A 243,872-nucleotide genomic window follows, 5' to 3' on the forward strand; every position below is an offset into this window, starting at 1 on the left:
TACTGAATGTTCAGCACTTTTGAGAATTTCTTGATTATTTTGCTACTTCAATAGGAGTGGAAATCTTTGGAAGTCTGGTTCTGATTAGGAATGCTGAGTAGTTAAAAAAATCAAGTCTGTTCATGTTCATATCCAGCCTTTTCTTCAACTGAGCTTTTCCTTTGATGGAAGCCCTTACCAGTGAGCCTTGACACACCTGTCCAGTTCTTACATACTGCATATCCTCCATGTTTTGTTGTAGTGGTTAAGAGTGCAGGACTCTAATCTGGAGAACCGGCTTTGATTCCTCACTCCTCCACTTGAAGCCAGCTGGGTGACCTTGGGTCAGTCACAGCTTCTAGCTCTCTCAGCTCCACCCACCTCACAGGGTGTTTTGTTGTGGGGATAATAATGACATACTTTGTAAACTGCTCTGAGTGGGTGTTAAGTCATCCCGAAGGGCGGTATATAAATCAAATTTTGTTGTTGTTGTTATATGTTTCTTGGTCCAGCATGTCATGATTTTATTTTTCAGAGCTTTTGCATATATAACTAGAGATAGGCACGAACTGGAAAAAAACCGAACCATGTGGTTTGTGGTTCATCAAATTTCACGAACCATGAACTTTCATGAACCTGCCCCTGGTTCGCGAACTGGTTCGTGAAAACATCACATCCAAGTCAGAAATCCTCATTTCCGGGCCAGCAGAAGTTCACTTCCAGGTCAGCAGAAAGTCTGCAGGAAGTCCATCCCCTGTTGCCTAGGAAACTGATTGATTGGCACCAGGCTGTCTGCAGTAATGAACCAAAAAATGAACCAAACGAACCAGCCTAAAAGTTCGTGGTGGTTCATCAGAAATGGGATCTGATGAACCGTGATTTGCGAACCACGAACTGGCCTGGTTTGTGCTTAATTTTGGTTCGTATTTCGGTTTGTGCCCATCTCTATTTATAACATGACAGACAGAAAGGAAACAGTTATGAAGGACATCCATTGATTTGTTGTGTTGGTGAGGAAAGCCTGGCTTGAGCAGACGTGCAAGAAAGCATGTAGTACAATCTCAGACCTGTGCCGCATTCCTTATTTGGAAATACTCTACATAGAATATTTTTATCCTGCCTTTTCTCCAAGGACTTCAGAGGAATGTACCCAATTTCCCCTTTCTCATCTTTTCAATAATCTTGACAGAGAGAGACTTGTCCTTGATCACCCCAGTGAGCTTTATGGCTGGGTATTTGAACCCAAGCAGTCTCTGCAGAAACACTCTGGTGACTCCAAGCCACTATCTTAGTTTTGACATCTTAGTTTCCATGTACAGGAACATTTTGACTCAAGGTTTTTTTTGAAAAGCTATCCCACCCCATTCTGAGGTAGTACAGTCCAAAGAGAAGATGTCGGAATCAGTTTGTACTTCTGCTTGCAACATTTCTAATGCAGCACAGGTTGCTAGCAAAAACTGCATTCCCTTCAATGGGCTCACTCCATGTAATGGCAGACGTTTCTGCCTTCTTCTCATATGTATCTACTGCCTTTTTTGTTAAATGCTTCATGTGCTAGAATTCCCCAGTTGCCCATAACGTAAGAACTAGCTCTTAGGAATATAGCCTGAATGAAAAACACGTATAAAGTGACTTGGGAATAGAAAAGTATACAAACAAAACCAAATTTTGATTTGGTTTTGTTTGTATACTTTTAATAGCTGACTCACCCATGGAGTTACTCTCTCTTCTTTCCTGAGAGGTATTTTCTTTTTCAAAGAATTTTTCTGCCTTTGGTTTCAACATCAAGTTAGAATTGTTTAGAAAAGTGGCAAAAAAATGCTTTTTTGGTAGTTATGGAAAGATGAGGAAAACAATCTTCCTTAAGTTGGCTTCCTAGGAGGTTTATGCTCACAAATCATAAATAACTAAAAATAGAAACACTTGTTTTAGAAATTATACTGAGTTTTAAATTGTAGACATGTTTGAGATGGGAAAAACAGTATCAGCACTATATGATGTTTAAAAATACTTCTTTTATAAGACTGTAAAATCCATCCACTATTAAAATGATGTTTGTTCAAAATCATCCATTTACGGAGCCTTGACTTCAGGGCTCAGTCATCACAACTGCATTCCATGCATGGAAATCTTGGCTCTCATGGAAATGGTAGCCTGGATTAAATCTGGTGTTTATGAAGCTGCATAGTATAATGTGGACATACTCCATCATTTATTTATATTGTGAGCTCGGCCATAGGAATGAACATGCAATTTGTGCAGTGGCTGCACATGATCACATCAAAGTGACAAGGGAATTGTCCTTCCGCAGGTCCTCTTGCTCCAAAAAACGTAGTCAGTGAAAAGAGGAGCTCTGTTCTCCTGGGGATAGAGGAGATAGCCTCAATCAGCACACAGATAAAAAGAGGACTGCTGACTTACTAGCTGGCTACTTTGCAGAAGGGAGGTGAGGCTGGGGCAAAGGGCAGGCTGTTTGCTAATGGTGGAGGCAAGATTGCCAGGGGAATGGAATTGGAATGCGTGCAGGAGGGACGTGGCATGCATCATCTGCCCTCGTGGTCCTCATTGTCTACTGAAGGTCTCAAAGGCTGTGCAGGTGACAGTGCACCCCAAGGTATGGCCTTGTCCACAAACTGGCACCCATTGAACTCAAAACCCAATAGGCATCAAGCAGCAGGATGCCCTGGCAAAGGTGGATCATATATCATACTTGGCCATGAGTAAACCAGGCCTACAAGATTGCTGCAAGATGACTGCATAGTCAAAGGAAGTGTATTGCAATAAGCAAGTCTTCTGTGGAATGGCAATGCAGACTGAAGAGCCCCTAAGGTAAAGGGCTACTGTGTCAGATAGCATTACAAGGGAGCCTTCTTCAGCACAGCACCAAGTAGAGTGTTGATGAGGTCAGGTAAAATGGGCAAGTTGAAGGGCCAGCTACCCTGCCTGCTGCCCTCTCCTACAGCAGCTTGGCCTCTAACAGCTTTATGGCCATGGTGGCCATGGCAAGTCAGGCAAGCATGGCTCCGGCACATAGAGAAACATTATAGAGGTGTGCATAATGAAAAAAATTAGCCAAAGAAACACACAGAAATCACTAGTTTGCCTTGTTAAAGTGGCTTCCAGAATGGTGGAACAAATTCGGGAAATGAAATTATAACAACGCCCCCCTCCAGTCAAAAAGTTTGTGTGTTTTGTTTTGGTACTTATTGTTCAGAGGCTGTGCTGGCAGGCCAAGCAGTGGCAGGCTATCCAGCTGCACCTTGGTTCCCTTAACAACAAGTCAATCTGCACTCGTCAGTCAATCAATTGGATCCTAAGGGGAAAGACTGAGCCCTTAGCATCAACTCCATTGATGGAAAGATGTGCACAGCATGCATGAGTTCATTTTTTCTTCAGCACTTCCTGGGCAATGGCAGTGGCATTGAATGGCTCATAGGGATAAAATAGCAAAAGGTTCACTTTGTGCCAGGGAGGAGAGCAGCAGACAGCATGGTGCTGTTAGTGGCAGCATCGCCATTGCCAATCACCATCCCTTTCTGTGCATTTTTATACAGAATGCAAGGGAAAGCTGGCAACATCCATGCAGGCGTGCACACATGGGTTTGAGAAGGGAGGGGTCTCTTTCTGCTGCTGAGCCCAGTCTGCTGCAAGTTCTGCAGATTACGGTGAAAGTTGGAAAGAAAATTGGAAAGTACAGTATGGAACCCTTAAAATTGGAAATAATAAGCAAGTATTAAAGGAGAATTGCTCTGAGAAGGTCCCAACCATGTGGAACTCGTTCATCCCCATTCAGGGGCCTTCTGTAGCTGCTGCCCTTCGCTTAGGTGCTGCGGAGCCAGGGCAACCACTGTGACTAAAGAAGTCCTCCCAAGATAGTAGGTCGAGGAGCACCAGGAGGAACTTCATCTGGCTTTCCTGATTAAAACTATTAACCTAATGTTAAATGTTGGGGAGGTAGCAGGCGTGTGCATTGCATACTTGCACACACACTCACCCCCAAGTGTTTCCAGGTTAGTATTCCATGTAGAAGGACCGATCTCATCAGATTTTTTATTTTCTGGCACAGCAACAGGACTCTCTCATTGCTTCCTGTGATTTCTCCTTTTTCCTTTTCATTCAACTCTGGGTTAATGGTAGCCAGCAACCTGCCCAGACTCTCACTTTTACTAGTAAGAAATACGGAACAAAGAGGGCCACCCACTCTATACTTCCCATGAAGAAAAAAACAACCTCTAGCCCTCCCTTTCTATGCACTTTTATGCACAGTGCAAGGGCAGGCTGGTGGTCAGCTGGTTTAAACAGGGAGCCTGAGGCTGCTGCGAAGCAGATTCGGGTGTGGAGGATTCACCCCTCGTCATGGAATCGAAACGACAAGGCACAGGGAAACATGGCGTAACCTCAGGACTCAAAGGTAATAATTTATTGGCTTTGCCACTAAAGCAGTAATTTTTTAAAAAACATTAACTGTGCTGTGCCAGTTGGCAATGGAGAGCTCTCCTGCTGGTGTGCCGTGCCGGTGGCACTTTGCCAGGAAGTTTCCCGACATTGTATACACCCACCAACATGCACCTTCTTTGGGGCCCATTGTGTGAGTTTTCATGTGCTTGAGGAGAAACTCTTTGGATCAACAAATTTGGGGAAGATGCAGTTTTTGGTTAAACATAGATATAGCTTAATTTCTCCAACCCTTCCCCATCAAAAAGAACAACGTGTGTGCGCGCAGCTGCCCAATATTAGCTTTAATGCATACCTTCCCCAAGCATCTCTCAGGGTCCATAAACACGGAACCTCTCTTTCAAACACGATGGGTTGATTGTTTAGAGGGAGGACTGTGTTCGTATGATTTTGGTGCCATTGTGTGCAAAAACAGTTGCCCCAGAGCTTCATTTCCCCACTCCCCTTGAAAAGAACATCATATGTGTGTGCAATGGGCGGAAACTCATGAAAATGAAAAAAACCAAACAGGTCAGATCAGAGCAGGTACATCCCCAGTTGGAACAAAATGTTAATGGAATGGAATTATTCTGAACTGAACTTGAAATAGAAATTTTCTCAGTACACACCCTTAATACACAGTGAGCCTGTCACATGGCCCGTCCTCCAAAGACTCCTGTGCCAGCTTCCAGGCATATGCTGTTCCAAGTTTGTAGCTACACTGTTAGGGCAGCCTTCATCTACACAAAATGTGGGGGTTTCAGAATGGGGGAACTGGTGGAAGCACTTGGGTTTGGTGATCCAAGATGGATCAGAGGGGATAGGGGCAATGGTGTGCCCGCAAGGGGCAGCACGAGGGGCACTCTGCAGGTCCGAGCAGTAGGGTCCTTCCTGTCAAAGCGATTATATGGCCTAGACCCCCGTTGGATTATTTCTATCAGGTTTCTTTTTGCCGCTGTACTGCAGGCTAGGCATGCAGCCGCTGGGCTTCCCTCTGGGGAATTTGGATTGGAGGTGCCATTGTTGCTGTAGAAGCCAGGTCAACCCTAGCCTGCAGCCAATCAAATGGACAATGGGTCATACAAAAGGCATATCTATGGCTGGTTGGGATCAATTGCCTCTGAGTTCTAGTAGTAAGTACCCTGGCGATTTCTGGGAGGAGATGGTCTGAGAATGGGGTATAATGATGATGATAGATTTATATATTTTGGAGATCCGTGGGCAGTGACTGAGGACCAGTAACAAGGGGATGCCTTTTTTGTACTTTTGCCCATGTGGTTCAGGCCAGGTTAGCCAGGGTTGTTGCAATCTGGTTGCCCCTCAGGGGGCCAGGAAGGAATTTTTCCCTGCAGGGCCAGATTGGCGGCAGGCCTGGGGAGGGGGGTCCACCTTCCTCTGGGCACAGAGCAGGAATTGCCCAGGCAAGTGGAGGGTGTTTAGGGGCTCCAACTTGGCTGCAGCTGTTGGAGCATTAGTGGAAGTCAGGTGGCACACACACCTGTTGTGGTGGTTTCAGGGCATAGGCCCACTGAGGTGAGTCATGCTGGCTGGGTGGTTTACCTCTCCTTTTCTCAGGGCCCCTTTAAGGGACCTGGGGGAAGTCAAAGGGCATGTGCCTGGGCTGGTCACTGGGTGGCATGGACCACCAAGGTCATACCTGGATGGATGCTACATCTCCAGCCATCCCATGATACCCAGCAGACAGACTGGGGAATGCATGCCATTGAGTGGCAGGTGTGGGAAGGTCATCCACTGCAGTGAACCTGTTGCCTTTATGCCATGCCAATGCTCTGATGGCTGCAATCAAGTTGTGGACTATTTTCATCCAATAATGGTGTGTTATGTATTTCTTGTCTGGGTATCAACCTCACACATCCCTATATGGAGGCAAAGGCTTTCTACTGCACATAGGCAAGTGCCATTTGCCTGAAGAGCTTGACAAGAGTTCTATGGATTATTCCAAGCAGCATATGGTAGTCAAGCTTCCAAGTTATTTTTCTGACATAGCCTGAATATTGGAGACTTTCCAAATAGTAAAATAATTGCCTGGTACAGATAATTTATGGTTTCTTGTTTACCATGCCAGAATGAAATTATCTGGCTTCTTAAACATTTAGTATTGAAACCATTGTGGCATTTGAAAAAGTTTATAATGAATATTTTCTGGGACTTGCTCATTTATATTTTAGCACACATCTATAGATGGTGTATTTAGGTGGAAATGGAAATGAGATCATGGTTGCTTCAGAGGGTGGATTCTAACAACAACAACAACAACATTTAATTTATATACCACCGTTCAGGACAACTTAATGTCCACTCAGAGTGGTTTACAAAATATGTAATTATTATCCCCACAACAATAATCACCCTGTGAGGTGGGTGGGGCTGAGAGAGCTCCTAGAAGCTGACCCAAGGTCACCCAGCTGGATTCAAGTAGAAGAGTGGGGAATCAAACCCGGTTCTCCAGATTAGAATCCCGCACTCTTAACCACTGCACCAAATTGGCTGTCTATGGCATTAGCTCTTTCTGAGGTCCCTCCCCAAACTCCACCTTCTCCAGGTTCCAGAAATTTCCCAACCTGGTGTTGGCAGCCCTAATTTCTGAGATTCCCAGTTCATAGAGACGTAACTTCTCCCATAGTTTTTCTTTTTACCAAGGCAGCCAGACACGATGTGTGAGGGAATTCATTTCATTTCACAGCACACAGAGTGTCAATTCAGATAAGGACTGCAGTAAGAGTGGAGGTGGGGCTTCAGCCTGATGGGCTGCATGTGCAGCTCCTCCTGGGCCATTTCAGGTTGGGAAAACAGCATAGGGGGTAGAGGGGCTGAAGGCTCTTCTCCACCCACACTATAGTCCTAATATGAATTGGTCCGGTGGCCTTCTGAAATAAGTTCCCTTGCACATGACACAGTACTGTTTCAAAGTCAGACTTGGGAAACCCAGACACTGTATGTTACAAATCAGTGTGTAGCTTGACCTTTATGTGCCAAGGCCACCTGACAAGAGAAGACACATCTACCCACCAGGAGTGCATATAAAGTGGAAGAAAAGGGTTTGCATGTGTCTGTGGATGTCTGCATAGGGCTTGAGTTCTCTGTGCTATGAATTCACTTGATGTATGGTTTGGTTCACTTTCTTGAGATGGCGGCTGCTTAGTTTGGGATTCTAATACTCTGCAGCATGGCTCACTTTCTTACGAGATCTACACTGCATGGGTTTTAAGTTCTTGCTATGGACTCACCAATTATCTTTTGAACTAGAGGCTCAGCCCTACTTTTTCCTATGAATTGTTTTCCAGAATGTGTTCTATAAATGCTTGATGTTAAACAATGAATTCTTTAATAATATGCTGCATATACATGTGTATACATATTTGCCTAAATCTGTAAACTACTCGGCTCTCATACCTACTTGAGTTATATGTTCTGGCTTTGTGCTGGTAGCCAACTGTTGTAAATTTCTGCGTTGGCCTATTATCGTGTATGATTGAATTGCTTGGTTGGACTTGAAAGCTCCTGAAATAACTGGAATAGACCATTATCTTTTGGACCCATCATTTTGCTCTCAGCTCTGACCTAGGCAGATAGGCACCTCTTGGCATCTCAGCTTTGTCCATTCTCCTTCCAGCTCTGGCCTCTCATACCTTGCTCTTGTTCCCAGATGTGTGACCAGGGCTGGGTTCTGCCATTGGCTGAGTCATCTTGCTTTGTCAGATTTGTGTCTTCCAAGAGAGTTAGCAGCACTGTTATAATTTCATCCTAAGCATCTCTTCTCAGAATCCTACCCAGGTAAATTGATTATTAGTGTTCTTAGGACTGCACTGTGAGTCTTCTAAATTTGTACTTTGGGGCATCTAGAGTTGTATGAGGGAACTGAAATGGCTATATTAAAATGCTATGACTTTAATGTATTACTTTGTATTTGATACTGTGACTAAGAGACTAACTATTCTCATGTTCCCCCCTTCAATCAGATGTGCCTTGTGAGTTCCTTGCTTGGAATTAACTTCCCAGGTTTGTGGGGATCCAGATCAGATCATGACTGTGCGGTGTGTAAGAAGAGGAGTCTTAATCATTCTTCCTAACTTGAAACAGTCCCGAGGAGCTGTTATATGCCCTATTGGGGAAACATACATGTAGTTCATCAGTACATTTCTGTTTCTACAGTGGGCAAATAGTATATATCAGGGCCATTTCTGGGTGGGAAAATTTTAATTATTTAGTGCTTTTGTACATCACCTTTCTGCCCAATTAGGGCTCTCAAAGTGCCAAACAACTAGGGTTGCCAGCCCCAGGGGGGACTTACTGGTTGCAGGGTACATTCGCAGGTGATGTAATGATGTCATTGGTGATGCACTGATCTCACTTCCTGTACCCCTAGAAGTGATGCCACTATGTTGCTTAGTGAAGCCCTGATATTTGGGCAAAAACCATTGAGTTTCTGCTCAAATACCAGAGCAGATCAGGTGAGGCAGCAACATAATGACATCACTTCCATAAGTTACACCAGCAACGTCACTATGTTACCAGCAAGTGTACCTTGCAGCTGGGAAGTCCTGTCCCTCATTCTCGTAATCTTCCCCCATCCCTTACTAGTTGCTAGGAGGACCTGGCAACCCTACAAACAACTAAAAAGACATTTACAAATCAACTTTAAAAAACAATTCATACACACACATACACATTTTTTTTTTTTGGCTTCTGACAGTTTAACTTTCTCTTGACATTTTGGTTCAGCACATATTTACTTACTAGAAGCAGTGGCTGTTTTACTCATTATGTAATTAGCAGATACACTCACATACCTTGTAAACTTCAAATTTGGAGCCCAGTGAAACAGCTAGAACACCTAAACCAGATTATTTTCTTGCTTGCTTACGTACACAGAAAGCTCATTTACAAAACAGCTTTTGTTTTGGGAATGAGGATCACATAGTAACATAATAACTGAATTAATGTAATGTATTTAGATTAGATGTGAGTACACAAGCATCATTCTCAAAATGATTAGTTGTGGATATTTGTGAGGACTGATTTTTAAAGGTCAAGTTATGTTCCTCTAATCTTTGGAACAGGAACTGAATTCATTAAATCAATCAAATTGAAATTGCTGGGTGATAAATTTATTTTTGGGAACTGTTCAACAAATGGGGCTGTCAACTGCTTGGAGGAAAAAAAGTCTTGTCTTTTTAATAGAGGCTAAATATGATGCAAGGCTGGCACCAGCATACCACGAGGTAGGGGCCAGGTCTTCTGGTTAGCCCACTGTTACTAACACCCACATATCTCCTGACACTCACATTTTAATGTCCTTCCCTGCTTGTTTGTGAGTAGACATGGGCATGATCAGTATTACGAACGGAAAAAACCCACGAACAGCCCATTCGTCTGTTCGTGAACAAGCCATTCGTGAGGCCCCATTCCAAACGAAGTGGTCATTGCAAGCCTCGTTCATTGCCTTCATCACACGTTCGTCAAGCCAGACAGTCTGGCGCCTTTCAATCAATTCCCCTGGCAACGGAGGCAGGGACTGAACGCTGTCTAAACTCCTTCTGGCTTTAACCCTTCAAAGTACTTCCAGCAGAGAGTCCTGTTTTTGCCACTGTGAAGAGAAAATGACTGCAAAGGGGGAGATCCATGCATCATGCCTTTCCCAGGGTGCAATCTCTCTGAAACTTGGGGGAGTCTTTGGAGGACAATGAGGACTATGTCCCCTGCAAATTTGGTGGGTATTGGACATTGGGAAGGTCAGTTTGTGGGGTGTTTAAAGGGCCCTGCCCCTTGTACGTGGCAGGAAAGGGCCCTTTAAACTATCAGCTGGCAGGTGGCAGGGGGGAATCCCCTGTGCCACCTGCCAGCTGATAGTTTAAAGGGATCTTTAAAGGGCCATGAACAACGAACAACAAACATGTTTGTGAACAGGGGCATGTTCATTACTGTTCGTTGTTCTTTGTTTGTGGATGGCAACGAACAACGAACAGCTTGTTCGGGTTTTTTTTCCATTTGTGCCCATGTCTATTTGTGAGTGCTTTGTCACCCATGATCCCAGCTGCCAGTGCCGGAGGTGAAGGGAATGTGGGTGGTGCACACAGCAGAGATGCTTCTGGTGGCAATGATAGTGGCAATCCCAGCTGTACCCACTGCCCGGCACCATCAGGGAAAGGGCATGCAGGCAATGTAGAGAGTTGTAAGCACAGGCAGTGGGAGAGCTTGCAAGCAGGCAGGAGAAGGACACACAGGGGCACACAGGTCAGTAAGCAAGAAGAGGGCCAAGTACTGGGAATGGGTGAGAGGCTGCACAGGGCCCCCCAAATTTGGAACCAGCCCTGATGGGATGTCATTTTCTTCCATGTCATGAAAAGCTTCAGCAGCTGATGAGACAAGACTATGCAAGGACTGAATTATTCAGGAGGGCTTTTTTACACAGGTAATACAGGGTTGCACCTACCTGTGTTGATCATTGAGTGTTCTTCTGTGCAGGCACACATGGGAACTGTGCATGCAGGGGCCAGCTGCGGACATATCAAAGCTCCAAAAGGTGCGAGATGCTCACCTGGCCTTTTCGCGTGCTTTTTGAATATAAAAGGCAGGGCGAGTGGATTCCTCCCTCAGTTCACTAAGCCACTGGTGAAGGATAAATTAGTATATTAAAGACCACACAGCATGGAGAGGAGGTAGGGATGAGTGCCTGCATAGAAGAACACTAGATGAACAACAGTTACAGGTAGGTGCAAACCTGTTTTCATTGTAATGTCTTCTGTGCAGTCCCACATGGGAGATTAGTGAGCTAACTTATCCAGGAGATAGGCGTGTTGCTGTTCATTGAAAAAGACTCTTCAGAACTGCTTTGCCAACTGCAGCATCCCTTCTGGAGTATACATCAATTGCATAATGCTTAATAAAGGTGGAGGGTTTTGATCAGGTGGCTGCCTTGCGTAAGTCCATGAGTGGAATGCCCAAGCTAAAAACTGACGAGGTAGATTGGGCCCTTGTAGAATGCACCCTGATGTTCAAAGGGCAAGGTTGTTTGGATTGCTTATAACACTCTTTAATGAGCCACACCAACCATTTGGAGATGGTCTGAGAAGTGACTTTCTGTCCTTTTTTAGATCTCCTGAAGACGACAAACAGGTCAGAGTCCTTTCTGAAGGCAATAGTCCTGTCCAGGTAAAAAAAGAGTGCACGTTTGACATCCAACATGTGCAGGAGTCTGTCAACCTTTTTAGAAGGTGAAAGAAAAAACACTGGTAGAGTGTCTTGGTTGAGGCAGAAAGGAGAGACTACTTTGGGTAGGAAGTGGAGGCTGGGACAAACCTCTTTGTCTGCAAATATTCTGAGGAAAGGTGGATCGTACCTCATGGCTTGCAGTTCACTCACTCTCCTAGCTGATGTTATGGCCACTAAGAAGGCCGTATCGGCTGTCAGGAATTTGAGAGGACAGGTAGCTAGAGGCTCGAAAGGCTTATGCATAAGAGCTGCTAAAACTAATGAGCATCTGACGAGGAGAGCTGTAGTTCTTGAAAGCTTATGCTACAATAAAGTTCGTGGTTAGTCTTAAAGGTGCTAATGGACTCTTTACTATTTTGCTAAAACTAAAGATAGACTCCACTGAGAAGTGGGTTTGGACACTAGAGGATAAACATTAGCCAATCCTTTAAGGAATGATTTGCATTCCGGTTGGGAGAAGAGGGACCTATCCTTCACCCCCTCGTGACAGGCCAAGATGGCCACCAGGTGGACCTTCACAGAGAAATTAGAGAGTCCTTGGTTCTTTAACAGGAGCAGATGGTCTAAGACAGATGGTAAGGATGTCAAAGATGGGGCTAAGCCCTGTTCCAAAGTCCAAAGGGAGAAACATTTCCACTTGCCAGAGTATGACTTCTGGGTTGAAGGTTTTCTGCCTGTGAAAGTATGTTTGTGACTGGGGAAGATAATTCTACTTCAGAGGGGACACAAGCCAAGCTGTCAGCTTTAGTATGTCTAAATCGTGGTGAAGAACAATGTTGTCCTGAAGAAGGCTTGGTGACAGTAGAAACTGGTGCATCCTTCCCTGTGACATTCTGGACAGGGTGGAGAACCAAGCCTGTCTTGGCCAGTAAGGGCCATTACAATTGCTGATGCCCTCTCCCTCATCATTTTGCTACATGTTAAGGTCATGAGAGGGACAGGAGGAAAAGCATAGAGTAGATTGACTGATCAGGATATCTGAAAGGCATCTCCTAGTGACGACTTTTCCTTGCCTGCTCAAGAGCAGTATTGGGGGCACTTCTTGTTGAGTGAAGTAGCAAAGAGGTCTATGCTGGGAAACCGACACTGTAGGAACAAGGGTTGAAGGAAGTCCATGTGAATGGACCATTTGTAATTGAGGTCCCTGGACCGACTGAAAGCATCTGCCAGAGTGTTGTCTTCCCCTCAGCCAAAGTTGAGGACTGCTTTTTCTTTTGTGGTTTCGGAGTTAGGTGCTTTTCAATATGCCTTGACTTCAGCTTGGCTTTCTTCAATGGTGGCTCAGATGAAGACCAAGATGGGCCAGAATCTTTAGTAACTGACTGCTTCATATTGTCAGTGCTTGGAGCCAAAATTGGAGGTACCAAGGAGGCCCCTTCTGGGCACTGCAGTCCTTTATTAGCGGCCTTCGAAACCCTGAAGTCAGATACACCTTTGGGGGCTGACTCCCATAATGCTGCCTTAGGCATGAATTGTTTACACATGCCACAGCGCACTGTACTGTGTGCATCTCCTAGGCACATAAGGCATTTCTCATGCCCATTGGATTGGGCCATCTTGGATTCACACTTGAGGCACTTCTTGAAGAGCATCTTCAAAGTAATCTTTTTCTTCTTGCTTTGTTTTCTTCTTGCTCGGATTTGAGGAGGAACTTGAAGCACCTCCTTCTTCAGCGGCAGCTAAACAAGAACTTAGATAGGGATGGTAATGATGATGATGACGATAACAACAACAACATCATTCGATTTATATACCACCCTTCAGGACAACTTAATGCCCACCCAGAGCGGTTTACAAATTATGTTACTATTATCCCCACAACAAAACACCCTGTGAAGTGAGTGGGGCTGAGAGAGCTCCAGAGAACTGTGACTAGCCCAAGGTCACCCAGCTGGCTTCAAGTGGAGGAGTGCAGAATCAAACCCGGCTCTCCAGATTAGTGTCCCGCGCTCTTAACCACTACACCAAACTGGCTCTCAAACTGGATCAGCTCGCCCTGCCTTTTATAGCAGCATCCACTCAAAAAGTACACAAAAAGGTGGGGGCAGCATCTCACACCTTTTGGAGGTTTGATATGTCCACGGCCTGTGCTGTTCCCATGTGGGACTGGCACAGAAGACATGGAGATGAAGAAGGCTGTATTATAAGGAAATGGAGCAGAGAGAGGCTAGTAAATGGACAGGAACTGTGGACTATACCGCTGTGTAGCTACTCAATGGTTATTGCATCATTTAATATGTCACGTTAAATTGCTCATGATATGTTTCAGCGTCATCTTCAGATCTGTATCAGCTTACGCTTGTATGCAAATTTCTGCAATTCCATACCCGATTGCAGTGTTTTTTGGATGCTTGCTTGTATTGACCTATACTCTCTAATCTATCTTGAGTTTCTAACAGTGATCAGGAATTGTGCCCATCAGTTTGCAATCAATAAATAACTACTATACAAAGAGAGTGATTAAGGTAATGACACCAGTGGCCTTGATGAATAAAGAACTCAAGTTTTTTGGTCTTTTCTGTGAGTGCTTGCCATTGATATGAAATCAGAAATTTTTACACACAAATACCAGATTTAGTATATGACTATGGGAATATCAGATACGTACATGCTAATACATAGTTTTGTATCAGTATTATAGTGAGCATTGTCTGAGTTAAAGGATAATTCAATGTGTCTTTTATGCTTATGATAATGATATATTGATTGTAAAAGATTCTCATGTCAGCAAGAGAAAACTCTGAGTTACAATTAATGGCCAAGTCATAATTTCTTGAGATGCTAAATATTGAGTTCATTTAGAAAGCAAGAGGCTTTTATTTTAAGAAATTTTTAAATAAACAAGATCCCATTGGAGATTTCCAGTTTTAGATCTTCTTCCATTGCTGAGACTGTCTGGTGATACTCGTCCTATGCTCTAATTTGAATCTATGCCAAGACTATATTCTAGAACAGGAATAGCATTTGGGGTGAGTGACAGTGGATTTTCAACTATACCCTCATGAATTTCTACAAACAGAGGAATATAGGTAACAAAATCCAAGAAAGACAAGACATCTTCATCTGTACGGTTGAACTTCTTCAGTGCCTGAACAAGAAATGAAAACATAAAGAAAAAAGAAAAAAGTTAACTAGGTCTCATGAAAAGCTCTTAATTCGGTATGTGCGAAGCCTGTAGTGTTGATGGCATATGGCTTTGGCCATATATGAATCGATCCAACTTAAGACACTTCTACCCCCAAACAAAGATGCCAGACACAAGACATGCGTTAAGCTAAGGTTTATTGTTAATAGGGGATCTACATAACTTATTAAACATGATCCTTATAGCTCAGAATAACCTACCTAAGATTGCCAAATTCCACTCAGAGCCTGGAGATCTCCCACAATTACAACTGATCTCCAGACTACAAAGAACAGTTTCTCTGGAGAAAATTCTGAAAGGGAAACAACCTAAGAAACCCAAAATACACTACCAGGTGCGTGATATCAAACTCTGTAATTAAAGTGCAAGTGCTCCATCATATATAACACAATATACACTATAAATTACAAAACTTCATATAAAAACTTGTTCACTTGAACTTTTTTGGATACCCATAAACGACTGGAGACTTGTACTGGACTTAGTACTTTATGGTCAATGGTTTGGATAATCAACTCTGAGGATATATGAAGTTTTGTAATTTACAGTGTATATTGTGATATATATGACAGAGCACTTGCACTTTAATTGCAGAGTTTGATAGCACACACCTGGTAGTGTATTTTGGGTTTCTTAGGGTGTTTCCCTTTTTGAAGTTGCTGTTTTTGAAACCCCTCCCATTTCATTTGTTTTCTCTGGAGAAAATGGCAACTTTGGAGGATGGGCTTTATGATGTTATAGCCTGCTGAGCTCCTTTCGTTTCTCCAGCTCTGCCCTTTCCAGGCTCCATCCCTAAATCTCTAAGAATTTTCCAATCTGGAGTTGGCAGTGCTATATCTAACAGGCTCCTGGCTTAGTTTTCACCCTCTAGAGTCAGGCATCTTCCTTTTACAGAAAGGAGGAGGGGCAAAAATGGTCCCTGTACCATCTTAGAGATGGGACCAAGAGGGAAACCAAATGAGATGCCCAGGCATGTGTCAGGTCCTGCAAGGTTCCCTGGGTAGTGTAGTCTTACAAAGATCAGCTGCTTGATGTGATTCTCCACTGGGGGAAGAACAATGGGAGGGATTTTTTCTGTTTCAAAAAGCCTTGACTCGAGTTTTCCTCTGGGAGCTTGGGGTGGGGTGGGGGGAATGGGATGTCCCAGGGCAGCTTTTTGCAACAGGTCGCAATTTATCAGAGTATTCTGCAAGAGGCAAGGGTTCTTCAGAGGATTTGGAAGGCCAAAGGAACTCAACATACACAAGCAAGATATTCTGAAAGGACAAACAAGACTTTGAGAAAAATAAGCAGTCCACAATGCAACAGTCACTTAACACAGGGGAAATAAAAATAGCACTCCCTTACATCCTGCTGAGGGGCTCCATACAAGAACCAGCACACCGCTGAGCAGCTCCAGTGCAGGCTCCTGAGGGCTCTTATATACTGGGCAATCTGTTCGGTCATGCAGGCCTAGGGCTACTGTCTACACCTGGCACTCCTATGTTAGAAGAAGGGACTGGCAATGTCTCTTGCTCAGGACTTTAGGACTGCCAGCAGAGAAGGAAGGAAGGCAACAACCATAGAGTCAGTTAGATAGATAGGCTGCTATCAGTCTCCTTCCTGCCAGGGGAACTTCCTTCCCTTCTCTCCCCCTCCTCTCTCTCTTCTTCCCTGCATGCACCAGGAGAGGCAGCATGGTGACTCTGCCTGAGAGAGATGGCCTACTTTCAATCTAAATCCGTCCTAGCTAGTTAGATCAGTTACTTGTTCGTTCTCTCCACTAAACGTATGCAAATATATTTTTAGATAAATAAACAGTTATTGGTTCTCTAACATGGATGAGAGCTTTCCGTGTGCAGTTTGTTTAGTTAATATGTCTTAACTAAAATCCAATACTTCCATAGCTACCTTAGTCATTTATTGGAAGGTTACAGGAAGATGTAATCCTGCAACTACTTGCAGCTATGGATCTCTAGTGCTGATATGCTTGAAGCCAGACTAGAATCACCTGACAGCAACATTCCCTACTCCTCCTCAGGGGTTCTTCTGTAATGGCACTTCAGTCAGTAGGTTGATTTCAATGGGGCTAAACTATATAACTAAATGTGGTGGATCGTGGCATCTATGTTAAAAGGACATGACAGAAGACAGAGAGAAAGAGCACTGTTAATCACAACACTTAGGGTTAGGAAGCCCAAACAGGCCTTCAATTCTTTTTACTTCTCAATGATCTATAAAAAATCCTCATTTAACAATGTTTCTGTTGAAATAAAGGTGTTGTGTGTTGTATTAGGGCCTGTCTTTTGGCAAAAACCATTTGCTGGCACAAAGACAATGGAAATCTTACAGTTTATAGGCCTCCTGATGGTATGGTTCCAAATTATATCATGTTCTGTGAATTAAACAACTTCCAAATTTATCTCATCACATGCTGCAAACACATTCTGACACAAATTAAAGTTGAGTGGTACTACTATGAAAGCAAAACTTTATTAACCGATAACCCTAGAAACTAAGGATGAAAACCTTTTGTTAAACTCACACAGATGGTTGAATATGTATCTGGATATTTGTAACTTAAGAAAAATTATATACAAAATAAAACAGACTACATATGCAATGTAGAGACCAGCATATGAAAAAATGTTCTGGAATAAACTGGTTTTTATCCTATTATGATATAAGTATTTTACTCAAAGGGTTCAACACACTAGAGCTTTCAGGTTTGCTGCTATGGTGGGAGGCCTTCTGCTGACAGTCCTTGTTCACTATCACTGAAAAATGAGACACATTGGTATTCTGTGTGCCACAACAACACTTCCAGAGAAAACCTGGATCTGATGTTGGGTAGCTCTAGGAATTGCCAGAAATCCAGCGATTCCTAGAGCTACCTAAAGCCACTTCAAGGTTTCCCTTGGAAGTAATATCGTGACACATGACACCATGCTCCCCCCCCCATGTTTCCACCCGCAAAGCTCCCACTGGTTGCCAGGCTTGATTTAGCAAATTTTACAATACACAGTACCATCACATGAATTATCTTCGTACTCTCATACGTAGTTCTAATTATTGGAAAATATTATTATTATTTTGGTCATTTCCATTTGGACACTTGTGAGCCAGGCTGTGCCCACAGTTCTTCAGCTGCTTTTATGAGAGATTCTAAGAATGCCTTTTTTGTCTCCACTGTGGTTAGTGCAGTATGTAATGCAGAGAACTTTCTCCTAAGGGAGTGACTTGTCCAGTGCTAGAAAAAGATGGTGTGTTATTTCCATGGTTCTGGAATTTCCCTTTTGAAATTATGCCTTGGAAGAGATCGGAGGCAGCCTCAGGTTGGAGTATGTTTCACAAGATTCTACAACCAAATACATGCAGGGTCTCTTTGTGGTGTGTGGCCATATAGAAATGGAAAGAAGACATGATCTGGCTAATAATCTCCCCTTACTGAAGAAACAAAAATAATACAGACTACTTAAAGGAAACCTACATTTTCATGAAGGGCTGCTTCACCTGGAGAAACAGCTCAGATTCAAGGTCCACCCCAGTTCAGGAGCCTACCCATAATAAATTAGCCTTTCTGATGGAATGGGTAAAAAACCCGTTCGTTCAAAATAAAATGCTACAATGTTTGGACCATGTAACTTTTTCCCTTAATGTTTTCATTCTTAATCACCTCCTCATGAACTATGAACTGTTCAGTGCTTTAAAGCCCAACGGGAATGACAATTGCAGTGCAGGAAAATGCTACCAGGAAGAGATCCACAACCACTTTTAGTGTATGTCTGGATGAGATTGTTTGTGTATACACAAGGAAATAGACACATTTTGCAGCCTGGCAACATTTTGCTTTAGTTTTTAATGGTAGATAGATATTTGTAACAATTCCATATGACAGTGATTCCTAACTGGGGAACCCTTGGGTTCTGTGAGAAACTCCAATAATAAATAAATTAAAATATGGTTCACAGCAGTTTCTCATTTATACACCACCATGAATGGAGCAGACCTAACTCAACCAGCAAGGCTTTGTGCATCCGACGTGGACACCCCAGCCATCAAGTCAGGCACAGCAACTAAGGATCTCATCTCTCTTTGTATGATACAATGGATGAGGGAAATTGTGCAACTTGTTTGGCCCAGTCAAACTGCAGACATGCTGTATGTCACAGAGTGCCTGGCTTCAGGTGAAAATTCAGAGATGTATATAGCTCATAAAAAGCTCCTCACCACCACTGCTGAGAAAGTGACTTACAACTAGAGATGGGCATGAACCGGAAAAAAACCCAAACCATGTGGTTTGTGGTTCGTCAAATTTCACAAACCACGAACCACAAACTTTCAAAAACCTGCCCCTGGTTCACGAACGAGTTCGTTTGGTTTGTGAAACGTCACATCCGGGTCAGAAAACCATCACTTCCAGGTCAGCAGAAGGTCTGCAGGAAGTCCATCCCCTGTTGCCTAGGAAACTGATTGATTGGCACCAGGCTGCCTGCAGTGATGAACCAAAAAATGAACCAAATGAACCAGCCTAAAAGTTCATGGTGCTTCATCAGAAATGGGATCTGATGAACTGTGGAACCACGAACTGGCCTGGTCCGTGCTTAATTTTGGTTCATATTTTGGTTTGTGCCCATCTCTACTTATAACTACGGAACCTATGACTATGATGAGGACAACTTTAAGTGGCTGCTTTATGCCAGGCTCAATTCACATACAAAAGTAATGTTAGGACCATTGGAGCCCACAAACCTCATGGAGGAAACTTTTAGATAGAGTCAGAAAGGTAGCAGACCTTTTCTGGGAGTCTGGTGCCCTTAAGGCACCAATAGCAAGCTCTCACCAAAACTAAGAATCCAGGTGTTCCAAGCCCATTCAGATGGTTACGTATGCCAGTACAGGAACAATGGAGGTAATCAATCTGCTCAGCCTCATGAAGGATTGGTGGGGGTGGGGGTGGGGGTGGGGGTGGGGGAGATTGGAAGGACTAATGCAATGGTCCCGGTTCCGGCCCTACATGCCCTCATCAACATGATCATGAACCAGTTCCAAAATACAACCCAGGGATTCTGAACCAAAATCAGCTCTCAGCTCTGAGGCAGGCACAAAATTCCTCAGAACACCCCATCCTCACTCAACCCAGCCACCTGCATGGGGCGAATATCATGCAGTGATATGGGCCCAGCTTAGAGATACTGGAGCAGACATGACCCAGTATGATAAGTAGTACATGTCTGTGCTTGCTACTAGAGATGGGCATGAACCAAAATACGACCCAAAACCCCCCATGAAACAGGCTGGTTTGGGGTTCCCGAACCAGGGTTTGTGGAAGCTCCTTTTCTGGAACTTCCACAAACTTTATACTGGTTCGTTGGGTCGTATTTACAGGGGCAGTTTAATTGGCCATTTCCCCAGGGAAATGGCCATTTAAACTGCCCCTTTAAGGGACTTGCAAGGGCAGGTCCCTTTAAACAATCAGTTGGCAAGCGGCAGGGGGGATCCCCTGCGTGTCCATTTGAGGGGCGGCAAGGCTGTTTTTGGCCTCCTCTGTCCCTCTGCAGGCCTACGTCAACAAGCCACCTTTAAGAGAACCCTACAAGGCTTCAATTCAAGCCCTAGCATTTTCCACACTCATGTAGTTGAGATGGGGGATTGACTAAAACCCTAGTCGAGAGCCCATGTGCTTTCCTATGTAGATGATGTGTTGATTCATTCCGACATGGAAGAAAAGACATGTGAAGTAACTAGAGAAGTCCTCAGTCTAATTAGGGACACAGGATTCAAAGTCAGTAGGGAAAAGGCACAGCTAGTTAAGAAGTAAAATATCTTGGCCTTGCATTAGGAACCCATGGCAGAACCCCTGACTCCCAGAGAGTTGAAGTCATTTCAAAATTACATGCTCTCATGGACGTTCCATCATTAGCAACCCTATTAAGCACCTTTAACTTTTCCCAGGACTTCATTGAGTCCTTTGCAGACAAAGCCCATCCACTTTATGCCCCATTACAGAAAAATGCCCCTTGGCATTAGGGAGCAGAACAGCAATGTGCCTTTGCTGAGCTAAATGCAGCCTTGCTAGTACCCCAGCTCTAGCACTCCTTGACATGTTCACATCTTTCTTTATACAGCTAGCTACCTCAGACCAAAGCATAGGAGCTATGCTCACCTAGTAGCAATCAGGTTCCCAGAAAATCGTAGTCTACACTTCCAGAAACTTAAGCCCTGTGGAAACAAAATTAAATCCCTGCAAAAAGGTCCACCTAGCCCTGATCTGGAGTCTCATTCACTTGGAATTCATTATTGGAAGTGCCAAGGTACTAGTTCAGATCTTGCATACTCCCCCAAAGTACATCCTTTCAGGCAGAATTCAGAAGGGGCAAGTTTCCAATGCACGCAAAGTACTATGGACCCTAGCCCTTGTTAATCATGGAGTAGATTTCAAAAGAGAACAGGCAAAGTCTCCTATCCCCTGTGGTTGCATAGTCATGAGAGAGCAGCATGAATTCCCCCTTCTCCCAGTGCAACACTTCCAGTGGCCTACAGTATGAGAAGCTACAGGACTTTGTGCTGGTTCTGCAACAGTTCCTCCTTTCATACCGCTGGCATCCTCAAAACAGGTTACAAGGCAATCCCCATGATTGACTCCTACATCCTTAAAGACACCACTCGCCCTCATTCCAGTCAGGCTGCAGAGGTAGAAGCACTCTGGGTCATCCTAGAATTCGAGCCACTTGACTGCCTCCTTGCCATTTACACGGATTCAGATGGGACTGCAAAAGCAGCCACCGTTTTCTGTATGGCTAGCCAATGACCACAAAACCTCAGACTGAAAACCAATATTTTACATGGATAAATGGCTCTGTATAGCCCCCCTAATTCAGGACAGAACTGCCTCCAGCTGGGTTGCCCATGTTAAAGGACACCAGAAAATTTTCACAGATGTTTGCATTTGGAATAATCGGGCGGATTATCTGCCTGGCTTATTTTGAGATTTCTCTAAGGGAATATCCCTGTAAACATAGGCGGAGAATCCCAATTACCCCTCTCACTTGTCTCCAACTAATTAGGAGACTGCCCATTTGGGTAACAGTTCCTCCATGGAAAAAAGTTTGGAAAATACTGCCTTATACAGAAGCTATCAGGTACTAAATAAAGTCTAACTTATTCAGTTATGTTGTATTGTCGAAGGCTTTCACGGCTGGAGAACGATGGAACGATGGTTGTGGGTTTTCCGGGCTGTATTGCCGTGGTCTTGGCATGCCAAGACCACGGCAATACAGCCCGGAAAACCCACAACAACCATTGTTCAGTTATGTGTTAGTAAATCTAATGTGGGTACAGATCCTGGGTGGAACAGCAATTCTCCATCCCAGATAGGTAAAGACATTAGAAAAGACTGAGGCTGTTTACAACAGCTAGCAGAAATATCCATACATGCCTCTGAATTATCCACAAGGGTAGATTCTGATGCTTTCAACTACTGCATTGTCGCCAACTATCATCCATCATTTAGCATGCAAAACGAGAACTGTAATGAAGGAAACTAGTCTGGTAAAGTCATTATGATAAAAGAAAACCTCAAAGAAAGCTTAAAATGATTAGACTGCTTGTTCATTACAGATCAAGTTATTTTCCACAGTTGCTTCCCAGTATGGAGAATTTGGTCACTAGTGCCTTTAAAGATCCAAAAAGGGTGCAAGAGGCCTCTTAACTATTAGTCTGCCCTGTGTGCTTGGCACCAAATTCAGACGATTTGGAGAAGTTTCATTCAAACGGTCTGATTTTTTCTCTTCTACTTTGTATACCTTTCCGTATGAAAGCTGTCTATTTTTAGGAGTTGGCTCGTGACGTTCAACCCAGTGGTTTTGACTTTCATAGTTGTTGTTTTTCCTTTTCTTAAATCAAAAAGCAGGAGGCTTGGCTGATGGGAGGTATATTAAAGCTTTCCTTTTCTGCATTCAAAGTGGTGATTTTGTAAGTGTCTGGAAATCCTCTACACATTTCATCAAACCAAAACAGATCATTTAGCCTGGGACATTTGCTTCTTCTTGACCTTGTTATTCCAGTTACATGTCCCACTGACTTCAATTTGGGCTTCTCAAGAAGTGAGAATTGTAACTTTATGCCACTATCCTACTGAGTGCCTTCAGTTGCAACAGGAGAAGCAGTGGCTGCTGCTGCCTCAGACTACATCCAGAGTCTGGTAAATGGTTCAGAGCTGCCCAACTCCACTCTTCTTGCCAAACAAGGTCTTTCAAACTGGAAAAAGGTTGTTCTTATGAATCATATTGGTGCAGTGGATAGAATATTAAGATTCAAATTGTAGCTAACCCTCCTTAGTCCATAATCGCTACTAAAAAGTTTAATACCAAGTAGTGATCAAGCTTTCAAACTCCTCAGAACTCTTCATCGGGCTGGTTGTTAATTGAGGACATCTCAGCATGTTGTAGCAATAAAAATGCTTTAGAGATTGTTAGGGAAAGGGTTGCATACTCATACCTTTTACTGTCTGTTAACTTGCCTACAGCAGCGTCTGGACACTTTCAGAGACAGATGTTTATTGGTCTGATCAAACATGGCACTATAGAAAGCTTGACTCGGAAAGGCTAAAGTCAAAGATAGGATATTCATCTCAATAACCTTGTGTTTAATTTGATATTTTGGTGTGAAACTAAAAAAGCATCCCAATCTCTTTACAAAGTTGTACAAATGCATGGTTTTCAAGGAGAGTAGGTGAAAGAGAGCATCAGAGAAAATGCAGCTAGAGATTTTGGAGTAGTGCCATCTAGGCATGAAAAGGGAAATAGAATTTTAATGAGTTTAACTTACAAAATTAATAGCCTCCGGTGAAAATCCACCAGCTGCCAGTTCAAGTGCCAGGCTGTGAATGCTTACTGATCTTTGAGATCTTCTTTTTGTTCTCCTTTCCTTTTCTCCTTTGTCTTCCTGGAGAAGATGCCAGAGCTCTTTGGCTTTCTCAATACGAACACTTAGGGCTTCAAAATCCAATTTGTTGATCAGTTTCTTAAGCACTGGGCTACAGTGAGTAAATACATGATTATTTAAACATCTTCTCCCTTTTATGAATTATCCTTTTTTGTTTTCATGAAAATGTGCTCTGCCCACACATGTTCCATTTTGGTTCCCTATCCAGTATATCCAAAAAAAAAAAAATCAGCTGTCCCTTATGGGTTTTTTTGTTGCTAAATAATTGTTCAAGACAAATGTGTTGACAGACAACCCCCCCTCCCCCCGCATTACAAATAGGAACATTTGAACAATCATAATTCAATTCAATCTACACTCCATGCCTTAAAACTAGTATATCTGATCTATTACCCATCATTAGTTGCTAAGCTTTTCATGAAAACAAACCCTACGAACTGATTTTAACACCTCAAAAAGGTAGTCACTTTAAAAATCTGTCTTAACATTTCTAGCCATAGCTTAATTTGAACTGTAGATATCTTTGAATGATAAAACTTTTTACCCAAGAATTTAAAGCTGTAAGCAACACAACATAGGGTTTAACTGAAATATAATACTGAAATCTCAATTATTGGTTTTCTTCTCCCTGAACTTTTTTGTATTGGTTTAATAGAATAGGCTTAATTATGTGTGAATCCTACACTTCCCCCATGGACTTGAAAGCATCCTTAAGTGGAGTTATCTCACTTTATGCTAACACATCTCCTGTGACTGATTTCCTGTGCATTTTCCACATTATAAACTAGCCTTAAGAACATAAGAACATAAGCAAAGCCATGTTGGATCAGGCCAGTGGCCCATCCAGTCCAACATTCTGTCACACACAGTGGCTAGAAATCCAGTGCCATCTAAAGGACTGTCAGTGAGGCCAGGACACCAGAAGCCCTTCCACTGCCTTCCTTCCAGCACCAAGACAACAGAGCACCACCTCCCCACAAAGAGAATACCATCTATCTCCTGTGGCTAATAGCCACTGATGGACCTCTGCTCCTGGACCTTCTACATAATGCTAGTTACTAATACTGATCATTTCTCTAGACCAGTTGTCTCATTCCAGAATGTTGTTGAGATGAGCATTTTTATATGAAAATTTTCATTTGCTTTCATTTTATCTAGTCTTTGTTGTCATTTCCACTGATAGTTGTCCTCTCTGCCAGATATAGATTTGCGGAGAGGTTCCTGTGACATGGGGATACAGTATAACCAATGGTTGACTTATTGGGATGATTTCTAGAGTGGATGGAATTTTTCCACATCTTCTAAAGTACCTGTCCCATAATTCAATCCTTACTCAACCTAGTTGATCTAAGTTTTTGCTCCAACCTTACTATGTTTCCATTGTGGCTGCAGAGAAATTCTGCTTCCTCTTTCCTTGCATTGATATCCACTATCTGGCTAAACTTTCACCTCAGTACCAAAACTTTGTATAGCCACTATGTAACCACAAATGACCACCTAAATGGTACTACCTTTAGCTATCATATATGCTGGCACTTATAAAACAGTAGTTATTGTGCCTTCTGAATGGAAATCTTCCTCATCTGCAGCTGCTAATATCGGTAGGTTGCTTTAGAGGTGGTGTGCCATGCATGTTGCACAGTTAGTGGTACCACTTTCTAGAAGATTCTGCAACAGCTATCCTGCACAAGAGCTGCTGTCTATATCTAGATCTCCAGAATGACCTCAAAGATGCACAAATGCATACGTTTATCAAATAACTATTTTGTTTTGTGGAATGGAACTTTTTTTGTGCCCTCTTGTTTTGGAAGAAGCTTTCACCCATGAGACTACTCTTCAAGAGTTTAGTGACATTAAGAGAAATGCTTTCTAGATTTCAGGAATGCAGCCTCAGGCTCTGTGCTGGCAAATTAATGCCTTTATTCCTTAACATTTCAAGCAGTGAGTATTAGGTTTTGTTCCACAAAGCCTTATGAAAATAGTCAAAAAGGAATTGACGGTATGCCACATAAATGGCACATACTGCTGGACTAATTGTTGGCATTCTCAGAGCAATGGGAAACTTTCCAGTTAGGACATAGTTTGAAGCATTATGATGCCATCCTGACGTATTATTGGAAGGAAGTCAATTCCGTACAAAGCAGCTTAGGAAGAAATGGTATAAAAGAAAAAAGAAAGATACAGAGTATCCCGAGACCAGTAAGTGAGCACAAAGAAAACGTATAATTGTATTAACTAATTGCAACAGTTACACTATTTTTGCTTGTTGTCAGTGTCTGTAATCTATACCTCATGGTATTGCTTATTGAATGTCCTGGCTGTTGATCATATTAACTTTCATTATGTAATCTGCCTTGAGTTCCAGTGAGAAAGGTGGACTATAAATAACAACAATTTTGCAGGTCAAGTTGCTACTAGGGGTGTGCAGCCCAAAAAGATTCAGGTTTCCCACTTCAGATTTACCCGAAGTGGGGGAAGAAATCAGAAAGACCATAATTCCTAAGTGGCAGGCCACTTCGGAATTATGGTATTTTACTTGCTTCAGTATGCTCCATAAATATTCGGAGCATACCCAAGTGAGAGGGATTAAACCTGAAAACCATGATGTCATGAGATGAGGTAGCATGATCATTTGACTCCTCCACTTGCTTGGAAAGAATTTAACATGCAAATGTTATAGAATTACAACCAGGGGACCTGCAAGGATTTGCAGAGAGCATCTCATTTCACCCACCCCAATATTTTCTCTTTCCCTTACCTGAAAGTCTCCATAGCCTCTCCTCCTTTCCTGCTTCCTTCTATCCATCCCATCTACTAGCCATCCTACCCGTTATCTGCTCCTCTATCTTCAGCTTTCTCTCCTTTCCTTCCCTTGGTAGACTTTACCTGGGAAAAACTGTTGTGGAGTGCCAGCCACTAGGCTACACTTACTTGCACAGGGCACCTCATTTCCCCCTGTATTACCTCCTCCATTATTTCTTCTTTGCCTCCTCGTGGCAACCCCCAAGCCACCCTAGCCTTTTTCTTGCTTTCATCTTTCCTTCCCACCCATCCACCAGCCTACTTTTGATCTATCCCCCCCCCCATCTTCAGCTATATTTATTATTTTTTAAACTTCGTTTATACCCCCAGCATTCTTCACAATGGGGACTCAAAGTCGCTCACATCATTCTTCTCTCCTCCATTTTATCCTCACAACAAACCTGTGATGTAAGTTAGGCTGAGTGGGTATGATTGGCCTAAGGTCACCCGACAAGCTTTTGTGGCAGAGTAGGGGTTCACACTTGGGTCTCCCAGATTCTGGTCTGAAATTCTAACCACTACACCATGCTGACTTTCAAGGGGTAGCTTCTGCTGAACAATAGCAAGCAGCTAGGCTTGGATGAATCATGCAAATCATGTGGCAGCAAGTTGCCCTGCGGTTACTGGCAGGCCTGGCTCTTATGAGTCCTATTTCAAACACCCAAGGAGCCTTGGAAAGGGCCCTGCCTTTCTTAAAGGTACAGGTGTTGCTCCTATAATTTAGAGGGATTAACTTTATAATGCATTTTTTTTATTTCAGATATTTCTGAAAACCTAGAGCTTTTTTGAAGTTTGAAAAAAGATCTGTCTAGTCAATTGGTTCCTGTCTGTAGATTTAAATTTACACAGATTTAGCTGTGATTGTTGCTGTTGTTGTTATGATGATGGTGGTGGTGGTGGTGGTGGTGGTGGTGCCTTTCTCACTGAGATCCAAGGAGGATTACAACAGTGCAAGTGAAAATACAATACAGTTGACAGCTAGGACATTCACAGAGCAAAATACCATAATCAACAATAGTTAGGTCACTCAGGGAAACAGACACAATAGGGAAAGGTAGTAGAAAATATTTAAATAAGCATAAAGCTGACCCAGTTATTCTGAAATAAAGAATAACTAAGAATAACTAATTCCCATGGCATGTTTAGCAGCGTGTAGGCACAGATCTACATCAGCAGACAGTACCCAATATAGTATAGCATTTAGTCCCCATCCTTACCAAATCATTCTGATATGGTTCTGTAAGCCAGGAAGAAAATCTGTCTGAATAATTCAAGTTTGCATAGTTTGTGGAAAGCCACTAGTGGGGGCTTTTCTGACCAACTCAGGCAGGCCCTATATTAGAGGATTAGACAAATTCATAGAGGATAGGTCTATCAACGGATAATAGCCATGATAGCTAAATGGAACATTGTTTTTTGGTGTCATGTTATTTTGAATGCTAATTGCTGGGGGCAAATTACAAAGGAGGCTTGCTTCTAGATTAGAACTTGTTTGTACGCTTTGAAACATCCAGATTAGCCATTGCGGGAAACAGTGTTGGAACCAGATGCTGGATGAAATGGGCTAGATAGATCTTTAGTCTGATCCAGCAAGACTCTCATATTCTCAGAGAGATCCATGTGGCTGATTTCCCCCACCTATAACTCAGATTGAATATCAGTCTGGTTTCCTATGTCTGAAGTCTAAGTATGATCCAAAATACAGTCCTTGTTATGTCCTAATTCTAGCTTTCAGGTCCCCCAAACAGCCTTCACACCATGCTCAACTCAAAAGTGTACATTTGCAGGTATACCTGCCAAAGAACCAAAAATGGTTGATAAGTGCTTGCAGTTGTTTATAGAGGATGCTTTCAAATGTGTATAGAGTTTTAAGTTAAGCATGGGGATGTTTGCTGATCGCTGGTAAATCTCATGACAAGTCTCTTAGGAAGGAAGAAAACTACTTTTGCGAATGCAAACTATTTCTCCCAATATTTTGCTTGTTTGATATGGACTTGTTACAGTTACTAAGTAAAAAGAAGCTATTATGACTATTATGTTTTTTCAGCCGCTTCCAGGGTTTCACAAAGTTACAGGAATGGCTAACCCATTTTTAAAAAATGTAATATAAATGCTATGACTGATACAGCATGTGTTAAACTCAAGTTTCTTAAAGGAAGGAGAATGAATTATTTCAGAACTTAATTCATCCCCTTTGCAATTGCCTCATTTACTGGAAAGGAACAACAAATCCCTTTCTATTCTAGCACACGGACAGTGTATTGGTAAATATTTTGGGAATTTTGCCTGTAGTGTTTGCATAGTAAGACAAAAAAAGCCTGTCATGTTAGGAAGCTAATAACATGGTTTAGTCATATTGTTTTTGCTCTCTGAGCTCTGAGTTCATGCCAGTAAGAACCACTGGGGTCACCCTGTTCCTTTATAGCTGTCCTGAACATATATATTCTGTGGGGTTACATTTCGCAGGAATCAGAAAAGCCCTGTTAGGCTTTCGTTTCCTCGCCAGCACTGCCTAGAATGGCTGCCAGAAGTGTATGTGGAACAGGAAATTGGACCATAATCAGGGTTGCTGCTATTAAACACTTGTCTCATCTTCAAATCTAATTTATTTCATATAGAGCCATTCTTTCATATACTATGCATTTGTTTATCAGCTTGATTTTTATCTGTGCAGCACACAGTCCCTTCAACCTTTCTCATGCAAGCATGTTTATACCTGTGGGCAAGGCCTAACGACACTGAAAGGCCTGCATTCATGCAAAGAGAATTTAGCAATTCAGGGTTGCCAAAGTAAGCAGCAAAGGCATTCCCTCTGCTGCCTTAAAAAAAAACCCTTCTGAGGTAACAGGCTAACTTCCTTGGAGATCAAAATGTCTCTTTAAAATATTCAGTACTACAGATAAAAACAAATTTTGAAACAAATTTTGACCTCCCGCAGGTATATGGTTTCGTTTTGGGATCACTAATACACCACAGCATAGCTGCAGTTGGACACTGGAGTTTCTCAGTCTTCTTCATGGCTATTAAAGAAGTCAGAGTTTGTAGAGTTTGCAATATCAGGATCTATGTCACCAATGTTCCTCTTAAATATTACAACTGATATGAGATAATGAAGAAAATATCACTGTGTTTCTTGACTATCTGATTCTCCTTAACTGCTAGCATTTTGATAATGAATGAAATATCTGTCAATAAAGAGGAAAACAAATGTGATGTTGCAAAACCTGTGGATTAATTGTACTAGCTTGTAAAAAGGGAATAGCTCTCATGCTGGGCCTCAGATCATAGAGTCAGGTGAGGTTGCATGGATTAAAATTCAACTCCCTGACTGTTATTAGAGAGACACTTGCATTTCTTTCATTATTAATTACAGTAATTTAAAAAATGGACTGTTTTGTAATAATAGTAATTAATATGAAAATGAAACAAATTCCCTACCTAATAGCTTATAACACCCCTTCCCTATGATTTTCTTTCATTTTGTTTGATTAACTTTTGTTTCTCCCTGACCTGACTTGTCTCCTCTCTCTTCATTGTGTTTTCCAAATAAGGGCATAAAGCTGTCTTGCTTAGGGGGATGGCCGGGGTGGTGGTGGTGGTGGGGGAAACCTTCTGGGTCTTCTTGATTGATTGCAGACTGCAGCCACTAAGATTACTTATATGTGTGAGGTAGTCCAATCCTGAACCACGTGGGGTAGGACTTTGAATCAGATAAGAGTTGGTTTCACATTCTGGAGAGTGCCTGTAAGGAATCAGCTTAGAGAGAGGTTGCAAGTTTTCTTATGCCAAATTACAGTATTATATTATTACTTTCTTAGTTTCTTAGCTTTCTTTTTGAATATAGTTTGTTCTGTTTTGTGTGTGCTGTGCGTGTTGTCTTCCTTTTGAAGCATTTTACTGTTTTTACTTTAGATTTGCTCTGCCCTCTCTTTTCCCCTTTATTTGCCTGGACTTCTATCTTGCTTTCTCCTGCCACTTCTGGCTGTTTAGAGGCCAATTTTTTATTTAATCCCTTCTCCATCTTATTTGCTTAATTAGTTCTTTTTCAATGTGTGACTGGCTTTGTTGCCTGAGTGTGCCTGAGCATATAATGAACCCATTTGATTTTAATTGTGTCCCCCATCCAACTGAAGCTGCTGTGGTTCTTTGGGAATTACAATTGATTTGTGAACATCATGACTGGGAAGGGGTCTTCTGACTCTGGTAGGAAAAATGTGCAGCATAGTGGGGGCTGATTTGGGAGATGAAGAGACAATTTTGAAAAAAAGCTGCAGCAGCCAACAGTAGCAGCAGTCTACCTGGCACTGGAAACCGCCCCCCCCCCCAAAGATTTTGTTCTTCAAGCTAAGTGTCTGCATTGCCAACTCCTCAAGCTGCTTTATGTGTTACCGTTTCCTATCAATTTCCCCATAGACTTTAATGTTAAAGATGGGCACATTTCATAGCCTCAAAAAGGGGTGCCCTTTATTCTATATTCCTGATATTTGGCAGTGGAGATGTCCTAGAGGAGTACTGCAATCCCCCTGAGTTTTGTCCAGTTCAGAGAGAAAACCAGGAAGATACAGATGCAAGAAAGGGGCAGTGTACTTCCATTGAAACCAATGGGAAATAATAATGACCTAAAATTATGAAAACAAAAGAACAATAACAAAAAAATCAATAACAAAGCAAAACCATACAAAACAACCTCACAATAAAACAGTCCCTTTGGTAATTAATAATTAAAATGAAAGAAACAAAACAAACTCTCACAAACAATTCTATTATTAGGACAAGTTATCCTCAGGGCCAAGCCAAGGATGCTGGAGCCTAGGTGAATGACTTTGCAACCCCCCTGAACTACAGGGAAGCCACTGCCCACCATCCTCTTCCACACCATGTGGAAGCTACTTCCATCTCTGACATCATCCTTACTGTTGGGAAGCTGGCACCACCCTCTTCCTTCCCCCTGCACCGTGAGAAAGCCATCATCATTCATGCTGCCCTCACTGGGGCAAGAGCTGTGGCTTGCCTGGTGCCATACCTCCCAACATGAGTGGGTTGGGCAGCAAAAATGCCCTGAAAAAAGGCCCTACCTTGCCTCCTGCCATTGGGGAAAAGAAGAAGGAAGGGGGCTCAGATTCTCCACTTCTCATGAAGGGAGGAAGCAAATGAGAAGGCTTCCTGTGGGCTGCCCACTAGAGCCACAGTAACCATCTAGGACTGCAGCACACTGGCAACACATGTTGGCAAGGAGGCAACAGGGCTGGTTTTGACACTGCTCCATCTCTGGTGCCCTATAAGATGACCTTGGTGTGTCTAATGGATGGGCTGCCCTGCCTTGTGTTTAGTACACTGTCACATCGTAAAATTGACTCTGAACCCCTATGATGGATTAATCTGGGTTGATGTGTAGAAACATCTAAAACACTCTTTAATAGTTTATTCCCAAGGTTTTGATCCATTCTGTACTATGCTATACAAAATGGCATGGACGTTAATAAGTGTGCTTAGATTAAATCACTTACTCAAGCTGTGTTATTTTCTCCGATAGAGCTGCTATTACACAGAAGAGTTCAAGGTTTAATCTGTATTGACCTGGAAGTTCAAGAATCTGAAAGAAAAAAAATAGTGTTATAGAATTTGAAGGGCATTTGACTTAACAGATATTTATTTTTCTGTTTTGTCCCTGGCTTAAGAAGACCTACTCCCAGTAGCAGAAGGAGACATCACATATCACCTTCATATGCCATCCCTGCAAACTGAAACTGAACCCATACAAGACGAAAGTGATGCTGGTTGGAAAGGCAGAGATCTTGTACTCTCCACATTCGATGGAGTTCACTTGCCACTTGCAGATTCAGTTAAGAGCCATGGGGTTATACTGGATTCAGTACTACAATTAGAAAAGCAAGTTAAGGCAGCTGCAAAAAACACTTTCTACAACTTCAGTCTAACCTGGAAGACAGCCCCCTACCTTGATACGGCCTATCTGGCCACCTGAATCCATGCCATTGTAACATTCGAGACCTGATTACAGCCACACATTTCATAAATACCTGAGGTGCTGTGGCCGAGTACTAAAACACTTCGTCATTGAACACGAACCTGATGTACCTCCTATGCTCTAGACATATTGAGATATGAAAATAAGCATCCTGCAAGTCTAAGACTGCAAACTATGCATCATGGGAGACTATGTTTAAGATCCAAGGGAGTGTGACCATTCTAAATTTTAAGACTTTCAAATAATTATTTAAGCCTCTCAGACCGAAGATGGTTCTTTTCCCTCCATCCTTCTTGTCCACCAGGAAGAAGCGTGAGAAAAACCCAAATAGTGTGTCTGAACTAGGGACCTTTTGAAGCGCCTCTTTCTCTAATAATGTATTAATCTTCTCTTGCAATTCAGGTACAATATTATTGGGGGTCCGAGAAGGCAAATAAGTCAGAGTCAAGGAATAGTATTCCAACCTGTAACCTACTTTAATAATAGACAAAACCCAAACATCAGAAGAAATGTCCTGGCATGCATGGAGGAACTTTGACAATCTGTCCTCAAAGAGTGCTGAGGTTACAGATTTTTGCACCTTTAGTCAGAACTGGCCCTTCTGGTTCTACATATGCTCTTTATTAGGTTGGTTCTGGTGGGATGATGTAAGATGCCCTGATTGCTTCCTTCTGGGTTGAGCCTGTCCTGAGTAAGGTGCTCTATATGGATACTGTTGTCGATATGGCTGGAATCAATGTGACCTATAGTCACATCTCTGTTGATAGTATTGTCTTCCTGACCTTCTGTAAGACTGGCCTCCAGGTGCTGCTGGCAAGACACCATAAGATTTAGCCGTCCTTTTTCTTTTTAGATAAGCGACTTTTTAGAAAAGCGACTGTTTCCGGGGTATCTGAATAAATATATTTTAAAATACAGTCTTTTGGTTTTTGACGTGCCTGTTCCATCGCCAGGTACATCTGTTGCTGGGCTTCTGTCTCCATCCTGGCTTCCCTTTCCAATGATGGAGACTGTGAGCTTGATCTCCTACGGGACACAACAACTGACTCTGATCTTGGTTCAGGCATGGGTTCCAGAACAGGCGGATTGCTACAGTTCCAGGATTTGCTTCACAGTTTCTCTAAGTGCTTCAATTTGTTCTTCTGCTTTTGGGGCAGTGGATCCAAAGGAGCCTCTTCAGTTTCAGTTGGCAGCAGAGATCTCAATGTCCCTTCTAGAGACTTCGGGAGGCTATCATCAAGTGGGACAATGCTTGGTACCAAGCGAGTTGATGCCGAGGTCTCACAAGACCATGACAACTTTCAATGTCGGTTTCAATGGCGACTCGGATCCGAGGGTATATTTGCATATATTATTACTACTATAACATTACAGTACCAAAAGAATGTTATTTTTAGACATTCCATAGGGAACGTGTACTAAACATGCAATAAAATAGGACTTGTGACAAGAGTAACTACTGCTCTTGGATAGAAATATTGTGAGAGAAAATCGCTTCCTTCTCTTCCTCTACTTTGTGGGTGTATGGTGTGTAGGTGACTTTGCACACAGCTCTTAGAGAAAGAGTGCCAGTTGACGCCAGATACGGCTCATACCATGCACTCTGCCTCAGCACATGTCTTTGCTGCTGGGCTACTGGTGCTTGACATGGCCTTCTCCCATTGCATGGCTTTCAGTAGGGAGGCACGATCCCCTCTTGTCTTAGGGGTAAACTGTTGGCAGTGCTTGCCCAATTCAACGATGTGGCCCCCTCCCAGACATGCTAAGCGCAGGGAATGAACAAAGAGAAAATGGATAACCACAAATGAAGGCAGAGGGGCAAACAGTCAATATATATATATAAAACAATGAAACCAGATGTGCAACAATAATGGTAATTCACACATAAATAAATTTGTAATAATCCGCATAAAAATAAATTAAATTAAAGGACCCAAGTGCCATAAGCATTCAATGGTGCACTGAACAGGACTGGTAAGAGAACCAACTCATAAATGCATGTTATGGAACAATGCCAAAAACTTTTCTTAGTCCTGTGGTGTCCAACAAAATGATGCCCAGGAGGCGAGCAAGCCCGAAGCACGGAGTCCCTCCGCCCGACATTCAGGGCTGGCAAGATTCCTGATGTTTCTTGCAGTCTTCCTCAGGAGTGGATGAACATCATATGCTGATAAAGAAATATACATTGAAACATAGTCTAGGAATACAACAATGTTAATCCATAATACAACGGTGCACTCATCAAACAAATCAATCAATGTGGCACCAAAGAGTCACAGGTCCATTCTGGCTACCGAGCGCACAGAACCCCAAACATACATGGTTTTAAAGGTTATTCAATCAAAAACCAACAAAACAGCTTAAAGGGACATGCCACCAAAAAATCAATACATTGAATCCACATTCTGGATAACTTACATATTTACAGATGCTGTAATCAATCAAGACCACAAAAGGCAACAAGGTCACATAAAACTCACAAGAAACATGACAAATCTATTTCAGTATTCAGACCCCGAGGTTTCACAGAAGAGAGGGTATGTGTCCAACATACTTCCTTTTGTAATACTGTCCTCTGTAATCTACACTGAGGAACCCCCTGACCCAAAAAAAGCACAGTGTAACAAAAATCATCTACTCTGTGTTGATGTTCAATGAAGTGTTCTACCAAGGGTGCCTCATAATTGTGCGTGCGTATACGGGACATCTGTTCCAAGAGCTGAATTTTAAGCTGTCTGGTTGTGCTCCCAATGTCAAATAAATTACATCTAAAGATAATTAACAAAGTTTGATGGGGATAGCCGCGATTATAAAAAGCTTGAAGCATGCTTTGGGCTTCCCTGTCATAATCTGTTTGTTTGGAGGCATTCCTCTTTAAGCGTAGAAGCTGGCCATAAGGTATATTACATTTCAATGATCTTGAATGAAAGGAATCAAAATAAAGATAAGAATTACGGTCAGTGTTCCTTTTATGTGGTCTGACACCCAATGTAGTGTCAGACTGCCTATACACACTAATATCCAAAAAATCTATGTTGGTTCTGTTCATTTGTCAAGTAAATTTAACATTTTCATCCAGAGAATTCATCCAAGTTCCAAAGTTTTCTGCGCTTGTTGAGTCAGACAAAATCAAAAATAAATCATCTATGAATCTACAGTACAAAATCATGGAATCAAAAAAAGGGTTAACTGTCTGGTTGTAAACAAAATTATTCTGCAAGTGTGCCATATATAAATTGGCAACACTGGGGGCAGTGGCGCACCCCATTGCTACCCCTTGACTTGGTAGAAAAAAACAATCTCCAAAATGAAAGTAATTCTTCTCTACCACCAAGTCAAACAGTTGTAATAAAAACTCGGTTGGGGGTGACTGCATGGGATGTGTTCTAAGTGCTGACTCCACAATTTCCTGCGCCTCTTTAAATGGAATAGATGTATAAAGGGACGATACGTCCATAGTCATCAAAATGCAGTCCCCTGCTATAGTTAAACCCTCTACTTTTTGGATGAAGTCCCTGGTATCCTTGATATACTCCAGAGTATGAGTTACCACCAGCTGCAGAAAAGAGTCAAGGTAAATAGCCAAGGGTTCAAGAATTGAGTTACTGCCCGAAATAATCTGGCGGCCGTGGGGAGGGTTGATGTTCTTGTGGATTTGGGGCAAAATGTAAAAAACCCAGGGTTCTAGGGGAGGTATTCAACAAAGCCCTGAATAAAGAGTCAGGTATGAAACCCATGACCAACGCTTCTTCTAACACTATTCTGATTAACCGCATTATATGAGAAGTGGGATCCCTGACCACGTGACCATTTCAGCGAGAAAATCTGGCTCAGGAATGTGGGAGAGGTCGCCCCCCCAATAGCTTGTAAGTTAAAGAAATCTTGTTCCAAGCAGCTGGCCTGTGCAGGTGCAGTTCCAATGTGGGACTGCACTGAAGATCGTACATGAATATTACTCCCATTCTGCAATCAATATCAGTTAACAGGCACAATTCTAGGTATTGGCTATCACATACAAGCTTTTCTTGGGTTTGGTCCGACATATCTATGGGACCATCTCTCTCCCTATGTTCCACCATGGCAGCTTTGTTCATCTGAATAGGGCCTTTTGCAGGTGCCACCTTGCACATGGGCAAAATCAACAACTGCCCATACATGTGCATTTTCTGTGGTGGCCCCTACCCTATGGAACAGCTTACATGAAGAGGTCAGGAAAGCTCCTACTCTTCTAGATGGGCTCTCTCTGTGGTGGCTCCTACCCTATGGAACAGCCTGCCTGAGAAGTCAGGAGAAGCTTTCTGCAAATGATGCAAAACCAAATTATTCAAAAAGGCTTTTTACTCAGATAGAAGGGCTACATTGTAGGGAGGGGGTCTCAGATGCTTCGCTAATGAGTTAGGGACCACAGACCTCACCACTATGTTGCCTTACATATTATCTGTTGCTTTAAATATGTACCTGTGCTTCATGTTGTCTAATGTCAGTCCTAGAATTCATTATGTTCTGTTTCAGCATTTCTTCAATTCTGTATTGGATCCTTGCTAATGCTATGTCTTTGTAAACTTGTATTTATTTATGCCATGGCATTGTTTATGGAAATGTCCTTGATACTGATTGTACTAATCTCGCACTATGTAATTCACCTTGAGTCTCAGTGAGAAAGGCAGACTATAAATGATACAAACAAACAAACAAACAAACAAATGGTGCAAAACTGAATTATCAAGAGGGCTTTTTACTCAGATAGCTGTACTGTAAGGAAGTGGTCTCAAAAGATGTATAAGTAAAGGGATAGGGACTATAAGCTTTACTACTATGTACTGCCTATTGCTGTAAGTAGGATCCTCCTGGATAGTTTATATGTTGTTTAATATGTTAGTCTTAGAATTGCTTATGCTCTCTTTAGCATTTCTTCAATTACTACTAGATTTAAAGCTTTGCAAATTCCATTTATATACCCTATTACATTGTTTATTGGCATATCTTTGAAATTTATTGCATTGACTCACACTATGTAATCTGCCTTGAGTGTCAGTGAGAAAGGCAGACTATAAATAATATAAATAAATACATACATAAATAAATAAACTATCCTCTTCCATAGAAGATGAAGGGAACCACAGAGTTCCTTCATTAGTTTAGCAATTGGAGCAATGAACTTACAACAGTGAAGAGAGGAGCCACTTCAGTTTTCTATTAAGTTCCATGGAGAAGATAGTCAAGATTTACTGAATTAGCATTCATTGACTGTACATATTGTTTACAGTCTAACAATGGTGCTTATGGGGAAACTGTTTTCCCCATCTGTAGTGCGGAGTGCCTGGAAAAAGTTTTCCTGTGAGTACCTTTTGTGAAGCACACATGGTTCCCAGGACTGGAACTCTCTCCAAGACTTGGGCCTGGGTGCATGCTTTACAACACTGGACCAGGACCTATGTCCACACTGCTAAATTGTTAAAGCTCACTGTAACCACTATGTTTTCAGTACATGTGCATGCACAAATTCTTTTTTTAAAGAATTCTTCAAAAAATAGAAGTAGTGATGAAATATGGTTTGAAGAACAGGAAGTAGAAAACCTGTCACTATCAGTGAACATTTTTTCATTTAGAACCAATGTAGATTGGATATAGACTGAACAGACATCTCAGTATAAAATGGTGCTTTGAAATTATTAGACAATATAAATTCAAGTGATAATGAGTTGATGCAGGAATAATAAAAACTAAAGAGCATCCTATTTAATTTTGGGGAAAAGATAGCAGGAGGAGAACATGAACCATTTAATACCACATTTTGCTTCCAACAGTGATGATGGGTATTCCCAACAGATTGTCCAAAGCGTCCAATGCTGAGATGTATATTAACTACTTCAGTATACACTGACATCAGTACCTGGAATCATGAGTATTTACTGGAAAAAATGGTTTAGTGACTTAGCAGATCTAGGCCACTGCCAGTGTTTTGCCAGGAAAAGAACCCCTTTCCCCTCAAAACTGTTAATGCCCCCTTTCATTACAAAAATTCAGTGTGAATGAAAACCCCAATGGTGGGAAAAGATCATTCCACAAAGGCTTAGAATTTATTGCAGTATTCCGCAGCCAGACCCCAAATAGCATCTACTCTACCATAATTCCTGCATTAAATTACTGGCGCAATATGTTTATTGCCAGTGGTTAACATTCAGCCTTTGAAATATTTTGTAATGTGACCAGTTTTTTAATATTACAGTTCATAGGGAAAAGTCATAATTCAAATTTGTTTTGCAAAGGCTTTCACAGACTGAAGCAGTTTTCTGTTCTTCAGTACTTGAAGGCAGGATGAGTCCCTTTGCAGATTGTTTTTTTTTTGCTATTGAAATAACAGAAGTCAATATATGTTTTTTCTTTATGTGCTAACTTAAAAATGTAGAAGGTTCAGTACAACCTTCCCATATCTGCTTTCTAACCTAAAGATGGCCTTCCCAAACATAAAACCACAGTGATATTTTCTTTTTACACAAGCATTCTTCAATATGTTTTCTGTTCAGATTTTTTTTAAAGAAATGTGAAGCAGAATTCTTCAAACTCTGGACTTCAATGTTTTCAATGGTTGCTTCCCACAAGCATCTATCATGTTATGACTAGCATGTGTGAATGAATCATCAAACACTATAGCCAGAGCTTTCATATCACCTTGTTTTACTTCTAGTGCAAGGTTTTTCAGTAGAATCAGTTTATATGCTAAACTCAGTGACATCAAATCCATTTACATCATATGTAAATATAGAATATTTTGATAGAAAGGACACAGACTTTCTGATCTTAATGTCACATCCCATGTATCTTTCTAAATATTCTTGAATGTGGTTAGGGGTGCTTTTTGAAAATATTTCAGCAGTGTTAAAAAGCACCTCCCCCCGTTATGGCAAGTTTTAAAGTGGATGGTTTAGTAGTGTTTAACAGCTTCAAGACTAATATTCTCAATCTGAATTGACTTTACTATCTCTAAGTGATGTCAGCACAAAGACAAATCTTGTTACATTGCACTGTGATGTCATCTTATTCAATACGTGACACTGAATGATTGGGAATATCTATGTTGTTGATCTAAGAAACATTGTCTTCATTCTCACTTGGTTTTGTTTGTCCAAAGTAGTACAGTCATGTAATCAAATCTGATTGTCTACATGGTGTCATGACACAATTCTGTTCACTACAGAATTATGTTCCCTTGAATACAGTAAAAATGGTAAGAAACAGTTGGACTCCTTTTCAAAATGATAGTTTGAGGCAGGTATTTCAGTAAGATTGTGTCATATTTCAGTGCTCAATTATCATTCAGGAGTCCTCTTTTATAAGTCACTATCACAAAGTACCACTTTTCCAGCCTCATCTCCCTCTAAATCCATACATACACACTTAGTGTTCACATCTATATTTACAGTGCTTAGAGTATTTATTAGTTTAGAAAAGGTACTGCCAATCCTGAGAAATCATAGGAATGTGTTTTAGAAAAAAAGTGAGTCTGCTTATAAGAACCACTACCTGATATCTATGCAACTGCACTGTATAAATAGTACTTTTTTGTGGCAGGCAGAACTAGAAATTACACTTGGGCTATGCATAAGAAATGGTAGCCCTTACAGTTCAGTGTATTTTATGATATAATGGATCCTTATGAAGTTTGTCCCTTCCCCATTATCTTTCTAAAACATTTGGAACATCCTGAAGGAAAGTCTGCCTTGACCTCCCTTAATATCAATCCCATAACAGCCCCATCTCCAGACAAATTCCTCCTTTGCCTCCAAAACCAAGGAAGTATAACATGCCACTTTCCTTCTTTTTGTTTGGCATTTAAGCTAGGTAAGAACAGGAGCTATAAATTGAGGGTATATGCACAGCTGAGTAAATAGAATAAAAAACAAGTATAAAAGAAGGAAAAAGTGTTTTCCTAATGTAGAGTTTGAAAAACAGTCTTGGCAGAGAAGTGGGGGGGGGGAGGACCAAAACAAAACAGGAAAATGGGTTCTGCTTATAAATTATACTTCTTTAACCTGAACCTTTTTTCAATAGCCCAGAAGTAATAAGAACGGGCGTTTCTTGGACTGTCTAAGCAAGCATTCCAACTCTAAATGGCTTCCTGTTCAAAATGTTCAAAGCCAAAAAGACTGGATTTTTTTTTCTGAGGTTGGTTACAAGTGTGTGAAGCATGTGCTTTTATTTCAGGCCAATTAAAATGTTTTTACATCTCCCCTCTGGTCCCCTAGAAGGATGGCAAAATGTGACCAAATTGTTTTTTCTTCAGCAAGGAAGTTCAACGATTAGCCTTCAGTTAATCTGTAAACATTCACATTTCCCGTTAAAGATAGTTAGGGAGGAACTGCTCAATGTCATTCTGTTTTGGTATTTGCACATATGGGGCTGCTGCTACCCAAACTGCACATAAGAACGAAAGAACTGAGCCTTAACGAGAGGGAAAGAATGGATGTTTGAGGGTGTGAAATGTACTAAACCATTTCCCTTCCCCAATACACTTGAACCTATAATTCACAAACTGTAAATTGTAGGTCCAATTTTGTTTTTTGGTCACTTCAGCCTCAAATATTATTTTGTACAACCTGTTCTTCATAGATGTTCTTTACAAAATAAGGAATACTCTAATTACATTGCTGAGAGTGCAAACAACATACACAGAGTCAAGGTAGGTAATGAGATGTGCCGCAGATGCAGGGGTGAAAATTCCTGTTGAGACCACAGGAATGTCATGAATCCAGCTTTAATTTAAAATCTCTGTTCAATTACCATCTCTAGTTGGTCATTTCTGCACTGTGAGAAGAACATGTATCTAATGGTTACTATGTGTGGTACTTTACATAACTACTTCTCTCCCAGTAGCATCTGTGCTTCATTTATGTGACTTGAGGCAAGCCTGGAATTGAAACCTAATAAACAATGAAGTTGATTCTCAATGCTAAAAAAGTCAAGAAACTTTCTACTGGTTGTGCGGAATTGCCATGTTGCCCTAACTCACCATGTTGGTGAGTCTAAATAAGGATGCTGGTTTCAGATGGTTTTGTATTTGCATAGGGTTACCAACCTCCAGGTAGGGTTTGACATTCTCCCAGAATGAGATTGTTAGCATGTTTATTTTGTTGAGAACCTCTGCACATTTTGAAAGTAAGGCTTTGTATACATACATAGAAGAATAAAAAGGTGCTGAGGTGGGCTTACCATTTTCTCCCTGGGGGGTGGAGGATTCCCCACTCTTGGCTCCTGTCTCTTACCACCACTCTTGTGGATGATGGGAGAAAAATAATGGGAAAAAAAATCACAGTCGGGGAACAGCATGACATCACTTCCAGGGAAAATCCAAAAGTGATGTCAGTCTGCTCTAGGAACCACTAAAAATTCTATTGTTTTACTACAGAGTTTCCAGCACTTCATAGAGAGCCATGAAATTGCTTCTGGGGTTTCCTTGGAAGTGACATTATGCTATCTCCCAGCAGTGGCCCCTCATCTCTCTCTCTCTCTCTCTCTCTCTCTCTCTCTCTCACACACACACACACACACACACAGACACACACACACGACTCCCACTGATTGCCTAGTAACACGTGAAACTGCAGGCAGTAAATTCCAACTCTGAACGTTACTTCCTACAGATAGAAAACTAGCACAGCAGGGCGAAAGATTCTACTCCCTTTTTGTCTCTTGTGCTGTTTTCCTATTTGCACTGAGTTTATAACATTCACCTTGAGTCTCTGCCGCCTCATTTTTCTGCATGTGTTTCCTGATAGTGGCTAAGAAAATTAGGAGTTTGTTCCCAATTAGGGCTACTGAAAGGGAAGATGAAGCCAGTAACATTTCAGAGCTCTTGGTCACTCTTGGAGGTCAATGGAACTTGGCAAGTCATGCAAACATGTTTTCATTAAATGTTTGTATTGGGTTTAGGTTTTGTGAAGAATCCAGAGGGAAGAAGCTCTGTCTATGGGCTTGTGGTAGCTTTGTTGAAGCACTCATCAGTTCTCAAACTAAAGGAAGGAGGCAGACAGGCATGCGTGTATGTGAGAAGAAATGGCAGATTTGGAGATTAGAAGAAACAGAAAAGCAGACACAGACAGCTGTGAGTCAGCTGAAGCACCTTGGAAGTGCAAAATCTCTCTTTGGGGATCAGATGTGAAGTACTTGATCAGCTTCCCTGTAGGATTGTCTCTCTGCCCTCACCTGTGTTTTACTTCTGTATCTGTAAATAAATCAAATACTATAAAAATGTCACAAGTCTCCAGTCTCTCCTCCAAAGGAAACCAAACAAAAGAAGGGCTGATCCTGAAACTTCTTGTGGCCATGGAAAGTGGGAAGCACATAACAATACTCAAAACTGAGCGCAGGGTCCTATGATAGTGCACATGAGATTACTGGCTAATATTTTAGAAACACAAATTTTAAAAAAATCACTGAGAACAAGTGTAGCATAGTGGCTAAGAGAGTAAACTGCATGTCTTCCATCTCAAACACCTCAGAAATTCACTGATGGATTCAGGTAAGCCACTATTCAACTTCCTCATTTGTAATATGAATATAACAACAATAACAAGCTTGTAAGTTTGTTGCAAAGGTTACTGATATAATGCTTGTGAAGTGCTTTATGAACCTTGTAAAGCATTCCATTAATAACATCAGCTTTACCAACATGGCAATTAGAACCTTTGCACTACAAAGGTATTGTAGGGACTTTCCCTATAGCAGCAGATGTCCAAGAACTCTGATTCTACTACTGCTGCACCTGTAAGAATACTGACAATTGCAGAGAGTGGGGGAAGGTAAGACCAAACAGGACAAGTCCAAAAATCTGGAGGTGGAAAAATAAATCTGAGCATTTGGGGACTGTGAAGGAAGTTAATCTGTACAAATGGCATTTTGATTTTTTTATTGCAAGTTGAATGTAAAAAAAGATATCAGTTAGAATACTTCCAGTGTAAAAGGTATGTATATATAATTTACAAGCAATTCTCTTTTGGTCACTAGTCCATATTAACTATATTCACAAGGGACACATTCCATGCTAAAAAAAGTTTATGGCTTTTGAAAATGCCTTTGTTCTTATAACTAATACCTCTGACTTTCCTACTTTATTTTTGGGTGGGAGAAGAGTTTAATCAGCACATGTAAGGAAGCTATAAAATCAATCTATATGCCCTCTAAAATGCCAAAGCAAAATAATGATTTCAAGGGCAATATACTGTCATTGAAGTCCTTCTTTGTTTTGCCAGGGAAAGAAAAAATCTTAATTCTGTTACATGGTCTTAATATGCTTCAGACTATTTAGTGAAATACTGCCATTACCAATACACATAACTTTGTACTACATTAGCTTCCCAGACACTAAATATAAGGCTGGCAAAACTGATAAAATATAAACTTCATGAATTAGCTGTCAAAACATTTTTTCTATTCTCCAAAGCATACAGAAGATGTTCTAGATATATTGCCTTTGGCTGTGCTGTAGAACTCTTGGACAGCCTGCATGATGACAATGGAACTGCTGACAAATGGTACAGTAAGACTCACATGGAAAATATAAGAGAACTCTTTTGGAGAAACCAGGCTCTTATTAACATCCTGGAGAGCTTCTTCAAGATCAGCTAGGTCAAGTGCAAGATCCTGGAAAAAGAAAATATGGACAGCTTTCTTGGCTGAAAAATTCCATGTTCATATCTTTGCTTTGTACAGGCAGCTTCAGAGAATATTGCTAACAGGCCTGTTGCTGATACAAATATTTTTGGTATTTAACCCCTTTCATTATGGTACCTCCCAGTTTTACATATGGTAGATTGTCTATTAACTCAAATACTGTGAATCTCCTGTGTGCTCTGAATAAGTGCAATTTTATGTGTTTCTGTTTCCCCACAATATCCCTGTGTGGGACTGCAAGAAACAGATGTGGCCACAAGCAAATCTAATCCATCCATTTGCTGAGAATACCAAATCCAGAACACAAGATAGATCATTTGGTTCAGCCAGCAGCTGCTTTTCTAGATTAATATAGTAGCATTCTGGGAAATGCTGAATTGGCAGCTAAATTTCTGCCAGCCATTCATATAAATGAGGTGACATTGCACATGCAAAATGGAAACACGATGCTTTTTGGCACAACCATCTGTTTTGTGTTTCCATGGAGCTGATAAATATTAGTCAATTAGTTGTGTTGCTCAGTAGCTTATAAAAGCACAGAAGAAAAGAGCTAAGGGATTATAGCACTCTACAAATCCATTAGAAGGAGTTGCATTATGTAAAGTAGCATTATGCAGATAGTGGCAAAGAATTATTTATCAGCAATGACTTTGACATAAGAATTCATGGCTATAACTGACTACAAGTTAAGTCTGGAAATTGTCGAAGATAATAGAGGAAAAGGAAGTGGATGTAACTCTGCTTAAGAATGCCACTGACAGTTGCTATCCAGTAATTCTGAGTAGTTCATTACATATCAGGCATGGCACCTTGTCTGGGTGCAATCTGCGATACAGAGCACTTTGTAACCTTCTTTCTTCAGGAGGAACCTTGGAATTCTGAATGATTGCCTCTAAATTCACTTCTTTGTTTTTGTGTTCTAAAACCGTTCTTGCCTCTAGAGAATGCAAGGAGAAAATGAAAATATATATATATATATATATTGGAAAAAGCAACGTTAAAAAACAAGCTAGGGTCATAAAAGCAACATAAAAATATCCATAAAACAGACTCCAGACCAGAAGCAGAATATAAAGAACTAAAACCCCATAAGTTAGAAGACTAAGTAAAAACAGATGTTTCCTCTGGCACCTAAAAGATGGCGTAGTAAATGGTAATCACGCCTCAAGGGGAAAGGCATTCCAAATACAAGGTGCCACAACTGAAAATGCCTTGTCTGTAGTTACCACCAACCCCACCTTTGAAGGCAAGGGAACAGAGAGCAGATCTTGGAAGGCAGATTTTAACAGGATAGGCTGGCCAGTATGGGAGGAAGCGGTCCTTCAGATATCCTGGTCTCAAGCCACTTCAGCCATAAAAGTAAAACCTAGCACTTTGAATTGTGCCTGGAAACAGATGGGCAGCCATTGCAGTTCTTCCAGTACAGGAAAGGTATAATCCGTATAACCAATCCCTGACAGTAAGCTGGCTGCTGCATTTTAGACCAACTGAAGTAGAGCTGATATTGAAATTCATGGGACACATATGGCCAGGGTTTTTTTTTGAGCTGGAGCACCCCGGAACAGTGTTCCAGCAGCTCTTTAAAAATACCCACGTAACTGGTGTCACGTGGGTATTTATAAAATGACCTATTTTGGTAATTTTGGCCATGGATTGGACTGCTGCTGGGCGGGGGAGCGTTCCCTCGCCCAGCACCAGCCCGATCTTGGCCGTTTCGACCCTGATCCGGGCCATTTAGGGCCCAAAACGGCCCTGATCAGGGCCAAAACAGCCAGGATCAGGTCAGTGCCAGGCCGGGGAGGGTTCCCCCACCAGGCAGTGGTCCAATCCTGGGCATTTGGGGCCCCTTTTGGCCATTTTGGGCCCAATTCAGTCTCCAAATGGCCAGGATTGGGCCCCAAATGGCCAGCATCAGGCCCTTGCCAGGCGGGGGAAGACTCTCCTGCCCAGCAGCAGCCTGAACCTGGTCCAGGATTGGGCCCGAAATGGCCAAGATCAAGCCCGAAATGGCCACGATCAAGCCCGAAATGGCCAGGATCAGGTCTCTGCCAGGCAGGGGAAATTTGGGCCTAAAATGGACTGGATCGGGGTGGGTGCCCCCTCTGCTGGGTGGGGGAACACTCCCCTGCCCTGCAGCTGCCCAATCCTGGCCATTTTGGGCCCCTTTCGGCCATTTCAGGCCCTAAACAGCCAGGTTCGGGCTGCTGCCCTGGGGGGGAGTGCCCTCCTATGTGGCAGCAGCCTGTTCCAGGCTGATCTGGTCTGTTTGGGGCCCATTTTGGGCCCAAAATGGCCCAGATCTGGCTACTGCTGGGCAGGGGAGTGCTCCCCTGGGGTGGAGCAGCCTGTTCCAGGCTGAATTGTACCCCCTCATGGAGCACAGGAGCACTCCCGGGGTGGCCATGCCTGCATGATGACATCACTTCCCAGAAGTGATGTCATCATACAGTCCTGGTAGTGCACACATGGTGCGTTCATGCGCATGTATTGAGAGACGCACCACCTCCTCCCGGGCGTTGCCCTGGGTGAGAGTTCCCCCCCTCTTTTCCCAGAAAAAAAGCCCCGCATACGGCCTGACACAGATGCACCAGTCTCTATTTCCATAATACTTACCTTGTTCTTTTATGTACACAGGCAAGCATGTGACCGGTAGAATTATTATATGGGAATTAAATCAAGTATAATATGCTATCAGAGCTGTCCAGTTGTTTACTATGGCTACTTTCAAGTTGAATTTGAATATCACATTCTTTGGATTCTCATTTAACTGGCTAGGTCAGCTTCATATGGAAAAAGAAATAGATCCTGCAGCTTCAGGACTTCCTTTTCAGTCTTATCAGACCATGTCACAGGTCTGAGGAAACGGAAAGAAGGGCAGGAGATTTGCCACTGTTCCACATTTAATACCTTGATTATTTCTCTGCATATTATCTCTTCCTTTTTGGATGACAAAAATAATTGATTGTGAATGGAACTGGCTCAAGGTCCTTATAAACAAATGAGTTCTCAATTATGGCTATGGGGCATAATTTCAGATTGCATCCATATGGGCGATAGGCTGGTGCCTCACACCACACGAGTTTATTGGATGAAATGGGCCACAACTTTATTGCTTACAGACATTGGAGCATTGGCAGGGCATAGGGCAATGGATCCATTGCATTGAATGGCCCCTTGTGGTTTGATGTTACTTCCACAGCCCAACTCCAGGGCACCATGGGATGGCAAGTGATGTACTACTGCCCTGGCAACACCAGATGGCTCCTGCCACCCAAGGCAATGCCTGCTACAGCCCAGCCCCAGCACATACCCTTAGGTTTTGCTCCAGGTCCCTTAAGGGGACCCCAAGAAATGTAGAGTGAGGTGCTCACCTGCACCGCTCACCCCAGTGGACCTGGCCCAATGCCCCACAACTGCTAAAGTTGTGACAAGCCAACCACAATGCCGCTGTTACTCCAGGTAGGGAAGGGTGGGAAACTGCTCTGTCTCCTTTGCCACTGCCACAAGAATGGCTGCAACCATGTGGGGGCCACAGGAGAGGAGTCCAGCTGAGCCAGAGTTCCTCCCTCTAAGCCCCCTGCTCATTTGCCTCTGCCCCAGCCTTGTTCCCGGCAGCAATCTTGCCTGCTGGTGAGTCAGCAAGCTTCCTTTGTATCTTGCCAACAGAAAATAAGAAGTCCAAGAGTTTTTCAGCAAGACAAATCTGATTACTGAAAAAATTCATAGCTGAGTGCAAAAAGACAACCTGAGGTTGCAAATGCTCTGTTAACAGAAGTCAGATCTTAGGAAACTAATAATTTTGATTGTGCCATCAAATGCAATGACTATGCATGCCTTTCAGTATACGTAAAGGAGCATTCATTTGGGTTACGAGGATATTGTTTTTGATTCTTAATTCTTCTCTAAACAATTTAAAATCCTAAACTGAACAACAAAATGAGGCAGCTTAGCAAGGAAAGAAAGGGGAAAAGAATAGTCAAGATCTGCACTTTAAGGGAGCACTTGCATGTGAAGGTACGAGCTATATTGGAGTGTAAGGACTGGAAAGAAGAGTCCAGGAAAGAGCTGAAGAAAACAAGTTCTACTAGCAAAGTCTAGACTTAAAGAGGGCAGCAAGATGGACATGGGAGCCAGAGTCTTTGAGGCTGTTTCCACTCCCCACTTTTCTCCCATCCAAGCTTATTCTGGTCTCAGATCCCAGCTGGGAAAAAATTGTTTGAGGGGAAGCAACAGCAGGCAGAGTTCAGCACCCTTTTTCACCCACCCCCCTCAAATCAACCCATTCTTCTGCTTTTCACCTGCACCCTTATACAGGCAAATGCTCCTGTAAACTGAACCAGAACAGCAAGAGGCCTTGAGTTTTTAAGTGTCAGCAATGGCAGTAAGAGGAGTGACTTTAGGTGGAGGTCAGAGAGATTTGAGGATGCCCATCAAGGTACTTACGATTCAGCTCTGATAATCTTGAGTTTATTTCTTTACTCTTGCTCCAGAAGAATTTTATTTTAAGATCAAGATGCTCAATTTGTTGGTGGGCCTCAGCCTGAGATTAAAAATAAGAGAAGTTAGTTTGAAACCATTCTTCTGAAATATATATTCACAAGCAGGAGACCCACAAGGACTTGCAGAAGGCATCTCATTTTCCTGTTCCCCACAATTTCCTCTTTCCCTTCCCTCAAAGCCCCCATAGCCTCTTCCCTTTCCCTGCTTCTTTCTGTTCTTCCCACCCTCCAGCCAATCTGGCTTTATCAATTTACCTGTCTTCCATTTTCCCTCCTTCCTTCTCCTTGGTAGCCTATCCCTGAGCAAACCCTGCACAGTTCCAGCTGCTGGGTTGGGCCAAGTTGAATGGTGCCTGCTGCCAAGCCATGCCCAGCTGTGCAATGGGGAATCCACAAGGACTTGCAGGGGGGCACTGTACTTCCTCTGCCACCAGGCAAATACTAAGCCTATATAAAATATTACCATCCGCCAGCCTCAGAGCAGTATCAGTTGTCCTATGGTCAGAATATTACACAACTTTCTGTGCAGGCTGTGCTACTCTACAAAACAAATGGCTGAAGACCATTAGCATTTCAAATGCATATAAACCCTTTGAGAACAAATCTATCACTGTAGGAAATGGCAAGAGATTTTTCTTGTATGCCAACATCACACTATAGTTTGTGTGGATTATTAAAGGTTGTTTTCATGCTTTCCTAAATATATAAATGGCTGGTTATCAGTTTGAAGGCAAAGTGCCAGATTTGATGCATCAGCGGGCAGAACTAGCCTTTGTGTGGTTCCAGATGCCCACTTGGGAAATTAAAGGCTTTCAACCTCATAAATTAGCATGCTAAAATTAATATGTTTTGTCTGGAGCAACAAGTCATTTTGTTCAAACTGAAGCTTTAGAAGGCAACTATCACCCTATTATGCAATAAAGTCAGTTGATTGTAAAGGGTATCTAGCTATGAAGATATAGGACATACCTAGTATCTAGTGTAAACATCATTATTTTCATATCCTAACATTTTGTTAATCATTAATCAAGTGCTGTTAGTAGAGTCTTCTACCTGTTTCATTGGGGCACCTGAAGATATGGACAGCACAGAGGATGGACGTCCACAGAAGTTATCTTTCTTTTCCTTCATATCTAGAATGAACTTTGTGCCTTTCATCATTTTCCTTTTCTTTTGCCTCTTCTGCTCTGTTGTATGGAACTGTTGGTCATTTATTGTAGCCTGGAACTGTATTATACGATCTGAGGTTTGAGAAAGATCAAGCAGCAAACTTTAGAATATCTGATTTGTTCACATTCCTAAGTGGATGTCTAAAGTAGATGTAACCAAGGGCTGCACTAGACATGATAGCATCCCTACGTCCACTACAGAGACTCACCACCATTTTGGAGCAAGGAATTCCTGCTGGGAAACTCCTTTTAACAGCACTATGGGGACACTTACTCAGGAAAATAGCATGTGGGAGTTCAGGCAAGAGTTTCTCCTCCCCTCCCCATGCCATAAGGGTCCCAAGCTGAAATGGGCAGTATTTAGATGAGGGGCACTTTGAATTGCAGCAGGAAGGGAATAGCAAGAAAGTTGCACTCTACAGTGACGAAAGGGTTAAACCCCCTAGTTTAGCACCATCATCCCAGTTATGCAGCATGTGGAAATCTTTCTGCCCATGGAAACACTGTGCAGGATCCAAGCTCATATCTGCTCAAAATCAACAGGGCTTAAGTTAGCTGCAATTGTCTCTTCCAATTGCTTCTATACATTATCTATCACCAGGGCTGGATTGAGGGGGGGCAGGGGGGTAGCCTGCCCCTGGCGCCACCAAAGAGGAGGTGCCGGGCGCAGCTGCCAGCCGCCCCGGAGGCTGAGTGCAGGGTTGGGAGACCCTCACCAGCCCCGCAGATGGGGCGGCTGGCTTGCCATGCACGCAGGACCTCCCAGCCCTGCGCTCAGCCACCAGCGCGGCAAGCCAGCTGCCCCAGCGCACACCCACAGCGCCACCAGCTCCGCGGCTCACCATGCGCTGGGGCAGCTGGCTTGCCACATGGGCGGCACAGGGCAGTGGGGGCCGCATGGGCGGCACAGGGCAGTGGGGAACGCGAACTGCGTGGAGGGCCTCCTAGCCCTATGCTCAGCCGGCTGCACGGCAAGCTGGCCACCCCAGCACCTGGTGAGCCATGGAACTGGCGGCAGCAAGGGTGTGCGCTGGGGCAGCTGGCTTGCCGCGCGGGTGGCTGAGTGCAGGGTTGGGAGGTCCTGCGTGCGTGGCAAGCCAGCCAGCTGCCCCAGCGCACGCACACGCCGCTGCCAGTTCCACGGCTCACTGGGCTCTGGAGTGGTCAGCTTGCCATGCAAGTGGGCATGCCTCCCACCCCTGTGCTGTGTGTGCGTGGAGCACCCAGGCAAGGTTTGCCCCGGGCATCCGTGCGCCTAGATCCAGCGCTGTCTATCACTCACATTTCCTTATCAACCATTGTCCCTGGGTGCTTCAGAGACAAAAGCATGCAACATGGCCTCAAGGCTTGACTAGGAATGACAGCCTTTTGGCTCCTCCCCTCCCAGACCTGTCTCCTGCTGGTCCTTTATTTTACTTGATTCATTACATTTAGCAGGTGTACCTAATTCTCTTACTCTTTTCCATTCCTCCTCAGTCCCTGCCCCTTTTTGTAGCTATTCAGTACAGAAAGTTAGTATATCAATAAATAAATAATAAAAATAAATGATGTAGAATGAACTGACAACCATAAATAGAATCCCAGATCCTACCATTTCAGACTGCAGGTAAGCGGGAAGTTGTATTTTTCAAAGTAAAAAATCCCCTCTCCTTGCATATAGTAAACTAGTTTACTACATACAAGAAGTTTTTCATCTGGGGGAGTATTCATTAATATGACTCCCAGATGTCACTACTGCAACACCATCCTACCTAGATGTCAAAGTCCTTGGTTATTTTCAAGTCTACCAAAAAGACTTTCAACCAGAAATGCATTCTCTGTTGGGAACTCAGTTTCCAGATACATTGGGTGAGGGGAGGATTCCAATCAGGAGTCAGGGAGAAGGGGCTTATGCCTTCCTCCCTGTGCTATTTTTCTGACTTGAAATGACCTTGGCTTGCTATTTGCCACTTTGTGGGAAATTGTATGTACTGACGGGGCATGAGTTCTTTGTCCCCATGGTCCTAATCCAAAATGGATCCCAGTTCCAAATGGAGAACATGCAATGCACATCTGATTGAAAGTTCTTGAGCTGGACTTAGACATGACCTGAGGCCTTTGTAATGTGTAGACAATCTGAGTTGAGAATTTATCAGCTCAAGACCAACATGGCTACCCACCTGAAACTCTCTTTATCAGCTCTGTCTACCATTGTGTTGCCAACTCTGGGTCGGAAGATTTGGGTTGGGGAGCTTGAGGAGAGTGGCCTTTGAGGATGGGACGAACGTTAGTGGTGTATTTTGCCATACAGTCCACCCTCCAAAGAAGCTATTTTCTCCAAGGGAACTGATCTTCATCATCTGGAGATCAGTTGCAATTCTGGAAGATCTCCAAGCCCCACTTGGAGGACAGCAAATCTAGTTCACCACCACATTCATGATAATAGGTAGGAAACTATCAGTAAGAAAAAAGGTCTCCAGCTCAAGGTACATGGGTAGGATGTGATCTACTGCAGCACATCTCCTCCCCACCTCTTAGGATAACAAGGGGAAGTCCAGGCCACACAAATGACAGTTTCCCCCCACAGCATGAATTACCCACTTTTGGGAAGAACAACTATATGGGGAGGAGCTGCAGAGTGAGCTTCTGTTATTTGATTTGGAGCCTCATACAGTATCCTGTTCGCATGCCCTGTAGCATTTCCCATGCCACTAGAGTAAAATGAGGTGGCCTGGGTTTTGGGGGGTGGGTGGGAAGTGTGCTCCCAATTTTTATAGAATCTATTATTTTTCAAAATAGTAAAGAGGCCAGTAGCACCTTTAAGACGTACCAACTTTACTGTAGCATAAGCTTTCGGGAACCACAGTTCTCTTTGTCAGATGCATCTGATGAAGAAAACTGTGGTTCTCGAAAGCTTACACTACGGTAAAGTTGGTTAGTCTTAAAGATGTTACTGGCCTCTTTACTATTTTGCTACTACAGACTAACACGGCTGGATCTATTATTTTTCAATGGGATATCTTTTTTCAAGACAGTATTGTTATCTCCCCTCTTGCCTTGAAGTTCTTGTACGGTGTCCATAATGTGCTTTTTTCTTTCCAAAAGCTTCTTAATTTGAAACTGTATTTTTTCCAGTTGGTCTGATACAGAGCCCTGTGAAGTAGAAAGGAACAACACTGTGGGATACTAAAATGATAGAGGAAAAATATTGCTCAGCCTTTAAAATTTGTTCTGCCCTAATAAAATGAGGTAAGAAATTAAAGGCTTATCTATGTTCCATCAGTAATTATGTCAGAACATAGGTAGGAGTGACTGATGATAGTGCAATCCTATGGAGAGTTACTCCAGTCTAAGCTATTGAAGTCAATGGGCTTAGACTGGAGTAACCCTCCACAGGATTGCACTGTGAGTTCTTTAAGGCTGACCCTTCCCCCTACTTGGGTCAAAGGGACCTGGATAAATGTGGCCGTCATCCTTTTCTTAGATCCAAAAAACGTCCAAGCAGATGACATTTGAGAATTGGAAGTACCTTTTTTCGCTTAACTGCTTAATTCAAGAAGCTTTGAAGAGAGGCCCAGAAGTTTCGGTGACATTTGAAGAACAAAGCAGTTTGGGGGGAAAATACTCAACACAAACACGTAGGCAGAATTCTAATACTCATTGAAAATTGCTACAGATTATATTTTGAGTTGATCATTTTGTTTGAGTAAATACATTTCTAAAATTAGGGACAATATCTAAGAAGACTGAAGGACTTCTTCAGAAGTTAAGAATTTGGCATTTGTAGTCAGAAATTAGAGAAAAAGGTTCCAGATCTCTAGCTCTTCCTTTCTTGAGCCCGAGGTAACAACAACAGAATGCTTATATACTGACCTTCTAGACAGATTAGTGCCTATTCAGAGCTGAAATTCTGTGGTATGCACAAAGGTTCCTTGCACATATTTTTTAAAAAATCATTCTTGTGTGTGTCCCTCTTTACAACAAGCATAAACAAATCTAATTATCATAACTGTCATTGTAGTGAGCACATATTAGATAGAGCATAGGAGGATTAACTCTCTTATCACCACCAGCATCCTGAGCAAGAAAGATGTACTATGTGAAAAAGTTGTTACTCTACATATACATATATTTCAAAAGAAAATAAAAAGACAATCTCTTCCCCCCAATAATATCAATCATTCAGGAATATTTTTTTATTTTAAAAGTTTCCTTAGAAAATTGATCAGACCAGAGTACTTGTTGTGATCTTGCTACTTTCACAATTCCTTTAACTTAAAGGGACTGAGGGAACTAAGTAATTCATGGCAAAAAAGTCCAATTCAGTCCTGGGTTGTATCAAAGGGGCCATAGCGTCGAAATCACAGGAGGTCATAGCTCCTCTCTATACTGCCTTGGTCAGGCCACACCTGGAGAATTGTGTGCAATTCTGAAGGCCTCACTTCAAAAAGGATGTGAACAAAATCGAGAGGGTGCAGAGGAGCGCAACAAGGATGATCAGGGGTCTGGAGACTGAGCCCTACGAGGAAAGGCTGAGGGCCTTGGGAATGTTTAGTTTGGAGAAGGGGAGATTGAGGGGGGACATGATTGCTCTCTTTAAGTATTTGAAAGGCTGTCATTTGGAGGAGGGCAGGGAGCTGTTCCAGTTGGCAGAAGAGGGTAGGACCCGAAGCAATGGGCTTAAATTACATGCACAAAGGTACCGGCTGGATATTAGGAAAAACTATTTCACGGTCAGAGTCGTTCAAAAGTGGAATCAGCTGCCTAGGGAGGTGGTGAGCTCCCCCTCACTGGCAGTTTTCAAGAAGAGGCTGGATGAATATTTGTCAGAGATGCTTTAGGCTGATCCTGCACTTGGCAGGGGGTTGGACTAGATGGTCTGTATGGCCCCTTCCAACTCTATGATTCTATGATTCTATGGGATTGCCTACTCCTACACACAACTAGGTTTTCCTGCCCCTTACCTTACATTTTTACAAATGCCAAGTTTCCCATGCTAAACTAGTTTAGTATCCCAGCAGCCGTAAGGCAGTAGTTTCTCCCATTGTTTCACAGGATCAATGATTTGTGCACAGTTTGTGAAGGAGGGCAATTTAAAAAAAATATTTAAGATAAAAGAGATTCGTTTTGTCATGCATTCTCTTTCCGCTTCCATACTGACATGTGCAGGGGTGCACACACATACACAGACTAAATGGACTCAATCTGTAGCCTTTACATTTTTAAAAAATAAACAAATAGTCGTTGTTATTAATGATATATGGATTGCTCCCATCCACTCACTCTTTCAACAATTATTTGGATTTTTCTTCCAATGTCTATATTTTCCTTTGCTTTTTGCAGGGCAAAAACTTCTTCTACATGATCAAAACCACCAGGCATATAGTTGAAATTTGTGCTTGAGCTTTCAGTGGATTCTTGGTCTCTGTTCTTAAAAACAGTAGAAAAGAATTCTATTAAAATACCAACAGTCCGAACTTTATGTTTTCTGTGAGGGAACATAGAGCCTGTGGCATATGTTGCACCATTAAAGGAGAGGGCAATATAAAAGGGAAAAAAGGAAAACATCAAGAGAACACTTCAAAATTTCTTTCACATTTTTCAGAGAGAGTTGCAAGATAGAAATGTGTAAGACATTTCAAAGAGAAATTTATTTCTTTATTTACAAAATATACATCCTACCTTTCTGTCATCAACAAGGCCTCTAACGTGGCAAATAGATTAAAAACATACATCATAAAAACATGTCTTAAAATAATTAAAACAGAACAAAAACATCATTAAAACAGTTAAAAGCAAGCTAAAATACACATACAAAATAATTTCTACAGCCATTAAAATACAGGGCCTTATGGCAGGATAACTAAGGAAATGCCTGATAAAACAAAAGAGGAATGAAAAAAATTAGCCCCTTGGAATTATTATTAAATAATGTGTGATAGAATTTAATGTGGATACATAGCATATAGATGTTTATAGTTTCATTCATGCAGGGTCCTCAACAACCGTGGAACTATAATTTGCATTGCTTTGGAATATCTGCTTGGAATTGAGGAAGGGGTGTAAAAAAAAAATTTCAAATATTTTACTTATATTTTGTAGGTACCTCAGGTTATTATTAATATTCAATGTATTTCACAGCATATATAATTTGTTAGATTTATTTAATAGTTTTCTATATTAGGTTCTATGCACTATTAATTATTCTTTTCTACTTCTTAAATAAAATCTAAAAAATTGAAAAAAAAAGAAAAAAATAGCCCCAAATCTAGGAAAATAAGAAGTGTAACATGGACTAAAGATACTAAGTGGAAGGTATCTAGGGATGCATATCTGGTCTGAAAATATATCTGAAAAATACCTTATTGGTATTTTGGGGGTATATCTGGGAATCCTGATCATATCTGGGCTTTTAGGAAATACCAATTGTAATGTTTTCTGTTTTTCTTTTGATACCCCCTTGTAATTTTTTGCTTATCTTTTTTCCACCCTGTACTGGTTTGCTTGTTTTTAACCTTTTAAACCACACACCTTTGGCTTTGGACCTTAAATTCAGCTCCTTCTTACATTACCTTGAACTTATACCTCAGGCACTGCCGGCGTTATAATAGAGGCGGGGTAGGCGATGGCCGCGAGCGCTTCTTTCCGAAGGAGGCGCCGTTGCCTGGCCCCAGCCCCGCCTCCAACAACACCTCAGCCTGACCCAGCACCAGAGCAGCAGCCAGCGACGCTTCATGCCGTTTGCTTGTGCCTCTCAGTTCTCCCCGGCTGGCAGCCAGTCCCCTCCCTGGCTCTCCATGTGGTGTTTGTGTACGCACCGGAGCCCCGCTCCGCCCCACCCCGCTCTCATTGTGAGCGTCCTGGTGCACACGCAGGCGGGCAGAGGCTCTGGGGCGCAGCAGCCTCAGCCCTGCCCCCGCTCCAAGCAGAAGCGCGTGCTGGCCTCTTGGGCTGATTAGCAGCACGAAGGGCAGAGGTGGGGCAGGGAAAGTCTGCAGTTTCTGCAAGAGACGGGACCTGCCTGCATTGTGGGGCCTGGCAGGGGGTCAGGCACAGCACAGCGTGAGCATATTTGGAAAGTTTATTATCTGTCTGTGTTGCAGCCCAGGGTTGAACTAGCAGGATGATTCTGCTCCTGATGTAACGAACAGCTTGTAAAGCATTTCTGGAAACTCCCATTCACATTCAGTGTACAGGTGGAACAATGCAAGGTGTATGGGATTTCCATCCTTCATATTTTCCCTTGCATTCCTGCTGTACAAAAGGATGAATGTGCTAAAAAACAAAATTTCACCTTAGAATGACACCTTAATGTCAACCTGGATAGAAGCTCTCTTGGTGATTCACAGCAAAAGAAGAATCCAGGCAAAGTAAATTTCCAAAAATAGTTTTATGAGAACGCACACACAGGTTGCTGACATCCTCCTCCTCCTAATCTCCTGACATCCCCATTTTCATCCTGCCAGGAAAAAAAGGCATGCAATTGGAAGGGGTGTGCATGTTTAATACAGGGTTTCCATGTCTGTGTTGTGTTTGGACAACCTTCTTTATTTATGGTGTTTAAGACATGGTAGGTGACAAGATGCTGCTCCCCCAGTTTGCTCAAAGGAGAGACAGGCAGACCTTTTAAAACCTGGACTTTCCTAAAGCTTTGGTTGCCAACAGCCAGGAGGCAGTAGCAGAATATAAATTAGTGCTGTCTCTGCCAAACCATTCTGTTCCTTGTGCCATTTATGCTTCTGCAAACTCCTGCCACTGTCCAGGAGATCAAAGTTTGGACAGACTACTGTCAGTTCATATTCAACCTTTCTCACTTGGCCTCACCTTCCTCACAGGGTTGTTGTTGGGAGGATAAAAATATAAAATGAGGAAGAGAGAACCTTGCATGCCCTGTGAAAACCTTGCAAGAGAAAAGGCACGCAAAGTGAGATTTTGACGTGCCTGAAATGAAAACATGCAAGAGACATAATTTTGACATCACAGTTCACAGGTTTATTCAAAGTTATTTGTGATTTGTTATCTGTTTCCTGTTTAAGAAAGAAAAACAAAAGATTTATTGTTATTTATTCTCACACTTATTTAAAAATTTAAATTTAAATTAAGAAAAAATTAAATTAAAAATGTAAAAAGTTTTAAGTTTTGCAATTTTCATTTTTCCTACATTTCTTCTGTTTTTTATAATTGGTTAGTGGGGGGGGGGGCGCAAGTAGGTATCTTGCCTCAGGCGCCAGAAACCCTGGCACCGGCCCTGACCTCAGGAGGACTCTGGTCTTAATAAACACTCCTTATATTTCTACTCACATAGAGCTTTGGTGTTCCCTACTTTACCCAGAGCTGTTACCTCAAGAACACTTTCTCTTTTAGGTTTGTGTGACTTTTATATTGTTGCCTCCCTGAGTCTCTCAAAAGGTTTTCGCTGCCACCAAAAGCTTTCACCTTAAATCTTCTTATTGTAACTTGTAATATAGCTTTGTTATATATGGTAATGTGACAGAATGCTCACCACATGAGGATGGTTGTGAGGAAAATAAAGATTTTTTTTAATAAACAAAAGTAAATTTTATTTGCTTGATTGTTGCGGAGTTTTGATGAGCATGTTGGTTTTAGAGGTGTTCTTAAGCTTGGCAGTTTCAAATACAGTTAACTTCACAAGCCCAGTCATACAGACTAGTTTTCCACACAAGTTTTCACTAACAAAATAAACTCCACACAGTCATAGATTCACTCAGGCCTTTCCACACAGCTTGCCCAATGTAGATAGATTTATCTCTCACTCAGATATACTCAGATTGTTCCAGGCACATACACAGTTTGCCTTTCTTAGAAAAATTTCTCTGAACACCACACAGATACAGACTTTCAGAAACACAGTGCTTAATAATGATATTAGAAAGAAGGAAGTAATAAAATAACAAAAATAAAAGGAGAAAATAAAAGATACAAGCATTTGCGGATGACTTGGTATGCATTTTGGAAGAACCTACAGAAGCAATAGATCCCTTGATGGAGAAACTAAGAAGATTTGGCGAAATGGCAGGAATGAGACTTAATTACAAAAAAAACAAAAATAATTACTAAGAATATGACAAAAATACAAATTAAGAAGCTAATGGAGAAATCCGGTTTTCAATGGGGGAAAAAAGTGAAGTATTTAGGAATCCACATAACTAATAGGGTTTCCTCCTTAATGGAAGATAACTATCAGAAATTGCTAAAAGAAGTTAAGGAAGATCAGAATAAATGGAAAGACATGCATATATCTCTTCTGGGCTGAACAGCTACAATTAAAATGAACATATTACCAAAACTCATGTTCCATTTCAGACTATCCCAATTAGAAGAAAGTAATCATATTTTCAAGAATTAAACAAAATAACCTCAAAATTCATATGGCAAGGTAAAAGTCCAAGAATAAGATTCAAAGTCCTACAGAACTCTAAAGAGAAAGTAGGATGTGACCTACCTGACTGGGAGTTATACTACAAGGCCTGTATGTTGGTATGGATAAAGGAATGGATCTTATTGTGCAATCCAAGGCTTTTAAAATTAGAAGGGCATGACCTTAAAATGGGATGGCATGCCTACCTCTGGTACCAAAAAAAGGTACACACAAATATTTTAAGGATCACTTAATAAGAAAATCCCTGATGAATGTCTGGGAGAAAATAAAACCCCAAATATATACCAAAACATCAAGATGGATATCACCAGCAGAAACATTTACCCAATCAAATTTACTAAGATGGGAGAATATCCACACCTATAAACAGCTATTGGGGGAGAATGGTAAGCTAAAGTCAACAGAAGAACTAAAAGAACAGAACAAAGAGATAGGATGGTGGCTAAGTGCGCAAATACAATCCAGATTTGCCAAAGACAAAACACAGGGATTCTACATGGAACGATGCCCTTTCGATAAGTTGCTATCAGAAACAGATAGAAAACTGATAGGAAAATTATATGCCTTCATGAAACAATTGAAGACAGAAGAGGAGGCTTTAAAAGTCCATATGGCAAAGTGGGAACAAAATCTGGGGCACGGTATAGATTTGGAGCAATGGCTACAGTCATGGAGAATAAACATCAAAATAACAAAATCAACCACCTTTAAAGAAAACCTATATAAAATGTTATAAAACATAAAACCTATATAAAATGGTGGTATGTGACACCAGAAAAATTAGCAAAGATGTACACTGAAATACCCAATAAATGTTGGAAGTGCAAAGAAAAAGTGGGCACCTCTTTCCATATATGGTGGCTATGTAAAAAAGCGAAGAGATATTGGAAATAGATACATGAGTTGTTGTAAGAGGTGCTAGAAATAAACATACCCTATAAACCGGAAATGGTTCTGTTAAATATAATACCGGAGGAGCTAAATAGGGAAAATAGGTATTTGATAATACATATAATAACAGCAGCAAGAATAGTATATGTCAGATACTGGAAAAACACAGATATACCAACAAAAGAAGAATTAATAGAGAAAGTTTTAGAGATGGCAGAAATGGATACACTGACAGAATTAATAAAAGAAATAAATGGACATGACGGAAAACAAAAATGGACCCCGTTTTATAGAGGGGTTAAACGGAAGTATAAAATAGAGACATAACTATATGTTAGCAGAATACAATCAAATGAATGAGCAGAGTAAAGAAGTATTAGAATTAAAGAATGCAGACGTATAGTGATAATAGTGTAGTGAAAATAGTATAATTATGATGGAACTGTAGAGCTGAAATGGAATGTATTATTTATAACATGTATCCAAAGAATGTAAGACTTTTGATTAATTTTGTTATTAGTATAAGATGGAACTAAAACAAATAAAAAATATTTAAAAAAAGAAAAAGAAACACAGTTTCTTAAAACTTCACAGAATAAACTCTTTCTCTCAGAAACATAAACACTATCAGGCTGCATACAGCTTGCCTTTTTTTTTTTAACCAGAATCACACGAACAGTTCAGGCTTCACACAGATTGCCTAACTGAATGAGAATAAAACTTCTTTCAGGCTTCCACACAGGTTGCCTGCTTTGCTCAGACTCAATATTTTATCTCAGACACACAGACACTCCCCCACTTGTCTAGACCAGAATGAATACTTTCTCTCAGCACCATCTCTCAAAACTCCAGTTCACTTCATCCCCTAGGGTATAGCTGCTGGCCAATCAGATTTCACTCCACTCACACATCCAGCTCCCCTTCTTTCATCAGAGGCCTGCAATTTAACTAACAGCAACAACTTTAAAAGTCCCACATTAGAAAGCAGAAATAAAATTTAAACAATCTAAGTACAATATCTACAATAAACAATCTAAATACAATCTAAGTACCCCAATATTTCTATCCTTCCTGATAAATTCCAAAAGTATTTGGGAATTACTGGGGGCACCATTTTTGTTTTTTTTACTTTAGCATGTTTCCCAAAAAGTGGGAAGGGAAGGGAGGTAATTTTCCCAGGAGAATAGCATTGCTTGTTAGGGGGAGCTCAACTGTCGGTCTAATCATGACAATTCTCTTGTCCACATGAGAGAATTGTTGTGATTGGACTAGAGTTGCCAGGTTGCCCTGTCCTCCAGCGGGAGGTAAGAGCCCTGGCACCTATCTGCTCCCCCCCCCCCGCGGAGTTTGCATGTGCTTCCAAGCCTGCACAATAATGTCACTTCCAGGAAGTGATGTCATCACGCAGGCTGCGGCTGCCCCAGGACTACTCTTGTGCTCCATGGAGGGGAGGGATTGGGGCCAATTTGGGCTGCATCGGCCTGAAATGTGCCGCTGCTGAGCATGGAAGTGCTCCTGTGCTCCACAGTGGCCCAAGCTGGGCCCAAATCAGCCCATTTTGGACCCCACAGGCACACACCATGTCCCCCGGGAGTAGGTCCCCCTTGGCGGGAGAATGGCAACCCTAGATTGTTGAGTTCTCCCTAACAAGTGATGCCATTTGCCTATAAGAGTTTCTCTGCCTCCCTCCCCTGTTCCTTTTGTTTGCCCAGGCAAACCTGCAAAGGGGAAAGACTAGCTGCTGTGACTGGCTGCAGCTTCAGGGCAAGATTTTTTTTTTGGAGTGCATGCTTTCTGTTGCTTGTTGCCAATAGGGCTGCTAGGTGTCCAGTTTTCACTTGGACAGTCCAATATTTTTGTGGACTGTCTGGGGAAAATGTTCTTCAAATACTGGACACCTGGTGCCGCCCTCTCGCCCCTCCCTTCTTCCAGGCTGCTTGCCTTCCCAGCCTGGCTGCCCAGCCTCCTGAGCACCGTCACTGGCCCTAGGAAGTAGCCAGCCAGCCTGGGCACCTGGCCTCCTGCAACTGTGCAGCAGTGCACAGGAGTGGCCAGGTAGCCCAGGTACTTGGAAGTGGGATTGGCATGATGATGTCACTTCCGATAGTGATTTTTAAAATTTAATTATTTTTATTTAATTTGATTTGTATTCTGCTTTCCCGCAAGTGGGCTCAGAGCAGATCACAGTATTATAAAATGTACAATAAAATAGAATAAAATTTAGCAGCAATATAAATATGGATAACAACACAACATTTTAAAGATGTAAGGAACATTAAGACTTGCTGAAAGTCAATTAAAGGGGGGAAAGAAAGAGGGAAAAATTAGCCTACTTAGAGAATACTAGAGTGGAATATTTTGAGGGGTTTTAAACTGTTCTCTCTTTCCTATGATTTCTTATGGACTTTATAAATTCTATTCAGAAATTGTGTGAAGAATGCAAGCACTGTGCTTATTATGCTGAAAGACGCAATGACTAAAAAAGACAACATATGAAATAATTTTAAAACCTTGTTAAGATAACATAAAAAATTAATTACATTGTGTATTTATGCTATTTCTAGCACTTATTTGTAGAGAATATTTAGTGCATCCCTGAATATATTATTATTATACTCATCTGACTTTGGGCTGGAGTAACTGTGTTTAGGATTTCATTGTAAAACAGCTAAGCAACAAGAAACTACCAAATTTAGAAATTTTGATATTAGCAGAACACAAATTAGGATTTTTTCTTTCTTTCCAGGTCTCTTACCTCATGACTGCAGTACTTTAGAAAAACTCTTTCATAAAGTGATAAACGTTCTGGTCTTTAGGGGAAAAAAGAGATTAAACATTAAGAAAAGAAGATACATTTAAACTCAATTAATAAGTTGCCCATGTGAAATAGCTGCTGTGAAATATCACAGGCTCTATTTCAATATCTCCTCCATCATCACAAATACTAATTTACACATTCAGCCATGAGCCACTGACTAGAATTAACAGTCTCACCTTCCACCCCCTCTCCCGCCACCACTCACCTCACTGGTGGGGGGAAAGATGCAGGAACAGGCCTCCCAGGTGTGCTCCTGGGGCGGTGCGACAATGTCACTTCCTGGGAGTGATGTCATTGCACTGTCTTGAGAGCGCCACTGTGATTTGCAGTGGGCCAATTTGGGGCCCAAACAGGCCCATTTGGGGCCTGAACTGGCTTGCTGTGAAGCGTGTGCATGCTTTAACACCTGCACAATGACATCACCTAGAAGTGCCGTCATCAGAAGAGATGTCATCATGAAAGCATGGGATCATATGAGGGACACAAAAAACATTAGTGCCGCCTGCCAGGAGTGTAAGAAGTCCTGGAAACCCTACCATTGACTAATGTGATGCACCTGTATGAATAAATCAGACCTTCTTGAGGCAGGTCAACCAGGGGTGCAAAGAACTGGTGGGTAAAAGGCAGATCCTGACTGTAGTCAATTTGTAATGTAATTATCACTGAGGCCCAAAGATATCTGCTTAACCATCGCTATTGCGCTCAGAACAAACACACCATTTTCTCTGCTGGGCATGTTCTAAACAGACATTCTGCAAGTCTGCAGCATGATTCAGTTTGAAATGGGAAAAAAACAGTCTCTGAGTATATTATTTGACTACTGTCTATGATGTCATTGATACATATTCCCTTAGGGTTGCCTGGGACCTGGAGTCCCTCGACTGGGGAACCCCAGGTCCCTGTAGTCTCCTGGTGGGGGATTGGAAGCCGGCACTTACCCTGGCTTCCTTTCTCTGTGCACGCACATAACATGCACATGCTCCCAGCTCGCGTTATGACATCACTTCCGCAAATGATATCATCACGCAGGGTCAAAGGGTGCCCCTGGGTCAAAGAGGGCCTTTGTTGCTGCTGCTAGCACTCGCTGCAAGTGTGGCCACCACTGCTGCCACCGCTCGCTTGCTCGCTCACTCGCTCACTCACTCTCATTTGACATACAGGGGTCACGGTGGCAAGAGGCAGCAGTGGTGGCAGTGGCGGCAAGAGCCAGTGATAGCGGTGGCGGTGAGAGCGAGCAGCTGCGCTCGCAGTGAGAGCCTGCTCTTGCTGCCACTGCTGCCCACTCTCATGGCGCGGGAGCGCACCCCCTGCATGGCGGTGTGCCATGCCACCCAGGGAGGGGGCTCCCCAGGGAGCATGTCCCCCCTGCCAGCCACGTAAGTGGGTGCGGGGGGGGAGGGGGGACCTGGAGTTCCCCTGCCCCAGCGGGGAAATGGCAATGCTAATCTTCCCCTTCCAGTCCCTTTACGATTTCATTTATTTACTTCATTTATAGCCTACATTTCTTGGTGAGACTCAAGACAGGCTCCAAAATTTAAAAACAATGCAATGGAGCAGTATAAGATATCCATTAGACAATGCCATAGGCCTAGAATTACAAAATTAGAAGAAACATTAACCCATGACATACCATAAACAATGCAGAATGTGTATTTCAAAAGCAGAAGACAACACAGCAAATGCAAGATAATACATACAATGAACTATTATCAGCAAGAGTTAGTGGAACCCCATCAAAATTTGGGGAGAACAATGTTCTTCAGGATCAATGCTAAAGGGTGTCTTACATACTAATCACTGTGTATGTGCCTGCCACTTTTAAAAAGTGCATACAGCTTGCCCCAAGCATAAAGGAAAGGGCAAGACTGATGGAGAGCCAGCATTCAACTTGCTGGTATGTCTGTCTATCATGCAAATTCTGAAGCCGGTCTCATACCAGAAGTCTATAAATCATGTGAGTGCTCTTTAAATACTTGGTTTCACCTCCAAAGTGTAGATTGTCTAAGTTTTAACATCTGTATTTGACTAATCTTTAAGAACTGCTGAGGTTATAGTGAAATAATGCAAGGGTAAGTAGTATTCCTAGACAGTATTATTTTACCCAACCTTTTCCTTCAGGATCTATTTTCCTATCCCAAAGCAAAGGAGTGAAAGAAATAGGCAACCTAAGAACACTCCTTTTTCTTTTGGCTGGTTCCCCCTGTCTTTTTGGCCTGTATGCTGCCCAGGTGCAAGGGAGTATGAGAACCTGCTGACACTGGAGCTGAGATGTTTAAAATGTGAAGAAAGGGAAATTGGAACCTGCCTGTGGTGTGAAGTGTAATGGAGATCAAAGTCTGTTGTACTCAAGCACAAAGAGTATGCACCCATTTAGGGAGTAGGCCTGCAACTTTGATGTTGTCTGATCACATGACAGTTCTGTATACTAGCTTCAGAATTCTTGTCTACCGTTGCACTGATTTAATTTGAAAAAATTACCTCTTTTTTGCTACTTTCCCTATTCCTGTCCATTATTTGCAAGGAATATACATGGCTCTTTAGGTAGGAAAGGCAGAAGTCAGTAATTATCAGGCTTGCCAGCCTCCAGGTTGTGGCTGAAGATCTCCCAGAATTACAACTGATCTCCAGGTGACAAAGATCAGTTCCCCTGGAGAAAAAGGTTGCTTTGGATGGTGCACTCTAAGGCATTATACCTCACTGAGGCCCCTTCCATTCCCAAACTCTGCCTTCTCCAGGCTCTACTCCCCAAATCTCAAGGAGTTTCCCAAGATCAAACGATCCAGGAGTTTCTCAAGATCAAATATCAAAGTTATCTTTTCCAGCTGAGCTACAACACAAGAGTAGCAAGTTATAGACCAGTAGTAGCAAGGGGCCTGCAAGGACATGTAGCAGCATCTTCTTTTCTCTTCCTTGAAAGCCCTCATAGCATCTCCCCTTGTTCACTTCCTGCCTCCTTCTCTCTTTCCTACCCCCAGCCAACTTACCTTTACTTTTACCCTCTCCATCATCAGTTTTCCCTTCTTCTCTTCTCCTGGCAACCTTTCCCTGGAAAAATCTGCCTGAGTTGTGCAACGCTGGCTGCCAGGCCAGGCCCAGTTGTGCAGTGGGGAACCCACAAGAACTTGTGAGGGGAACCTCATTTCCCATTGTATCCTCCTTCCCACGCAATTTCCTCCTTTCCTTCTCCTATATCCACAGTCCAGACCCTTCTCTCGTTCCCACCAACCAACCACCTTACTTTTTATCTGCCCCATCTATATTTATTATTTACTATATTATAATACCTCACTTTTCTCCACAATGTGGACTGATGGCAACTTGTCTTCTATTTTATCTTCACAACAACCCTAGTCCAAGGTGACCCAGCAAGTTTCCATGGCAGAGAGGGGATTCAAACCTGGGTCTCCAGATCCCAATCTGAAGCTCTAACCACACTGTCTTTTGTATGATCACAACTGTTAAGCAGTAGTGAGCAGCTGGCCCTGGGTGAATCAGGGAAACTGTGTGATATCAAGTTGCTTGGTAGTTGCTGTCAGGCCTGGCCACACTGAATCCCCCCTTCAAAGGCCAAAACAGTCTTGGAAAGGGCTCTGCTCTCTCCCCTTGCCTTTTACTGACAGAAACCAAAGCTTAAAGTTTGGCAATACTGTTGCGGTTGCATAGCAATGGCCACAGAGGACAAAAGCGATTGGAGTTGCTTCTACTTTGGGGGAGTTTTTAAAAAAATAAAACATGGATTTTTAAAAAAAGATTTCAGGGATTTTTTTTTGCAAACCTGGGATGTTTTTATGCTCGTAGAAAAATTTGACTTGTCTGTTCATGGCTCCTATCTCCAGATTTAAGTATCCACAGATCAGGCAACACTGAGAATTAGATATATTGATAGTCCCTTTCCTTTTTCCAGACAGTAGTTCTGGGCTGTTAATGCCTGTAAAATTCAACAGGGGTAGCTTTTCCCAGCAGGGGACTACACTGATGGGAGAGCTGTAGTTGTAGAATGTGTAGCTTTAGGCAGTCTTTAAAATGGCGATCTTAGCACTGGCCAAGCTAGAAGTAGGAGGAAACAAGAGGCGGAGGGGGGGGGGGCTCCTAGTTGTAGTGGTTTGGGGGAAGACTTGGGCTTGCCTTTGCTAAGTGTTTTAAAGCTTTATGCCTTGTATCTTAATCAACACTTTCTTCAATATTGCTTTTTTTCCTAAAAAAAGAGGTACTGGTATTGATGTTCTCCCTTCTCATTCCGAGTCCTTAATGCCCAAGAGTACTGTTACTCCATAAAGAGGTGCTGGTATTCTGTACCAAGCGTAACCCCTGAAAAAAAACTCTGATCTTCATTCCGAAGAAATTATTATTACTTATGGACGGAAATGTGTTTTTTTCCTAGTTAGGAGCACTTCTTCAAAGGTTGTTGAGAGGGAAAATACAGGGTTGCCACTTGCCAGTCTCCTGAGGTTATCCTGGAATTTTAATCACTCTACAGACTACAGAGATCAGTTCCCCTGGAGGAAATAAGTTTCAGAGGGCAGACTACATGGCATCATATCCCTGAAGAGATCCTTCCCCCCTCAAATTTGCTCTCCACAGATACCACCATCAAATTTCTAGAAATTTCCTAAATCAGAGTTGGCAACCATAGGAAAAGACCATATTTCAGCACATATTTTCCCAGAACATTATCTTCCCCTTCAAATATATTTGTGTATTAACATCACATCATTCACCAGTACATGGGAGGGAAAAAAATCTGTGTGTATGCGTGTAGTTACTAATATTATTCAAGTAGCCTTCCTGGGTGTTTCATTCTTAGACTGATTTACATTCTTTACCGATGAGCAAATGTGATCAGCACAAGCATCTGTTTATATAAGGCAATAGTGGGAGAGACTTACTTAATGATGCAGTACTTGGTTAAGAAATCCAAAATGCTTGGCCTGAGTCTTTGTGTTTCTTCCCCCACAATTCTGGCTTTCTGGCTATGTTTCCTAGGGTATCTCTTGATATTTGGCCTACAGGGAAATGAAACAGAACAGGGAGAAAGTGTCAGTCTAGGGATTCAAATGAAATACACAATAAAATGATGTAATATTAAGTATGTACAGAAGAACAGTTTTATGGGCTCAGAATATTGGATGTCTCATTTAAGTCTTGTTCTTGTTGAGAAATTTCTGGAGAATTTGGGGTGTTGCCTGGGGAGGAGATGGCCCTCAGTAGATTATAATGCCATACAGTTCACTCTCCAAAACAGCCATTTTCTCCAGGGGAACTGACCTCTGCAGTCTGGTGATCAGGTGTAATTTCAAGAGGACCCCAGGCCCTACCTTAAATGGAACAGTAAGTGTGATTGACATAAAACTGAATATACACTTTTAAATAAAGTTGATTGATTTCATACAGCATAAATATTTACTCATCCATATATAATTTTGCCACATTCCACACTCCAGTGTCCTAATTATGGTAAAAGGTAAAGGTAGTCCCCTGTGCAAGCACTGAGTCATTACTGACCCATGGGGGACATCGCATCACAACATTTTCTTGGCAGACTTTTTATGGGGTGGTTTGCCATTGCCTTCCCCACTCATCTACACTTTACCCCCAGGAAACTGGGTACTCATTTTACCAACCTCAGAAGGATGGAAGGATGAGTCAACCTTGAGCTGGCTCTTTGAACCTGGCTTCCGCTAGGATCGAACTCAGGTCATGAGCAGAGCTTGGGCTGCAGTACTGCAGCTTACCACTCTGCATCACGGGGCTCTTACCTCCTAATTATGATGACCCTTTGTTAACTCATACCACACTCTACAAGTATTTGAACATATTACTATCAAATGCAGTTGAAACTAGGGTTACCAGATCCCCCAGAGGCCAAATGGGGGACAGGGGACAGAAGGTACTTACCTCCCATGCCCACTGATCACGTCAGATAATGCTAGAAAATGACATCATTTTCTGGCATGATGCAGAAACTATGGGTCACACTGAGGTATGATTAGTTAAATATTGTCCCAAACTTAGTGTTGGGGGCAATTCTTAGTGACTTGTGCCCTGGTGCAACCTGTAGTTTCTGCGTCGCACTGACAAATTATGTCATTTTCTGTCACGATGTAAAAGCACACACTCACTTGGAGGTGTGCCTTCCTCCATATGCCTTTCCCCCCATCCACCAGTCAGGTAAGCAGAGGCAGAGGGCAAGTGCTAGGGGTAGGGGATTCCCCCACTGCCAGTGGGGAGTTGACAGCCCTGATTGAAACAGCTCCTATATGGATCTAGGCTAACTAGGGTCAATAATCTAATCCAAATCTTGCCACTTGGTGGACTTCCAGTGTATGGGTCATAGATAGTCATTGTTTTCTGTTCTACAGTGGTCTTCAGTCAAGCAGGTTTTTCAGATTTTTGTGGTACTTCATGGACCTGGGTGTTATGTTTTACTAGTACTAGAAATCCTGAGTGGTTCTGAGATAGTCAGAGTGTAGCTTGTGTGAATGCTAGCCAGCTCAAAAAGCATCTTGCAAATCTGACAAAAACAGAATTTGATTTGAATATTGCATATTTTCTCTCGAGGTTTGAGTTTTGTAGGAAAAGGTCACTTCGCTAACCATCTTAATTCATTATCAGACTATTAAATGTATGCAGTGAGATTTAAAATAATTCAGCTCTTACTTAAGTTGGAAACTGGAGCAATACTTTTCAGCTGAGAAAGAGACAAAAATAAGCCAAAGTTGATGAAGTGCTCATTTCCTTACAATTAGCTCATTTCATTTCCTCAAAACCAAATTGGTCACATAAACAAATCCCCTCTGAAGTGACTTCGTTGTCTTAGAATAAGTCTCCATGTTCATCTGTTAAAGTAGGGCAATTTGTCTTTTTTTTTAAAAGCTCCATTAAATTGTATTGCTCCTTTAAGCAACTGCGGGAAATGTAAATAATGACAGTTCATGAGGTCTTGCATGTACCTCATTTCCTCCATGTCTAATCATATTTAAACAGTCTCTTTCAAATGTTGATGGGTAATCACTTGATAGTATAATCCACTAAATTGTTTGGTGGAATAAAATATCTCCTCAGAGCATCTCAAAATAACTGCAGAGTTAATAGGCTTACCATGTGCCCACTTATAGCAGGTTCTGAGAGGTGAGAGAGAGAGAAAAAAGCCACTGTCCTCTGTATCAGTACATCAGTTCTGGGTACAATCCAGAAGTGACAATGGGAAGCTCTAGGAATCACTGGAAACTTAGTGGTAAGACCATAGAATTTAGGATAGAGTTTCCGTGATGGTGTGATGTCACTTCTGGGAGACACCAGCCCTCTCTAGGAATCACTGGAAACTCTATGGTTTTACAACAGGGTTTCCAGCAATTCTTAAGAGATGCAAGCAATGCCATGCTGTTGCCAATGGCACTCCCCCCGTGTCCCCACCACCTGGCCTCCTGCTAATTGCCAAGCCATGCCTGGCAATCCTACTCTTATGAGATAGAAGAATTTTGTTTCCATATTGCAGAAAGGAGAGACTGAGAATGAGAGAATAGTAGTTTGCCTAAGGCTACCCAAAAAGTTCAGGTCTGAGGCAAAATTTGAACTGGAAGCTTCCCAGCTCACAATCTAACCCATCATGTTACAGCAAGAACAGGAATATTGCAGATTTTCTTGAACAAGACACAAAATGATACTCTGCTGCATGGAGGAAATTCTTCAGTGAGATCACTGCTTAAGTATTTTAAAAATCCCTTCTGTAATCCATGAGAGAAAAAAAAAAAAATCCCACACGCACCTCCCAGTCATTCTTTGTTTTATTAAAGAAATGTGTAGTGATCTCATCAAGGGGTTTCAAAATCACATCTTTCAATTAAAGAATTATGTGATGCATGACACCTGTAGGGATCTGGTGCAGCAGCTTTCGAAGGAACATCAGTAAAGATTAGGTAATTCTTTTATATGGGGAAATTTTATTCTATAAGCTTTCAAAATACATTAATAAAATGATTCAGTTCTAGCTAACAAGTTCTTGTCAACGGGGCAAAAATATAACCCCTGATCCCCATTTCAAATGTGGTTCAGTGGGTTACCTGAATCTGTTGTTACGGGGCAGTCACACTCTGAGGGACAAGTGGTGTTCAACCACAAGAGACTGCACAATAACAGGCCTGGTATGCCCTCACATCTTCAGGGCTGCACACATGCTACATTGATTGTCTCAGTTCTGGCTAAAACATTCACAAGAACAGAAAATGACATTTTCTTAACTCTCCCTACTGGGAGTTTGCCCAGAAGTTCCAAAACATTTCTCCTTCAGCATTCTTTCTTTCTTTCTTTCTTTCTTTCTTTCTTTCTTTCTTTCTTTCTTTCTTTCTTTCTTTCTTTCTTTCTTTCTTTCTTTCTTTCTTTCTTTCTTTCTTTCTTTCTTTCTCTCTCTCTTTCTCTCTCTCTCTCTCTCTCTCTCTCTTGCGTAATTCCATTTAATTGACTTTGAACTAAATGTTGGCGTTGGGATGGGATGTGCATTTCATTATTAACAGATGTACCCAGCCAAGTTGATCATATAAACAAATTGCCTCTGAAGTGACTTTGCTGTCTTCATGTTCATTTACTTAAGTAGAGCAATCCCTGGGTGGAGATATGCATTTCATTATTAACAGAAAATGTACCCAGACAGTTCAATGAAGCCCAGATGAGCCCATGAGATGGCAAGGAAAAACCATGTGGGCTTCATCTGCAGATGCCTTTGCTAGAGCAAAAAATGCCGTGGTCGGATGCAGATAATATTAACCATTTTTTTGCTGAATCGAGGGATTATAATGATTAAATGGTGATAAGAGCATTTGTTAGTACTATGGAGAATGAAACAGTTAACACAGTGAGCAGGACATTAGGAGGCAATTCTTACATTATGGTAACTACATGAAAGCTGATGCCCCTATGTCTCTGTGGTGGAGCCTAACACAACAAACTAAAGATCTCACAGCAGAATTCCTTTTCCATTCTCCCTCCTTCAATTTTTATGTGAAACAGCCATTCCCATAAAACATTAGTCTTTTGTGAGATCATTTTCATACTTTGGAAATCCATGATATTACATGAGGGATCTGGGAGCAATATGCATAGTGCACATGCAGATACTCAGGAAGAAATATAGAACTCTTATTTAACAGGATGCATTCAACAGATTTTCTGGAATATCATTGCTGGTGCTTAACGTCCTTTTTTTGTAACAAAGTGACATTAGCATTTTCATAGATTGGATTTTAATTACCATCATAATCACTAATTAAAGGCATTATTGTTTAAAAGCCCCTTATTTTATATCAATATTAACAAAAGATTAGTCTTTGTAAAAATTTTCCTTGGCAGGGAAAATGGCCTTCTTAGAAATTATCATGAGATCAATGTATCAATTCCTCTGTATTATTTCTGGATACGAAATTTTTTTATTAATATATACACACATCCATAATATTAGAAACAGACCATTTAGAAACCATTAATCTCTTCTCTGCACCGTCAAATAAATTTAAGGTAACAAGGAAGCCTGAGGAAACCATTAATAACTGACATGCTCTCAAACAAATTTGTAGAATGACAAAAATGATGGAAAAATTTGGAAGAGGCATTTCATGTGATATTTCAGCACTTAACTACAACTAGAAACAAGGGTTACTATGAAATTAGTACTAAACTGCTGAGACCTCCTCTCAGAAATTCAAATGTAATGATACATAGTTTAGATGGCAGTGACATCTTAATACTGTCACTCCATAGCATCACTTTTATGATTATAGTATCTCTTCTTGCAGCCTAGTGTTGAAGGGGTGGGGAGGCAAAGGGGGGGGGAGCGCGGCAACAAACTGAGACCACACGCGTGACTGGAGAAAATTTCTGGCCATAACTTTATTATAAACAACAGCAGATAAGGAGCATTGGCAGTCATGTGGATCGGATCCCTGTGCATCGGCTGGCCCGCCTGCCAGCCGATGGCCCCTCCCCCCTCAGGCCCGTGCTGAAGGGGGGAACCCAGGAGTGGCATTTGGGGGGGGAATCACATGGGTGTACACCCCTGCATGATTCCCCTGCCACCTGGTAGTGAGTACGCCCTGGCAGCCCCCGAGCTGGGCATGCACCTCCGTACTCACTCCCAAGATTCCTTATGGGAATCCCCTTACCGGGAACCAGGGCAGAGGCCCTGATTCCCCCCAAAAGAGATCCGATGCAATGACCAACCGCAAGGAACAAGTTATGACAAACAAGCAACACAAACCCAAGTACAGAGGGAGCGGAGGGTGGGATTTCGCAGCCAGGAACGGAATGCGGTGGGGCTGGGCTGGAGCCGGTTAAATAAGAAACCGCCGGACCAGAGGGAAGACTGCCTCCCCGAGGTCCGGCAGCAGGCCCCGCCCCGCCCCCCGGCCGCCGCGATTGGCTGGCCGGGGTTTGAATTGATTGGCCGTCGGCTTGCCTGCATGGACGCCGGGCAAGCCGACCCAGAAGCCGCGGTGCCCGCCCCGCCTCCCCACCCCGGCGGCAGCAAACCGAGCGCCCGGTAAGTCGGGCGCTCGCGCTTCCTTTTGTAATGAGAAATATAAACAATTTTTGCTTTTTAAAATTTGATCTACGTGACCATGTGAATTCATAGCTTAAGTTATTTGCATTATATGTATTTTTAGTTTAACTCCCCCCCCCACCTTTACTAATCAATAAAACATAGGTACTTTCACATGATTCCTGAGGATAATCACCTGAAAAACATGAATTAAAACTTTGAAAATGCCAAGTTTGACTAATATTATATTGGCAATGGCACTCATTCATTCTATTAACTTTATAAAACAAAGACATGGAACGTTTTTTGTAGAAAACTAAAGCATCAGAAAATTTTTCATCTGTGCTTAGGAGATTGTCTTCTGTTGAGCTGACGCAGTTAAGTGGTGCTTAATAGAAGGACTGGATACTGAACTCATGTGCTTCTTTAGTTCCAATTAAAGAAAGTTTTTTTTCCTGTTGTTGGTCTTAGTCTTTTGCATCTCTTTTATTTCTAAAGCTAAAGATTATAGTCCACAGAAAAATACCTTTCCATATGGACCAAACAGATATCAAAAATAGTGAGAACGAGCCTTTGAGTTCCCAAGAACGCTTATCAGGCTAGATAATAGGCACAAAACAAAACATAGGGTAGAGAGAGAAAAAATGCTTCAGTATTATGTTAAAGCCCAAACTCTGTCATTTTCAGCTTTCTTAAAATTGGGGTGCAAATTTAAATAGACCACTTGGCCTTAGTTGCCAAATGGAGTTCAGGATGTACCAGTGACTCCTATATCCAGCTTGATGCAGAGGTATGGAGAACTTGAAAGTTTGTGCTCACTATTTTTGATATTTTGGTCTAACACTGTTATTGTTTTTGTACTTCTAAAGTTGAGCACAATCAAAGAACCCTTAATTTGTGTGTGTGTGTATGTGTGTGGCTCTTCTCTTTATCCTAAAGCAAGTTTCAAGTAAATATGTTTAGACTCACAGTTCTAGTTAGGTTTAGCTCTGCTTTTACACCGCTGCATAATGTTCAGTGTCGTCTTGCCATCATTACTTTCCATGGGGAGCAACTGCTGCTGGCTTCAAAAACATCATATCAAACCATGGGTGAAAGCCACTGAAATTTATTTACCACCTGGTACTGTGAGGTTTTGAGTGCCTCTTGTGAAATGATGCATGCCTACTTTGCTGTAAATTAGTAATCTTGGGTGACCACATTCAACTAAGATATGTTGTAAAAGAGTGCATTTAAAGTGACATCTAGACAGAAGGTTATTCTATGGTTATGTATTTAGGGAAACAGGATGCTGTGTACCATTGAGGTGTTTCTCAATACCCACTTTGACCTTACCACCAACAAAGGTGAAGGTTAATCAGTACCACCTATGCCTGAGCCACGCAAATAGAACATGGGACTGTTCTCAATTGTAAAAACAAGTTTGGTTTGTTATTGTTTTTATTACTGGCACTCAGAATACAAAATGCCAAAGACAACATACTAAATATATAGGTACTATTACAGTAACACATCTGCAACTCCAGAAGAAGTTAAAGTGCTTGGAGACCAATGCCAACTGTTTACTGTGCTTTTGCAGGAGAGATTTAATTTGCCTGGCAGACTGACAACAGAGGGCCTATATTGGGGAGCTAGAAATGAACATTATTGTAAGGGTCCTTCCAACATAACCTGTCTGAACTATGTTAATGATGACCAGGGTGATAAAACTATTACCCCCCCTCCCAAGTACAAAGCTGCCCTTTGTGGATGCATTTGGACATAGAAGTAGGTTTTTTTATTTGGTTTAAATAAACAGGTCTCCTTGGCAATCAGACTTCAGCTAATTAAAACTAGTCTGTCTTTTTAGCCTCAAAATTAAATATTGTAGCTGGAAAGGGACCATAAGGCAGCAAAAATAAATTTAAAAATAAAAATATTCATGGAATGTCAAGGACCTTCCAGGACTTTTCACTAAGGAAGGTTCCTGCAAAATTAATTAGCAAAGGAATATGAAAATAGTCAAGTGACGTTGCTATAAAAGCCCATTTAAATTCAGACACTCCATTTTCCACAAGATTATCAGAAGCTAGGAGGTGTCCTCCTTCCTTTAGGGAAATTATGCTAATAACTAGGGTTGCTAGGTCCCCTTACCCTTCGAGTGGGAGAGGGGAACCCAGCACTCAACTGCAGCTTCTTCTCTCACGTGCATACTCCTGGCATGGCATGATGATGTCACTTCTGGGAGTGACATTATCATGTAGGCCCCAGAAGTGCTCCTGGCCTCTGTGCTGGGCTGATTTGAGCTCCCAGCAGGGTGCTCAGTGGTACTTGAGAATACAGTGTAGTAGAGTATGACAGGGTTATCAGAAAGCACCTAAGTTTTACAGGTGGCAAACCACAAGTGGCAAGTTCTAGATGACCATGCAAAGAAGACTCATGAAATCTTACTAAGTATCATAATCAACACCAAAAATAAATACAATAAATAAATAAATACAAGCTCTATAACAAGTGGTTGTTGTGGATTTTCCGGGCTGTATAGCCGTGGTCTATAACAAGTATTTGGTATTTAATACAATGCATATACCCAATATAGCTTACTCATCTATCATAACAAACTTCTGAATGATCTAGTATGATTCAATATTTCCTCTCTGTACTGACAAGGAATAAACCTTAAAGTGCCTTATGTTAAATAAACCATTTGTATTTGTAAGTCATTCAGTTAATTGTGTATTCTAAAAATAAAGTGCTAGTACTTAATTGTTGGTCTCAAAATGACTTAAACGGTTTGAATATAACATGTTACACATATATCTATTTAACAAAGTGCTGGTATATTCATAACACATTCAAACTGTCCATATTGCATGAATCCATAAATCAAAGTGCTTTTTAGTCCATCATACATTCAGAGCAATAAGTATCAAAAGTCCGTATACATTCTATCCTTTTGTGCCAGACAGTCCAATAATAAAGATTTATTGATTCTTTGATCTAACAGGTCGTCTAGCTCCAAGGTATCCCCTTTCAAAGCATGTCTTTTTCAAAGAGTCACAGTCACTCTAACAAATACAATAAAATATGTATCCTAGTTCCATAATATACAAAATAACATCCTTCAATACACACACAATATATTCACAGTATCCAAAAATGTCTTTCAAGCATATAGAAGTGATTTTTTCTTTTCAATGTAGCATTGAGTGTATCGCAACATCTCTCAGACTCATTATGATGGCATCATTCTCACCTGTCCTCCATATGGAGGACAGGTTACCTTAAAGGGAAACTGACATTCTGCTTGTCTATATTACCTCAATGCAAAAAGCAAGAAAAATCATTGTTGATATTTAAACCCTCAGAGACCAGACATGTGTATCCAGGTTTCTTTCCTCTGTAAATCTCTCATGGCCAATTCTGCGTCTCTCTCCTTAGATCTAAACAGTATAGTAAATTTAATTTCTGTTTCCTTGTGTGATTTTTCTACATAAGGGGAAACCATAGGAGCCTCTGCTACCCGATTCCTGACCCGTAATTGATGTTTACTGAGCCGTGTTCTTACGGGGTGGATGGTGCTACCTACATATAGAAGTCCACATGTGCATTTAACAAGATGTACTACATTATTGGAATTACACATAAAATCTCGTAGTACACTGAAACCCAAATCAGCTACATCCTGTTTGCTCATAATTAAAGGGCACATTTTACAGTGTCCACATTTATGCAGGAGTCAGTACTTTCCAAAGTGGGATAGAGATCAGAATGTATAATAATATCCTTAATATTCCTAGTCTTTCTAAAGGCTACCAAGGGTCAGTTAGAACATCTTAGTACATCAGCAATACCTTGTACATCAGTATTTATTGCAAGATGATATTCTAAAAAACTGCAAGAAAGATTTAGAAGAGTTCTTCAAACTGAACTGCACCAATGGCATCTCCATCACTACAATTTGGGAAGCAAGTAAAGATTTTATGAGAGGGAACTTGATAGCTTTGACTTCAAAAAAAAAAAAGGAAGGAGAAAGCAAAACAGATGAATGAAATTACAGCCAAAATTCAACTTTTGGAAGAACAGCATAAAAAATCTCTTAAGAAGACAATATTAGCTGAAATTAAGCAATTAAAAAACCAACTGAATCTATTGCAAGTTGAAGAAATGCAGAAGAAATTAAGTTTCATGAAGCAGAAACATTTTGAACAGACTAATAAACCAGGTCGCTTTCTGGCCCTTTGTTTAAGGAAAGAATCTGAAAGAAGGATAGGAGGAGTCAAAAAATCTGATGAAATCACATATATAGAAAAAGAAATACATCAAGAATTTATTTCCTTTTTTCCCAAATTATATAAGAAAGAAACCCCTAAAGAACAAGGAATGGAAGATTATATCAAAGATATGCTAATTCCAAAGTTTAAATCAGAAGATAAGGAGGTGAGGAATCATAAAATTACAGAACAAGAGATCTCACAAGCAATACGAAAAATGAAAAAAGATAAAGCTCTGGGCCCAGTTGGGTTAACAGCTATGTATTATAACTGCTTGGAAGAAGAACTGATATTTCCACTTCAAAAAGTGATGAATAAAATAAGTGAAGATAAGATTTTACCTCCAACAAGGCAAAAGGACCATATTACGTTGATCCATAAAGAAGGAAATGATCCAATGTTGCCTCAATCATATAGACCTATTTTGTTATTGATTGTGGATTACAAATTGTTTATTTCTATATTGACAGAAAGGCTTAGAAAGTGCATAACAAATATAACACATCCAGATCAGACAGGCTTCGTGTCAAAGAGATATATGAAAGAAAATGTTTGATTTGTAGTTGATGCAATGGAATTAGTGGCGGGGGCGGGGGGAGGACATAAGATGGCATTTACTTTTTTGGATGCTGAAAAAGCATTTGACAATCTCTCTCGGACTCTCTTACAAAAAAAGTACAGAATTTAAATTGTGGCCCGATATTTGAGAACTGGATACAAGGAATCTATACAAAGCAAAAGGCTAAGATTTTAATCAATGGGGTATTAACATAAGAAATACAAATCAAAAAGGGGACTAGACAAGGCTGTCCACTGTCACCACAATTATTCGTCTTAGCAATGGAAATTTTTGCTTCAAAATTAAGACAAAACTCCAAAATTAAAGGTTTGAAAGTGGATGAAGAAGAATTTAAATTGAAATGTTTTGCAGATGATAGTATTTTGGTTATTTTGAGCCCACATGAAACACTACAACTTGTTATGGAACACCTTGTGAGTTTTGGAAATTTTTCGGGATTAAAATTAATAGGAAAAAAACCTAAAATAATTCCCAACTTTTTAACAAGACAAGAAGAAAAAATTGAGGAACTGTCAGGATGTGAAATAGCAGTAAATCCAGTGAAATATTTGGGCATAAATTCAACAGGACCAAAGGAAACATTATTTAAAGGTAATTACGAAGTATTATAGAGGAGGATTCAAAAAATCTTGAAAAGTGGTCAAAGTTAAAATTGTCTTGGATAGGAAAAAATTCTACAATCAAAATGAATATTTTACCAAAAATTAACTTTTTATTTCAAACGTTGCGAATCAGTATAAGAGATAAGACACTGAAAAGCTGGCAAAGAGAGATTATGATACTTAGTAAGATTTTGCGAGACTTCTTTGCGTGGTTCTTCTTTATCACAATACTCTCTCATTTGAGTTGAAATTCTAGATGACAGCATTATAGCTGCCATATTGCAGTAGAAAGAAAGCCCTGCAGACAAATGATCATCAGCTGCGGCCATGCAATGATCAGGATTCTTCTTACCCAGTTTGTATCTAGAATTTTCCTAAGGGTCTTTCCCCACATTAACTATGTGATATTGGAATGCAGTCTTTTATAGCAAAAGCTTCCTGCCAGATGCAACATGCAGTGCTATTTTTGAAATGGTTTATTTACAAGTAAACAGATTGAGGAAGCTAACAGGGAGTCACATAGATATACAGTTACAGTAGTCATTCCAAAGCCACATCAACATGCCTGAGAGCAACAAAGATAGTTAGGGGTCTAGAAAACAGGCACTGTGAAGAAAGGTTGAAATTCAACTTGTAGAAGAGAAGGGGTGATTGACTGTCCTCTTAGAATATCTAAAGAGCATCCCATAGGGGCAAAAGCATGCTATTTGCTTTACCAGAGGATGACTAGATCTAATGGACTTAAGGAGGCTAATTTTCGATTGAACACTGTGAGAAACTTTTTAATGATAAGAGCAGTTTGGCAATGATAAATACATTACCAGCAGAAACGAGGCAGTCCTTATCTGGAAGTCTTCAAAGTGAGCTGGATATTAATTTGTCAAGTTTCATTACTAGATACTAATATTTTTAATACATGCAGATTTCAATTTGCCTAATGTGTGTTATCTTACTGATGTACTTTTTTTTGGCTCAGGAACCTTCACACTAATTAAACAAATTCATTTCTCTTTTCTAGTTGCATTTCCACATTAATATTTCTGTATTTACATACTTTCTTTCCAGGAGTCCCAGTCTCCAAAAACTTGTCTGTATACATTCATTTACATAAAATGAAGATGATAAACTTTTTTTCAGATTAGAAATAATGTTCTGAGAGATAACGATGACCTCTGGCTCCCTCTCACCACCTAAACCATACACAAACATTAAATGAAAACAAATCATATTACTAACTCAGCTCTCTGAGCCTCCAGCCTAACCGAGCCCCTGGAATTTTGTCTCCTTGGTCCTTCCCTTCCAGAGGCCCTAGTTGTAAGCTTAAAATATCTCCCTATTTTAAGGGCTTAGGCAAATTAAAGCATTTGCCATACATTTGCCATACTGATTGAGCACATTATGTACCATCCAGACAAGAATAGACAGAAGGCTCAAAACCAACAGGTAACTTTAGAAACCTTGAACTGAAATGGCTGCTAGCGAGAACCAAACTGAACTGGAAAATATTCTTGCTAAGAAGCTGAATTCCAGCACTTCCTAGCCAGGAAGGCCAATATGCCACTGCACATATTAGTACTAGGCTTCTTTATTAGATGCTTAAGACTCGCTGAGGAAATTCAAATAAATGAACTTCCCATAGGGGTGAATTTTCCTACTTGTGCTTACAAATAGCTCTTTCCCCACTGCTATTGGCAAGTGATTGTAGTATCGATGAGATCATTGTTTGTACTTTGGAGTTTACAGAGATAAGTTGCAGCAGGATCATTTTAGCCTTGGCTAAAAAATATTTTGCCAAAATGTCACTGAAGTTTACATTAGTGTAAAATAGATGTGGGTATTCTGGTTGTTGCACATAATCAGATTACAAATAAAGGGAAAGCCAATTAATTACTTTTTACCTAACATTAGCTATTCTGGATGAGAATAGTGGCTCAGGAAAGTGAAGGAACAAAAGAAAAAAATGTTTTTCTCTCTGTTTTAATAGCTTGTGGTGTAATTTAGCCTCCAGAAAACAATGGATCACTAAGTGAGAAAAAAATCAACTTTATTAGTATCTCTTGTGCTGTTATTCTGAAGTTGCTGTGAGACAAGAGGCATTAAAGAAAATCCTACCCATCCAACACGTACCTCTTACTGTGTATTCAGTTATCTGTGAGTGACAGTAATGCAGCAGACTGAGAAACATGTTTACAGCTATTTCAAACTCTAATGAATCATGTGAGGGAGAAAATAGCAAAGGACAGGAACTATGGCCTTTATACACGATAGGGGTGTAACTAACTGTATAAAAACACCCTTTTCTTCATCTGAGTGAAAGATTTGCTTAAAATAGAAAAAATATTGTTTTGTAGGTTGTAAGTAATGTATAAACAGTCCTGCAGAAGTCAGAGGGGCAGGCAGTACCCTTCTCCACTGCCATTGATGAGTAGGCTTGCCTATAGTCTTTACAGGCTGAGCTCAATTCTCCAAAGTACACAGATATTTAGCAGGAATGACTGAAAGTGCATTATTCATCGAATATGTAGCAGCAGTCAGAATTTCACATTATGTGATAACTGACATGCAACTAATGTTAACATTTGACAGTAATAAACAACTTGCAATATATTATAGAATATTTTATATTAGCTTAATTTGCTCATGCTTTTGCTTTCATCAGACAAGTAGTCTGAATAACTCTAATAAGTCAATGTTAAGGAAATCTTTGCTACCATTGTCCCAGAAGAATATTCTTAAGGCAACCCCAGCCTGCTAAGGAGCATTTATTTTATTTATTTAGAACAATTTAATGCAGCCTCTCCAAAAACCTGCCCAAGGCAGCTTACAAAATAAAATAATAAAAACAAAACATTAAAAGTTATTAATTAAAATATAGCATCAAAAATGTAGCCCAGAATAAAAACACAGGCCATAAACACAGACTGTTGACAGTTTTCAGATTAAAACAATGTTAAAAATCAACCCCTTAATTAAAAGCCTGGGTGAACAGAGACGTTTTGATGTATTGTCGAGATGTTTTGCCTGGCACCTAAAAGAAAGCAAAATAGATGCTAGGTGAGCCCCAAGGCAAAGGGATTCCACAAGCTGCATCCCATCTACTCTAGTTCAACATGATAGGCCTACAGTCAAGCTCTACACTGCAGCAGAAAGGTGAAAAGATAAACAAGATCTTGCCGCTTATTATCCTGAGCTTGCAAAAGGGAATGCTTTTCAGTTAATGTTTGACACTATACTGATGACAGCTGCCATCTACAGAGGAACAGAAAAGAGCTTGCAAGTCAATGTGGAAAAACTCATCCTTTACTTTGCTCCCAAATATCCCCTCTATCCATTTCCTACATGTTCTGCATTCATCTTGAGTGAATCCCCTGGCTCAGTGCCATCTCTTTAAGATGTCAGACAGAAGTCTTTCTTAGATCTGCTCCTTTTATAGGGAGAGATGAAAGGGACCGAACCTTGGACATTTTGTACACAAAGCAGCTGCTGTATCCTTGAGGTATCTCAGGGAAGGGAAGGCTTTTTCGGGAAGGGAAAGGTGGGAAAAGACCCTCACCATCCATTTCTTTAGTGAACTCTTTCAGTGAAGCCAACCCATGACTCACCAGGTAGAGGCTATAGCTCAGCACTAGAGTGCTACCTGGACAGGTCTTTGGTTCAATCTCAGAAGCATCTCAGATCAGATAGAAAGGCTGGAAAAACCACAGGTGCTATCAGGCAGAATGGAAAAAAACCTGTTCTGATTCAGTATTCATATTTATGTATTATTTACTTGAAATATCTATATAGTCCCTGTGACCCACTCCAGTCAATGCTCACACATTATTTGGTACAAGTTGCAGCTTCTGAACAGTCTTCAAGGGCAGCCTAGATAGAACACATTGCAGTAATCTAATCTGGATGTTATCAGTGTATGCACCACAGAGGTCAGATCTTTCCTGCCCAGGAAAGGCTGTAGCTGGCTCCCCAGAAAGAGATTGTGAAAGGCACCCTTGTCACTGTTGCCACCTTTTTATCCAACAGGAGGCCTAGGTTCAGGACAACCCCTCAAGCTTTAGGGGAAACGCAATTCCATCCAGAATAGGAGACATCACAATTCCTGGGTCAAACCCTCCCCTCCATCAGTAGCACCTCTGTTTTGTTGGGATTAAATTTCAGCTTGTTAGCCCTCATCCATCTCAAAATTGCCTCTGGGTACCTGTTTAGTTTCCACAGCCCCCCTGGGATTCGTGGGAAGCACAAGCTATAGCAGAGTGTCATCCACATATTGGTGACAGCTTAGCTCAGATCTCTGGATGACCCCACCTAGCAGCTTTACATACATATTAACAAACATGGGGGACAAGACTGAACCTTGTGGAATCCCACAGGTAAGAGGCCACATGGCAGAGTAGCAGGTCCCCAGCACCACACTCTGAACACTACCTTCTAAGTAGTACTGAAACAACAGTGCCTCCCAGTCCCAACTCCAAAAGGTGGTCCATAAGGACACCATGGTTGATGGTATCAAAAACCACAGAGAGGTCCAAAAGAATTAATACTGCACACTCCCCTGTTCATAACCTGGTGCAGGTTAATGACTAAGACCATTTCAGTCCCATGATCAGGCCTGAAACCAGATTGGGTTGGAGCCAAACAATCTACTTCATTCAGGAGTCCCTGGAACTGGCCAGCCACTACTTGTTCAATCACCTTGTTCAGTTTGAGACTGAATAGTAGTTATTCAACTGTCCTGGGTCCAGAGTAGATTTCTTTAGGAGTGGATGCAACATTGCCCGCTTCAAAGCAGCAGTGACCACCCTCTTTTGCAACTAGGCATTTTACTGCCTCCCGGTCCTAGTCTTCCAGCTTTTTCCCCATCTTGAAGATTTAAGCAGCCTGGGGGGCAAAGGTCTTACAACCAGGTGGCAGATTTCAAACTTCCAAGAATCCTGTCCACATCATCAAACTGGACAAGCTGGTAGGTACCCCACACAACTGGACAAATCAGCACCCTGATACCCTCTGATCCTGTCACTGCTCACGTAGAGTCCGGGTTGGAACGGATGCAAGAGATTTTATCCACAAAGTATTTGGCAGAGTGATCACAGTGGGTTGCAGAGCAGTCTACCTCTTCCTCTTGGAGAGAACTCAGTGGGCACCTGACCACCTAAAAGAGTGCCACAGGTGTACACTGTGTGAATGGATGGTAGTGAAGAAATGTTTCTTTGCTGTCATCACTGCCATAGAGTAGGCTTTAAAATGAGCTCTAGCCTGTGCCTTGTCAGATTTGTCCCTAATCCTCCTTCACTGTCACTTTAGTTGTCTCTAGAGCTGGGCATGAACCAAAATACGAACCAAAATTTGCCACAAACTGGGCTGGATTGTAGTTTGCGAACTGGTGGTTCATCAGAGCCATTTTTGATGAACCGCCACGAACTTTAGGCCGGTTCGTTTGGTTCGTTTTTTGGTTCATCACTGCCGACAACCTGGTGCTGATCGATCAGTTTCCTACGCAATGGGGGGGGGAATGGGCTTTCTGCAGCCCCAGAAGTGACCTTCTGCTGTTTTCATGAACCAAATTAACCAGTTCACAAAACGGGCCAAGTTCATGAAAGTTTATGGTTTGTGGTTCTGGAAATGCGACAAATCACGAAATGCATGGTTCGGTATTTTCCTGGTTCATGCCCACCTCTAGTTGTCTCCCATCTTTTCATTGTCTTCAATCTTTTAGTAAACCAAAGGGCTGGCCAGGAGAGAGAGTGCCTACAATCGTGTCAATGGCCCAGTTCATTTCCTCATGCCTGAGATCAACAAGAGTATTGACAGGAGCACCAACGAAAACAACAGGAAAATCCCTGAATGCTGTCTGAAAACCATTAAAATCCATCAGGCTATGGCGGCAGATAATTGATCCCCCACTGCTACAGAGTTTTGGTACCCATGTAAGTCTATGTTCTGAAAGTGGATTTTACTATAAAGGTGTGTTATCCACACTGATGATTTTCTTGGCAATGCCAACTGGTTCACAGCATAGAGTAGAATGTGTGTGTGAAATGCGCAGCAGGATGCATCCTGATGTACATGGATTTGTGCTAGGTCAGCCACAGCTCAAGAAGGGTTGTCTACTACACTGAGAATTCTACCACTGAGACAAAGAACTTTTCCACTAGAAAGCTGTTTAGTTACTTCTAATTAGGTACATGGGGTTGAGAAAACAAGTCAGTCCCTTTAAAACAGGGATTTGAGGGAGGAAAGCCCTAACATCATAACTCTACCAAAAGCTGGGAAAATTCTGCATTTTTAAAAATGTAAAAATCCACCCCCATGATAAGCTATTGCTGCTAATCTTCACTCATCATTCTCAGCACAGACATTCCATTCCTTTGGCAAAGTATTTTGACTCATGTTTTGGCAATTTACATGGTTTTATAAAATACCAAGGTAGAAAATTCTTAATTGTAACACAGTAGGTGAGTATTTTGCAATTCAGAAAAAAAAAGATGTCTGTACATGCTTCTTTTTGTAGGTGTTACTTTACCCTCCTTTCATCTTGCTTCTCTTAGTCATTCTGCAGGATTTGTGGCTTGATCCTGTCCATGCCAGTTCATGCCATTTCTCTCATTATTCACAACACCTGCACTAATCTTTACGTACTTCCCCAGCCCAAACACTTAGACTGTACTTTCTATATGGTTTGGCCCTTATCTGCTATACATGTAGCAGTGCTCATAGCTCGGCATAACTGGTCACCTTTGTCACCTTTGTTGCCCACTGAGGATCATATGTGATGTTATCAACCTCAGAAGTAAAACAAACAAACAAACCTTTCCAGAGTTATTTGCATGCAAGTCATAAAGGAGCTACTCACTGGAATACTAAGAAAGATAAACATATGGCAAAACTCTAAAGTCTGTTTCTGGAAACCTACTTGGAGGAACAGCTAATCCATTGTTCAGTGTCTGAAAAATATTATGAATCTGGAGTGGGAAATGTATGTGGAGAGAGAGATCCAAGGAAACCAAGTTCAAGGAGCAAAAAAATCACAGTGGCTTTCCCAAAGCAGGCACAGGAGACCAACAGTGGAAGAGAAAATGTGACAAATAGAAAGTGTGAATATGGGGACAGTGAAACAGCCAGAAGCATCACCAGAATGCAGTTGCAACATCACTGGACCTGAAAATGTAGAGACAACTATCAGCTAAAATTTTCCCCTTAGCTCAATGGGAAAAACAGTTTGCTAAGGGTCAGACTGAATAACTCTACTTATAAGAAAGCAGCAGTTGTTATGTGTGGCAATAAGGTGTGTCAGTTACACAGCCATAGAAAAGGTTTGAATAGCAAGAGAAACTATGCTACATGTGGAAGGGAAGTTGGGAAAAAAAACAGAGGAAAGTGTACCAAAAAATCCCACATATGGAAACTATGTCCCTAATGTGCATGCCTCTGCATTTGCAGTAGTGATGAAAGCAACACAGAGAATACGTGTCATGTGGAAGCACCCTCTGTTTACAGCCTTCATCTATTTGATCATTCATCAGATTGAACCTCTGGAAGATTTCTCAGCTGACAAACATTGGTACATACTAGCATTTACAAAGTTAGAAGGCTGATACTGAGCTTCATCTAGTAGAAAAGAGTAAATATTTAGTCCTAGCTATTTTTAGTCTAAGCTTTACTTGGAGAAGTGCCAGAGTAAAGCATCAAAGCAGGGCAATACCCAAAAGGAACACTCTGAACTTAGACCCCCTTGCTTATTCCTCTCCTTTTGACTCAACAGATTTCTCTAAACGGATATGAGAGGGATAAATAGAAAAGTGGCTGTTCATAGGACTACAATGAATAGGAACTGACAAGCATAGCTGGATCTTGTCCCACTATTCCTGTACTGACACACAGCAATGGACACTGCATTTGAGAGAATTCTGATTCCCCCCTCCTCAAACTATGTACTTTATTTGTTTATATGGACATAAACCCATAGTTTGGGAAAAGATGACATTTTCTCCTAAACAGCATTCCTTTGTTAAATTTGAATAGTGACGAGAAGAGGGATCACACAACCATGCTGTTAAGTCAAGGGGTCCGCATTGGCTTCAGAGGTGCTTTGACCTCAGAGTCTGTCTCTACACAAGACATCTTGCATGGAGACACTCAAGTGACTTACCTTCTGTCTGGTCTTATACTCAAGTGTATTCTGCCTCTAGCAGTGCATGTGTATCCCCAATGGGAAAACAAGTGTAAGTCCTTTCACTTGAGCATCCCCATGTAAGATGTCTCCATAGAGAGACTCTCAGGTTGTTCAGTGTTCAAGGAAAGAAAGTAGCAGAACGTTTTTGCATTCCTTCAGCCTAACCCTGAATATGAGCATCTGTGGGCTTGCCATTGCAAACTGCACTCTACTGCAAATTTTCCAAAGCACAATGGTAGTAGTGTATATGTGCAGCAAGGTCTCAGGTCCTTGTGGATGTCAGGAATCATTTCAAAATACCCATTTTCCCTGCATACCTAAGAGGAACAGCATGCAGGATCCTGTGACATTTGCCCACTTCACTGATCAGGACATCAATAAGTAGAATACCAATTTTGAAAGTAGGGGGAGGCCTGGGTCCTGGTCTTGGGCAAAGTGTATAGGCTGACCTTGGGCCAGTCACACAGCCTAACCAACCTCACAGGGTTGTTGTGAGGATAAAACTGACAAGAGAATGATGTAAGCTGCCTTTTCATCCGCATTGGGGAGAAAGATGGGGTATGATTGAAGTGAAAAAAAATTCAAAGTCCTCATTTGTAACTATTGACTTGCCTCTCTGGATTATTGTGAAGATAAACAAGATAATAATTGTAAAATACTTTGCAAATCAGAGATGTAATAAATATAATTATAATATAAATAGAAGGTTGTATCCAAAAATACCCTTCCATGAGCAGAAGGCATATTTGTTCATGCCATGAGGGATCTATGACTTTGGGAGGATTTTCCAGTCAAGTTGCAGAGCACACTATTCTAAAGCACCCCCCCCCCCACCGACCCACAAGAGAAACTTTTCCAGTGTTCCAGGGGATGAGTCTGCAGGAGATGGAAGGAGGCAGAAAGGAGCTCTGCTCCAGACAATTCTTTGGATCCAGCCCATAAATAGAAGAATTGGGACTAGGAGGAGAGAGCAGTTGTACAGTTATCTGTAATAGTACAATCCCAGCAGTTTGAGCACACTTCTGCGGTAGGAGCTGCTTGTTGAGTCAATGACAGTTAAATTTGCTTAAGTTGGAAACAGCAGAAGCTTAAAAACTAACCTTATGCATACAGTGACATATGTAAGCTGTAGTCAGTGAGAAAGGGAAAGCTGCTCACTAGTACTAGTCCAGAAAGGAAACTCGCCTGAGCCACCTTAATCAGACAATACAGCACTCATAGATTATATATGTTAGAATCAGCTATGATGGAAAAGAGAAGGATTGAAAAAGGAGAGAAGAAAAACATGGTCAGAAAACTGAAGGAACAGCCCAAAGAGAAGGCACACTTTTCAAACATAGCAGCATTTATGTTTTAGTGGACAGACTGTCCCTTTTACACTAGTTAGTGTGATACCTACAATGGTTTCCTCTTTGTGAAAACAGCTCTTGGCAGGTTTTTCCCCTCCTCTTTCTTAGTGATGATAGCCTCTGCTTTTTCATTGGCCTGCCTATCATCACCAGCATCTGGTGGCTTTTCCTGTGGAAATAAAAAGGATACCAGCAAGCGAGTAGACATATTTGGTAATGTTTTGCTTCAGATTTTCGTGTTTGCAAGGCTTTTGCCTCAGCTGCAAAATGTTATAAGGTAGGAAGAATGGAGTTGGAACTAATTCCAGACAGCCCTTAATGCCTACAAATTTGTCTCAGTAAGCCAATTCAAGAAAGGCAGAACATGCAGAATGTTCATTATTTAACTGTAAGGTATAGCAAATGACTAGACAAACCACATCACCCTACTCCAATGGCCACATTTCAGGGAGTCTTTCAGACATTCTCCTTACTCCACAATCCCACCATCTTCAGTACTCCCTATACTTTAATTTTTTTTAAAGTACAGTGAACATAGAAAGGAATTTAAGTTGCACATGAAGGAAGCAGTCTGTTTATAAAGCACAATGCCCTTATTTATCATGGGTTCTTCTTATTACACCAGTTGAATATCTGAGACAAAGCTCCTTTCCCCACATGAAGAAGCTGAATAACATATATACTAGTTTGCTGTTTGTTTATTTCCACTCACACAAAGCTTCAGGTACTTTCTTCTTTATCCAAGCTTTTACCTCAAGAATACCTTCCTGTTTGTATGACCTATGTTTCGCTGCCACCAAAGGCTTTTGCCTTAAACCTCCTCAGTTTAACTGGTAATTTAGGAAGGCTTGTTACAGATGGTAGTTTGACAGAACTGTCATCACATGATGGTGGTTGTGAGGTAAAAAGGGATCTTTTTCTCTTAAACCAAAGTAGACTTTATTTTTAAGTACATAAGAGTGAGGGTTCCAGAGGTTTTGATAAGCTTATTGGTTTTAGAAGAGTTCTTAAACTTAGTGGTTTCAAAAATAATATCTTCTGAAAGTATATTCACAGACTCAGTCACACAAAGTAATTTTCCACACAGATCTTCACTAACAGAATAAATTCTCCACACATCCACACAGACATAGATTCACTCAGGCCTTTCCACACAGCTTGCCAGACCTAGATAGATTAATCTTTCTCTTTCAGATATACACAGACTGCCTCAGGCGCACACACAGTTTGCCTGACTTAAGACAGAATTTCTCAAAACACCATACCGAGTCACTGAAGCTGGCAGAATGAGACCCCATTCAGGCTTCCACAGTTTGCTTGATTTACCCAGAATGTCTTACAACTTCATACAGACAGTTTAGGCTCCACAGGTTGCCTCACTTAAATAGAATAACATATCTCTAAGATAAAGGGTGACTGAAAAACTTTCCCTCCACACTGACTAAAAGCTGCAGTTCACTCCACCCTTAGGATGCAGCTACCATCCTATCAGATTACACTCCAATCATCCATCCACCTTCACTCCTCCTTTCCTCAGAGGTTTACATTTAAACTAGGGATGCCAGGTTCTCCTACCCTGCTGATGGGAGGGCAGGGGTTCTGGCGTTTACCTTTTCGGAGTTCCTGGGTGATTCTTCCAGGAAGAGATGTCATCGCGCAAGTGTGGGAGTACGTGTGCACTTCTCAGCGAGCTGATTGGGGCCCCAAACAGGCCTGATTCAGCCCATTTGGAGCCAAAATCAACCTGCTGAGAAGCATAAGAATGCTCTCAGGGGTGGCATGATGATGTCACTCCCAGAGGTGATGTCACTGGGCCACTCCAGAAGCGCGCCTGAGGCAGCATTCGTCCACCTTTCCTCCCCCACCAGCCAGGTTAGTAGAGGCAGGGAGTGGAGGGTAGGAGCAGGGGATCCCCCACCCCCAGCAGGGCCATGGCATCCTTAATTTAATCTCATAGCAACACTTTTTAAAATCCCACATTTGGAAGCAGAAATAGAATCTAAATTGAATACATTACATGCAAAACATTACAGCATAGTTGACCAATGACTACATAGTATTATGTTTGTGGACTGGGAAAGATTATATAATCCCCTATAATCTCAGAATTTGGAGGCTTCATGTTGCTCTCAAGCCTGCAACACTTAACGACATAAGTTTTCTGGAATGTTAGAAAATTTAAATGAAGGAAGAAACACGTAAATTTCCCTTTTACTGGAGAACATTAAATCACTCAGAAGGTTTAGGAACAGGCATAATGGTGATGAAATCCACAGTCTGCTGTTGATTCCTAGTTTAGAATAATAAAATCATAGGGTTGGAAGGGACCTCTAGGGTTATCTAGTATAACCCTCTGCATAATGCAGGGAATCCACACACACACACACACCACACATACCCAGTGACCCCTGCTCCATGCCCAGAATGGCAAAACACCGTCAGAATCCCTAGCTAAACTGGCTTGTTCAATATATACAGCCTCTGAAAATGAAGGTTACTCATTTGGCTGCCACATTTATTGCTACCAGACCTTTCTTCCTTGTGTTCATTTAAACCTTTTAAAATGCCTTTCTGAACATTGACATCCTGCAGCAATGGTTAAGGTTTGTGTGAGAAGAAGTACCTCCTTTCATTTTCTATATTTGCTCAAAAGGAAGGTGACTCTGAATGTAAAATGAACCCACCTAATAAAAATGTTATACACCAAATATTGTTTTTACTGGACATAACTGTAAGTTGTAATGCAAATATAAGGTGAGCCCCTCTTTTTTATGGCATACCTGGGAAAAAAACAATCTTGCCTAGGAGTAAATACTGGAATTTAAGTATATTGCCCACCAACATTTGCTGAGCATGACCCAGAACTTTTTTGAATTTTAATACAAATATTGAATATTTCTCCTTATTATTTACCCCATTCTATCATGATTTTTAAAACCTCCATCACAAAGCATAATGGTTTACTGAAATACAATAAAATTTCTAATATATTTTTCTTTATATTAAGTTAACATATTTTTACTTTTTGGCTCTGTGTGGGAACTGGTTGACAACATTAAAACTGCTTTGCCGAAAGTGCTTTCTTTTATAGCAGGAACAGAAAGGTCGGAAATATGAGAAGAGCATTGGGGTGCCAAGAATCTCATTCTTTCTTGTTTTTTGGAAGAACTGCAATTGAGTTTTGAGAAAGTACTGCAGGAAAAATATTATTTAAGTGAGATAATTCTGTCTCACCAAAAAACAATTCTGACATCAAAAGTATCCACTGGAACTCCCTGCTGTCTTTGTTAGTAAGAACAGCTCATGTAGCTTAATCTCCTCTGCCTGATGTTGCAAATCCTTTTTAAAGCTGAAATTCAGGAGTTTGCTAGGCAAAAAATAAAAGTAATGTTTTTGGTAAGTTCACAGGAGTGTTAGTCTTCAGTATCTAAAAATGTCAGACTATGGAAGCTCCTCCTGTCTCTATACAATGGGTCTGGAGAATTGTTCCATCAGATACTTATAATACTAGTCTTACAATGTCAGGGTTATCATACCATTTTTCTTACATATCAATCACTCCTGTGTTTTACATTTTTTAATTGTAGGACTATTGTAGACTTTAATCTTTATGATGTTTTGTTGTAATCTAGAGATCAATGCTGATATAGAGGGTGAGAAGTCCCCAGCAGTGGCTATGGCCAGGATGGGTAATCAGGCAGTTGAATAAAGAAGATTTTGAATTAGGGTGTGAGAACACCTATCATTGAAGTAGTTCAGCGACCTTTGTCCCCTGCTTGTTAATGTATGAATTGGCATCTGTTCGATTGCCAGACTTAAGAGTCGATAGAAAAATCTGATCAGCAAACTTTTGTCTGCCTTGAAAGGTAGCTTAACCTCTGAGCATTCACAGAGTGCAAATTAGCATTTCTTGTCTAAAGTAGTAATTTTTTACGCAGATACCTCTGAGTGAAGAGTCATTTCATCACAAAAGCCATCCCAAGCTATCTTGGTTAATTTTGAAAATTCTTTTTAATAAAATGATATATCTGGGAACAAAAGCTATCCTATGAGAATAGCTGGGGGTGTATATATAGACAGGAACAAAATGAGGTGGGGCACTCTGTAGGAAGGAAAGTGGAAAAGTCCCAGTTTGCTAGGTCTGTGGATTGCTGGATATATGCCACTGTTTTTAAAGTAAAGTATGTGACTTAAAAGTTCTTCAATTTGGCTGGGTCAGACTCCTACAGAACTTTAATCGGGACCTCCAAGTCGACCCCTCCCCCCACCCCCACCCCAAAGTATTGTAATTTGGAATGTTTTCTTTGATTTTGATATTAATGTTTTTATTTTTCATATGGCAGTCATAATAAAAAAGCTTGAAGTCTCTTTTTTGTCAAAGCCACATCCCTATTTTCAGATATAATTTCATTTGCTCATTCTATTATTTAATGTACTTACTGTTTTGAGTTGGCTTTCATCTTTACATTGTTCTAAGGTATCAGGTTTGTGTGTAACCAGCTGGATAGGAGGTGATTTTGTTCTTTGAGCAGAAGTCTCAAGATATACAAGGGAATCTAGTTCTCTTGGATGTAACATATCATTCTGTATTGTATCCAAGGAAAGGCATTTGTCAGTTGAACCTGGACAATTTTCTCTTTGCTGTTCAGAAAGCAAATGCAAAAGTATTGAAACCAAGTTATGCTGGCAAGGATGTGTATTTGTAACATGATGTTCAGAGTAAAATCTGTATTTTCCTTCTTTTAACATCTAAAATGAGTTACTCATATGTTATCAAAATCAAAAAGAGTCCAGTAGCACCTTTAAGACTAACCAATTTTATTTTATTGTAGCATGCTCGGGGGTCGCATAACTAGTTATGCGACCCCCGAGCATGCTACAATAAAATAAAATTGGTTAGTCTTAAAGGTGCTACTGGACTCTTTTTGATTTTGCTACTACAGACTAACACGGCTAACTCCTCTGGATCTATGACTCATATGTTATATATCTGAAATTATTTCCCTTGGTTTAAATGTTAGCCTTAGAAGTATGTCAAGAGGTGAAAAGATACTTTGTGTCCATTGCAGACTGCTCCATTAGGGTGAATGGGGCAATGTCCTATGAACTCAGGCTGCTCCCAGATGGCCTCCTTTTTGTCCTTAGCATACAGATGCTCCATTGGACCAACCACAAAGGCCACACAGGCCCACACAGATTTGTTTATTCAGGCTAATGGAGAAAATGGCTATTCTACAGGGTTATTCCAGGTTGGTAAATGGAGTAGGGGAAGGCTTACACCCCCTCCACCCATAGTCCTGATATAAACTGAGGTTCCCTCCATACATCAATTTTTTTAAAAAAAATACTGTGCTTGACAGCTGTATAGACTGCCAAGTGATTTAATCTGGTTTTTCAGATTCCATATGAACCTGTGTTAATGAGGAACTTTAACTGTTATTTTACTACTCCAACTATATGTGGTCTGTGTTCAGCACTGAGGCAGTCAGCTAAGTAAGTGCTGCTGTTCATAAATAAATTTAGCAATAAAGTTGTTCTGTTCATAATCAATTTTTGCACGGACCATTTCTTTACAAATCTATGAAGCCTCATTCCTGTGCTGACTCTGGTATTAGGAATGAAGAATTCCCAGTGATCCAAATGGGGTAGAGCAACAGAAAGAAGGACACCCAAGGGAGACCTTTTTGTGTCAGCTCTAGACTTCCCAGTCTTACTAGTAATACATGCAACTTGCTGGACAGTGATCATGGACAACAAGCTGTTCCTCCTCTTTCAAAGGCTACATGTGGTAAGAATTTTGGCTTCTAAATCCAGTTCATAAACTCTCACTTGGTGGGAGAGGAGCACAAGCATGGGATTATCATGAGAAGTACTTCATGATAATTAGAGGACTGTAAACCTTCCTATGGGTTGACTGCATTATCCAGCTGAACTAGAAACTTTAAAAAAGAACTGTAGAAAGGAAGGTACGGGAGAAAGAAAAACAGATGGAGTTCCTTGCCTCAGGTTAAAAGGTATCCAATAGTTCTCCAAATTATTACAAAGAGTCAAGTTTGTATAAAAGTGATTTCTGAGTCAAAGATTCAAATCAAAACATAAATTTGTTTAGAAGAGAAATGACTGAGAGGCTGGCTGCAGTGATCAACGTCATCTATCAGGACACTGCAGAAAATGAGTTTAACGGGACAGGTCTGCTTCCACACAGATAGGAAAAGCTGCCCCCTGTTGTGCAGGCAGCAGTGAGTGGGATGGAGGCACACGAGCACAACAGTCACACTCTTCATCCTTGCGCTGCTTGCGCCATCCCTCCCACCCCATTCCTGCTTCTGGACTGATCTGAAAACCATCTTGCCAGGTTCCTTCTGCAGCCCTGCACCCTCTCAAACAGCTGAGCCTTGTGCCGAGTTGTTTTTCAGCCCTGTTAAAGGCCTGCGATAGCACAGGTACTTGAGCATCACCAATTTGAAGGTGGTGCTAAGCTCTGCCCTTCCTGCAGGCACAGTTTTATGCAGAGTCTCTACCTGCAGCCAACACTTTTCAGTTGCAGTAAAGAATGTTGTTTGTTTGTTTGTTTCATCTTAAAAGAGAAAGCCTCAGGAGCCCTGTGAGCTGTGCTCAGAAAAAGCCTGGTGTTTTGTGGAAGTTTCCAAATAAAGCAAGGACATGCTGCATGCCATCTGGGACAAAATTCCCATGTGGAAATAGACCAGGTTAAATGGAATTCACTTCTGATTCTTCTAAGCATGATTCACAGCAAGTAAGAACAATTTGTAATTTATTATTAATAACTCACAGTTGTATCCAAGCCACAATAAGAATCATGAAAATGTTCTGAATAGCATTTGGTTATGTTTGGTTGCTGCTGAAAAAACAGAGAATGGAGAGCGAGGCAAACTTATCAACAAGAATTTCAGAACATTCTTATAGTTCAATAACATTTTTTAAAACAAACAAGGAAAGTTATTTTCCCCTCAGATGGGAATACAATAATAAATTAATCCAGTTCAGGATCATTTCCTATGTTAGGATTTTAAGCCTTGGTACCATCTCTACAAGCCACTTCTGTGCCTATAATTTGTAACAATTAATTTTACTGGGACACCCCCGCTTCCGGTAACAAATGGACATAATTGATTTAATGGGAAAAGTCATCTAGATTGAGGGTCCCCAAAGCCATGCATAGGGCTCTTTGTGTGCATGCTGGCTTTCCAGCTCCCCCTTCTTGCAGCAGTCGTCTTTGTAATGCTCATGAGTGGCGCCTCATACATGTGAGAGGATCCTGCATTAAATTAGGCCACTTCTCAACCCAGCATGCATGGAAATACTTGGAGCTGTAATCATTTAATTGGCAGAGGCATACTTTATGGTTGCTTGAGAGCTGTAGTTAGGAGTTTTCATTCTTTTGTATTTTATTGATTGTTTGGTTTTAACAAGCAGTTTCATTTTATGTTTGTAAGGTGCCTTGGGGATAGGGTTGCCAGGTCAACATACCTTCCCGGTGGGGTGGGGATATGCGGTACACACCAGCATGGAGCTATCGGCGTATGTGCAAAGCAAGCATGAGCTCCCAACGCCAATGTGATGATGTCACTTCTGGAAGTGACATCATTGCATTTTGCGTGGGGAATGCTCCCAAGTTTCACAAAGTGCAGGAGCACTCTTGTACAAAGAGTTATGATGTCAGTCACTTCAGGAAGTAATGTCATCAACCTGCCAGAAACATGCTTGCTTGAGTTGCTTGCTGCTGGTGGGTGACTGCTGGGCAGCTTGCAACCTCACCCCAATCACCAGCAATCAGCAAGCAATGGGGCAAACAGCTGGAAGATTGCCCACCATGGGCAGGCATCTGGGAACCCTACTTGGGGACTCTGAATAGAAAGGGGGCTTAGAAAAGTATGAAGTAAACACACAGACAAACCATGAAAAGGCTTCCACCATTCATCACAAAGACTATGATATTCTATTAGCAATTTCTGCAATGCCAGAAACATTGTTTTACAGGGTCTAATGAAATAAATAGGGTGTTTTCTTTTCCCCACTGAAGCAATTTTACCTTTTGAATGTCAGTAATGGAGACAACCATGGGAGAGGGTGAAAAGAAGGGAGGCAAGACTTAAAAAGCAAAGGGAAAAAAGTTCTTGATCTATATTCACTGACGTATTTGTGTATGTTGTTTGCTGCCCCTGGAAACTTATGGTTGAGGGACAGTATGCAAATCCTTAAAATGAATCATGAAGGATAAATGTGAGTTCACAGAGTTACACATATGCATACTCCTTGCTTGCTTTGTATCATCTTCCAATGCTCTGGCAAACACTGGGGCATATAAGGATGCCGATCATTGTCTTCATCATCTAGTAGAGGCTTTTCTGTTTTGTTTGGTGTTCTCTCACTGACCTCCCCTCCCTCCATTTATGTGTTTTGTTGAATTGTTTTACATGTATGTATATTTTTAAAAAATTGTTATATTTTTGACTACTGCCTTGGGGGCTCTAAGTTGGTTGAAAGGTGGCATAGGAATGTTTTAAATAAATACATAAATAAATAAATAAATAAATACATAAATACATAAATACATAAAAAGAACAGTGTGAGCAGGGAGAGCCAGATGATTCCCTTCTCCTACACAGGGCCAAGCTACAAGTGACGAATGACACTTGAACGGCAAGTGAACATGTATTCCTCCCTGTTCACTTGTGCTCCACTTGCACATAGTGATCGAGTGGAGTGCAAGTGAACAGGGAGGAATACATGTGAGTCTGTTCACTTGCCATTCAAGTGTAATTTGTCACTTGTAGCTTGGCCCTCAGTCTTTACAAGAGCATGCAGGAAAGAGAGAACATTGGTTGAGCAGGTCTACGGCACTCCATCTTCAAATTCTTCCTAAATCAGCATACAAGAAAATTCAAAAGGATCTTAGATTATTTGTTTAAAACAAACATGAGACAGCATCTGCCCTGCAAATCAAAAGGTGTTCAGGACTGGTGTTTGTTTACCTGAATGGAAACAGTCTGAAAGCCTTGTATATTTATGATGACACATAGTTAGGTGTTATTTCTGGGAAAGTCTTGGAATGCATTAAACTATTTTTCTTTTATCAGACAAAGGCAACCTTTGTCCCTTCCCCTGACATCCTTTATACATAGAGAAACACCCTCATACCACAGACATTTTCACTTTCTTCTTTTTCTGCTTTTCCTCCCCTTTTTTCAGTTTGTTTTCTTCATCCCTTTGCACCTGTTTTGAACAAAAAAGGGAAGTGAAGCTATTCATGGGACAGCCATTTGGACTCAGAGGATTCCAGTCATGGAATCTTCCCTGAAATGGGACAGAAATAGCTGCCTTCAAATAAACTGTGTAACTAAACACAGATGCCTGCTTCAGGAAGGCATACCACTTTGGAAGGCACTGCCACACTCACATTCAGTGAGTGTGAACACAGCCGGAAAAAGCCGTCCTCTGAAAGCAAACCGGTTTAAAGGAAACATGTTGTATCGCTTGAATCGTTACAATGGACATGTGGTAGATAAAGCTAGAGGTTGCTTAAAACAGATAAAAAAGGGTGAAATCTGGATTAAGTTCTCTTTGCTACTGATTCTCTGGGCAAGCCATTGGCTTTGGGGAATCAGACTGCTTCAGTCACAGTTCTCTGTCTGCAAAATGGAAGTAATACTGTATGCATGGAATGAAGGCTAGCACAATAAAGACTGCAAAGCATTTTCTTCAATGGGTCGTGGTAAATAGCAGAAGTGATCTTGTGTGGAATCTGTTGCTGCCTGTAATCTCTCTCCTCCCTCCCACTATTATTTCCCATCAGTTGCCTATCATTATGCAGTACAATGTGTTTTCTCCATCCCATGTATTTATCTCTCTTTTGTAAAGAAAATAAATCCTTTAAAATGTAACCCCCCATATATTTCATTAACGATCAACAACAGATATTTATTCCATTTATTCTTTTGGCACCAACTTCAGTGTTTATTCTTTTTTTTAAAACATAGCTAATCAACCCACATATGTTGGCATAAGATTCACAAATATGTCATTTGGCCTTACAAACAATTTTTAAAAAAACCCCAAGAGGAAAATATCATTTTTCAAAAGTACAAATCTGGGTCCTTGTTTAGAGGACCCAGATTTTTCACTCTTTCCCTTGACTGTCAGTGTGTAGTTGTGTTGTCTTGGTAATTAGATAATTTTTTTAAAAAAAACAGGTTTTGCTCATTTTTTCTGTTTTATTATATGTTTTACAGAGAGCCAGTTTGGTTTAGTGGTTAAGAGCAGCGGGACTGTAATCTAGAGAACTGGGTTTGATTCCCCACTCCTCCGCTTGAAGCCAGCTGGGTGACCTTGGGAACAGCTCTTTCTGAGCTCCCTCAGCCCCACACATCTCAAGGGCGATTGAGGATAATAATAGCACACTTTGTAAACTGCTCTGAGTGTGGCATTAAATTGTCCTGGTCTAATGAAAAAAAAATCCTTCCCCCTATGCTGTCTTTAAACGTCTATTTTTCAGGAATAACAATGGAAGGGATTGACTAAGCTGAATTGCGCTTGCCAGCACACTGTCTGACCAGAACACTCAGCCCATGTTTGTGCTGCACGGAAGTATCTTTGACTGGCATTTCTGTGTCTTGCATTTTCCCCAGTCACATTTCTGGCACACTAGCTAGTAGTGACCCTCATTTTACACAAGCAGGGGCACTTGTCTGATCCATACCAGCTATTTGGCATTAGCTGGATTGCAAGATAAGAGAAATGCTTTGTTTCTATCCATTGGTGGAAGGGAGAGTGGAAACAGAAGAGAACCTTGGGAGAAAGAAAAGCCTTTGGTTGTATAGTTCAAGAGGAAGGAAGTGCTGCCATACCATTGGATGGGCAGCCAAAACCCAGAGTTTGGTCCACGTGTGTCCCATTTTTTTCTCTCTTCTCTGAAAATATACTAGATGTGTCAGAAAGGGTTAAGTACCAGCAAAATTTTCCAGGCAGAACCAAGGACTTAGTCTGCACCTGCTTCTTCCTGGCTTGGATTACCTGCAGCCACAACTGATTGGATCAAAACAGAGGTTCCCTCCTGAACTTTATATTCATGCTTCATATTCTGTTCCTGAAAGCTGACTGGTCCTGGCAAACAGAAGGCACGCTACTAGCTTCTACCCCAGTCCTTGAGGTGGCTGGAATGACTTGTTGGCTTATATTAGACATAGGCTGGTGGATGTTTTATGATAGATTTCCTGAAAACTGAACTATATTATGAAACTGATGGTTTCCCTAAGGGTGGTGAATGCACTGTAGCCCAACTTTCCATTATTAAGTGTTATGCTAGACTAAGAACGGAATATTTTGTGAGGAATAAAGGAATGTGCTCTTTTTGTATTCCAATTTATTGAAGTAATGATGATTTTATTATTATACAGTGAACTATTTGTTTATTATTTAATCAGGCGACTATAATATCATCATCATAAGAGAAATTTTGGTATGAAGCCCATGCTACAGAAATCACCAATTAAAGGACACACAGGCAAGGCAAGGCGTTGGGGTCAACAAGGCAGGGCCACTATTGGATCCATAGATTGTTGGGGTCCCACTGCTACTGCCCCCCACACACCCCAGAGACTGGCCTCACTCCCACATTTTGTGATGCAAGGCAGCAGAATGAGAGTCTTTTGACGCTCTGCTGTCTCCTCTCACACGAGAAAATGAGGACTTGTAGGAATGTCCTATTTCTGGTGTGGGGGGGGCAAGATGGAACAGCTACCGATTCCTCTTATTCTCTCTCTCTTTTTAATTTTAAAATAGGGGGTTTGCCTTTCTCTTTGAAGAAAAATCAAAGGGTGATGCTCTAGCAGAAAGATGGGAAGGCTTGGATAGGAAGGCTGCCTCTGAGCATCTAGAAAAGAGTCCAGTAGCACCTTTAAGACTGCTACTGGACTACAACTTTATTGTAGCATAAGCTTTCAAGAACCACAGTTCTCTCCATCAGATGCTTTGTTTAAGTATATACAGACTGAAATTCTGAAGATCCTCCCTTCCTTATGCTTCCCCTCTTCAAATTTCAATTTGATCAAAATGGAATTGATTAGAAACTGACTCCAGATTTCTAAAAAGAGGAAAAGAAAACAGGGCCGTTTCCAGATGGCTTACCGGAAGCTGATCCATGCCACGATGTTGTGGATCGTGCCGGGGAAAACGCGAAATATTGCGTTTTCTCGTGCGACGTTGCGCAAAACTCGCGTTTTCCCTGGTGTTTTCCCTGGCACGATCCACAACATTGCAGCATGGAGCGGCTTCAGGTAAGCCATCTGGAAATGGCCCAGGTCCCCATACCTGCCCCCCCCATGATACCCTCTCCATGCTATGAAAAGCTTCAGTGATTTTCTATTTCTACACATTAAGCCTCAGGCATGTTGGCAACCCTAATCCTAAGAGAAATGGGAGAGAGTCTCTTTTTTTTATTACAAGTTTGGCACATAAGGGTGAGATGGAGCAAACTAGAATGCAGGATTTTTTCTTACCTCCTTGAAAGTTGGAAGGAAGGACACTTTGTTTGAGGGAAACAGTCCCTGAAGAATTTCATCCTAATTAATTGAGAGAGAAAGAATGTTGGGATGAGTTTCCTGAAACCAATGTAAATGTTCACCTGAACACAATAACAAAACAATACTGATTTAAAGAATTCAAACCAATTTTTAATGACTAAAATAATTCAAATTCTGTGCACATCCATACTGCATATAAGGTTCCTGGCCTAATCCAGCCATCAAGGCTGCATATGGGAGGGAATAAGTGGGCCAGGCAATACCATCTTGAGGAGCATTTGCTTTTCCCTTCCTGCTTCAGGAATTACAAGGTTTGGGGTGAGGCAAATGCACGAACCCATGGGTACAAGCCCAAGACACAGTTTGCTGTTTTGCTTTCTTAATTAATTAATTAATTTTCTTGTGTTTGGGAGCTGCTTAGGGCCTGTTTGAGGAGAAAAGCAGCTACAAATATTAAAATAAACTAATAAAGAAAACACATAGGAATAGCTCTGATAAGACTATCAGCAATAGCACAACAGTTCTTCAGGAGTCAGTTTAAGGTGCCATCCTAAACAGAATTACATTCTTCTAAGCCCGCTAATTTCAATGGATTTGGTGGCGGAAAGTGCCATCAAGTCACATTCAATTTATGGTGATACAACAGGGTTTTCAAGGTAAGAGACCAACAGAGGTGGTTTACTGTGGCCTGCCTCTGAGTAGCGGCCCTGGAATTCCTTGGTGGTCTTCTATCCAAGTATTAACCAGAGCCAATCCTGCTTTACTACCAAGATCTGACAAGATTGGGCTAGCCTGGGTCATCCAGGTCAGGGCTCAATGATTTTAAAATGGTTTAACTGTTTAGAATTACAGTGTAAGACTTTCTACATGCAAAACATGCTCAATCTCCATAATGTTTATTTCAGAACATCTGTCACACATTATTTCTGATTGTATTGAGGATTGTATTGTACTGACAAATTATAATGGGATCATTAATCCACTGGTATTAAGCCACATACTTCTTTGAGGAAATAAAGTAGACATAAAGAGAGAAATATTTTAAATATGATACAAAACTTGTGAAATGTGGTTCATTTCAGATTGATATTCCAAGTAAACAAATCATTAGATGCCAGTTACACATTATAGCATGGATTATGATGATTAGTATGCTGTGAGTTTAGTCCATTTTATAACTTCTGAAACCATTAAGGTTGATGTTGACCAGTTTTTATCATGAAGTATTTTTCAAACTCTTGGCAAAATCAGGGCATAAGTAATAGATTTTGAATTGTACATGAAAAACCATATGTGAAATGGTTCATTAAAATTTTAATAGAGTCTAATGATAAATAACATCCATCATTTTGTAATCGTTTCTGTCCCATTTTGTGGAATGCTTTTGCTTTATCACAAAGGCTACACTGTATAAAAAGTCACCTTTTGGTTCAGCACCAATATCTTTTATTTTTTCATATATTGGCCAATCGGAGTAAAATGCTATTGAATAGCCATCTTGTAAAATTCTTTCAGAAATTCAGGCCTGTAGAAGAAGCAAACTGTCCGGTACATAGTATTGTAACAGTCTGTCCTTTTTAATTGCACAAAATGTATATCTTTTTGTGAAAGTTTATAATACTATGTGATAGATTTTCAATAGTACATTTTTGTTATCATTTGTAGGCCAGGTCAATGATTAATTTGCTGCTAACCTCACAAGAAGTAGTTGATTGAAATGATGCAATTGACAATAATGAGGCTTCTTGATCTGGATCATTATCCACTTGATGATTGTCTGGAAAAGTTAAAGAGAAGAAATATAGGTGGCAAAGTCTTTGTCATGTTTTAATCAAAGGTGAAGAGCAAATAGTTTGAGACATATTGAAACATATGTGCTCTCCATGTCTTGCAATATCATATTCGTCTGTTACTCTTTTTCCACTTAGCTATCTTTTGTCCTTCTCACAGGCAACTTACCACTGGCAAGCAATGTCATGTGGCATTACTGGACTATTTCCCCAGAAAAGCATACCTCTTTGACTTATGTGTTACCACTGTGTTTTCAGAGGGGTAACCAGTTCAGTTTGTTGTAACAAAGTGTAGTGGCACCTTAAACAGTAATATTTTATTCTAGCTTATGCTTTCAAAAAATAAAGCCCCCTTCTTCTCTTGGAATAAGTGGTTCCACCCAAGGTAGACTTTTTATGTAGAAAAACAAAATGAAGAGTAAGGTTAAGGGGCCATGAAATGCAGGAAGTATAGGGTGAAATGGAATTACAAGCATACACAACACTACACCTGATAATATGTAATAAAGTACATGCTCCTAGTTCCCAAACTGTTCAATGTGTTGCCCCCATTCTTAGAGCAACTTGGATGTTTAAAAGAAAAAAGGGCCATTTATCCAGGGGGTTCTACAGAATCAGGATGAACCGCAGTCCTAAGAGAGCTCCTCTAAAACCAGCGAGGGTAGTTAGGTTGCCATCATTTACCCCAACTAAGCCTTGTACAGAGGGGCAAACTACAAGTGACGAATGACATTTGAATGGCAAGTGTATTCCTCCCTGTTCACTTGCCCTCCACTTGCTCTCCACTCGATCCACTTGCCGTTCAAGTGTCATTCATCACTTGTAGCTGGGCCCAGAGACTGGAGCAAATAGGCCTCAGGTTTTAGTGGACTTTATCTGAGAGGCAGCTGTGCTGACTCTGAGTCTTCCCAAAGAAGTTACAAAGGCAACTAGACCAAACCTTGTCTGCATACTTGGTTAATTTGGAGCTAAAAGCCAAGGAATACCATGCAGTTATGAAGAATATTTTATTTTATTTTATTAAAACTGTGCATAAAACATATTTGTAAAGTGTGCAAAAAGAATAGATAAAACAATAAAGCTAGCTGAAACGTATATTGTGCGTACTGGCGAAGACTTAGCCAATCTAATTCATGATGGTAACTTGCAGGGATCACACAGCATTCTTAGATCATGATGGGTAGCCGTGTTTGTCTGTAGCAGTAGAAAAGAGCAAGAGTCCAGTAGCACCCATAAGACTAACAAAATTTGTGGTAGGGTATGAGCTTTCGTGAGTCACAGCTCACTTCTTCAGATACAGCTAGAATGTGACCCATCTGTCCTTATATCTTGGAAAGAGTGATTTCAAATGCCAAATGACAATAGCCGGTGAATGACAATAGCAGGCATGATTGGATAGAGTGGGGTAAGCAGAGGGGTGGTGGGTGTGGAGAAATCAGCATTGGTAATGAGACAGGAAGCCTGGGTCTTTTGACTGAATCCAGTCTTGAGCTTTGTTATCAGTTGCAGTTCAGCAGCCTCTTTGTCTAATCTCCTTTTGAAATTCCTCTGCAGGATAACTGCAGGATAACTGCTACTTTTAGGTTAGCAATTGAATGTTACAGAAGGTTAAAATGTTCCCTCACAGGTTTTTGAATGTTGTAGTTTCTTATGTCCATTATTTTTTTGTTGAAGGGGCTGACCAGTTTGTCCAATGAAGAGAGTAGAAAGGCACTGCTGACACGTGATGGCATAAATCACATTAGAGGATGAGCAGGAGTATGAACCTGAGATGGCATAGCTGATGTTGTTGTTGTAATCTAAATGTCAAAAGCCAGTGTGCAGAGGCTCTAGATCAAAATGATCTGTATGACAGTTAGACACATCAGGTGACTGAGAGTCAGGTGGTCAAGTTCCAAAGTCAGGAGACCATGAGGAAATGACTCAGCTAAACTCACTCATGCATCTGATTGGTTGTCTATATGTATAAATTGCTACTGTGTACATTATAGTTTGGCTTCTTTCAAGTCCAGATGTAGGCAAAGCACTTTGTCTCTCTGGACTATAACTTGTATATTGCTCTTTATCCACCTGTAAATAAATTGTATTATACACCTTTACCAAACAAGCAAGGTGTGGACTCTTTCTGGATTCTCCTAAAGCTGGTGCAGTCACGCTGAACACGCTGTTCAACAGTTGTTGCAAATGATTTATCTTCTTCTGAGCTGCTTACCTCATACATATAGGGAATCTTAGTGGCTACAGTCTGCAATCAGTCAAGAAAACCGTGAGGCACTCACTCCCCCTTCCTCCTCGGTCTCATTTGTTTCATTAGTTATTTATTAAGAGTTTCAGCATGTGACTGGCTGTGTTGCCCAAGTGCACCTAACACTAAACCTTTTTGATTTTTAACTGTGCTCCCCCAGAGCTGTGGTGGTTCTTTGGGAATTAAAATTAATTTGGGATTTGTCTGTTTTGTGTACCTCAGTCTGTGCTGTATATATGGTGTCCTAAGTATAACTCAACCACAACACTTTTTTTATTTTATCAAACAGCCCAGTAACAAAATTACATACATTTCATACAGGGATGGCACGCCCATTGAGGCAGGTCCAGCCTCCGCCTCGAGCGCTGAGATGCCAGAGGGGGCACGAGGGGCAAGGGCGTGTGCTGCAGAGCTGGTGGTGGAAGCTCTGGCAGCTGAGCAGGAGGGATGGGAAGCTGCTCGCGCACCACCCCAGCTGCCTGCCATGTCTGGCCCGCAGCTGCTGCAGCCTGCCAGCCCTCCTGCCCTGTGCTACTGTCACCACCAACACACGCCCTCAACTGGGCACAGAAGCCGCGGGGCAGGCGTGGCAGGTGTCCAGGGTGGTGTGCGGAACAACAGAGCAGGAGGGCTGGGAGGACACATGTGCACCTCCCCAGCCACTCGCCACACCCGACTGGGAGCGCAGGCAGCCTCCACGCACCATCCCAGCTGCCCACCAGCCAATGGGGCCGGCTTGCTGCATGATGATGTCACACACAGTGATGTCATCACGCAGTCCGGAGCACGTGCATGCGCACACTCTGTGTGCACACATAGGGGCAGCCTCGGGCACCAGAAACCCTGGCACCACCCCTAATTTCATACATACTTCACAGTATCTTATCTGACATCTGGGCTCAAACATAGCACATCATGACTGGCAAGGGATTTTCTGGCTCTTGTGGAAAGGATCTGCAGCATGGTGGGGGCAGAGCTGGCAGAAAGAGATGGAAAGAAAGGAGTGATTTTGAAAAAGCAGCAGCAGCCAATAGTAGTACTAGTCTATCTGGTACAGGAAGTCCTTGCTGCAAGCCCAAGCTACTGTTTTTCCAAGTTAAGTGGCTGCAGTGCCAAACTGCCAATTCCTGAAGCTGCTTTGTGTGTTAAATGTTTCCTATCAATTATCCCATACATTTTAATATTAATCATGAGCACATTTTATGGCCTCAAAAAGGGCATCCCCTTAGTCTATCTGTCTGACATTTGGCATTATAGATGTACCAGAGAAGCGCTCCTATCTCCTTGAGTTTTGTCCAGTTCAGATAGAAAACCAGGAAGATACGTGTGTGTGTGTGTGTGTGTGTACTTCCATTGAAAGCAGTGGGAAATAATAATGAAATAAAATTATGAAAACAAAATAACAAAAGAAATAATAACAAAAAAGCATACAAAATAGCAGTCCCTTTGGAAATTAATAATAAAAACTAAAGAAACAAAACAAACTCCCATGCACAAGTCTAAGTTTGCTTTGGTGTTTCAGTCAGCAGCAGCAGCCATGGGTCACAAAAACTATTCCATGCTGAGATACAATATTTTCGTAAAGTTCATAGCATTAAATCAAAATTGATACATCTCAATAGCATACCAAAAAATTAGAAACAATAGCGGATTGTGTTACATAAGCGTTAAAAGACCATAGCCTCCTTATGAAGTGTGTTGCATTCTCTGATGTCTACACAAACACTAATTTTGGAAGAATCAATTGCTCTGGAAAAAAAATGTCTTCCATGCCTAGAAGCATGAATTAAAGAGAGAATTAGATAGTGTTGTTGGTTGTCCAGCACACATCATTCACAACTATATACAGAAAGAGGGAGACACATTGTCTGCAGACATCGAATATATCATAATAAAGATTTATAATTATTTCTCCATATATACGGCAAGAACAGAAGATCTCAAGAGTTACTGCGAGTTCATTGATATAAATTACAGACAATTATTGCCACATGGCAGAACAAGATGGCTATCGCTCTTTCCCGATATAGAATGTTTACTGTAGTTATTCCCTGGTGTGAATTTTTTTTTATCTCACTCCAATCCACCATCCATATTGAAGAAATTAAATGACTCAGTGAAAGCATATCTGTGGCACCTGCATTCCTTAATGTCAATGTTCCATACAAAAATCAAGAGAATAGAAGGTGGAAGGGTCTATTTGGAGATTTTCATTGTATTGCAGTCAGTTTGTCAAATGTTGCAACCTAGAATAGAAGCAGCCTTTCTTTCACTGATGATCCTAAGCAAAGGAAAGAAAGATAGACAGGAGCAAGAATGTGGTCTTATTATGAAAGAAGCTTCTTTCTAGTACAAAGCACGTTTGGAATATTTGCAGAAATTGACAGTTTCTTTTAATGAGTATGTCTGTTTTCACTGGATGACTTTAACCAATGCCTTTTCTTTTGATAATGCACAGTCTACCATACTTGTGAGTCTGAGATGTGATGGTCGATGATGTAAAATGTTTTGAAGACTTTCGTTGAAGGTGCTCAAATTGATGAACACTTCAAAAGTGTGCCAATTAGTGAGAAGCGGATTAAATATTTCAAAACTACTTCAGTGCAGACTGCCATTCTGAGTTGTTTAAAATAGCAGAATTTTTCTTTTGCATTCCCGCACATAATCCACATGTTGAGAGAATATTTTCTTTAATGAATGCCCAGTGGACAGATGACAAGGGTCAAATCCACATTCACCCATTACCCGCATGTTTATCGGATATCTTCCGTTTGCCTCTTCGTTCACATTCCTGCTTCCAATCCGCCTTTCTCGCGCGTCCCTCCGGTCACACGGCCGCTCGAAAACCGCTTTTGGGGGCGGGACCTTTTTTCCCCGCCCATTTTTTAAAATTTTTTTCAGCGCACTTTTCCGTTATTTCGATCTTGCCTTATAAAGAAACATCATTGAAGATAATGATGCTTCTCTTTTCCCCACTGACAGCACTGATGGCTCTCTCCCGTTTCTTTTTTGGAAATTTGGAAGCATGTGGGAAGCTTTCGTGGGCATTTCCTATGCAGGACAGTTCAGTGCCTGAATTTTACTGAAGTTTCACTTCCTTGGAGTGTCATTATTTCGATATTTCATAATTTCGATATTACAGTAATATAAAATAAAAAAAATAAAAAACAGTTAAAAAGGAAGTTTCGCGGGTCCATTCTGAGGATGGATTCACCCCAAAATGATTTTTCAAACTACCAGATTTGATTCAGAAACAGCATAATCAATAAATCCAATGCTATGAAGTCAAAAACAGTCTTTTGCAGACTACGGAGCACTTGCAAGTTGAATCAGCCAATAGGAACTCTTGGAACAGCCGGAGAGACAGGAAGGGGGGTGGTTTTTAAAAAAACCACGTAAATTGTGCATTGGCCCGTTCACAGCCACCGTGAAACTCCCGTTGAAAACCTGTGACCACATATTTGGGAGAAATGCGAATGAAATGCGTCTGTTTAATGAGGTAATGTGACCGGCACTCGGGATTGCGTGGGGAATACGGGGAATATGCGACTTAGAATGAGTAATGTGGATTTGACCAAGAACAGATTTACATCTGAAGCTATAAAAGGTGTTCTGTTACTGTATTATAATGCAGTGAAAAAGAGCAAGAGTCCAGTAGCCCCTATAAGACTAACAAAATTAGCTTTCATGAACCAGAGCTCACTTCTTCAGATACATTATAATCTTAATCTACATGACTACTCATGCCTTCAATTCTACAAATACCTACTTGAACAACCAACTCTGTTTAGGGAGATAAAATCTTCCAAGTATTCAATATTGAGGTGTCACTTCATCATCAGTATGTAATTATTGGTGTAAGTATAGAAGTGCTTAGTGATAGGTAAATTAGTAATTTTATGTAAATACAATCTTAAACAGAGTTACTCTGTTTAGGACTGCACTGTGTGTATGCTGTTTGCTTACTGTGTCATTTCCCCCCCGCTTCAGTGCACACTTGTGATAGACAGACAGACAGACAGACATAAACTTAAACCCATCCATAATGGCTGGATTATTTCTGAGGCCCTGCTTCATTTGCCAGCAAGAAATTCTTACTCGTGTGGGCATTCAACATCACAAAAATTCTTTTTGGTGAACAACATCCTATTACAGAGGAGAAGCCCAAGGTGGCCAGCCATGCACTATGCTGTCTGAGATGAGTTCTGTCTGGGCTTTCTGCCTTCTCAGCTCCTAGGGTTCTGAGGATGACCATGGGGTAACTGGCAATGACAAATCTCCTTATTGGTTCCTTGGCAGTTCCAGTATCTGGCTTCAGCTAATGGGCTACCTGGGCTTCTAACCTAGTAGCCCTAGCTGGCTGCAAGTCTCCTGGTGGCCATTGTAGGTAAGAGGGCCCACAGGATCCTCAGGGTCTTTCATGGTTTTAACCTTTGTGGGGTCAGCCACCATTATATCCTTATCCTCCTAGGAGGACTCATCAGTTCCAACCCTGACACAGGGGACCTTCTACAAGAACAGCATGTGTTCTACCACTGAGACATGGCCTTCCCCTGTGCATCAGTGAATGGCAGGAAAGAAGAGAAATAGTAAGGACAAAGTTCTTGCTCTTGTCATATTTGGGTATCCAGGGTATCCAGAACTGCTTTATCTTCCCTGCCTGCCTCTGTGGTTCCAGCCAAGACCCCAGGGCCAGCAAAGTCTCAGAAGGGGGAGCTGCTAAGTTCACCCTCACCCTTCTCCCAAATCTCTCCTCTGCAGCCAGAAGAATACCTGAAGCCTCCTCCCTAGCCTGCTGTTTGGCCCCTTATATGGGCCAGGCTTAATCATGAGCATGCCCAGCAGCCTTCCCGGACCTCTCACATTTGTCTGATCCCGATTTGCCTGATAGCCTAGCAATTCTGGCCTAGTTGCTGCTGCTGGTAGTTTCTTAAATGGCAGCCCTGTGGTCATTGGGGCAGCTATAGGCCACGACAGCCTGCTGCAGCCCAGTTAAGTCTGGGAGAAAGTCCATCCCCAGATATCCTGTTGAACTTGGAATGTCTGTTCTACTCAATCGTCTCCACATCAGCTCAGAGATTATGGCAATCCTCCTGGCTAACACATATGCCACATGGATCAGTTTATCTCTTTCAAAAAGAGAAGCAGATGGACAGTTCTACAGTACTATTGATCCTGGAAGATCCATTAGAGGGGATTGAAATATTGATGGAGAAGCTGAGAGAGTTTGGTATTTTGGCAGGTTTCAAAATAAATGAACAGAAAACAAAAATGTTAACAAATATGGATATTAAAAAGCAGGAAGAATTGATGAAAATAACAGGCTTTAAGGTTGAAAAAAGGGTAAAATATTTAGGTATCATGCTGACGGGGATGAACTGTATGCTATTTCAAAATTATTATGTTAAGACAGAAAGAAATCAAAAAAGATATGTTAAGATGGGAAAGGGCACAGTTGTTCTTGTTTTGGAGAATATCAGTTATTAAGATGAATGTTTTACCTACAATGTTATTCCTTTTTCAAACAATACCTGTGTTAACTTCAGATGTACCATTTAAACAGTGGCAGAAGGACATCTCAACATTTATATGGCAAGGGAAAAAACCAAGGGCTAAATCTAAAATTCTACAGGATGCAAAAGAGAGAGGCCGCCTAGGCTTACTGGACCTGAAAGTGTATTATGCCTCCCCATGTCTAATGTGGATAAAGGAATGGATACTTCTGAGAAATGAGAGGCTCTTGACACTGGAAGGTCATGATGACCTGAGATTTAGATGGCATGCTTATTTGTGGTATGATAAAGTAAACGTCAATGCAGATTTAAAAAATCATTATATTAGGAGATCCATCCTGAGAATTTGAAATAAATGCAAACTGAGATTATCACAGAAGACACAGCTTTGGATTTCAACACAGGAAGCATTTTATAGAAGGGAGATGACTACCAAACAGGGATGGTTAACTTACAGAGACTTACTAGAATTTTCACAAGGAGACTGAAAATTGAAGACGAGGGAAGATTTAATAGCTAAAGGTTATAAATGTCAATGGTTTGTCTATGCTCAACTACTAGAAAGATTAAAATCAGATAAAAAACTATGGGGCTTTGGTTATGAAAAGAGGGAATTTGAGCTTTGTACAAATGATGAACATGTTATTTCTAAAATGTATAAACTATTATTGAAATTCAAAATGGAAGAAGAATTGTGAAAGATTGTATGGTAAAATGGACTAAAAATTTGGGGTATAATATACGGATGGACCAGTGGGAGAATATAAGGGTAAAGGGGCTCAAATTTACTTTGAGTTCCACACTTAAAGAAAATGTTTATAAAATGATGTATTGGTGGTATATGTCTCCTGAAAAATTAGCAAAAATGAATAAAGGTATGTCAAATAAATGTTGGAAATGTGAGCAACATGAGAGAACATTTTATCATCTTTGATTGACTTGCCATAAAGCTAAAAAAATGGTCACAAATTCACATGACAATATAAAAAATATTGAAGATTACTATTACTATTTCAACTAGAAGTTGGGATTAGTGGACAAACAGATGGAAAGTCAACATGGTATTTTATTTCTATATATGATCATGGCAGCTAGGCTTTTATATGCACAAAAATGGAAACATACAGAATTGTCTTCAATCAAGGACTGGATTATGAAAATGATGGAGTTAGCAAAGATGGGTAAATTTACAGCTCTGATCAGAGATAAAACATTTCTATTTTTATGGATAACTGAAAACCCTAATTTACTTTCTGTGTAAGACAAGAGAAAATGAACCAATGATTCGTGGTGTTGATTTTTAAGAAGATAAATTTGGGAAAAATAAATAGAAGGGGGCAGTATAGGAAAAGGAAAATTTTGGAGATATGAAAACTGAAAGTATAATGTTTATTAAAATATGATAGGTGTAGAGGAAAAATGGAAAATGAAACATGTATTATTGTTTTTTGTTTTTTTCTAATTTCTGTCTCTTCTTTTTTTGTACTCTCTTTACTTTCTTTTATTTTTTTGCCCTTTTTACTGGGCTTTTAATTCTATTCATAAAATAAAAAAATTCTTGGAAAAGCACAGTACTATTTATCAGGTTGTGCAGGATTCAGCATTTTTAAAGAAAGCCATTTATATTTGAAGAAGGCTTTGTAAAAAGCTTCCACTTGTTCTCATTAAAGAAACAGAAAGAACAAAGAAATAAAAAGTTAGATGCAGCCAGGCATTCCAAAGAATCATAGAATCACAGGTTTGGAAGGGACTTCTAGGGTCATCTAGTCCAACCCTGTGCAAAATGCAGGAAATTCCCAAATTTGCCTGTGAGAGAAAAGCCAGCCTCTCAGCCCCATCCTTCTCTGTGCCTGAGGTACTTTAACAACGTTGCCTCCAGGAGCATGAGCTGCCAGAGAGGGAGGGAGGGAGAAGAGCAACCACCTGCCTTGCCTGTGAGAGTGAAGCCAGCCTCTCAGCCCTATCCTTCTCTGTGCCTGAGGTACTTTAAGAACATCTTGAAGTGCCTCAGAGCCGAACCACACGATACAAATTACACGTGAATGACATGAAACGCACTTACACATGTCCCAATGTTGTTTTCAACTACACGCACCAGGAATGCAGAACCTCAATCGAACCCGTGTTCATGGTGGCACGGGTTTTCGCCACGTTCCTCCAAGACGTGGGAAGGATATCCCATCATGCATCTGCACTCTGCCTATAGATGTGCGCACCATCTACCCGCAGTTCTGAGAGCACAGTGGAGTGAGCTGAACATAGGAAGCAGAAGACCCAGGAAAAAAGGACACACTGCATCGTCGACTTACTGGTTGCGACCGCTAACACCCACCATCGTGGCCACACTGGAGCATAACATTAAGAATCCGTGCCTGGACAAGGACACGTGCTCATCGAGAGAATGCTGGACACAGGCATTTGGGGTAAGACAGGATCCTGACACTCGGTCAGTCTTGTGTAATTCGTATTGTGTGGTTCGGCTCTCAGTTGCTTGAATTAATGTTGTGCTCATCTGTTGTTGTTGTGGGGAAAGGAGAGTAAGTTGGATGATGGTGGACATAGGGAGGAGGGCTGGCATGGGGTCAGGGATACCAGTCCTCTAGGGACGTGGGAGGTATGACAGTGGGAGCTGGTCTCAGTTGAGAAGAGCACGGGGATATGGAATGGCTCGGTGCCCTACTAACCTGTGTCCCATCCTGAGAAATGCTGGTGATGGAGCAAGATAAAGAACCTTTCTTCAACACCCAGTTGTATCTGAAGATGGACGGCCGGCCCGGCTCAGCCCCAGATGTCCTGGAACATGCTTTTGGAGCCATGACTGGTTGGTTGAAGTACAGTTGACTGAAACTGAACTCGACGAAGAGGAGGGTCCTGTACTTGAGCCACGGGGGATTAGATTTGGGACTCAGGCTCCTGGCCCTCGATGGGGCACTATTAGTGCCAATTCATAAGGTTAAGAGCCAGGGGGTGATCTTGGATGCCTCCCTGAAAATGGAGGCAAGGTCACAGCGGTTGTCAGGTACTCTTTTTTCCATCTGCAGCAGACCAGGCAACTTGTCCCTTACCTGTCAACCCATGACTTAACTACAGTGATCCAAGCAATGGTCATCTCTAGGCTAGATTACTGTAACTCGCTCTATGCGGGGCTGCCCTTGAGCCTGACCCGGAGATTACATCTGGTACAAAATGCAGTGGTGCATGTTATTACAAGAGTGCCAAATAAGGCACATATAACACTGTTCTTACACGAGCTGCATTGGTTGCCAGTGGAGTACTGGATAAGATTCAAGGTTTTGGTATTGACCTATAAGGCCCTGTGTGGACTGGGACCAGCATATCTATGGGACCATCTCTCCCCATATATTCCCCGGAGGACACTCCAATCAGGGGACAAACAGCTGTTGGTGGTCCCTGGCCCCAAGGAGGTCCACCTAGACTCGACTAGAGCCAGGGCCTTTTCAGTCCTGGCTCCCACCTGGTGGAATGCTCTGTCTGCTGAAATCAGGGCCCGGCAGGAACTACTATCCTTCCACCAGGCCTGCAAGACAGAGTTGTTCCACCAGGCTGGGTCTCTGCTGGCCTGAAAAAAGAGGTGTATAAAATCTTAACCCTCCCTGTGAAGGCTGCCCACCATCCTGTTTTAAATGTGCATGAAATGTATTGTATTTTAATATGTTGTTTTTATTGTATTTTGTATTTTAATATGTTGTTATCCACCCTGAGCCCGCTTGTGGGGAGGGCAGAATAGAAATTTGAAATAAATAAATAAAATAAATCCCCCCCACACACACACACCCTTACTGCATGCCCCATACACACCCTTACTGCATGCCCAGCAGATGGCAAAACTCCATCAGGATCCCTTGCCAAACTGGCCTGGGGAAAATTGCTACTTGATCCCAAGGTTGCAGTTGGTCTTACCCTGGGCATGTAAGAAGAGGCCACAAGAACTAAGCACTGATGTAACCCTTCGTGCTCTCCCTCTCATGATCTGCTTATGTTCACAGAATAAGCATTGCTGTCAGATGGCCATCCAGCTTCTTCTTAAAAACCTCCAAGGAAGGAGAGCCCACCACCACCTCCTGAGAAAGACTGTTCCACTGAGGGACTGCTCTAACTGTTAGGAAGTTCTTCCTAATGTTTAGCCAAAAACTCTTTTGATTTATTTTCAACCCATTGGTTCTGGTCTGACTTTCTGGGACAGTGGAAAACAACTCCACACCATCCTCTATATGACAGCCCTTCAACTAATTGAAGATGGTCATCATATCACCTCTCAGTTGTTTCCTCTCCAAGCTAAACACACCAAGCTCCTTCAATCTTTCCTCATACATCTCCAGATCCTTCACCATCTTCGTTTTTCTCCTCTGGACATGTTCCAGCTTGTCTATATCCTTCTGAAAATGTGGTGCTGTCATAGTACAGCCTGAGCTTGACGAGTCCTCAGAGGAGGAGGAGCTGGAACAGCTGACGCTTGCTGACAGCCTTGCTCCTCCTGAGGAGGAGCAGCCTGCCTCCCAGCAGCTGACCACAGCTGAACGGTCAGATGCTGAATCCCAGCCAGAAGCTCCCCTTCCCCACCCAGAGCCACCAGCCCAGACGCAGCCAGCTTCCTTATCCCCTCCAACATCTCCAGACTATCGAGAGCAACGTCGGCGTAGCAGGGACAGAAGAGACTTACAGACCCGACGTCAATCTGCACGCCTCCAGGCTCTGAACAGGCCAGCCTTCTCAGAGGAAGGAGGGGCTTCAGAGGAGGAGACTTGAAGCAGCTGTGCGAGCTGACTGAATGCTCTCAGAGTATAAAAGCCAGAGGGAGGGCTCCTTTCAGCGTGGCTTCAACGAGTTCTCTAAACTGCTACTGTACTGCCTGCGTTTGCTTCTTGGAACTGTCTCTCTAACCTCCGACCCGGCTTGTCCTCGACTACTCCCTTGATTTACGGACTCTGCACACTCCTCGCTTTGCCAGCTGGACCTTGTTACCTGTCAGCAGCACTCTGCAGACTCGGCAGCCACTAGAAGCAGGACAGGTGCCCCAAACTGAACACAATACTCTAGGTGAGGTCTAACTAGAGCAGAGTAGAGCAATACCATCACTTCACATGATCTGTTGATACAGCCCAAAATTGCATTTGCCTTTTTAGCTACCACATCACACTGCTGATGCATGTTCAGTGTATGGTCTAAGACCCCTAGATCCTTTTCACACATACTACTGCCAAGACAAGTCTCCCCCTTCCTATAATTATGCATTTGATTTTTCCTGCCTAAATGCATACCTTTGCATTTATCTCTCTTGAAATTCATTTTGTTTGTTTTAGTCCAGTTTTACAGCCTGTCCAGATCATCCTGTATCAAATTCCTGACTCTGTCTTTGACCGTATTTGCTACCCCTCCCAATTTAATATTATCTGCAAATTTAATAAACATTCCCTCTATTCCTTCATCTAAATCATTTATAAAAATGTTGAACAGAACAGGTCCCAGGACCAATCCACTTGTCACTTTTCTCCAATAGGATGAGGAACCATTAACAAGCACTCTTGGGGTGTAATCTGTCAACAAATGACAGATTACAGTAATAGGATCCAAACCACATTTTACCAACTTGTCGACAAGGATATTATGTACTTTATCAAAAACTTTTGTCAGTTCCTGGCAGGTAGATCCCTCAGCCCCTCTCCAGTGAACACACATTGGTTCCAGCAGAAAAGCTTTGTTTAGGATTTGACAGTTCAGGTCTACACTCCAGCATGGAGCTTGGTAGAAGTGATAAGGCAAGACAAGCAGTTCTATGTTATATTTGATTTTCCCGCTCTCAAGTAACTGTTAAGGTTTTGGCGCACAGTATACATGGGTCCTGTGAGAACCCTTTTTAGTTATGGCTAGACATTCAGTATACAATCATACATTCCCAGCATCTGGCCGAAGTAGTAAGAGCTGGCATCTGGATGCTCCAAGGTCAGTGCTAGCTTAGAGGAGCCTATTTCTATAAGATAACAGGAGAGGCCCACTCTGGATCTCAAAAGTAACACTTTGCAATAAGGAGAGAATACATCAGGTTAGTAATGAGCATTGTGGTTAACATACAGTCAATCACGGCATGACTGAACACAGACATGACAACCTTATTGAAATCGAGATAAACTACATCTACAGCATCCCCAGATCCAGCAAGATAGTAACTTTCTCAAAAAACGAGGTAAGGTTAGTCTGGCATGACTTGTTATTGAGAAACCTATGCTGGCTCTTAGTAATCACAGCCCCAGATGTAATCTTCAGGCCTTCTCAGGCAGACTTTAACAGCAGGGAGCAAATATACATGCAAGATGCTGCCCTTGATAGGCGAGTTATACCAGAAAATAAATCCTCGCCTTGGTTCAAATTAATTACGCTGGACCATACTAGGGCACAATACCTAATCAAGATCTCAGTTAGCAAACTACGTGTAGCCTTCACCTCAATCCGCTTTCAGTCAATGAAACCAGCCATGCTCGAAGGCCATTTTTCCAAGATTCCAGTTGCTCAGCGCCTTTGCCCATGTGGTAGCTCAGAGCCAGAAGACTTGTGTCATTATTTACTACACTGCCCACTCTACACATCCCCCAGAAAGAGATTTTTAAGTCCAATCCTAGCTAGTTTAGGTTTCAGACAAGATAATGAAAACATTGTTGCTGCATTAGCAGATGTGGACCCAGAGGTTCAACCCTCGTACAGGGTTGCTCTTTTTGCCCTTGCAGCAGGGAAAATCCGAGAGAAGGTCGTGACAGAACAGGGCTGTCCACAGGCTATAGTGCAATTCCTATAGTGTTTTATCAAGTTTGTACTGTATATTTTATCTGCATCGTCACTCATATTTTTGTTACTGTTTTATTGTTTGTAACGGCCTTTGGCCTAATGCAATAAACTTTACCTACCTAGTAATCACAGCCATCCTTTCTAAATGCTCAAGGACTAACTGATGATTTGTTCTAAACCTTTTCCAGGTATAGATGTCAAGCTAATTGGTTGGTAGTTACCTGGATCTTCCTTTTTCCCCTTCTTGAAGATGGGGACAACATTTGCCCATCTCCAATCTTCTGGCACCATACCTGTTCTCCAAGAATTCTCAATGATAGGCAGAGCCTCTACATCTACATCAGCAAGTTCCTTTAGTACACTAGGGTACAATTCATCTGGCCCTGAGGACTTAGTTTCATTTAACTAGGTGTTTATGTACTACCCCCATGTTGATCCTAGGGTGTAACTGCCCTCCTCCATTTGTTCTGTTTTTGCCATATTGAGCACCATTTCCCTCGCAGGAGAAGACTGAGGAAAAGTAGGAATTGAGCAGTTCTGCCCTCTCTTCATTGCCTGTTACAATTTCACTTTCCTGCCCCTGCAATGGGCCTACCATGTCCTTGTTCTTTTTCTTACTTTGAAAATAAGCAAAGAACCCTCTTTTTGTTGTTTTTAGCATCTGTTGCTAGCCTAAGCTCATACTGAGCTTTAGCTTTTCTAATGTTCTCCTTGCAAGCATTGGTTATCTGTTTATATTCATACTTGGTTATAAGGCCCTCCTTCCATTTCCTAAATGAGTCTTTTTTTATTTCTCAATTCATAAGAAAGAAATATGGCCTCTGTATAGGAAGCTTTTTAAATATTGTTTTCTTAAAAGTCTTTGGCTTCAGCTACTGAATTTCAATCTTTTAATAAGCACAGACTTTCATCTCCCCTTAAAATGCCTTAATCTACATCCCATCAGACAAAGAACTGTTCTTCAGTGGGTTAAATCAGTGGATATGCTTCACTGTAGATATTCAGTGGATCAGTGGATATTCTTCACTGATCACTCCAGTCTTGGATTAATCTAAAACATCCAAAATAAAAGAGAGATCCTTCTGTGAGCAGGATTTGAATCCAGTGGTGTCTGAAGAACAGAGCGCTGACTCTTGAAAGCTTACACCCTGAAAACCTAGTGGGTCTCTAAGGTGCCACTGGACTCAAATCCTGCTGTTCTACTGCAGACCAGCATGGCTACCCACCTAAACTATTCTGTGAGCAGTACAACTTTTCACAGTAAATAAAATTAACCCTTGTTCTTTTAAAACTCTTTACAGGATTACCAGATTTTGCCAAGTAAAACACTTGCAGTCATTGCAGTTGCTGTTTTAATTGGCAAAGCTCACCTGTCAGATTACCCTCTAATCTGTACAAGAATGTTGTTTGGAAAGATGAAGTGTTTCTGATTTATACACCATATTCATCTCTTTGGCACATTCTGGTTCCTTTGGCACATCATAGTTGCAGTGGACTGAAACTGGCAGCTATTGGCGCGTTCAGACCATGGGCCACAGAAAGGTCTCCCTCAACAACGTCTTCTTACAGAAATGTTTTGGAATGAAAGTGTGCCTTGATCCAAAGTAATGACGGGAGGCAAAACATGAATTTGAAAAGAAAAGGAAAAGGCTGGCTTGGATTTGCTTCAATGAAATTGTTAAATCCCAATTAATCTTACAAGTTAGCTGAATTGTAGCCAAGTACGCTTTAGAGTTGTGAAGTCTGGCATACAAACCTTTCCAAGGCCAGAAAAGAGTAGCCACTGGAGATCAGAATTATGCAGGGTACTATATGACCAGGCTTTTAACCAGTGGAAATGTCGGCTGAGAACCATCTTTGCCTTTTGAAAGCTCTTCTGATGTTGCCCACACTTTTCCAAGCTCCTCACAGCCAAAAGGAACAGAAACATTTTCGTTTATGAAAGCTTTCTGAGAACCATGCCATATACCAGGAAAATGGAAGACACTCTTTAAATTGCTTTATGGGCAGTCAATATGATGTAGAAATCTAGGACCAGTGTCAAAGGTCACCATTGTAAGACACACCATTGTAAGACACACCAATAGGCCCTTGGTTCAGTCACTGGCATCTCCAGGTAAAAAATGATTAAGTAGTAGGTAATATACAAGATTTCTTCCTGAGACCCTGGAAAGCTGCTGCCAGTGACAGTAGACAGTGCTGCTTTTGATAGACTAATGGTCTGACTTTGTATATATGGAAGTTTACAGGGCTTTTTTTCAGCTGGAACATGGTGGAACAGAAGTCCAGCACCTCTTGAAAATGGTCACATGGCCAGTGGCCCCGCCCCCTGATCTCCAGACAGAGGGGAGTTTAGATTGCCCTCCGTGCTGCTGAGCGGCGTAGAGGGCAATCTAAACTCCCCTCTGTCTGGAGATCAGGGGGCGGGGCCACTGGCCATGTGATCATTTTCGATGAGGGTGATTTAAACTTTAAAAAACTCCCCCCTTGTTCCAGCTGACCCAAAGTGACATCATTGTGCGATCCTGAGTTCCGCCACTGAGTTCCACCACCTCTTTTCCCAGAAAAAAAGCCCTGGAAGTTTATGTGTAGGTATGTGCAGTGTAACCAAGACTTTTTCATTCTACTTTTAGCCCAGCTGGTGTTGGCTGAAAGTCATGTTCTGTTCTCCCATTCCCATCAGAAAATGGGAGACCACCCCAGAGTACCTTGCAGCACCATGGCTTTGGAGCTATCTTCCATTTACTGATGGGAGGGATGCCTGTGGGAGCAGAGCAGGACTCCCTCATGCTCGTTTTACCCCACTGACTGTCTGCAGAATCTCTCCATCCTAGAAATGGGAGAGACCAACTGCATGGAAAACATCTGCAAACAAAATGGTTTAATTTATGATAACTGATGACATGTGGATTGATTTGAAGTGGCCCCTGTGTGGCAGTTGCTATATGGACACTGGTTCTCCTGAGTCCCATTGACTGAGAAAATTGGAATATAAATATTTTAAATAAATTAAATAAAAAATATAACAAATACAGTATCTACCTATGGTAGGCACAACGAGGAAAAGATAAATCAAAGTGTAAGATTTCCTTAGGAGTACAAAGTCTGAAAATTACTATTCTAAATGACAAATGATTTCCCCTATTATTTCCTCAATATTGTTTTGTACATTTGACAACAGCATTAAGATTCCTAATGGGGAGGTAGCATAGAACTGAAAAACACTGGTAAGATTCAGAAGCAAAGTTTAGAGTGACACTGACTGAAGTGCAAACTAACAGTACTGCCAGATGACCCTTATTTTAAGTTACAGCTTTTATTTTAACATTGGTCCTAGATTTCTACATCATAATGACTGCCATTATTCCAGGCTATTATGGTTATATATAGTTTTGTAGCTCAGATGCCAAAGCTCCAAAAAGTCCCTGATGCTTGAAGTGTTGATCTGGCAAATTTAGTAAGAAGTTATTTGATTTCTGCTACCAGTGGCAGAAAGCTGATAGGAGAGGGGGAAAAAACACCCTAGGTACTTGGAATAAGGATGCAATCAAATCATTCACTTATTGTTCCCTTGTTACTGAATCATTTTGATCACACAACCAGTTCTCAGTTGGAGATCTCTGGGGATTACTTGGGAGGGGGCATTTGACAGTCTGTCAAGCAGAGACTGAAACATTGGCCACTTCACCTTTTGACCTGTTTACTCAAATGATTAAAAAAGCACATTTCTTTCATGATTATTTAAAGTGAGTCCAAAGTCTCCTCCACCTACTCCACACTGCCAACAAAGATGCATTATAAAGCAGAAATTCTTTCCATATCAACATCTCATTTGGTTAATGCCAGACCTGCTGAAAAATAAGAAAGGTAGCCATTTAATACTAGTTGAGGTAAAAGCTTTGTGTTGTAATAGTTATATACAGAAATGCATGGGCATTGTTAAGACACTTAACCAGCCTTATGAACTGGTGAATATCATGATTGGTTATCTGCTTTGGGGCTGTACCCCTTTTCTCCAGGTGAAAAGCAACTCAAGATTTTGTGTGACATGGAATACATTGTAGTGGACTCTATGCCCTCTTATCCCCCTGCTTTCGTTCTGAGTAATGTTTGTCTAGAAAAATGCAATAAAGAGCCTTGGAGAGACACAAGTGTATGAGTTTTGAAAAAGTGATTAATACAGGGTAATCAGGTTTTTAGTTTACTCTGTATTTTAATTGTCTGCAAACACATTCTCATTTGAGGAAGCAAATGTTTAGGGAAGTATGCCAGTGTGAGAGACAGGTGCATGATGTATAAGGTAGGTAAATGAAACATTTTTGTGGAATCTTGAAGACATTTTACTCGGTATTGAGACTTAGTCCTGATCTATACATGCAGCAAAATAAGGCAATAGAGAGAGTACAGTGGAATGTACTCCTGTAAGATTTCATGCCATTTTTAAATGCTCTGCAACTTAAAAACAAAAATTTAAAAATGCTCATCAGAAGAAAACAAGCATAGCAGGGGAATAAGTTTTAGCCCAGATGTCTGTCTTTTGTGCTACTTTTTTATTTAGAGGGAGTTAGTTCAGTGAAAGGGGGCATTCACAACTGGAGTCAATTCTGCCCCTTCATTGCAGAGCATGTATACATCCAACCTGCCTCTAGAGGCTCTTGCATCCTTATGGGCAATAGTGAGTCTGGTGCCCCTGGCAAAGAATACATAATACACTCAGCATTTGAATGTAATGGGCCACAACTTTATTGATTACAGCCAATAGAGCATTGGCAAAGCATATGGCAATGGATATGCTGCATCGCACACCCTTTGCAATTTGAAGGTTCCTTCCCCCAGCATGCCTGATGGGCACCGCAGCATGGCAGGTGATGCACTATTGTCCTGGCATGGTCAGATGGTTCCTGCCACCAGGGTGAAGCCTGCAACAGCCAGCCTAGGTGTGTACCCTTTGGCCTCGCCCCAGATCCCTTAAGGGTACCCCGAAAGAGGTGGGGTGAGCTGCCCCAGTTCACATCACTCACCCCAGTGGATCCAGCCCAAAGCCTCAAAACTGCCTAAAGTTGTGACAAGCCACTCCCCCCATTTCTGCCAGTATCCTGGGGAGGGAAACAGGTCCTCTGTCTCTGCTGCTACCCAGAGAATGGCGGTGACCAGGCAGGCTGCAGGAGAGGAGCCCAGCCACACCTACACTGCTTCCTCTGCACTTCCAACTGTGGCTCTTTGCCTCGGTCCCCAGCCTTGCCCTCCTGGCTACAACCTTGCCACCGGTGAGTCACCGAGCCCTTTGACAGAATATTGCTACTACAAGATACCGAAACTACTTACTAGCATCTGTCCTTCAATATTTCTGATACATTTTATCCTACAATTTATCTTGTTAGACCCATCTTTTTATATTAGGGTAGTCTGTTCCAGTTTGGGAAATTCTGGGTATTTGTGGGGGAGGGGGAGGAGCAAAGGGGAAAGGAAAGGAGAAAGTGGGAAAGACCTGGAAAAACATCTGCATAAGGGCCCCCAAAGACCATTCGGGGGTGGGCTGCTGCTGCTCTCTACCAGGGCACCCTCATGTCCGGCAGGCTTGTGCCTAGAAGAAGGATTTGCATCTTCAGCAGCTCATTCAAAATACATATCCTGAGGCGCAGCTGTTTCTCCAGGTCCTTCCCGCTTTTTCCTTCCCCTTCCCCTTTGTTTCTTCTGTCATTGTCCCATCTCACCCCCACCCCAGTCCCGAAAAAGAAACTTATCACTTTTCCTCAGTTCCTTTCCAGTTTGTGAGGTGACAGGCAGGAGAAAGGTGGGGAAATGCCTCAGGGCTCCACCCCCACATACAAACACACACGTTCAGAGAGGACAGCAGGTGGCGAGCAGCAGCAGAGAGGGGAAGGAGTCTCGAACACTTATGCCAACCTGTCTTGTGTCTTGTGAAATACATCTCTTGTGGTTCGGCTCTGAGTTATTTTGAGCTGACTAAATTCATGACAATTGAACATTTGAAACAGCTGTGTGAACAGGCCCTTACTGTGCACTCTGGACAAGACACTATCGCACGTCTGCTGCTTATTTCTATAACCGAAATAGTATCCTTCTTTGCAGGATAGGTAGGATTATGAAGCCCTTCGCTAGTTAAATATATTCTACACAATACATATTATTTGCACTACAACAGAACACCCATTTTGGACAGGCATGATGGCTAATTCAGGCCAGGGCAGTGCCCCATGTGCCAACAATAGAAGTCCTTCAAGTGGAACCTTGAGTGGATACACTCAAAGGAGAGCAGAGAATCAAAAGAGGGAAAGAAGAGTGGTTCCAACAATAATAAAAATAAGATTCTGTGTCTGGTTAATTTTGGCAGTAAGAATACGGTAATAAGTTTTGTTATGCTGATGTGATGCCGCTGAAAATGAACACACTTAAGAAGGCTTTTTCCCACAATGCATCATGGGAATACTCCCATAACTCACTCCCATGTCTGCAAACCTTAGCATGGAAGTTCAAAAGCTATTATAGCTGCATCTTCTGAGATAATCTGCATACATTTAAAAATGTGCAAATGGCTCAGCAGCACCCATGTGTTCCCTAGAAGTTATCAGAAATGTAGTTGTCATGAGAGAGAATGATAATCTATAAGCCCTATATGGAAAGAGGCCCTTAAAAAGAATTTGATAAGGAGATTTTGTATGAAACTGTACAGAGTACAGCTCAGTAACTCAGATCAGCCAGCAAATGCATTGATACGGAGGCGACAGCTAAGTTGCTACTAGAAAAGCCATCCTGGAGGAAGTCAACTTGCAAGGAAGCAGCCTCCCTTTGGTACAATCAAGCTTGCTGGAGGCAATGTGCCTCATGTGATATTTTTCTGGACATTGCAAGGAACACTGTGGGGTATTCACTGAAGAGTATCCAAGTCAAGAAGGACATCTAGTTAGAAAAGTCTCCTGGGAAGTGGGAGTGGCAATTTGTGGGACAGAACAAGACAAGGCCTTTACATTCCATGGTAATAGTCAACCATGCAGGATATGATCACAGGTTTAAATCCAGAGGAGTTAGCCATGTTAGTCTGTAGTAGCAAAATCAAAAAGAGTCCAGTAGCACCTTTAAGACTAACCAATTTTATTGTAGCATAAGCTTTCGAGAATCACAGTTCTCTTCGTCAGATGCATGGAGGGCAAAAAGAGAAACTGCTCAGATATAGAGGAGGAGGGGGGCGGGGTAGATGCAAACATCTCCTTCTGATATGCATATCAGAAGGAGATGTTTGCATCTACCCCACCCCCCCTCTCCTCCTCTATATCTGACCAGTTTCTCTTTTTGCCCTCCATGCATCTGATGAAGAGAACTGTGATTCTCGAAAGCTTATGCTACAATAAAATTGGTTAGTCTTAAAGGTGCTACTGGACAATTTTTGATTTTACAGGTTTAAATGTTTTCTCAACTGGTCTGACAAAACGCATCTACTGAATTGGTCTCTGGCTCTTGGATGCGTATGCCACAACATATTGGTCTTTAATGTGCCAGTTTATTAGCCTTAGTTGTTTCTCAAATGATGCTCCTACATTAGTCAATTCTCATACTGTATGATTTATGTGCTCACACAGCCCACAGATAGCCTATTGGCTTTTATAGGATTGTACTTTTAAACAACTTATCACCAGTATTGTGAGACAAAATGTCCACAAAAGCTCAGAAAAGGTAGGACACCAATTCCTCTAATGGAAAAATGCTTTTGTCAGGAAGTGACATTTTAAAATCAGCAACTGGGACTGGCAGCTAAGAGTGGCTGGTGAGTGCATTGTGGGGGTGTATGTTGCACATGTGCCTTTCAGGAAAATTAAATATTTTTCTCCCTCCCTCCTTCTCTCTTTCAAGCCCTGAAGATATTTAAAGCTATTTATAAAGCTGTACATTTTAGCATGCCATGCAGTCAGGAACATTCCAGGGGCTTCTATTGCAGTACTGCATTGCCAGCTCTCTGTGGGCAATATATTTTTCTATTGCAGTTAAGAGAATTCCTTTAAAAGGGACAGGGAAATTGACACATGTAGTTTACATACTATTTGTGGTTTGCATATGCTATGACTAAAAATATCTAATGCTCTTTTAGCCTACCTTCAAATTCAGGCTTGAAATTAGACTGAGAGGCAGAGTACAGTTCTTGCATGTGGCTCATCTTTTCTTCCATCTGAAAAAAGAATTTGAAAGAGAGAAACCTTAGACTTCAAGCATCTAACTTTCTAACATTCTTGTCTCTGTTACAGTTTTTCAAAAGTGGCTGCTCTGTATGACTGTCTATAAAAGGAGAAACATACAAAGTTTAGACAGGGCATAAGAGAACAGGATCAGAGTACTTATTAAATCTGATACTTGGTTGGGGCTAAACTTAAAAGAAAACATTTTTTTGGCTCTGGATCCTGCATCATCGGAGAAGCAGACATTTGAAAATTGTTGGCTGCTTAACTTAGCTTGTTCATATTTTGCCACTTTGACTGTCTCAGCATAAAAGAATGCAAACAGAATTTAGCCAACCTGGAATGAGAGTGGGTGGCCAGTGAGACAAGACCTCAATTCCCAGCACTGCAAACTAGAAGCAGGAGTGGGGTGTATGGGAGAAACTGGAGAGTTTGACTACATGTGACCTAACAGAGTAGGAAAGAGCAGACAGGAATAAAGTATGAACAAAATATCTTGGATCTCCTAAAAAAAGCATTCTACTGTTACCTCCACCCCAGGCACCTTTGTACATCTCCAGTGTTTGCATCCCAATATCCTTTGGCCTTCAGATGCCAAAGGTGTAGATGAAATCCATCCAGTTTGATATTAAAGCAGGATCTTTTGATTAAGGCAGGAATTCCCCTGGTGCTTTCAAGAGGAAGTAGTCTGGCTGCATGAATGCTCCAGAAGAACAAATCTTTGTTTGATCCTCTGGAGCTCCTCACAGCAATGGTTTATAAGCAGCAACCCAAGTTTGCAAGGTAAAAGAACCCAGAATCTCCATTATAATGCAACCATCCTTAGTAATTCAGTCATACACAAGCCACCTCCTAGTCTTTGTCAAACAGGTCTTAACCACTAAGCCACTAAGATAATTCATCCTCCTCTTTTTCCTTATGATTATACTTGGACTTCTGCCTACTTTTACAAAAATCTAAATATACCAATAGGAAGTAGAATCCTGCACTTTGAGTCTACTGTCATCACAGATCCTAATTGTGCAATGAATTTGGCCAATAGCAGGGCTAAACCACTGGAGACCAGGTAAATCCAAGTACATAAGGAGGACATTTTATGCCCTCCATTTTTATAGTTCGTTCCCCTCTAGAACCTGCTTCCAGCACGACAACCACAAAACTGCACAACCACTCCTCTTCAAGACTGGCAGGAAATTTTTTCTCTTGTCCTACCCTCCATCCTGAATTCCACATGTTGCTACCCACCAACTATTCCTTAGGTCTTCCGTTTCCCATTTGTGGCTGGTCTGCCCTACTAAAGTGAAACAAAAGGTATCCTTTCAAGAACCTACACCCATAAACAATGAAAAATAAATGAAAAATCTATTCATAGAAATCATAAACAATTATGCACCAGTTATAGATCAAAATCTAACTGAATCCAATGACTATTTGCAAGAAACCATAAATAGAAAACATACATGAAACCTGGTAAATATCATTAAAAACAGTTCCACAACACAAAGCATATGAGAAAATACATAAGACCTGGTAAACATCATAGAAAACAATCACACATCTAAAACATATTATGGCTGCTAGCAAATCACATTCCAAAATATCTTCTTCAGATAATTCAATTCTGATCTTATCTACAAATGTGTGAAATGAGTTTCTTTTTCTCCTACTTGAAGTCACCTGAAATAATTAAACACTTATAATTTAGCTATTACCAATAGCACTAGAAAAATAAAATATTTTTCGTATAGAACTTTGATACAAACAAAGAGATAACATTAACATAATTCATTTCTATCAAGTATACAAAGATAAATAACAAGCTAGAAAAGCCACCAACTGCGCAATCCTGGGGTGGGAGGAAATGAAAGCAGGCAGGAAGCTAAGTAGGAGTTATGACAGTGTATCCCAAACTTACACCATCATAAACCCCCCATAATGGTTCAGTGGCCTGGACCCACTCCCCTGACAGCACCCAGCCACTGCAGCTGAACTCATGCGTAACCTTAGGCATAAGTCCCTGTGCCAATGGGCTGGGGAGAGGTCCAGGGGTGGGGCACAACTTAGTTCACTCCTTAAGCCATTTTGGGCAAGGGAATGTCCCCAATGAATGGTGCAAACTTATGCCTTGAAAAAAGGTGGCATAGCCCATATGCTCCCATTGTGTGGGGAAAGTCTATTCCCCCCTGGACCCAGTCCCTCATAAGCAGCCCAGTGGAGGATAGGATGCTGACTACCACGGGGACCAATCCACTCATGCCCCCATGGCGGCTGAGCACACTTCCCTGTGCTCAATCAGCCCCCCAGGGACACTACACAACCTCTAGTCGGGATGCCCCATGACCCCAGGTAAGTAGGGACATGACTGGAGGCTCTGCTCAAGACAGAGCCCTCTGCCATGGGGATTTCGAGTGTGATGTGGGAGAGGGTGCTCATGGTGGCCGGACAAGAGTGCACAGGGGGAAGTTTGTGAAATTTGGAGTGTCCTTCACACTTGCGCAAGGGAGGAAAGCTGATTCCCACTTGGGAGACTAACAACTCCCAAACAAGTTCCATTTCAGGTAAGCCATCCAGAGTCAAGGCCAAGGGAGGGCCAAGGGCACCCCAACAGATAAGGCTCTCTTGCTTTCTTTCTCATTCTGGTCCCCTTCCTTTTGAGCTGCTCCAAAGGTCCAGCCAAGATGCAAAGTCGCAGATTGAGGTTTCTGATGCCCTGCACCAAGGTGAAGCTCCACCTTTGGCAGTTGTTAGTGGAGGAAGGGAAGAAGAGAAAGGGTGAGGGAGAGAGAAAAGGGGGGGGGAGAGAAAGAGAGAGGAGATCATCAGCACACCACTTCTGTTATGTTCCCACTCAAAACTGAGCTTGTATATTCCTGTGAAAGCATTTGTGCAAAAGCACTGTTACCATTTAATAATAATAATTTTTAAAAACTCACTGCTTGCATTATCCACTATAGAAGGGTGCTGTTATTTGCAAAATGTACTTTAAAAATTAACTCAAAAACCAATGTCCTGGGCTGTTATCCATGAATAGCAATAGTGCAATAAGAACATGACTTTAAAAAAAAAAGGGGGGGGGGACTTTTGACAGGACTCCCCAGAGGCTTGCAGGATTCCTGGTCATAGGTGGGAAAAACTGTTCCAAGGAAGCGTAAACTGAGAAAGGAGGAGTGGTTGAGTGGGTCTCTGGAGAAGCGTTTCTAAGCGTTCTCAAGCATGCAAAAAAATAGTGCTAACATGCATTTCAAAGCAGAAGAAGCAGGAAATCTGCGTTCTCTGAGAAAGTGTGACCATGATTGGGAGGGTGATGAGATTTGTATGTCTTGATAACAAGGATGTGTGTACTAATGTGAGTATAGCTGCACAATAGCAACACTGTGCCACTAAAATAAAGACGTGAAAATTGCTCTGGTTGTGTTTCTGTTTTGAGAAGAACCAGATGGGAGTGGGTGCATGGATTTGCTTGTCCTATCCAGATCCAGGTGAGAGCTGGCATCTGGAATGTAGTGTTTTAATGTGGTTGTTTGTCCTTGTGTCTCCTGCTGGCTGGAGATGTGTTGGCTGGGCAAGTGAACAGGGAGAAATACACTTGCCGTTCAAGTGTCATTCGTCACTTGTAGCTTGGCCCACAATTTCTGTTTCAGTTTTGGTTCTGGGGGCTTCCAGAATAATTATGTTCCTTTACTGTTTGTTCTCGTTGGGGCAGTGCTGTCTTGGATTTGATCCATTTTGGTTTCTTTTCATGTCCCATTGCACATGCACAAGGTGGGTGCTAGCCATGCATGCACAAATGCACACTACTCTTTTCAAGAGGGGATGGGGAAATGAGGCTCTGGGGCAGCTGTTATTGCATGCAATGGCACCAAAATCACACAGAAGACACAGGCCTCCCTCTAAGCTATCGACCTACTGAGTTTGAGAGCACACAACAATGGGGTTCTGTGTTTCTGGACAATGAGGAATGGGGAAGGCATGCATCAAAGTGAGTGCTGGGCAGCTGGGCATGCATGCGCTGTTCTTTTCAAGGGGTAGGGGAGTTGGGGAAACAAGGCTCTATTTATTCTTAACTAAAAACTGCATCTTCCCCAAACCCATTGATCCAATGAGTTTCTCCTCAAGCACATGAAAACTAAGTTTTGCTGGGCACACACAATGGTGGAAACTTACTGGCAAAGCAGTGCTGGTATGGCATGCCAGCACAGAGTGCAAACAGGAAAGTGCTCCATTGCCAACCAGCACAATGCAGCAAATTTTTTAAAAATTGCTTCTTTATGATGAGACAAAGCCAATAAATTATTACATTTAAGTCCTGCTGTAATGCCATGTTTCCCTGTGCCTTGTATTTCATTTCCACAATGAGGAGTGAATCCTCCTCATCCTAATTTACTTTGCAGCAGCCTGGGACTCTCTGTTTAAACCCACTTCCACTGACCCGTCCTGGACCTGTGCATAAAAGTGCACAGAAAGGGAGGGCTAGAGGTTGGTTTTTCCTTCACATGAAGGGAAATAGATGGAGGATGGTCCTCTTTCCCCCCCTGTTTTTCACTAGTAAAATTGGGAGTCTGGACAGGTTGCTGGCTGCCAGTCTCCCTTTCCAACTAAAACTGTTAACCTAGAGTTGAATGAAAAAAGAGATATCACAGGGGGGAAAAGTAGAAAGAAAAAATCTGACCAGCCTGCTACTTCCTTGTCTTTTAACACTGGATTAACAGTTTTAGTCAGAAAAGCCCCCAAAAAACAGAAGGCTTTCTGGGCAAAATAAAATTCCTCCTGGTGCCCTCAACCTACTATCTTTGGAGGACTTCTTTAGTCACAGTGGTGGCCCTGGGGCACCATGGCACCTAAGCAAAAGATAGCAGCAGAAGAAGGCCACTGAATGGGCATGAACCAGCTCCGCATGCCTGGGGCGTCCTTAGTGTGGTTCTCCTTTAATAATTGATTTTTCTTTCTAATTTTCACCCTGATCTGTGTCGCATGATCTTTTGCAGCAGCCAAGGGCTTGGCGGCTGAAGGAGACCCTTCCCTCCTCAAACCCAAGCATGTACTCCTGCATGAATGTTGCTGGACTTTCCTTGCATTGTGTATAAAAATGCACAGAAAGAGGTGGTGATGGTGATACTGGTGCCAATGACACCTTGCCATCTGCTATGCCCCTCCCCAGCTAAAGGCAAACCTTTTGCGATTTGATCCCTATGAAGCCAGAAAAGACTCAATTTACCTCAGAGATGCACAAAAAATACATTGTTGTTTATCAAAAGGATAGTTTAGCATTTAATCAACAAGATCTGAGGATAATATGCTGGTGGGATGCAGAATTCCGCCAAGGCATAGCCAACTTATGGTGACTCCTTGGTTTTCAAGGCAAGCGACTAACAGAGGTGGTTTGCCAGTGCCTGCTTCTACATAGTTACCGTGGTCTTCTTTGCAAGTCTTCTATTCAATTACTAACCAAGGCCAACCCTGCTTAGCTTCCAAGGTCTGATAAGATCAAGCTTGCTTACCACTAAAAAATTATATCTTATCATTATTCTTCATCAATGCTTTTTCTGTTTTTTTTTTAAGTGCCATACTCCTAGATATGGTTGCAATAATTTATATCAATTTCTCCCCTCAGGACTTAGGAAAGCCCCCCCCCCCCGCCAAGGTGCAGGTACTCAGTACTAGTGAGTACCACCACAAAAAATCTTACTCTTTGCCTTCCCCAAAAGAACCTTCTGCAAATAATGAGTGAAAGGGATTTGCATGCTAACAGTTTCTTTTCTGTTCAAGCGTGTCTCCTAGAGCATAAGATCAAATCCCAGGTCATCCCAATAGTAAAGGAAAATTACAGAGTGGGAAGAGGGGAGCTGGCAAACATAAGTAGATCTGAAATAATATAAAATGAAGTTTGGCCATCACTCCCCATATACATGGGTCTGGGACATAGAAGATCTACATTTCCTAATGGCTGATGCTAGAGAGGACCAACTTCTATGGAACTGAAGGAGTGAGGCTGCCAGGAACTGATAAGAGCCCCTTATGGAACTGTTCTTCTAAACAAAGCTCATGCCCAGTAATCTTTTCCAAAGGCTTTCCCACTGTCATATGCTGCTACCATAGCTTTTTGTTGTAATGTCCCCATCCACAATAGCTGACATCTCTTTACATGTCTGTAAAAAGGGTTATTATATACTGGGACTAGAAACCAGCAAGCTCTTCCTAGGTACCAAGAAGGGCTAGCATATTGTGGTGATCCTTGCTCACCCTGGACTGCCTGGTTGGTCTGTTACATGCCTCCTCATGCCCCCTGGCAAGCGCCCCTTCAAGGCCTCAAACACGGTCCAAGAAGTGCTGGGAGAAGCCCCACTCAGTCCCACTCCAACCCATTGTGAGTGCCATTGGTTCACCAACATATGAATTAGCTAGACATCTGGCCGATCTCCTGCAGGACCACATCGGGAAAACCTCGTCTTACATCAAAGATTCAGCAGATTTCATCAACAAAATCAGTTCTCTGAAACTCAATCCACAAGACATACTTGTCAGTTTTGATGTTTACCAAGGTTCCAGTAAAAGACACTATTGCACTTATTAATCAGATTTTCCCAGAGGATGTAACAGCCTTATTCCATCATTGTCTGACAACCAGTTACTTCCAATGGGATAACGAATTCTATGAACAGATGGATGGGGTGGCCATGGGGAGCCCTCTCAGCCCAGTTATAGCAAACTTCTACATGGAACATTTTGAAAAAACAGCTCTAGAATCAGCACCCCACAAACCTAGGTCGAATCCACATTCACCCATTACCCGCATGTTTATCGGATATCTTCCATTTGCCTCCAATCCACGATTTTTTCCTCTTTGTTCACATTCCTGCTTCCAATCCGTCTTTCTCACGTGTCCCTCCGGTAACACGGCCGCTCGAAAACCGCTTTTTGGGGCGGGACCTTTTTTCCCCGCCCATTTTTAAAATTTTTTTGAGCGCACTTTTCCGTTATTTCGATCTTGCCTTATAAAGAAACATCATTGAAGATAATGATGCCTCTCTTTTTCCCACTGACAGGACTGATGGCTCTCTCCCGTTTCTTTTTTGGAAATTTGGAAGCATGTGGGAAGCTTTTGTGGGCATTTCCTATGCAGGACAGTTCAGTGCCTGAATTTTACTGGTTTCACTTCTTTGGAGTGTCATTATTTCGATATTTCATAATTTCAATATTACAGTAATATAAAATTAAAAAAATAAAAAACAGTTAAAAAGGAAGTTTCGTGAGTCCATTCTGAGGATGGATTCACCCCAAAATGATTTTTCAAACTACCAGATTTGATTCAGAAACAGCATAATCAATAAATCCAATGCTATGAAGTCAAAAACAGTCTTTTGCAGACTACGGAGCACTTGCAAGTTGAATCAGCCAATAGGAATTCTCGGAACGGCTGGAGAGACAGGAAGGGGGGTGGTTTTTTAAAAACCGCGTAAATTGCACATTGGCCCGTTCACGGCCACCGTGAAACTCCCGTTGAAAACCTGTGACCACATATTCGGGAGAAATGCGAATGAAATGCATCTGTTTAATGAGGTAATGTAACCGGCACTCGGGATTGCGTGGGGAATGCGGGGAACATGCGACTTAGAATGAGTAATGTGGATTCGACCCTGGTGTATGGTTCTGGTTTGTGATGATACATTTATCATTTGGAGCCATGGGGAGGAAGAATTGATGGGGTTTTTGAATCATCTCAACAACATCCACCTGAACATACAATTCACAATGGAGAAAGAAATCGAGGGAAAACTCCCATTTCTGGATACCTTGGTCATCTGCAAAGCAAACTTTCAGTTAGGTCACAAGGTGTACAGGAAACCAACTCACACTGATCGGTACTTACACAAAAACTCCAATCACCACCCCCGACAGAAAAGAGGCATAATGAAAACATTAGTGGATCGTGCAAGACGGATATGTGAGCCGCACTTTCTCAATGAGGAAATTAATCATCTAAACCACGCACTTCAGGCAAATGGCTACTCCAGAAATGAAATCCGAAGAGCTACCAAACCCAGGATGAATCAAACAACCAAGGAAAAACAGTCTCCTACAGGAAAAGTGTTTTTGCCATATATCAAAGGAATTACTGATCAGATGGGAAAGCTTATGAAAAAGCATAACCATCAAGCAGTATTCAGACCCACCCGAAAAATACAACAGATGCTACGATCAGCAAAAGACAGTAGAGACCCCCTCACCCCTGCAGGAGTATACCGTATACCCTGCAGCTGTGGACAAGTTTACATCGGGACCACAAAGCGTAGCATCCAGACAAGAATAAAAGAACATGAAAGACACTACAGACTTGGACAACCTGAAAAATCAGCAGTGGCTGAACATAGCCTAACTCAAACAGGGCACAGTATCTTATTCCAGGACACCAAAATACTGGACAACACTTGCAACTACTTTGTCAGACTGCACAGGGAAGCCATTGAAATTCACAAGCATAAGCAAAACTTCAACAGGAAAGAAGAAACCTTAAGAATGAACAAAGCACGGTTTCCAGTTCTGAAAACACCAGGCTAACAAAACACTCTATACCCGACAATAGCCCTGCAGAGAAGATTAGCACATCAAGCACCAATCCATATGCAAAAGAACCTCCTCAGGATACAGTGAAGCCTCCCGCCATTAGCATTCCCCACCCTGGGAAACTCTTACAGGATGACTCAGCTCAACCCCACCCCTCCTGAGTAGATATAAATGACCTGCCAACATCCTTTCCACACTGTGACACTGAGAGATCTCTGTCTTTTGGTGCTACACCTCTGAAGATGCCAGCCACAGCTGCTGGCGAAATGTCAGGAACTACAATGCCAAGACCACGGCAATACAGCCCGGAAAACCCAAAACAACCAACTTTCGTTTTGTAACTCATTCCTAACAAAGCTTTGCTCAGCCAGGATCTGCTTGGTCCTGGAGTGTGGACACCTGGGCCTGAATGCTGTCTTTCTAATAAAACCTTTTGAAATCAAAAGACCTTGTCTTCTTGCAGAAGGGAGGAAGGCAGACTCTAGCCAAATGGAATGCCATAGCCTGACAATGGAGACCAGCACAATGGTGGCTATGTGCTTTTTAAACTGTGCTGCTTTTTCTGGCACTAGCACAGGAAAGAGCTACAGTTTTTAAAAAAATGAAAGCTGAGAATTCAGAGAACCTGCTGCGCCAATTATTACAATGATAGGTTGATAGATCAATATGAAATTGATGATTTAAAAAAAAGATCAAGAAGAAAACCAGGAGGGGAGAAAGGAAGATGGAGGGAGGAGTGATTCAATGATGACAAACATCCAGTCATCAAAAAATGGGTTGGAGGTGTGTGGGAATGGGTAGGACAAACAAAACTGAAAAAAACTTTACTTACAAAAAAAATGGACTCAAAATTGGCTTCATAAAATGGTCTGGGTAGAAGTGGTCTCAAAGGAATCAGAAATAAATGGAAAAAACAAACAAACCCGAAACAAAAACTAATGGCAAAAATGTGTGTGGAAATCAGGAGATAAACTGAAGTACTATGGAAAACCTGTTAAACAGGATTTTTGTTGGACGTATATTCATTCTTTTACAGGTCAAAAATTCCATCACTTCTACAATGGTATGCTTATGGAAGCAATGGGATGGATCCTGCCATCCTTTAGTGGAACACATCCTTTAGTGATCCCCTGGTACTTCTTCCCCAGCAGTCCTATCTGACCCAAAGAAAATTGATTCCTAGGTTTGTGAGACTCTTATGGACTAATAACCTCATGGACTGAGATCAGCAGTGGAGTGCGGAAGGGGGAAATCGCCCATCCTCACTCTGCACTTTAGTTCAGCTGATGAAAGAGGAAGAGGAAAATGACTGTGTCCCCTCCCTCACAACCCATGTGGCTATTAGTTCATGTGATCTTGTGATACCATGAATCAACTTTCTCTGGATCAGATGGGGCTGCTGGAAAGACAGGAAAGTGGGAACAATTCCCAGTCCTGCACTTATTGATTACAGAATGCAAGCCAATGTGAAAAACAATGTATCTGAGTGTTTGTCATGGGTCTTACAAAATTAAATTGAAATAGAATATTGTATTTCACATGCACTGTATAATCTACCTCGGATCTCAGTGAGAAAAGTGGACTACACATGAATAAAATAAATAAGTAAAATGGAAATTTTCTCCAAAATTCATGCATTAACAGACTTGGGCTTTGGTGAACCATTGAAAAGATTGGGGGGAGGGTAAAAAGTTTAGTACATCCTATGTAGTGTTACTCCAGTCTAAGCCCATTGAAATCAGTGGGTTTATGCATGAGTAATTGCATATAAGATTGCTCTGCAAAACAATCTTTGGTGATTGTTCCTAAACCATTGATCCGTTTGTCTGTTCTGTAGCTTCTCTTTTATTATTTCCCCCAAGTTTAAAGACAATAAAGATATACAAAGCAAACCAATTCAAAATAACAATTAATGTTGGTAGAATTCATACCATCAGATTCTACTTTTAGTTAGGAAATGCAAACAAAGCTTAGAGACAGCTTGTTCCCTGACCCCCAAATTCATTCTGTGTTGCTATAGCATCACCCCTGAGAAAAATGGGACTGGCTCTTTCCCCCTCCTTAGTCCTGCTCAATGGGCTTTTGTCAGGTGTTGAATTATAGCATTAAAATTTAAATACTACAGATTTAATGGCGGATTATTATGACACCCTCACACATTCCTTCTGTTGCCACTGGAAACAAAACTAAGGAATGAGCAAAAGACATAAAAACAAGAAGCAGTTCTTTTAAACCACACTGGGTCTACTAACATATCTGGGAGCAAAAAGAATGTCTCCAACTTTGATTATTATTGTTTCTCTACATAAGGAGGCACAAAGCAGCACAAAGCACAAACTCTTTCAAGCAAGTGAGCACTACTAACAATTGCCCCCCGCCCCATGTAATGATTATTCATTTCCTTGAAAGCTAATTTCTTATGTCTTCATGAATGGAAAACTTATGCCTCTATGTGTGTACTCTTCCATGGGATACACACAGTAATTAGAATATTCACATTAACGAAATGACAAAAAGAGGGACGGCTTCTACTGGCAGGCTGAATACTGAGGTTTATCTCTGGGAAGGAAAGAATGGACAAGGACATAGGAAGAATTTTCTGCACAGAAGGAATCATCCCATGGGAGAATTCAAAACCAACAGGTTAGATCCCATGCCTAGCATTCCAGATTCTTATGCCTGGCAGACCTGGAATAACTCAGGTTTGGAGTGTGGGACCCAGTGCCAGTACAATGTCACAATTCATAGTTTTGCTGGTTCCAGGGCTAGTGGGGGCAGCCCCTGTCACTGGCAATGCGCCAAAGAGGCTCCTGCGGTGCAACATTCCCACATTTTTACAGAATAACAATCCCATTACATTTATGAAAGCCATGCAAGTTAGACATTTCTGGAGTGGTACAGCATGGTCTTCAGACACAGCATTCTTCAGTGCAGTTAAGAGACAGTGCCATGGAAAAATCTTTAAATGAAAAGGAAGCAGTGTACTTCTCAAACAAAGAAACAGATTTTTAAGTATCTGAAGGCAGAAGCCAAATTCAGGATGGCATGAGGTGACATATTAAAAATTATTCTGTTATTTGAAGACTTAATCTGGAGATTCTTCTGTTCAGAAGGTAACCAGAGAGAGAGGTTGGAACAGAAAAACTGAATTAAATATAACTACAAACATAATACAAATGAATAAAACACCGGTATATAATTTAATCCAACAAAATAAAGTGCAAAAGTATAATTAAAAACAGCAACACTGTAGTTCAACATATAAGTACTATACCCTTGTATATACACATAAAACAACTTACAAATACACAGGTATGTTGGTACATTTTGTTTCCATATGTATTAAGGATCCCAGAGCCCTGGTGGGGGTGGGGGATCCCCCGCCCCCACCCCACCCCCACTTACCTAACCGGCAGCGGAGGAGGTCACACACCTTCCCTGCAGGCTCTCTCGTGGTGCTCCGTGCTCCTGTGCTCAGCAGCCACTGGGGTCGGGCCCATTTTGGCCTGGATTGGGGCTGCTGCGGAGCACGAGAGTGCTCCTGTGCTCCACAGCACCTGAAAACGGGCCCAATCCACAGCAAAACAGGCAACCCTAATATGTATAGATCCAGAATCAAATGAATTTTGGCCCAAGGACCTTCCTCAGTGGCCTATATTTATACAGAGCACTCCATCAATATAACTATTAAATTCAAAATACCTAACCCTGCACAGAATGGACACAAATATGTTATATAAAACAATCATGGAGTAAATATACTCAAATCTTCCCATGAAAAAGCTTAAAGTGCGGGCAACTTATCAAGATAAAGTTTTTTTTCAATCGGCCATAGATTTCAATTGCATTTTAGTCTTCTAAACAATGATGATTAAATTATCTTCCAATGGTTTTAAGAAAGAACGATAAAACATTTCTAACTATCTACTATAAGGAAGGACTCCATATGTCAAGAAACTGACTTGTCCCAGTTTGATTCTTGGTTCAGTTCAGGCTTTGGGTCTGATATAGACTTGTAAACTCATAATGACTGCTGGGATTGAACTATGCAGGTGCAATCATGTCATGGCTTCAAGGTCTTGCATCTGTGTGGCATCATTCTAGCAAAGGACCTTGGGTGGGAGTAAGTGTGCTGTCCTTGATTGGCTATTTGGGATCAGGCCAGTTGCTACAGTTTTGGATAAAGCAAGGGTTCTCATTCTAGCTTGTGCCCTTTGGACCCTTCCTGCTTTTGGATTCTGTGTGATGGCTGAAGAAATTTCTGCTTCCTGTTTTGTGCTCTGGACCTGTGCACCTGGATTGGTGCTAGCCCAGGATTTATGTCTCTGCATTGAGACTTTGGAACTCTGGACTCTAGGTAACCTTAGGCTAGGAACCCAAAAGTCTTGTTTACATGTGCTAGTGGAGACTAGCTAGTTTTGTTATTTTTCTGTCAGTTGCAGCACAGTAGTATATTTGTATTTTTCTGCACCTCTGTTAATACACTCTTTAGAGTATAATTTTGTGTGTTCTTTGGGAATTTGCAAGCTTCAATTTGAATCCAGTGCTTTGGCCCATTTTGGTCACAGCTACCCAAATAGTTTAGTGGAACTCAATTTAGTTTAGTGGAACTCAATGCGCTGATCAAGAATTCCTCACTACATCCCGACACGCACAGAAAACTATGCAAGACTGAAGCACAGCCACCTAGACTATATGGACTCCCCAAAATACATAAGGATTCAGTCCCACTCCGACCCATTGTGAGTGCCATTGGTTCACCGACATATGAATTAGCTAGACATCTGGCAGATCTCCTGCAGGACCACATCGGGAAAACCTCGTCTTACATCAAAGATTCAGCAGATTTCATCAACAAAATCAGTTCTCTGAAACTCAATCCACAAGACATACTTGTCAGTTTTGATGTTGTATCCCTGTTTACCAAGGTTCCAGTAAAAGACACTATTGCACTTATTAATCAGATTTTCCCAGAGGATGTAACAGCCTTATTCCACCATTGCCTGACAACCAGTTACTTCCAATGGGACAACGAATTCTATGAACAGATGGATGGGGTGGCCATGGGGAGCCTACTCAGCCCAGTTATAGCAAACTTCTACATGGAACATTTTGAAAAAACAGCTCTAGAATCAGCACCCCACAAACCTAGTGTATGGTTCTGGTTTGTGGATGATACATTTATCATTTGGAGCCATGGGGAGGAAGAATTGATGGGGTTTTTGAATCATCTCAACAACATCCACCTGAACATACAATTCACCATGGAGAAAGAAATCGAGGGAAAACTCCCATTCCTGGATACCTGGGTCATCCGCAAAGCAAACTTTCAGTTAGGTCACAAGGTCTACAGGAAACCAACTCACACTGATCGGTACCTACACAAAAACTCCAATCACCACCCCCGACAGAAAAGAGGCATAATGAGAACATTAGTGGATCGTGCAAGACGGATATGTGAGCCACACTTTCTCAATGAGGAAATTAATCATCTAAACCACGCACTTCAGGCAAATGGCTACTCCAGAAATGAAATCCGAAGAGCAATCAAACCCAGGATGAATCAAACAACCAAAGAAAAACAGTCTCCCACAGGAAAAGTGTTTTTGCCATATATCAAAGGAATTACTGATCAGATGGGAAAGCTTATGAAAAAGCATAACCTTCAAGCAGTATTCAGACCCACCCGAAAAATACAACAGATGATACGATCAGCAAAAGACAGTAGAGACCCCCTCACCTCTGCAGGAGTATACCGTATACCCTGCAGCTGTGGACAAGTTTACATCGGGACCACAAAGCGTAGCATCCAGACAAGAATAAAAGAACATGAAAGACACTGCAGACTTGGACAACCTGAAAAATCAGCAGTGGCTGAACATAGCCTAACTCAAACAGGGCACAGTATCTTATTCCAGGACACCAAAATACTGGACAACACTTCCAACTACTTTGTCAGACTGCACAGGGAAGCCATTGAAATTCACAAGCATAAGCAAAACTTCAACAGGAAAGAAGAAACCTTAAGAATGAACCGAGCATGGTTGCCAGTTCTGAAAAACACCAGGCTAACAAAACATTCTATCCCTGACAATAGCCCTGCAGAGAAGATTAGCACATCAAGTACCAATCCATATGCAAAAGAACCTCCTCAGGATACAGTGAAGCCTCCCGCCATTAGCATTCCACACCCTGGGAAACTCTTACAGGATGACTCAGCTCAACCCCACCCCTCCTGAGTAGATACAAATGACCTACATCTTTTCCACACTGTGACACTGAGAGATCTCTGTCTTTTGGTGCTACACCTCTGAAGATGCCAGCCACAGCTGCTGGCGAAACGTCAGGAACTACAATGCCAAGACCACGGCAATACAGCCCGGAAAACCCACAACAACCATCGTTCTCCGGCCGTGAAAGCCTTCGACAATACATCGAACTCAATTTGTTTAAACCCGGTAGTGTTGGGAACTTTCCTCTCAGTTTCACAGCAGAAGGTTTAGTTAAGGGAGGCTAGTGGCAGAGTCATTACCCTGGAGGTGAGGATTCACACCCAGTTATGAGTGTTTGGCTCGGACCTCCCACTCAGGGTGGCTTGTGGATACAGCTGTCTGACACCACATATAGAGACAAAGGACTTTATGTGGAATTCTTCCATGGGATTTGCCACATTCAAATATACTTATTAAATTATCATAAGGATTAATGGGACAATGCATATGAAGTGTTTTAAGGAGTTTTGAAAAGTGCAGATCAATACATCAACAGAGTGAGTGTTGTTGGCACTGTGCTTATCTGGAGCTGAAGTTTTTTTTAAAAAATGTCACAATTTCTCTTGGGCAAATTGCAATGTTTGGGAATAAAATGCAACCATTTCAAAATATAGTTTAGGAGGCAAAGGAAATTTTCCAGTATTATCTACTATAGAAACTACTTTGGCAATATAAAATGGCTGGATTATTAACCACAACCTCAGAAGTAATTCTTCATAAGCTAACGTCATTTTACCTGTAGTCAGTCTAATGACGTGCCTACATGGGTTCTACCATGCACTGGGCAAATTCAAGCGACCATTCTGAGGTCACTATAATAAGAAAACATTGATCTGGGTGTAGGAGACATTGGTCACATTGTGCCCTTTAATATGATATGTGCTCAGCTGTATTTTAATCATCGCTAGCTTTATTTTCTCAGTTTCACATTTACAGAAACTTTTATTCTTCTAAATGCTTGAGGATATGCAACATTCACACTCATAAATTGCATCACCATTTGCATAAAGTGATGTCTGGCAAGAATTATTTCATGTGGCCAGGAAAATAAGACTGAGCTCATAAAAATAAATGTTTTCATTGAAGAAAAGCATTGCTTGGCTAAATCAAAAGCACAATGGTTCAAATGGTTGATTTTCCACAACAGGATGAGTGAATTTCCATGACATACAGGTAAACACTACGTAATTCATCTCTTACATCATTTTTTTAGGAAATACTGCCAGGGTGAAAGAACATTATTCTTCATGGAATAAAACACAGCTCTGTGGGAAATAAAATCATGTACCTGGTTGACCTCAGGTAAATTCTCCTGTTTAGAAGCGGCAATTTCAATGTCTGTTCTGCTTTTCATCTCTTTTGTTAGTGAAGAGGATATTCTGACAGATGACTCCTACAGCAAGGAAAAGAAATATTATATTATATTTAAATACACAAATCAAACTTTGGAATATTTATAGTGCAAATCTAGATTGTCACATTTTATACACTACAGTATGGATATCTTTTTGGAAAATGGCTGCTCTATCAAAAAATTGCTATGGAAGATAATGGTGTTTGGGGGGAATCAGCAGCTGCATGTTATTTTTAATGGAAAAGGTGTGCTGTATCTGAAAATCTAGGTTACCAAGATTTGGCTTCCATACTTGCCAGCAGAAAGATGACCTTTCAGCTTGTAAAACTGCAGAATCATTATTTAATGATTACTTTTATAAAGTGAGACCTTTATTTTTGTACAAAATGGGTTTGTAGAATTTTGAGGTAGCAAATTATCCAATTTTGAGGTAGCAAATTATCCAAAGCAAACTTCTTTTTATTTAGCTTTTATTCTGTAACTGTATTCCATGTGGAATTTTGAAATGGTTCACGTAAAGGTAATAGAATGCATGTCATTTCAAGGATGTTTATATTTTTATTTTTATCATTGAGACACTGGCATGTAGATACAGATCCCATTCCCCCAGTGGGGGCAGGAGATTCCCTGCTTTCACCCTCCCCCCCTGCCTCCACTTACCTGGCCAACAGGGGAGGAAGGCACAGGAACTTTTTCGTAATATATATTACAAAATATATATATAATTTTTAAAAAACCTTTTAATTCAAAATAAAATAAAAATAAGCTTCCTATACCAGAAAGGAAAGAGGATGCTGAACATGGGTATAAAAGCCGAGGGGAAGTACATAGTAGAACAGGATCTTCACCTAAGATATCTACCACTGAGGGTCAACCAGATGTGTAGGTTTTTAAAGAGGTCTAAGAGGTTAAAGAGGTCTAAGTTCCCAAGAATCAACTTGGGGTTCTCCAAAGCCACATAGCAGCTGTGAAGAATTTGCTGTTAAAAAAGAAAGGAGAGCCTCAGAATGACACCACTGAGGGGGGGGGGGGCTGCCCCCCACCTAAGCCATTTTCCCATGTCAAAATATCACAAGGGGAGGGTATTTCCCAGTTTTTACTACTCCACATGCACAGAATACTCCACGTGGAGCAGCAAAAACAGAGACACCCTTCCTCTCTTTGTGGTGGTGTTCTGAAGCTGTTTGGGCTCTTTATTTTTTAACATCCATTCCTCACAGCTATGGTGTGGCTGTGGGGAACCAAAGTTGGGTCTGTGGAATCCAGACCCAACACTTTAAAAAACCTGCACATCTAGTTTGACCTTTTTAATTCAAAGTAGAGAATTATTACCTTGCCTAAAGATATGGGGGCGGGAATGCCATTTTTTCTAAATGGACAGAGCCAAATGCTGCATGTGTATACTGCCCTCATGCCAGCAGCTGATGTTGGCAGCAGAGATAAGTGTGCTGGCAGAAATTCTCAGCCAGTCATCATGGGCAGAAGTTAGGATGAAGGCAAGCCATCTGCTTCACTTCTTAAAGGATGACATGGGGATGGGCAAGAATTAGTCTTGGAAGATGTGACTTTTAAAGCCATTTAGGTCAAAATAAGCAGCTTAAATTAAGTCTGGAAACAAAATAGGAACCTGTGCAGTTGAAACAGCATTGATTTTATATTGTCATTCTGGTGAGCCAAGGATGCTTATAGCCACATTCTGTACCAACTGAAGTTTTAAAACTGTTTTCAATGGCAGAATCATACAGAATACATTGTAGTAATCTAATCTGGTTATTATCAAGATGTGTGCCATTGGGGTCAGATAAACTTTCTTCAGAATGGGCCAAAGCTGTCAATCTTGTCCCTTATGCTTTACAATATCTATGTAAAGCTGCTGAGAGGTCATCCAGAGATCTGAGATGTATTGCCACTAAGACGCAGGTGATATTAAGCTATATCTTGTGCACCATCCAATTCCAGGAAGGCTCTGGAAACTGTGAACAGGTGCCTGGAAGTGGTTTTGGAGTGGATAAAGACTAACAAACTGAAAAATGCTCATTGCACACCCCTGTGTGCTAATAACACTGGGTTTCCGTTCATGTAAGAACATGAAGTCATGAGGGTTCATAAGCTCTGTGCTTGTCTTTAAATGAACACCTTCCATCACAATCCTGCTCTCCCCTGTGTGTATTCACTTGTTTTCAGAGAAGGGCCAGAGGTGGGAAAACTACAGCATTGCTCATGAGTAGTCTCTTGGTCTGTTCACACAGAATGCATAAAGGACCATTACTGCAGGTGCTGCTCAGCTCCAGTCTCCCAAATATGATCTGATAATTAAGTCTTGGCACACAGCAGCAGGTGCACACTCCAATCTCTTGCATGTATCTGGTAGCAGCTGCTCACAGCTAACACAAACATGGCTGCTACCAGATTAACTCATGGACTATGGTTTTGAACAAAGGACAAAGCAAGGCAACTCCATCATGAAAATATCTCTGTGTGGTGCTGGCAGAAGAGGGTTTGCACCCTTCTTCAACATTCCAAGCCAGACGGAGAAGAGGATTCAAATACATTAGAAATGTGTGAAAAAGCTCCTAAACTGACTAGAGGCAGGGCAGATTGTTGTTATGCATAAAGCTAGAACTATAGGAGAACATCTGCTGGATTTGACCAAGAAAATAGTAGATGTCTTTGCCCACAAACACAGGGCTAGCTCAGTCTCAGATGCCACAAAGGGAGTCTAGAGAGGCCTAGAACAGAACAACCTTGGAGAAGGGCATTAAACAGAGAAATAACAGTTGTATGGCTTTGTGCACATTAGAAAAGCCATCTAACCCTTATCAGTAGATACAATATGTTGAGGCCCAGGTGTGGTGATTGTCTTAGAATGAAAGGAATGTCTAACTTCACAGAAGTGGAGATACTATTCAAGGATCAGTGTATTGGTTGAGGGCCAAAATATATTCATATGTATGAGGAAATTTGCAATCACTAATTTTCCATACACTTTTTAAAGATAAAATGTAGCAAGAATGAACTAATAATTTTATATACTTCAATAAGATGTTTCAAGTATAGATAATCTTGTCTGGTGTTTGAAGTTACAAAATAATTAGTTAGCCAAAAATATGAGCCCTTTGAAGCAGGACAGTAGTTATTGTTAGGAGGTAGCTCTAAAATCCCATGTATATATGAAGCTGAATTGACTGGGAGATTCTTCCTAGAAGGGGTTCCTTGACTGTGACCTGCTTATCTTTGGGTAAGATGCATTTTTGGACTCATGTAATTGCGCCCCTTTAAGAATATGTAGTTATAATGGATAGTATGATTTTCTGTTGATTGAGCTGATATTAAGAATGTTGAACAATCATGTTTTATTAATAAAGACTTAGAACAGAAGCAGAGATTCTGTGATAGTGTTACTTACTATACCTGATAACAAAACTAAAACGTTATCTGTGGTGTACCTCTTGCCAGGAGTTAAATGTTTTGATACAGGAAAGCTAACTAGAGGCTTAGGGCTTCTTAAGTGCATGTCTGTATCTAAATCATGCCTGACCAGGGTCATCCAGAACACGGTTCTTTGAGATCGCTCCCTGAAGGCCACAAGGCTGCCTCTAATCTCCCACCCACTGTTAATTCTGCAGGTGAACTTTTTTGTTCCTTAACCATTGTGTAGTTTATCAGTTGCTGCAGTGGCCTCTGAGTTTATAAAGGGTGAACAGGACATGAGGTTAACACATCCCTTCCTTCTGAGAGAGTCTTCCCGACCTAGTCTTCTTTGAAAGTTGCTTTCTTTCCTCCCAGACTGCTACTTACTGCTGGTTACTCTACATATTTCTTCTCACCTTCTATCCATGTTTGGTCTCTAGTACAACTTTTTCTTGGTTTGTAGGAGGCTCTGTTACAGGAACGTAAGGATCAGACATCCAGTTTTCTAACAAGTATGCTAGATATTTTTGGAACATGAACAAATTTTATTTATATAAAGATGTTTCCAGATTCACTAGGATTAGTATCAGAGGCAGACAGACAGAAAGAACAATAGGAAATACTTTACTGAGAAGGTACTTCCTGCTGTGGGAGTTTTATTGCTCATCTCACTGTTTTGGCATGATGGTAGCGCTGCCTCTTTTGCTGAATCTGAAAATGCTAGTCTGTCTGTCTGGACAGAGGAAGGATTTCCTCCCTCCTTGCTCCATGGCATGTTAATGATTGGCATCTAATTCAGTCTTTCAGTGCTCACCAGCCTGTGGTAACCTCCTTCAAGTACTTTTATCCTACGGTATACACCAAACTTAGACCACTTTTATTGTCATAGGCTGTAGTCCATGAACTGTTGAACTGACCAGTCAGAGTGCTAAGGTTCTTGAATAAGAAATAGGTCATTACCTCACAAAACTGGGAAGCTGTGACAGTCAAATCATTTCAAATCAGTTTAAATTTATGCAGTACACATGAGCTAAATATTCACCATAATTCAAGCCCAAATTAAATCACAGGCACAGCCACCTTAATACTCTGCTTTCAGTAACTGTTTGTTTCAGTAGTGTGATATAAAAGTAATGAAGAGCAAATTACAAATAGGAATGGACTGGAAAATAAGAGAAAATGTGTTCATATATCATTAAATGAGCTTTCACTGGGTTATCTTGAAATGCCTCAGAGTAATTCCAGATTGTAAACTTCCATTTATTCCAGATGATTTCTAGCCAGATTTCATTATTTTTAGTGAGCTCATTTACATTTCTCATTTTATTTCTCCAATTTGTGGACAGCTGGAACATTAAATTTAAATTCCAATTCTTATTTTGCTTAAGTTTAACTAACAGTCCATGTTATTCCTCCCAACTTGACATTTTTGTAAAGTTAAGAAATAGACACTCCTGTTGGAGAATGTACAAGATGTCTCTATTTTATTAAGAAAAGCTGTGAGCATGAAAGCTAAGAAACTGACATTCTGCTTCACTCCAGACATTTGTTCTGCCATGTACAATGGTGAGCAGAAGTAAAAATGTACATGGATGTTCAGATTCTACGGTTGAGGTAAGCTTTTTTCCTTCAGTGGGGATGAAAGTGGTAGGAATATCTGACATGTGCTCACCTATTTCATTATCCTCTCAGATCTTTATAGTGCTTCAAAAATCTGCATAAAGCAGAAATGAAGCCAGGGTTTTAAACAAGCAATATATACAGCATGGCTAACAATGGCCGTCGTCGCACGGGCATCTGTTCCGTTAAATTTACAGCATATAGCGTTATCGCTGATATCAGCACAGTAACGTTTCTTTGGGTCACCTTGCATTTCTTCGCGCTCCCAGCTGTCCACACCTAAGCGCTCTGTTCCATTCTCTCTAATGGGCGCAGAAGCAGCTCCTCCCCCTTTAAAAAAAATTGGGGGGGGCATTTAATTCCACTATAACGGAATAACATTAGATAAACATGCCAGTTGCCCAACCCAGAACGACACTGATAAGTTGCCCTTTTTTCCCGCCCATGGAGTGGCCAGAACATTGGTTGACCCTTTTACTTTTCCATTTTTAGTGAGGTGTGGTTTTGGGTTAAAATAAAAATTTCTCTAATGTCAATTCAGTCATTTTTACTTGTTTTCTTCAGCAGAAAATTTTCATTGTGTGATGTCGTTATAGCGATATAAGGACATTATTACCAAAAAAAAAAGGGGGAGTCGTGGGAGAAATGGATTCTGGGACTGAGGAGAGAAAAAAAGGTGGGCCTATGGCGTGGTGAGGTGAAAAACATCAATCTGAGGCATTCACACTGAGACGCAAAATATCGCGACTATCAAGCACAAAGCAGAAGAGAGAAAATCGCATCAGTGTTGGAATAAGGTGGGTGTTTGCCGAGAAATTGCGCCATTTTTGCGCTAAATAGAAGCCCGTGTGACGACAGCCAATGCCTTCTATCATACTACCTTTAAATCTCTTAGTAAGGTTTTGATCCTGTTTATATTATTATCACAAAAATGTTCATCTGTGTTCATATTTCTTTCATATTTACTGTGTTCAGCTAGAGTTGACTTGGGGTATGTATTTGATGTACAAATATATCAACTAAATTCAACACATTTTGTCTCACTCCCAGCATTACATCACAGTCTTGTGTGACAAGAGTAGAACAAATAATGGAGCTAAGCAGATGAAGGAAGAAGACCTGGATTCACCAAAGGAGATCAGACATAGCTACCACCAAAGTGGTATCCCTCAATGCATCTCTTTATTTTCTGTTATGACAAAAGTGAAATGAATGCAGAACTGCTTCTCATTGGTGATCATACCATGCCTGACAGGAGGACTGCTGGGTGTTTATTTATTTATTTACTTCATTCATACCCTGTTTTTCTCTCCAATGGTCTCCCCTAAGTAGCTTACGTCATTCTCCTCTCCTCCATTTTATTCACTTCTGGGAGGTAGGGTAGGCTGAGTCCATGTGATTGGCCCAAGTTTACCCAGTAAGCTTCCATCACAGAATTGGGATTTGAACCTGGGCCTCTTAGATCCTAGTCCAACATTCTAGCTCATATACTACAGTGGCTTTCTTGCAAAGCATCTCTTCACAATTACACACAATTCTACATAATGCACCCATTGGTCCTTGCCATGCACAATTCTTGTGTACTACACACGCATGCATGCACACATGCACCCCTCATTATTGCCAGAATGAAACAATGAACAGTGTGCTACTGCCTGTCAATATCTTCTGAGCAGCAGAGATCTGAATCAGATGCAGACCCTGACAAGAGCTCACTATCTTTGTCCCTTGGGTCCCACTCCGACCCATTGTGAGTGCCATTGGTTCACCGACATATGAATTAGCTAGACATCTGGCCGATCTCCTGCAGGACCACATCGGGAAAACCTCGTCTTACATCAAAGATTCAGCAGATTTCATCAACAAAATCAGTTCTCCGAAACTAATCCACAAGACATACTTGTCAGTTTTGATGTTGTATCCCTGTTTACCAAGGTTCCAGTAAAAGACACTATTGCACTTATTAATCAGATTTTCCCAGTGGATGTAACAGCCTTATTCCATCATTGTCTGACAACCAGTTACTTCCAATGGGATAACGAATTCTATGAACAGATGGATGGGGTGGCAATGGGGAGCCCTCTCAGCCCAGTTATAGCAAACTTCTACATGGAACATTTTGAAAAAACAGCTCTAGAATCAGGACCCAACAAACCTAGTGTATGGTTCCGGTTTGTGGATGATACATTTATCATTTGGAGCCATGGGGAGGAAGAATTGATGGGTTTTTTGAATCATCTCAACAACATCCACCGGAACATACAATTCACAATGGAGAAAGAAATCGAGGGAAAACTCCCATTTCTGGATACCTTGGTCATCCGCAAAGCAAACTTTCAGTTAGGTCACAAGGTCGACAGGAAACCAACTCACACTGATAGGTACTTACATAAAAACTCCAATCACCACCCCCGACAGAAAAGAGGCATAATGAAAACATTAGTGGATCGCGCAAGACGGATATGTGAGCCGCACTTTCTCAATGAGGAAATTAATCATCTAAACCACGCACTTCAGGCAAATGGCTACTCCAGAAATGAAATCCGAAGAGCAATCAAACCCGGGATGAATCAAACAACCAAGGAAAAACAGTCTCCTACAGGAAAAGTGTTTTTGCCATATATCAAAGGAATTACTGATCAGATGGGAAAGCTTATGAAAAAGCATAACCTTCAAGCAGTATTCAGACCCACCCGAAAAATACAACAGATGCTACGATCAGCAAAAGACAGTAGAGACCCCCTCACCTCTGCAGGAGTATACCGTATACCCTGCAGCCGTGGACAAGTTTACATCGGGACCACAAAGCGTAGCATCCAGACAAGAATAAAAGAACATGAAAGACACTGCAGACTTGGACAACCTGAAAAATCAGCAGTGGCTGAACATAGCCTAACGCAAACAGGGCACAGTATCTTATTCCAGGACACCAAAATACTGGACAACACTTACAACTACTTTGTCAGACTGCACAGGGAAGCCATTGAAATTCACAAGCATAAGCAAAACTTCAACAGGAAAGAAGAAACCTTAAGAATGAACAGAGCATGGTTTCCAGTTCTGAAAAACACCAGGCTAACAAAACACTCTATACTCGACAATAGCCCTGCAGAGAAGATTAGCACATCAAGCACCAATCCATATGCAAAAAAACCTCCTCAGGATACAGTGAAGCCTCCCGCCATTAGCATTCCCCACCCTGGGAAACTCTTACAGGATGACTCAGCTCAACCCCACCCCTCCTGAGTAGATACAAATGACCTGCCAACATGTTTTCCACACTGTGACACTGAGAGATCTCTGTCTTTTGGTGCGACACCTCTGAAGATGCCAGCCACAGCTGCTGGCAAAACGTCAGGAACTACAATGCCAAGACCACGGCAATACAGCCCGGAAAACCCACAACAACCATCTTTGTTTCTGTTCAGGAATGTCAGAAGAAAATACATGACAGTACTCTAAGGACTGGCACAGTCGAACAGTCTGAGGACAGACAATAGGATTTTCAGAGAACTGAAGGTGATGTGTGTTCTATGTTATCCTGAGAGTACAAACTAGAAATGCTGTAGTCAAACATACCTTGTTCAACAGCTGCAAACTATGGCTCACAGGAGAGGGGGCATGGCTCAGTGGCAGACCATTTGCCCAGCATGCAGAAAGTCCCAGGTTCAATTCCCATCACACCCAGTAAATAGGGATCAAGTAGCAGGTGAAATGAAGACCTCTGCCTGAGACCGTGGAGAACTGCTGCCTGTTTGAGTAGACAATACTGACCTTGATCGACCGACGGTCTCAGTCAGTATAAAGCAGCTTCATGTGTTAGTGAGCTGAATTTTCATTCTGTTTGCCTGTCCATCAACCACCCTGAGTAGCTGTCAAACAGCTTTTCAACTGTGTAGTAATTGTGATAGGGAAGTTTTGTTTCCTTGCACTAGTGGAGCTTATTTGTACAATATGTAAGATTTTACTCGGGGTCAGGGATGACGTGAGGGGGGAACAATGCTGCGCAAAACACCAACAACAAATGGTAAGAACTTTTAAAAAATGGAATGCTTACTTATAATTGCTGACTGATTGGTTAAATTTTTTATACCACTGGTTGCTGAGTGGTATGCAGCAGCAGGCCTGGGGGCGGGGGGTGGAGGGAAAAGCAGGACTGGCATCAGGCTGTGTGAAAATGACATAAATAAATGTGCATGCATGAAACTGTATTGTACTGTTTGCGTAACTGAAAATAACCTGGCAAACAGGATCAAACTGTTTGCAAACAATAATGTGATTGATAGAAAATTGGCTACCAGTGAACAAATTGTTAGCCAAGCCAGCAGGTGTTTAAGTATCCCTAGAACAAAATATCCCTAGAACAAACTTATCCCACTATCAGCTGTGTTCACAAACTTTTAAAATCCTGCAGAATGTTTTGTACAGAGAACCCCTGGGACAAAACAACCACTCTAGCTTCAACTGCACAATCCTTTCTGTTGCACTGAGACATGATACTCCATCCTAGTATCATGCGTTGAAGTTTGAATCTTTTTATCAAATGCTTTCTTACCCCCTAAGTGCCCAAATATTTTCCATGATACCTTTCTGCAATAGATCCCTATGTTTGGATCACCATGGCTATGTGTTTCTGTCTGTGAACTACTGTGCTAACAAGCATTCAACTTCAGTGTTGGAGTGGAAGCCTCTGCAATACACACTTTGCCAAGGAAGCAAGTTATGTGCCTCTTTTTTATGCACTGAAAATGTAAACTGTGAGCAGCTTTCCAAATGGTGAAGTTTTTCACTCTTCCTGCTTTATCTTCTTTTCCAGATACATTGATCAAGGGCAAATACATATTGTTAATATCTGAAATCCTCAAATCTGCTATTTCAATCATTTTATGCTTGCTTTTGGGTGTATTGCTATCTTCTGCTAGAATAAAAAGTAATAACAATGCAAATAAGTTCTTGATTGCACAGAGCAAACTGAGTTAGGTAAAATGTTTTACCTGACAGCTCTCATCAAAATTATCATGGTGAAGCAGAAAAATTGGTTGTGTATTTGATGGTTCCTGTTGTCTCATGCTGTACTCTTTGTTTCTTGTCTCATATACAGGAGAGTTAGCTGATGGTATCTATTTAAAAGAAAGTAATTGTTGAATTTTTTTTTCTTTTAAATCATGCATACCTGTGCTAATATTAACTAGGCTGCCCACAAACATTTTAGCTGTCTTTTTGTATTGCATCAGGCCACTTCTTTATTGATAGTTTTGCATGATCAAAGACCTGCCTGCAAAATGTTACTGCCTTGATCCAGCTCTACTTACATGCAGTGATCATGACTAGAATGTTCTTCCTATTGACAGCAATGCAGAGTTGATTGGTGACATCTAGAGGTGGGCACAAACCAAAATACAAACCAGCGGTTTGTGGGAGCTCATTTCTCATGAACTGTGATGAATTTTAGCCCAGTTCATTTGGTTCGTATTTCGGTTCATCACTGCAGACAGCCTGGCACTGATCAATCATTTTCCTGGGCAATGGGGGTGGGGTGGGGGGCTTGTCTCTGCAGATCTTCTGGAAGTGATGTTTTCATAAACTGAACAAACCTGTTCGCAATCTGGGGCAAGTTCATGAAAGTTCGTGATTCATGAAATGCGACAAACCATGAACCACAAGATTTGGAAGTTTCCTGGTTCGTGCCCATCTCTAGTGACATCTATGGTTGGACATATATCCTGATATATACCTGTGCATTCAATTTACATCAATGATCCTGAGCCAGAGAAGCTGGTTAAAAGTTGAGCAATGTTTCACACATGGATTTCTACGAGAGTGCTCTGATACATGAAGGCCTCATTCCTTGGCTTGGTTCACACTTTATGTGAAACCATGGCTTATTTTAACTATACTTTGTGAAATCCCAGATTCAGTTTTGTGAAATCCCAGTTTCAATTAATCTTTCAAATGCTTTTGCTCTTTCCTCTCCCTCCCTCAGCAAGATCATGATCCATTGTGGAAAGAGTATGAGTACCAGGAATTAGTAAAAATTAAGTCAGGAATGGATGGCTGTATTTGTACATTACATGAAACTATAGTTAAGACTATGGCTAATAAATCAATTTAAACCATGGTTTCAGATATTAATTTGATATAACTAACCAGTTAGGAGAATGGTCTGTGTTCAGACAATCACACTGTTTAGTCAAAAGTAAAGTTTACTGAGTTGAATGGATTTTATTGCACCGGAAGGTGTTGTGGAAGAGGCAATCTGATGTGGGCTGGTAGTGCCTCCTTGCCTCCAGAGGTGAGTAACCTGAGGCAGCTGTTGCTGGTGGCCCATGGGCACTGCCTGTCCAGGGCCTACCAATACCTAGAAGTGACCCTATACATTGGGTTACTGTTATCTTTGCTGTAAGTAGGTTCAGCAGACAAGCACCCCATTCTTAAATGTTGTGAACACCCACAGGCTGAACCTCTCATTTCCCTGTCTTGCCATGATTGGCCTTGAGCTATTTCTGCATGACTAATATTAGTTGAAGTTTTGCCTTCAATTGGATCTGTTTCAAAAATGCTCTGTGAATTTCTGAAATAATTTCATTTACTGAGCATTACATATTTTATTGGCACAGGTATGTGATGGCATTTTGTCATACTAAAGGTAAAGGTCAAGCACCCTGTGCAAGCGCCGAGTCATTACTGACCCATGGGGGGACGTCGCATCACGACGTTTTCTTGGCAGACTTTTCACGGGGTGGTTTGCCATTGCCTTCCCCAGTCATCTACACTTTACCCCCAGGAAACTGGGTACTCATTTTACCGACCTTGGAAGGATGGAAGGCTGAGTCAACCTTGAGCTGGATACCTGAACCTGGCTTCTGCCAGGATCGAACTCAGGTCGCGAGCAGAGCTTGGGCTGCAGTACTGCCGCTTACCACTCTGCGCCACTTTATTATCCATCAGGAAAAGCCAGCTTTGTTCTGGGCAGCAATATTAAGCCGTATTGCTTTATTTTGAATTGATTTTTGGATACTTAAAAAAAAAGATAATGTAAAAAAACAAGAAAAATACTTTCTTTTTTTCTTACGATGTAAGCTGTTTTTATATAGCAGCTCTTTACAAATAAGTTTTCTTGACAATAACTTAGCATTAATTGAATTGTACTCCCCGCCATCAGCTTTTTCTGGCCTGTAAACATTTTCATAGGTAAGGATTCCTTGGGATTTGAAAAAATAATTTTGGTGCTCTTTCATGGAAAAAAGGTTGGGAAACAATGGATTAGTTTAACTTTTTGTATGATCCAGCAGGGCTTTTCTTCTGTTCTTATTAGATATAAGCTGCCCCCAACCTTTATTTGCAGAACCATCTTGGGTATGATCCAGAAACTGCAACTGGTCCAGAATGCAGCAGCAAGGGTCCTTACGGGGACCCCATTTTGGTCACATATAATACCCGTTTTATGCCAACTGCACTGGCTCCGAGTGAAATTCTGGATCAGGTTCAAGGTTCTGGTTTTAACCTTTAAGGCCCTTAGCAGACTGGGACCAACATATCTGTGGGACCGCCTTTCACCATATGTTCCCCAGAGGGTGCTCTGTAAGTGATCCCTGGCCCCAAAGATGGTCACCTGAACTCAGTCAGGGCCAAGTCTGGTGGAACTCTCTGTCTGTGGAAACTAGGACCCAGGGGGACTTGTTATTGTTTTGCTGGTCCTGCAAGGCAGAGATTTTTTGCCAAGCTTATGGTGTTTGAGGAAGGCGAATTATCCAGCTGGCCACATGTGGCGGGGGGCCATTGGGCTCCCTTCCTGATCTTGCTGTCCATGTAAACAGCTGCCACTCTCACCCGACAGGGTTTGAATGTTTTGTATTATGCAATATGGAGCACTGCATCATGAAGTTATTTTTTTTGTATCTGTAATATTTATGGATTCTTTTTTATACTGTGGGTTGTTTTTATCTTTTATATTTATGAATATATGATGATGTTATCTGCTCTAAGCCCGCTTGTGGGGAAAGCGGGTTACAAATTTAATTAATTAATTAATTGAATTAAAATAAATAAATAAATAAATAAAATTTCTCCACGGCATAGGAAATACTACCGGGAAAAAGAGATTTCTCTCACTGTTTTCTGACATTACCATGTTTGTTAAAAAGTAGTGTGGAATTTGATAATTAAGAACGTCTGTTTAAAAGGATGTCCCTTAAATTTGGCCAAGGAACTTGTTTCAGTTGAACTGATTTTCTTCTCTTTTCAACGGCTAACTTTAGACTGAATTGAAATATTGTGCTGTAAACATAGTACCTTTTTTTTTGCCATGCAAGTGATCTTCAGTTAAAAGCAACCTATCAACCATGAGATGCATTTTCCTTATAGCTGAGAACATTTGAATGAAGTAAAGTTTTGGTACGTGAATAGTTTGTGTTTAGTCTCTGTTGGTTAATGTGGGGAGTTTTGAATATTTGTTATTGTGGTTTAAAATGCAAGCCTCTAAAGTGAGAAGGAGAAGGGCTGGATGGGTGAGTGAAGCACATTGAAGGTTGGAGGTTAGCTGTGCTCTAGGGGATGGAGTGAACTGCAGTTTGTAGTCAGATAGCTGAGGGAAAGTGTTCAGTGTGTCTTCTTCAAGGAGACAGTCTAGTCCAGTCAATCTATGTGGAGGTCTGTATTGTGAGAAGAGAGAGTATTGTGTTATTCTGTGAGTGAAGGGAATAAGCCTTTGAGACTGACTCTGGTTATTATTTGCAGAAAATAGGGATATGCAAAAAGAAACTAACAAGCTAGAAATACACCCAGAATTTGCTGCTTCATTTCATTAAAAAGTGAAGCCAATTCAGGAAACCAAGTTATAATGGCACCCTTCCCCTGAAAAGTGTGTGTTTCATTTCAGTTCTTAGCTCACAGCAGCAGCAACAGACAGGTACTGGGCCAGCAGTGTCTTATTTTCCTTAACAACATTCACCAATCAGATACTAAGGGGAGAGAGCCCTTATGTTATTTATTAACTCTGTTGGTGGAAAGGGGGTATGTGTGCAATGCACATGAGTGCATTTTTTCTGCTGCTACCCAGGAAATCCATTGGTGGGAAGGTGGAGTGTGTGCATTAGTGCATCTTTTTTTAGTTGCTACCTGGGCAATGTCTTTGTCTCCTTGCTAATTGGGTCCTAGGAAGACTGCCCCTCCCGACCTATTGGCTTTGGAAACACTCCAGAAGTTTAACTAAGTCTGTTGAAAGGAAGATGCATCTTGGAGGGGATGGTTAGTTGCTGCTTGGGCATTGATATATCTCTCCCACCTCCATCAAGGCACTTGGATGATTGGTCACTGTGAGGAAAGTGCCACGGGGTAGGATGCAAGTGGTCTGTTCAATCAATCAAACATGATAAAAGCTCTGGAATATTTCAATCATAGGTTGCAATTAGAGATGGGCACAAACCACAAAAAAACAGAACCATGAGGTTTGTGGTTCGTGGGTTTTCACGAACCAGTAACCATGAACTGGAGCAAGTTTACAAACCAGTTTGTGGTTCATGGGGTTTAAATGCCCCTTTTCAACCACTTAGCAGTGGTAGGGAAAGGGGCATTTGACAGTTCAAAGGGCCCTTTCCTGCCTTGCAAGTGGCAGGTCCCTTTAAACTATTAGCTGGCAGGCAGTAGGCGGGGCAGTAGGGGTTTGGGTAGTTTAAAGGGCCCTACAGCTTGCAAATGGCAGGTCCCTTTAAACTATCAGCTAGCAGAAGGCAAAGGGAGGGATCCCCCCTTCTGCCTGCCAGCTGATAGTTTAAAGGGACCTGCCACTTGCAAGCCACAGGAAAAGTTTGTATGGCCATTTCCCTGTGGAAATGGCCATTTAAACTGCCCCTTTATGACCCAAATGAACCAGTAGACCAGTTCGTGGAAGTTCATGGAAACAAGCTTCCATGAACCACTGGTTCGCGAACCACAAACCAGCCTGGTTCGTGCATTTTTTTGGGTTGTAATTCGATTCATGCCCATCTCTAGTTGCAATCCTAAAGACACTTCCCTGGGAGTAAGTACTATTGAATAACATTGGGCTTACATGTGAGTAGACCTGTTTAGGATTATTTCCTTGGTCTTTTGGAAAATCAAAACGAGTCCAGTAGCACCTTTAAGACTAACCACTTTATTGTAGCATAAGCTTTCGAGAATCACAGTTCTCTTCGTCAGATGCATCTTAACCACCCAATCCCATGTTGTGTGTGCTCAAACTCGGTATGTTTAGGGTTTAGAGAGAAGACTGTTTTCTGTGCGACTTTGGTGGCTGTTAAGTGCAAAAACAGCTGCCCCAGACAGCCTCTAAGAATGGCTCCAAAACTCATGATAACAAAACAACAACAACAAAACCAGATTATATCTGAACCCGCACCATCTTACCAATAATGGTACAGTTAATTCTGAAACCCTAGATTTGAAACTGAAATGGAAATTTTCTTAGTGCACACTTGTAGTGAAAAATTACTCTTTGTGAATGGGTCTGTGAATAAACATTTAAAGTTCTAATTTAAAACCACCTAGCTTATGAACCTATTCTGAAATCAATATACTTATTAATACTCAACAACCTTTATACATATATATTCATAAATAAATTCTATTTCTGATTTAGTAAAGCACCCCTTTTACCTCACAGCGACTGTCACATGCTGACCATTCTGTCATACTACCATCTATAACTAAGCTTTCCTATAATACAAGACAAACTGAAGCAATCTAAGGCAAAAGTCATTGATGGCAGTAAAAACCATTTTGAACCACAAAATAAGAAGCAGGAAGCGATGTAATACATGCCATTTCAGAGCCTTATAATGAGAGTCATTTAAGAAGCTGCAATCTACAGGTCGCCTAAAGGTGGCAAAACACCACAGGTATTGTTAGCAGTGAGATTCAAACCCCAAAGGGAAGGTGTTCTCAAGATAAAAAGCCTGAGTAAAGTAGAGAACATCTGTAGCTCTATGTGGGAAAAAAGGAGTGTTGGTTGTGAGCAGAGCCCTCCTGAGATAAAAGTTTAAGGTAATGTAAGGAGGAGCTGCAATAAATATTCTAGGCAGGTTAAAATACGACATGAACATTTATAATGACAGCATTCTGAATGGTGCATGTTGTCTACAAATTCTTTTCTTTTCTTAAAAAACCCCACAATAGGACAAAACTGCCGATAAGGCCTGATTTGGCCCCAAATCATCAAATTATATGTAGGCTTTCAAATAGAGTTGACACTGGGAGACCCACAAGTAGACATGGGCACGAATGGAAAAAACCCCGAACACCCTGTTCGTCATTTGGTGCCATCCACAAACAACGAACATGGATGAACATGAACTGTTCCCGGACATGTTCATGGTTCGTTGTTCGTGGGGGCCAGAACCCCTACTCCCCAATCCCCCCACATAGCCCCCTCCCCTCAAACCCACTTACCTAGCCCTTTAAAGATCCCTTTAAACTATCAGCTGGCAGGCGGCAGGGGGGATTTAAAGGGCCCTTTCCTGCCACGTGCAAGGAGCAGGGCCCTTTAAACACCCCACAGACTGACCTTCCCAATGTCCACTACCCACCAAATTTGCAGGGCACATAGTCCTCACTGTCCTCTGAAGACCCCCCAAGTTTCAGAGAGATTATACCCAGGGAAAGGTATGATCCACGGGTCTCCCCATTGGCTGTCATTTTCTCTTCACCGTGGCAAAAACGGGACTCTCTGCTGGAAGTACTTTGAAGGGTTAAAGCCAGAAGGAAAGCCAGAAGGAGTTCAGACAGAGTTCAGTCCCTCCCTGCCTCCGGTTGCCAAGGAGATTGATTGCAGCAGGTGCCGGACTGTCTGGCTTGCCGAATGGCTGCCGAAGGCAACAAACAAGGCTTGCAATGACCACCTGTTCGTTTAGGATGGGGCCTCATGAACAGCTTGTTCGAGAACAGCATATTAGGCTGTTCGTTGTTTTTTTCTGTTTGTAGTGCTGTTTGTGCCGATGTCTACCCACAAGATCTCGCAGCGGGCATCTTATTTCCCCTCTTCCACTGTGTTCACTTTTCTTTCTCCTGGAAGTCCTCATACTCTCACCTTTCCCTATTTCTTTCTCTCTTTCAACCTGATTTAAAAACTTATGTTTTATCTGCTCCTCCATATTCATTGATATTTATTATTTATTTACTTCCTTTATATACTGCCTTTCTCCACAATGGGGACCCAAAGCATCATTCTCCTTACCTCCTTACCTCCATATTATCCTCATAACATCCCTGAGAGGTAGGTTAAGCTGTGAGCGTGTGAATGGATCAAAGTCACCCAGTGAGGTTCCACAGCAGAATGGCGATTGGAACATGAGTATCGTGGCTTTTCTGAGGAAGTTGTTATTGAACAGTAGCAAGAAACTGGGCCTGGGTGAGTCATGCCATTTGCATGGTAGCAAGTTGCCCAGTGGTTGTTTCTGGACCTGGCCCCAGTGAGTCCTCCCTCAAAAGCCAAAACAGCCCTAGAAAGGGCCCTGTCCCCTTCATCTACCTTTTACTGACAGAAACGAAGTCTGGAATACTAGCTAAACTATTATGAATGCAACAGCCATGGAGGACATTGTTACAGGCACTCCTTTTATCATTGGTTTTTTTTTTACCTCCCCCCATGTATTTTTTTTTTAGATTTTGGATTTTCCTGCAAATCTGGGGCATTCTTCAGATGTATATGAAGAGCTGTCTTGTCCATTCACGGCTCCATTCTCTGGACTTAAGTATCCACAGATACTTGCTTCTCAAGCAAAGGTATGTTTGTCAGAAGAATCTATTGGGAGACTGCTGCTATGGACATATGCTGTACATGCTGTTACCAACACAGGATGGATATTAAAACCACTGATTAAAGTGGTCAACTTCAGAATGGGGCTAAATGGGGAAGAAACTGTTAAGAAACCCTAGTGCTGTAATGCTAATAAAGACTGACTTTCAGGCACAGTTAAAGGCTTTAATGTTAAGTTCAAATGTTGTTGGAGATGACCTATGAAGTCATCTCCAATAATGTTATAATATGTTGGAACAGGAACAAAAAACAAATGAACTACTCCTCATTGGGCCAAAAGATTACAACAGCCTTTGACTTTCGCTCCTTTCCAATTACCACCCAAAAGTCAGTTATCTTCTTTGTAAACTGTTCCTCTATTTCCATGTTCTAAGGTCGGAGAATAACATATGTACGCAGATGTAGAGTACAAAAAACTGACCAATGGAAATAAGCACATGACTATGCTCCACAGATAGTGGAGACAGAACTTCTTTAAAAAGTAAAGAATTATATTTTTTTGTGTTTCCAAAATTCTTCTTCATATGATGGCTTATATCCAATGTGAAATGAAAAAAGAGTGGAGTGCCCAAAACAGGATTTTCCTAACGCTTCTTCCCACTGTAATCCACTGTGCCTCTCAAAATGCAACTCCCAGGATTCACCACGTCACTGATGGCAGACACATCCTTCCAGCAGCAGTAAAAAAAAAAATTGCCTATGAGCCAATATCTGCAAGTACATTTCCATACATTTTTGTACAAGGTAGTTGGCATGAAGATGTGTGTATACTTTATCTCAGGAATGTATACATGTGTGTGTTTCTATATTTGACTTTCCGTGGTGATAACACAAGTAGACTTCTGCTGGATCAGACTAAAGATCCATTGTGATTGATTACCTGTCTTCCCCGAATTAGTCTAACTTCCTTTAAACAAAAAACTTTCCTAGTAGCCAGCATTACCTCTTGTACAATACAAAGGGAAACCCCACCACAATAAGACTAACGGCAAATAACAATGTAATGTACTTTATAAGTGCTTACTGAAAGTGCTAGGTGCAAAATTCTCAGTATACTAATGGTTATAACAGAAATAATGATTACACGTAGGTAAACTCATTACAGTCCATAGATCATTGTAATGTGTTCCTGTTATTTGTTTCTTATCAGATGATCTCGACAGGCTATTGGAACAGTTCAGAAAGACACCTTGGGCCAGTCAATAGAATAAACCAAGTTGTTTCCGCCGTGCAGCTCAACAAAGTGCCAGCTTGAACTTTGTTTCATCCTCTTCCTCAAGAGGTGCAGTCAGCTTCACTCATTCCATAATGTCTGTTCATTCTTGCATTCTCATCCAAGAGGCAATGCATTAAAACCAATCTGGTTGAGACCATCTGATAAGAATCAAGGAACAGGAACACATTACAATGATCTATGGACAGTAATGAGTTTACCTACATGTAATCATCAGATTGAGGCTGTGGAACTGAATACATTTAACCAGGAAACAGAATAATGAAAGAAATGTTTTGTACTGTGTTGTTGTTATATTGAAAATGGATAGAATGGCATGTTTATTTCTGTTATAACCATTAGTATACTGTGAATTTTGCACCTAGCACTTTCATTAAGCACTGCAGCACTTATAAATAGAGATGGGCACGAACAGCAATACGAACAAAAAAAGCCACGAACAGCCCAATCTGCTGTTCATGAGCAAGCTGTTTGTGTGAGGCCCCGTTCCCGACGAACATGTGTTCGTTCCAAGCCCTCTTCGTGGTGTTTGTTAGCCGTTCGTAAACCCAGACAGTCTGGCGCCTTTCAATCAATTCCCCTGGCAACATAGGCATGGACTGTCTGAACTCTGTCTGAACTCCTGGCTTTCCTTCTGGCTTGTAACCCCTCAAAGTAGCTTCCAGCAGACTGTCCAGTTTTTGCCACTGTGAAGAGAAAATGACAGGAAAGGGAAGGACCCATGATCATGGCTTTCCCAGGGTACAATCTCTTTGAAACTTGAGGGATCTTCAGAGGACAGTGAGGACTATTCCCCCTGCAAATTTGGTGGGCATTGAACATTGAGAAGGTCAGTTTGTAACCCCTCAAAGTAGCTTCCAGCAGACAGTCCAGTTTTTGCCACTGTGAAGAGAAAATGATGTGAAAGGGGGAGACCCATGGATCATGCTTTTCCCAGGGTTCAATCTCTCTGAAACTTGGGGGGGGGGTCTTCAGAGGACAGTAAGGACTATGGCCCCTGCAAATTTGGTGGGTGTTGGACATTGGGAAGGTCAGTTTGTAACTCCTCAGTTAGCTTCCAGCAGACAGTCCAGTTTTTGCCACTGTGAAGAGAAAATGTCATGAAAGGGGGAGACCCATGTACTCTCCTTTCCCTGGCTCAAGTTCACCTAAGTCCCAAGGGGGCGTTCTGGCTCCCACAAACCTCCAACTATGAACATGTTTGTGAACATGTCATGTCCGTCAATGCTTGTGAATCACTGTTCGTGGATGGCAACGAACAACGAACATTGTGTTTGGGTTTCCCCCCGTTTGTGCCCATCTTTACTTATAAATTACATTACATGGTTATTTCACGTTTATCTTATTGTGGTGGGTTTCCCTTTGTATTGTAGATTTACCATGAGGCTCCTCTATTTTTTGTCTTTTGTAGCATTACCTCTTGTGGCAATTAACTTTATAACTGAATTGTGCATTGTGTGAGTAAGTAGTTTCTTCAGTATGTTCTGATCATGTGCATCAGCAAGAATATACACTCCTCGACACCAGTCCTTACATTGTGCATGGATGCTTGTAGGCAAATATTTAATATGGGAATTAGGTGTTATTTTGAATTATCTCTCCCCCCTCAAATGTATAGAAATATTATAAGTGGCGTCCTTGAACTGTATTATTTTAGACTGTTAGAGACACGTTTGAATACTCTTGTATTCTAAAAGCCTCCCTGGTAGTAGCACATGTCAGATTAAAGACTCATCTAGGATGCTAGTTAGGGGGGGCATTATTATATGGTCAGCATTAATAGTTAGGGGGTATTATTACATGTGGAAGCACTCAAACATGGAATCCTTTGTCTGCAGCCTGTAGTGATGCAAACCACAACAAACTCTATACTGTGATTTCTGCACATTTACATATTCATTGTTGCCTAAAGATATGTAGGTCAATGAAAATTTGCTATTTTCTCCTGCAGTTTTTGTTGTCCCTTTGGATACATCCAATTAGGGTTTCCTGCCTGAGGCTGGCAACTGGTGAGAGAGTTTGGGGAGTGGGTACTTCCCCATCTGATGTCCCCTGACATTGTGATGTCATTTCTGATGCAAACTGGAAGTAACATGTATGTCTCAGAATAATGCTTTAGCATGTTCTCAAAACTCTATGGTTTTACAATAAGTTTGGGGGAAATGCTAGAGTATCACCATGAAACATTATCGTTGCAAAACCAAGAGGGAATGCCAATTTCCCCCATCATCCTCCACCACATTAGCAAGCAGTGGTGGGGCACTGGGCTACCAGTAGCAGGGGCATTAGCTGTAATATGTTGTGCATTTCTTTTGTTGTTAATTAATTAATTCTTATTATTATTAATTACAATAAGTACAAAAATGAGCAGTTTTGTAATTTTAATAATATGAAACAGAAAGAAATTTGTACCTGAACAGCATATAACAACCCCAAAAAAACCCATTATTTTTTCATTTTATTTAGGAGCTTTCATTATTGTATTGTTTCTGTCTGTCTCTGCTGTTTTTTCCTAATAAGGACATACAAAGTTGTGTTTCTTAAGGGAAGCAGAGAGAGATACTCTGGGTTTTCTTGATTGATTGCAGACTGTAGCCACTAAGGTTACATATACGTGTGAGGTAGTTCAATCCTGAAGCATATAGGCTGGGACTTTGAATCAGATAATAGCTAGTTTTACTACCGCAGCTTACCTTTTGTAGGGACCCAGCTGAGAGAGAAAGATCATTTGCAAGTTTTCTTGTGCCAAAGTACAAAGTACTATTTATCCTGTATTATTCCTTTCTTCTTTCTTAGCTTTCTTCTTGAATATAGTTTCTGTTTCGTGTATGCTAGTATGTTCTCTAATTCTTTCTGTAGCTTTTTACTGTTTTTAACTTGCAGGTTGCTTCTCCCTTCGCCTTCTTCCCTGCTTTATTATTTGGCTTGCCTTCTAGCTTGCTTTCTCCTGCCACTTCTGGCTCTTTGGAGGCCATTTAAAAAAAATTAATTCCCCCCTCAGTCTTATTTGCTTCATTTGTTCTTTATTAATAGTTTCAGCACATGACTGGCTGTGTTGTCTGAGTGTGCCTAGTACTGAACCCTTTTGATTTTTAATTGTGCACACACACACCCAGAAGCTACGGTGGTTCTTGGGGAATTACAATTAATTTGGGATTAGTCTGTTTTATGTAATTAAATCTGTATTGTATGGCCAGGTGTCCCAACTGTAACCCAACCACAACACTTAAATTATATGTATTTTATTACACACAGTTCAATAACAAAATTACATATATATCATGCACACATCATATAATCTTATCTGACATCTGTGCACAAACAAAACACATCATGACTGGCAGGGATTTTCTGGCTCTGGCAGGCAGAATGTGGGGGCAGATGGAGATGGAGAATAAGGGGTGATTTTGAACAAGCAGCAGCAGCCAACAGTAGCAGCAGTCTACCTGGTGCTGGAAGTTGTCCGTACAAGTTCAAGCTACTATTCTTCAAGCTAAGTGGCTGCAGTGCCAATTTCTCAAGCTGCTTTATGTGTTAAATGTTTCCTATCAGTTCTCCCATCAACTTTAATGTTAAATATGAGCACATTTCATGGCCTCAAAAAGGGGGACCTCTTTATTCTATCTGTCTGATATTTGGCATTGTAGATGTCCTAATGGGGTACTGCCATTCCTCTAAGTTTTACCAATTTTGATAGAAGACCAGGATGGTACAGACCCTAAGAAAGGGGGGATACTTCCATTGAAACCAATGGAAAATAAATGAAACAACAATAACAAACAATAACAAAACCAAATCATACAAAACAACCCCTGTCCCTTTGGGATTTAATAATAAAAATAAAATAATCAAAACAAACTCCTTTGCACAGGTATACTAGATATACAGGCTCAAGCTAGATGGTACATGTGATTGCCATGGGGACTTGCAGTCAGATCTACCCCTGCCATGCTGCACATTTTCCCCACCCAGCCAAGGAGGCACTGGGGTGGAAGCGTGGGTTCACTGGGCTGCAGGATCCCAACCAAGGAAATAACCCTCAGGGTCATTTTTGTTGATGGAAATAGCATGAGGGAGTCTGAAGTCCCTCCCCCTGCACCACAGTCATAATCTTAGTTGGGCTTCTGCAGTCTTTGGGGATTGAATTACCACAGGAAACATGAAGCTGCTGACTGTCTGTGCAGATTCCCATTAAAATTTGCTAAATAAATAAATTCTCATGGCAATCACTTGTTACATGTAATATCTAGTTTGGGACACAGACAACCCCTTTCCAGTGCAGAAAGTCATCAGGGTGTGAATGTCTCTTGTTGATTATCAGCTTCTCCACAGGACAAAACCAACACAGAAAATGCAATATAGTACCAGAGCTATTTAAGAAGAGAAAGTCATAAACCACCAAATTCTTCTTGCTCTATGGAATGGTCTAATTTAAGAAACTGTATTTTTAAAGGTCAGATTGCATTTTTTAAGCTATTATGTCTCCTCCAATACTGAACAAAATAAATATATGCTAGGTTTTCTCCTGACATAATATACATGTCTGGTTTATAAATTAACTGCAAGACAGGGTTTATAACTGAAATGGCTACTGACCCTTGGCTGTGGCAGTACGTTTGCTGTGGTAATATTAAGTTACACTCTGTTCCTTGGGCAGAACCCAATGCATTATATAACAATAATTGCTCAACTTCCTTTACCTAGCCCTAATTGCATGCTGGACATAAAAGATCCCTTTTTCTATGACATGCTTGGCAAAGACACTGCTCGGTGCCACCAACCTCAACCGCTGTTGCCTTTAAGAAGCCCCAATAGGATGCTACATACTGGTGCCACCCACCTTAAAAGGATATTTTGTGCCCCCTTTTCCTCACTGGCAACCAATTTCTGTCTAGAAGGAACCCGTACTGTAAAATATTTGAACTAACAAGGGAAGCTTAAGCTACAGGTACAGTGCATACTGTACTTGGGTTTTGGCTTAAATATCAGACAGTCACCCAGACGCAAGAAAAAAAAAATAAGAACCTTAAATTAAAACCAAAAAGTCTCCTTTTCACTTAAAAAAACATCAAGTATCCTAGAAATTACGTAAACTGAATGTTGTGTGGGGTTAAGTATGCCATCCAGTCAATGAGTTACAAAATGGCATTGAAATATGCCATCTTGGGCAATAATTTTAGGCGGGCCTAAATTTGCATATGTGATGGTTTGCATGTTTTAAAGAAGGCTGGAAGGGCTGTACATGCACATTTGCAGGGCTTAGATCCAGAGGAGTTTGCAGGACTGTTAAAGGTTAATCCCTCTCAGAATGAGAGAGTTTTGAGTGGCAGACTACTCCAAAGCTTCAGAATGAGTAGCCTGGCCTGGAAAGAGGAGGGCCTTTTTCAGTCCTATCAGAGAGAGATCAAGTGTGAAGAAGTTGAAAGATAGTGTCCTCATGGAAAACAGTTTCAGTACTGACATGATAACTGGGAAAGTTGGCAAGGAGGTTTGGGAAGTAGGTGCAAACTCCCAAATGTGTCAAAGAAAGGGGTAGACCTTCTAAGGAAAGGAGATTTTCCTTACCCAGTCAAACAGGGAGGTAACTCTGGAGAGTGAATAGATCCCTGGTCGGGTGTGGTTGAAAACTGCCTGTGGAGACCTTCAGATTCAATTAATGATTGAAGGAAAGCACTGGTGTGTGAAGAGAGGGGGGGACTAGAAAGTGGGTCCCAGCCTTCTTAACCCCAGAAGAGAAAGAGATTACTGAAAGAAAATATACTAGAGTGCTTGGAGAAAAGCAAGGGAACCAAAACCTCAAAATATAAGCCTTTAAGTAACATTGAAGAGCATAATAATGGAAGTCTGTGCATATTCTGAATTTTACCTCAGGAATTTTCAACCCCTGACCGTTCCCCTCTGATGTAAATAAACTAGTTGTGAATTTCCTGCATTGTGCAGTGGGTTAGACTAGATGACCATGGAGATTCCTTCTAATTCTAAGAGTCTATGATTTGATGATTCTACTTAGTTATTTTTGGAATTTTAAACACATCTCTGGCACCATTTCTGGGGTTTAAGGACAAAGGAACATCATAGCATACTAAACTACTTTTCACTTCCCTTAATTTAGAATTCAAATAATTTAGTTTGTAGATTAGGCTGTGCAGTATCAGAGTATCTGTACAATCCTAAAAAGAGTTACTCCATTCTAACCCCATTAAAATCAATGTGCTTAAACTGGAGTAACTCTGCTTAGGATTGCATTGCAAATGATTTACAAATATGAGTTCAGCTGAAAACTTAGGAGGAAATACTAGCTTTTCACTGAGCGACTGTAGCCAACTCTGAGATATAGTAATTTCAGAGAAAGTTTGACAGTAAAAATGTAATGTTATGGATTTAACATTAAGAACGAGATTATGCCTCATATGATGGTAGAACATTTCCATGCAGTGATGCAACAGAAACTAATAGAGAACAAGTAGAGACTTGACTTACTCAGGCATGAGGTGGGAATGTGGCGATAGAATGCCCAAGTGATAAGAGTATTTGGTACTACTTTGCTACAGGCTTCATTTAGATGCAGTTTAAACTGCCTACTTGCCCTTGCCCCTTTTGATTGCTGGCCTGAATAACCGCGGCTGCTTTGCTGGCCGATTGGCTAAGCAGCATTTTAAAAGCTGCTCCAGCTTTCCCTCCCCACATTTCTGCATCTACCTACACTTCATTAAGTTAGGGGGAGGCAGATATTTTGGTGGTTGTGTGGCCGTTTAGGCAGTTGGGGGCCATTTTAGGTTGGCTCTCCTTGTTGCTAATGATCCTGCGAGGATGGAATGGGCTAGGCGTAAGGCCAACAGAGCCCTTGAGAAAGCCCTAATGCATGACCTGGGGATTTACTTGCCACAGCCCTTGATTCAGGCTGAGTGGGGCAAGCTTTACTGGGGTGATGGTGTCCACCTCTTGGGGACGGGCAACAACATATTCTTGAATGATCTACAGCAAGGGCTCAGGTTGGCCATAAGCCACTTGTGGGGCGCAAGGGTCTAAGCAGAGGCTTGACCATTGGCGCTGGCAGGTTAGGATGGCAAAATGAGTGGGCCGGTGACCCCCTTGGCACATCCTCATTGGTGAGGAATTGGGGTCTGTCCGGAGCAGCTGGTGGGCTGTACGGTAGCCAGTGGCGAGGGCAGACTGCCGCATGGCTCCCCTGTATAAGTAAAGCCCTCCTGCTGTACGGCGAGGTACTGCAGACTTGGAGGGGGAACCATTTGCCTGGCCGCCGGGTACAGCCATTAATTGGATGGCTCACCCCTGGGGCAGTGGGGGCTTGCCCAGACAGGTCAAGGCAGAGGTCCAGGGTGACCCCAGCGCTTGACCTGTACCGCTAGTTAGCTTGATCCTTTGCCGTAATGACAAGTTATGTTGTAATCAATAAAGTGGCCCAATTTTAATCCCAAGCTTTGTGTCTGCCTTTCATTTCAACTGGGGGGGCAATAGGATATGACTTTGGAATGTTATGCAAACAGACAAACAGCACATCTGAAAAAAGGTTCTCATGCGTCCTACTGCCTCCTGTACTTTTTCATTTGCAAGGATTTTATTAACATAGGAGGAAGAAAGCATTTAAAATGCAATTCCTCATTTGTAATCTGAAAATGATACAGCACTCTACAAGTGCAGTATTCTCATCACCTCATGTGTAGACCTGGCTGGTATGGCCAGAAGGGAAGTTATTTCTGGCATGCTGGTTTATTAGCAGTAAAGGACCTTCTGGAGGTCATCTAAAGAAAGACGATGTCATTAGAGACTAAAGGGTTGGAGATGAAACTTGATGAACAACCAGAAGGTACAGTGCTCTAACGACAAAATGATAAGGGGCTGGAAGGAAATAAAAAAAAAAAAGTGGGCAGAGACAGGAAAAAGGAAGAGACTGCAAAAACTCAGTGTGAAATACAGATTAGAGGGGAGAGCAGAAAAACTACTAACATACCAGATTTCCTGTGTGAATTATCTGAGAGCAGAACCACAAGTGACAAAAGGCACAGGTTGGACACTTGTCAGCTTCCCTCAAGTTTTGATGGGAAATGTAGGCAGCTTGGCGGAATGTTGGACAAGTGACAGTTGAAAAGTCCATTGGACAGCAGTCAGAGAGCCAAGCTGCGAGACCAGGATGCCTACATTTCCCATCAAAACTTGAGGGAAGCTGACAAGTGTCCAATCTGTGCATTTTGTCACTTGTGGTTCTGCTCTGAAAAGCCCAGAAGTGTAGAATGGTACTTCATATGCAACATTCTCTTCCTCAGAAGGTCTGAATTAAGGGCCAACTCTGTTTGGTGTTGTGTTGTGTTGTGTTGTTTGTTGATTGTCTGGCCTATAACAGCTTTTGTCATATTTTAAAAGTGTTCAAATGAACCTACTTCTGATTCTCTTTGTTAGGATGGTGTTCCTTCAATAGAACAGCTGAGAAATTATCAATTGGTAAGAAGTGACAGATTCTATTAGAAAAATATTGCAAGATTAACAAGAATTTGCTTTTAATCTTTTTCCTAAATATTTTATTTTATTAAAAACAGAAAATCAAAGACAGAAAAAAGAGACAAAGGAAGGGGACAAAAATACAAAGCTGTGTGCTACAAGGATTATCAAAGCTCAGAGTGCAAAAATCATAACCTTTAAAAGTATTAGAATAATATTTGAGACTATTTAAGGTATTTATTTTCAAATAACACGTAAAGAAACACATTATTACCCTATATTATCATTAACAATGCTGACTTCTTAACAATATTCCAGTGTTATCTATCATGCATCTATTCTGCCAGTTATCTTAATGCAACTAATTATCATAACCTTTAAAATAATATTTGAGATTATTTCAGGTATATATTTTCAAATAAACAACACGTGCAGAATTCAAACCTATTTCTATTCTTTATCTTGAAAAGTTAAAAAATCATTATTACCCCTATCTTTTCATTACCGTTTACTTATATATTTCTTAACAATAACAATGCTGACTTTTAAACAATAATTCAATATTATCTATCATACATTCTATTGTACTGGTTATCTTAAGTCAACCAGTTATCTTACAGTCAAATTAAAGAATATGTCAATATATAATTATATTCAGATTTGCAGATCTGATATATCTTATTCTTATCTTTCTAAATTTTATCTGTTGTAAGCAAAATAGTTTCTCCATTTCTCTTCAAATTCTTTAATCAACCTTCTGTTTATGTAACTTGTTAATTTTGCCATTACCACATATTCTGTCATTTTATCTTTCCAAATTTCCCTGATTGGGCATTCTTCTTCTTTCCAATTGCTTGCCATTACCACTCTTGCTGCCATTAGCAAATACCTAAGTAATTTGTGTAGTGTCCTGTCAACATTATCTGCTAATATCATCTTTTTCAACTTTTGAATTTTTTGAGATATACTTAAACTATGATGAATATCCTACTTTGGAAGGAAGGCAACATGGTATAACAACAACAACAACAACATTTGATTTATATACCACCCTTCCGGACAACTTAACACCCACACAGAGAGGTTTACAAAGTATGTTATTATTATCCCCACAACAATCACTCTGTGAGGTGGGTGGGGCTGAGAGAGCTCTGAAAGAGCTGTGACTGACCCAAGGTCACTCAGCTGACTTCAAGTGGAGGAGTGGGGAATCAAACCCGGTTCTCCAGATTAGAGTCCTGCTGCTCTTCTACACCAAACTGGCTTGATCTTGTCAGATCTTAGAAGCTAAGCAGGGTCAGTACTTGGATGGGAGACCACCAAGGAAGACTCTGGCAGAGGAAGGCAATGGCAAAATCCTGCTTCTTCTTACTTGCCTTGAAAGTTCCTTTGGGGATCACCATAAGTTAGCTGCAACTTGAGAGCACTTCATACACATGTGCACACACAGAATCCCACTTTAATCCATGTTCAATATACACACATTGCATCAACATGACAGAATATATAATTGATGACATAAGTTTCCTTATAAAATCATGCATATTCTGCATACATACTCATGCTGTGTGGTGTAGTGGTTAGAGTACTGGGACCTGGGAAGTACAAGTTCAATTTCCTCTTAGCCACCAAGGTCAATGAGTGAGTGTGGTATGGTCATTCCCTCTAAGTTTAGCTTTTCTTATAGGGCTGTTGTAAAGATAAAATGGGTGGGAGAACCCCAAACTCCATGGTGGGAGGGTGGGGGAAAATGTATAGATATTGCTTGGATATTCATGGAGCATTTCCACTACTGAAAGAGATTTCTATCAGTAGAAAAGACATTCCATGACTCTCCCCTTCTGCTGCAACCCCCAACACCCCCTGAAATGCTGGTCCTAATGGCAGACCTTTCTTTAAGAAGTGCACAAGAGGGGACTTGGAGGTCTGCAGTGGGAGAGAGGAAATGGAAATGGAAAAAATTGTCTTTTCATTTTGGGAAATCTATGGGATCCAACCAGCAAACCCCCCCCCCCCCCACAGCTCCTGTTGTCTGCTGCTGTTGTCCCTGGAACTACCAAGTTTTCCTCAGAAGTGATATCATGCTTATGACATCAGTTCCCATCAAGTTCATGCCTCCAACTCTCCTGCTGGTTGCCTGTTAACCCTAGATCCAAGTTACTATAAACACAGATTATTTATGTCTTAATGGTTAAGATAAGACCCTGTTTCAGGTGGGTGACCATGTAGGTCTCCTGGAGAAAGACAACCTTCAAGTCCAGTAGCAACTTAAAGACCAAGAAGATTTCCAGGATATAAGATTTCAAGAGTCAAGTTCCCTTTGTCAGATGCAGAGACCCTGTATAGCCATTCTTGCTTTGTGATTTTTTGAAACATGGAAATTGTAGTATTATTTTTCACTATTTCTCATTGTTAGATCTACCCATATGCCACCTGCAATAAAAGGTATTTTTATGCTTTTAACAAATTGTTTCATTAGGAATGGTTTTGTGTTTTGTCTGTTTCCTGTGGATCATTCAGGGCATTAAGACAAGCATTTACAAGTATCATAGTTTTGTGTTCATCTTCATGTAAGACTGGTGTGATCATGTAAGGCTGAACAAAACTCCTGTTTCTTTTGGCCAGGCCTGAATACTCTGGTGTTGATCCAGTAGCATTACTTCATAAACTAGATACCTTTTATCAAGCAGACAGAGTGACCAAACTACCAGGAATCAGTAGATGGTTAATTACCAATTGCAAACATCTGCCCGGTGCAAAAACAGTATGTTTATATTAAAACGTTCTTGTGGCTAGCAAACAAGACTGGTTTAGAAACTGTTTCTATAACAGTTCCTCAAAGCAGTGACACACTGCTTTAGAGAGGAAGCAGGTTTTCTAATTTGTAAGCCATGCCTTCTCCACAAATCTGCCAAAAAGCTCAAGTGTGTAATTGTACCTTCTTCTTTTTTTTAATATCCCTTCATAGAAAAACAAAATAGCTGTTCTTAAGTTCTGCTTCCAGCTTTCAGTGACTCACAAGTTACTCCTTTTTGGAGCCTTCTTGTTTACGTGTAGGGAATTCAGGACAAAGATATATTATTCCAGAAGAGAGTTCAACAGCCCTCATAACCCAGTGCCCCCACTGCTGAGGGACAATTAACAAGCTGTGTCACCTTTTAAAGCTGTAGCATAGAACAGTGCCAAAAACTGTATCCATTCTGATGACCTTACTTTTGGAGGAGCTGATGAGGCCTAAATAGATACTATTTTCTGTGCTACATACTCAGATTTACCTCAGTTTTCTTTCTTACAAAGTTAATGGTAGTAAGGCTCTAACAGAGAAAAAGATGTACCAAAATGGCTTCAACTTTCATCCTATAATACTTAGAGGGGAAAGTACTCTCTTGTGTGGGCCACCCTGAACAAGTAATATGACAGAGTAACTAGTTGAACCCAGCAGAATAATATTTTTTTCCACCAGTTTTTTCTTGTTTCTTTAAATGTAGCTTGATGTGCAGAAATGAGCAAGTCACAGAGTCATAGAAAACTTCATTGGCTGATACCTGCATACCAAATTGCTGTTAAAGGCACAGAAACAGCACAGGCTGGGTTTTTTCTAGTCAATTGGCAACCCAAGTGCGCAGTCAAACAGCCTTCCCAGTGTATGGTTGCCACTAGAAAATATATTCATCCCTAGCTGGTTTTCAGTATAGGAATGTATGCTGATTGTGTGATTGCCACTGGCACACATAGAGCTTTGCACAAACTGGCTTTTAGTAATCTGCCTTAGCTTGATGTATATTCAAATATGGAGGGAGGGGACTTTTTCTGTCATAATCGAAATGGAATGTCACATGACTCCAGCAGGTTTTCCCTAGCAAACTGCCTTTAGCTACACATGGATCAGCATAGTCAGCCTCAATTCAATAGGGGTGCTGGGGAGGGGGAAGGTAGTCCAGAAGCACAAACAAGAAAATATATAGATTAACTTTTTCTGTGCTTATTTACCATGTAAAGTTCTGATTCATATGATCTACCAGAATTACTGTCTCCTATAAATGAACGTGCACATGAATACGCCTCAGATATGAAATGAAGTAGGAGTGAAATCTCTCGAATGCTTAAATTCTCCTGCTGGTTCAGAACATTGAACGGCAAATACAGTTTATTTAAACATAAGCATCAATTCACATTTCACAATTGCAGTATAACAAAGAAGTGCCTGTCTCCACCTAGTGTCCATTATTCTGCATTAACTGAAGAAGTCCTGTCAAATATGAGAATATGTTTTCTGAACAGAAGAGAGGAAGTTATGCATATGCATGTCTAGGAAGGGAAATGTTCCATTTGTCAGCTCTCCAAATCCAGGCAAGACAGCAAGTCAGTAAAGCAGTGGATTTACTCCATAGGTGCACAATTCCATAGTGCAAACAATGCTGCTGTGAATGGACACTGTGCAGCTGATGAAGTGAGGACCGATTCACTAATGCTATGATAAAAGTTGGTTGTCTTTAAGGTGCTATTGGACTCCTGTTTAATTTTGTCACAACAGACTAACACAGCTACCCCTTTCAAATAATGTTTAGACAGTGTTAAGGCCAAACTAGAGAAAACACTGGAATAGCCATGAACTGATCTTCAGTGCAGTTCTTCATAGTAGCAGCCAATGTCCCAAATGTCACTGTGTGGAGATGTCAGAGTTTAACTCTTTCCCCCATGCCATTTTCTTGGCACTGAATTCTTCCTTCACAAATAAATTTGCCACATTGGGGAAAACATAATGCAATACACGAACAACCTGTATGCCTCCTAGCAAGGCAAATAGTTTGTGGTATGGGGGGGGGGTGTTTTGGCCAGGATTAACACCTCTTCTGCACCATGCCCCAATCTGAACTCCTCTCCCCACTTCTGTTTACTAAGGGGAAAAAGTACAAGAGATTTATTCACTGAGTTTCCAGCATCACATGGTCTGAACATTCCTTTTAATGTAAACCCAGGAAATAAAACTAATGCAACATTAAAAGGAACAGCTCACTGTAATTCATGCCATAGTGATATCCAGATTAGGCTGCTGAAATACTGTCTATGTGGGATGCTTTTGAAAAGTGTTTGAAAACTACAATTGTTTAAAATCAAAATGCATTTGCCAGAACTGAGTTGGGCCAAATGGATCATATAATACCACTGTGGCAGTGGTTTTCAGTTTCCATTTGGTTTATGGAGAGGGTTACCAATCTCAGTATGGAACTTGGAGTTCTCCAGGAGTTGTAGCTAATCTCCATGAGGTTGTCCTTGCCTCTGCTCACTTGGCTGGAGGGTGGGAGTGTCAAGAGGCTGTCTGAAGCTTCTGTATGTGAAAAAATGGTGTGCATGAGCTCCAGAGGCCTTCTGCTAATATCATTTCTGGTTTACAAGGGAAGTGACAGTGGCTCAGTGGGGCCAAATCAGCTCCAAACATAGCAATGTTTTGAGCTAATTTGGCCCCACTGAGCCCCTGTCATTTCCATTTTAAACTGGAAGTGACACCAGTGGAAAGTAGGGTTGCCAGGTCCCCTTAATCTCCCAGTGGGAGCGGGGGAACCCGGCACTTACCTTTTCAATGTGTTTGTGTGCATGCAAAATGCGCTTGTGCTCCCATCACAGTGTAATGATATCACTTCTGGGAGTGACATCATTGCCTGGGAGTGATGTCATCATGCCGCATCAAGAGCATGCCCCAGAAGGCCTGTTTCCACTCCTTTTCCCCTGTTGGCCAGCTGAGTGGTGGCAGGGGGAGGAGGCTGGGAGTAGAGGATCACCTGCCCCCACCTGTGGAATGGCAACCCTAATGGAAGGTCCCCAGGGCAGCAGCTATGGAGGATGGACTCTGTGGTATACCATAGAAGAAAGAGAAGTTCTGACATAACTACAGAGGATGGATGTTCTAGGACTTCCATTTCTCCTATTAAATACTATAGAGATTCTATGGTATACTAGAGTTGAGGAGAAACCAATTGTCACCTGTAAATACACTAAAGATACACGATTGAGATAGGGCTGAGATGTCTTTCTATGAAAGATGGGCCTAGACAAAAGTGTTCATCTAGAATACATTAAGGACCTCCTTCTCCCTGTGAGCCTACCAGCAGTTAAAATATTCCTTGGAATCTCTGTGGTGTATTTCTCTACTGGCCGAGTTAGGGTAGGATGTTACAAATGGCAGGGATTTTTTTCAGCAATAGTTCCAAAGTTATGAACCACTTCTCTAGAAAGGTTGCTCGACTCTGTTGGTTTTGGTCTTTTCCTTATTCAAACCTTATTCCAGAGGGTATTTGGTGCTGATATAAATGCAAAAATGTTCCCTTGTTTCTGCTCCCCTACACTGCCAATAAATTACTTTGTGGGAAATTAGTAAAAACTGATGTAAAAAATGCTTCCTTTAATCAGTTTCTCATGCCAAAGCTTAGCAGTGAGTTGATCGTGTGCAATGTAATCAAACCATCTTAACCATATATAATTGTTTATATGAGCAAGGACACTTGCTCATATAAACAATTATATATTGAACAAGGACACTAGCTCAACAGAGTCCATTTCCCATTAATAAACATTATTCTCCCATTATATGTCAATTAAAAAAGAGGAGAAAGTTGCTTTTCTTCTTGCCTACAAAAGCTCATTAAAAATATAGCAATGAATCTGGCAATTGAGTGTACAACGAGGAGCTGATCCAAAGTCTTCCATTCCAGGCCCTCAAATGGAGGCTGGCCAACCTTTTTTAAAAAGATGCATTTTCGGCATGTTTTCCCATATTGAGGTATTCAAGGGAATACAGGACCAAGCTGTACATGAGGCTTTTTGCTGTCATGCCTATTCTCAGATCTGAGGGTATTCTTGTATTAATTTTATTATTTATTTAGTATATTCTTACCTCAATTTTCATCCTGATGGGGACCCAAAGTGGGTTACAAAAATACACTTTTATAAACAATTATATAAAAAATATATAAAAAATGAAAGATGAAAAAATAAATAGGAAAAACATCCAGGGTTGATGTCCACCAAGCCATCTGACCAAGGTCATTAGCTATGATTGATGTGCTAAGAGCCGAGGGCCAAGACCCCATGCCCAATCTACAAATACCTATAGAAAGAGACAGAAAAAAAACCAGCACAGATGTTTCAAGTTGGCAGCTATCTTCCCCCAATCTCCTTCCTGCTGGTATAAATTTTTATTAATGAAAGGAATATTTCATCAGAATTTTGAATAATATCATAGCTGGGACTGGTGTAGATGTTTTATCAAAGGTACCTACTAAGAATCTGGATGAGCTGTAGCATTGCCAGGCCTTTACTTGAGCCAGGACTCACCATAGTTTTGACTGAATATTTTTAATATAAGGTCTGAAACAAGTGAAATAAACATAAAGGTACAATTGCCTCAGAGCATATGCAGAGTTCTTTCTCCCTTACTAGGGATTTCCCACTGTCAGTCCACATATTGATGAAGGATCAAAAACTCCATGTAAGTGTTTATGACTTCCAGAGAGATGTGCAGTGTCATACTAAGCAAAGTTATACGATTCTGAGCCCATGGAGTTCAATGGACTTCTTGAAGGGCATGATTCTGCTTAGGATGGCACTATGAACTCCAAGTAACTTTGTCCACTACTGAGCACCATGTAGAATGTGATGAATGGAAGGAAAAAGTGAGGTCATCATAGGAAGGAACCTCAAGAAATGAGGTCATGAATGGAGAGACCTAACTCTTATAAGGTCATTGAGTTCCCTTCAGAGGAGAGAAAATGACTGTACAGTCAGGAGCAAGCAGGTACTCTCCACCCAGATGAATAAAATAGAATATCTGCTAAACATATATGTGTATTTGAACATATCAGCCTTTTGGGTAAGACTAATGAAATAGCAGGTGGTGTTAGGATTTTTATGAACTGTGCTTTTGCAATGTTTTATTTCTGAATCTAGAGATGCTAGAGGATCTTCCTTAACTCCTCTATAGAACAAATCCCCTCTCCTTCCCAGAACTGTCCTGATTTTTTTGGTGTGAGGAAAAAGATCTTGGCACTCTTGCCTAGGTATAATCTTCCACAATTGAGGGTGAAAGCCAAACTGTAACTGAAGAACTGAAAGAGGTATTTTATCCACCTAACCTTACCAACTGTAAAATCTGAGAATTTAGTAAAGCATGTGAAGCATTTGGACAACACAGTAGTTCCCACAGTGGCTACAACATAGAACCTAGCAGAGTATATACTGTGGATGCATCAAACTACAGAAAGGGGTTTCTTTTTCAAACCGTATGCATTCACAAGAATCATTAATTTCCTAGCACTCATTAAAAGAATGTTGGTTGTTTTAAAATAATCATTTTTCCTCAGGTTATACTTTGATTTTAAGTATTTGGATCAAAATAGCTACTTAGCAGTGCCCGTACAACACAATTTCTTATGAAACTGCATCAGCAGTGCACAGCAATCTGTATGTTTGTTTCCAAATGGTCCAAGATATAGTATTTGGTACTTAGTTGTGCATTCTGGAAAGTGAAATTGCTCTTGCTCTTGCTATTTCTAGCCCCTCCTAGTGTGGCAAGGTAGGAGGGCTATGGTTGCCAACTCTAGATGCAGAAATTGCTTGAGATTTGGGAGTGGAGCCTGGGGATCATGGGGTTTGTAGAGGGGAGGGAACTCAGTGGGGTATAATACTATAGAGTCTGCCCTTCAAAGCAGCCATTTACTCCAGGGGAACTTAGCTCCATAGTCTGGAGAGCAGTTGTAATTTTGGGAAATCTCTAGGCCCCACCTGGAGTTTGGCAACCCTAGGGAAGGCTAGTACACCACACATTCAAAAAGCCTATTTCAAACATTTGCTTTGATAAGGAAGGGGAAACATCATGATTAAATGTTTACATCTTTTATGGAGAGGAGTTGTTTGTGGATGCCAATATAGTTTCAGTTTTTTTTAAACTGGAAACGAGTCTAGGCAGGGGTCGAATCCACATTCACCCATTACCCGCATGTTTATCGGATATCTTCCATTTGCCTCCAATCCGTGATTTTTTCCTCTTCGTTCACATTCCTGCTTCCAATCCGTCTTTCTCGCGCGTCCCTCCGGTCACACGGCCGCTCGAAAACCGCTTTTTTGGGCGGGACCTTTTTCCCCGCCCATTTTTAAAAAATTTTTTGAGAGCACTTTTCCGTTATTTCGATCTTGCCTTATAAAGAAACATCATTGAAGATAATGATGCCTCTCTTTCCCCCACTGACAGCACTGATGACTCTCTCCTGTTTCTTTTTTGGAAATTTGGAAGCATGTGGGAAGCTTTCATGGGGATTTCCTATGCAGGACAGTTCAGTGCCTGAATTTTACTGAAGTTTCACTTCCTTGGAGTGTCATTATTTCGATATTTCGTAATTTCGATATTACAGTAATATAAAATAAAATAAATAAAAAACAGTTAAAAAGGAAGTTTCACGAGTCCGTTCTGAGGATGGATTCACCCCAAAATGATTGTTCAAACTACCAGATTTGATTCAGAAACAGCATAATCAATAAATCCAATGCTATGAAGTCAAAAACAGTCTTTTGCAGACTACGGAGCACTTGCAAGTTGAATCAGCCAATAGGAACTCTCGGAACGGCCAGAGAGACAGGAAGGGGGGGGGTAGTTTTTAAAAAAACCGCGTAAATTGCGCATTGGCCCGTTCACGGCCACTGTGAAACTCCCGTTGAAAACCTGTGACCACATATTCGGGAGAAATGCGAATGAAATGTGTCTGTTTAATGAGGTAATGTGACCGGCACTCGGGATTGCGTGGGGAATGCAGGGAACATGCGACTTAGAATGAGTAATGTGGATTCGACCAGGGTTGAGTTGTCCACAGTCTTCCACTTGCACACTGAAATAGTTCTGAAGAGTGTAAAGGGCCCTAAAGTTATTATAGCTGGGAGTAATAACTATTACGTTTGAAAAATCTAGCTCAGTTCTTCTGGTGAAGAAGAAGAGCAACAGCAAACACAACCATGACAACAACAAAAACAACAAAGGTAAATCAGAATACACTTAAGGGGCCCTCTGCATCTTTGGAAAGCTATTCAGTGACCGGCTGATTATGTTTTAATGGTCAGGTTGATAAGACACACACTATTGCAAGCTGGACAAAGAAATGACTGCTCTATGAGTCAATGAGCCAGCCAGACAAGTCTTCATTTCCCCTTCATAGCCATAGAGAACAGTATGCCTTAATCATGTCAAAATGTATCCCAAAACACAGTATACATGTGTTATATTGATAATGTACTCTGCCAGATTTGAGGAGGCACTTCTGTAGCTTATCTATAGAACTGAAATTAGGTATTTTCCCACACTTTTTATATCGATGCCCCTCTTATATAAACTGCTGTTCATTACTTTCACAAATATTTTATATTGTACTCTTGTTGTGGTATGAAGTTTTGCCAAAAACAGTACATTTGTCAGTCTCAGCAGGAAGAAGATGAGATAGCCACAGACTGCAGAGAAAGCAAGAGATAAATGGGCACCAACATGAGAAAGAGAAAAAGAAACAGAGATAGAGACAGACAGACAGATGTACATAAAACAGGTGAAATACAGAGATAGAATGAACAGATGAGAGACACTAAATAAAGAAATGTGTGATCAACATCATGAATCAGAGTTGGGGAAGAGACATGAAAGATTCTCCTCAAATCTGCTGAGAGATATAGGAGAGTTGTGTGTACTGGAATTTACCATCAAAAACACACAGGCTTCCAATCATGTTAAGAATCACTGTGGTAAAAAGCAAAAGGAACTCCAAATGAGTCTACTGCTGAATGAAAACACCTGGAAAAACGTACTGGAAAAACACATGCAAACCACATCAGTGATAATGAACTACACCAGGCCTCATTCAAAAACACCTCAATAGCAAGACAGGAGCCACAGCTAAATAAACTTCCTAAAGGAAAGATATTTTAGGGCAGGACTACTTGTCCAGTGGTCAGTCGTGATCCAAATGAGTTCAACAAGGTGCTTGCTGTGTATATTGTCTATGGTATGGTGACCTACGTGTGTTTCTAGAGGGCAAATTTTCTATTTATTGGGCATGTCAGACAACCCATGTTAATTCCTATTGAGTTTGAAATGGCAGGAATCTGGAAGATCAGTGTGGAAGGGTCAATCTCAAATGGCATGAGTTACATAAAACCCTTCAAATATATGGTAACTGTTTCTTCTGGTACATTTCCCTCTACTTCTATTGCAGTGCTACAGTGAAAACTCAGTCAGAAGAGAGGCATTCCTAAAGGACTGACAGATCAGAATTCTTTTTTAATGTCAGAAGATTGCAATCCAGCAAGGCTTCTTTTGTTTGATAGTATTACCATTACACAATAAACCTCTGTTTATTCTGAGTCTAAACTTTAACACTGAGAAACTTAACCATGATATTTCTTTGCATCCATATGGCGATGGTGAGGCTAGTACCTCAGGCAAAGACCACACAGCACAACTTTGTTGGATGAAATGGGCGACAACTTTATTGATTACAGCCATTGGAGCACTGGCAAGGCATAGGGAATGGATCCACTGCATTGAACTGCCCCTAGCGGTTCAATGTTTCCTTCCTCAGCACAGCTGTTGGGCACTGTGGGATGACAGGTGATGTACAACTGTCTGATGTCATCAGATGGCCCCTGCTACCCAGGATGAAGCCTGCAATGGCCCTGCCCAGGCACATACCCTTCAGCTTCGCCCCAGATCCCATGAGGGGACCCTGAGAGATGCAGGGTGAACTGCCCAAACCACACGCTTACACCAGTGGATTTGTCTTACTCAACAAGCCAGCACTAGATGTCTCGATGAGCCCCGAGGGAGTGAGGGGAAGAGCTCTGTCTCCTTTGATGCCACCTCATGGAATGGCAGCGGCCACATAGCTGAGAGAGAGGAGTCCGGCCATGCCTGTGCTCCTTCCTCTATGCCCTGGCACGGGTCTTTGCCTCCATCCCCAGCCTCGCCCCTGGCTGCAACATTGCCCACTTGTAACTTGGTGGACTTCCTTTATTAAAATAACTTGGAATATTTCCTTCAGTTTTCACATTTTATCTCCAACCAACCTCTTTAATTTTTAAATGCTTGCTAGCAACTGGAAAAAAGCTTCCATTTTTCAGATTACATGGTGAAGGGCCTTTCTGTTATGGCACCACATCTTAAGAATTCCTTGATTAGGAAGGTCTATTCAGACTTTTGGTGTGAATGTGTATTCATGTACACATGCATATGAATGCTTAGTTTTCAGTGATGAAACTTAAATTCCTGAATGATTATATTTTCAAAACTATATCAAATTTATCTGATCTGAATCGCAGCTAAAAATCAGATTTCTGTGATATTCTGAGTAACTCTTTCTGACACAGATTGCAATGGTGATTTTAATGTATGTTTTAGATAATGGTTTAGAATGATCTAGCAATGTGCAAACAAAAAAAACATAAATGAAGTTAGTGCAGTTCTGCTTGCACAAGACAAATGGAAACACAGGTGAAGATACAATAAGTTTCACTTAGTGCAAGTGGCTAGCATAGTCTTTTTCTTGCATTTCCACTTCTGCAAGTGTTCCAGCGCAAGCAGAAATGTTGCACTAGATCCAACTCAATGGCATGGATCCCCAAAACAGAGTGTACTGGAACCTATCAGTTATTCCCAGGGCTTTTTTTCTGGGAAATGCGGTGGTGGAACTCAGTGGTGAAGCTCAGAACCGCACAATGACGTCACTTTGGGTCAGCTGGAACAAGGGGGGAGTTTTTTAACGTTTAAATCGCCCTTGGAGAAAATAGTCACATGGCCAGTAGCCCCGCCCCCTGATCTCCAAACAGAGGGGAGTTTAGATTGCCCTCTGCGCCAGCAGTGCGGAGGGCAATCTAAACTCCCCTCTGTCTGGAGATCGGGGGGGGGGGGCACCGGCCATGTAACCATTTTCAAGAGGTGCCGGAACTCCATTCCACTGCATTCCAGCTGAAAAAAAGCCCTGGTTATTCCACTGGTACAAGAGAGAAGAGGGTTAATATTGACCAGTTCTCCTCACTGTACCTCTATCCTACATGACTTACACAGATCCAATGATCCCCAGCATAGCCTTTTCAGGGTTCAAAAGGGCTCCCCTCCTTCCTCTTGCACTAGTGGAAAAATTGATAGAATCCACCCCCCCAACTGCTTTCATGCAGTAGATTTGGAATATTACTATGAAAATATTTTGAGATACTTAACTGATTAAAGGTTAAAAACACTGTCATGAAAAAGTTCCCATGTTGAAACCTTGAGTCCTCATCTGGAGTTAGAAGCTTACTATCTTGCAAATTTATATAAAGTTCTGCTTTGGACCTACTAAATTTACTGAGTTAATCCATTTTTGCTCCTAGAAAAAAGCACCTTTTCATTATGGATTGCCTACGTTTTGCATATTTTACTTCTAGCCCAAAATTAACCCAACTGATAAATGGTTGCTTAGTAAAACATACAATAGGGGTTCCACAGCTATGTGGCTTACATGATTAAATTTAGCTGATGTGGATTGCAGGTGGTTTATGTATGCTGTGAACGTGGTTGGCACATCGCAAAAGACCCAGGACACGTGCTTCAGGTATCTAATATTATGCACACGTAATTAATGTGGTTCACATGTTGCTTGCAGGATATTTGTAAGGTCTTGAAGTGGTGTGGGAATGTCTGATGTGGTTTGCCTGAGATTTACAAGCATTTTTCCGTTTGTTTTTGTTCAGGAAGGAGTTGATCTGAAGCTCCTTTCAGCTCAGACTACTGTATATTCATCGCTGCTGGGAGTTTCTAATGATATCTTGGCATATTACCAACAGTTAGCAGCATACTTCTGGCATTTTAAAAAATAAATAACTTGTTCTTGAAGAACTGCTAGAGCCAACATGATATCCACTGGCATTTTTTAAAACTGCTGTCCATCTTACCCTCAAAAGAACAGACCACCCATTGAGAAATGATTGATAGGCATCTGTAGAAATCAGGTGAAAATACTTCTGTTTTGTGAATACTAGCTGGGATGAAAAGCAGCCTACCTGAACACATTCACATCTTTAAATTTTTGAGGGAAGATGAGTTAAACTGAAAGTGAATAAGTAACAGTGTAAGCACAGTCCTCTTTCAAAGAGCTGCTTCTTTCCCACTAGTAAGATGGTTGCTAAACACCTACAAAGGAAATGTCTGTTGGCAAGAAAAACACTGAACAAGATCCATGTTATGTCATATTTGGACTCCCTGGAGGAAAGAGAAGTGAAAGAACCAGACTCCCGAATGCTTCCTGACTTATTTTCATGCTCAGCATAATAGTCTAGATCTAAGGAACAATGCAAATAGTCTTCTTGTATACCAAAAGTATTTGTATTTATCCAACAGTAGCCCCTTTCCCACCTTAGGGCATAATGTTTGTCAAACAGAGAGTACTTTCAAAAACAATTTGTAACATTACACAAGAATCTGCTCTTCAAAGACTGTCTCTCCCAGTTCCTATGGGGTATGCCTAACGCTCAGAGTAACTGAGCAGATTTAACATAGCTGTTTGGATCCTGGCCAGTGAATGACAAAAGAGTCCCATAACACCTTAAAGACTAACATATTTGTCATGGCACAATCTTTTGTGAGCTAGAATCTTCTTCATCAGTTCTGTAGCAATAATACATTTGTTCGTCTTTAAGGTGCCACAAGACACTGACCTGGATAGCGCAGGTAAGCCTGATCTCGTCAGATCTCAGAAGCTAAGTAGGGTTGGCCTTGGTTAGTAATTATATGGGAGACCTCCAATGAAGACTAGGGTTGTAGAGGCAGGCAATGGCAGACCATCTCTGTTAGTCTCTTGCCAGGAAAATCCCATCAGGAGTCACCATAAGTCAGCTATGACTTGAGGACACTCTCCACCACCAAAGTGACACGAGGCTCTATTATTTTGACAGACAGACTAAGGACCTGTTTGTTATCTGTTGCTGCCCTGACTCCGTGTAAAGTGATGTGGGGACAGCAATTTCAAATAACATTTACATCCATTTATGAATTGTATGTGAATTGTATGTGAATCACTGTGGCCATTTCAAACAGTGCAATTTTGGGGGGCAGCACCATTTTAACAGATAGAATTTTAGTGCTATAGCACTTTAGCATCAATACACAATATCATAGGTGCAATAACAGTGTTCATTGCTGTAGCTCTATAGTACTATAGTGAAAATCACTATCCATTAAAAAAAGGGGGAAGAGTGCACTGGAGATGGGCAGGAAAATTAAAAGGGTGATGCTGGCAGTAGCACTGCAGACATTTCAAACAGTGAACTGCAGTGACTCAGAAATGCATTGAACATTTGAGAATGAAAAAGGTTTTTTTTAAAAAAAGGCTCAACCAGCATTGCAAATAGGACACAAGTAGTTTTGTGGGAAAAGGTAAAATAATCTATTAGCAATCAAACTGTTTGTGTTTGAAATGGTACAAAAAAACCCCATTAGTAATGAGGAGTCCAAGAGGTTTACAAAGGCCTAACATAGCTGCTAGAGTTGCTACCTCTAGCTTTGGAAATTCCTGGAAATTTGGGGCTGGACCCTGGGACATGGCCGGATCTAGGGTTGCCGGCGCCCAGGGCAACCCTAGTCCAACTCCCTCGCACGCGCACAGTGCGCATGCACTCCCGGCACTGTGTGATGACATCATCACGCAGGGCGGAGTGGCAGAGGCAGCGAGCAGGGCTGGGAAGCCACCCGCACCATTCACCTCCCCGCAGGCAAATGGCGCGGGTGGCCTTGTAGCCCCCGCGCTGCCTTTTGCCTGCCCCGCAGGACAGGGGGTGGCTGGCTTGCCACACGCCCCCTGTCCTGTAGGGCAGGCGAAAGGCAGCCATTTTCTCCATGGGAACTGATTTCTGTAGTCTGGAGATCAGTTGTAATTCTAGGAGATCTCCACGCACCACCTGCTTGGCAAACATAATAGCTGCTCTCTGGAATTTGGCCAATTTGTATAGTTTAGTGCGAGCTGATTGGAAGAAAATTTCTCAGAAGTCATGTACCAAATTTTGTTTCCAAATTGCATCAAAACTGGAATTCAGGTCAGATATTTTGATTTCACAACTTTGGACTATTGATCAAAATGGTTTGGTATCTTACCAAAAGCTTAGATGGTTTTGTCACAATCTGTAACTCAGATGTGACAAAAGTACCCTTAAGTCTTCAGAACTGTATCACTGAGTACTAGCCATTATGAATTTTCATATTTCTCCTTATTCTGTGTTTTTCATGCTACATCATCACATTCATATAAGGACACTATCTAGTGACACAGTGAAAATGTCATAATTTCATGCATAATAGTGACATTCAAAGAATCCATATACATATGTGCTCATGGGTATGTTAGATTCTATGCAGACTGCAACTTAATTCCACCTCCTCAGAAGATTTCATCTGGCCACCATTACATACACTACCACAATGTTATTTAGAGGGGTGCAGGCATCTGATGAAGAGAACTTGATTCTCGAAAGCTTGTGCTACAATAAAATTGGTTAGTCTTAAAGGTGCTACTGGACTCTTTTTGATTTAGCCATTTTAACAACTCAGCATGGGAATCTTTATATGTGAAGATTTTCCAGGATACTACTACTTTTCCATCAGTTCTGCAAGGCCGAAGCACTACTGCAGATGGTTATAGTAGATAAGGAACTGTGTATACATAACATAAATAGTGTAATACAGTGGAAGAAAAGTTCAATTCTATTCTATGCTGTATAAACTAAAATATTATATCCAGGCTTCAATTGATTACATTTAAAATACCACAAACAATACTCAGCTTGCAAAACAGAGCTATCCCATCTCCCTCTTCCTGCTGCAGCCTACTGAGCCTCTCAAAGTGCTCCTTGTGTTTAGGAGAACCTCTGGAACAGCATGAGGTGTGATGTGGATCTCTGCAGTAGAATGAAGGAATCAGCTAAAATTGGTCTCCCTCTACCTGCTGCAAATGTACCTTCCTGCATGTACCTTTTGGCAGCTGGAAGACAACTTTATCTTCAACCCCCTAAAGGTAGGGCTAGAGGCAATTGCAGGGTTCTAGTTTACAAATACACTGAAAAATCAGCACAAATGCTATCAGGAATAATAAAGAATGTAAATCTCTCATGTATTCAGAAACTCAGTTTGAACTCCTTTATGTATGATTGATTACCATTACTGTGTAAGTATGTTGGTGTGTGTTTATGTATGGCATCAAGTTGCAGCAGACTTATGGCAATCCCTGCTGGCATTTTCAAACCAAGAGATGTTCAGAGGTGGTTTGCCATTGCCTGCCTCTGCATAGCAAATCATGACCATGGCTTTTCTTGGTGGTCTCCCATTCAAATTCTGACCAAGATTGACCCTGCTTGTTGCTAATGTACTCAAATAATATATTCCTATCTAGAAAGTATCATCAGCATCCACATATACACTTTGTATAAAACACCACCTTTATCAAAAGTAGACAACGGTTTCTTTTACCACGACAGTGTTTAAAATGTGTCCAGATTTTATTAAAATGTATATTCTCAAAAATCACCGGGATTATCCTTGAGTATATTTACCAGTGGCTTTAGTAGTGGGAATAGGTTGTATCCTAATCCCATTGAAATCAATCTGCATATGATGTTGGTAACCTGAAAGGGAAATACTGCAAGCTCAAGATGGCAGCAATGAGCATGTGAACACTTTCAGAATTCTTTCTGTGTCATGCTTGCAGTTATTATAACACAATCAATGTGAAAAAAAATATTGCCATGTATCCTGTAAACGAATACATAGAAGCTGAGGGCTGCATAACTACAGTGTGAAAAGTTGGTTCTATGGAAGATTATATATCAGCATCTGACGCTGGCAGATATACATTGGTTTATGGAAATGCAAGAATGATCTCTAAAAGATTAAAATAAACAGTACACATCTGCTATCTAAGTTTATAGAAAAGCCCTTTCCAACTCAGAGAAGATTCCTGTACCTGAGGGAAGTGGATCTTCATAAACTGTGTCAGCTCTTTTTCACTTTTTTGCACTTGAAAGTTTGCCTTCAAAGACCCAATGTTGTACAAACGGTCATTTGAGAAAGGGGATGTGGGCCTTGTGAAGACTTTCTTGTGATGAACTTTAAAGGCTTTCGGCTCTGTAAAAAAGACACAAGACAGAGAAATATGGATTTTGCAGTGCATGTTCATAACGCATTGGAGTTGCTCTGGATTTTCATATCTATCTACAATTACCTTTGATAGTGGACATGCCCATGAAGGACAGAACTCGGCTTTCCCTCAGTGCTATGAGAGTAACATTGTGGGCACTTGTAACATTATTTTATTTATTTATTATTTAATTACATTTTTAGACCGCCCTCCCCGTCAGACGGGCTCAGGGCGGTTTGACAACAAATTAAAAACAGTAAAAACATTGGGCCAAATGCCAATCAAGTTCTCCGTGTGATGAAAGCATGCACATGGAAAGCCCACATGCACTGCAGGTGCAACTGGGAGATAGCACTGATTGACTGAAAATCGTGACTGTCTTACCCTGAGAGAAATGTGAGAATGATACTTTACCCAGCTCATGTTCTGATATCTGTTCCGATTAAAGTTATAGGAGTGACAACCTTTTCTCATACCTCTGAGCAACCATACCTGACCTCTATTCACTGCCAGGACAGAAACAGAAATTCTATCTTATATTTGATATTTATTCACTATGAGTATATTAGTGGTATCTTTCATGTTTCACTATACAGTATTTTGCAATGTTGGTTTGGACTTCAAAGGTGAATTTAACATGGTTTCAAGCTTCATTTACTTAGAAGAGGTTTACTGAACCCATCAAATTTTGCCAAGTGGCTGTGTAGATATTTAGGGGGAAAGTAAGATGGAAAATATATACCATACATTGCATATCAAATTATAAACAGGATTTTTTTAAAAATGTAAAAAGCAAGCTACCTGTCCAGAGACCACGAGGTCTCTCACTAAGTCCTGGAATAAATGGAGTATGGAGTTTGTCTTGTAACAGACCATGTTGTTTGAGAAACACTATTCTTTCTTCCTTGGATATATTTTGTAAAGATTGGAGAAGGATTTTTTCCTCTTCCTCACGAAGAAGTTTAGGTAACATCATTATGGAGTTGAAAACAGGTATGCATTTCTTTTTTTTCTGTTGTGTATCTTGTTTCTTTGGATTTTTTATATCTGTGAAATGGGAATGTCCAAACCCTCCTTTATTCTCTAAGTATGTCTGGAAAAGTTTTGGTAGAAATACTCTTCGGCAAATAAACCAGCCATTGTCAATAGGTTGTTCTTTGGTGGAAGTGTCTAGGATCACTTCCTCTGCATCAGGGCATTTATTAAGTAAAGATTTCTTAAGGAACATTAAAACAACATTTGGATCTTGTCCTTTGAGCTGGCAACTTCTCAGTAACATCAAAAGAACAGCTGAATTCTCTGCTGGCTGGATATGTTGTGCGTTTAAAGGTTCATAAAAATTCGTGATGGACCTCCAAGGAGCATCTTCCACAAGCCTGCTGATACTTGGACTCTTTATAAAACATTCCTGTTGGAGTTTAAGACCACAGGCATATTCCAAAAACTCTTTGAGCAATTCCACACTAAGCTTGTCCTGAGTTTTATGTACCATAGTACAAGAAGCAAGTCTTTTCATGTGTTGGAGTAGGTCTGTTTCTGCAGCCAAAGACAGAAGTTGCTGAAAAAGAAAACCCACAGCCACATATTAGATACTTCAACTATCTCATCTTAAACTAGGACTGGAAGAGTTAATGGGTCCAATACAACTTACAGGTTCATTCCAAGTTGTTGCTATCAAGCTATTGTACGCAAGATTTTTTTTTAAAAAAAGAATTGAGTTATAATGTGCATAAAAATGGACAATGCAGAGTCTCATTTATTCCAACTTCTTTCAGAATTGGCAGAGGAAAGCACATCATAAAGAGCCCTAGCCATAGATCATAAACAACCTCACTGTTAGCTAACTTCATGGGTGGTTTGATGCTGAGAGGTGAAAGAAAATGCAAAACTGAGCGACAAGACCAAAATGTCTTACTTAAAACAAACCCATAGAAATAAACAGGAATATGTTCTTTTGGGCTATATCCAGGGATGGCACAAAACATTTTGATTGCTGAGGCAGAAAATCCAAATTGTAATTCTTCATTAGTGGGAAGTATTATAATAAAATAATTGATAGCTTGCTGCCCTTTGATATTAACCCCAAATCCACTGCCAGGCTACTCACACTTTCAGGTAGTTGGATCAGCCTTACAATCCTCTGCAGTTATTTCAATTTAAGCCCAGTGAAATCAAAGACTGGAGTAACTCTATATAGGATTGCAGTGATAAATATGACAGTTTCCCACTAAGAACTGATATTGTGATTACTTTCCTATCACAGCAAACATGCTACAAAACACTGGAACAACTGATTATTGGAAAGTCTTCAGAAAACTTCCCCTAACTTTCAATACATGCTTTCCTCATACTCCATCCCTTCCTCTGCACCCTGCTTGTTGGCCTTCCAACAGCATCTGATTGGATTCTATGGGAAACAAGATGAACCATTGTTCTGACCAGATGAACCATTGTTCTGACACAATGTGGCTGCTGTTATGTTCTTATAGCCACAACAATGCCATATTCATTAATTGTGTTAATGTTTGTACTGATATCAGTTAAAAGCCTTGTGCATGATGAGTTTTGCATGTTTGTAATAATAGTAATAATAATAACATTCGATTTATATACCACCCTTCAGGACAACTTAAGTTTACATAGTTTTCAAAGTATGTCATTATTATCCCCACAACAAAACACCCTGTAAGATGGGTGGGGCTGAGAGAGCGCCAGAGAACTGTGACTAGCCCAAGGTCACCCAGCTGGCTTCAAGTGGAGGAGTGGGGAATCAAACCTGGCTCGCGCTCTTAACCACTACACCAAACTGGCTCTCGGTATTTGTTCATAATACACAAATGCTTTCTCTTGCCCATGATAAAAATTTAAACTCTTAGTAAAGTTGATGGAAGAAGGAAATGACAATTCTTGAGATAGAAGGAGCTGTAAAATATTTGTTGCACTTTAAGGGACATTATAATACTAATCTCTCTCTATTCTCTGGTGCTACATTTTGCACTAAAAATCTAGAAGTAAAGAAAAAACAGGTTAGGATTTGGAATTAAATGTAGACTCATTACATATAAATAGGATTGTATGGTAGCCAGCCTAAGCATGCCACAAGTCAAGTCCAAAGTAGAAGTTAGTGCCGTTTGAATGTCAGTGTTATCAATATGTCATCCTTCATGTTTTGGTGTAATTTTTCCTCTAGGCTACTGAGGAAGAAATCAGGCAGCAGCATAGCAGGTATAGAGGCCTGGTTGTATACCATGGCCAGGCAGGTGGGCTCTGTGGCAGAGCAGTGCCCCAATCTGAGGAAAAAATATTCTTTCACAGGAGCAGGGCTATAAACTGCTCAAATTGCCAGCTGAGAGGAGATGAGTTTCCTGCATGGAGATAGCCATTTCTCCAACTGCCAGGCAATTGATGACTATTTGGATTACCTCCATTGGGCTATAAAGAGTGCAACCTAAGTTGATTGGAGAAAAAGGTGGACAGTAATCCACTGGTTCACTCTCAAACTCATGATAGGGCAAAGGGAAATCCACCCAGCTATGACAGGTCTCAGATGCTTAGCTAATGAGTTAAGGACCATAGACTTCACCACCTTATGTACTACCTGTTGTCTTAAATATGTGCTCCTATGAGCTACTTGTGCTTCATGTGGTCTAATGTCAGCCCTAGACTTGCTTATGTTCTGTTTCAGCATTTCTTCAATTCTGTATTGGATTCTTGCTAATGCTGTGTCTTTGTAAACTTGTGTTTATTTACCCTATGGCATTGTTTATGGAAATGTCCTTGATACTGACAGTACTAATCTTACACTGTATAATCCACCTAGAGTGAGAAAAGCTGGTTATAAATGACATAAATAAACAAAAATAAAAGGCCCAGACATACTGGCAGAAGTGCGCAAGCCAGGACCAGGGAACAAGGGAGGGGAAAGAGTGAAGTCTGTTTTGACCATCCTCTGTTTTTTGATATTCCAGAGGGGTTGTGTCCAGTACAAGGACAGGATGCTAAGGTAACACCAGTGGCTATAATGTCAGACTATGGAATCCCTGTTATCTAGAGTTCGTCTCCCCTTTCTGCAAGAAGCACAAATTTCTTGGTTTCAAAAGGTTTATTGAAAGACTAGGCTCTGATACAACTATCCATATTCCAAGGCCTGGAAAGGATCTTGGCTGAACATAGGCATTGTTGAGAATGAGAAAGAAAACGAAACTTGTGATACATCAAACCCTTCACTCCCAGCCTTCCCCCCATCTTCCATAGCGATGGCAACTTGGCTGTGGGAAGGCTCGGCCCGTCAAGGTCTCTGGCTGTAGAAACAGATAAGAGTATTCTCTCCCATGGAAAATGCGGTCAAAACAACACCTGGACCTGGAGGGAGAAAAAGGCTAGCAACTACAGATTAAACATGGCGTAACTCTGACCAAGGTACCACACACATATTAGATCCTGACATATACAACTTAGTCTCAGATGTTTTATATTCTTTTTTTAGTTCTATATTACCCTGCGGTGTTTTGATATCATTTTCCAATGTACTTGTCCTCTATTAATTTAGGATTGTATTTTAGTAAAAAAAAATTCTCTTTAAAGCCTTCAGAATGTGCTCAAAGTTCTCACCTTTGTGCCTGACCATTCTTCCATGAATAGGCTAGAAACTCATGGCTTGCCAAGCCATGAGTTTCTAGCCTATTCATGGAAGAATGGTTAGATAACAGGCGGGGGGCGGGGGGTGGGGAGAAGCCACACAGACCCCTATCTGAACCTCTAGAAGTAAAAAGGCAGACCTTGAGTAGTGGCACAAGTACACCATATAGCAGGAGGGAGGGAGGAGGAGGGAAGGGGACAAGTCCTCCCACATGCAGACACGTTCCTCTCCTCACCATGGCAGGTCCCTCAGTTTTCCACTCTAGAAGTGCTACCTTGTTACCAGAACTGCTATTTTATGGGGAAATTAGCAAGCAGTTCAGCTTGAGCTAGAAGGATCTTTAACCAACTATACCAGAGTCAGTCTATCAGATTACTCAGACAAGAAAGAGGAGGCTAATATTCAAATAAATAATGTTTACTAAAAGTGTGGCATATGCCTGACATAGCACTTACATACAGCAGACATATAAGAACTCAGAAATATAGGTTGGAAAGAGTTACAGAGACATTTGCATTAGCAGGAACCCACTTGAGATCGATGGAATAGAGGCAATACATTACCTGGTCACAGTGAGGAGCAGAGATTCCAGCAGCGAGGTTGGGGGGCGATGTACAGTGCCATCTGGGTTGGGGATGGGGTGCAGCGCCCAGCCATGTGCAGTGCTGGGCACTGGGCATGGCGCCTAGCACCGAGCACCTAGTGTCACGCAGAGCCTGCTTAAATAGCCGAAATGTGTCCTGAGATGGAGCCCTGCGGGGCTGGCCTGGGACTGGTTCTCAGGATGTTTTCAACAAAAGATATAATGGGCTAACAAGAGATATGATGGGCTCATATCAGGAATATGATGGGCCACTTTAGGATCTGATTGTGAGACAGTGACACCCTTGGGATGGGACAAAAGGAAGGGAAGGAGTGCAGGGCGGGTTGATTAGATTTGACAGGAAGCCGGGTTGTATTGATGGGATCAGCTTGAAATGTTGGTGCTTGATGGGCACATCAATATGAATCCATTGTCTGTTTTGTTCAGCCAGCACATCTCTTCCGTCCCAGGGCTGTGGCCAGCGATCTGCATATCAGGGTGAGGCAGGACCTCAGAATGTGACAGGAGCCTGGTGGGGAAATGATGGACTCAAGGAGAACTGTCCATAGTAACTGCCTGTTGCCTGAGAACATGGCTGCCCTCTGGTTTGCTTCTCTGTGTTCATGGGCTCACTGGCAGGCTGCTCTGGGCATTATGGCGGACCCAGGACTGTTCTGCGGTGGCTTCCCTGTGGAGGGCAGGCCAGGGGGCGCCTAGTCCATTTCACAGAGAATTCTCCTGCTTGTGTGTCATTGCTAGCTGCTAGGTCCATGCCCAAGGTAAAGTTCATGTTTAGCAGGGCCGGTGCGCCCATTGAGGCCAGGTAGGCGGTGGCCTCAGAGTGCGATGGCACCGGAGGGGTGTTGGGGGCGGAGGTGCACTCCGCGGAGCTGGCATGGCTGGGCCGCAGCTGCTGCAGCCAGCCAGCCCCATGCTGCCACATGCCCCCAGCCGGGCGCAGCAGTCATGAGCCGCTGCTGGGGCGGCATGCAGAGCATGGAGCAGCCTCCGCCCACCACCCCAGCCATCTGCCAGCCAATGCTCCCGGCTTGCGCTGTGTGATGACATCATCAAGCAGTCTGTGGCGCGCACGCGCACGCGCATCAGGTAGCCACAGGGGCCAGAAACCCTGGTGCTGGCAGTGGCAACGGGTCTTAGGGCAAGAGAGAGAGAGTCCCTAATCCAGGGAGGCAGAGGGCAGGCAGGGGTGACAGAGTCCATAGGTCATACAGTCAGGAAACAGGCACAAATGGCAGGGTCTCTGGTTCAGGAGACAGGCATTGACAATAGAGTTCATAGTCCAAAATGGGGAGGCTGGCACAGATGGCAGAATCCCTGATTGCTGGTAACAGAGTCCATAGTTCTTAAAAGGGGGTAGCTGGCTACAACCTTTTCTTTCTTCATGAGCAATTGGGACCAGGTGGTTGGAAGCTGGTACAAGAGGCAATGCGTACCAGTGTCCAAAGTTGCTGTTTCAGGCTTCCCAGGAGAGTAGAATGACTGGATCATTTAGTGTTCAAGATGCACTGAAGTACTGCTAGTCAAAAGCAAATGGTACAAGGGAGAGGGTGTTCCAGCAGCAACCTGTAAACTATGTGAACGTAGATCACATGCTTTGAGGAGAGAAACAAGCTGCTCTTTCAGCACGGCAAAAGGTGTGGGTCTGGTATGTCCTCTTAACAACTATTTTCCACACATGAATGAGTGTCTGGAAAAGAGTGTTTATAAAAATGTTCTTCTGCCGATTGTCTCGCTGTCCTGAAAATCAGGGTAGGGGGAGACTGCAAAGAAAGGAAACTTAACCAAACACCGAGCCAGTCAGTGAATGAATCTCTTCTTGGCATGGCAAAGTTCAGTCTTCAATAGGGTCACTATAACCTCGGAGGTGGAAAGGAATTTGATGGGTCCTGGCTCAGTTCAGCAGCCTTCACTCTGAAGATGCACAAATTCCAAAAATGACAGAGAGCAATTTGTCCAAGCCAAGATAAGTTGCCTTGCCGTGGTGATGTGGGAAGCTGAAAATGTCAGCCGCATAAACGTGTATTAAGCCTGATATAGATTAGGCATCTAGGTATTCATTTTCTTTAGAGCTCTAGCCCATTGCTTTTAACAAGTAGGCCTACTATAGAAACACAATGAAACCTTCTGCTCCACACCAACTGCTTTGTACAATGAAAGGTGACAAGGCCTTACACTATTCTTTCTAACCTGAATTTCTTTCCTTTGTGACCCAAACAAGTGGAGATTTGCTGGTATTATTTAGGTGCAAGGGGAAAGCACTCTGCACATCCTCAAAGGATAAGTCAGGCACCAAAAACACACTCTTGTATTAAATTCTGCAGGCCTCTGCTAATATTGCCAACTCTGGGTGGGGAAATTTCTAGAGATTTGGGGACAGAGCCTGGCGAAGGTGGGTTGGGGGAGGCGGGCTCAGTATGGTATAATGCCATAGAGTCCAACCTCCAAAGCAGCCATTTTCTGTAGGGGAACTGATCGCTATAATCTGGAGCTCAGTTGTAATTCTAGGAGGTCTCCGAGCCCCATCTTGGGGTTGGCAACCTGAGCTCTGACTTGTTACACAGCTGAAGAATAAGCATACCTAGCAAAGCTTTTTGTCCTTGATAATTTTTGAACCACCATAAGGCAAGAAGAATGTATCAAGAGGGACCAGTCAAAAGCACTGGTATTTCTGCATGCATGGCCATTACAAAGAGGCCTAGATATTCATTCAGACACACAGCCTTTCCACAGAATGCCTGGAGGATTAATGTTCTATGTGAATCAGTTTGGATCAGTACAGCAAACTACGGCTTACAGTTGTGTATCATTTTCAACTTGATGAATTGTGAATAACAAAAGAATTGTATATCATTGTTTGTAAGACTGGCAAAACTTGAATATTGGAAGTGGCTATTTTATTATGCATATAAATTTAACATGGAAACAAATATGACAGGAAAAAAACATATTTTGGAGAGATTCCTTAAAATCAAAAGAGGGGCCTCATTCATATACCACCTTTGTGATGTAACAGTTACTGCAAAATTGGAAGCTGTGCCAAAGAGGTTTTATTTTATGGCAGGGCCCGTGCATCAGATGTAATGTGTTAAAGAAGTTATACTTCAGCTTCAGTTTCATTCTTGCCTGTTTTCAAAATGGATGTGCTACTAATCAGTTCATCAAGACTACTGTCCTATATGCTCTTCTTCAATGTACACATTTTTCATCTTGCACATGATCTATGTGCGTCACTAGCACAGGCCAGTGAAATAGTTTGAATTGTTATCAGTGCTCTTTGACTGATACGATGATTGGCATATCAACATGGCTCACAACAGAATGTCAAAATTTCACAGCAAATACCGAATCCTGGCAGCCGTACCACAGCCTTTGCCTTTCTTTTCTGTATTTAGATAGATCAGATTATTTATGAAGGGAAATATTGAAGGTTTTCAAGATTCATGTCTAATGTAAATTTAAGACAGTAATCCTTAGCAGGTCTACTCAGAACCCCACTCAGGTCTCTTCAATGTTGCTTACTGCAGGAAAGTGTGTCTTAGAAATGCATCTCAAATCTGCAGATCTGGGATCAGAGAAGTAGCGTTGAAGTCAATTTTTTAAATGATCAAGAAAAAGATGCAATGGAAGTGACAGAGCAACTTCAAACACTCTGAAGAGCTGGGGCAGGTGAAAGAAAATGGAAAAAGGAATCGTTTCCTCTTCTCCTACTTGTCCTTAATAACAAGAAGTACTCTCAGTTTCTTTCTTGCCTTAAATCTTTCCTGGCAATTTGTGGGCATTTATAATAGATTAAGGGCTATAAACCTAGCATCATGGCGCATGGAGCAGAACCCATTCAGGTCATGAAGAGCGAAACCATCGGATTGCTTGCTGGAGCAAAAAAATTCTGGAAATTCAAGTTGGAATATAAATGTCACAGATGCAAATTCTCCAGTTCTAAAAATCAGGTGATCCTGGACAGTCAATCCCATACTACTGCTTGCAATAAAATTCCTTCTTCTGTTATTCCTGGAAACTCCCAGGTATCCCTTTGCTTCTTCATACAAGTTGCTTTTAAAATATAAATGACTCAGCATATCTGGGCACAAATACTGGGTATTTGTGCAATGCTCATCTTAGTCTGATCTGGAAACTATCTGACTGCCTTCTCTGTCTGTGCTTTTTTCTCTTTTTCCTGTTGATCTTGCAAGAAGCAAGATGCTTTCTGCAGAGCTCTCCTGAGCAAGTGTGCCAAGAGGCATACCCGCACTCCTGCTCACATGCAGCCAGATTAGCTGGTCACTAGAGATGGGCACAAACTGAAATACGAACCAAAATTAAGCACAAACCAGGCCGGTTCATGGTTCATGAACTGTGGTTTTTCAGATCCCATTTCTGATGAACCGCCATGAACTTTAGGCTGGTTCGTTTGGTTCGTTTTTTGGTTCGTGACTGCAGACATCCTGGTGCCAATAAATCAGTTTCCTAGGCAACAGGGGATGGACTTCCTGCAGACCTTCTGCTGACCCGGAAGTGATGATTTTCTGACCTGGATGTGCCATTTTCACGAACCAAATGAACCAGTTCACAAACCAGGGGCAGGTTCGTGAAAGTTCATGGTTTGTGGTTCGTGAAATGAACGGTTAATGGTTCATTTTTTTTCTTGTTCGTGCCCATCTCTACTGGCCACTTGTAATAGGAAATATTGTTATTTAAATTAGATTTCTATGTTTTCTTTTGTTACTATAAGAAATCAGGTGGAGAACCAGCTTCAATCCGTTGCAATATACTGGCTCGGCAAGTGTTTCACCACATGTGATTCCATGCTTTCCTGACTGTGACTTTGCTACAATTTCTAACTATCCCCCAATATTTCCTACCTTCCTGGCCTATCCCTGCCTGTTGTCCTCTTTGCTTTAAGTACTGCCACTATTCTGTTGGGTTGATGAGGGAGCTAGTCTTTGACAGAGCTTAGTCCAGGGGTACGTGGCATTCAGAACCATCATGAGTAGAAGACACATTTTATTCTGATTCCTTAATCAACATATAATCTCAAATACAGTTATTTATATCACTGCAGTGTACATTTATATAATTTCTGAAAATATCACACATTGCTAAACACTTCATAGATTACTTATGGCTCTCCATCAGTGTGAATAAACTGTTAATTTTTACAAAGATAAATTTCAGTTATGGGGGTGGGGGACAAAGAGTGGAAGGACAGTATTATATTATGGTGGGACTGACCTTTATAGACAACGCCAGAGATGCCATATCATCTTCAGGAATATAAGACGTTCCTGCAAAAATATATTCAAGTGTTAATAAATTCTGGATGTCGCACAAGCAACATTCTTTTCTGTAAAGCAGCTGTGAAGCAATTGATTTATTCTTGCTTACAAATGACTGCATGACACAGTTTCCAGAAAGCTGACCTAGATTCAAATCAAAAGGGATTTATCTGGTGCCGATTGTTCTGCCTGCAGGTTATGAAATTCTTTTGGATGTTCTAGTTTAGCAAAATTCTTTTGCTTAGTAAGGGAGTATCTGTGGCCTTGTGCATAGGTTCGACTGATATGGCTACTCAAGCTGTGCCCTCCTTGCTAGACAGAGGTGAAAGTAGCCAAAATTTCTCATCAGTATTCTCTCCCTTGGGCATGGGAGGACTTGAAGCAGAAAAAGAGGAAGTACCACTTCAAGGTCTTTCTTATTGGCACTCATTAGGATCAGCTTACTTTCACCCTGCTGCTAGAATTCTGTGGTCTGGAGGCCAAATTAAGTGTTAATCCCCCCCTTCCCAAAGCTTACAAAAATATTCTGCATGATGATCTACACAAAGGCCAAAATATTTAAGATCAGCATACCCCTTGGATCCTCCCTGTCACATGGAGCACCTCTGTGCCAGTACAAAGGGCCAACAGGCTATGGTCTGTTGGCTCTCCATGCAGCCACAGACTTCTGCAAAATAAGAAATTAATTTTTTTTCACAGACCCCACATGGAGAATCACCATCTGGAATAATTTTTGGTACCCCTGTATGAAAGTAAGAATTATCTTTCCATGCATAGATAACGCGCACACAGCTTATTCTCTGGACTCATGCTTCTCACATTTCATTGCAAGCCTGCTTTTAAACCTATGCCAAACTTTGGGAATAGTTCTTCAAATGGTGAAGAGGGCAAGGCGATTGAGATCAGAAGCTGTGCTTTGCAGGTTAAGCTTCCCATGCAAGTACTTCAATCCAAGAAAAATACACTTAAATAAAGAGAATAATTTTCAGCATTCATCACTGTTCTTTGTTAGATCATGGCATGAAATTTGTGATTCCCTTAGTCATGGTACATGAACATCAGTCACTTACAGACAGTGTTGGTCTGTAGTAGAAGAGCAAGATTCGGGTCCAGTAGCACCTTAAAGACCAACTAGATTTTCAGGATATGAGCTTTCAAGCATTAAAGCATATTGATCTTGTTTGTGTTTTAAAGGCACACAAGTTATCTTATCTTTAGAGGCCTGTGAAATGCTTCCTTCTCTGACCTTTTTGTTCCCTCAAAAAAGAATGTTTGCAATCATTATGTTGCTGACTGCTCTATTGGTTATGAACATGCTGTGACATCACACCAGCATCAGTCAACATCAATATCAATAATATCAATCAACATCAATCACACCCAGAAACTTAAACACCATCACATTATTGAGCCTTACAATGCAGATTATTGGTTTTGGCAATTAGATCCTACTTTTCAAGTTTTTAAAAAATATCCATGAGAAGACTATATTATATAATGTTTGAAACAAAGAACAGTTTACCAAGTTATATTCATTATGCACTTGCAATTATGAAACTAGCTAAATTGTTCCATTACAGACTGTGGGAATCCAAAACAAATGGGGTATTTAAAGAACATGAAACCTCATTAAATTGTGACTCCAACTTTTAAATATTTGTATAGAATATACAGTAATATAGAGAGCCAGTCTGGTGTAGTGGCTAATATGGAGAACTGGGTTTAATTCTCCATTCCTCCTCTTGAAGCCAGCTGGGTGACCTTGGGTCAGTTACAGCTCTCTCAGAGCTCTCTCAGCCCCACCTTCCTCACAGGATGATTGTCATCATGAGGATAATGATAACACACTTTGTAAACTGCTCTGAATGTGGCATTAAGTTGGCCTGAAGGGCGGTATATAAATCAAATGTTGTTGCGGTTATTAAGGTGTAATACAGTGTTCATAAGTGACAAATTCCATTTAATAGTAGAGATAGAATATAAATAATGCAAATAATTAATAAATCCCACCTACAATTATTTGTCAAATATAAAACACAAAGCCAAAGTGTAAGGTGTATCCATGCAGAAGAGAAATGCTTCTAAGAGTTATACTCTTCTAAGTTCATTGAGGTCAGTGGCTTAGAAGGGGATAACTGCTCAGGAATCGCATTGCAAGTTCTGAAAGACATCAAGAAAAATGATCCGGATAATAAAACAGTTTATAGTGTTCTTTCTTCCCTAAAGGCATCTTAGGTAGCAAATAGACACACAAAAATGCTTGTTTGTTGTCTGTTCAGTATATTTTTGAAAACATGATGGGATCCAAAGTATTTGTTTTCGATCTTGCGTGCCATCATCCGATCCTGGGTACTTGCTCCATGTTCATTACAGTGTACAAACTTTCTATTCATAGTTCTTTCCCTCAGTATAAATTTTGGAGGGCATGATGGAATTTCCTTGTGTGGCATATGGTAATCCTTCACCTGAGGGCTTGCTCCAAATAAAAGTTTACATTCCTCTGGCAGCTCCCTTTAGATGTAAAGGAATGAGGTATGTGTGTCTTCTGTTAAATAACTGTCTGCATTTACATGTTCTAGTGGCAAAAGGTACATAGTGTTCTTACACTGCACTGGCGGCAGGAATGTCCAACCCTATTTCCTCTCATAAATATTTCATAATAGAAAATACTTTAAAAATACGCCAGTTAAAACTGTGAAGTGACCCTTCCCACTCCAGGTACGTGAGCTAGGAATGCTTGAAATAAATACCACAAGAGAGTTGGGCCTAGCAGTGGGAGGTCAGCTGTGGTAACCACAACCTCCTTTTTGGATTAAGAGGAGATAATTTCATTTTGAGACCATTACACTGAGTTATGTGGTGATGGGTGGCAGGCAGTGGAAGGACTGGGTATTTCTGAGAAAACATCAAAGGTGCTGTGAGAAGGGGCAAGAAGTTTAGAAGAAATGTCCAGCTATGGGGCTCTATTTTATTTTGCTTCCGCTAATATAAACAGTCAATCATTTTTAACATTCCTTTTTTAAAAAGGAGTAAAACCACAATTACATTTAATTTGTCATGGATAAAAAAATTATCTATAGTAAATTTAAAAAAAACACTATACTATACTATAATGTGCTATTTTCATGAGAGCATCGTAGTAACTGTCCCCTGATATAGGACTATAACATATGTTAAACTAACTGCAAAGCGTCGCTCTACTGGCTATCTGTGTGTCATCAAGTCATAGCTGAATTATGGCAACACAAATGGGTTTGAAGATGAGGTACAGAGGTGATTTGACATTTCCTGTCTCTACACAGCAACCTTGTACTTCCTTGGTGTTCTCCCATCCAAATACTAACCATGGCTGAGCTGATGATCTCCCATTCATATATTAATCGGGGTTTAGCTTCTGAGATCTGACAAGACTGGGCTAGCCTGTATCATCTAGATCAAGGCATTGATTGAATAGCAAACATCAAAATCCAAACAATCAAGTTTTTAGCTTATGAAAAATCAGCCTTGTGCATTGGCCCTGTGGTTACTTAAAGAAGGTTTCACCTTGGCTATCAGAATCAAGGTCAGCCAGGTAAAGTGGCACTTCTTGCCAGATTGCCAGGGGGACTAATGAAACAACTGGCAAATATAACAGAAAACGTTTTTTCCTGCTAGTTCATTGCACATGAATGTTCTGTTTTATGGCTGTGTTATTTTTATGTTTTGTTAATTTTGTTGATATTATTTTACTGTATTTTGCATTGTGATCCCCCTACATTTTACAACAAACAAACAAGCAAACAGCAGGGCTAGTGAAGAGAGGGAATCCTGTGCATTTTAGCTTTCTGACAGAATTAAATAGTCTCTTAAAGAAAGCAGAATCGCCAGAAAGACATCAGTAAGGGAAGGGATGAAAAAAAACACCTGTGGCTTTAGAGTTCACTCTTGTAGCAATTATATTTTTATTTCTTAGCCTCCTGACTCACAGCTATTTGGGTAGCCACAGGTTTTTAATTTATGAAGAAAATGTATATGTAGCCTCTTAAGAGACCAGCTCAAGTAGCCAAAAGAAAGAGCTATAAATGTCACAAGCAAATCTGAAAAACCATCAAAATTGACTGAGACCAGCATGAATTTAGGAATGGTGACAGCAAAACTGGGAATGAGGATTGGGGTAACACAGTTTTGGGAATCACAAAATGACAGCTACTGTGTGTAAGTGGGAAAATTTTAGTTTACAAATTGGTCTAAATTTCGATGAAGCTTCACAATAGAAAATTTGGGAGAAATAAAATTGTGGTACTTCTGAGTTTTATCAAATTGACAAAATCAGTAATATAGCTTTAGGATATTATTGACTGGGATCTAAAAAAATATAAAGCTTTTACTCGACTTCCCCAACATACCTTCAGGAGTCAAACTTAGACCAGTTGCCTTAGCAGCATCCTTTTTGCTAAAGTATGTGTATCCTCCACCAGTGCGTACAGGCTTCTCATGGTGAAAACTGTAAAGTAAAAAAGGCTGTTATTGAAAGAGATGTTCACAAACAATGTGAGCTGCCTGAACTGCCTCTCTATGTAGAAGATTGTTACAAGTTTAATGCTGTGTCAGTTATCCTCTAATAATGTCTTTGAATCAGCCCACACACTCAGCACAGCCAAATCAATTATCAAAATCTATTTATCTCACTATTTATATTGTTTCAGTGCTCTTCTTGCCACTTTTGTTCTCCTGGATAATCTTTGGTGTATGAAGTAGGTGTGCAACTAGTGAGCTAATGATTGGCCCAGCATCCCAGCAATAAAGACAGACACAATTATGTGGGTTCACCTAGTTCCTTTATTAACCTTTACATTAATTTGCAGATCATTGTAAAATGCTTATACCATAAGAAGACTATTTTGAGGATGGGTTGCACTAGTCATCCTCCCTGAGTGCCCACTTGGCAAGTCCACCCTGGCTCCAATCCTGGCTGGCTGGTTTTGCTCACCTTGTTCACCTGACAAAGTACAGGAACCCCCGAAGTATACAATCACCAAATATAAACAATTATTTGTATATGTTTTGAAGGGCAAGAGTGCTCAATGAAATTAATTCAATTTATAAATATACAAAATCATTCCATATGTAACAATACCCAATGGTGGGATCACAGACAATGTTCAATATTCAAGAGCAATATTCCAAGAGTACATAAATTCAATTAAATACAATTCAAAAATTCAAAGTGCTTGAAAAATGTCTGTAAAGGAGCAGAAGCTTGCTGAAGTTATGTTGATTCAAAATAATTCACACCGCCTTCTGCAAGATTAACGCCACCTACGGGTTTTGCCGGCATGTAAGGAGTCCAGTCCCGTTTCGCACAATCAATAAAATCAGGTAACAAATAAAAGGGTAGGAAGGGTTACACCCAGCTACAACACTAGATTATCCAGAACAAACTGAAATGGTGGAACGCCATTGATTGTATTGACTGTAGTGTTTGCTGTGAGTAGATTGCTTATGTATTTTGTACTATATTGCATTATTAGTATGTACAATTAATGTTTGGTAATAATTGGATTATATAACAGATGTTTTGCCTGTGAAGAAGCTATTTGTGCGAAACGGGACTGGACTCCTTACATGCCGGCGAAACCCATAGGCGGCGTTAATCTTGTTGGTTGTCTTGTGCTCCGGAGTAGCTCTTCCCTGGTTCACCTGCACAACCTCCTGTGCTGAGAGGTGCCCAGCTTCATCCGTCTCCCCTGACAGGCAGCAAGGCACGGATGCAGCAAATGCTGGTTGTGGGGAAGGACATACGTCCTTTGCTGTCTCACTTGAATTTGCTGTCTCACTTGAATTCAGCCCACCCTCCAGCCTCATGCCATATTCAAATTATGTGGGCTGAGACAAATTTGCCCACAGCTGATAGCCATGAACCTCACTTCTTGCAAATGAGTCGGCTAGTGGCACTAGTAAATGCAATAAGAATCTCCAAAAATAAAAACAGTTGTAAATAGAGATGGGCACGATCCAAAAAAAATTGCCGATCCAGCTGATCGTGGATCGGCGCCAGTGACGATCCCGACTAAATGATCCACACCGATCATCTCCCGTTCCCGATCCGTGGATCGTGGAGGCCAAAGCGGGGCGCGCTGCTATTCCCAGCTATGTGGGAAGGTGGGTGTTGGTGGTGGCCACAGGGCCTGGCGGACATGGGGAGACGGCGATGAGCCGCCTCCCCTCAGGGGGCAGGGGGTCTGGCTGCTCGCCGGCGGCACTCCCCATGTGCCCACCCGCCAGGCCAAAAAGGAGCGCACTGGCGAGAAAAGAACAGTGGGTGATGCCGGCGGCATCTGTGTTTGTGTTTGGCTGTCTGTGTTTGGCCATCAGAGTTGCCTATCAGGGTTTGCAGGGATGAGATTGGAGTGCCCATGGCTACAGAACACCCCCTTCCCCCTCCCTCCCCTGGCTGTCTTCTCCCAGCTGCTGACTGCTTTGCTGCTTCGTGGTTGGAAGGAAGTCTTGCTGATCAAGGAAAGCTGGGCTTCCATTCGGGTTTCCAGGGCGACAGAAGGAGGGGAAACACAGCTCAGGCATTCCCCTGGCTCCGTTGCCCCGGGAATAGATTACTGGAGCCTGAGTGTCTGGCTTCCTGATCCGAGCACAATCCAGCCCCAATCCAGCCCCCTCCCAATCGCTGGATCGTTGGCCATGGCTGATCACGATCCGCTGAGTCACGATCTCGTGATCGCCATTATCGTGGGGTTTTTTGGATCGTAATGTGGATCGTGCCCATCTCTAGTTGTAAATGGCACGTTTCTGCAGCATCTTGACAGAAGGTGAAAAAGAAAAAGAGATATCAAAGAGGACAGCAAAGTTCCATACATGAGCACCAAGAAGAAAGTCATATTACCTACGGTTAGAACAAAGGAAAAAGCAGCACCATGGGAGGAGGAGAGACCAGTCACTTTGATTCTGGATAAGCTTGATAAAATTTGTTGACAGCCATTCCCCACAGTTGCTGTGTAGCTGCCAAAATCCAAGTTGGGTCTGAGGAACCTAGACCCAACTCTTTAAAAATCAGCACATCTAGTTTGACCCTGAGTTAACTGGAGTTAGTCCTCAGCATATGAGCTGGGAACCTAAAGTCTGATTACACCCTGATTTAAGAACTGGTTAGCAGGGAAATGAGCTAATTCTGCTTGCTTAACTTGCATTTGTATATCACAGATAATCAGTTAGTGATTATATGTGGTTCTCAGCATGAGAAAAGTTGTGGGGAGGGGTAGCAAGGAGTGAGGCTCAGCAACAAGCCAGATCCATTCAAATTTTCCTTAACTGTGGTTACAAATGATGTCTAAATGTATCCTTTAATGAAGATGGAAGAGGATCCCTGCTAATTCACAAATCTTGAGCAAATGACGAGGTAGAACTGCAGTGGATACACAAGGAAAAAATTTAATCTGAAAGTCAGTTTTCTCAGGTCAGTGGGAAGATTAAAGACTGGGAGAAAAATAAAAACCAAACTCTTTCTTTGATGTTATTATTAACCACGGCTACCAAAAATATTTTCAAGAATTAGACAGACTTTTTGCAGTCAGTTTCCACAGCAAGAACCATAAAGAAGGAAATCTCATTTATCATATGTTTGCACTTAGTATTTTTTTCTCCTCCATAAAACAATGAAGTGTATTCTAATACAGATTTCCTTTATTTAAGATCATTAGCATAGTTGATTTACTTCTGATCCATTTTAAAACTTCCCTGTTTAGAAAAGAAATGGTATAGTTAGTAATGTGCTGAATAGCGGGAACACACTGTGAGAAATGCCTAGCATATTTACTAAAACAATGGGCAACTTTAACATACTATGGCTACCGACAATCCTAAAAATGCTTTCTTGTGAGTAAGCCCTATTGAATAAAATGGGACTTTTGAACAACCTGTTTAGGCTTTGTTAACATTTGTTAGCAGGAACTGGCTATGTGCTAGCAAAAGGGGGAGGCTGCATTTAGAAAAAGGTCCTGAAGAAGCTTGTTGCTTTAGGAAAGAAACTGATACTTTTTTTTTTTTTACAGAAAGCCATACTGAGATAGGAAAGGAAAACAGGAATTCTATTTACCTATCTAAGCTAGGATGGAGAGAGAGTCATAGAAGACATGTTGCTTTCAGGAAGGTGTGAGAGACAGCACAAAACGTGAAGATTAAGAGCCAGTCAGAATGAAGAAAGTTTTAGATAAACAGAAGGCAGCAGAACAGAAAGAGGAAGGATTCAGAAGAAATTGATATGTACACCTTATTAGTTCTGCTTCTCCTTGGGTTGCCAGCTCCTGCTGGCATGGGGAAACTTCCACTCCTTGACCTCTCAGATGGGTGGTATGAGGAAAATAATAGGCAAAGTTGTTACCCAAGGAGGTCTCCTTGTGAGTTGGGGGGGAATTAACAGCAAGGAGAAAGCAGCGAGAGGAGGGGTAACTTAGGGATCTTTTATTATATGTATACAGGGATTGTCCCAACTAGAGAACAGCTTTCAATAAATAGACAGATATTTCAAACAAACAGGGAATCTTTATTGAAAATAACAAAAATCAGTAGCATACAACACATTCACACAACATGCAACACGTGTTCAAGACTAACTAGGAAAGAGAGTAAAAGTTAGGGGGATAGTTACCATCCAGATGTCTGAGAGAGAGGAGGAGCAATGAGTGGCCTGCGATTCAAGATGGAAGGGCTCAAACTGAGTTCGAGGGTGGAATGCTGGATCTAAGCATGCACAGTAGCGATGCCAGGGTTTTTGGCATTCGCAGCTGGCCGGCGGGCCAGGCGCCCACCCGCGCATGCATGCACACATGCACCGGCCTGCATGATGACGTCACATGTGATGTCATCACGGGCATGCACACGCCGCCAGTGCAATTGCTGCGGCGGGCAGCTGGGACGGCAGGCGGGCGACCTCCCAGCTCTCCTGCTCGGTTGCCCTGGACCACTGCAGATGCCTGCCCGCAGCTGCTGCGCCCAGCGGGGGCATGTGCTGGTGGCGGTGGCGGCGTGGGGCAGGAGGGCTAGGAGGCTGCAGCTCCGTGGCGTGCACTCCCGCCTCCTGCACCTCCTCCAGTGCCCCCTCTGGCACCCCATGCCCTGAGGCCACCGCCTACCTGGCCTCAATGGGCACGCCGGCCCTGAGCATGCACACAATTTGCAACTGAGCGGCAGCCAATTTTATACCATGGATCCTAACTTGGGGCAAGATTGCATCTTCCACCCCAAGAACAAAACCTTGAATGGTTGGTCCCGGGGCGGGACAAAGGATTGCGAAGTTGTCTCTGGGGTTAGACAAAGAACTGGTAAACTGTTCCCAAAGTGGGACAATAAGCCAGTAAACTAAGAATTAGGAAGGTTTGATTAAGTCTTCCCAGGTGGAACTAAAGTGATCAAATTATGACTGACGACCTGTGAGGTGGATGAGTGAGGCTCAGTCCTCTAAATTGCTTAAGAGTGGGAAAGTGGTTAAGGTCAGATCAATAAGGAGGGTTGCATTCCAGGAAGGTCTTATTGTATCAGAATCCTTAGTGCATCCCCCAGGCAAGGGAGGGGATTGAGCTGGCCTCACCTGTGTCTCCTCATGTTTGTTCGTTCCATCTCACGGGTGGGATCTGGCTTCCTGCTTGGACAGTAGTGTCCATGTTTTCTGCCAGCTTGGACAGTGGCTTCCATGTTTTCTGCCTACTTTGGCTGTACTTTTAGTTCTGGAAGTGCATTCAGAGAAGGGGTTTATGGCATAACCATAACCCTAAGCCTTCTAATGTTATGGGGACAGTTCTGACCACTAACAATGTGTGGGAGGTGATTAATGTTGCCCAGCACAATAATGCTGCTTCCGGCATGACCCAGAAGAGATGCCATCATGTCAGGTGACACTCTAGCATTTGCCCCAAACTCTATGTTTAAACCATAGAGTCTTGGGTGGATGCTAGAGCAACACCCCTGACACAATGATGTCACTTAAAAGTCATGCCAGAAGTGGCATCATTGTGCTAGGCAATACTGATTGCTCCCCCCACCATCAGTCCCGGCCTTTCCCATCTCCCCCTCTAATTGCCCCCAATAGAGTATTGGTGTACTTGGTGCAAGGACATTGTACAGTCCTTCATTTCCAACACCTTTAAGCAGAACAATAGCTCACTACTGTATAAAGTTATATAGGGCCAGCAAGATTGTGAACCACTATATTGATGCATGTTATTATGGTAGAAATAGCACATTACTGTGATAATATAAGAAATGAGGGGACACTTATTGTCCTATAAGTTATTTTTATTCTCAAAAACCTCATGTTGATGGATGAATGGTTAGTGTACATTCACCTAACCTAAGAATGGCTTTGAAGTTGTTTAAAAGTGTCTTCAAAAGGGAAATGAGATGGAAAACCTATCAGTGGTGATGAGCTCTGATTGCTAAATGGAACTTCCAGGTTCAAAGGCAGGATGCCAGTGAATACCTGCTGCTGAGGCCAGACAACATGGGAGGGCTTCATGCTCTACTTGTGGGCTTTCTGGAAGCATCTGCTAGCCAATACTAGAAGCAGGATGTTGGACTAGATGTAGCCTTGATTTGATCCAGCAGAGTTCTCATGTTTTTAATAAACAAGGCCTTCATGTTAATAGGAATTAGCTGTAGAATGTGCAATTATCTGCGATGCAAGGCCGGTCCAAATACTTTTTTACTCCAGTTCCCATTTATGGGGAAAGAGAAGAGTGAACTATGCCATGCATGAATACAGCAATTCCCCTGATAGTGGTGTCTGGAGAAAGGCCATGATAGCAAAAAATTACTTCCATCTCTGTCTGCATGCAGTTCATTTCACATTTCCCCCCTTCTTCCATGTAATTGTGGGTATGCAAATAGCCAAGGGTGGCTTGGCTCTGTGTGCAGTGTGGACTGTCCCTTACAGTAGATTCACACATCCATCATTCCTTTATGTGCTTTTCTACCCAACACACAGGCACAGGCACAAACTTACTAAGTTTCCTTAGTAAGCCCTGGTACTGAGGCAGGAACCAGGCCTCAGGTCTAATTGGACTATACTTGGGATATAGCAAGCTGAACACAACATAATTTTTAGGAAAGCTGTCAAGTTCTATAGGTTTTGGCCATGGATGATATGGCCAATATGTTGTCACTAAAATCAGCAGCCCCAGTTCTCCTTCCCCTCTTTTCCCCAGTTATGTTTAGTAATCCAAAGTGTAGGATGTGACATCATAGTGCTATGAATTTCCCTGTCCCTGCAAGCAGCAGCCAATGAAGCAAAGTATGGCTTGGAGAAATTCACAAGATGATGGTCAGATTGCACATTTTGCATTATAGAGAAAAGAAAGAGGAGACATAGGACTGTAGCTTTTGGCACCAACCACGTAGCAGCCTTAAAGTATACTTTCGGCTATCGCTTCTTTAAAGTCACCATTGTAGTGGAACTCAGCCAGTTTCATGGGTTGCGGGGGTGGGGAGCCTGTCCAGGGTCTACCTGCCCAAACAAACAGTAGCTGACCACCAGTTTCCTTAGTAAGCCCTGGTACTGAGGCAGGAACCAGGCCTCAGGTCTAATTGGACTATACTTGGGATATAGCAAGCTGAATCCCAACTTAAAGTTACAAAAGGAAACATGGGCCAAATAGGCCTAGACACTAAATTCAGATTGAAGCTGTTGAACCAAAAGAACCACATACATATAAGATATAATCGATTTATTAATAAGTGAATAAATGATTAGAAGGTGTGCATACAAGGAAAGATAAAACAAGAAAATATCCTAATACTAAACATACTTGGCAGAGCGGCAGTTCAGCAATGCAAAGCCAGAATCAAAATTTCCAGCATCACAGCATAATTGTAGATTCAATTAGCTACAAGACTGAAGTCATGTCCAGAATTCAGGCATCAAGATCAGAGTATCCAGAAGTTCAACAAAAACTCTAGTCTCACAAATGTTCAAAGCTATTCAAAGCTAATTTACTACAATTTAAAGTGCTCAGTGTCAAAAGTGATTTCTATGGTACAACAATTACAAGAGTAAATACATAATAATACAAGGTTTGTAATAAACAATCAGTTAATCAACAATAAACTCTGGTCAATTCATCCAAGAGTGAATTCATCTATGCAGTCCATATAGGTTTCCTTCTGTAATTCCGTTGTTCATTCAATAAGCAGAAGTATCAAGATCAATCATTCATACAAACAGTGGTTCAGCCAAATTACATTTCATTCATGAGCTTCTGTGAAGAGCCAGAACTCATATTCCGCTTGACAAACTGCTAGCTCGTTTGTTTCGCATATAAAAGCTTTCCCAAGAGCAACAGGCTGAAAACATATATGAATACATATGATAATATGTTTGTACAATATTCCACTTCATAAACTGTTCCATGAATAATATACTACTTACAATCATTGAACGGTTGTCTCCAATCAAAAACAATTTATTTTCAAATTACCAACGAACTGCTCCCATCATGAGCTGGATGCCATTTCCACAATGGGGCGGGGTCATGGAATACCGTGCAAAGGCAAATTTAAAGGTCCTCCTTGTATTATTTCAATGATTTAAAGTGACATCTACATTTATATAAGGCATTGAAAATTACAATGATACGGATAGCAACTAATAATTTCTCCTTCAATTCTGTTACATAAAACAATATGGATGGCAACAGTAACAAATTCTCCTTCAATTCAGTTAAATGAAAACTAATACATCCCAGTCCTGATTGAGCCGAAAGTTCCAAAACTACAAACGGTAACAGGAACAATTTCTACTTACATACCATTACATAAAACAAGATAAATCCCAGTCCAGATTCAGCCCCCCTGGTGCTAGAGATTTCAACGTGAAAATCCACCATGCCTCACATCGTAAGAGTTGTTGTTGTGTTCTTCCCTCCTTATCTCTCACCGCCTCTAATACTGTAAACCTAAGATCTCTTTCTGTATGGTTCTTCTGTATGAAATGAGTCGTGAGAAGAGCTTCTTCTACCTGACATCTGATTTTTGATTGATGTTCTTGAATTCTTACTCTCACTGCATGATTGGTGCTGCCTACATAAATCTTCCCGCAAGGACATTCTATGAGATAAATCACACCCAGTGTGCTGCAGATGGAGAACTTTTTTTAACTGCAGTTGTCCATTCGATGTCCTTAAAGTCACCGTACTGCCTGTGATGGCTAACCTGCACACGTTACAATGTCCGAAGCTATGGTGTCCTACGGGCTGATCCTTCACAGTGTCCTGTGTTTCCATATCTGAGTGTACCAATCTATCACGTAGGCTATAGCCTACTCTCGGTGGATCCAAACAACCCGGTAAATGAACAACTAGATGCCAATGTTGCTTAATAATATGTGTGATCTTGCGAGACATGATTGTGTAATCCAGTGACCAATTCATACTCTGTTGAGTGGGTCTCTTCCTGACCACAAGTAAATCAGGTCTACTGACATGAGAAGCTTGAAAACGAGCTCTCTCTACCACTTGTGTTGGGTAGCCTCTGGCAATAAAATTCCTAGCCATGATGGAACTCTCTATAATCTATCTCTGAAGTGGCATTCCTACAAAGTCTGAGAAATTGTCCGTAAGGAATATTTTGTTTGAGGTGTACTGTATGGTGAGAGCTATAATGTAAAAAAGAGTTGCGGTCCATAGGTTAGTGGAACGGACGAACTGCCAAATGATGTTCCAAATACTTATACACTATTACATCTAAATAGTTGATGTGTGTCTTACTCCTTTCACTGGAGAATATAATGTTGGAGTCAGTATTATTTAGCCAGCTAACCAACGAGGCTGCAATTTATGATTTATTTAGAATAAAAAAATGTCGTCAATAAAATGCCCATAATAGGCTCTCTCTTGATGAAATGGGTTGTGTCACTGCCAGGGTGCTATTGGTGCCTAGACTCCCTTCCCATCCTTAATGCCTAGGCTCCCTTCTTTAGCAGTATCAAGGGAGACTTCCTTGACTTTGGTGCCTTGACTACCTTTTCTTAGCAGTTTCAAGAGGCTCTTCGCCTGAACTGATAGCCTAATGATGTCTGAAATGACACATAGCATTAGATCATCCTTTCCCTACAGGCACAAACCAGCAATTTATCCTAACAAGTTTTGCAGCTTTGGCAAGACAGGCCTAAAGCTTGACTCTGGTTAGGCCCACAAGAGGCCTGTTCATGACAACCAATACCACAGTTGCTAGCTAGTTCATTATATATTTTCCATATATATATTTTCCCTCTCCATGTGGGTTTTAGCACCTTTGTAGACAAACTAGCAGGCTAGAAAACTGAATACGAATTATTCTATAATTTGATTGTGCTTAATGCCTAGATCATTCTCTTCTAAATACATTTTTCTTGCCTTACAAGACACCACAATTGAATTACTGATGTAGAGATTTAAGAACCCATAAGCTGGTTTTATATATATAAAATAATGTACTAGTTATATTGCATAGAACTACAAGTGTGGCCTTGACTTAAATTAGAAGATAAAGAGTGCAAAGGTAAGGAACATTCCCTTCAGTCCATCATTACTTATATTCAGGAATAACTCCTCAGCTTCTATGTGTACTTAGAAGGCTGAGGCAATAGCTTAGGCTGGAATGAGTCAGACAGTCATAACTGTAGGAATAAAGATTTTATGACAGCATAAAAAGGACATAATGAACAATATATCCATCTACTTTTGTGAGCGCTGCTCAAGTACAAACCACCTTTAACTTTATACTGACTACAGCAATGAGCAAATGTGTGAGAAACCTAAATGATTTTCAGTCTAATGTTATGCAATGGAATCCAGCTAAAAGAACATGGAACTCGTTTGGGTATTATTCATCCATTTCAGATATTTATACCCTACTTTTCTCCCCAATGGGAATCCACAACAGCTTACATCATTTTTTCCTCCTCCATTTGATCCTTACATTAGCAATCCTGAAAGGTAGGTTAGGCAGAGAGAGAGAGTGATTGGCCTAAGGTCACACATCAAAGCTTCCATGGCAGAATGGTGATTTGAACCTGGGTCTCCCAGGTCCTAGTCTGACACTTTAAAAACTACACCTTCCTGGCTTTCATTATGCAGTATGCTTCCTGCTGTCTAGCAAAGGGATTGCAGCCCAAACAATATGTTACTTTTTGAGAAAGTCTGAGGGAAAAGAGGGAGCAGATAACATAGAAGTTCTAGGAAGGTGTATAGATTGGTATTACACCCAATAGACATAGAATACCTTTTGGAAAAACATTCTCAATGTAGTGGGTATTCAGAATAATGTTTTCCTATGGTGGGAAATAGAGGACCAAACTTCTTCTATTACCATAAATATAGTCCTTACTGTTTTTGCAGTTTTCGGTCACAACCATAGCAGAGTCCATCGAGCGGTGGGTTATGGATTAACTCTACAAGGTGACTCAAAGGGGCTGATCTCTTTCTGTTCAGTAGTGACGACTCCCAAAATGGAACATACCTAGGCAAAGTCAGAGAATGAATAAGTTCAGAATGTAATTGTCAGAAGAGGAGTAAAAGAAAACTTAACAAATATGTTAACCAAGTCTCCAAGGTTGTGTTGTTGTTGTTGTTTTGCAACTTGCTGGGCTTCCTTTGAAGGTCCCAAACAGTATTGGACTAGGAGCCCTGACATGTGGGTTCAAGTCCCCACTCTGCCATGAAATTCAGTGCATGATATTGGCCTATCACTAAGACTAAACTACCTCTGTGAGTTGTTGTGAAATTGAGGAGGAAAATCAGGGAACCTTTGGATGCCATTCTGAACTCCTTGGATATAGAGTGGGCTAAAAATCTAGTAAGCAATAATAAACAAATGTCACCTAATATATTGAAAATTTATATTTGATGCATTAATTAGATTCATTTTCTAAGTCAACATTATAAGGCCCCATAATCTAGAGTATTGGTCAAAAGAAGATTTCATACATTTTGGAGGGAATCAGATAGAATGCCTGCTCTCTTCTTTATTATTTGAACTAGTGCTAGATCTATTACTATGTAAGATTCAACAACAATCTGATATGGAGGAAATCAAACAGATGGAAACATGAACAAATATTTAACTATAAGCAGATGATACTTTGCTCTTTTTATCCAATTACTCAGAGGACTTGAGGGAGGGGGTAAGGAAGGATTCCTTATGCACAGAAATATCACATGCTTTTCATGTTTTGACTGCCTGCTCCAAGGCTCAACATCATGCCAGAAATCTTTTACTGCAATTCCCATAACATATAACTTGATGGAAGAGTTCTGTGGATATTGCTTGTATTCTGGCCAGGTAAGGGACTCACATTTGGTGACCTTCTAAGTAGATTTCTAGAATGCTGTTAATCACCTTATTACATTTTGTTTGGGACTTGCTCAGGTCCACTTGATTAGATATATATTGCAAGTTCTGTACTGGGAACTTAATTCCAAGACACGAGTGAGATCAATTTGTATTGGGATCATGGCGCATGGACTGCTATTTGTCCCACTGAGGAACTCCCCTCCCCACACACACACACATTGGCTATACTACCTTTTTTGAAGATGTAAGGAACATGTCTAGAGTTAGGTCAAGTATCCACCACACATAACATGTTTTTCAAAATATTGGTGGCTTTCATATCCTATTTGGCCCAGCTTCTTCTTTTTTTTATTTTTGAATGTTCAGCTTCATAAATAAAGTGTGCATGCCACACACACAGATGAACAACACAGGAACCAAGCATAAAGTGGAGAGACCCTGCCCTGTCCCATAAATATAGTCTTAGATGCCAGGAATGGGGAAAGGAATTGCTTACAGAACTTTCAGCTTTGGATCTGAGGCTGGAATGCAAAACAAAAAATGAGGTAGCTGTAAAAACTGGCTCTCTTCAAGCAGATGCAACATTATTAATGAAAATATATTACTTGATGTCTCATATTCTGATTACATTCAGTTTCCATTACAACTGACATTGAATGTTTACTGTTTTCTCAGGGAAGTAGTGGAATCTCCACTGAAAGTCTTTATGAAGAGGGTGGAAAAAATATCTGTCAGGGATGATTTAAAGTATACACAAAATACTCATCAGTTCTGGGTGGCTTTGAGGGCTCCTGAGTCCTGACTTAAAAGTTAAAAAGCTACAGTACCTTATTATTCTGACAGGTTCATTCATTTGTACTATTTTACTGAGCTGGAGAATCCAGTTTCTGAAATATCAGAGAGTAGAAACCTAGATACAAAGTTTTCATCCTGACTTTTCCAGTGCTACCAAATTCCCAGGGCTGGAGGTGGAGAATCATTCCACCATATTCTGAATATGCTAAGTTTTTATTTAAAGCGTTGATCCCTTGGACATTTTATGTAGAAATGGCAGATTGTCTTAATTCAGATTTTAAATATTTGATTTTTTTCACATTTTCAAGTAACCTGGAAAAGGGTTAACCAAGGGGCTTAAGTGTCCTTAAGTATGCATGGATTGTACCTATTCTGAAAGTATTGTATTTGGCCAATTATTTACCTGTATTATTTAATTTTTTAAAGACTTTTATACTGCCTTTCTCTTCAATGAAGTGGTTTACATCATTAAAAACTATAGTAAATACTATATATTAAAACAAAAAAAAAGTCACTTCAATTGAGAGGTCCCACAAGAATACAACCAATATTAAAACAAAAACACAACTAGGAGGCAAAGTTTCTATGATACATCATGGATGGTTAAAGGCCCGCTAAACAGTTAAAATGTTTTTTTTTAATAAGACATAAGGGATGGTCCGTTTCATTCATGGTTGAATGGCCCATGAAAAGACAATCCATACTTCCCTTTCACATGGGTATATATAAGCAATGGGCAGCTCAATCCTATGCCCCGAGGCAGCGTTGTTGCTCATACACTGATGTAAATGGGGCGCCGTTCCACAGCTCCCTATGGACTCCCTATGGACTTTTGCAGAATAGTCCTGCCAGCACCCAAACACAACAAGCCCACCATTCCCCTGCCAGCACCCAAGCACCCGCCCACCATTTCCCTGACAACCCCTCTCACACCAGCCAATGGCCACACCCCTCCCCAATATCCAAGTGAGGGGCAAGCAGTGGCACAGCCAATGGGGAGGCCATGATCCCAGCTGCCGTCAAGAGGCCCCCCTTCAGAGAGCAGGCATCCCTATCAGTAAGGGGGACAGAGGTGACAGTGAAGGTCCAGATCAAACATCCACCCTCTCGCCCGTTCAGCCCCCATTTTCGATGAGGGCCAGGCCGGTGGCTGCAGGTTGGTATGCCTGCAAATCCATGCCGCCGCCGCCACCACCACCACAAGAAACAGGTCCCCCCTCCCTGAAATGTAGGGCCAGATAGTAGGGAACTGGTCTCTGTTGCCTGGAGATCAGTTGTAGTTCTGGGATATCTCCAGCTACCACCTGGAGACTGGCAACCCTAAGTAGTCCCGAGATTCTGGAGAACCAGGTAGAGGTGGAGGCGGGGACTTCAATGAATGACAGGAACGCCCATTGGGAACCACGTGGGAGGCCGGGAGGCCATTTGGAAGTGAAGGGAATGAAAAGTGCCCACAAACTTGCTGTGGTGCTGGTTGAACACATCACTGCATCTCTACAATGTGAGAACATGGGTTGAACTTCAACAGCCATGCCCCAGTACTGGGGAGATGCCCTTCCCCAGTGTGGACTGACAGGCCCACCCCATGCCAGATTGCCCAAGTCCATCCCTGCTTCCGCAAACACATCCCCCACCCCCTGGCAGCAACTTCCCACGTACAATGACCATCTTCTTAGCTTATCAGATGCCAGGAGCTCAGACTATCAGAGAATGAAAGTCCTCAGTCCCCGCTCCCCCGCAGACATTCATGGGCCACAATTCAATTCCCACCCCACTGCCTGAAGTTACATTGAGGGGAGGAACAGGGCAGGGAGGCTGGACGGGGCACCACTTGATACATTTGTGGGGATGTGTAAGAGGACATGTGTGACAAGGAGTTGAGAGAGGGGCTAATGGCAATGTCAGTCAGGCACGCAAACACAAAAGTTTGTTGTTTTTCAACTCGTTTTATTAAATTGGAAAAAGTGCCATTGTTTCTAGGCTGCAAAGGGAGCCAAGGCATTTTGCACAGCCCTCATTCTGCACTCCCAGGGGTGAGGCTGAGATGTGGACTGCCTTGAGATATTGCTTCCTGGGCTGGATCTGAATGACACTTGCAGAGGATTATGGGGTGGGGGGAGGAAGCAAACATCTCCCGGATGGGTCACGACGTGCCTGCAAGAGAAAGACATACATGAGGGCTTTGCCTTGGTCCATGGCCAAGGCAAAGCCGACAACATCTGAAAAGATGCACATAGTAGAGAGCAGCAGCAGCAGCGACCAGCTGATGCAAGACCCTCTGGTGAGGGTGCTCTCTGCTTTGGGGTGATTTTACCTTTAAGGGAGGAAGTTAACAGGTAGTTACAAACATCTGGTCAAGAGTAGTTTTCCGGACAACTGCCTCTGGGGCAGGCAGGGGATGCTGCCACCATCCTCTCCCCTGCCAAGGCTAGCGGTCAGGCGAGTTCAGGTGATGGGGCAGCCAGCACAAATCAGTGAGCCGCACTGCCCCATCTCCTTCTTACCTGTAAGTGCTACCTCGCTCCTTACTGAGATGGAACTTCAGAGTCAGATAACCTGCAAGGAAACTTAAGTGGTTATTGTTAGCCAGACATTCTGGACTTTGCCTTTCTTCCCTTGAGCGCATGCAAAGTTCTTCCAGTTTTCTCGCTAAATCCCCCCAGTGCACTCAGTGCCCACCACCATGAGTACCCTTTCTCCTGCCTTGTGTTCAAAGTACCCACGGCAGAAGGCCAATGGGTAGAGCTTTCGGCCATGTGCTCACTTACCTGAGGTCATGAACAGCGCAGCCGGACGTTTTGTACGGTGCGTGAGCAAGTGATTGGGTGCGGGGAGGGGGGCTTGCCTACCCCGGAAGCAGATGTGGATTGGCCCCCATGGTAGTTCCCATCCTATGCTCCTTCGGGCTGCAGAGGCGGGGCTGCACAGCAAGAGAGAGGTTCATGTTTTCCTGTTCAATGGGCGCCTATGGGATGCGCCTCCTTTTTCCTGGCGTAACTTTCTGCCGCTGGAGGGGGCGTTCCTAGGGCTGGGGTGGCTTTGGAAGCAGACTAACTCATGCCCCACCCCCACCCCCACCCCGCCCCCTCCCACACTGGCATGGGGACTTGCGCCAGACTTGTGCCTCCACCCAGCTGCCAATGTGCCCACCGCCGGAGACCCATCCGCGGTAGTGCGCCTTGGGCGGGCACCGGCAGAAAGGGTTTTACATCGGCGTAAGTGCCATTTACACCCGTGCAAGGCTTAGTTCTCTCCCGATGTGGTTTCCACTCTGTTGCTTAGGATTGCACTGCAAGTGTACCATTGGAGGGCATGCAAGGTCAGTGGGAGGTTATTACAGGGAATGGAAGGTGACTACTTGGTATGCTTTGCCTTGGGACTGGATTTAAAGGGTTTTCCCCCCTTAAAGTACCATCCAGAGCCAATTTTAATATCAAAACTTTAAAGTGGTTCTGAATTCCAATGGTTGGAATTAAATTCTGAAAATCTGCCATGTTTTAAATGCTTGTAGCATTTATTTTTTATGTTGTTTATAGTCTGCCTTTCTCTGAAATTTAGGGTGGATTACACGGTATAAGTCAATGTGATCAGTGACTGGGACATTCAATAAACAATTCAATAAAGTATGAGGTGCACGTCTAAATTTAAGGTCAGGGATGAAGCACAATTTTTTTCTGTGGGTACATTTGTGGTGCTGTTGTGTACAGCAAGAAGCCTGAAGAAGGACAAAATATGCCCCAGTGTGGCTTTTATGCTGACTATTTAGTCAATATAAAAATGTATACACAACACTGTGTATGTAGTCAATGCTGATAACAGCTTGGGACCAGCAAACCTTTAGGGCCACTTTCTCCTATGTGAACTATCCATCCACTCTGGTCATCTTCAGAGGCCTTGCTTACAGTGCCCCTTCCATCTGAGGCTAGATAGGTGGCAACCTGGGAAAGGGCCTTCTCAGTCAGGGAGTGAATCTTTGGAACTTCCTCCCCAGGGAGTTTCGTCTTTCCCCCTCTGTCATTGTCTTCCACCAGCCGATGAAGACTTTTCTGTTTCATTCGGCATACCCCTAATCAGGGTTTTTTTTTCTGGGAAAAGAGGTGGTGGAACTCAGTGGTGGAACTCAGGACCACACAATGACATCACTTTGGGTCAGCTGGAACACAGAGGAACAGAGTTCCGGCACCTCTTGAAAATGGTCACCTGGCCTGTGCCCCCGCCCCCTGATCTCCAGACAGAGGGGAGTTTAGATTGCCCTCTGCGCCAGTGGCGCAGAGGGCAATCTAAGCTCCTCTCTGTCTGGAGATCAGGGGGGGGGGCACAGGCCAGGTGACCATTTTCAAGAGGTGCCGGAACTCTGTTCCTCTGTGTTCCAGCTGAAAAAAAGCCCTGCCCGATATAAACTCTTATTGGCCCTCATCCCTAGTTGTGTGTGTGTTTTTGTGTCTATATGTTTGAATTATACATATACATTTTAAATGTTATTTAAATGTTTTAATGTCTGGTGTTCACTGCCTTGGGAACACAATAAGCCATTGTGAGTGAAGGAGGCACCATATTCAGAGGCAGCAAACCTATGTATACCAGTGCTGGGAGGCCGCAGAAGGGGAGAGTCTTGGTCCCTATGCCCAGTGACTTCCAGGACACCTGTTTAGTCTCGTTGGGAAATTTCTGAAGATTTGGGGTTGGAGCCTAGGGGAGAGCAGGATTTGATGAGGGGAGGGGCTCAACAGAGTATAATGCCATAGAGTCCACCCTCCAAAGCAGCCATTTTCTCCAGGGGAACTGACCTCTGTCATCTGGAGATCAATGCAATTCTGAGAGGTCTCCAGGCCCCATCTGGATATGGCAAACCTAGTGAAACAGGATATTGAACAAGATGGACCACTAGTCTGATCAAGGAGGTTCTTCCATGTTCTTGTGTAATTCATCCATCTCCTTCAGTTGTTGAGAGAGCTGAGATATAGACTTGGGGTTATGCTAGTTTGTATTAGTTTATTCTTAGTCAAGATTGTGAGATGCATTTGCATTTTTTTTAAAAAAAATAAGAACTGATTTGCTATTTGACGATCATTGTCTGAAGTCTTATAAATCCAAGGAATCAAGCTGTTGTTCTTTTAGCCAAAAATGAGAGATCCAGAATCAGTGGTGCTATTCAAGATTAATTGATGAAGTTTTTGATTTCTTCTTTTACTTCCTCATAAAATACTGACAGATTATAATGAAAACATTTTACTGTTCTACTTCGATGAAAGTTGATGAGCTAGAGATGTTACTTCACTGACTCCCTCCAATGGTAAATATTGGTATTCCTTCACAAAATATAAATATTTTCTAGCTATCTGTTAAATCTAACATTTATAAAGACCTCCTTTAGATGCCTTGTGATGCCCAATAGAATAAATAAACATGTGATATCCCTGATTTAAGCTTCAAATCAGAAGTTTATGAATATTGGAGTAGTGTGGCTGATACTATAAACATTTTGTATAGACTTTTATTCTTAAAATCTTAAAAAATCCTTGATAAAACACACATCTGACATGCTCACCCAATATATTTGAAATGAAAAAAGAATTTGTAATCCATCACCTATTAGAACAGTTGCATCCATCAATTATTTTTTACAAATTAACGTTTGCACAATTCAGTGTGCCTGTTGCTTCTTTTCAGACATCATAATAAACACATTTTCAATGTGTTTGTGAGTTCCTGAGAATCAGACTAGACATGTTCGTCCTGCAGGTATTCTCATAGCAAACTGCAGCCCTGGGGGGTAGTTTGGTTCTAGGCAGGGTTCAAATGGAAGGTATTTAACCTCTATATATGTCATTATCTTCAACTTCGGTTGCTCCTTGGAATCTGTTGTTTATACTAGGGGGAAGACAGAGGTACTTGAATGGTACATGAATGTTTCCCACATAGAAGCTTTATGTGTGTGGGGGTGTGAGTGCATGCATGCATGCAAGCATGAAGTGAAGAAAATGGTGTGATGCTTTAAATGCCATCCTTCCCTGCCATGACCCATATCTACAGGACTGCCCCTCCTGACATCACATTAAGTAGGTAACTGTTCCATATTAGAATATAAAATGTTGACACAGATGGTTTTAATGCAGTTGAAGGTTCTTGGAGCAACAAGAAGTGCGTATATTATCCACAAAGACCATTCTTTGCTGGTAAGTTTGTTGAAAATTATTTGGGTTGCTCAGAAGACATTTTTTAGCCACAGAGTATCCTTCTTTCATCATTCATAGTGAACTGAGAGCATTTGGAAATACAAGTTGTTGTCAGCAGACATGACTGCAGTGATTCTTTTGTTGCTTTCAGAAGTAAAAAATCCTTTCCATTACATTCAAGTGCCACAGACTTGGAAAAACTCCAAGCCTTACAGTCTCCCCAAAGTCTTTTTAATTAAAAAATAATCCTCATAGGTAGTACTTATGTTCAATCTTTTGAGCATATTTTCTTCATCATACAGCCTCGGCAGTTTTTCAGCTTAATGGAAAATTCCAGAGTTCTAAAGCCAGTGCAGAACCACCTAACCAAGTCATTCAGCTGTGATTTAGGAGTTTGTAGGATTTTATCTGCATGTTCTAGAACCTGAGAACTCTCCTCCTGAATGTCAAATGCAAGCTTCTGCCTCACAGCAAGTAGGCCTGCATTTTTCACACCATCTCTTATGTCAAAATTTCCAGTCTTCCCCTTCTTCAAAACAGCAACATTTTAAAAAAAAATTATTGTAGACAGCTCTGGCAACTTTCAAGCAATATTACCAATGGTATGAGTTTCAAACACTCAAAAAATGCCATGGCTTGAAAAGGCCTGGAGCACATTGGTGAAAATGTTGTTTGACAGATGGCATATTGTCCATAGTTTTTAGAACAACCATCTGTGGCAAATGTTTACACTAATGACCATAAGATCCACCTCCCCACCCCCGGCCCAAGTTTCTATTGAATTGGGGCCTGTACACCTCCGTCTTTGCCACTGATTTTTTTAACCATTTTTTCCTGTTCAAAAAAATAAACCTCTCATTCTTTAACTGGAAGTTCTCAAAAAGCCTATTGAAAGAAAAGGCACCTTAATGAACCAGTAGTACCACTCTGGTTATGGAAGTGGGAAGTGTTAGCACCTGATGTAAAATGATGGCAAGTACTTTTTTTAGTACAAGAATCTCCATTTTTAGATGTAGTACCAAACCAGATAATGCCCATTACAATTAAACACAATTGAGAGTATGGTCAAGTATAGGGATGAACCAATATGCATTTTTTTATCCATCCATTGCCTTTGGAAACTTTCCTGTTCATTGTTTACTTTTAAGCCATTTAACACCATTTCTGCAACATGTATATGCCATTTATAAGCAATTGATGCAAAACCAACAAAACATTTTGGTGGCAGTATTTCCATTGCATTTATGACTAGGAAAGGACAACCTCAATTTCATCCTGACTGTTAGGGTTGCCAAGTGCCTGGAGAAATGTCCTGTTCCTTTAATAAAGGCTTAATGAGATGTTATTTACTAGGTGATGATACATACCTCCATGCCCTGAAAAGCTTTGGTTCCCTGTTTCCAGACAAGCCATTTTAATTCAGGTCTGCTGGAAAGCCTACTGTCTGTAGAAACCATAAAAGAATCATGTTCTTTTGAACTGTTATGTGTGATAGCCCACCTTCTAGGCCGTTTCCAAATGTCGTTATAGACAAGGCCCGCCCATGGAACTCTAGCGGCTTTTCCTCAGGCTTCCTCACCTCTACGTTTGCAAAATGTATGCATACTGTTTTGTTACTACCTTTTCTACATGTTTACTGGGAAAGCAGTTTCTCTAATGTTTTCTTCTGCTGCGGGCTGACAGAGTGGCTTTTTTCTGTTCTTTGGCATATGAACGCTTAAAGCGCTCTGAAGAATCCTCCTATCTCTGCCTAGTTCCTCCTCCAAAAGTCATTCCCTTTCAGTTCAGCGGCAAAAGCCTCCTTGCAAAATGAGCTGACTGCAATCCTGCATGTGCCAAGTTAAAAAAAAAAAAATGAAAGAGAGGTGGGGAATTTCAGGCTACAATTAGGAAAGTGCCTGACCTCCCCTCCAAAACCGTTTTTGTTAGGGACTGTTTAGAGGCTGTCCTGCGACCTCACAGCACAAGGTAAGTGCTTATGGGGAGTGTGTGTGGAGGATGAGTTGTTGGAGTAACTCAGCAAAATACACTCCTAAAGCAGAAAAAAGGCAGGAATGACAGGCTGTTGAATGGCCCTAGTTTTGCTGTGTGACAGAAACTGCAAAAACAGAACATCTGCCTAGCAACAGGTAGGTCTCATTTATGGCTAGGTTTGGTAGATCACAAAGTCATGTATCTCATTGCCTGTGCCAGCTTTCATTTCACTCATATAACCTTTCATTTCCCAGCTCCTTTTGTTGTCATTCTCAAATGTGTTTTCCCCGTCTTAAATTAGATCTAAGCTTATCATGTGACTGGATGGAACAAGAACTGTAGTTGCTAACTAATTTGAACTTTGGAGAACTCAAGTAAAAATAGGTGACGAAGTGGGTTTTTCCTTCCAGAAGTAACATAGGAAAAGGAAATAAAATACATAAAAAAGAAAACCACATCAACTTAACAAACATTCATAGACTTGAGTGGAACTTGCCATGGAAACCTTACTTGAAACACCTCATAGCACATAGAGTTCTCTCTAGCCGATTCCCACAAAAAGTACTAGTGAACAAATATTTATTTCCCAAATTTGAGTCACATTGCATAATATCAATATTTTGTATGTTACTTATTGCAGAGTATTAAAATTTCAGCATCCTAGATTTCAGGATTCACTTAATATAAGCATGCACTGTATTCCATATGGATTTAAAAATGATTGCTATATGCATTTTGAGGGGGGACATGATTGCTCTCTTTAAATATTTGAAAGGCTGTCATTTGGAGGAGGGCAAAGAGCTGTTCCAGTTGGCAGCAGAGGGTAGGACGCGAAGCAATGGGCTAAAACTACATGCACCAAGGTACCGGCTGGATATTAGGAAAAACTTTTTCACGGTCAGAGTAGTTCAAAAGTGGAATCAGCTGCCTAGGGAGGTGGTGAGCTCCCCTTCACTGGCAGTTTTCAAGAAGAGGCTGGATGAATACTTGTCAGAGATGCTTTAGGCTGATCCTGCACTGGGCAGGGGGTTGGACTAGATAGTCTGTATGGCCCCTTCCAACTCTATGATTCTATGATTCTATGATTTTGTTGATTATGAATAAATCCTGAAACTTAACCCCCCCCTCAAATGGAGGAGCTACTGGTGGGGGGAAGGTTTGACCCAAGAATGGGGGTAGCTTTTGTTTTGGATGGGGTTGCACTCCCCCTAAAGGAACAGGTCCATAAACTGGATACACTGCTAGATCCAGGACTCCTGTTGAATACATAGTTGGCAGTGGTGGCCAGGGGCATATTTCACCAGCTTGAGCTGGTGAGCCTGCTGCAACCCTTCCTGAGCAGGAAAAATCTTGCCACTGTGGTGCATGTCCTGGTAAGATCCAGATTGGATTACTGCAATGAGTACTATGTGTGGCTGCCCTTGAAGACTGTCCAAAAGCAGCAATTGTCCAAAAGCAGAATACTGTGGCGAGGGTGTTGACTGGAGTGAATCATAGACACCATATCACTCCAGTCTTGTTCCATCTATACTGGCTCCCAATTTGCTTCTGGATGCAATTCAAAGTGCTGGTATTGTCCTTTAAAGCCCTATAGGGCTTTGGACCAGCATATCTTAAGGCCCACCTTCTCCTTTATGAACCTGCTTATCCGTTTTGGTCATCTCTTTGCTCTGCTATCTGCATCTAGATGGGTGGCAACTCAAGAAAGGGCCTTCTTGGTTGTGGTGCCAAAACTTTGGAACTCTCTCCCCAGGGAGATTCATCTGTCTTTCTCTGTCATTGAACAGATGCCACTGACAGTGCATATGTAAAAAGCAGGCAACACAATCTAGCTGATGTTAATAGTTTAAAGGATACATCCAACTGCTCAGGCACAGAGAGGGAATGAAATGCAAGTGTTCTTGTGCTTTATAAAACAATTGATGTGTGGCATCAAAGAATTTCAAGCAAACAAGGTAAGTTCATGGGGAAGTTGTATTTATGTCAAAGTTCATAGCATACCTCCAAAAATGTCAGATGGGGATCATCATATTTCAAAGGGGGCAGCACTCTGCTCCTTTATGAGCGCGATTTCTGAATCATGCTGGAAAGACACTACACTTCCAGGTGTTTAGTGAACATTTAGCGCAATGCTGGGACGTGCCGCAGGTGTGTGGATTCAGCCCATTTCAGCAGGGACAGTGTTTTCCACCAATGCAGTAGTGTCCTCCTCAGAGCTTTTAACAAGATGGAAGACCATTTTCCCAGCACCCCAAATATGACATAAAACAATAAGGACATCAAAATCATGTGTAGGTTCAACTGGATTTGTTTGTTTATTTTAAATTCATTTTAATTTATTTAAATGGCTGACTTATGTCTGAGCTTATTTAACTAAGCTGCCCCTTTTGAGGGTGGGCTGTGCTAAGCAACGGCTCCGGGTGCCCATCTGGAAGGTTTACTCTGGCTTCAAACTTGGCAGGTGATTATTGCTGGTGTGACAGATTCAGCTTAAAATTCCTGGGATTGCTAGGTACTGCAACCAGTGGGAGGCCAGTGGATGACTGAAACAGCAGCGAGAAGGGAAGGATGATTGACAGGTCCCTTCGCCTTTCTCTGGCTAGACTGAAATAGCAGTTAGTATTAGAATGATTTGCTGACAGTGTTAACAGAAGGAGGGGTTTACAGTTGGAACAAATGGATGAGTAGGGAGTTGGAGCCTGGCATCTGACCAAAGAGGGTTGGCCAGAGAGTTCTCTGTGTGAGGAAGAAAGAGAGAAGTTTATCCTTCCAGGAAAAAAAACATTAAGTTTTGAAGCACTTTTAGTCCTTGGACTAAAGTGGAACAGACAGCACCTAATTTTGTTGAGACACAAGAGATCTGGGAACTTGTAGTGGGCCAGGAAAGTGGGTAGAAAGGGAAGTGGGTAGAAAGGAAAATGGGTCTCTCTTTCGGCCAAAGGACAAGGAGAGTATAGCTTTGGTGTAACTATAATTCCTTCCCAGTATCTGAAAAGGATTTTGACTCAGTGGAGTACCCTGAGGTCTGCAGAAAAAGGGAAGACGTGCTGTGCATGTGCAAAATCAGAGCACCTAACAAGTGAAAGAATGTCAAATAAACTGTGGAGATTTTAAGTCTGCTAACACCAACCTCTTTCATCCAAGTCAGCAACTTAATAAACCATACCAAGTGTTTTGTGCCCCGCACTAGTGAAGTAATCTGTGCAAAAACCTCTTAGTTACTTCAAGTTTTGAATACGTGCCTACATTCCTACCTATCTAACCTACGTTTCCACACACATTAAATAATCCACTTTCAATACGCTTTAGTGCACATTTGTAACAGATTTTCCATGTGTGGAACAAAAAATCCACTTCTAAAGGATAACTAAAGTGCATTGAAAGTGCATTATTCAATGTGTGTGGAAACGGCCTGTAAATAAACTTCCTCTTTCCTTTTAAAACTCCAAAAGCCTTGTGTGCCAACTTCTTTTTTTAAGGGAAACGCAAACCTCTGATCTTCCCTCTAATTAGACTTGGCTGGGTAACATCACAATGTAAACGTTAAGGGTGGGATAATAAAGAAAGTTGAAGCTACAAACACAGCCATACTACTAAAGGCTTCCCAGCCTAGTAAACAGCTTCATATGCTTTAAGAGGAGAATTTTACCTCAGAGTAGGTGAATGGTCAGCCCAAGCTTGAATTAGCCAAGGGTTTGTGACAGCCGGCCTTGCTTTTCCCAGCCTGCTCAGCCTATCTGTGCTGGAGGTGTCCACCTTAATTGATTTTCCTGATGGGCTGCAAAGCACCTACCATGTTTAAGAGATGCCATTTAACACCCAGGTAATTCCTTCAGAGTGTTACTCAGCCACCCGGCATACACTAGCCTATTCCAAAGACACCACTATCACCGTGCTACCACTGGGTATTTGCTGCAGCCAAAATATCTGCCAGAGTGAGTGTGAAGGTATGCTACTAACTCCTGCCACCACCTCAATTGGCTGAGGCCCCTTAGCCCACCACACTGTCTTGTGTCTCATTTTCATTGATGTGAGGCTGGGCTAACTGAATCCCTGGCACTAATTCTGTGAATCTCCTTTCTTTCTGGAATGCGTTCAGTCCTTTTCACAGATCACTTCCTTTTTTCTCCTAAAAGGAGAAATACCACAGCTAAACACACAAATCTTCTTGCATCAGTCATCATATAAGGAGTACCATAAATTACTACTTCTGCTCATACTCCCAAATTTTAAAAAAATCCTGGAAGACACTAATAGGCAGGCAGTTCATACAACATAGCAATAACCAGTTGGAACACCAAATGGTGCATGCTGGTTTGTTCCCAGCCAGACAGTTCTAATGTGGAGGCACTGCTTCTGTGATGTGTGAATGACTGATGAACATTTTATATTTTGTTAAATTGTACACTTCTACGAAATTGTGGATCTTGAAAGAGGAATACTAATTTGAATTATGAAATCCCACTGATACTCAAGGACACGTGTCTGTTTTCCTTCATAAAGATTCATTCAATGTAAGGAAAATGTCCTATGTGAAGCAATGCCAAGATGCTATTCAGACTTAGAACATAAACCCTGGTTGAACAGATAACAGTATTTCTTAACTAACAGTTTACATGTCACTCATCTCATATAAAACGTTAGACACCCTAAGCAAAATTCCTATATGAATAGGGACAGATGAGAGATGTTCTATAGTTACCAGCAAATAGCATGTACATTTCAATAGAAATGCTGGCATCTCCCCTCATTTTGATGGCTTAATGTTTAATGCATGCATAAACACAAATGCTAAGAGCAACAAATGACTCAGCTAGGAATATATCTGGTTTTGTATCTTCTTTTTAAGCATCTTTACAGTGCAGACTTGACTGAACAGGGTAACTCTGCAAAGTATCTGACACTGTTATTTCATACAATGTTAGGATGTTAAAATAATTTAAATACAAGTATTTCTATAACCAACATTTCTAAATCATTTGTAACCATCAAACTGATTAAGTCCTACTCTACTTGGTTTCAAAAAAGCTAGTTAGAGCGGTTTACAGTGCAACCCTATGCTCCAGTCTAAGCCTATTGATTTTAATGAGTTTATATTGGAGTAACTGCATAAAATTCCACTGTTGACAGCTTCTCACATTAGCCACCAAGTCTGAGCAGGTTCTTTACAGAGCAGCATATAATTTTTTAAATATATATATAAATAACCACCTGGGTTTGTTACATTATGACAAGCTGGCAACCAAACTAATAAGTGCGTGCCCTATGAATTGTCCAAACACTTCCTTCTTTTCCCAGTTGTATCTAATACTATGCCCACTGTTTAACAGAATGTAATTTTTTTAAAAAAAGTTTTCCACATTTTTGGAGACTTTTGTTGTTATCCTGTCTTGCATTCACCAAGGTCATCATATCAAAAAATCTGAATATTCGGTCCACTGTGATCTGCGTAAGTTGTTTTAACAGTCCTGTACCAACCGCAAACACTGGCCTTTCTCTTTCCTGTGTCACGATGAAGCTTCTCCCTTTACCCAAGCTACCTTGGCAAGTTGCCATGGGTAGCAGTCTCACCACCTTGACTGGGTCATATTTATTAACGCCGTCTGGATAAACACGGCTGATCAGAAGCAGTCTGTGTATCACACTCAGCTTTTCCCCTTCTTCAGAAACTCTGGCCATAGGAGCCAACTGTCCTGTTTGTCAACGCAGCCTCAGCAAAGCTGTGTATGAGGAACTGGAGTCACTGGGTGAACATAAGCTCACTAAGTAAGCTTTTTGTGAATTTTAATAGTCCCAAAGAAATAACGTTCCCAATTTAAAATAATTAGCATGCTAAGACTTAGTACATACACAAACTTTGCTTCTGCAGTCAGTGCAAATTTGTGATGCCCTTCTTGAGTTGTGGGATGTACTTTGCCAGAGAAAGTGAGGCAGCCTGTTTTTGCAGTTGTTTGGGATGTATCTCTTGTAAGCCAATCCCTTTTGATCCCTTATGACCAGTACCGACCACTGCCGCTTAAAAACAGAAAAATTAACCTTTTTAAATTCATGTTACAGTAAAAACTCTACAACCTGAGCTTTGGTAGCTCAAAATTGTCTGCCAGTTGAACTTCCTGTCACCCCTGTACCTTCCTTAGATTGAACAGAAATATGTTTAAATGCTTCTGAAAGGGGCTCAGATTCAGGCTTCAGGGAATTCTCAGGGAAGAGAATTCTAAATTAGCAGGGCAAAATCAAGGATGTTTAACTCTACCGAGTGGACATGATTCACAGGGCCAAGCTACACATGACGAATGACACTTGAACGGCAAGTGGATTGAGTGGAGGGCAAGTGAACAGGGAGAAATACACTTGCCATTCAAGTGTCATTCGTCATGTGTAGCTTGGCCCACAGATGATATTGTTAACAGGATGCTTTGTTTCTGTTTTGGAGACTGTCACGGGCTATAAGGAAAAAAGCCATATTTTAGAAATGTTGGATACTAACCAACTCAAGATAATCTAAGTAGGTCATCCATTAAAGCTGTTGAACCTAACTAATAAAGAAGCTCATTTTTGTGTGAGAGAGGGCTGTTCTTAAAAATCCATTATGCAAATATCCCCCGAACAGTGCTGGAAATATTTAATAATTTATTTCATTTTCATCACCTTTCTCCCAAAGTGGTTTACATTATTCTCCTCTCTTCCAAATCAAGGCTGGACCTAGGCAAAAACCAGACTACAGACTGGGAGGACTTTTGACAACCCACTGACAAATTTCTGCCTCCCATCCTTTTCTGTTAATTGTCCCCTGCCTTTTGTAAGAAACAAAAATCCAGAGGTATAATTGTTGACTGCATCATAAATTTGCACAGTCTCTTTCTATCGTTTTGTCAGAATATGCTTTATTTGAACCCAGTAATCTAAGAAAGAAACACTAGTTATGTCTCACATTTGAAAATAACCAAATGAAAGGGATTCCCTTCATTCTCACTTTTTATCCTATACAGACTTGATGCCATTTCTTGGTGTGGCATAAAGTGAAAATTACACCGACATTTCCCAGAATTGGAGTATTAAGTAACTGTATGTATTCACTGAGTCAGCAAAACTTCTCTGGGAAACCGTCTCTGTGTTGTTTGTCTTCCTGTCTCTGTGCTAAAAAGCCCTCTAACTTGCATTTCTTTGTTTATAGTTGTGTCTTAAAGCACATAACAGAGTACCTAAACTGAGGAGTTTTCTGTGAGTGCAGCTTTATGTTATACCTTTTCTAGACATGATGTAGAATGTAGAATTTTAGGATTTGATAAAATGATTGCTTACACCCATCCACTATCTCTATGAGAGCCAGTAACTTTTGTTTTAGTCTGGCTCTGTGAAATTTGAGTGGCCTCTTGAGAAAGAGGATGCTGCCTCTTAGCCTGCTTGGATACTGGGTTCTTGGAAGTAGCATTCTACAAATGTAGACATAAACATGCGGATCTTTAAAATCAGTAATTTGGTTTATCTTTTAAGAGGAACCCAGGCAATGGTGCTTCTGTGAATTATCCTTATTGAATTTATATTACCTTAAGCTACAAACCTTGTGTAGTGCGAATAAGTAAATTTGGACGAAATTAGGCAGCCTAATTTTTTTAAATTACATTTTACCAGTTCCTCTGTACCAATGTACTCTTGATCCTCAAATCTATATTTCATTCTGCTCAGCAGATGTCTAGATTTCACTGAGATGGTAAATCTGTCTGGGCTGTACCACTTCATACTGCAAATGGGTGTTCACATGACAGAATGCTCCTCCATTAAAAAGGGCTTATCTACACAGGTCTTTTGTCAGTTCTATTCCCATACTGCTTTGGGCTTATCCTCTGATTTCTGCATACATTTTTGTGCCTTTAATTTTTATTTCTCCCCACCCCTGCCCCCGGTTTTTGGTTTTTTCCAATCCTTTGAGACCACTTTTACCCCAACTGGTTTTTGGAAGCCGACACTGAGCTGCCTTTTTTCTCATGTGTAATATTACTTTTGGTTTTCTTTGTCCTTCTCATTCCTACCCACCACTATGTGATGATTGAACTATCTGTGATACAGTGATACAATAGTGATACAGTTTTGTATCACTACTGCTCCAGGCTCGATCCCCATAAGGGTTGCTTTGTCCCACCGGTGTCAACTTCTATCTCCTTGCTCTGAGTCAGCCAGATCAGGTGAGGCACTCTGATTTGGACAAGAGTCTGCAATTTGGTATTGATATACTGAATGTCAGGGTTCATTTTGAGGAGGAACGCAGTTCCAGTAGTTCTCCAAAGAGGTTGTATGTCAGGTGGCCCTGCCCACCTGATTTTCAGCCATTTGGGGCCCATTGAGGCCTGGATTGGGGCCAAAATGGTCAGGATTGGAGCCAAAACAGCCAGGATTAGTCCTGAAATGGCCCAGATCAGGCCTCTGATGGGTGGTGGATCACTCTCCCACTCAGCAGCAGCCCAATCCTGACCATTTGGGGCCCTTTTTTGGCCATTTTCAGCCCCTTTTTGCCATTTTGGGCCCAATTTCGGCCCTGAATGGCCAGGATTGGGTCCAAAACAGTCAGGATAGGTGATGTCAGGGGGTGTGGCATACTCAAACCACTTATGCTAATGACACACTTCCGGTGATGTCAAGGGGTGTGGCATACGCTAAGGAGTTATGCTAATGAGTTATGCTAATGAGTTCCTGCCACTCTTTTTCTATGAAATGGCCCCTGTTGAACGTATATGAGGATAATGCCTAAACCAGCTGTATCTGGCTATATCAAATCAAATTAGAGAATCCCAAGTAAAACTGAGGTACTGAGTACCGGATAAAACCTGTTTTTGTTACTTTGTTTTATCCTGAAATTGCAGAGCTGCTTCTCCAAGCTGTTTTTGGTACTTGTTTCAGGGGGAGTAAGTGAGTTAGTGGCCAATGGATGTGAATTGGGGAGACAGGTTTTTTCTGGTTGTGTTAGTTTAAAGGCAAGAGTTGCTTGCTTTGCAGCTTGCTAGCACTCATATATTATTAAGAACCATTCTTGGAGTTGCTTAAGCTTGCTGTTTATTTACTTGTTGCTTCTTGTGGGGGAATGTTGCTTAAGCAGTTGTTTGCTGTTTATTTATTTGTTACAGTGTCCTTGCTTCAGTTTGGTTTTGGTGGGATTCTCTGATTTGATGCTGGTTGCATTGCTTCAGTTGGGGTGGGACATTGGTCCTATTATTAAGATTCTTGTGGGATTCTCCAGTTTGACATTGGTTATGGGGTGATTCTCTGGTTTGAAGTTGGATTCCTTTCTTTAGTTTGGTTCAGCTTGCACTGAGAGTGGGATTTGCATTTTGGGATTGAAAATTTGGTGGAGTTTGCTTGACCACCCCCTCCCAAATAGTTTCTCCCATAGGGGATAATTGCCAAATATATTCACGATTGTCTAATAAAACTGAATCCAAATACAGAATTTGACCCAAATATCAGAAATACAAAGGCCATATCTATGGTATTCCTCATATCTGGATCCTAATCGTACCAGTTTTTCCCCCTGCACACATCTAGTTTGGATTGCTGGGGTGGGGATTAGGGATGGGTGGCTGCTCCTTTTTTAGGCTTCTCAATGCAAAGACAAGCAGTGTGTTCATTTTTTAACTTGATTTTTTTAAAGCAGCCTTTACATTGATATATTGATATAAGCATGCACAAAAAATAAAAAGGGGGTGTTATAATGCCACTAATGACACCAACAATGATGGCATCACCCTCACGTGGAAATCCTCATCATTTAAAGCATGTGAGGAAGAAAATAAACCATCTTCACAACTGTAAAAATACAAAGGGAGGGCGGTCAAGTGGAAGAACCATGCCTAAACAGGTTCTAATGTTTGTGGATCAACTGCTAAGAAAATAAGGAAGTAAAGGTGGTGGGAATCTTAGGGGGAAGTGATCATGCCCCCTAGAATTCCTTTTGCTGCAAGATACCAATGGAGTTTTACACCAAACTCGCAGATTAGATTTTAGTAGAGCAAACTTTAATAAACTTAGAGATGTGATCAGAGCTATTCCATGGACAAGAATGTTGAAAGGAACAGGAGCAAGTGAAGGGTGGGCTGTCCTAAAAGAAGAGCTGTTGCAGGCTCAAGCTATCACCATTCCAGCAGGATGGAAATGCAGTGGAGGATCTAACAAGAGATGTTCCAGAAATGAAGGGAAGAGGAACATCTGCTTCACTTGTATGTGTGTGTGTGTGTGTGTGTGAGAAAGCAGGTTTCTACTTTGCCCTTGTTGTACAAAGGCCATAATTCATTACATTGTTTGTTTACAGCATTTATGTACTGCCTTTGTGCCCATTCAGGCTATCAATCAGAAAATAAAATCATAAGACTATTTTTCTGAGATTCTTACTATGGAATTTTGCATACTTTATTTCTTATGAATAAATGGAAGCGTATTTTCACAAATCTGCATGTGAATATGCTGTATCAACCACAGTATCAACACAGTATCTATTGATTTTAAAAATGTTTCACTTCCTGTTTCAGTATTGCATTAACCACATTCTGAAAAGACATGTTCTTAGCATTAACTCCATGAAATATCCTCCCAATGAGATTTCTTTCAGCAGAAACCAGTGCCACCAGAGGGCCTCCTAAAACTAGTCTTTATTTTGGTTTACAGTAATACAGCACAGCCTCACAGAAGCTTGCAGATCACTTCCTCCTCAAACTGTAAACTTCCATTAATCACGTTAATTTATGCAACATTTAAGATGTTGCATAAGAGCCCCGGATATAGGTTGAGCAATCGTTGAGCAATCGTTCACAACAGAAGATCTAGGCAGAGCAACCGCTTTCTACAGAACTATTTCCCTTGCGACCATAAGGTGGCAGCATCTACTCATAATTCCTAGCTACTGATGAAGGTTAAAAATTTGCACAATTTTTGGTACGCTCCGGGAAAGTTTTCATCAGGGGAAATTAGCTTGGAACTACACCACCTTCAGAAACTTTGTTTGGGAAATAAAGATGTGGGGCAGGGACAGTTCAGTGAAAAAAGAAGACAAGAGAAGGGTTTTTTTTAAAGATTTTAAAAAAGATTTTTTCATGTAATAATGAGGCACACAGTTGTCCACACTACATTGATTAGGATATGAAGTAAATCAGTGGTGCTTAAACTCTATCTGTTCACACGTTACAGTGAACACATGTTCACCCTGTTTGTAAGAGAGAGCTGACACATGTTGATTTTACAAATCAAACTGCAAAGCAGTACGTGGATAAATGTGGGGTTTACATTACATGTTCAGCGGTATGTTCATTGACTGTAACATGAGAATTACTCAATGCACATACAAAATACAATCAAGTGTACATGGTAAATGGATGGTACATGCATTCACTGTAACTTGTGAACAGGGCTTTTGTCACAGGGAACCCTAGTGTTCTTGGAACCACTTATCAAGTGTTCCTCGATACTTAATTACAAAGGTGGACTTCTGGGCGTCTGTGCTTCCTAGGTGCACATGGACTCCATTAAAATCGGAATAAACAGGCACAGATACAGCACTTTTCCTTGAGCTGACATCATCCCAGGAAGCTGCTGCTTGCCCCATTGGGGAAAGTTACAGGTACAGATGGCTACACATAAGTTTTCATAATGGGGCAAATAACTACTCCCTGTGGCCATTCTGGATTAGGAAAACAGTGTGAGGACAGTGGTAGGTCTGCTAGAATTTACACCAAAGGGGCCTGGGGAAAGAGGAAAACCATGGACTAACTAAATATAGCAACATTCTATTACACTGGCAAAAAATAGCAAAGCACTCTCTCATATGCAGTTACATGTAGGTTTGCCAATTTCAGCTTGGTCTATCTCTGGAGATTTGGAGGAGTGCTCTTTGGGGAGGAGAGAGAGCTCATTGGGGATGTGATGCCATAGAGTCTACCCTGATCTCTGTAATCTGGAGATCAATTGGAGATCAACAGTCATTCAAAGAGAACTCCAGGCCCCACCTAGAAGTTGGTAACTAGTCACATAGGAAGTATACAGATTGCAAAACACTGGAAAGCAACTTAAATGCTCCGTCTCAAAGAAAACAGAACTAGTTCAAGCAAAGAGATGTTGGATGGATGTTGCTGACATGCCTCCCCAAAGTAGCAATGATTGATGGAACAATGTGGGATTAAAGACCTTGTCGGGAAAAATCTCTTCTGTTACAAGACTTGTTCTATTTTTCTGACTGGAAATGTTACCTTTCAGCTTCATTCTTTCCTGAACCTCTTATCCACCCTGCTGAAAATGAATTTCTTGACATTTTAAAACCAGATAGGAGCAACCTGGATAGGTCAGGCAAGCCCAATTTCTTCAAATTTCAGAAACTGAGCAGGGCTAATTTTGGTTAGTACTTGGATAGGAGACCTCCAAAGAAGACTAGGGTTGCAGAGCCTGGTAATAACAAATTACTTCTGTCAGTCTCTTGCCTTGAAAACTCCAGTAGGGGTCTCCATAAATCAGCTACAATTTGAGGGCACTTCCCACCACCACTGGAGGTTCTGGAATACCAAACAGTAAGTTAATGCTGTTGTTTTCCCTCTTCTTTTTGTTATAACAACTTCCATAACAAACTGGGTTCGGGCATTTTTGAAATTAATTTGCTAATAAGCAAATACACATCCCTATTAAAGGTTATCTCTTATCCTATAAGACAACTTCAATACACTGTAGTGTAGCCCAGTACTTCAAATACGCATTGGGCATAACCCATATTTTTGAATTTATATTAGTATTGTATTTCCAACTGGATAGCATTAATTTTTGCTTCTTCTTCCTAGCATATCAAGAGTGCAACTTAATACCAGCTACCACACTCTGCGTCCATCAAAATCAACCAAGCATCCAACACAAGATTCAGACAGATAGAGGCCTCATGGGCCTGGCCTAGATCCCATTCCCCTTTCTCACTTTTAAATATCCAGCCTGGGGAAGAGTTCTGGAGAACATGCAAGCTTGCACAATGTGGTGTGTTATTTTGGTCTGTGTTAATAAATGGTATTGCATGTTTTCAGGTATTGGACTTTGCTATGGACCAATATCGCTATCTCTCCCTCCACCCCTACTTTGAGAATATAAGAAAAGCATCACAAATTCATTAGTCTTTTTTTAAAAATAGAAATTGTCTGTGTACTTGCAGCACATCCTTTCATCTTTGGGGTATTTAAAAATGTATATCAGCAGATATGATCAGTCTCTCATATTCCAGGATCACCACCGTTCTCCCCCAAACTCAACCACTGCAGTCATCAGACCTTTTCTTTCCTATATGTAGTAGCACAATGTGCAGCCATACATGATACTATAATTTGCAACCTGCCAACAATCCATGTTTTCCATTACGGCTCTTCAGGTATGCCCTTAACATGATTATATAACTGTTTTGGGGGCCTAATTAGAGGATATTTTTGAGGAAATAACTTTTACTCAGACCACTCAATTCTCCCTCCCCCTCAATTCCTACTCAGGAAGAATCCCCTTAGAGTATTTTATTGATAGTTTCATGTTTGTAAAACCACTAAAGTCATCATTCTCACAAAATGGCAAGTCAGGCTGTACTTAGAAAATTAGGACTGAGGAACCATTTTTTCCTTCAAATCTGGTAACAGATTTTTTTCCCCATTCTGAAACAATTACAGTGGAAGTGCTGGTTCTGAGCCTAAGTGCAGAGAAGACAGATTATGTCATAGTTTTATAAAAATATCTCCAACAGATCATGTGTGTCAGAAATAAATGCCATCCTGCAGACAAAGGATGGTTGTTCTACTTGGTTACCCAGTGCTTGAGAGCGCAAGTCTGGGAGAGCTGCACAATAGGTATTCATTAGGTCAGATGGCAAAACTGGGAAATTGTTCATCATAAATGAGGCACATGACGGCAGGAAGAAAAAGTTCAGTAACGGACAATACACCTGGAAGAAAGATTCTGAAGTCTTAAATAATATCCTGAGATGATGGAGTTTCCAGTGATTCTCCCCATTTTTAGTTGCCCCAATGTAATTGAGTAAATTATAGGAGACGTTCTCCTGCTGTGCACTAGAACTGCTATGTCACCTCAATATGTTTATGATGTTATGTTAGCAAGGTGGATAAGAGTTACTACACGAGTGACAAATCTATCCGTTTTTTAATCACATCCTTCTGGCAAGGAGCTTGTGGTTTTCATTTATCCTTGCAACAACCTTGTGTAGCAAGCCTGAGAGAGAATGAGTGGCCCAAAGTCACTCAGGAGCATCATGGCGGAGCAGAGATTTGAAGCCAGATTCCAACCCTTTCCAGTCCCAGTCTACACTGGCCCTCATCCCCATATCCACTGTAACAGCACTGTGTCAACCGCTACAGAAACAGGAGTGGGATCTAACTGCAAAAGGCACAGTTATCCTACCAAAAATATCAATTGTTCATTGATAGATGGGAACTTTCTAATTTCTTTTTGAATACTGGAAATGTTTGCCTGAAACTACAACAAATATCATAGAAAAATAATGTGGTATTATTAAAAATAGATATTAAGAATCCTATCTACAAAGAAAAGTAAAATAATATTTGCATTATAGGACTAGAAAGACCATATAACTATATATAAGATTTCACAAGAGGGAAACCTTACTAAAAGGCTAATGGCAATATGGTAAATAAACTATCAATGGAGATGGGATGAACACTATTGGTGTGCATAATGGAAAAAAGAACCAAAAATACACACAGAAATCACTGGTTTGGCTAGTTAATGCAGCTTCCAGAATGCTGAACCAAATCTGAAAAACTAAATTGTAATGAGTTCCTCCCATCAAAAAGTTTGTGTGTTTTGGTTTGGTTTGTAATTTCCAGCAGCAGGCAGGCACTGGGCTTGATTCACAGGCCAGTAGCCTGTTTTCCTGAACAGCATTCACCAATCACATCCCAACAGGGCAGAGGCCTTATGTTATTAATTAACACTGCTGGCAGGAAGGGGGGATGAGACCAATGTGTGTAAGTGCAACACCCCACCCCCTCACTACCTGAGAAATGGCATTGTCTCCCTTTGCCAATCAGGTCCTTGCAAGGGGAGATCCCTCCCCTTCTATCACCTTTGGAACATTTGGAAGGGAGACTACAATCATAGGCTGCAATTTGAAAGGCACTTCCCTGGGAGTAAGCACTATTGAATAGCATGGGACTTACATCTGAACAGACTATTTTAGGATTGCTTCCATAGTTTTTCCAGGGCTCTCTGTTTTTCTGAGTCAAATGGTAAACATGTACCTACTCTGCCCTTTCAAAAACAATCCTGCCTGCACCCACAGTAAAAGGAAAACTTATGGAAAAAACATAGGTCTGTTTGGGCGGGGAGGAGGGAATTTAGACAATCATTCTGCCTGCTTGCACTTGGACAATGGAGAAGATTGGCAGTGGAAATGCCTCATTTTGCAGGAAGGATTTGGATTCACCCTTCATTGTGAGAACAAAACTACAAAGCATAAGAAAATATAGCTGCAACAAGCAACAGCAGAATGCAAAGGTGGTAAGTTATTGGTGCTATAGAAAAAGAAAAAAGTGAACATGAAGCAGGATTGTTTAAAATGTTACTGTTCTGGTGGGAGTGCTTTCCTACTTGGGAGCACCTTGCCGCTGCTGCCCCCCACCCCTGCCGCCCACACTCACCTTCTGTGGGTCCATTGTTGTGTGTATGCATTACTGTGCTTGAGGAAAAATTTAGTGGATCAATGGTTTAGACTAGGAGAGGGAATAACAGCTGATGCAGTTTTTAGTTAAGTGTTAAAACAGCTGCCCCAGAGCCTCACTTCCCCACCCTCCCTTGAAAATAGCAGCATGGGATGGTGGTACTGGTAGCGCAAAATACATTGCAATATCTAAAATTAAGTTTCTCACCTATTATGATTTAACTGTGCATTTATAACCACACAACTAATATCCTCCAATGGAAATTTCACACACAGGTTTGGAGTGCAATGTTAAGAAATTCCAATCTAAAAGAACAAATGGTATTTGATTTAATTCTCAGCAATGCTAAAGCTGCCTGTAGAATTAGGGATAACATATGTAAATGCAGACAGGAATCCGATAAACCATTTGTGTCCTGACAAAATTGTAGGAGCAGAATAAAAATAGAGCAAAATAATCTAATGAGCTGTTGTCACAGGGTCAGTTCTGTTCAGATTTCATAGAATTTCTCAGTTCACTGAATTTCTCAGTTGCCAGATTTGTGATATTTAAAAATGATCAGAAAATCTTGGACATTCCTAGTCAAATTGATAAGATGTTGCTATATCCTTTTTTGGTTGGTTAATATTAATTTCACAATGTTTTGTGTGAATTTGGCAGGTCCTAATAAAAGCTATTTATATTGATTTTGTTCCTGTTTTTTTTTATTTTGCACAGACCATGATGGCTGTTTGCAACTTTTTAATATTATTGCACAAACCAAAAGTAGTTGGGAAACACAATAATTTGGTATCTTAGCAGTTGAAGGAGAGTGCCTTCACCTTTTAATAGACATGCTGATTCATACTCTTTTCATCAGGTATAGGAGTTACAGAGTACAAAAAATAGCCTCAAATTTCCCATAATCCTAAATGTTGTGGTAACTCACAACTTACAATACAGAAGTCCACTTTCTTTCTCCCCAACAAATTGCCTTCACAGGGTTTCCAGGAAAGAGAGCAGAGGCCAGACTCTTATTTCCTAACCAAGTCTTTGCTTTTAAACATCTATGTATAAGAGGTAGAACTATGCCATGCAACCCCCACCCTCCATATTTTGAATTTGCCCACCACGCAGCTGTCAAAATCAAATAACTTCTTACTAAGAAAAAATAGTAGCATCCCTAGCCCTGACCTTTTCTGTTGGTTTAGTTGGTGTGTGCTCAGTGAAAATACTAGATGTGTGTACCGTCGTAGCCTGAGCTATGCAATAGGCATACAGACACCCATGAGCCAAGCTTTTCTCATGGAATGAATCTTCCCCCACTCTCCCTTCCTACTGCAGCCCCATCATGTTCCCTCAATACTTTGTGGGAATTGACACTGGAGAAGGAATATACAAAAAAAAAGGTGCAGATTCGTCTCCTTGGGGAAAAGGTGGTACCTTGTGTCTGCTGGCATTCTATGTAAATATCTTTCTGTAATAGGAAGGGATATGCGTAAAGAGATTCTCTGAACCCATTCTTGAATCCAAAACTGAATTACAATATCAACTATGCAAGCTTTATCCAATTTGACATTAGTGCTTAAGAATTGGCACGGAACAGTTTTGCATTATCTCACTCATACCTTGAAATGTCTCCCTGCAGGTAGGAAAAGCAAGCATGAACCTGAAGGAGGAAAAGAGTGGATTATTTATTATTGGTAACATTGGTTGAAATGGACAAGAAAAATGTAAAGAGAATCTCCCTGAAAGACAAGTCCTCTCAGTACTATTATGATTTTATTGATATTTTAACCTCTCTCTGAGAACTACTTCATCCCTTACTATAGCAGGGAGGCAGAGGGTCATCCTACGACTTCTATGCTCACAGGATGGAAAAACATAATAGTTTTTAAAATACTGTATGACAGAGGTATTGTTTTTCTTTATTCAATAATCCTAAATGTTGTGTATTTCTTTAATCAAAAAGGTTTTGCAGACACCACAAAGCACTCTAACATCCTGTGATTGTGGAATGAGTATCTGACCAGCCTTCTGAAAAGTTATCATCTATCTTTTGCTATATGCAGATAAGACTTTTTGTATTTTGACAACATATGCTCACCATCAAAGATGAGTAAAAGAGAACCATCTACTCCAAATACAGCATGAGCCATTCTCTATACTGCCCAAACCAGTGAGGACTGGTGCAGAGGGTATTAAATAATTTCATACGTTTGCACCAAATATTAACACATTGTGATTATTTATAGCACATTCAGAACTGATCACCTGGTTCCTTTCTGTTCTCTAGTATTTAAGGTATATCATTTGCCTGGTCATGCTTATGTCTATTTAGGATGACTGAACAGTGTTAATATAGTTAAGCCAGCCAAGCATACTCATTTTAACCTGAACAAAGTACCTTTTAAGTGCTGAAAGCTTGAGACTCCAACAGCAAAAACGATGAAAAAAATATACCCACGGGGACTGCACCTACCATCTACAGCAATGTAGCAAGTTAAGTATGTACCAGGATTGCCTTGGAGATAGCCAGTAACAAGGCTAGGAAAAAGAAGAAAAAATAAAGCAATCCTGAGCCTATGAACTGCAGTGAATACTAGAAATGGTTCTAGTTGGAGACTAGTTGGACTAGTTGGAGACTAGCAGTTGGAGACTGCTGTAGATTTCCTTGGTCCTGCATCAACTTTATTCATTTTTTTCTCAAGAGTATGGAAGCAATGAGTAAGAACATTGCTTCTACATATGAGAAACAAGACATTATACAGCTCTCATAAACTCATATGATGATTGTCTCACAAAAACCAGCATCGCCCATAGAGAGAGCTGCTTCTCCTTAACCTCAATTCAAAACCTCACTTAGCTTTAGACCCCCATAACAGTCCTTAGACAAGTCATCTTATTTCAGTCTCAGGATTCATTCACACATTACAAAGTTCCTATGGGAAACACACTGTCAACAGATGTGGTAATGGAGTTCCAGGCTTGTGCATGGACAAAGGAGCTTATGCCTCCACTCAGCACCATTTTCCTGACCTGAAATGATCTCTGTAGCCATTATTTGCCCTGTTGTGAAAACTTGCATGCACTGATGGCAACAAGTAAATTTCTCCAATGGGGAAAACAGTGGCTCTCCAGGATCATTTCAGATCAGGAAAATGGGGTGTGTGTCAGGGGGAGGGGCTTAAGTCTGCTCTTCCCATATGCCACATTGCCATTCTGAATTGGACCCCCATGCATCTAGGAACTTTTAACAAGTTTCCTTATTTAATGGCTCTTGTAAAGTCCAAATATAAAATCAGTACATTGAAAATGTAGATGCTACAAGAAACAATGAGCAAACACACACACAACTGAACTTAAAGTTTGCTCTCTGTTGTGAAAGTGTGCAAGGACACTAGAAATTAGACTTCATCTGCTAAGTCTTCCTACCTTGGTGTTGCACTCGGACCTGAAAGATCTCACTTTGGTTTTCCTTTTGAGTTTTGGCAATCTGTACCCCAATTTCCAGCTCTTCTTGTCCACTGCAAGTCTTGCTGGTAGTTCAGCATATGGACATTTGTTTCCATCTTCATTACCAGATTTGTAACTTTTGGACATTAGTAGTTTTTGTTACATAAACTAGCCTGTGCTCTAAAAACTGATTCTCGTAATGAATATATGATCTGGTTGACAAGACAGCACTGATCACTACAACAGCAGTCTATCTCAAAATATCATTTTCCTGGCTTCTCTTTATCTCATAACCATAACAGAATGGTTGATAGCAACAGTATCCATTTATTCAGATGTCAATAGGTTGACTGCCCAAGAAAGAGAAAGGCTTGCTAATATGGATTCCAACACAAGTCAACAGAGGCCGATGGCATAAACACACATTTATCAGTGAATGGAAAAGCATACCAGGTGGTCAGTCTCACCTATCCTTCAGTACACTAAGGCTCAGCAGCTTTTGTTTTTAGCAGTTCACAGGGCCATTCTTTTGCTATTAATATGAGGAACTCTGACAGAAAAAAAGAAGAAACAGAAAGAGGAAGTAGAAAGGGTGCAGTAATCTTTGACACTTTTGGACCCCAATATTTTCATCAGCAGAACTCAGACTGACCGAAAACCAGATGAAAACCATTGATGCAAACATGAGACACAAGCCACTAAAAAAGAGAACTATCTACTCTTTGCTGAGATGTCTCTGCTCAATTGTCTTTTGTCCGATTTTCTGCCACTTTGATTATAAAATCAATACTGCTGCTTCCACTGGGGTGAGGGGGTGATTCCCTGTTATGAATTTATTGCCACTGGTAGTGCAGAGATATTTACAGTGGCAATGGAATGACACTAGTCATTTGCAACTTATATAGGATCCCTACACCACCTCAAAAATATCTCAGGCAAACACTTAAGTCCTGCTTGAGAATCAGAAAAAGATATATATAAGTAATCATCACACAATATCTGAGCATAGAAAATGCTAAGCCAGACCTCAGCTGCAGCAACCTCTCCCCCTGCCTGAGCAACAACAGCAGGCACTTCACTTTGCAGGCAACCCTAGAAGAATAGCAGCCTGAATAGCCCAGCATAGCCCAAGCTTGTCAGAAGTTGGAAGCTAGCCAAGATTAGTACTTGGATGGGAGATCGTTAAGGAAAACTCGGACTGCTACATGAAAAAAAGACAATGGCAAACCACTTCTGTTTGTGTCTTGCCTGTAACATCCCCTGGATGGGTTGTCATAAGTCAGTTGTGATTGGACAGCATGTTCTTTTTCTTCTTTGTCTTGACCGGGACGACTCAGAATTGCACCATTTCATCATATCTCAGAAGCTAAGCAGGGCCAGCGTTGGTTAGTACTTGGATGGGAGACCACCAAGGAAATCCAGGACCTCTGTGCAGAGGCAGCCAATGGCAAACCACTTCTGTTTGTCTCTTGCCTTGAAAAGCCTCCAGGGTTGCCATAAATTGGCCGTGACTTGACAGCACTTTACACACACTGGAAGAAACTTTCTACCTTTGTGTCTGCAAGCTCCATGCTGGCCAAGCAGCCTCTGGCCTACATGCAGTTC

At 41.4% G+C, this 243,872-nt stretch overlaps 1 protein-coding gene and 1 long non-coding RNA gene across 10 annotated transcripts; both read right to left on the reverse strand.

The window, feature by feature from the left end:
- Nucleotides 1–14,166: 14,166 nt before the first annotated feature.
- On the reverse strand, nucleotides 14,167–242,505 carry LOC129326929 (uncharacterized). 9 transcript variants are annotated; one of them, XM_054975273.1, is made up of 27 exons: nucleotides 242,247–242,505; nucleotides 240,440–240,480; nucleotides 213,233–213,364; nucleotides 202,273–202,370; nucleotides 197,844–197,896; nucleotides 188,173–188,929; nucleotides 187,198–187,358; nucleotides 151,700–151,825; nucleotides 141,609–141,713; nucleotides 125,407–125,479; nucleotides 102,646–102,728; nucleotides 100,928–100,990; nucleotides 97,572–97,646; nucleotides 95,203–95,268; nucleotides 92,850–93,050; nucleotides 88,460–88,578; nucleotides 67,817–67,933; nucleotides 62,868–62,922; nucleotides 55,105–55,251; nucleotides 52,878–52,974; nucleotides 49,727–49,914; nucleotides 48,618–48,714; nucleotides 44,984–45,111; nucleotides 44,052–44,144; nucleotides 32,026–32,111; nucleotides 23,600–23,807; nucleotides 14,167–14,734 (listed from the first exon to the last, which is right to left on the reverse strand). In XM_054975273.1, exons 1-27 carry the CDS (start codon nucleotides 242,412–242,414, stop codon nucleotides 14,564–14,566), a joined length of 3,708 nt encoding a protein of 1,235 aa, XP_054831248.1. In that variant the 5' UTR covers nucleotides 242,415–242,505; the 3' UTR covers nucleotides 14,167–14,563. The 9 variants fall into 9 exon arrangements, 8 of the variants coding, with proteins under 8 accessions (XP_054831248.1, XP_054831251.1, XP_054831242.1 ...); XM_054975276.1 differs by having other exon boundaries at nucleotides 23,666–23,807; nucleotides 95,203–95,271; XM_054975267.1 differs by having other exon boundaries at nucleotides 95,203–95,271.
- Nucleotides 217,024–219,846, reverse strand: LOC129326987 (uncharacterized). The gene is made up of 3 exons (XR_008596771.1): nucleotides 219,781–219,846; nucleotides 217,762–217,913; nucleotides 217,024–217,549 (listed from the first exon to the last, which is right to left on the reverse strand). It is a non-coding gene; the product is annotated as an uncharacterized LOC129326987 (long non-coding RNA).
- Nucleotides 242,506–243,872: the final 1,367 nt, after the last annotated feature.

The sequence above is a fragment of the Eublepharis macularius genome, chromosome 1 (genome assembly GCF_028583425.1).
Source record: "Eublepharis macularius isolate TG4126 chromosome 1, MPM_Emac_v1.0, whole genome shotgun sequence".
In the NCBI taxonomy this organism is placed as follows: domain Eukaryota; kingdom Metazoa; phylum Chordata; class Lepidosauria; order Squamata; family Eublepharidae; genus Eublepharis; species Eublepharis macularius.

Bases quoted from the DNA above. Each gene is read 5' to 3' on its own strand.
- LOC129326929 (XM_054975267.1), bottom strand. From the start codon at position 242,414: ATGTCCAAAAGTTACAAATCTGGTAATGAAGATGGAAACAAATGTCCA. The intron at 213,365-240,439 runs GTATGAGTGAGA...GACTTTGCCTAG, and splicing joins CTGCAGGGAGACATTTCAAG to GTATGTTCCATTTTGGGAGT. The intron at 23,808-32,025 runs GTAAGTGATTTA...TACTCACTGTAG, and splicing joins GAGAAAATAACACAGCTTGA to CCCAGTGCTTAAGAAACTGA.